This window comes from Vipera ursinii (assembly GCF_947247035.1).
Source record: "Vipera ursinii genome assembly, chromosome: 2".
Lineage (NCBI taxonomy): Eukaryota > Metazoa > Chordata > Lepidosauria > Squamata > Viperidae > Vipera > Vipera ursinii.
The window spans coordinates 116969038-117249550 of record NC_139513.1 but is presented as its reverse complement, the minus strand read 5'-3'; the positions used below and the strand labels follow the sequence as shown (position 1 = coordinate 117249550).

The 280513-nt window shown below is 39.6% G+C and overlaps 2 protein-coding genes and 1 long non-coding RNA gene across 4 annotated transcripts; 2 read left to right on the top strand and 1 right to left on the bottom strand.

Moving 5' to 3' along the window:
- Nucleotides 1–34333: 34333 nt before the first annotated feature.
- LOC310636924 (GTP-binding protein Rhes-like) lies at nucleotides 34334–34957 on the top strand (the record flags this gene model as incomplete). The annotated part of the gene is made up of 1 exon (XM_083357095.1): nucleotides 34334–34957. One exon carries the CDS (start codon nucleotides 34334–34336, stop codon nucleotides 34955–34957), a length of 624 nt encoding a protein of 207 aa, XP_083213221.1.
- Nucleotides 34958–45977: 11020 nt separating this feature from the next.
- On the bottom strand, nucleotides 45978–193312 carry TNRC6C (trinucleotide repeat containing adaptor 6C). 2 transcript variants are annotated; one of them, XM_083352362.1, is made up of 24 exons: nucleotides 161475–161537; nucleotides 157287–157383; nucleotides 146041–146062; nucleotides 122021–122353; nucleotides 105106–105243; nucleotides 100388–102970; nucleotides 94643–94852; nucleotides 94197–94366; nucleotides 92148–92228; nucleotides 87486–87543; nucleotides 87062–87207; nucleotides 77134–77283; nucleotides 72603–72749; nucleotides 71248–71367; nucleotides 68068–68151; nucleotides 66397–66628; nucleotides 64397–64564; nucleotides 63381–63572; nucleotides 62649–62792; nucleotides 57441–57539; nucleotides 53752–53946; nucleotides 51795–51865; nucleotides 49618–49757; nucleotides 45978–49181 (listed from the first exon to the last, which is right to left on the bottom strand). In XM_083352362.1, the coding sequence occupies exons 1-24, from the start codon at nucleotides 161483–161485 to the stop codon at nucleotides 48821–48823; spliced, it is 5952 nt and encodes a 1983-aa protein (XP_083208488.1). In that variant the 5' UTR covers nucleotides 161486–161537; the 3' UTR covers nucleotides 45978–48820. The 2 variants fall into 2 exon arrangements, with proteins under 2 accessions (XP_083208488.1, XP_083208487.1); XM_083352361.1 differs by lacking the exons at nucleotides 105106–105243; nucleotides 161475–161537 and adding an exon at nucleotides 191652–193312.
- LOC310634217 lies at nucleotides 110356–121657 on the top strand. Its single transcript, XR_014491174.1, has 3 exons — nucleotides 110356–110809; nucleotides 117822–118118; nucleotides 121563–121657. It is a non-coding gene; the product is annotated as an uncharacterized lncRNA (long non-coding RNA).
- Nucleotides 193313–280513: the final 87201 nt, after the last annotated feature.

The window sequence follows — 280513 nt, the reverse complement described above, 5'->3', positions numbered from 1 at the left end:
CTCCAGGTGAATATATCTACCTGGAGGAGACGGGAGAATGAGTTTCACCTTGACTGGCTGACTGACTTCATGTTCAGTTCCGTAAGGATGCATCTGGTCCATGAACTCCTCTATTTTGCATTTTAATCTTATTAAGCAGGCTTAAATCTTGTAGGAAAAAAAACACCATACAGTTCTCTATATGCCTGAAAACTATCCTTTGATAAGTTAGTTGTGGCGAGGGGGTGGCTCATGGTGCATCCCTGGCTAGAGACGGCTGAATTTTGCAGGACCCATCACTCCCTCGTGCTTGCAGACTAAACATGCAGTCATAGGGAAATTTAAAAGAGCAATTCAGGAGAAGACTTTGACTAAAACCAATTTGCACACAATCTTCATGTTACCCCTTAGCTGTCTTCCGTATCTCGATGTCGAGGTGGCATGAAGATCTCTTGAGTGAACAGCCTGCATCCATTCCACAATTTGTGAAAAAATATTTACAATCTTGGGATTTTTGTTTCCACACTTCTGAAATAGGCATTCACCATCTGATAATTTCCACATAAACTGCAAATTGGAATGCATAGACATGCAATAAACAACTTAGTTCAGAGTCCAACCTCTGGAATTTCTACAGCTGCTCCTTCAGTGTGAGTCTGAAAACAGTTTACTTCCCTTCATCCCAATATTGATGTTGGTTAGATGTGGGGCTATCTTAGTGCTTCATGGTCAAATCTGGCAGATTTGGCAGATGTGCTAATCTTAACACAAACAGTTCATGTTGAATTTTTTTTAGTCTTTTCAAAATAATCATTATGTCTTTGAAAGTCCTAGCCTCCTCTTCTTGTAGGTGGTGCAGGGAGGTAAATACATTACTCTAGCTTCTATGTATGAACAGCAAGATGGCCGAGTCGGTTATTGTTACCTTTTAGGAATGTATGATGAAATTTAAATATGAATTAAGTATAGTCCACTGGTTTCATTTGAAGAATATGGCATTAAAAATTTCAAATTATGCAAACAATTTCATTCATCATCAGGTTGTTTTCTTAAACCCAAAAAAATTAATTTTGTAGCAGACCGCACAGCACAATGTAAATATATTTTGTATAAAATGAATCTTGCATGAAATGAATACACTGTAATAGTGTATGCTGCCCAGACTCACGACCCAGAGTAGACACTACTCCAATGGATCAGTGGAATAGTGGCATTAAAATGTAATTAATAAATACATAAGGAAAAGGTTGTAGTTCAATGGGAAAGCACAGGACACTGTTTAATCTGCAACATTTCAACATGAGTTTCAGGGTTGAGGGGTAGTGTTGTCTGGAATGGTAAAGAGCTTCCCCAGGTTAGCAAGTCATTCACAATACCCAATTAGATGACCTAATGATCTGTCTCCGTATCAGACAACTTTTTATCTTAAGGAAACATTCATTGACTTGTTCAACCTTTTCTGGACCAGAAAAGGTGCCAGTGAACATCTTAGCTTTTTCAATCTCTTGTTTTAACTATTGTATCTTTTTGAACTAGAACTATAGTTGGTATTTTCAACAAGATGCACACTCACAGCCAGCATGTAGTTTATCTGATAATGTTAGAAGTGTCTAGTGAAGATATCTACCAATGAAAATTCACAAAGATTGATAAAAAGGTAGGGGAGGAGAGCTTCCCCACCCATATAGAGTGGATCAAGGCCCCAGATGTTTATAGAATCTATAGAAAACCTACAAAATATTTCTGAAATCTATAAACTTTACCAAGAAAGAGAAGGTCATGGCAGCCACATCCTTCTTCTCAACCTAAAACAAGTTATGATAATGCCCAAGAGAACCAAGTGGCTCAAGATGCATCCATTTCATGCTCATGCAAACATTTGGATGGATGTTCATGCTAGGTTGACCTGGACTGGAAATGAACAGATGCATTAACTTGGTTCAACAATTCAAGCTTACACAGCTAGGATATTAGGAGACAATTTGATAGATTCTGGATGAGTTCATGAGATGCAAAAAAAAAGTATCACTCACATTCCTTTAGCTGTCCAAATCCTCATTGCAATCTCTGCTGAAGTATGTGACCTAGTCAGTCACTGTCACAGTTATTATTGCAACAATAATGTTAATAATTGCACAAGATACAGATTACACAGAAAGATTACTATGATTTGAAATATGGACAGTGCCCTATATCTGCCTCCTACCCTGAATGGTTCCTATACCTGCCATCTCTCTGAATAATTCAAATGTTTTAAAAAAAATCTATTGAGGATTTGTGAGGCTTGATCAGAATGCAGTTCTCTTGTTTGGAAAGAAAACTATTATAAATATTTTTCACAGTTGCTCTACAAAGCAGATATAGCTCCTTTCTCAGTTTAATTTAGTGCAGGCAGGTTCTCCTCTTTATCCTCTCCCCCCCTCCTCCCCCCCCCCAAGTATTACAGCAAAACAACCTTAGGCTGCTTTATTCGTGTATTTCGATACTGCAGACACCCATTGCAAACAAAACAGTTTTTTAAAAAATAATGCAAAACAACAGGAGTTATTCAGTGCTCTTCTGCATGGTCATACTGCTCCAGTTCCCACTGTTTCTCAGCTCCCTAAATGCTGAAATCCAAACTGCTTCGACACAGGATGCTGAGGTTACTGGGACACAGCTAAACTGGAACAGACTACACTTCTATTTTGAGCTTAGTTATACTCATCTCCCTAAAGTCTTCATTCCATTGTTGGAGGTCAAAGAAGTTACTCGTAGCAATGACTGGAGAAGATCATTATTACGTGTAAAAGAACTGGTGCCAAAATCCATTTCTTCCAGAGAACCACTGATTGCCAAAACCAGGAAGGTATAAAGACTCCATCTTCCTCTGAATTGATTTGTAACGATAATTAAATTCCTTTCCTTGATCTGAATTTTATATGTTGAGAGCTATAAAATTTTGTCCCATAGGACCAGCCAGGGTAATAAAACAGCATGTTATCCCACGTAACAGAAGTTGGTAATAGACATTTTAACTGAAATTCATAATCTCACAGGCCATGATAGAATACATATTGGACTGTTCTTATCCTACTCTTTTTTTAAAAAAAAATGCATTTGCAAAAGTTACAAGGCCATCCTAGGTGACTGCTATAATAGAAATCTCAGTCATTGGAGCCCCCATGACATCCTGCATTCCACTGGACTTTGGCAGAAAGGTTGGTAGAAATCTTTTTTCAACTCTTCTCTTGAGTTTTTAATTTAAAGATTAGAAAGAAATTAGAGACCAGATTGGCAGTATTTTCAGATGTAGATCCATGCCCTCTCCAAGCACATCTGGTTCAGCTTCAGCATGTTTCCTTCTAATTCCTTCTGGCCTTAGAATATAATGAGGAGTGGGGGATAAGAATGGGCCATGATGGCTTCTATTGGTTCAGGAAGAGTTTTTTTCCATTAGATTTTCCTCTCTGTTGGAGTTACCTGTTCTGTCAAACAATGAAATACGAAAAAATCTCCTGACCCCTGAGACTGCAATCTGTCAATTCAGTTTTGGCTACCTGGATGTAAACCCAACAGAACAAGTAGGTCCACGTTACATGATTTGGTTATGGAGAGTAAGAGTTCTCATTCATTCTACCCCAATGGGTGAAATCTGTATTTTGCTTGGGTCCTAAATGTTGATAGCATTGTAAATAAATCTTCAGAGCACCATCTTTTTGACATTGGAGAGCAGTATATAAAACTACATAAAAAGAAAACAAAGGAATAGAGTTATAAGAGAAAAGTTATCATGGTTGGATTTTTTGACAATGGAAAGTTCTCTCTCTTATTTGTAGTGATAATTACAAACTTCAACTTTTGGTAGAAATGTTTCCAAAACTGATATGAAGTAGTATTCCTTAATAGAAGACCTTCTAAAGGGCCTCAATCCAAAACTAATTCTGGAGTCTGCATAGTAGCAGTATTTAGTAGTATTAATTCATTCATATCCCACTTTTATTATTTTTATAAGTAACTCAAGGTGGCAAACATATCCAACACACCTTCCTCTTCCTATTTTCCCCACAACAACAACCCTGTGAGGTGGGTAGAGCTAAGAGAGAATAACTGGCCCAAAGTCACCCATGGCTAAGGCAGAACCTGAACTCACACTCCTGTTTTCTAGCCTGGAGCCTTAACTATTAGACCAAACTGGCTCTAATAAGTCATCTTATACAGGGATGACTTCCAGACACTATTACTTCATGAGAGCAAGAGAGCACTGCAATAAATATTTTTGGAGTTCCAATTGCAATCAAACAGAAAGCAGTTCCATTAAAAACATTGATCAGATGGGCAGCCTCGGTAAGTGCCAATCCACGTCTGTTACAGTTTGAGGAAAGAGGAAGCAACAGGTGGAGTTCCCTGCCTTGGAGGCTGGACTCGCTCCTCTCCTTCCAGTCCATTATGCAGGAACCACATCTGGTCAAGCTTAGAGCCAAGCCCCATCACGTGAGGGGACATTTTAGAGCTTTTGTGGTTTCCAGGGAAAGCAAGAGAAAGGCAATATTTAAACAAGATAAATTACAAAAGGAAAGGAGTACAAAAACAAGGCTTTCCCCTAATTTCCTCTTCTATCTAGTAGGCCATGAGATAAAGGCTACTAAAATATTTGACCTGCTACGCCATGTGTAAATTGAACGTCAATTATTAGCTCTTCGAGTAGCCTCATGCTTTTATTATGTCCCCCAACTCTGTCTTTCCCGTTGTTTCACGAATTCAGATTTTTAATAACACCTTTTTATAACAAGCATTATCGAATTCCCTGTTCTGTGAAAGATCAAACAGATGCTAGCAATCCCCTAGAAAGTATAGCTTTAAAGGAGCCCGTTTAAACTTAAAATATTAAGATGATTGCTTTTGAAGAGAAACCTGTAGGAGTCAGAGTGTGTAACTCAGTTCAGTTCTCCGATTTAATATTTTGATTTAATTATTTTAGAAGATCCATCTGGGGAGAGCAGAACGACAGAGAAGCAACATGATCAAAGGAGGAGCGCAGTGATCAATGAACAAACAAAACCCCGCCTCTTCCCACTCCTTCTAATGGTCCTGGAATAAATATTATCCAATGAAATGATCGGCCAGACAGAATAGATCAGGGAGAAAATAGGGGAAAGATTTTTCAACTCTTCTCTGAAGTTGAAACATATGTGATATTGTATCTAATGGTACAATGCATTTTAACCACATCTGAAAACTTAAGAAATTAATATCAGTGCTTATATGTACTCAGAATTTATTTAAGAAAGTTTAGCACTATCCTACAAAAGATTTTCTGCTATCTTCACATTCTTTTGCCACCTCCATTAGGGCCAATGAAAATCAGAAAGAGACCATGTTTGGTACAGGGAGTTGCAGTTATCTACCCTTTCCATATGGCCTAAACCAGGGGTAGGCAACCTCTGCTCTTTTATGACTCATGGACTTCAACTCCCAGAATTCCTGAATCAGCTGACTCAGGAATTCTGGGAGTTGAAGTCCATGAGTCATAAAAGAGCAGAGGTTGCCTACCCCTGGCCTAAAACAGAAACATATGGCTCCATCATTTATAATTCTATGTTGGGATATTTGGTATAGAAGAATATTCAACCTTGAAAATAGCCCAAACAGAGATGCAACCCCTCTTTTACTGCTTATGATGTATGGAACGTTACAAAATTATGAAATGACTTAGCAGCAGTTAAATGTATGTTTATTATACTAGCAAAAGAAGGGAAAAGAAAATCCTACAGGTGGCTGTCCTCTTTATTTGTTCAGGATATCATCTCCAAAGTACAGCCTGTTCCCTGTTTCATGTCCCTAAAGAGAAGGGGCCATTCCTTTCATGAAGAGTGTCCAGGTTTGTGAGTTGTGCAGCTCTTATTCCAGTAGTTCAGTGGGGAGAAGGAGGGGGATAACAAGCAAAAACTTACATAATTATATGGGGAAGTTCTGCAGAAAGGCTGAAAAGAAGAATGAGCTAAGAACTAATTCTCATATTCTGCTGTTCTCACAGTTGTGGGTGGTTTATTCCTTCACTTTCACAAAGTAGCCACTCATTTGTGCTTCTGTGTTTGCTTAGGTGTCATCGAGTCAGTGTCACTCTTAGCAACCAGACAGATTTTCTCCATGACAGACTATCCCTGAACTGCTTCTCTTTACTTTCACTTTTCCCAGCATTAGAGCATTCTCCCAAGAGCTAGGTTTGCACATAATGTTTCTGAGCTTTCCGTGGTATTCCCAGGAGTCTTCTCCAGCACCAAAGTTCAAAAAAGTCCAGCTTTTTCAAAGTCCAGCTTTCACTTCCACAGGGTATCCCAAGAAAAATCATTGCTTGCAAGATTCCAGTCTTCGTGGCTTTAGACATATTATGGCATCTGAATATATTTTCCAAGATCTTTATTGCCACCAGTCTGTGGCACATTTCTTAATGTGTAGTTCTATATTTATTAGGAGGAAGAACATTGTGACATGGCCACTTAATGATTGAGAGTGGCGCATATTGGTGGGGTTTGGGTTTTTTTGAAAACGTTAATGGAGCCTAAAAAAAAATAAACGGGGAATTTATCCAATAACAATAATATTGGGCATTTTGTGATTGCTTTGTAAATGTTTCTGTAGAGATTTTGAACTGAGTGAGTTTTTCATCAATCTGCCTCAGAAAAAGCCCTCAGCAGACTATAATTGCCCAGACGTTTTCCCATGGAAAGCCATCTATCTCTGAAATATGTTCTTTTCATACTGTGTTTATAGCATTTAAATATGAAGCCATTTTTAAGTGCTTTAAAAAATGAGCTTGCCTGCAGGCTTCTCTGTAAAGCATTTTAATGGCTCAGTGAACATACCCTCCTTTCTCTATCCAGAGGGGGAGAAATGAAATTGTACGTTGAGGCAATTAAGACATTTAGGTTAAAATTCTAAATTAGCCCTTTGACACTAATGGAAAAGGGTCCAAACAAAAATGGGTGGGGGAAAATATTTAAGCAGCCTCACAACAAGAAGGGGCACCTGGTCAATCTTGTTTGGGGTCAATAAGGGAGAATATTTGTAGCTCAGGGTTGAAATGAGAACTACTACTCCCTGATGATGTTTCCTAGTTTGAGTGATGAAATGTCTGCAAGAAAACAACCAAACCCCTTTTTGGGCTCCAGAACTAAATAGGTTTTAGCCTGGTTAGGATTTGAATGGGAAACGGCTACATAATTCTAGAGCTATATGCTACTGAGAAATTTTTTAAAAAATATTGGGGTGAAAGCAGTGCCAGACCGCTTCCATATAGTTGTCAAAATAGTCTTGTGTATTTGTCTTTCAAATCCCAGGACAGGGTAACTTGTAAAAAGGTCCTTTTTTGTTATTGTTAGGGTAATGTGACAGCTGCAGCCTCAGATCTCCTCTTTGTAACTGCTATCCCCAAGCTGGATCCCTTCTGGATCTCTTAAAGCTACCACTCCTTCTGAATCTGGAAAATACTACATTGGTGAAGGGCAGCTAGCATTAGGGAAATAGCTATGTTTGATAAATGCAGATGGACTAGCTGCTGCTCTTATTGACAAGAGGACAGGATGATCTTAAAGCCACCAGAAATGGTCACCTCAGGAAACAGAACACCCATCGTATCTATTGCCATTGAAATGCTGAGCACAGTTTTCTGGTTGCTATAGTGACACATTAAAAGCCTGCATTTAGCCAATAACTTTAATATCCGAGATGAAGGCTCTTGGTGGAGAGCTGTCATTACTACCCTGGATGCAGGAAGCCAGCATTTGTATCATCTGATAATAAGCTATAAAAACTTGAATTAGGGAATGGCAACCCTGGATGTTAATTGCTTCATGTTAGCAACACAACTATTTATCAATAACCACTTAAGACCACAGCTTTCAGTTTAACTCAGACTATAGCTAATTGCCCCCTGTCTAAATGAGACTGCAAAACAAGAACAGCTTGGTATGGAGGGCTGAGCAGAAACCAGCATGAGAGTTTGCATCTGTAATAAGGAAGGGAGAAAAGCTTTCCCCAGTTTCAGATATTTTAGTTATAAAGGTCTAAAGAGAGAGGCAAAAATCAAATCCTAGGTCAACATCTGGAAGGATAGCTAGCTTTTCCCTGCCTGTCAGCAGACAAACCAGACCGTGAAATCAACTCCACAAGAAGGCTAAAACTAAGTTTATTGAGATTGGCTATAATAACAGAATCTTGCAAATCTGATTGTCCTGCACCCCCACCTCCTTCTTACAGTTCAGTGAATCAGGAAGGAGTCTGAGCCTCTTCTGAACATTATCTGAATGTTCTGACTTAAAAAAATGCTATAGTCCCTTTTGCCTAGGCAACTGAGCCTGCATATTTTCAAGGTCGTCTTCCTTACTTCAAAACACCAGTCTCTAAAACACTAGTAAGGATAAATAAGCTTTATCCCTGGAGGAAGGTAATTACTACTACCAAGATGATTTATCCTTCAGTCCCTCATATCAACAGAGGTGGTTCCCATAATGTACCTTGTCTCCTGGATCACACTGAACAGTCACTCGCAGATAAACATGAAGTATCCAGCCCTCTGCCATAAATGCCTTAAACATTCCTATCACCACTTCAAAGCTTACCAGTAAGGTTGGAATATCATTTGTGTCTGCAGAATTATTATGTGAACAATTGATGTATTTTGGCCTTTGTTCTAACCATCAAAAGAACACATGAAAGTGAAAATCAAAGAATTCCCTCCACCTGCAAACCTGTTCTTTTTTTTAATGAACCAATGCCAGACTGGAGTGGAAAATTGCCCATGGTATTGTTCTACTTTTAAAAATATAAAAATCTTGATAATAGCACTGGAGAAGTACTGATTACCGTATCAATAGGTCTAAAACTTTCCACCTTAGGAACTATTCCCTTAAATTGAAGCTGAGGAGTATCTGAAATGTTCTTCATTGTCTCTCTGTCTGATTCTCTCCCAGGTTCTCAAACCATTTTACATTTTAGAATTAGGGGAAAAGAAAATTCAGCTATGAAGTAGTTCAAGGCCCTCTAGCAAAAAGGCCATACCTAGAGATAGCGAGAGACAAAAAAAAAAGATTCAAGGAGAAAACAAGATTGATAGAAGGAATCTCACCATTTTGAACATCTACCTGTCTGTTCACACCAATGTTTGTGTCCTTGCCAGAGAAGGAAAGCAAAGCAACATCCCTTGCTTGCCTGTGGTGTTTCTTCAGTTCAGTTTTGAAACCATTGGGGGTGTCTTCAATTTTGTTTCTGTCACGCAAGGTTGATCTCTGTGTCTTATTTTGTCTCTTAACAAAACGCTTCCCCGCAGAATCCCAAGTTCAGTAAATCACTACATGGATCAACTTCGAAGCTCGGGGGGGGGGGCAGAGTTTTTCACAATTCCCCAATCCCTCCCGATTGGCGAAAGTGTAGCAACAAGCCTGTCATCATTTGCAACCATAGCAGCTTTTGCTCTATCCATCCCAGTGTCCAAACATGATTCAGGTTGTTTTCTGAGACACTGGAGCAGGGGAGGTAAAAATGGCAAGGGGAGGGACATTTGCAGTGAGGCCTAGTTTCTAAATGTGTCAAAAGCAGAACCAGGGGTACGAGATTTCTACAACACCAGCAAGATGAAATGGCTACATGTGATTTTAAACACATCTCCACATCTTTTCAAATATGCCTACCATATTTTCAGTAGTTTCTGCTCGCCCAGCGGCTTATGCTGACTCACTACCAGGACAACTGGCTGATATTTCATTTTGCAAATTTTGATCCGAAGAAGGTCAGGCTTATAACAGCATACTGTATGGAGGTGGGGTTGGGGAGAAAGAGACATGGTACCCTTGTTGGTTGCCAAGGAAACTGTAGACTTGAAGTAACAGCTAAACTAAAATAGATGAGGGAGTGTCTCCAAATATAAGATCTATTGGCTCACAGAGGTTTGCTAAGTTGCCTGCTATCTTATATTGCAGAATTTAAAGAATTATGTTAACAAAAGAAATCTTGAGTGGTTCTAATCAGTATGTTGAAATGCTTAAGGTGAGGCTTTGGACCAGGAAGATCCAGGTTGAAGTACCCACTGAGCAATTAGCTCAGTGAGCAACTGCTTGAACCCCCAGTGAAAAGGCAGGATATTAATTAATTCAGGAAAGTAATAATAAACAACTTTGCCTTAGATTTGCATTATTAGAATTCTAACTAACAAACTGCTGTCTTAGCATCTAAGTTCATGAATCTGAAACATAAGATTTGTATGTGGGAATTTCTTTTCTGTTTTAATCCTTTTCAATAGAGCTACTAAATGCTTTTGAACTATTTTTCCCTTTTCTATTTCAGCTTTATTTTTCATTTCTGTATCCATTACACACTGATAGAAAAAGGGTCGATTCCAATCAATACTAGAGTTATATAGATTAGACTTAAGATGTTCAATTGGCTAGCAGTGAAAAAGGAAAAGAACCACATATTTTGCAGCCAGTAGCCCATTCCTGTCATCTTCCCACTGTTATTGAATTCTCCTTCTGGGATCTACAGTTCAGCAACATCTGGAGTTCACATAGTCCCTACCTTGGCCTGCACTGATTCCTGGCTCTGTTTCCATCTGTCCTGTTTGCCATTGTTTGTTCCTTAGAGACTAAAATGGACCATCTGAAACTTGAGCTGGCCATGAACAAGGAGTGTGTATCGGAGGTGGTGACCCTTTAAGAGCTGTATGCAATGAAATTTCATTTTGATGTATGCTGATTGGTGTACATTCAAAGTGACAAAGTTATTATTGTTATTGTTATTGTTGATCATCGCACAGTCAGCCAGATGTTCAGACTGGATCTGGCATTTTTGTCTACCTATCAAGTCCTTACCAAGGACCTGGGATAGGCAGATATGGATGTTTGATGGTATTACAGATATCGTCGCAGGATGGAAGCAGTTCCTAGTAAGGCCACCTTATGCAATTGACTAATGGCGAATTTGTCAATGCCAGTGGTATTCAGGTGGTGCTCCAGTTGTTTTGGGATTGCACCCAAGGCGCCTATTACTATTGGTACTACCCTTGCTTGCTTTTGCCACACTCTTTCTATTTCTATTTGTAGGTCTTTGTATATTGTTATCTTCTCCAGTGCTTTCTCGTCTATTCTGCTGTCTCCAGGCACTGCCACGTCCACTATCCAGACTTTTTTTGTATTTCTTATCGACAATTGTTAAGTCTGGGGTGTTATGTTGCAGGTGCTTGTCTGTTTGAATTCTGAAGTCCCAGAGCAGTTTAACTTTATCATTTTCTATGACTTTCTCTATTTTATGATCCCACCAGTTCTTGCTTAGAGGCAAATGATATTTCTTGCAGATCTTCCAATGCACCGTTGTTGCTACTTTGTCATGCCGCTGCTTGTAGTCAGTCTGTATGATCTTCTTGCAGCAGCTTACCAGGTGGTCCACTGTTTCTGCAGCTTCTTTGCATAGGTGGCACTTACTGTCTGTTGCTGTCTTCTACTAGAGGAGTCCATTTCTACTTGCCACACTGGGCTGGGAAGGAAGAAGGAATTGGCTAAGGCAATCCATCAGAGGTTTACATGCTAATCCATTTCAGGTCCTGCCTCCGGTATCTCATTTGGAAAATCAAGTAGGACATTTGACATGACTCTGTAGTTGCCTCATGCTTGCTTCAGGCAGGCATTCATAGAATCACACAGTTATAGGAGGAAAGCTGCAATACATCTTTTTGTCCTTTAAGAAAAAGGAGGGAGGGAAAACCTTCCCATGTAGTGTCTGTAGAGCAGGACTTTTCAACCTTTTCACAGATTGGACCACTTTTAGGACATGACAATATTCAAGTACCACCAGCGCTTAGCAAGGTGACAAAATTTGATGACTTGAAAAAAAAGGGGGGGGGAATTTTGGGTTTTACTGATTAGATTGATTTATTGTTACAGAAATGGCTAGTTTATACTACTGTGGAAAAGTAAAAAGTTGAGGTTCAGTGTTAATGCTTCGTTCTACTGCAACAGAGAAAGTCAGAAGTCAATGCCTTTTCTTTTCTTTTTCCCTTCTCCCCCTCCCTCACTTTTTCCTCCCCACGGTGTCCTACTATTTGCTTTTGTATTTTTATATTTTATTCTATAATCTAATAAAATGTTATAAACCTTAAAAAAAAGAAAAGGAAAAAAGTGCCAGTTTTACTCCTCCTTTTATATCCTGTCCTCTCTCCCCCTCTCCTCCTTTTATATCTTCTGCGATTGATTTGATTGGAAATACCCTACAAGCGATATTTGCAGTGGGAGGAAAACTCCCACTCGTGTCAGAGTTAACAGTGGATGTAAAGCACTAAACTTTTTTCTCTTTGGTAATGGAAAAGATTGATGTCTCCTCTATCCTGGGGTTTTTACTCGACTTGACCACATGAATAGTGTCAACAGACAAAAGTAACCCTTTTCACACAAGACTCTAACAGGGGATTAGACAAATTCATGGAGGGTAAGGCAATAAAATGTCTAATTGTTCTGATTAATGTGTCTTCTTGCCAGAATCAGAAGCAGTAAGTCTTTGGATGTTAATTGCTGAGGAACGGCAGAGGAAGAGACAATGTAAGACTCAAAAGACAACGTTTTGTCAGAAAGACCACAGTGAAAAATTCCAGTCATGGGACACTTGTCCAAAGCCCAAACTAGCAACTATGCAGAATTCCAGAGTTCCCCCAGGCACAGAAAGACATTGCAAATAACAGTGTACAGTACTTCAGTTTATGCAGTAAATCTGATCTACTGTGATTAGCATTCCATTTGTTTGTTTGTTTATGGAGTGACACCAATTTTTAGAGACATAACAACAGTGTATATCCAGTACAAAACAGCAATCAACTTGTGCAGAAAGCCTGAAATGATTAAGAGTGACTTCTACAAGCCAGAGATACTGCATTGTTCTGTTATTGTCATGATTAGAAATTTGGTAACCTTGTTGGGAATGGCTGAAGTTTGATGTCCATAGGAGGAGCACAGTGTTGCTTCCTCAGAAGAGCAATTAATATTTCTAACCATTGGTGGTATACTTCTGTCCTCCACATTGTATATAATGAGTATTCGAATGGTATATGAGATAGAGACTCAATTACTGAATCAGAACATATATAGGGATGGTTTTCATAGGGATGCTGATGTATTTGGCTAATTCGGGCCAATAAATAAATAAATCTATCTGAAATGTGTAAAACTTTTTTAAAAGTATCTGGGAATGTTTAAGGTGGAGAAAGGGTAATTATTGAGCTAGAGTACAAATACAAAACTCTTGTTCTGTTTGAAAATCTAGGTCCCAAATCCTCCGCTTGAGATCAACTATGATTTTGTCAGAGTTGAGGGCAGCCAGTTATGGGAAAGAAAAACCACAATAAGCCAAACAAAGACTTATTTGTCTTAAAGAAGGTTCAGATATATTAAATAAGGTAAGATGAGGCAAGGATACTCCCACACAATTTATTTTAGTCAGTATCTGAAAGTGCCATAGTCTCAGACAGGCCTTGCAAGAGGTGCAGCCTAACTGTGATGGAATAAGAGAGTTAAATGAAGCATAAGGAATTCAGATAATAGCCTTTAAGAATTTAGATTGGATAACTTCTAAAATGGAACTGTCCCTATAGATACAGTCTATATCTGCATTCTATAATAACACTGAACCCAAATTTTCAGCCTCAAATATTTTTAATAGCTGCTGGTCCATAATTTTTTCTGTGTTGATGTTATTTAATAATTGCAAATAATTCTAATAAGGAGCTCCCTTGCTTGACCGATCAGTACGTAGAGGACTGAAAATAAATTCTCAAATGATTAAAAATCATAATCTGCCAATAGATCATTCATCTTCCATTGATAACAGAACAGAATAACAGAGTTGGAAGGGACATAGGGGGTCTTCTAGTGCAACCCCCTGCTCAGGCAGGAAACCCTATACCATTTCAGACAAATGACTGTCCAGTCTCTTCTTTAAAACTTCCAGTGCTGGAGCATTTACAACTTCTGAAGGCAAGTCGTCCACTGATTAATTGTTCTAACTGTCAGGAAATTTCTCATTAGTTCTAGGTTGCATCTCTCCTTGATAGTTTCCATCCATTGCTTCTTGTCCTGCCTTCAGGTGCTATGGAGAATAGCTTGACTCCCTTGTTTTACATTATGGCGTCCAAACTGGATGCAATATTCCAAGAGTGGTCTTATTCCAAGTGCGATCTTCCAGCTAACTGGGACATGAAGCATTTTTCTGGAATATTAGAACATTTGCTTTAGACTAATTAATCTTCAGATGTTCTTTACGACAATAAGAAATTCTTGGCGGAAGCTTTGCTAACCTCATCCTTGTGTATAGTACCTTCTAATTTTCAAGAGCTATTTCACATGATTTTTAATTTGTTTTTCGGGGCTAAATGCAACAAGAATATATTTGAAACAATAGACTTTACTGACCTATTTAAAATACCTGATGACTCAACTGTTTCACATTTAATGCCCTGCAGCTCAAAAAACCCATGCAAAATGATCTTGCAACTAATCTCCTCAGTACTAATCAGAACAGACTAAGAAAGAAAATTTTCATCTGGGAAGTAGATCCAATAAGGAATTATGATCAGATCAAACTGTGGCTGGTGGTTTGCAAAATAATTATTCCCTATCCTTCCCTACACTTTCCATTAATTTGAGAAAAGGCATGCAGTGCAATGAATATCATTGTCAAAGTGTTAGAATTTCACTTTAATATATTAATATAAGCATTCTCTACTGATGTCCAGGTGGAAAACACATGACTGATAGGCATTTGGATTGTCAAGATCAGGAGCAATTACAGAAAATAAATCTGAAAGTGTTGTTCTCATTCTATTGAAGTGAAATTTATAACCTATGCTTGCTAACCTGACTGCAGGCTTTGATATGAATTTGTAGGAAAAAAATATCTCTCCCAAATTTCCCATTTTTAACACTGCAGACCATCACATGATTTCACTGAGGCACAGATTGTTTATTTTGGTATCAAAGGCAGCACGGCTGACTTAAAAAGAGGCAGCAATACAACCCCCTGTATAGAAAGAGAACTTACATGTGATTAAATACACCGGCAGAATATTTGATTGGATATAGCAGCACACGAGGAATTTAGTGAGATACTGTAGTGAAGTGGAACTATGAGAGAAAGAGGGCAGTTGGTTTTGAAAGAGCATTTTGTGAATATACTTCCCTCCAAGTGAGTAGCTATTAAACTGTCTTTGGTTTTCCAGAACTAATTAATGTTCACCTTCTAGTATCTTCTTCTCAATATACAGTACCTTAGCCCTCTAAGCATTTTATGGCTGAGCTAACATGTTTTTACCATTGTTTCTCAAATTCCTTGGAAGGTAAATATCAAGCGGGGGGTGGGGAGAGGCATTTTCCCTTTATTTTAATCTTTTTTAAATCTTTAAAATTTAAAATTTTTAACTATTTTTACTTGTTTTATAACCTGTAAGCCACCCAGAGTCACCTTGTAGGGCAGATAGGCGGCATAAAAGTTTAAACAAACAAACAAACAAACAAATCATTTTATTTATTCTGACCAGCGTCATATTTTCTTCTACAAGATCAAATCTTAAGCAATGTTAGATGGCTCAATCTGATAGAGTTTTTGGGAAAGTACATTAGTTGACTATTGACAGATTCCTGGAGTATAGCCTCCAATATTTCTGCTTAAATTACCAACTAATTGGTAATTTTTTTTAAAAAGCTGAAACAAAAACATTGTTGTTTACTCCCTAAGCTAAACTGTATATGCTTTAATAATTATTCTAAAACAATCATCATTTGAGGCAAGGGCCAGCTGCACATGGCACGAGCAGCAATCAAAGTCCTAATCCTTTATATGCATATGCAATGTATGTGTTCTATCTTAAAAAGGGGTGGGGCTTCAACGACCTGGTCAAGCCTGCAATTTTGATGTTGACAATCCACCCACCACCCAAAAAGTCCTGCTTACAAGCATAAGTCCAGAGAGGTGAAGCATATTAGTTCTAATGCAGCTGTTCTCTTTCTCCTTCTTTAGCGAATTGCCTGTAGGAAGAAGGAGATGATGAATCCCAGTGGAAATTTCACTTAGTTTGAAACAAAACATTCTTTTTTTCTTGGAAATTCTCTTTTCCAAGTCTTAAATGCACTTGAAACTGGAGAACAAACCTAGTTTCCCAGCTTAACATTCATGTTGCCTCGTAACTAAGGGGCACCCAAGAAGCCTGCATATTGACTTGATCTTTTCTGCAGTGTCAAGTGAACCAGACAGAATGTATTGGGCAGAGCATGCTGCCTATCTTTACCAACTCTAAGACTTCATTTTATTTATTATTTCCTTACTGTGAAACTGGTGTCATGGCTGAACAAACAAAAATAGCCAAGTTCTTAACTGATTGAAATTAATCTGCTCATTAAGTTGATTCTTCTTTTCACATTTTAGTCCGCTTTTGTGAACTACAGCTTTCTTCATCACATGTGTGGAGTCCTTGTTAATAAAATATGTTCATCTGAAAAAGTTCAACCAGTCTTTTCTGTTTTTTGGTGTCATAGACTAACAAGGCTTTCCCCCTACAGCAGGGGTCTTCAAACTTGGCCCTTTTATGACTTGTGGACTTCAATTCCCAGAATTCCTCAGCCAGGCACGTTGGCTGAGGAATTCTGGGAGTTAAAGTCCACAACTCATAAAAGGGCTAAGTTTGAAGACCCTGCCCTACAGTGTCTTCTAACAGGGAAACCCAAAAATTGCTAATGGAAGACAATGACAAGAGCCCATGAAAATCCATGAATGGTTCAGGGAGAATCCCTAGTGAAAACTTTATCTGGAAACATCTCAAGCCTCTTTATATTAAAGTCCACTCTGCAAGGAAATTTGAACAAATCCTCTAGGTAGCTATGTTGGAATTAGATATGAGTATGTGCAAACCAGGAGTAGCATGAAATGTCTTTGTTGTCCTTAGACATTTCTTTGTAATATGCTCAGACGATGTATCAACAAAGATCTTGACACCTGGCTTTTTTTTAGAAGCTTCACTTTATTCTTTGACACCCTAACTGAGTGGATCCATTTCTTTCCTTGTAATTGCTCTCCCCCTGGGGGCTGCCAGTCGGCATTCCCTGGCCGATGGCACCCTGAGGAGGCCCTCTCTGTGGGAGCGCACAGGACGATGGGAAGTTAATGCCGGCAGAAGGTGCTCCCATAAATAATCCGGACCCATGCCATTTAGAGCTTTATAGGTCATCACCAACACCTTGAATCTCACCCGGAGGGCAACTGGAAGCCAATGCAGCTCGCAGAGCAGAGGTGTAATATGGGAGTATTGGGAGACCCCCATCACCACTTGCGCGGCCGCATTCTGTACCAGTTGGAGCCTCCGAGTGGTCCTCAAGGGCAGCCCCATGTAGAGCATTGCAGTAGTCAATCTGAGAGGTCATGAGTGCATGAGTGACTGTACGTAGGGCATCTCGGTCCAAATAGGGCCGCAACTGGCACACCAGGTGAACCTGGGCAAAAGCCCCCCTGGTCACAGCTCCTATATGATCTTCTAAACTGAGCTGTGAATCAAGGAGGACACCCAAGTTGCAAGCCCTATCTATGGGGGGTAACACCTCACCCCCCCATAGTTAAAGATGGAATAGACTGGGTAACCCGAGATGCCGGTATGTACAGCCACTCGGTCTTGTCAGGATTAAGACGAAGCCTGTTCCTCCCCATCCAGACCCGAACCTCCTCCAGGCACCGGGACATCATGGCGAGGGCATCACTGGGTTGATTTGGGGTGGAAATAAAAAGTTGGGTATCATAAGCATACTGATGATACCCCACCCCAAAACCACAAATGATCTCACCCAGCGGCTTCATATAGATGTTGAACAGAAGGGGTGAGAGGACCGACCCCTGAGGGACTCCACAAACAAGAGGCCTTGAGGCTGACCTCTGCCCCCCTGCCAACACCAACTGCGAACAACCCAGGAGGTAGGAGGAGAACCACTGTAAAACAGTGCCACCCACTCCCAACCCCCTGAGGCACCGCAGTAAGATACCATGGTCGATGGTATCAAAAGCCGCTGAGAGGTCTAATAGGACTAGGACAGAGGAACAACCCCTGTCCTGAGCCCGCCAGAGATCATTCACCAGCACGACCAATGCCGTCTCCGTGCTGTACCCGGGCCTAAAACCTGATTGGTAGGGGTCCAGATAATCCGCTTCCTCCAGGAACAGAGGGAGCTGATGTGCCACCACACTCTCAACAACCTTCGCTAGAAAGCGAAGGTTGGAGACCGGACAATAGTTGTTCAAAATAGCAGGGTCCAGGGCAGGCTTCTTGAGGAGGGGCCTCACCACCGCCTCCTTCAAGGCAGCAGGAAAGCTACCCTCCCCTAAAGAAGCAGTTATTACTGCCTGGAGCCAGCCTCATGTCCCCTCCCGAGCTGCATATACCAGCCAGGAGGGGCACGGGTCCAATAAACACGTGGTGGAACTCAGCCTCCCCATGATCCTGTCCACCTCTTCCAGAGTCACGTTCCCAAGACTGCTCGTCTCCCCCCCATCAGACTCTCCCCAGTCGGAGTCCAGACCGGCCCGAATCTGAGTGATTTTGTCCATCAGATATTGACTAAACTCCTCCGCACAACCCTGCAAGGGCTCCTCCCTCACCTCCTGATTAAGGATGGAGCGAGTCACCCTAAACAGGGCGGCCAGGCGATTATCTGCAGATGCAATGAGGGCAGCGAAGTAGTTGGACTTCGCTGCCTCCATTGCTGCGAGATAAGACCTCGTAAAGGTTCTTAACCGCAATCGGTCAGATTCAGACCGGCTGGATCTCCAACAGCTCTCTAGGCTCCGTCTCCGACGCTTCATCTCCTGGAGCTCCACGGAAAACCATGGAGCCAGCCAGGATCTGCGCCGGGACAGGGGCCGCATGGGCACAACGTGGTCAAGTGCCTCTGTGGCTGCCTTTTCCCAGGCTTCCACTAAGGCATTGACCAGGCTGTGAGTGAAGATGGCAGGCACAGGTCCAAGTGCCACCTGGAACCGTTCAGGATCTATTAGGTGCCTAGGGCGGAACCACCTGGTTGGTTCCGCAACCCAGTGATGTGGGGGGTGGCAAAATGGAAGGCCAGCTGCAGGAGGTGATGATCAGTCCATGACAGGGGTGTAATAACTGGAGATCCCCCTCCCAGATCATCAAGCCACCGTCCAGATAAAAATATAAGATCGAGTGTGTGACCCCCCTCATGAGTCAGGCCCTGAATTACTTGGGTCAGGTCCATGGCCGTCATGGAGGCCATGAACTCCTGAGCCAACCCTATTTAATTAAAGCATTAGGCAAATTTAACAATTGTCTGTTGCATACTATGCATACTATACAATGTATACATACTATACATTGAGGGAGATCATGAGAAGAGGCTGAGTGTCAAAGACACCATTTAAGATCCAAAGCCATAGCTGTCTGACCTCCAAATTCAGGGCAAATGTTATGGTAATAGTTGCCCCTATCTGGACAGCATTGATTGACTGCAGCCTTGTTTGGTTTTCAGGCTAAATTCTCCTGTCTTCCTTAGGCATGCCAGCTGCCAGAAGGTGTCATTCACAGAGATGGCTGATACAACCAGGAACACATTTTTGCTGAAATACCAATAACACTAACAACCTACAAAACAGTTGATTAAAAAAAGAATAGATTATGTGCTGAAATCTCATGGAAATCTAACTGGGTGACTTAGGGGAAATAACATACAGAAGGAAATTGCCTTTTGATATGGCTGCATTTGGTTACAATTCTTTAATCATGTTTGCTGTGTTTCTTCACCAGTTAAAAAATGCCAAGCATTTTATAGACTGTAAATTATTTCCACAAACAGCAGTTGGGTTTTGCTGCTTTTGTCAGCCCCTTTTGAACTTGTGTTGTGGTGGCACACAACACTAAAAAAACCAAGTGCTTGTAGCATCACAGTGCAAACCTGCTTTCTTCATTTCAGTGAAAGTCATAAGATTGGTGAACACTTGAGTGTCAGTACTTAAGAGAAGAAAAACTAACATATCTCCCATCGTTTTCAAATGGTAAATTAATGGAATAAAACATCCCTTTTAAAGGAAAATGAATTGCCAATGATCAAGACCAGCCCGATCCTAACATTTGCTTACCTGTTGCTATTCAGTGCCTTGACCTATCAGTATAACACATACGATTTCATTTGCTTTTTTTGCCCTTATTGAAAAAAAGAAGATAATATGATTTCCTCAAGATTAAACAGTGAGTTCTTTACCTAAGCTTTCTGTCTAACACATCCAGCAGGTCATGTTGAGTCTGCCCTATTCAAGGAGTATTTTAAAAAGAAAATGGCTACCGTAATTCATTTTCAGCTGTCTTGGAAGTGTAGTTCTCAGAATTCTGCAACTGGAGAAAAGTTCGTGCAAAAGTTTGGGTTAAGACATTAAAGGGAACAAGCAAAACAACCTTGTTTGGATGAAAAAGAAGGAAATTTAATGGTAGAAGGAATATCATTTTCTAAAAGGAAGAGTTATTTTCTTGTTATAATAGTGTTGACTATTGTGGCCAGCACCAATTAAATGGTGATGAGTTTTCAGGCCAAATGGGCACTGTCTGACTTTTTGATAACTTGACATTTCACTGGCAGCTGTAGCCGGCATTTTCAGAGGCTAAGTGAACTGCTCAGTAGCATAATTCTCAGCTGTTCTGACTGATGTTTGATCATTCATTCAAACTGTTTTCTAGATTATTTTATGGTAATCAGAGAAAGATGATTCCTGATTAGTTTTTCATCAATTTCTAAATGATATACAATGGATCAAACTCTTTCTCTAGGTGAACTTTTGATGTATTCCCGGAACAATGTCTCTTCAATCTTATCCCAACCTCTTTGCTGTCAGGGACATTTTAAGAAAAATGTCAGAAGACAGAGCTCTCATTCTGCTCAGCAAGGAATCCTGCAGTCTCCTATGATCCCTAAGATCCCTTCGGAAGGTCTACTGAAATTACCCTCTCCGTTGCTAGTGCTAACTCTAATAAAAGTGGCCCCTTAGACCAGGGGTCAGCCACCTGAAACAGTGAAAGAGCCACTCGGAACCGGTTCCCTCACAAAAGGAAAAACTGGGAGCCGCAAAAAATGTGTGCGCATGCGTGTACATGCACACATGCGCAGAACAGGGTTTGAAGAGTGGAGCCAAGGCGAGATATGCACCTACCCTGCATATTTGAATTGATTGGTTGAACTTTTTTAGTCCCACTTTTTTTGGGAGGGGACTACACGTAGCAGAAGACTGGGAGCCGCGGCTCCGTAGCCACGGGTTGCAGACCTGTGCCTTAGAAGAAGAAATATTTTTTCCCGAGCGTGATGTTTTGTACCCTTGAATAATTTTGTATCACGGTTACCCAACATATCCTTTAAGTGTTTGTTTTTTTTCTAATGGAGGGAGACGTGCCATTAGGCACTTTCAGGTTTCTTTGAGTGGCTCAACTATTCTGTTTAAAAGAACTTTAAAGCTTCTGTCAAGGAACTTCATTAAGTTTCCCCTTCTTAGGGGAATTGTTTTAGCAATAAGGAATTACATACACACACACATACACACACACACATGCACACACAAATACATGCATACATATATATGCTGCTCAAGTTGATTTGGATGATGGTCAGCATATAAATTTAATAAAATATTTAACTATACTGTAGTTATCTAATGCAATTATTCAAGTTTACATATGTTTCCAATACATTTATAAAACTATCATGTTTTTACCTACTGTATATGATGATTCCCATATTTCATTATATTTGTCCATACAAAGAATACATCTATAGATGGCCCACTTTTTAATAGTTCTTTTAATAGTTTTTTTGTTCTTATGTATTTTACCTTTTTAAAATGTTTTTTTTAATTTTGTGCATTTTATATTTTTTAGCTTTTACAATTATTGCTTGCATTTCAGCTTTCTTATGCTGGTCTATGATCACAATAACTAACTGATAGGTAACAAATTATTATCAGCTTTGCTTCTGTTTAATTTGTTGCAAAAGTCAGTTCCATTTTTCATCTTTATCTCATTCTTTTTGGTTACTGTACTATAACTTTCTGGAAAACCACCATTAGAACATCTTCCAGAACCAAACAAACAATTCAGATGTACTCTTGTCTGAAAAAATATTTATTATGTAGGCAGCCCACATATAGAAAGTGCTTTCGAAAACAAATCATTGGTATTGAAGTGTCAGAAGCAAGCATCTAAGCCCTATTTTCTCTACATAAGAATGCAGAAAGGAACTTGGAAGTTTTACTCACAAAGTTCTTGATTGTTGCTTTTAAGGGAACATTTCAGGGTTCGTGAAGTTTTCCATGGTAGTTTAGTAATTATTTTCACATAGAATATAAAATGCTACACTTTCCTGTCTTGTCATCAGAGAACCATTTTATGGGCTCCAGTGCTTAAAATGTCGATTTAGATGTAGATCTGGCATGTTTATGGAGATTCTTAGTCATCCAGGTCATGGTTGTCCCAAAGGTGCTTTTTTCCAAAAAGCAACTGGAGTACAGAACCAAAGGAGCTTCTTGGATGAGAAGCAAAATGTCCTCAATGAAAAACAAAGGCAATCCAGTTGCCTTTTGGAAAAAATCACCTTTGGGATAGATTTACTATGCTCAATTTTAGCCAGAAGAAAGAGAAGCACTTTTAAAAATAATCCCATAGTTCAAAAGATACTTGCTTCATTTACAGTATATGCATCCAATTTCTCCAGAAGTTATACAAGGTTTTGCCTGTATGTCAATTAAAGGGGACTATTGGGATTTGAAAGGACCAGTTTAGTATGGTGGTTAAGGCATCAGGCTAGAAAATGGGAGAGTGTGAGTTCTAGTCCTATTGAGGTAGAAACCCAGCTGAGGGATATTGGGCCAGTCACTCTCTCTCAGCCCCAGGAAAAAGGCAATGGCTATGTTAAAAAATATTAAAACTGCCCTGCACAACAAATATTGAAACCCTTAGTCCTTAGTGCATTAATTAGGTTTTCATTGATTTCTGAAACACTAAAAGATTGAGGTCAACTGGATCTTGGGAGTAGCATGTTCAGTTGAGATGGGTTGTGACAAAGAATGCCTCTCCTGGGCTCTCATCCCTTTCAACCACTTGAGGAGAGGATAGCTGAAGCATCCCTACTCATGGTGCTCAAGCATGGTGGATAGTCTTTATCTGAAGAAGATGATCCTCTTAGTAGCCTTTGTAGTTCTGAATAAGCAGTTTAAATTTTACTTAGAAACTCTTGGTAGCTAATGTCACACCAGCAATATGAATGTAACACTATTCAAGCATTCTCCTCCACCAGCATGTGGGTTGTTGTTGCATTCTGTACTAAGAGAAGCTTCTGGGTAATCTTTAATAGCTAAGGTGGCCCTATTTTACCTATCAAGATTGGTTTTTGTCTGATTATCTAAACAGAAATAAGCTCAACATTAACATTTGAACTGGATTCCTAGAAACCCTTTTGCCAAATAAAGGAGTAAAACCATAATCTAAACTTACTATTTTCATACAAATCATTACTTTGATTGGATGCTAAGGCATTCAATTTAATTTATAGAGTAAGCAGACTGGATCCCAATCTCAGGTATTAATGAAGTAAAATTAGAAACATAGGTTCCAATTCTATTTATGAATCATAAAATATCACCAAACATTATCCTTTGGCCCTCTATCAAAATTCCATTGATATTTCCAAAAATTCTTATTAGAGATTCTAAAGCCATATTTTAAAGCAAAGGAGGAATAGGGCATCTTTGACATGTACCTCAACATAAATTTAGCCAAGAAGGCATACCATTAATAATCAGCATCTGATTTAGGAGCAGAATAAGTTATTATGCTCAGAGTTGCAATATTTTCCTCAACAGTAGTTCAAGCCATGGCACGCTTGATACGCAGCCATGAAAAATGAACGTTAAAGACATTTGAGAGTAGCAGATACCTGCCTTTTCTTTTCTTTTCTGCTCTCTGTTTAATAAACAAAGGCTGAAAAAGAAGAATAGAAAATGATGTTGGAAGGAACCTGTCAGGCACAAGCAACCAGAATCACTCATGAATAGGCCCAAGCAGATATTTTATTATTGATCACCTATATTACAAGAATCTCACCAGACTGTCTGCCTTTCCTTGGGAAATGGTAGATATAGACCTAAGGGTTTGACCTCAGACTTTTCCTTCCCTAAACAGACAATGTTGGAGTCTCTCCTTATGTCCCTGGGCAAGAGCCTCTCTCCTTCAACCAGTGGTTCCGCCACGGAATCACAATATTGTGTGAATTGCTCGCCCTCTTTGTACTGTTTCAATATACTTCTTGGCAGGGAATTGCTGAGCTGGTGACCAAATGAAGTCACAGTTGCTGACACGTACATGTAGTTTTATATAAATAAATATATTTTAAGTCAATATATACCACAAACTAGATAGTCAGGCAAACAGGAGCATCATGAGGTAAATCACAGAGCACACAGGACACACAGAAGAAAAAGGAGGGGGGAAAAAGGGAAACTCCCCCTTCACACCCACAGCAACCAATCACAGCACAAATTGCCTCACGCAAGAGCAGGCAGTGTCCAACCAATCAGCACAACCCTCTTGCTCCAGCTACTAAATTTAAATAACACTTCTCTTGGCTCCCTATTAAGGATGGAAAAGTATGGTTAGATAGCTCCATGGGCTGGGTGATCTGGGATAACCAAATAATAACCTATGATGCTTAATAACAAAGCATGGAATTGTCAGTATTTCTTTCTAAAACTGGCATTCTGTGTCTTTCATGGAGAGAATAAAGATGCTAGATAGGGGCTGCATGGGGTCCCAGTTTCCTTCAGGTTCATGGGCTCAAGAGTTGGATGGAAGTGTGCCCCAAAGAGCAAAGTGAGAAACAGGAATTATATGCTCAAACCTCTGTTGATACAGCTGTCCAGACATAAACCCTGTAGGCTGATAAAGAACACTGCTGATTACTGAGGCATGATTGTGTCCTAGAAATAAAGTGTCTTGACAGCTCTGCAATCCCCTCCTCCCCCAGTTGCTCAGCACCCTGGTGGCCAAGCCAGCAGAGCAATTGTGACAGCATGTCAATTACACTTAGCACCATGGCAGATCTCGCTGTGGCTGTTCTTAACTGGGAAAATTAGCTCCCAGTTTAACTGCATTAAATAAGCAATGAAAGATAAGGAAGGAGAGAGGAGAAAGAGGAGACTGCAGCTGCAGTCCTTTGTGCTTGCTGTCTAGGACCAGGGCAATCATAGCAATGAATAAGTAGAAACAATCACGGGAGGTGTACAGATAAGGGAAGCCAGATCTCTTTCAGGTGAATGATGTTTTCCTTTATTAAATTAGAGGATAGCCTTAGGGGATAAAGGACATCCCTTTCTTCAGAGGCCTGCCAACTGCACAGGCTTTTGTAGACCAGGAGAGCTTGTAATTTATGGTTTGGCTCTGTTATCAGCTTTGTTGCAGTCTGTAGCTTGGTACTGAGCAACGCCTCTTGTAGGTTATTGTTTACGTGCCCAGTCAACAGAAAATAGAAGAACATGATGAGTTCTCACACATAACTGCTAAGCAGAGAGCTCCAAGAGCTGCATTGTCTCCAAGGGGACAGTGGTTAGACCCTTCAATTGCTAAACTCCTTCAGTTGGGCTTTAATTAGGCTTACAGCAGAGTGACTGGTTTTGATCACATCGGTGGGTGAGGAAAAACTTCCTCTTATTCAGTCCCCTGAACATCTCAGTGCTTTCCATTGACATCAGGCTTCTGGGTAATAATAATAATTAATAATAATAATAATAATAATAATAATAATAATAATAATAATAATAATAATAATAATAATAATAATAATAATAATAATAATAATAATAATAAGAAGAAGAAGAAGAAGAAGAAGAAGAAGAAGAAGAAGAAGAAGAAGAAGAAGAAGAAGAAGAAGAAGAAGAAGTTGGAAGGGACCTTGGAGGTCATCTAGTCCAACCCCCTGCTCAGGCAGGAAAACCTATACCATTACAGGCAAATGGCTGGCCAGTCTCTTCTTAAAAACCTCCAGTGTTGGAGCATTCACCACCTCTGGAGGGAGGTTGTTCCACTGGTTAGTTGTTCTAACTGTCAGGAAGTTTCTCCTTAGTTCTAGGTTGCTTCTCTCCTTGACTAGTTTCCATCCATTGCTTCTTGTCCTGCTTTCAGGTGCTTTGGAGAATAGCTTGGCTCCCTGAGATATTGGAACACTACTATCATGTCACCCCTCACCCTTCTCTTCATTAAACTACACATACATACATATTAAACTATACATACGCAGTGGCTCAGTGGGTTAGGACGCTAAGCTTGTCGATCAGAAGGTCGGCAGTTTGGCGGGTCGAATCCCGAGTGCCGCGTAGCAGAGTGAGCGCCTGTTACTCGTCCCAGCTTCTGCCAACCTAGTAGTTCGAAAGCACGTAAAAAATGCAAGTAGAAAAATAGGGACCACTACGGTGGGAAGGTAACAACGTTCCGTGCGCCTTTGGCGTCTAGTCATGCTGGCCACATGACCACGGAGATGTCCTCGGACAAGCGCTGGCTCTTCGGCTTTGAAACGGAGATGAGCACCGGCCCCTAGAGTTGGAAACGATTAGCACGCATGTGCGGGGGAACCTTTACCTTTACCTTTACCCAATTCCAGCAACCGTTCCCTATATGTTTTAGCCTCCAGTCCCCCAATCATCTTTGTTGCTCTTCTCTGTACCCTTTCTAGAGTCTCGACATCTTTTTTACATCGTGGTGACCAAAACTGGATGCAGTATTCCAGGTATGGCCTTACCACAGCATTGTAAAGTGGTATTAGTACTTTACTTGATAGTGAAGTTGCCTGACAGTGCTGATCCTTGGGCCATTATAGTCAGAGTTTGTACAAGTAGTCCTCAACTTATGACCACAGTTGAGCCCAAAATTTATGTCGCTCAATGAGATTGTTATTAAGTGAGGTTTTTGCCCCATTTTACTACCTTTCTGGGCACACTTGTTAAATGAATCACCGCAGTTGTTAAGTTAGTAACACTGTCGTTAAGGGAATCTGGCTTCCCCATTGACTTTGCTTGTCAGAAGGGGGCAAAACATGATCCCAGGACACTGCAACCGTCATACGTATGAATCAGTTGCCAAGTGTTTTGAATTTTGATCATGTGACCATGGAGATGCTGCAAGAGTTGTAAGTGTGAAAAATGGTCATAAGTCACTTTTTTTCAATGCCATTGTAACTTTGAATGGTCACTAAATGAACTGTTGTATGTTGAGGACTACCTGCAAATCTTTCTGTTACATCCAGATATTGTTAATGTAAGAATACCATTTCTAACAATATACAGTATGATGTCCTATAAGGAACCCTATAGTGTTCCATGTTGTCCTCAATGCTGTTTAATTTTTGACCTAACTATTCAGAGCATTAGAATGAGGTAGCACTGATGACATCTTATCCTATTGCTAGTACTTAAGAAGCAATTGATTGTCAGAGTTGAGCTTTACTGGCCAATAAAAACTGTACAAGTACTCCCCCCTTACTTTATCAGCAACTACATTGTTGGTGAAGGTGCTAGATTATATCCACACCAATAATTTAATGCTATGCTATAATAGGCACTGTTGAGGAAAAGCACTGTCAGTGTTCTTCTGTCAGTGTTCTTCTGATTTTTAGCTGATACATAAGTTACTATTGGACAGGGATTTAATACTATTCCAGAAGATGATTAAACCCGTGTTTAAAAATATTCAGATAGTAGTTGACATGCACAAGAAGGGTTTTTTTCTCTCTCTCTCTTCTTTTTCTGCTCCCATGCTTCATGTAGCCCATCCCCATGGCCATCACTGGTTCATTGCTGTTCAGCTTGATCTGTTTTCCAAGCCAAGGCATCCGATAGAGATTTGGACAATACAGGAGAGAACCTGATTTGAGAGAAGTAGACTCTCCACGTGCTCAAAGCAGAATGGCCCTGGAAGAAAAATGGCAGAGAGATTGAAGGGGAAGGACTAGGATAGCAGTCTTCTAATATCTCAGGGGTTGCCACAAAGAAGAGGGGTAGTGGTGGTCAAGCTATTCTACAAAGCTTCTGAAGGCAGGACAAGAAGCAACGGATAGAAACTAATCAAGGAGAAGCAACCTAGAACTAAGGAGAAATTTCCTGACAGTTAAAACAATTAACCAGTGGAACAACCTGCCTCCAGAAGTTGTGAATGCTTCGACACTGGAAGTTTTTAAGAAGAAATTGGACAACCATTTGTCTGAAATGGTATAGGTTTTCCTGCCTGAGCAGGGGAGTTGGACTAGTCCAGGGGTAGGCAACCTCGGCTCTTTTATGACTCGTGGACTTCAACTCCCAGAATTCCTGAGCCAGCATAGCTGGCTCAGGAATTCTGGGAGTTGAAGTCCACGAGTCATAAAAGAGCCGAGGTTGCCTACCCCTGGACTAGTCACTAGAAGACCTTCAAGGTCCCTTCCAACTCTGTTATTCTGTTAATGTGCTTGCTGAGACTCTTCCTGAGCTGGTTGGATAACTCACCCATTATTCACACCTGAATTACATTTACTTTGGCTCTTCAATGTGGTCTTGTGGAACCATCCTTGAAAAATATACAGAAGCTGCAGTTGGTGGCTAAACTGCTAAGGTACATGGCACCATACTGAAATATCTGCCCTTTTTATTCTTTCTTTCTACCTGTTTGCTTTTCTTCTTCTCCTTTGTTCTTTACTGCTTCTGCTCTTTATTACTTTGTGATAGTTTTTATGTGTTTTGCAAAACTTTACTAAAAATATTATCTGTAAAAAAGAAAGAAAGATTAAACTTGGTGTGCACAGGTGCAATAACAAGTTCGCAGACTTCTCTCCATGCAATGTCCCTTTATTTTATTTATTTTTAATTACATTTTTATGCTCTTTTATTGTCCCCATTTGCCATTTCCCCTCCCTTAGGCATGGAACAATCTTGACCTTAAAATATAGAGAGAGATGTATGGAAAAGGATACTTTTCCCGCTTCTTTCAATGCATTTTTTTATGCATGTATGCGCATCTAATGTACATCCCAACAGTAATTGCAATAAAGCAATGGAAAGTGTCTTCTACAAATTGTTTATATTTAAAAAAGGATACCATGAGGAAATTTATGGGCTAAATTTATATAAATGTTTGTATTTAAATAAATAAATAAACAAATAAATAAATAGAATCTGCCCCCCCCTCTACCCCACCCGTTGGCATTTCTTTCCTTTAACCTGGATTAGCTTCCTCTATTAGATATACACACTAGTTTCTGACTATCTTGGTTGTCTATTCTTGGAGGATTGTCCATTCTCCTCTGGTATGGCAGCAGTGTAATGGCACTTTACCACTCTACATTGACTGTTTTAAAGATTTCATTTGAGGTATAACCCAACTTTCCTCCAGTTCCTCAAGGAAGCCTCGTAGTGTTCCCACCTTCAAGTTTTTCCAGAGGAGGTTGGGTTGAGGGAGAGTGACTAACTTACAGCCACCAGGATTTGGTGACTATGGATTTCAGCCTTGGTTTCCCTGATTCTCAGTCCTGCAGAAAATACATAAAAGCAGCCTGAAGCCCATGCAGCTCCTTTCACTCAAACCAAATTATGATCTTTCAGGTCTCATTGGCATATTCTTTGCAACAAATGTGTGAAATGTTTATTTTAAAAAGTCTTCTGATTGGCAGGGTTGACTTTTGCGGCATGTTTCCCACAAAGATGCTCACATAATAATATAATAAAAGACCATTTAAAATCAAAGCATTGTCTAAAAACAGGTCGTGGTGTAGAAAGAGAAGTTGTTGGGAAGAATAATCAGCTCTTGTGGCATGGTTTCTATTAAGTCGTGGGCTCTGATAAGCAGGAATGAAGACACACAGTTGAGTACAGAGAAACTCATTCTTTTATTAAGCTGGAACTGTACTGAGGACTTGGGTGCACCTTGCCACAATATATAGCCAGACCCTCTGGTAGCAACCAATCAGATTGAACCCATGCTTGCCGCCCAAAACTGACCAATTGCAGGACCGGAGACATCCTGTCTGTGTTGCTGGAGAACCGTTAGTTCTCCAGCAACGCATGTAGTGAGGTACCAAAAGCCCAGTACATAACACCCCTCCCTCCTAAGATCAGGCTATAATACCCTTATTAACTTGACAACAGTCAAGGTTTATGAATCACTGCCAACAACCAAAATACTATAATAATAATGCTTGTTAAGCCAAAGCAGTTAGAATGACATTACGTGACCTTTACAGACGTGCCTTGTAGTATGGACTACAATGAGATTAAACAACGGCTAAAATAGCTTGGCAATGCAGTATAACTACAAAGAGATAAAACAATGTCTCAATGAACATGCTTGACAGCAGTTACAATTTACCCCCAATTTCTGTAGGTAGTGGTACCATGTCATAGCATTACACATCACTTTATTTTACAATATAGTCCGTAAGATATGCTGGGGGTTTGCGAGGTCTGGAGGAACTCCTTGGAGTTCCAGTCACTTTGTGGTCTACCAGCTTACCCGGTGGGCTGGGTAGACCCATGTCCCCTTGTGCTCCATCATCCAGGGGAATTGGAATGCTCTGGCTGGCCTCTCCAGGTTAGCCCACCCCAGAGTCAGACTGTTTTGCAGAGTAGGCACAGCGGTCGCTGAGATTCGGCTGGTTCACCTGGTCAGGGGTCCCATGTTGCACTTCTGAGCTGCCATGTTCCTCCTCGGAATCAAGTTCCACTGAGAAAGGAAAACCCTGGTGGTTCTGGTGTGGGCTGGCTTGGGTACCAGTTTGAGGACTTCGGGAGGGACTTGTGCCATAGTCCTCACTTACTGACTGTTCTGGAAATCTCTTCCTAAGTTGGTCAATGTGTCTTCTGACCAGTTTTTTTATTTTTATTTTTATTTTTATTCCATTTATATCCCGCCCTTCTCCGAAGACTCAGGGCGGCTTACAAGCTTAGCAGTAGCCTTCATTCTATGTATATGCCTGCTTATTAGGGCTTTCACACACACCCCAGTGGCATTATTACAAAGTCAGCTTAATTGCCCCCAACAATCTGGGTCCTCATTTTACCTACCTCGGAAGGATGGAAGGCTGAGTCAACCTTGAGCTTGGTGGGATGCGAACCTGCACTAATTGCAGGTAGCTGGTGTTACTTAAGGAGGCATTAGCCCACTGCTCTACCAAGGCTCTCCCTCCAACCCTACTTTGTAAGATAGTGGTCCAGATGCTTTGGTCACCTGACCAGGAACCCACAAATTTCCAGGCCCATAGTTTCTGGCCCAAACCCAGTCACCTATTTGCAGCCCCCTTGGGGGTTTTGGTCTAGAGGCTTCGGATGCCACTCTGTCTGGATGCAACCTGTCCAGTTTAGTAATTAAGTGCCTTCCCCAATGAAGCTCAGCAGGACTTTTACCTGTAGCTGTGCAGGGTGTAGAATGTTGACAGAGCAAGAAATCTGCCAGTCTATGATGCCAGTCACCTGTGATAATGTGCTTGAGTGCCTCCTTTGTTGTCCTCTCCATGTGTTCGGCTTGTCCATTCGAAGAGGGATGAAATGGTGCAGACGTTGCATGTCTGATGAGGTTAGCTCTGAGAAAAGCCTGAAACTCAGCAGCAGCGAATTGAGCCTCATTATCAGAAACCAAAATATCAGGCAACCCATGTGTTGCAAAGAGTTTTCTCAGCACCTGGATGGTCCTAGCAGTAGTTATATTAGGGACTGGAACTACTTCCAGCCATTTTGAGTGGCTATCCACTACTACCTTAAAAAGCTGTCCTTGAAAAGGCCCAGCATAGTCTATATAAACCCTGGACCAGGGAGTATGTGTTTCCTCCCACCTATGAACTGGGGCCTGAGGCATTTCAGGCCTAGACCTCTGGCAGATATAGTACCCATGAACTTGATCCTCTACAACCTTATCCAGGCCAGGCCACCAAAGGTAGCTTCTAGCTAAGGCTTTCATCCATACAATGCCTGGATGGCCTTCATGTAAGGATTGTAAAACTCTGTCCCTGAAAGATGTGGGGATAATGACTCGGTTGCCCCATAATATGCAGCCCTTGTGTGCAGACAACTCATGTCTCCTGACAAAATAACTTTGGAAATCAGGACCTGGACTTTTTTCCATCCAGCCTGTGTATACCCATGACAGTACTCTGCTCAGAATTTTATCTGTGGCAGTTTCAGCAGCAATATCCCCAGCGTGGAGGGGAAACTCAGGCAAGTGGGTGAAGGGAGAAAGCAGGTTGATGGAGTGGTTCATGTAAGTTTTAGTCTTCCCTTAAGCATAGAAGCCAGCTGGGTCCAATCTCTCTCTCTCTCTCTCTCAGCCCAGCCTACTTCACAGAACTTTTGTTGTGCAGGAAATAGAAGTCAGGAGCATTGTTTGTGGCCCATGGAGAAAGGTCAAACAGGCATCCCAGAAAGACCCTGGAACTGAGAAACAGGAGGCCTATCTGAAATGTTTAGGAGACCAAGCAAGATGCTCACTGATTCCCTTCTCCTTACGCCTTATCAGCCCTTCCTCAAGCACAGAGGAACAATCTGAGCCTTGACATAACCCCAGGCAAATTTGGCAAGCATAACTCCTTCCCAATTTGTTCAGTGCAATGTCTTTTTCTTGGCTTGAAATGGGCATCTTAAGAGAAGAATCACTACCTTGAAATCCTCTTCACTGAGGACCCACACACAAAGTTAAATATATAGGTGATGTTAAGAATTTGTGATGAAAGTGAACCAATATCCACTACTCTTTGGAATATCAGGTAAAATATAAATGCATTATTAGGTTTAACATGTTGCTTGTCTTTCCCTCCCCTGTTCAACTGACAGGAATCTATTATTTTACTTATGTATTATTTGTTTTGTCTTATTGTACAACATCTTGATGGCTGCCCATATTAAAAACAGCTCTGGGTGGCACACAACAATGAAACCCCATAATCATAAAATCATAAACCACATTTTTTTTAAAAAAAAAAAAAACAACCACTGGTGCCTCAGTCACTTCCATGGGATGCCCGACAACAAACTCAAGATTTGGATATCCCCATAGCAAATCAAAGAAACAAGTGGGTTGTGCTTCTTCACATTGGTTGATTGAAGTTAGGAAATTCATTCAACTCATGTCTTTCTTTTCCCTGACTATTAGTCTCTCTTGCTTCAGGTCACCTGACATGGCATTGAAAACCTGGCAGTGCTTAATGAGGGTCAGCTGGGAAGACGTCTGTGTGTACCTGTGTGTGTATATGTGAAGCTTTTCCTCCCTTCATTGTGGAGGTGGGACAGGTGGCCCTGAGATTCCTTCCCACCAAACAGTTTTATATTACTCAATGCAAATTAAGCAACCAGAACAGAAAGAGTCTACTAGAACATTTGAGACTTTTCTAAGTACCCAGCCTGAATTTTACAAGGCTGTCCATATTAGCCAAGCAACTAAAACATTCTGATATTATTCTTCCTTTAATTCCACCCCTCCCCCCATTCACTTCTAGGTTTTACTGGAACCAAAGTCCTCCTGTCTGAAGGACCAATAAAAAATGTTCTTTTGACCTAGGCTCTTTGATATGTTACCCCTAAGTGGATTTGCCCCCTAAAGGGCTTTTCCCATGTATTTTACTAGGAAAGACAAATAAGGCAGGCTTGAAAAGTAAGCACCCTCCTAAGCATACCCATGTGCTCCGAATCCGTTGGTGAGGTCCATTTTGCTCTCCGAAATGATACAGTACAAATTTCCAACTCAAAGAGGAGAACAGATATTGATTATGCTAGGCAGTGCAGAGGGCACCCTGGTTGGGCTAGCTATAGTGGCTAATCTCAGAAGGAAGAAAAATGTAAGTCATATCCATGGCAGCTGAGAGTCAGACAAGCCTTTGCAATAATATCCAGCCTTTTCTACTCTCTCTCTCTCTCTCTCTCTCTCTCTCTTTCCCACCCCCACCCCCCACCATAGGCTGAGATTTGATTTCAGAGACAGCATTCAGCGGATTGGTCCAGACTTCTCTCTCCTACATTGTGCCCGTCCCTTAACATTCTCTCCAGCACAGATTGGGGGAGCTTTGAGACTCTCTGTGTGTGTCTGTGACAGGAAGGAGTGTAAATAAAGGGGAAACAAACAGGGAGACTGTGGACACAATTGCAGTTCTCCCAGTAACTAGACAAAGTTGGTGACAAGAGTGGAAGTGACTTGCCAGGCAACAGTAGAAAACAAGGCTGTTTCCTGAAGCCAGATTGTCTAAAAACCGGCAAGCTTTCTTTGGTTGGCGTTTGGGACTTGAGAGTTTTGCCCCCATCCATCTGAAAGATCCAGGGAAGCATGTCTCTGGCTGAGAAGAAGAGCCAAGTACGCCTGGTGTTTCTGGGGGCAGCCGGGGTTGGCAAGACATCCCTCATCCGGCGATTCCTGCAGAACACATTTGAGCCAAAGCATCGTCGGACAGTAGAGGAGCTGCACAGCAAGGAGTATGAGGTTAGTGGAATTACCATCAAGGTGGAGATCCTGGACACTAGTGGTAGTTATTCATTCCCAGCGATGCGCAAGCTCTCCATTCAGAACAGTGATGCTTTTGCTTTGGTCTACGCTGTGGATGATGCGGAGTCCTTTGAGTGTGTGAAGACGTTACACGGGGAGATCCTTGAGCTGAAAGAAGATAAGTTCCCTCCGATTGTAGTGGTGGGCAATAAAGCTGAAGCTGGTGGGGTTAGGCAAGTGTTGCCTGAAGATGTTCTCTCCTTGGTGGAGCTTGATTGGAACAACCGTTTCCTGGAGGCATCTGCTAAGGAGAATGAGAATGTGATGGAAGTTTTCAGGGAGCTGCTTCAGCAAGTCAACCTGCCCAGCCTGCTGAGTCCTGTTGTGCGAAGAAGACGCGAGACTTTCTCCAGTGAAGCCCCTTTGAGGCCCCCCATGAACAAAGCAAATAGTTGCACCATCTGTTGAACTCTGTGAGAATGTCAGCATCGAGATGATGTCTTGTTTTGTTTTGCAAAACCTAGTCACTATCGGTATGGGATGTTGTCTGTAAACAGTGTCATATCTCTAAATCCAATGTGATCTCCTCACCAAATTAAGGCTGTAATTTGTAAAGTGGAAGAGACACCTCCTGTATGACACAGAGCTCTAGCTTGGCTAAGCTAAAGGAGGGAATATGGGTCAGTTGGCTAATGTCTGAAACAATAATGGAGGGTCAGCAAGGTATGGAGCATGAACTGCAAAGGCAAGCATTTGTGGAATCTCTTAAGGAACATTTCATTCTGGGGAAATTTGTTTGTATTTTCAGATGGCTGAGTAGATTTTGCTTCAAGAGGGGGAAGGTAGACAATTTCATGTATATTGAACAGGAAATGTATGTGTGTTGCTTCCTAGACTAGAGTGTTGTTTTTTTAATTTCTAATTGCATGAATATGTCCTTGCATTGATTATGTTTACACTGAGCTAAACCATTTTGGTGACATCTCTGCATCTATACTGTGGAAAGAGATGCATCTCCCAGTGGGTCTGAACGTGATTTTGATTTTTTTTCTAAGTAACTTTTCAAAGCTTGTATCCAATAAAAGAAAAGTCAAACCCTGCCAGTAACTCTGCCAGAAGCACCTTGCATTTGCATTCTTGCTGTAAGAGGTGTAACTAGAAGAGGAACACGCCACCAGTTTCTGTTGCACTGATTTCTACTTTCTGATTTTGTTCTCATGCATTTGTAGGTCACGCACCGGCTGAGCTTATATAGGTTGCTATGCTCTTAGGATTTCTGGGACAGATGCAAGATTGAGAGTTTCAGTTCCTTCTTAGTTATACCCTTGTGGGCATGAACTCTGGGAATATCTTGTTCTCTCAGCTGGATTTCTGCAGAATGAAAGTGATAATAATCCCTATTATTGATTAGGAAGCTATGAAATAAATGTTGTTTGTTATCGCAATACATTACATTTATTTGCTAGGATAAAAGTTCCAGTGGCATCAGGAAGGCACCGCTGTGACTGATGTGCTTAGGATTTCAATTCAGTTAAGCTACATAGATTAATAGGAAGTAATTTGTCTTCTGAGTTCTATCAAAAGAGGAACTACCAGGAGGTACATTTGTTCTGTGTTTTGTCACAGCAGAAAAGAAACAGTATGCATTTTATGAAGAAATGATTTTTCATACTGCAAAACAAAGCCATAAATACAGTAAACTGATAGTAAACAAAATTACAATCTGAAGGAAAGAGTGGAATGTAGATGGTGAACATAAGATGTTTTAGTAATCTTCATAAATTAAACCAGAGTAGTGGATTACCCATTGAACTATCTCTTTATTTAAGCATTTATGAGTCAAAACAATGTTCCTACTTCTGGCTGCTGCTCCCTCTGGTATTTCAATTCCCAATTCATTTTACTAGCTGTCATTCTCTCATATAGCCAGTCCAAAACATAAGCACAATTTCTCTCTTCTGGGCTCTTTAGTCAATACCCAATATAGTAGGAAGGTAGTTGGGTGCCTCACCGGTCCTCCTGTTCAGTGTTCCTGTGCATTTTTGGCCTTGAGGAATGAAACAAGGTAAGATACTTCCTTCAGGGCTGGCTGCAAGTGAAGCAATAATTGCATTAAAATGATAATGGGTGGCTGAAGATTTCCGCCATGTATGCTCATTTCACAGATTAATACCTGTATCCTGATTGGTTGTGGGGAACTGTTGAAGATCATATATGGGAATCAAGAAGTACATTCCTCAGGACAGTCTTGCTACTGGCATGGTTGCAGGGAGAATGTCATGCAGAAGTGACACAAGGTCCTCCCAGAAGAGGGAGATCTAGAGAAGTGGTGTGAAGGGCAAGAGCATGCATGAGACATCCTTCTGCTAGAATGAACTCTGGAGACAATCTTTCCTTTAGATCACAGGTCTGCAACCCGCGGCTCTGGAGCCGCATGCGGCTCTTTCAGTCGTCTCCTGCAGCTCCCGGTCCTCTGCCATGTGCAGTCCAAAAAAAAAAAAAAAAAGTGGGACTAAAAAAGTTCAACCAATCAATTCAAATATGCAGGGTAGGTGCATATCTCGCCTTGGCTCCACTCTTCAGTCAAACCCTGTTCTGCGCATGCGCACATGTACTCGCATGCACACACATTTTTTGCAGCTCCCAGTTTTTCCTTTTGTGAGGGAACCGGTTCCGAGTGGCTCTTTCATTGTTTCAGGTTGCTGACCCCTGCTTTAGAATGTCTGAGGTTGGCCATGCCTTAGGAATGGTTGTTCAGATGTGTACAGAAGAACTATGACTGGTCAAAGAGAAGGTTCCCCCCAGCAAAAGTAGTGCACATTTAATTTACACCAATTTCTCTCATGTCAAAACGAGTGGGAACTAAGCTTCCTCCCTCCCTCCCTATCTTAAAGGAGAAAACTAAAAAGATTCCAATTAAAACCATTATCATTAGCAAAGAATTAATTTTATGTACAATATTTGGATGGCACCGAAGAGGTCCTTCTACTCTTTTTTTTCGCCCTTACATAGCATAGTTTATTCTGAAAGGAAAAGGCCTACATTATGAATAATAATATTCATTAACAGGATTATTTTCTCTGCCCTTTTAACAGTTATAGGGTCTTATTTTTTTCCATCTTAGTCCGCCAGTCTGGAACTGAATCCATCTCTTTTTTTGTCAGAATACTCAGCATTTTGAAGATACTATGTAATGCTACCTTTATCATTCCATATTTTAAAATATAGTCCATGAGGGGTTTTTGTGGCCCCTAGGTGCTCAACATCACAACTACCAACTATCTGAACATAACCAATGATGAGAGATGCTTGCATCTATAGTTCAGCATATTTGGAATCATGGATTATTTGTCCCCAATATAAATGAACAGCATTAGCCCTGAAGACGGCTTCTTAATAGTTTTGATATCTACTCAGATGCCATTCTAAAAGAGCTGCTTTATTTTGCTTCACCTACAAAATTGATCTGCAATATATAATCCACCATAACATAAACATGACTTGGATGTTGCAACTGAGAGGTGTACTTCTTCTCTTGTGATTTTGAAAGAGGTACTGTTCATTTTCCTACATTATTGGAACTTAAAGCCTCCCCGTAATGTGCAAAAAAGCATATTTACCTATGGACACCAACACCTAGCACATGGAACTAGTAGCAAGGAACACATTCATAGAGTCTGCTCTCATCCCTTTAAACTCTTAGAACCATTTTACCCCACTCTGTCACTCTCCATGCTGATTCCACTCTTGTAACCATCAGTGTGCCCAACAAGCCAATCAGGGTTCTATCTACCTGACCAATGGGGGAATGATCTCCCATCCTTTGGTTGCCTTCCTCAACAAAGGTTAACTCAAAAGTTTAATTTAATTTTAAAAGCATAAGGAAATGGTGCTTTGGAACTGTGGGGCCAGGTTCTTACCACGATCAGATATACTAAGAGTTTGCACACTGTTTCAAGGTTTACAATGAAGCTTCTCAGGTTCTTGTTCAGAAAGCAGGAGAATCTATAAGGAAATCAACATACAGTCAGTGTTTCCAATATGAGTTCAGGGAATTGAAATCTACATACCCCCCCCTTCGCCAAAAAATTAAAAGGTGAATATGGATTTTGAATTTGTATGGACCTTTTGTGCAGCCTCATGTAACAGGACAAGAAGCTGTATATGAGGGTGGCCATGAGGAGGCCATGCTGTGATTCAACTTTCATTCTCCAAAGCTGTTTTGAGGCATGTAGCAGCAGAATAATTTTTAACATAGTCATGGTTTTTCCCCTGTGTTGAGCCTAAAGAACTTTGGAACTTAATTCCAAAGCACCATTTTTAGAATCAAACAGAGTGCTAGATGCATGTGCATGTTTAAGGTACTCATATTTTTCTTGTCATATGGTGGAAATCTTTGCAAATATATATATCTGGCTCCTTCCCCCTCGGCTTCACAGATTAGTGGGCCTCTATGGCTCAGTAACAGAGTGAGCGCCTGTTACTCGTCCCAGCTTCTGCCAACCTAGCAGTTCGAAAGCACGTAAAAATGCAAGTAGAAAAATAGGGACCACTCCGGTGGGAAGGTAACAGTGTTCCGTGCGCCTTTGGTGTCTAGTCATGCCAGCCACATGACCACGGAGACGTCCTCGGACAAGCACTGGCTCTTCGGCTTTGAAACGGAGATGAGCACCGGCCCCTAGAGTCGGAAACGACTAGCATGCATGTGCGGGGGAACCTTTACCTTTACCTTTATAACAATATGATTACAATTTCTAGTCTCAATCTCAGGTATCACAGCAACCTAGTGGATACATCATCCATTTTGCTTCTGGCTCAGCGATGGGGAAACAGGAAAGTGCAGCAGAAAATGCATCAGCCTATCTTAGCCTAATCTCTATTGTTTCTCCCTGGTAAATTACCACAGGAAAAGCAAATGATTGTGGAAACAGAGGCTTAAGTAGGTCAGAAAATGATAACTACATGCAAAATTGTTGTCTGCTCAATTTTGCATTTAAATCAACTACTCCCTCTAGTGGCGTTCTCTGGAAGTATTAGTTAACATACAACCAATAATGCAAATGTTCGTAAAATAGTCTTGCATGCATATCGTACCTTCAACTAGCGCAGCTCTGTGGAAAGTGTCAAAGTAATATACATCTCTCCAAATCAATACTCAGACATTTAAAAATATGTCTTTGCTAGTCTGCATTGGATAATTTGAATTTTAGATGGCATGGACATTCTAGACTTGAGCATAAATATATATACATTGTTTGCAAATCTTGACTTTTGGTGATATTTAAAATTTAGGATTTGTCTCTTTAAAAGCACCAACTGTGGAAGGCTAAGAAGTCTGCTTGCAGCTCAGAGTGTTTTATTTCCAGCTGCAAGCTATTTCTCCACTAAGGGCTTATGGCATCTTTTAGGTAAAACATGCTGGCTGGGGAATTATAGGAGTTGAAGTCCACACATTTTAAAGTTGCCAAGGTTGAAACAGGATTACCCAGTCAATGCTACAATTAAATAGGGAGAATGTCAGTAGAAAAGGAACGGGGCTTTGACACCATCACAATTTTTTGGTAATCATTCCATCACATTTTTTTTTTATTCTCTGTGGATACTTTTGTCTCCTCCACATCTCTGATACAAATGTTAAAGAGTAGAGGACCATGGATGAGTTTTGAGGCACCACACTTGACATCTTCCTTAATGAATATTTTGCAACTACATCTTAAATAAACACATTACAGTATTTAAATAAACTTATTAATATGCTGGGACTGAACTATGTCAGATTCATAAGTCAGGCGCTATATAACTGGATATTTTATTTTTTCAAAATAATTTGCAACAACAGGTGATATGCGATGAATTCCTCTGACTGCAAAAGTCTTATTTTCATAGTCACATTGTTTTTAAATGAATATTGAAGAGAACTAGCGATATACCTCTGACATTTTGATTTTCACCCAAAGTATCATAATTACATGGAGGTAACATCTTAGTCATCCAATCACAATCTTCACATTTTTGTAAAAGGTATACTGCCTTTGACAAAATATTTACCAAATTGGAGCTTCTATATCACTGTATTATAGATATTTCAACAATCCTATTGAAGTCGGAGATTCAAACCTTCTTCAAATTCATGGAGAATTTTGAAAAATGACCTAGAAAGTTTTAGTCAGTACAATTGAGTACTAAGTTATAATCAGCCGAGAGAGACTACAACCATATATTTACTTTGTATGAAGAAGTAATTGAGATGAAGCTACTAAAGGACTTTCAAAAATATACAATAGGTTTGGGTGTGATAGAGGAAGCTAGATTTACAGAGATATTTTCTTGATTATAATAGGCCATGATTGGTTTAATAGTGTTGAATCCATATTTAATGAATAGGTCCATTAAAACAGAGTTTAATTTTCCTAATATGTCTGGGAACTGCAAGTTAAAGGCAATGAACTATTAAGATTAACATTTTTCCCCAGCAACATTTTTGTACAGCAGCCACATCTAATCTATTTCATGTCATCTAGTAGTCATCCAGATTTTTGAAGCTCAGTTCTAGAATCCTGAAGTTTATTCAGTTATATGTTACGATACTGCATTTTCTTCCTTGTAATTTTTACTTGACACTTGCTGAACCTCTAGGTCAGGGATGTCAAACTCGCAACGTCATGTGATGTGTCACAACCTATCGCTACTTTTTTCCCCATTGCCAGCAATGGGGTGGGCAGTTTTGGCATGACGCATCCAGCCTGCAGCCTGGCGGTTTGACACCCCTGCTCTAGGCCCTGTCCTCAACCTTGCTGAAAGAGAAACAGGTGTGGGTTGCTCCCATAATAGCAGTTCCTGTTCTCTTGCTGACTGATAACTTCTTCCAGATCAGTACTGGGAAAAAGAGAAGTAACAGAGCTAAAAGAGAACTAGACCCAGCAGTGAACCTCCACTGATCTGAGATTTCCAGAAGGAAAATATTGACCCTGCTGCTACTTCTACCTGGCATTAAAAAAGTGCAATTCATACGGTTTAGCTATATATGTCTTTTGCTCCCTAAAGCCACAGGCTGGCCCCATTTTGTAAACTAAGTCTTAGCTAAACACGTGCTTAGATTCCTAGTTATGATACATACCTTGGTGGTGATGAGTATGCAGCTTGTTTGACAAGAACAGCTGATCTGCCTGAGTCACTTGCTGACAGTTCCTTTCTCACAGAAAGGAAGACCAGAGCATGATCAAGACTTGGCTTTTCCCACCTCTCAAGAGGAAACAGCAATATATTGGAGCATATTGGAGCAATCGAAGTAGAAGGCAGAGCTGTGGGGCCTATTTGGCTTCTGCTTTTGTATCCTCCTCCCTCCAACAACAACAACAAAACAATGGTTTTGAGATTGATAAAGGATGCACCTGAATCATCAGAATAAAGCCTGCTGACGCTTTTGTATGTGAGAAACATAAGCAGTGAGCTGTTTCATTGCCTATGTACTTAGAATGAAACAAAGCAGTTCTGCATTTAAAAGATGATAACTTGTGCCTTATCTTACAAATTCCTGCAGCCTGTTCCCAGCCTGTGGACCTGCCCTTACAGACCCCAAGGATCCAAGGGGCATAGAACATAACAACTTAGCTACAGACTGATATGAACTGGTCCACAGAATAATGCCTATATATTGATACCCACTCCCAAGAGATCCAAGGAGCCACAAAAACACCTTCTCAGCAGTAGCAGCCTCTGTGGAATTCTCTGCCCTCCTGCCTCCCGAGGTCAGGATAACTCCTCTATTTTATCATTGAGGAAGAGGAAAATAATCCTGGTATAGATCACCAGAGCAAATCTAGAACGTATAAAGGCACTTCAGATTTATGACTGAAATATGAACAAGGATATTTTAGAATGTTTGGCGGAGGAGTAAAAAAGCCAGAAAGTTCTGGGTTCAAACACATACGTTGATTTAGGGGATTTTAAAGATTGAGACCAGAGGTTTCCTTTTGGGATTCATGGACAGTCAGAAAAAAGTCCATGGAACTTTGTTTTTGTGCGTGATAACCGCAGCCAAATTGTTGTATGCACCATGTTGGAAAAACCCAACACCATTCACAATGAAGGAATGGCCGAATATGATGGAAGTTGCCGAGATGGCTAAATGGGCTTTTTATCAGAGAAAAGACTACATTTCTACATTTACTGCTGACTGAAAACCCCTTAAGGACTTCTTGTGTAGAACAGAAAAAATGAACTTATGATTTATGGTATAGATCAGGGGTCCTCAACCCCTGGGCCACGGGCTGGTACCAGTCCATGGCCTGTTAGGAACTGGGCCGCACAGCTAGAGGTGAGCAGTGGGGAAGCAAAACTGCGCACGCCCGGGATTTAGGTTGTGCGCCTCCTGCTGGTCCATGGAAAAATGGTCTTCCACAAAACCGGTCCCTGGTGCCAAAAAGGTTGGGGACTGCTGGTTTATTAGACAGGATAGATCAGGTGTAGGCAACCTTGGCTCTTTTATGACTCGTGGATGCTGGGAGTTGAAGTCCACGAGTCATAAAAGAGCCAAGGTTGCCTACCCCTTGGATAGATTATAGTAAGAGAGTTAAAATTGTAACCACAGAGTTAACAGGTAATTTTATAATTGTACTTAAAACTGTACTTATACCAATTGTACTTTACAAAAATTTTTCTCCTTCTTGCACTTTTAGCTTTCTCCTCAGTTTATTTTCTTCTTTTATATTAATCTGTGCATTAGATTTTAATCTTTTCAAAAATTCTTTAATAAAACGATGGAGAATCCTTAGTAATTGACATCAGTGGAAGATAATTTCTTTTAATATTGTAAGCTGTCTAGATTCTAAGGAGCTGGTATACAAACCGATGTAATGCATACATACATTCTAATAGGAAAAGTGCAACTTCTTTCCAATATTAACAGAAAGGAATCAGTGTTGAAAATACATAACATTACATCATAACAGTAAGGAATATAACCTTGACTGGTTAATTATGTAATATTTAGAACATATTATTATTTGGTGAGTTTAAACATGAAAATATCGGCCAGCTTTCCTGTGCTCTAGGAAAGTACAATATCTGGCAGTGTTCCCTAAAAGGCCTTTTGACACTGGTTGTCCTAGTAGGTGTTATCAATTAAAAGAAACAAACACCCATTTCTTAAGTCAAAGTAATGAGGATATTCCATAGTCCTGCAGGACACAGATGACCTTTGCCTTTTTCTCAGGGCTTCTGTACATATTTTCAAACAAAGCAGGATTTTGAAGCTACCCCTCTTTTTATTTTTTTAAACGGCCAATGGAATTCATCGTGAAGCCCAAAGGCAATCTTGTAAATAAGAAGCTGGTGTTTTGGTTTATGATCTAAAATAATATTAAAGAAACTAAGCCAGGTTGGAATTCTGATGTGTCAAGGTAGGTGACCATAAGCTCATTTAAAATGACAAGAGTTGTGAAAATCAACACTCTAGCATCCTATTTCTTTCCACCCTGAACCAACCCAGCAATGCCCTTGCCGTGATGTCCCGTTGCCTGGAGGCGGTCCAGGTCTGGATGGGGAGAAACAGGCTTCGTCTCAATCCTGCCAAGACTGAGTGGCTGTGCATATCGGCATCTCGGGTTAACCAGACCATGCCACCTTTAACAATGGGGGGTGAGGTGTTACCCCCCCCCCCCCCGTTGATAGGGCTTGCAACTTGGGCGTCCTCCTTGACTCCCGGCTCAATTTTGAAGACCATATAGGAGCCGTGACCAGGGGAGCTTTTGCCCAGGTTTGCCTGGTGCGCCAGTTGAGACCCTACCTGGACTGAGATGCCCTACGCACAGTCACTCATGCGCTCGTGACCTTCCGTTTAGACTACTGCAATGCTCTCTACATGGGGCTGCCCTTGAGGACCACTCGGAGGCTTCAGCTGGTGCAGAATGCGGCCGCGCGAGTCATGATGGGGGTTTCCCGATACTGCCATGTAACACCTCTACTCCGCGAGCTGCATTGGCTTCCGGTTGCCCTCCGGGTGAGATTCAAGGTGCTGGTGATGACCTATAAAGCCCTAAAGGGCTTGGGTCCAGGATATCTGAGGGAACACCTGCTGCCAGCATCAAGTTCCCTTTGTCCAGTGCGCTCCCACAGGGTCTTCTCAGGGTGCCGCCGGTAAAAGATTGCCGGCGGGTAACACCCAGGGGGAGGGCCTTCTCAGTGGGTGTGCCTGCCCTCTGGAACCAGCTGCCCGTGGAGCTTAGGACTGCCCCCGACCTCCGTTCATTCCGCTGGGACCTGAAGACCTGGCTCTCTGGCCCAGGCTGAGATTTTTAATTTTAATTTTAATTGGGTTTTTTACTTTTTCAGGGACTGTTGTAATTATTTTAATTGTTTTTAACTTTTGTATTTGTTTTAAATACCCTGTAAACCGCCCTGAGTCCTTCGGGAAAGGGCGGTATAAATCCAATTAAATAAATAAATAAATTAAATATATTAGCACATTTTTTCTAAAAAAAATGTATGGGCCTCTCTCAAAAGTCCAGATTGTTATGATTACTACAGGGAAATCCTAAAAATGAGATTTTACATGGTATACTGTTGACCCATCTGAGATCCCTTCTGGTCACTTTGTTGAATAAAACAAAACTATTTACAGATTTCTTTAAAAAAATGTATTCTAACATTTATACTAATCCTCCTGTTGTGGAATAGAGTACTGTACACATAACAATTTTTTAAAAATGGGTATTTCATTATTTAAGCTAGATCAAGACAACACATTTAAGTAGTCTGAATTAACTTAAAAAGTAAACATGGCTTTGGAGTGCATCACTCAGCAAACCTGACTTTCATGTTGAATTTCTTACTGTGGCCAAGAAAAAAAAGCTTAGTGTTTTACAAAGCCTTTTCTTTCTGGAAGCTGTATAAAAGACATAGAAGTTTATGTTGATGAAATATTCTATCACAGGAAAAAAAGCAAGCTCCTATGCAAACAAATATAAAAAAGAAAAGAAGTCTCGGCAGCATTGGTATACCTAAACCATGAATAATATTTTGTTTGGAAACTTCACAGTTCTAGATATAGAAACATAAAATTTGCTGTCAAAGAAGTCTAAAGCAAAAGGAATACTAGCCAGAAATAGGACAATATGTTTGTAAAGAATATACTTTGAATTATGAGCAGTGATTTTTTCCCATGTCAGAGACAAAAAAAAGGAAAAAAGGGGGAGAGAAACAGCATTTAACAAAAATAGTTACAACTTTTTCATATAAAAATCAAATCCTATCTTATATTGTGAAATTGAAAAGGCAACTAACAAACATAAATAACAACACTAAGCAATCACAAGCAGTGAGTCATCAATCTGTAAATTATAGCATACACACATTGAAGGTGACATTTTAATCACTTCGGATATTTGCTGGCTGAACAATTAACAGGTAATGAATAGGGCAAGCCTTAGAAATGCTAGGAGATTATCTGTTAACAGTCATCTCTGTACACAAGAAAAATACACATGCCTTCTTAACAGCCAAGAAAAATTGCGATTTATTAAGTTTCAAAGAATCTTCGTACTCTTGAAAGCAACTTGTGGTGCATGTTTTAACAATCACATTCTATGAGGAGAAATAACATTAAAAGCCACAAACTTTTAAAAACTTTTCATCTCAGAGTTACAGACATCTTGAATTCAAAATTAAAGGCAAAACATTAAAATAAAATAAAAAATAAAAATTCAACAGGAATTATTTTAAAAATGTCCATCTCCAATTTCAAATGATTGTGAGTTCTTTTTCTACAATTCATTATTAAACTTTAGCATGGAAAATTGTAATGACGTATTTCAATCCGCACATAGGCACATATGTATTTTATATATAAATATGTGTGTGTGTGTGTGTGTATCTGTATGTGTGTTAAAAGAGAGATATATACACAATACATATGTAGAGTGCGTGTAATGAGAATGAGATGCAATCGCTCTGAGAAAAGGGTATTCAGCTAAATACACTACGAAAACTTGAGAAAACACAAGGCTGGAACCTAATCTGTGCATAGTTCATGATCCTCTTTAAAAAAACCAGCTTTTGTTGATTTGCAATTTTGCAGGACCCTTTTTAATTCGACAAAACCATTAAAAAGCTAACCTTTAACAAAACCAAACAAAACGTAATGCACAAGTTTCCTGATCCAAGCAGTCAGGGAGCACAATGTTCATATAATTTTTAAAAACATACTCAAAGGGCATGTTATTCCATTGTCTTTCTTCCTTTCAAAACAATCAAAAACATTGATCATTTTTAAACATAAAGCAATTTTTAATATATAAAGCACTCTTCAAACATCTATTTCTTTTGAGTCCATTATTTGGTAAATATGTAACTGCTACACATTAGATTAGGTATTTTTCTTCTTCTCTTACTGTCTTTTTTATTTTGTTTTTTTTTTAAATTTTGTTTTTTTTTTTAATAATATCTTCAGTGCTAGGAGTTGGGTTTAAAAAATACATGAAATGGTGTGGAGTTGCTCCTCGGGAAACCCGGCTTTCCTGAGACATCTTCCACCATGTGCAAGATAGTGATCACAATATTTTTCGCCACTCTTGACGAAGATGAGGAGGAGAAAAAAAAAAAAAGAGTACACAGCAATGGCCAAAGAAAAGGATCAACAACAACAGTAACAACAACAGTAACAACAACAAACACTGTTCAATCCCAGAGCTCTGAAGTAGCATATCTTCATTCTGAAAATAGGTTTCTTTAGGATGGAAGTCTTTTTTTTTCTTTTTTTTTTAATTCCTTTTTTTTATTTTAAAGTTTGAAGGAGAAAAAAAAAAAAAGGTTTGTAAACAGGCGGGAGCTGAAATCGTAGGCTCCTCCAAAAGCAGTCAAAACCTATGTCCAAGTGCTTGTTTCTGTTCCAGCTTGCAGGGAACCATCCACTCTTTACAAGTATTTATGGCCACAGTTCAAAGAGAGTTTTTTTTTCCTTTTTTTTTTTTAAACTTTATATTCCGAATGGGGAAAAAAAATGGTGCAATACTCCGGTAATTATTTTCTTGCATTTAGTCCACAATAAAAAGCTGCTAAAGGTAGATATACATATTATTCTCCAGAGATACACACTGTAAGTTTTTAAAATGCAGTTAAGAGTCCTTGAGTAAACATTTACACATGAATTGTCGCCAGCCCCTCCTATCAGTTTTTTTTTTAAATTTTTATTTTTAAAAAAAACCAAGTAGGATTAGCTACAAGGAGGGCTGTGGACACTCAGTGCAAAGTTAGAAGCTAATAACAATTAAACATTTGACCGATAAGCAAATCAAAAGCATATACTGAAAAAGAAGGAAAAAAAAAAAGGTCACACAATTTGTTAAGTTGTACACCTGGCACACGCACACATCCATACATTCATACATCAGTTCAACTTGTCCCCAATGCATACATGTAAGAAAGAACCAAAAAAAACCCTAAAAATAAAATCCGAGAGCCTGTTCTTCTGTTTTCTGATACCAACCTGGAAGTGTAATAATAGAAAGTGTTCACATTTTGTTATTGGCCTGCTGGATTCAAGTATAATTGCATGTTTGATATGTTAATTTTTCTTTTTCTTTCTTTCGTTTCTTTTTTCTTTTTCTAAAAAAAAAAGACCTTTGAACTATTTGGGGGGAGAATTTTAAAAAAAAAATGACACAAAAAGTAATGAAACAAGTGTAATGTGCATAGGCAAGACCCACGGGAGTAGTGGACCTGGATATTCCACTCCACCTCTCAATCCAAGTCATCCAGCCAAGGGGGGTTTAAGATTTGTTCCCCAATAGCTGCTGACGAGCTGGTCAGATGCCACCCCCACCCCACCTCCACTGATTAACTGGATCTGCCTCTGGTAATGTGCATAATTATCACAGGCTCATTTTAAATAGGCTTTCTCACCTCCCCTTCATCCCAACCCCAACTTCCCCAAGTTGATAAAATAACCCTTTCCAGCCCAAATTCTGAAAAGTGCCCTTCATGATAGAACTAGTCTAAGCAGCTTGTATACGTCTTTAAAAACACCATACAAACATAAAAATAAAATTAAAAAGCCGTTGGAAAAAAAAAACCCCACACAAAAATCTATCATTAGCACATGACACTGACCAAAGGGAGCCCATACTGTTAACGCAAACAGTTCACAAGGGACTCCAGCAGAGTTTCATAGTCAAGATTAGACAGAGGTACTAAAAAAAAGGGCTGCCAGTCTGATCTATTAAAGCTGGATCCTTCGTGCTGCCCTGGACTGGAAAGGGTTACTGGTTTTTGTTTTGTTTCTTTTTTTTCCTTTAGTGCTGATGATTGTTACTTCCATTTTGTTTTTCTGGCATCCTAGATGGATTCTCCGCTGAGAAGATCCCCCGGGAGCAGAGTATTCAAAGGCGTTGGGCTTCCGATAACCCTGCCATCATCGGCGCTGGGAGGACCCCAAAGGCTGCTTGAATACTGAGGGACCCCACCCCAGAGCAGATCACTGCTCCCTTTCCCACCAAGGCAGGGGGTATTCCAGTGGCCTGCGTCATTGCGCACCATTCCATGAGAACTGCTCGTGGAGCCCAAACGTGTCTGAGTGGTTCCAGTGTTGGGCTGCCAACTGGAAGTGGGGGGCAGTGGCTGGCCTTGTGCTAAAAAACGGTTCACTTCCTCCTCTCCAGCAAACTCAGCCAAGATGGTAGTGTTCCCCAAAACGCACCTGAAAACACAAAGGAAAACGGATGAGGCATACTTCCCAGGACCTAGGCATTTATTCCGACTGCAGAATACACATTCCCTTAGATGTTACTCAAGAGCTAGAACATTTGATTGTGAAATAACCAAATGCTACAGTGGCAAACCTAACCAGGAAGTTTTGAATGTGCGATGTAACATTGTGGACATTTAGACAGATACCTGAGGATGACAGAGGGAAGTCTTAAGCAGAAACAATCTTGGTTTATTTTTTTTAAAAAAATAGGATTGTAAAATAAGATCGATTAGTCACATAATGCCCTACCCTTCTATACGCCATCTTTCTTTGTTCAGTATTCATGCCTCCTTTTTACTGTCTAAGGCAATCATTAAATATATCACAAGCCCCAAGTGAGCATGCCATTCTTGAAAAACAGTAAATACGGAATAAAATTACATACATGTGCAGAGACTTCTGAGCCTTGGCTGCTTCCTCCTTGGAACTGTATCGGACCACAGCATTCCCTTGAGTCAGGTTCAGATGGAATGTAATAAGAGGACCATGTTGCAAGCATAGAGTACGCAGTGTCGAGCCATCAATCTAATTGGGGAAAGTGGGGGGGAAAAAGTGTGAGCGATTTCTCTCCTCCCCCAGTGGCATTACTATTTTGACAAAGGAAGAGTATCTCATTAGTAAAAAGTCAAAAACATATCTTTAAAAAGTATCAATAAAACAAAGTAGATTTCTCCCAGATATTTAGTGTATTGATGAAACAACTATTCCATCCTCCACTCGCCCTACCTGAACAGGCACACCTATCACTGAGATATTTCTGGAGCTTACCTTCAGGCACACGTTACTTTTCTTCAAACTCTGCTTCCTACAGATTAGAATGTTACCATGCCTAGTTGCCTAGTGACCTGATGAATATATTTTGAGTGGTACCACCAGCCTTGAAATAGACAGAGGTGCTTCCTGTTCAAGAAGCCACTATTAGTCTCAGACAGTTTGTAATCCTATCAACTATTTCAAACTTCCTTTTGTTGTGAAGGATGCTGAGAAGGTGGTGGAATTCCAGTTGCAGAGGGCCCTGGAAGAAATGGATTATCTGGGCTTTTTCAGCTGGGTGTCAGGCTAGAGTACTATATTGAGAACAAACTGTTTGCTTTTGTCAATGATCTGTGGACAACCAAGATGGTGTGACCTTCCTGATCCTCCTTGATCTCTCAATTGTGTTCAGAACCACTGATCAGGGAATTGTTCCGGAGTTGAGAGTGGGAAGCAAGTGTTACGGTAGTTGTCCTTTCCCTAGAGCCAGCTCTGGTTGTTGATGATGGGAGGGAAGAATTGAAGCCAGGAGGTGCTGGGACCTGCAGGCCTCAACTCTCTTTCCTCTACTCCTTTACAGATGCATGAAGCCACGGTGAGAGATTATTTACTGACATGGGGTCAGGTAGCATCAGTTCACTGATGATACTTATTTGTCTATTGAGGAACTGGACTGAGTAGTAGGTGTGATCAAAGTGATGAACCATTTCCTTGATGCTGTTACAATTTACATGGGGAAGAACATACTCAGTCTCCATCTCCACAAGGCAGAGAGACTGTGAGTTCAGAGACCTGGTGAGTCAGAATATTTTTGGTTCTAGACAGAATTGAGCTCCTATTTTTAATTGGTTCATCATTCGAGGATCTTCCTAAATTCATCATTCTTGCTCAATGAGCAAATGGCAGCAGTGGCCAACAGGGCCTTTGCACAACTCCATCTTCTTCATCAATTTCTACTGGAAAGTATCCTGCATGAGGCTGCCCTTGAATACCACTCAAAAGCTACAACTTAAGAATGCAGCTACTTAAGTACATGTTGGTGTTCTTCCTGTTGCCTGTGTAGCACTTTGAGAACTGCAGTGACTAGTGGTGGTCTGGATTTGATTCAAGGTGCTGGTTGTCATCTTTTAGTCTCTGGTCGTCATCTTTAAAGGCCTACAAATGACTTAGGATCTGGTTATCTTTAACCGATCTAAGATGATCTGCTAATCCAGTAAGGTCAGGGACAGAGGGCTTTCTCAGATATTCTACTCTTCAGAGAATGTAATCATTAGAAAGCATGAACCTGGGTCCTCACTATTGCAGCCTCTCTCCTTTAGAGTAGCCTCCTCCCTGTTATTGCAATAATCCCAGCCCTCCATAAAACCTTCAATGAGTGAGGTGCAGGTGGCCCCGATGCAGCCAGTGCTTATGCCATTCTAGCACTTAATGAATAAAAATGTCAAGTAGGTCAATCCTACAATTTGTTGCTTTAAAAATAAAATGCTTAAAATAGAAAGCTCCAAGAGTTAAGCTATCAAAATTTCATAAGACACTTTCATAAGAGCAGAAGGGTCTAAGAATTTACATGTACAATGCTGAGTATTTTTTATTTATTTTTATTTTTTTTATTTTAATTCCATTTATATCCCGCCCTTCTCCGAAGACTCAGGGCGGCTTACAAGCTTAGCAGTAGCCTTCATTCTATGTATATGCCTGCTTATTAGGGCTTTCACACACCCACCCCCCCAAGCGGCATTATTACAAAGTCAGCTTAATTGCCCCCAACAATTATGGCTCTTCCTCTAATTTACTGTAAAATTCATTTACCTGGGGAGTGAGGTTACGGAGAACTAGCCAGCTACTTGTTCTTCCTGAGCTGTCAGTGCTCCAGGCTGAGCCTAGAAACCCAACGAAGAAAACATTAGGGAAAGCCCAACCTAACAATTGAAGAAGAAGAAGAGCAGAAGATACAGGACACAAACCTGATGAATACATTTTTCAAGAAGGACTTCTAACAGGAAATGTATTTTGATCAGAAGATTTAGCAAATGTCTGCCAGCCCTCCTTTCTGACAGATGCAAAAGGCTAAAATGCCTCTGCACCACTGAAAGGTGCAGAACAGATGCATGAGTACAGCTTTCTTGAATTCCTCTCCTTCCCTCCTTCCATGTCTAGTTCCTCATTGAGGAATTTTGCTTGTCATAAACAGAAACAATGCATAATTTAGGTTTCCCCAATATGATAGTTTACAAATATGTTGGATCAAACTCACAGACTTTCCAGTCAGAAATTCTGGGGATTGTGAACCAGTATGCCTGGAGGATAGCCATGAATAAAATATACGTTAAGTTTTACTTCCCTATAGACAGGAGGGAGAGAGAGCTTAATGGAAAGCTAGTATTTGGCTACAACAATTAACCTTTTGATTGACTCATAGGCAGTTGCCAAATATCTATTAGCATGCTTGGTATTTATTTATTTATTTAATTTATTTTATTGGATTTATATACCGCCCTTTCCCGAAGGACTCAGGGCGGTTTACAGGGTAATTAAAACACTGACACAAAAATTAAAAACAATTAAAAAGAATTAACTTTAATCCCTGAAAAAATATAAAACCCCAATTAAAAACTCTTTTTGCTTGCATACATTGACGGTAAACTTTATCTTATGAGCACTAAGGTTTGAACAGAAAAAAACCTGAACTCTGTACACTAATATCCCGTGCTTGGAAACCTCTGAGATTTGCCGAAATACACTGAGGATGGGGGAAACATCCATTCCACCAGTCCTTTGACAGTGATATAGACTGACTGATTGACATGAGAATAACCAGGAACTGAGTAAAAGCAGAACAGAAAGTGGAAGAGGGAATGAAAGCATGTCTTACCAGATGAAACCCACAATAAAATTACTGCATTTCAGTATAGACTTAGCTCATTGACATTTCTATAGTGTATTCTAAGCCATGCATTATATATCTCTTATTTATATCATCGATATCTACCTATAAAAGGTAGTCTGAGTAATACAATATGTATGTCAGTACAGGATTGTAAAACAAATTAAATAATTCAGACTCTAAACAGAAGGCAGATGTATCTGAACTCAGTGACTGACACTGACAATATTGCACTGTCAGACTTTAGAGCAGGGTCTCCAACCTTGGCAACCTTTTAAGACTTGTGAACTTGAATTCCCAGAATTCCTCAGCCAGGAATTCCTTAGAGGCAAACAAGCCTTGGGAATCAAAGTAAAGAATGCTAAACTTACTTTTGTTATAGGGTTACCGTAAAAAAAAAGATCTTGCATGACTGAAAGCATCTTCCCCCTCCCTGCTTTATCTATACAAGAATGAGGGAGGATCAAGACTGATATGCTTTCTCAAACTACACTTTTGCTTTGAATTTAAATTTATCCGATTCTTGTCTTCGTTGTGGCCCTTCCTCCTGTTCCTCAAGGTTATTTTCACAGCCTGTTACATACACTAATTTTTAGGTCCACATTTTCCACCTAGAAAGTCTAAACGCAAAGTAAATATATATTGTATGTATTTAGCTAAGAAAGTGTTGGGCCGATACACATTCTAATCCACCCTTAGCCAGGAGGTTTGTTGACTGTCTTTAGATTAGTTGCCCCTTTTGGTCCTAACATGGTTGATTTTGTGGAGAAAAACTGAATAAGAAAGCCTTATGGATGCTGCCTTAAACTCTTAGGGAGGAAAGGAAGATATAATCTATGCAGTTAAGTCAAAAGAAAAAAGAAAGGAAGAACTCAGGAATACCAGAGGAGTAAGAGCTGGTCCAACCCAATGGGCTGGCACCCCAGGTAGACGATGGCTTGGTGTTCGTTAAGCCTGGAGGTGGCCTTGTAGGAGCTGTAGTGTTCCTGGGAACCTTCCAGAGTTCATGTGACAAAGAGGCTTGTGTGTGAGAAATTGGACCAGAAGACCAGGTTGATTTGATGTCTGACAATTTACCTGTAACAGAGAAATACAATTCATTTATTTGACAGAATGTGGAGTTTTTGGACAATCTGGGATCCCCAGGTTTCTGCTGTCTATATATATAAACACAGTGAATTTCAAGCAAACAGTGGTTCATACATTGCTCATCTTTGTTCATTTTGTTGTTCTTAATGCTTTTTTCAGTTTTCTGCTATGTAAGTCTCATTAATCCATTAAAGATTCTCAAAATGGTCTCCATAAGGCTCTAAAATATGAAATTCATCTGGCATCAAAACTTCAGAATAAATCCAATTATTTACCAGTCTCAAGCATATAATGTCATTTTACTCTCCCAGCCCCCAACAGAAAAGGAAAGAAACTGCTCATTTTCGCGAAGTATATAGAAGCTACTTTGTGATCCACAAAGATCTTTGGGAAAGGGTCTGTAACTTTCAGTTAACAGTGTATACTTCACAGACACAATTGGGTTGATTCCTTTGGCTACTGAAGCGTACACTGTAGCAGCTCAGCAAAAACAAAGTAGGTTCTACAAACCTAATTCCTCAATTACAGGAATAAAACTGAAAGAGCGTTCCTCTCCCTATTAAAAGAGAACAGGAAAGTGAGGATGAAGGGTAGCATGCACAACAAGAAGGAGGCAGATGAGGAAGGTTTTTCAACTTGCTTCTTTTACTATTTTCATTTATCCACTTAGATATCACAGGGAATGAAGAAGAAAGAGGGATGTCTCTCAAAACTCTCGCTGGGAAGTCCTTACGACAGTGACTTATTCTGTAATCATATATTTCTGAGTAGTTTTGATCATCACTATCTCAAGTGTGCGAACTTTAATTTTTATACCAAATATAGTGAAACATCGGAAAGATGATGAAGGCAACCAAGAAATGTATTAAAACAGCAATCATATGAATAAACCGTACTTAGATGTCACTTAATAGAAATACAGAGTAACAGATATTTCCCAAAGTCTATAAAGCAGACGTGTCAAACTCGCGATGTCACGTGACGTCGCGCAACGTATCAGAGCCTTTTCTCCATTGCCGGCAATGGGGTGGGCGCGGCTTCCACGTGACGCATCCGGCCCGCGGGCCGGCAGTTTGACACCCCTGCTATAAAGGAAGGTGGTTGATACACCGCTTAAAACTGCAATCCTAAATACACATTCTAATAGATTATATCTACTGAATTGTGCTACAAGTATTGAGTTTCAATAAAAGGAACCCTTCCATTCTATGCCCACCATCTAACCATGGCTTCTCCTATTATTTTTCTCAGTTCTTAGCCTTTTATAAAGTACAAAGCTGTAGCTTGTATGAACTATGTTGCTGCCAAGTTGTTTATTTCTCCATTTCCAGAAAGATCAATTACTTGTACAAAACCAGTAAATTCTGAAAAATAAACTTTAGGATCTGAACCAAGTTTCACCCCAAAGAGAAAAACAGCCACACCAAAGGAAAGTGCATCCTAGTTAAAATAAATGGCAACTATTTCTTTATTTTAAAACCTTAAATTGATGAGTCAACAGAACTTTAAAATGTTTACTGCTTAACTGCCAATTTTAATTAAATCTTAATTTCTTAAAATTTACATTTTAACTGGAATTAAGGGTTACGATGAGTCTATAGAGATTCTCAATCATCCAGGCTACCCAAAGGTCTTTTTTGGCTTTGAAAAAAAAAAAAACCTTTTGGAAAAAGCACCTTTGGGAAAGTCTGTGGAAGGGGTTACAGATAGCTTGAATCAGTGAAGACAACAATTATAAAGACTCATGTGGTGGAGACAAAGAAATAGATTTATATGTTGCTGGCAATGGAGGTTTCCACATTTTTTTCCAGGTTACGATGAAATCTAAACCTTTGAGGTAGTTCAGTCTACAAACTAAAATAAAACAATGTAATGACAACAGATTGCAATTTTGAAGGATTGACGAGATGTTAATCACCTTGTTTTTAGTGAATTAATTAAAAAGGCAAACAGATAGGCCTTGACTTTCAACCACAATAGGGACCGGAAAATTCACTGTTGTAGTGTGGCTGTTGTGACCACATTTTATAGCCTTTTTCTGCAAAGGTCATTAAGCAAATAACCGCAGTTGTTAAATGAGATATCACATGGCTGTGACTTGCAACCTTCCCTGACAGCTTCCCCATTAACTCTGCTTGTTGGAAGCCAGCTGGAAAGGTGATTGTGTGACATAGGACAATGCAACCATCGTAAATGTGTGACAATTGCCAAGCACCCAGATCACGATTGCATGATCGTGGGAACACTAAAAGAGTTGTAAGTCATTTTTATCAGCACTGTTGTTAAGTTTAGGACTATCTGTAGTACAGAATTATACTACTGGTAGTATTTTGGATGGCTTCCAGAAATTTTAATTCTAGTTCTAAGTCTTTAATTATTCCTATTTAATTCTGGGTCCCATCCTGGAAATTGGACAAATTAGCTATGACTAGCAAAAGTCCCACTGCAAGATGACAAATACACAAGTGCACAAATACAACAAAATTCTTATGATGAACAAGATTATTGTCTGTTATTGTTTTACACAAAAATATACATTATTGATCCCGTTGCTTTATATTGTTGTTTCCACAATGTAGGCGAGTCATATTTTTCTTACTGTTAGATACATGATGCCTCTTTTAAAGATATTTTTAATTTTTATATGCTACCTAGAGTTTCTTGGTGACTGAGGCAGCTAAAAATAAGTAAACAAAGAAAATGTGATAAAAAGCACAAACAAGAGCACTATGTCAGAGTTTAGTGCACATAATAAAGTGTGCAGCTACTTTCAAGTATCCTTCTCCCATGTTCTCCTTATCAGTCTCTGAATTCCTACTTGCACTAATGGCCTAAGAATAAAATAGCTGCCAGCACCTTGAAAGCAGCCAGGTGAGCACAGAAGCTGCAGACATTCAGCCTTTCAGAAATTGATCATGACTCTCTTCAAGACAAAGTTGAGAAAGGAAGGGAGAGAGCGCACAGAAGAGCAATAGGCATTGTCTCTTTGGATCAAGTCATTCTCCCAAAATAAAATGCTCATTGTCAGATAGATGGTGTTCTTTGTTGCATGACTTCTGCTGGCAATTGTGTGTATGCTAGATATATGAAGAAAGGCTTTATTTCCCGAAATTTTAACAGACATTAGCACTATACTGCATGTTTCTCATACCGAAGCAATGCATAGCCTGGTATTGCTAGCCATATATATATATATATATATATATATATATATATATATATATATATATATATATATATATATATATATATATATATATATATAGCCAGCCATATGTGTGTGTGTGTGGTGTGTGTGTGTGTGTGTGTATCCCCATTACACATTCACTACTGCTAATTTTTTAGGACAATTATTTGAACAAAGGAGCCCAGTATGCAAAAGAAGCACACGTGTTGTACCGTCATCATTGCTGCAAAGAGCAGAGGCCTTGTGAAAATCTCCTATCCCAGGGCCCTCTTAGGAGAAAGGCCATTGGTCATACCTGCAATGCTGCTGAAATTGCTACTGTAGCCGGAGGCACTAAGTGGCCAGGCACTCGATGAAGGCAGCGTGGCATTCTGAGATGATGTTGGGGATGACCCTGCAGAACCAGCAAAGAAGCAACTAAGAAAGATGGGCAGAATGGCGTCTACGATAGCATATGCAATTCTCACACCATCACATGCAAACCAAAACCATGCAAGGGAAGATGCTAGCCCAGCCCTGCCTTTGACGTCTAACCGTGAAAAGTTATAGAGAGCATGATCTGATGTACAGTAGGGAGCTCACTATCAAAGGACAACACAGTGAGAAAGATGACGGTGTTTGTGCAGAAATATATGTCCCTTAACTGTTCTTAATGGTGCGTCATATTCAAGATAATGATATTCACTGCCATTGTATCCACAGTGTATGAATTGCATATGAAAAAATATGAAAATGCAGCTGTGTTAATTATGATGAGCCTGCCTTGTATTCTATGCTAGGTATTTTCAGAAGAAAATGCACCACTCTGCCCCATTTGCCTTGAAGAATCCCTGCAATGACCACCATTGACCAATCTTGTCCCTCAACATTCCTGCTGAAATGTGTGTTCTAGTAAGCCTTGCTATACAATAATGGTGACACTCAATATTATACCACAACACAGGGTAAATTTATGATTGCTGCATTATGCAAGGAGACACTGAAAACCAAATGTCAGATTCTATGCAACAGATTTGTTATAAACCGTCCACCTTTAATATGATCACACTACTATGAACTATCTGGAATTCTAGATCTGTTGTCATGCTTGTTTCTGAAAGTGACACAAATTATTTCCCAATGCATATATGTTCCTTGACAGAAAATGCAAACATGATTCTTATACCCATGTCTTCTGCCTTCTGCCTGGGCACTTCAAAAAATAAGCTTTAGTATAAAGTATTTCCAAACAGTCCAAACTAATAATGCACAATTTATTATTGTTACTTTACCAATAAAAACATCTATTCTAATAAGACAAGAATGAAAGAAATATCACTTCCACATTTTAAGTAGTTTGCAAATCACAAACTACGGTCAAAGATCAGTGCTGAAATGACTGTGCCTGATTTAGGGGATATGAAGAAATCCTTTGTTTGAGATTCATGGTCTGCTAATGAAATACTACTATAAAATCTGTGATTGTTGCATATTAGCTGCAAGTAGATTCCGTTTTGAATTCCTCAAACTTTGAACATGTATGAAGTGTTTGTTATATGTATTCTAATTAATTTTAATAGCTTTTAACTTTAACATTTGATGTCTTGAATATTCTGTTGAATGGAAAGTTAAGAGTGTAAATTAATAAATACATTTTCCACAGAAAACAGATGGCATCATATTCTGCGGAAGCAGCACCTATAAGCACAGGATGCTATTAGGATTCAGTAGAAAGTTGTTTTATTCCCACTTCTCACTGCACAGACCATGATGGAACATATTTCTGCATTTTCCCAATATTCCCATCCATGCCACCTTGTCTATACCATACTTGATTCTAAGCATAAGTAACTTGTACTAAATTGTAGAGAGAAAGTGAACTACAGATAGATTTAAAGATGCTCCACTCTCCCTCATTTATCATGCTGCCAGGGAGAAAGTTGTCTTTTGCATACCAATGCCGTAAATGGGTAATATTCAAACTACATAAAAATCAGAAAATAAAAAGTGAAAATTTAAGATTTCATTCCAATTATAATATAATTAAATTAATACAATTACATCCAGACTTCAGGTATATAATGATGTGCTTACCGCTGGAATTTAAAACAACAACAACAACACATAAATGTATATTTTTAGTCTTTATAAATAATTAAAACCTGCTTGGAAATCTTGTCCAGATTATCCCTGTCCACTCCACTGTGCAAATGTCCTGGATCAGGAAGTAATGGCCAAAGAGAGCTTTTACTCCGTTTCATTGGGAGTAAAATAATTGTGCAGCTGAATGATGAATATCCTCTTTAGATCTCTTCGGTATCAACAAAGGAAGGCAAAAAATGAAGACCCTCCCCCCCAACTGTACTCTAAAAACCTTGAGCATAGGTCCTTTAATGGGTCACATGCTTTTAGGAATCTATAAGGAAAGTTATCAACCTGCTAAAAGGATCTCTGTGGTAGTGAATCTAGGTTTCCCTATTTTTGCTTTGAGAAAATTTGGATCTATAAAAAAACTTAACCGAAATAGTAAGATAACTAGCTGTTTTCCTTTGCTAAAAGTATTGGAAATAGGATGCTTTTAAACACTATGCATGTGTACGACATATTGTACGTATTTTTGCGTATCAGAAAAGTGCACTGAAGAGGAAGCTACAGTACTTCAGCTTCCCTGTTTGCAACTAGTCCCATTATTAAGAAACCCTTCTCTTGAATGTTACAACAAAATATGTTTTCAGAGATGGTAGGACAGAAAGGCTTTTTTAAGTGTCTAGGCAAGCTCGCAAGCAGGCTTTTATATTGCCTGGTGTCAAATTCTATGAGCTTTCTAAATAACAGAACCTAAATTAATGTCCCCCAATATTGATGGTCTATCTGGCATAATTTTGTTGATACTGGTTGGCAATGGTTTTTCATGACTTAATCTGGTCTTCTGAATCCAAATGTGAGAAAAAACTAGGGGTTGGCAAAGTTTCTGTAAAGTGTCGCTCAAATATTCCCTCTATGAGTCTCTGGTTTTGCTTCAAATAAAAAAAAAACACGTCTTTTTTCTTGCAAAATTAATAAGATTAATAAGATGGTCAAATATTAAAGGATTTCAACAGTCAAGGAAGATGTTCTTGATTCCTTTTTTAAAAAAATAAAGTAATAAAGTAAAAAATAAAATAAAATAAAATAAATAAAACAATGAGTTTCATGAAAGCCTAGGATGAAATAGAAGGCAAAATACAAATCCAAAATAGGAATGAGAAAGTTTAATAGATATCTCCCATATCTTCTTCCTGATAAAAATATTTTCCTAGCTATTATAAGCTTTGTTTGTTTGTTTGTTTTGCTCCATGAGAAAAATACATAAGAGCTACTCTTCACAGTACAAGTAGCAGTGGCAAGAGGAGGCAAAAGTGAAAATGGTGAAAAGAAAAAAAAAGTGAGAAAAGATTAAAATAGAGATAATCCAAAGCCCTACAGTTAACATTCTATCATTCCATTCAGCAAACCATTACACAATTTAAAAGGCAGAAGAAACTCTGACTGTGGATGTCTTTCTAATCTATTTGCAAATATGGACCCCGGTAACTATAATTCAACAGACCTGAAACAGCCCAATGCAACTCCATCATAGTTCTCTGAATTCAGGGATAGAATGAACAAAACTAATGTGTAGATATGCTTTTATGCTCACTTTCGCAGAGGGCAGATGGATCAATTGTATAATTTTTCTCAGATCAAAGGGCAACCTGACCTTTGAAGATATGCAAAGGTCCTCTTGCAAAAAGTGACCGGGGCTAAGGACAAATTGATTGAGAATAACATTTAATACTTTTTCCTTGGAAAATATTTATTTCCCTTTTTTAACGCATTAAAAATCAGGCTTTGGGGCATTTCTGAAAGGCTTGGGAACCGTTTAAAAGGTTTGTGAAAATGTACCTACTGTTTTTACTCTACTTCTGAAATGTTGGGAAAGTGCTAAAAAAAAAACAACCACCACCAACCATGCATTTTTCAAATTCCCTCAATCAGCCAAAAGGTAGGCAGAAAAACACAATTAGACACTGTGCAGGAAGTGTCAGAAGCAAGGAAAAGTATCACAGGACATAAAGAAAGGAAAAACACCAGGTTTTTACAAATACATGCACATTAATTATTCATCAAGGATTTCAAATCTATGTCCCTTGTATCATGTCCACAAAATTCACAAGTACTTCATAAAACAAGCTTATATCTTCCTTCCTTCCTTCCTTGAGCAGACCAAAGACTTACAAATTTAATTTGAACAGAAAATTCTTTCTGGCACGTTCTATCTCACAAATACAATGTGATTTTGAACTATAAAAAAAAGGCTAGAGCTTCTATTCTCTTTCTGGTGCCTGCAAGCCACCAGTGCATATAGATTTTAAGAGTAATCCCCGCTCCTCAGTCACTCTGAAATATAGCAACGTATTTTAGACCAAGAAGGGAGAATGAATAATTCATGTCACAACACAATAGCACTCTTAGAAGTATTACAAATTTAAAATAGGCAGAAAGTTCTCTGCAAAATAAAGCAGCTAGCCTTAGTTTTGGTTTCTCCTTGATTACTTCCATTTTCTGAACAAAAAAAAGAAATGTGTTCTCTTTTCACACGCTGCAGATATCTAACATTGTTCTACAGGATTTGGACATATAGTATGACCTAATACCAACATATTTGAGAAAGATCTAATAAGAAAGTAAAAATCTCATTAGAAAAGAACCGTAACATTTTATATTGCCTTTATAGTTCTGGGATCAGAATTATATTTTCTATCAATGAGAATTATTGGTTTGATTACTGAAGTAACAGAATATTAGCTTAGATCTGAAAATATGATTCTATGTTATACCATACAGGAACCGTAGTGAGAGATAAATCTTCACTAAATCCCAAGGAAAACAGAGCAACTTCTAGAGAAAAGAAGTTTAAATGAGTTCTATTAATTTTCTTACAGGCTGAAAGCTCTAGAGAGGAATAAAAAAAAACCTTTCCATTGAACCCCTTATAATTAAGAGACAAGGCATCAGATATTTCAAGTCCTAGAAAGTACAAAAATATTGTATTTCAACTTTTAGTTGTACAAGATAGAATATCAAACTAGACATGGCAAGAAGCAACAGCATTTTCCCCCAATTTCTTCTTTTCAAATAAAAATTAAAAAGCAATTTAGCTTTATGTGCTGTGAAGTTAAGCAGACAATATGGGGCTTAAAACCTATAAATGAGTATACCTTTTCTTAAGAAAAGAGGTAGCCAAGGAAACCTACCCCTGCCAAAAAACAAAACAAAATAAAACAAACACCCCAAAACCAGTTACAGAAGAAGGGCCTCTAAATCACACTATTTCACTGACTTAGTCATCAAAGCTGTTTCGAGGTTTAACCAACTGAAGATGCACACTTGCTTGTATAACTTGGTAATTCTGAGCCTGAACATAGTTTGGCATGTACTCTAAAAACACGTGTGTTAGAAGGGACGCAATAAATGCAATAAGGACAAGTGACTCTGACAATACCTCCGCTCTTGAGTAAGTAGCGATTGACATCCTGTATAGTGGTGTTAATTGTAGGACCTGTAGGAACACTTCCAGGGGTAACATCAGGATCATTTTCAGGGTCAATATTTTGTAATCCTTTCCATGGTACTCCAGGATGAAATTCTGCTTGGCAAAAAAAAAAAGATGAAATCAACATTTTATTTCTCAAGAGCCAGAGAAAATAGAAATTTATGGAGAGCCTCATCTATAGACATTTTGGTGAGTGGATTTTGCTATAAATTTCAGAACTACTGCACTGCTGTTTGTTGTGACGCCAGCGGGATTCCTGACATTCTATATGCTTTGTCCAACAACAGCAGTGTTTAGATAACACTTCAAAAGAATATTTATTCATTTCATTCAGTGGATCCTGACAGAAAAAATAATGAGGAAGTGGAAGGTAAAAAGTAAGCCATTGTACTTTGAATGCTAGGTGAGGAAATGCATATCTTTTGTCTGAAAAAAACAGTAAAAAGTAAGCCATTGTACTTTGAATGCTAGGTGAGGAAATGCATATCTTTTGTCTGAAAAAAACAGTAAAAAGTAAGCCATTGTACTTTGAATGCTAGGTGAGGAAATGCATATCTTTTGTCTGAAAAAACAAAATACATACTACATTGGGTTCTCAACAACGGTGCATTTCAGGAGACAAAGGACAACTTTGTTAAGTTACTTCCAGACAACATTTCTACAATGCTTATTGGAGATTACCTGGTGGCCAATTGATGCTGGAGCCATTGGAGATTTTATCACTATCAGATTTGGCACGTGACCAGCTATGAGGAACAGCTACAGGAGGACTGGCTGGTGATTCACTATTTTGAATAAGATCATACCGGCCATAAGAATCATCAATGGAGGACTTTCCTGGAGGGCCAATACTCAGACCTCCAGGGATAGCACCTGGAAATGGAAGAAGTGCAGGCGATAGATCATAAGCTTATTAACAAAATTAAATGTTGGCTGGGTTTCCTATTGCATCTCAGTATCAAAAACAAAGGAAGCTACATCTGAGTCACAAAAGGCAGCATGATTCTGTGCATTTAATGGAAAGATAGATTAAATTAGGAAGGGTCAGAAGATTACTACAAAAGAGTCACCCAGTTAAAACCAGAAACCTTGCTATACTTTTGTAGGACACAAAAAGGACAATGGGACTTTGCTAACGACTCAATCTGTAAATAACACTGGTATTTCTTCTAAATAATACAGTAATAACTGAGTTTCAGAAATGTGATTTTGTAACAAAACAAGCAAGCAAATAGACATTTCAGTGCTTAGGTTGAAATATAATGATTCTGAATATTATACATTATTTTAAGTGTAGTTATACTGTAGATGCAGCTGTGGTAAGCTGCATACAATTTACATTAATAATGGAAGCACGGTTCATGGTAATCGTCTGTTCTCTAGGATGCATTTTGGAGTTGTTCATTTAAGCGACAAAAATAAACCTTCTGTGAATATTTCAAAATATTCCTCCAGATTTCTGAGGAAATTAAATTAAATTTTCTAGCTTAGGCAGGACTGCAAACTCCTACTGAGTTCAATAGGCTTATTCTCAGGAAAAAAATATATCCTAAAGTTCCTATCTATCTAAAATTTTAATTTTCTGGTTTACTCCATTCTATTTTTTTTTATTATGTCAAATATTGTGCCAAAGAATATTTATAAAAAAGAGATCTGTGACAAATGAGTTCTATATATTTATAAAGCATATGCATTACCATGCTTGCTAGGGTTCTGGTCAAGTGGAGAAGCAGCACTGGAAAGATTATCCATTGAATTGGGGTGTGTCCACTGAGGAAGGCGAGACTGGGACTGAGAAGTATCCTTCACTGACAAACCACCAGGAATGTCCATACTGTTTACATTCATGTTTGGGTTCAATCCAGCTAAAAGGAAGTGGGTAAACTGTCAACGCTTCCTTAATTCTTGGTATTTAACGGCAATTTATATTTCTGATCATAAGCTAACATTGTATGTTTTACTGATAAGGAGGAGAGGAGAGGAGAGGAGAAGAGAGGGGGGGAAAGCACTAGGAATAAGAAAGAAAATCAAATAACATCTTAGCTCCCTTCATTACTTCTAATAACTCAACATACGGATGTAAAAGGATTCTTTTTTTTTTTATGTTGCTGTTACGGAGTTTATTTTCTATCCTTCTGAAATCCTAAATTCTAATATTACAGGATAAATCTTCCTGGTGTTATAAGGAACAAGAGAGTAATCTTTCCTAAGAGACAGGCCTGTAAGAGGTAGAGGATATATGGGCTTTGCGCATCTTTTCCTTAATCAATTTTGTAGATATTGAAAAGTATACGACAAAATGAAGAACACCAAGGTTAACAGCCAAGATAATTGCCACTTTTTAGAATTATTCCAATATGTAGGATCAAATCACTTGCACAGTAGAATTAACAAATTCAGTATCAGCTAGGCCAGGGGTGTCAAACTCAATCTCATTGAGGGCCGCATCAGCATTGCGGTTGCCCTCAGGGGGCCAGGTGGGTGTGGCCTGGGTGGGCGTGGCCTACTGGATGGGCATGGCTAGAGTGCGTATGGCCTACTGGGTGGGCATGGCCAACTCTACATCGTTCTCATCAAGGGTGCCTATGGGGCCCTGGGCAGGAGTGGGACAGATCTGAGGGTCTCTGGAGGAAGGAGGGTCTCTGGGCCAGGGCCAAGGCAGTGGGGGCCGTTCCCTCACTGTTTCCAGGATGGCTTCGCGGGCCGCGTGAAACCACTTCGTGGGCCGGATCTGGCCCCCGGGCCTTGTGTTTGACATGTTTGAGCTAGGCACTCCAGAGAAATATTAAGTATAGTATCAGAATATTTCAAATGCCACTAAGACGTCCACTATATTCACCTCTTCCAAGCTACTTTAATTCTATAAACAAGTCTAAAGCTAGGAAAAAAGTGTTCAAATACAGGACAGCTAGCTGAAGTCATTCAGAAATGGATATGTATACGTACTGAAAAATTCATGGTGATTTTTTATCTGTAAATATCATCATATTTTCTTTCTTCTCTATCTAAAAATTGTTCTTTTATATATAAGAAATACTTGGATTGGAAACCAGTAGAGAATTCATAGTTCTATATTTGCTAGATTGAGAAGTTGAAAAAAATTTTTCACCCATGACACTTCTATAATGCTGGCAAGAAAATGGCATGGATCCAATCCCCAGGAGTTGAGCTCAACTATAGTACATCTTTATTTTTTTAAGACATGTTCTAGAAGGATCATGGGAGATCCAGCATCCTTAGTTGCTGCACTGCTATGCCCTGGATTAAGTAACTACATCACCATAAAAATGCAACAGAAACCTGGAGAAGAGACTAAAGGGAGACAGAATGAAAGAATTAGGAATTTTAGTTATCCATGAGCAGGCAACTGGACAACTTTTTGATATTATAGACTGTAATTCTCATAATCTATATGATCAAGGACTGGTCGGGGTCAAAATCCAGAAAACAATTAAGAGGACACCAGGTTATCCATTCATATTTTCCAAACCGAACATTTTGTACTTGCTGACACCTAGTGCTGTGAATAGAAATTGTCTACATTTTACTCTTCTACTGACAGAGAATAGAAGTTGCATCTGATAGTGAGGAATGAGGCAAAAAGGCTTGGGGAATAATGAGAGGGGAGATGGGGAGGGAGGGAGAGAAATATTAGTAAATTATGAGTAGTAAAATCCTTTACAAAAACCGCACTTACCAAGGGGGTAAGGAGCAAAGGTGTTCGGTGAAGACTGTTGCTCTTTGGTCTGCAGGTCAGATAGGCCAGGAGCTTGGGGATGGGGTGAAAAGTTATCCATGGCTGATTTGCCTGCAGAGGGGTGCAAAGATAGGTGTGGAGGGGGTGGCTGCTGCTTCATAAGCAGGGCCTGGGCCAGCTGGCGCTGGTGCTGCTGAATTTGCTGCTGCATGTTATTGATTGTACGTGCAACCTACAAAATAATAATAATAACAACGATTTTAAAAACAGCAAACAGCACAAAAGATTATGATTTTGTGCTATGAGCCAAAGAGCTACACTAGCAATAAACTCATTGATGAAACTTCAGATGTATCAGGCATAGATTACAGAAACTGAAATCTGCTATTACAGGTAGTCTTCAACTTACGACCCTTTGTTCAGCAACCATTCAGTTACAATGGTGCTGAATGGACTTACGATTGGTCCCCAAAGTTATGGCCTTTGCAGTTCCCCCCCCCAGTCACCTGAACAAAATTCATGTGCTTGGTACCTCACACACAGGGGTGCTTCGACTCTCCCCATCTGTCTATCACCCCGCCATCTATGCCCTTTTGACCACCTGCATTCCATGGCCCCTGACACCCTAGCTGACCTTCACTGTCTCCCGCTGCTGACTAAGCATGCCTGGTGTGGCCCTTCAGTTTCTTCCCCAGGTCATGCATGGCTGTTTTCTCACAACATCTGGAGCAGATAGCCTCATGTGGCCAGCAGTTTCATACAAAGGGCCAGGCCAGGCATTCCTCATCACTAGTGGGAGGAAGAAGATGGTGAAGATCATTTGAGATGGCAAAGTGCAAGGTGGCAGCAGCCTTGGAGTTCAAGGGAGGGAGGCTGAGTGTTGCTAGGCAAGAAGCCCCTTTGTGCCACCCTGCTGGGCTGGGGCTGGGTTAGGCTTTGTACTGCAAAGGGCTTCAAGATGTAGTTTAGGGATTCTTGTAGAAGATATCCCTTCATTGCCATGCTGTTGGGCTGGGCTGCATGCCGTGAAGGGATTCGAGATGTGCTGTGCCTTATGGGTTCTTGCAGGCTCACAGCCATAGCATGCCAAGAAGCCCCTATGTGCTGCATTACTGGGCCAGGGTTGGGCTTGGCTTCATGCTGTATTGAGGCTCGGAGGCTTTTTGCAGTCCCAGAGCCTCAGTGTACCAAGAAGCCATAAGCCACAATATATTCTTTCTCCGTTCTCCTTGGACTCATACACATGGATGCACACACCCTCTACCTCTTTTTCCTAGGCTCACTGCATTCCTGCTGCACTGTAGCAACTCCTAATTTGTGCATACCCTGTGTCCCCCCCAACCCCCCCCCCCACTCCTATGCACCTTAAACTGATTCTTTCTGCTTCCCACTTAATGACCTGGACATCTAGAGTTATGATGTCAATGAAGACTGCCAGGATTGTCACAGTTATGTAATATGGTCATGTGACTAGTGCTTCACAACTGCATCACTTAGCAATGGAAATTTACGTTCCAACTGTGATCATAATTTGAGGACTACCTATACAATTATTGATTTATTCTTGGATAAAAGTATGCAGCTCAGAATATTTGTTTTATAAATATTCCTTGTTATAATACCATACAAAATTCTTTAGTGATGGTACATCTGGAATTGAGTGAAACCTACTTGCTGCTCCTGTTGTCTGATGGGTCCGGAAACATTACGCTGAGCCTGTAACATCTGCTGCTGGATTTGTAAACGTTGGTATGCCTGAAAGATAGAAAGAAAGGAATCATATGGTCACAGAACAAGGATACCCAAATTACAGTGTGTTAATCAACGTGGCTCAGTGGGTTAGGACGCTGAGCTTGTCGATCAGAAGGTCGGCAGTTTGGCGGGTTGAATCCCGAGTGCCGCGTAGCAGAGTGAGCGCCTGTTACTCGTCCCAGCTTCTGCCAACCTAGCAGTTCGAAAGCACGTAAAAATGCAAGTAGAAAAATAGGGACCACTGCGGTGGGAAGGTAACAGCGTTCTGTGTGCCTTTGGCGTCTAGTCATGCCGGCCACATGACCACGGAGACATCCTCAGACAAGCACTGGCTCTTCGGCTTTGAAACGGAGATGAACACCGGCCCCTAGAGTCGGAAACGACTAGCACGCATGTGCGGGGGAACCTTTACCTTTACCTTTAATCAACATTTGAATAAGTTTACTACTTTTGCATCTGCTGCCATTCTACCGAATGGTGCTCCAAAAATCTGGAAATATCCATTGCACGTATAATAGCCATACCAAAGTGATCGCAAGTCTTTAATCTATCTATAACTCTATATAAACCAAATGAATGCACGAACCATTTAAATAATAGTTCTGATGGGAAAAATAGGCATCTTAAGGCATTTATTTTTAAAAAACTGCTCAAAAAGATCAGAGTAGCAGTGGGATTTAATGGGTATGGTGATCCCCTTTTGTCTATAGTGGCCTAATTTTGCTTAAACAGACTTAAAAATGATCATATTATTTTAAAACATTTGTTAATCATATTTAGATTTAAGGATAAAGCTTGCCATTGCCTTTGATCTGACATATACTGAATATAAATTTCTAATTCATCGTCCTTTGATAAATACTCTTGATTCTAGGCAGCATTTACCTTTTTCTTTGCCTTTTTGTGTACCTCCTGCTTTATTTGGAATTTAGAACACAGATGGACTGACTTGGAATTTGCATGGTTCCTAGGATCATTCTTCATGTTTTTTGCCTAATGCAACTTTTATTCTAGTGATTCATCTCATTTCAGGAAAATCTTTCCTTGATCCTCTTTCATGATTTATTCATAGAACTCTTTTTGCCTTAAGAAAGTTTTATTATTTAAGAAGCCACCAAAGCCTGTTTCTATAAGTGACCGTGTTTAGGGTAACAACCTCCCTTAGGACAATTTCTGATGATTTGTGGGAATTCTATCCTCTATATGACTGTAATGGGGAAGTAGATTACAGAGGATAAAAGAAACTGTTAGTTAAGATCTCAAGACAATTATAGGTAAAGAACCATTTTAAATTCTACTTTTAAACCAGATGTTTGTGGCACAAGCTTATTCTCTGCCCAGTTTCCATTATTGCCAAAGCCACTATCCCTCCCTCTCCATCGGTGCTTTTTCAAAAGGCAGCTGGACTTCCTTTGTTTTTTCTAGAAGATGTTTGGCTTCTCACTCAAAAAGCTTCTTCAGTTCTGACTGAATGGGTGCAGAATGGAAAGATTTATATTCCTTGCAGTCATCTGATTGTTAGCACTCTTTCCGAGAGTCGTTGAGGCCACTTGGAGGTTTGGAATATAAATCCTTCCATTCTTCACCATTCAGTCAGAACTTTAAAGACTTCTTGGATGAGAAGTGAAACATCTTCAAGGAAAAACAAAGGAAGTCCAGTTGCCTTTCGAAAAGCCACCTTTGGGACAAGCATGACCTGGATGACTGAGAATCTCCATAGATACTTCTCTCTACATCTTTTAGATCAGGATTATTAGAATTTCAACACCAGTCTATAATCAGGCAACAGGAATTCTTTATTTTTATTTGATTTATATTCCAGCTTTGAGGTTTAGAAAGTATGAGCTTAGCTGAGAACCGAGTTCTGTGAAACGATGAAAAAAGTGTACTAATCTGCATTGTGTATACCACACCAAGCAATGTGTGTTTGAATCTGAATGATGGATGCCTGGCAGAATACATGGCAATTAACAACAAATATATTTAGTTTTGAATCTGTTTCTTTCTTGCTGTAATTTTGGTTAGGATCTGAAACTAACAAAGAAAATGCAGTTAGTTTCCGAACTAAATCCATCCTCTGAGTTGGTCATGTAAGATGCTGGGAAGTTTTACTGGTTTGCTGCCTTAGTTATATTTGCTAATTAACTTTAAAACATAAGAGTCACAGTCTGAATTTATAACCATGTTTTAAACATTTGGATGACAGAGTCCTAAGAGCTTGCAGAAATGATGAACACAGTTTGTTTTGTATACAGAATTGCATTTTCCCCTAAATTAATTCAGTGGCATGGCTTAGACTCAGCTCTTCCAAAAGAGGACATTAAATTCCATACTAATATCTCAACATTTGGAGCAATGTGACTTAATATAATGTAGTTTCTGTGCTCTGAATCATATTGAAAAAAACCCTCAAAAGACAAGTTGATCTAGTGCAGGGGTGTCAAACTGGTGGCCCAAGGGCCAGATGCGTCACGCATAGGCCACACCCACCCAGGCTCCACAAAGGCAAAAAACGTTGTGATACATCATGTGACGCGATCGAGTTTGACACCTGTGATCTAGTGGTTCAGGTACCAGACTAAAAACCTGGAGATTGTGAATTCTAGTCTTGCCTTAAGCATGAAACCTGGCTAGGTTAACTTTCGGCTACCTTTTCACTCTCTCTCTCAGTCCATTTCACCTTATAGGGTTGTTGTTGTGGGGAAAATAAGAGGAGAGGGATATTAAGTATGTTAGCCACTTAAGAGTTTTTTATAAAAATAATAAATACAGGCTAAAACATCTAAGCAAAATAAATGCACAATTATAATTATTTTGAGAAGAAGTCATGCATAACTCATAGTAAAGATTAACATGCAGTAGATAAAATTATAGGGATAGAGTTTTGGTAAAGAGAAAGACAATAAAAATATGGTTAACATTCTGAGAAACATTAGTGGTACTAGAGGATGGTTTTGGTGATGCTTCTGCTTATATGACTCAGAAGTTAAAGTGCAGAAAAATTCGAAAATAATCAGCAAACTAAAAGTGTTCAAAACAAGACAGGAAGATAGTACCATTATTAATTGTATATGATTTTGGGGTTTTTTTTAAACTTACCAGCTGCAGCTGATAGAGCTGGTTCAACATCGTCATATGCTGAGGATTAATTGGCGAGGTTAATAGTGCAGGATTGAGACCAATGTTTTTTGCTGCAAATTGCAAAAGCTGTGCTTGAACCTGAGATAGAACAAAACAGTTTATTACTATAATTTACACAATTTCTACACTCACTCACCAGAATGTAAGCAAAATACGTTAATGGCATGTGATCTGACTTGCTTTTCTGTTTATTTTTGATAAATATATAAAAGAAATCAAGAATTTGATAGTAGCTGCTTTTATCAGACAAAACGAAATATCATTCATGAAAAGCGAACTGTTAGCTACTCAGAATCACTCAGCTGAGTGATCATATATATGTGTAAATAAATAAATGGTCATATTATGTAAAATGGGTACACACAATACAAACATTCAAGTTACAATTATGTTTTACATATCGTGCTGGGACAAAAAAAAATTCTATTTTTCAGTCCATAATGCCTTTTACAGAAATATGTGGCTGTTGCATAACAATAAATAAATAATAGTATATTGTACTTGTTGCATATCATAATTAGAGTTTCCTTACTTAAGATTTCTACTTAATATGCATTGAACATGGTACAAAAATAGTCACTGCTAGAAATATAACAAATCTTTGCAAAACTGAAGAACTGAAGAAAACAGCAACCTGACTGCTTCAGGAGTGAACAGTTGATTTAAGTGTTAGTGGTTAATGCCACCTGGATTTCTATACTCCTGGCTATCAATAAAGAAATTCTCCCAGTTCTCATTTAATTTAAAAAAGAGTTTTCAAATTTTGATGTGATGTTTCTTCCTATTTAGTTTCAAGGTAGCCAAGAGATGTGCATGTCTGTCGTATCTTCAACTGTACTATCCATTGGGGGGGGGGGGAAGGGGGAGTTGTCCTTGCTGCTCTCTGAGCTTGCTTGTTTTCTTGCAGACTAGATAACGTCATCAGTGCTAGTGATGTTAGCACTGATGATGTTATCTAATTTGGGTAATGAAATGTCTGTAAGAAAACAAGCAAGCTCAGACAGCACCAAGGATCCCTCATGTCAGCCCAGAGCTACAAATATTCTTCTTTATTTGTACCATCCTTTCTCCAGTGCAGCTCCCATTAAATCCCAAGAGAAAGCATCCTGAAAGATATCGTCTCCTGAGGCCCTTTTGATAAGGGTACTACTGTCACTGCTAACAGGGGGGTTCTGCCCATTAGAAATAACTGGAGATCTCTCTTTCCCCTAGAAATAATCCACCCAATTTCTTCTCCACAAATTAGCAGTGACTTTTGATCAGCCATTTGTGTCCAGCTCTGCTGCCTTATAATGCTGTCGATCTCCACCAACCTGAGGGGAGAGAAACTGAGGCACTTGAGCACGAAGACTAGGCTGGGATGAGTTAAGAGGTTGCACTGGCGGTTGCTGCGGCTGTTGCATGGTCCTGGCTTGTGCTGCTCCGCTATTGCCAAACATACCTAGATTGCCACTCGGTATCTGCAGAACAACAAAATTCACATCTTTCAGAAGTGCATTTTATTTGGTGGCAATTATATGAACTGTTCTACATGTTACTGAACAGGAGCCCTCCTGTACATTTGTTTTATTTTAATCTTACTTGATATGCAAGTTATCCCATTCATTTAGTGTCAACAATATTAAAAAGATATGCATTCTGTAACTGCACAGATGCTTTTTCTTTTTCCCTAGCTGGCAATCTATGTGATGTTTAGAACAGTTATTATTCCTGGTTTGAAGCAGTAATATGCTGCGTTACAATTTCAGATTTCTCCCAAACTAAATGGTAATCTCAGTATCTTTCAATTGCTTTACTGCAGTAAATTAGTACAAAGTTTTCCTGTCTAATTTACTGGTCAATAGTGTCTTCCACTTGATCTATTGTGGGTCCAAAATTGAGAAAACAAGTCTTCTGCCTCATTTGAGAGAACAGGAAAACAACTTGTTGAGCTGCTTCAAATGGCAATGTCAGATAGATATGTATGTATGTATGTATGTATGTATGTATGTATGTATGTATGTAAATGGATCAGCTTGTTACCAATCAAGTTTTTAAGCCGTTTGGGATATTGCGAGAGGAATCTGGATTACCTAAAACTGTGAATTGATGTATCAGTTATAAAGGTAAAGGTAAAGGTAAAGGTTCCCCCGCACATGCGTGCTAGTCGTTTCCAACTCTAGGGGCCGGTGCTCATCTCCGTTTCAAAGCCGAAGAGCCAGCGCTTGTCCGAGGACGTCTCTGTGGTCATGACTAGACGCCAAAGGCGCACGGAACGCTGTTACCTTCCCACCGTAGTGGTCCCTATTTTCCTACTTGCATTTTTACGTGCTTTCGAACTGCTAGGTTGGCAGAAGCTGGGACAAGTAACAGGTGCTCACTCTGCTACGCGGCACTCGGGATTCGACCCGCCAAACTGCCGACCTTCTGATCGACAAGCTCAGCGTCCTAACCCACTGAGCTATCGCGTCCCTATCAGTTATATATGATCATTTTCAATTACACATTTCTTCCTTTTACAATTTGGTTTGGGTATATTGGTAGTGTTTAGAATTATTGAATTACTGTCAGTAGTAATAATTTTGAATTATTCTAAATCTATAATACTTATATAATAATTACTGGAATAGGTATGAGATATGTGGAAAAGTCTGGTATATAAATTTGGAATATATTAATATATTAGAAGGTAAAGAGTTAAAAGAATATTGTTGTTTTTTATGATTTTAACCACAAAACAAAGATTCTGTCATATTTATTATACTCTGAAGAGGATGTTTTTAAATGACATATGTTTTCTAAAAATAAAATTTTCTTTTCAATGAAGGAAAGACATTGCCCATCCCGTGTTTACAATCTTGGATCACTAATACAAGTGTGTTTTAAATAATCTCTTGATCAACATAATGGAAAGACCAATCAAAATTACTGTCTGCTCAATGTTTAATTATGTGTTTAAAAATTGGGACTAACTGCTTTTTATATATAAAATAACATGGCCTTGTTGTTTCTTTTTTTGCATTTGTGTTGATAATTGTGGGTTTTGTTCTTTTTATTTTGCTTTTGTTCCTCTCTTTTGTAAAATGAAGCAATACAAGTAAAATAAGTAGAGAAGTCAATGTTTCCCACATTCTAGTCCTTATAGATTTAGACAGACAGACAACAGAGTGATTTCCTTCTAAGTACTTTTGTTTGTTTTTAGTTTTAGTACAACAATTTTGATGAAAGTGTGGAAATGGTACTAAGGCACCACATTTCTTTGATTACCTCCCAAAGTAGCAAAGGTTTCAAAATCATTTCTTACTATGATGACAATGATTTTATGAGTCTATTGTGAAAATGTTTCAGAATGATCCTTCTTATGATTCTTCTTATCCAAAGATTACTACCTTGCTCTTCTTTCAGAATACAGAATGTCTAACAAAGTTAAAAGGTAAATCTACAAAATACAATACAGACAAATCAAATGGAATGAGAAGTCAGTGCTACATTGCACATTGTAACACAACAGTATAAAAGGACTTCATTCTATGTATATGCCTTCATTCTATGTATAAGCAGGCATATACATAGAATGAAGGCTACTGCTAAGCTTGTAAGCCGCCCTGAGTCTTCGGAGAAGGGCGGGATAAAAATGGAATTAAAATTAAAAAAAATAAAAAGAAAGGCAGTCTTTATAGCCTCCGTATAAGCTACTGTGGACAGAATCAACTAAGTGTTCTTTAGAAGACTATTCCAAAAACCTGGTACTACAATAGAGAAGACTCTATTTGCCACACTGGCAAAGATGATTGAGATTTTCAGGTTCTTTCTTTCTTTTCAAGGTATTTTAAAGTGGATGGCTAATTCCTTCCTTGCTAACCCTACGTCTGTGCAAAAGAGTTAGTTACTTGGCCCACATAGAAAGTTAAGCGGAATATGCTCTGAGGTATCTTCCTTGCACATATTTTTTCTTAACTGTCTCATATTTAAAATTAGCAAGAGATACTTCAGTTAGAAGGAAAGAAACATGTAATATTAATGGAAATTGTGTGATTAAGTGATCTGCTGCTTTCAGATCTGTTGCTTATTTTTTAAACTGTTGGTTTTGCTTGTTTTCTTTCCATGTTACATTTCAGTCTTAGCTTGTACTATTTCAATGTTGTGTAAATGACCTTTACTTGTATACTTGTGGGCACTTGCCCATAACATCTTGGGTAGGAAGTCAGTAAACAACAATAAAAACACAGGTCCTTAACATGCTTCCTTTTCTTAGGAAGCCTTTCTCACACTTTTAGGGTTTTTAAATGAGCAGAACTGCTACTATTAATTGGGCCTGGAAATAATTCAGCCCAAGGACAGTGTATATGAAAATAAAAAACTTATAACTTTATCACTACAATCATCTTCGAGCACTAAGGCAACTTGATGCCTTACATGATAGTTTACTGAGTTGCAACAAAACTACAGGGAAGGTTCAAAGACTGTCTAACCCTGCTCTAGATATCAGCTCACTATGTAGTGTTTGGCTGACTCAATTTAACACATTAGCAAGTATTAAATGGACAAGAATCAGTATGCAAACTGGCATTATGGAGTAAGCAAGGGGATCCCAATGTAGTGCCTACAAGCATCAGAGTACCTGCAGAACCTTACTGAGCATAATGCTAGGGAGATTGCTCCCCACCACCACCCCCGCAAATAGTCTTAAAATATTTATCAAACTGAACAAAAAGCAAGTAAGTAAATAAGAAAGAGGCATGCTGCAGAGCAAAACATCAGCTACTGGGACATTCTTAAAAAAATAAAAAAAATAATTGGTAGATATGCAGGAAAAAAGTAGGCAGTAGAAGGACATGGACTTCACAGACATCATCCTGTAGGTGCGGAAGTGGTGCAATGAAAAATGAAAGGGGGAAGACTGAGAATGTGTGTGTTCACATGTGCTCATGTATGTGCGACTCTTTAAAGTCAACAGTTTGCATTCTGAGAAAGTGGTATTTGTTTTGCAAAGAAGTATATGTAATTGACAAAATATATGTTTCCCAAGAACTGAAAATATATTTAAGGCTTCTGAAAGGACTTATAATACATTCTCAAAATTCTAAATGTGCTCACTTGCCTAACGAAGCTGAAGACCCCACAAACAATAATGTGAATGGAAATATTCAATTTCACTGGGGCTGAGAACTGATTTCTGACTCAGGATTGGGCAGCACCACCCACTCTCCTGACTGGATGAACTAAAAATAGAAACTGATTTAATCCCAACTAGTAACCAAATACTGTAGTCAAGAAAACTGGCTTGGGGACAGAATAACCTTAACCCAGTAAACGATAATTGTCTGAGGAGGAGGAGGAAAGAAGTAAAGAAGGATTACAAATTGGGAGAAGTGTGATTTCTGTTGTCATGCAAGACAACCAGAAAAGAATAGCACTTATCCAGATATGCGGTGGGAAAAGAAATAGAAAAGAAAAGAAAAGAAATAGAAGCAGTGCTTGAGGAGTTGTGGAGAGAAGCAGCAGCAGCAGAAAAGCAAAGGCATAACATTCAGCTAAAAGACCTTTGTTTATCTCCTACAGTAGTAACTTCATAGGTCTAGATCATGGGTCTTCAAACTTGGCCCTTTTATGACTCATGGACTTCAACTCCCAGAATTCCTCAGTCAGGCACACTGGCTGAGGAATTCTGGGAGTTGAAGTCCATGAGTCATAAAAGGGCCGAGTTTGAAGACCCCTGGTAGATGCCCAATTACGTTTTGACTTAGACTAAATTTACTACTTACATTTTGAAAAAAAGGATATTGAAATAGGAAAAAAAACCATATTCCTTCTACTAAGACACCAACCGACTTTCACACAGTTGTCACCGAAAAGGTACCTTACCTGTCTAGAAGAATTCAAGTTTTGCATGCCCAGCCCTGAGGCAATCCCACCCAGGGTCTGATTAGGGAGTGCACTGTTTGAAAGGGGGAGCTTCAGGCTTGGTGAAGGCAAAAATGGTGAAGTAGTGGGCTCTTCCACTAGGCCGCCATCCTGATTGAAAAAAGAAAGGGTGAGCTGTGTGCAGTGTCCAGGTACAGACAGTGCACAAAACAGTTTCCCATGGAAATATAAGTGGAGCATGGATGAATAAAAAGATCAAAATATTGTTTAAAAAAAGGCATGAGGAATACATAATGAAAAGTATGGAGTGGAAGAAAGAAGAAAAAGAGAAACAGAATTAAGATACTGTTTGTCTTTGTGCTTTGAAATTTTTAAATACATAATTGTAAATATATAATCATTCTCAAATATGAAAAGCAACAAACTCTTGCTAAAGCACTTTTAAGACAGGAATTACATTGTAAACATTACGTGCCTCATTTGCAACAACTGCATACACCCCCCCCCACACAAAAAATACTATTTCTATTTTTGATTTTTACTTTCATATCAAGTTACTTTCTTTTCTATTAATTTTGTTTAAAGCTATCCCAAAGACATACAGTACTTCTGAAGAAAACTAACACTGCATTTTTGCAGCATTACTATTTTGGAATATTGTGACATTAAGGAAAACTTCAGACTACCAAAATTTCAGTGATCTCTTATTTAGCCTCTGGCAATATGCACAATCATATGTAATTTAGGTAAATTCTAACATGCAAAGAAGCTGTTAGGAAAATACATTCTATTAGCATTCTATACAATCTCCTGTTCATTGTGTGAATGAGTAAGACTTTAAAATGAACATATAAGCACAGTACTGAAAGCATTGTAAAACAGTAAAGTTCTTTTTTTTAAAAAAAAAAACCAGTAGTTTAAGAAATGGGAAAGAAGACAAGGAGATTGCTATGACAATTCATCTCAAAGTAGGATGCCTTAAACTAAATACTATATTGGATTTCCTGGATAAATTGTCAATTGAAGTCTAGAGCATAAACACAATTATATAGATCTCACTGTTCAGGTAAAAGGACTAAACATAAATATTTAGGCTTAATAATGGTGCATAATGCTCTAGGTAACTATCTACACAGCAGGCTTGTCTCAACAAAAACCAGGATATAATTATGTTTCTAACAATGACAGCTTTCTTAAGAAGCTGAAGCAAAAGATACTTTTATTTCAGTTTCAGGGATACACATAATAATTCTGATCCTTCGAGGAACAACCAATAAGCCCCGGTCACCTCCGGGGCTCCAGGGCTGGTCGTGGGGCTACCTATTCCCACGACATCAGGGAATGGCAGCAGATGGAGGAGCAGAGGGCCGTATCGATCTCAGGGAAGGCCTCTCCGCTACTTACAAGCGGTGAGGCACTCCGACCCTCTGGCTCTACCCCAAGGTCCCGGGAGTGAGGGTGTGCAGCCCCCTGAGCTCCGGCTGGTGTATTTGAACGCCAGGTCCGTCGCTAATAAGGCTCCTCTCGTTCGTGATCTGGTCGAGGGTGAGCAGGCGGACCTGGCTTGCATCACGGAGACTTGGTTGGGCCCAGAGGGCGGGATTCCTCTGGTTGATCTTTGCCCACCAGGTTTCCGGGTGCTGCACCGGCCTCGGGCTCAGGGTAGGGGTGGGGGTGTGGCTGTTGTTATAAGGGAGACCTTGTGTCCGCGGGAGGCCACTGTTCCTCAGATAGTCGGGTGTGAGTCTCTCTTTTTGAGATGCGGCCCTGGTGCGCAGTTGGGCTTGCTGCTGGTGTACCTTTCGCCTAGTCATGCAGCAGCAGCCCTGCCTGAGCTGCTCGATGTCCTCTCTGCGCTGGTGGTTGAGTTCCCGAAACTTATAGTTTTGGGGGATTTCAACCTACCATCGCTGGGAGGATCATCTGAGTTGGCCCGGGAGTTCATGGCTTCCATGACGGCCATGGACCTGACGCAGGTAATTTCGGGACCGACTCATGAGGGAGGCCACACCCTTGACCTAGTTTTCTTATCTGGACGGTGGTTAGATGATCTTGGTGGGGGCTCTCCAATTATTATGCCCCTGTCATGGACCGATCATCATCTCCTGCGGCTGGTCTTCCGTTTTGCCACCCCCCGCCGTGGGTGTTTGGAACCAATTAAATGGTACCGCCCCAGACGCTTAATGGATCCCCAGAGGTTCCAGACAGCTCTGGGGTCCCCACCTGCCTCCCTTGCTCACAGCTCGGCAGATGCCTTAGTGGAAGCCTGGGAAAGGACGGCCACTGAGGCTCTTGACCGAGTTGTACCCCTGCGGCCCCTGACCCGGTGCAGATCCCGTCGAGCTCCGTGGTTCTCTGCGGAGCTTCGGGAGATGAAGCGTCGGAGACGGGGCCTAGAGAGCGGTTGGAGGTCCAGCCGATCCGAATCCGACCGATTGCGACTAAGAGCCTACATTAGGTCTTATCTCGCTGCGATAAGGGAGGCGAGGTCTAACCACTTCGCCACCCTTATCGCGTCCGCAGATAATCGCCCGGCCGCCCTGTTTAGGGTGACTCGCTCCCTCCTAAATCAGGAGGTGAGGGAGGATCCCTTGCAGGGCCGTGCCGAGGAGTTTAACCAACATCTGTCGGACAAAATCGCTCGGATTCGGACCGGTCTGGACTCTGACTGGGCAGAGTCTGACGATCAGGACACGGGTGGTCTTGTCGATATCATCTGGGAGGAGTTTGATTCTGTGACTCCGGAGGAAGTGGACAGGATCATGGGGAGGCTGAGCACCACCACATGTTTATTGGACCCGTGCCCTTCCTGGCTGGTTTATGCAGCCCGGGAGAGGACACGCAGCTGGTTCCAGGCAGTTATATCGGCTTCTTTGAGTGAGGGTATCTTCCCCGCCGTCTTGAAGGAGGCGGTGGTGAGGCCTCTCCTCAAGAAGCCTGCCCTGGACCCGGCTGTATTGAATAACTTTCGTCCTGTCTCCAACCTTCGCTTTCTTGCGAAGGTTGTTGAGAGTGTGGTGGCGCATCAGCTCCCTCTGGTCCTGGATGAAGCGGATTATCTAGACCCGTACCAATCGGGTTTCAGGCCCGGGCACAGCACGGAGACGGCATTGGTCGCGCTGGTGAATGATCTCTGGAGGGCTCGGGACAGGGGGCATTCCTCTGTCCTAGTCCTATTAGACCTCTCGGCGGCTTTCGATACCATCGACCATGGTATCTTGCTGCGGCGTCTCAGGGGATTGGGAGTGGGAGGCACAGTTTTACGGTGGTTCTCCTCCTATCTCTTGGGACGTTCGCAGTCGGTGTTGGCAGGGGGGCAGAGGTCGACCGCGAGGTCTCTCATTTGTGGAGTTCCTCAGGGGTCGGTCCTCTCGCCTCTCCTGTTCAACATCTATATGAAGCCGCTGGGTGAGATCATTCGTGGCTTTGGAGTTGGGTATCATCAGTACGCTGATGATACCCAACTTTTCTTTTCGACCCCAAACCACCCCAGTGATGCCCTCGACGTGATGTCCCGTTGCCTGGAGGCGGTTCGGGTCTGGATGGGGAGGAACAGACTCCAGCTCAACCCCGACAAGACTGAGTGGCTTTGCATATCTTCATCCCGGGTTTATTCGGACATTCCACCTCTAACTATGGGGGGTGAATTATTACCCCCCGTAGATAGGGCTCGCAACTTGGGGGTCCTCCTAGATTCACGGCTCACCTTGGAAGATCATATAGGAGCCGTGACTAGGGGGGCCTTTGCACAGGTTCGCCTGGTGCGTCAGTTGCGGCCCTATCTTAGCCGGGATGATCTGTGCACGGTCACTCATGCGCTCGTGTCCTCTCGTCTGGACTACTGCAACGCTCTCTACATGGGGCTGCCCTTGAGGACCACTCGGAAGCTCCAACTGGTACAGAATGCAGCCGCGAGAGTGGTGTTGGGAGTCTCCCGATACTCCCACGTTACACCTCTGCTCCGTGAGCTGCATTGGTTGCCAGTTGTCTTCCGGGTGAGATTCAAGGTACTGGTAACGGTATTCAAAGCACTCCATGGCATGGGGCCGGAGTACCTCAGGGAACATCTGCTGCCGGCATCAAGCTCCCTGCGCCCTGTGCGTTCCCACAGAGAGGGCCTCCTCAGGGTGCCACCGATCAGAGAATGTCGATTGGTGGCCCCCAGGGGGAGATCCTTCTCTGTGGGCGCTCCGGAGCTGTGGAATCAGCTACCGGTTGAGCTCCGGATGGCGCCCGATCTTCGCTCCTTTCGCCGCGATCTCAAGACATTTTTGTTTGTACAAGCCGGCCTAGCCTGAGGGGGAGTGTTGGGGTTGTTTTATCTTTTGTTTTTTTAATTTTTCTGGGGGTTTTTAGCGTTGTATTTATATTGTTTTTAACTAGGGCAATTGTTTAATCTGTTTTTAATGTTTGTATTGGTTTTTTTATTCTGCCCTGTGAACCGCCCTGAGTCCTCAGGGAGAAGGGCGGTATATAAATGTTATTAAATTAAATTAAATTAAATTAAAATCTCATCAACTGCCTACTTACTTTGGAGGTTTCTTTGTCCTCCAGACAGGGTGGAGGGGAGAAAAAGTAAAAATCAGAAGTCATCTCCAACAATACAGTATAAAGACTATAACAACCATTATGTAGGACAGACAGGCAGAAGACTAGTAGGGCGTGTCCATAAAACCAATTAGCAGTCAGAAGACACTATGAAAATTCCTTACTTAATCTCACAACCCATAGACAGACTTCACCACAGTTTCAATAGGGAAACTGTAAGCATCCCAGACCAAGCTAAATTCCAGGGAATTCCTGGAAGCTTGACATTCAAACAAATCAGCCATCAATAGACAGACAGTGATAAACTACAGTTACACATCATTCAAAAAAGAAAATAAAAAGCTAAGAGGGAAACAAAAAGACGAAAAAACATTTTCTTCAGCAACCAATATCCAGATAAGCAGGGATCAATACCGGATAACAATCAAGCAGAAAACAGTGCCCTAATCAAGGGACTAGTGAAGAGAAAGCCACACCCACATCAACAACAACAGGACAAGCTACCATATATAAACAGGTAACAAACCCCACAACGACTAGCACTGATGATGATGATCATTGTGCCCACAGTAAAAAATGACAATAAAGGTTATCTTGTGTTACCTAATCAGGCAATAAGCAAACAACCAAGCTCAGAGCACACCAAGGACTCCACAGTTCAACACGGAGCTATAAATGTTCTCTTTTATAGGAACTACTTGTACGGTTTAAAGCTCAAACCAGCAAATGGTTTCCACTTTGGTTTGTAGGGATAGTACATATCATAGTTTACTGGTTTGGTTTAAGTGTAAAGCTATGATCTGCCTGAAAATTAGAGGAACCATATACAAGAAGAACGATAGAAAGGACTTTGAAATATCTGCCTCTATTCCAAAAGGAAGTATTCAGCAATAATAAACAATAGGTGAATAAGAGCAAACGTTCAATACGAGTGCTCTCTCCTTCCTCTCCTTTCCTTCTGACATGTACAGGTAGTCCTTGACTATGACCATTTGTTCAATAACTGCTTAAAGATTATGGAGGGGCTCAATAAAGGGCCGAGCCCCCAAAATCCAGGTGCTTGGCAGCCTTCCCACACTAACGACCACAAGGGTGCTTCAACTCCCACCGCCCACCTATCACCACACCACCTATGTTCCTTTGGGTCCCAGCACTTTGCGGCCCCTGCTATGCTAGCTGACTTCCATTGTTTTCCTGTTCCCGCATCTGATAGGCATGTCCAGCCTGGCCCTTCCCAAGGCAGCTACTGGCCACACAAATCTTTTCTTCAGGTTATGCTCAGAGGTTTCCTCCCGAGACCTGGGGAAGATGGCCTCGTGTGGTTAGCAGCTGCTTCTTGAAGGGCCAGGCCATGCATACCTTGTCAGCAAGTGGGAGTAGGAAGATAGCGAAGGTCAGCTGGGGCAACAGAGGGTGGGCTGGCAAGGGCGGCTGAGGCTAGGACTGGGCTGGGAAGCTGGGGCTTCTTGGTGTGATACAGCTCTGGGTTTGTAAGAGCCCCTGAACTTCAACACAGCATGCAGCCTAGCCCCAGCTCCAGTCCAGCTCCAGCCTAGCAGTGTGGCGCAAAGGGCTTAGCATGCCACATAGCAGGCTCTGCACCATTATAGAGCTCTGGGAGCGAGGGCAACTCATTATGCCTAAGCCATAATTCAATGCCTTCAAACGGACATTGGATTTGCATACTTTCTTCCCTAAACCACCTTAGGAAATTGCTTGTTAATGGCTTTTGGGTGGTAAGATCCTTAGAAGGCCAAGTTTCATTACACTAGGTGAGTTTCCTTCTATCCTTGAGGAAAGAAGTTCCATGCAAATTTAAGGACTTTAAAAAAAATTCTTTTTTTTAAAATCCCATTTATATCCCGCCCTTCTCCGAAGACTCAGGGCGGCTTACAATCTAAGCACAAATCAAATGTGCTTAGCAATAGCCTTCATTCTATGTATATGCCTGCTTATTAGGGCTTTCCCCCCCCCCCCAGCGGCATTAATACAAAGTCAGCTTATTGCCCCCAACAATCTGGGTCCTCATTTTACCTACCTCGGAAGGATGGAAGGCTGAGTCAACCTTGAGCCTGGTGGGATGCGAACCTGCAATAATTGCAGGCAGCTGGTGTTACTTAAGGAGGCATTAGCCCACTGCTCCACCAAGGCTCTTTTTAAAATGAACAGCAAAAGGGTGACTGGAATGTTGGATTTTGGAAAGTTATAAATGGATGAAGGGGCCAAATGGACTTGAAATGCAAGAATATTTCCTCAATTGTTTAAAATTTTACAAAAAATATTTATGAGGATTTTGAAACTAACTATAAGAAATCTTCCCATGGGAAAGTGTTTATTAATGGGGGGGAAAGGTAATAAAACAAGAATTTTACTGCCATTAAACATAAATGAATGCTAAATACTATCTACAATCCACCAAGCTATTGAGCTGAGTAACAGCCTATGTTTGAGTCTGGATGGTATCACGCTTGCACAGACAGAGCTGGCCTCCAGCTCAGGGTCTTCTCCTGGATTCTGTTTGAATCCCAGGTGTAGGGTATGACCACAAGGACCTATGCATATATGCATCTTCATGTGGCCATTCATGCCATCACTTCATGGTGAATTATTATAACAAACTCTACCATGCATTCTACACGTTCTAATTTTTTGATGCCTGAATATCCTATTAAGCAGGGGAATACCACCCAACTTAAAACCTGAAGCCTGATAGAAAAAGAAGTATTAAACTCGCTCTGTACTTTGCAAACAAAGGAGTTTCAAGAATACGGGCGCTTCATTGACTTCCTAAAAATAATTATTTTACAGTTAACCTGGATTGTCTTCTCACTATTCACTCAGTTTATCAGGGATTGTTCTATGTTCCTCAAGCAGGGAAAACAACGTTCAATTGTTTTATTAAATATAAAAGATCTCTGACATTCTAAATAAATCCCGATAGATTCTCCCCTCCACTCTGCTCCCCATAAGCCTCAGTGTTTTTTTTATTATCAACCAAATTGATGTTTATTTAATGCTGGAAAGCCCTAAGGGAGGACCCTGACATTTTCTAGTCATAACTTCAAGGTCTTTCAGCTCAACATGCTTAACATTCTGCAAGGATATCCATCATGCTCCACAAATTGCAGCTTGCATGACAGTAACAGGTTCAAAGATTTCTTCCCTGAGTCTCAAATAAGAACAGTATTCAGTATCCTATATTTCTGCTAATCACGGGTCTTCTACTTTGTAAAACTAATGCTTACATCCAACATATCATGAAACGTTGTTAAGAAGTTAATATATGGCTTTAAACGTAATCTCATTCATAAGTGCCAATGTAAAATAAGGGCAGCAAAATTGATAAAAGCTAATTTGAAAGGTACCCAAAGCTCCGAAAGAATTAGAATTTAGCACATCTGATCTCTTTTACTTTGTTTTATACCAACTTTTGATAAGAGCAATGTGAAATTCCGATTTGGTCACATACTGGAGAAATTTAATTCAATAATATGATTATGAACCTTTCTATTCATATACCTGTTGACTACTTGCCTATTAAAAATCTATACTATTAAAAGGACTCAAAGGCCAACAGGTATCAAAATAATTTGTATAAAGCAAGCTAGGGAACACACACACATACGACCCTGCATGGAAGAAAAGGCAAAAGTTCCCTTAACTTAGTAGTCAGAAAATATGACTATATGCATAATTTACAGTAAAAAGATTGTTAACATATTTATATGGGAATTCCATGGAAAAAAGAATGTCTCTTGCAACCACAACAGTTAAATCCTATTTTAAATTGAGAAAGAATTTATGATTTTTAATATTATTTTTATGCCTAAATTATAGCTTCCTAAGATTAAAACATTTTCTTCCTGTTTTTAAGGAATAGTTTGCTCCTAGATTTTGGTCCTTCTGAAACAATTAAAATTACTATCATCAGAGATAGATTTTTGATGTGCCTCCTTCCCTCAGGATTGACTCCGGTTGGTGATAATTGGGGAAGAAAAGTTCTCGCCTCAGGCTCTATGTGGAGTGCCATAGCATTCAGTGCCTTCTCCTCTCCTCTTGAACATCTACATGAAGCTGCTGGGTGAGTTTATCCTTTGCCCTGGGGTAAGATATCCTCAGTTTGCTGTTGATACCCAATTACAGATCTCTATCCCGGCCAAAATTAAGCAATGCTATGAACATATTACCCTGGTGTTTGGAGGCTGTGAGGATCTGGATGAGGCACAAACTTCAGCTGAACTCTTCAGTTGCTTTGGATTTGGGGGCCCACTGATTCCAGGACTATACTATCTTTGAAGCTGTAGTGCCTCAGATAGACTATATTCGCAATCTGGGGGTCTTCCTAGACTTGTGACGTTGGCTAGATGAGCAGGTGGCAGCGATGGCTACAAAGACATGCCTTTGCACAGCTTTGTCTTATGTTTCAGTAGTGCTTGTTCCCAGATTGGCAGGCCCTGCTCATGATCATTCATGCCCTTATCATTTCCAGATTGAACTACTGCATGCACTCTACCCTTGAAGAGTATCTGGAAGCTTCAGCTATACAGAATGCAGTGGTGTGAGTAGTTATCTACATCTTTAACAGCACATGTCATAGTTCTGTGCCACGTGCACTGGTTGCCGGTTTGCTTCTGGGTCCAATTCAAAGTGCTGGTTTTGACCATTAAAATCTTTCATGGCATAGGAATGGGATATTTGAGGAATCATCTCTTCCCAATAACATCAGCCTACCGATTAGATCTGGAAAAGGGGGCGTACTCTGGATACCATCAGCTAGCAACCTACATAATGGTGGGTCCCAGGTGATATGCCATCTCTATCATGGTGCCCACTTTATGGAGCATTCTTCCCCTTGAAGTTAGGTTAACTCCATCTCTTTTGACATCCTGGAAATGTCCCAAGACCTGGTTATATAATCAGGTCTGGGGTTCCCAGGGAACTGTAGCTATGCTACAGCTAAGCTATGCTTAGATAGGCTAGGTGATTATTCTTCCTTTGCTGAGGATTTGTATATTTTTTATAATTTTCATTTTTAATCTGGATTTTATATTTTTTTATATTTCTTGTTTTCATATTTCTTGTAGTTCAAGTATTGTACACATTTTGTGAGATAAGTGGCTACACAAATTTGACAAATAAATAAATGAAAGATAAATCCAAAAGACTATTTCCCTACTCTAAAAAAGATTAGGTTTTAAATTATAGACAGAAAAGAAAAAGTCATTTGATTGCTTTAGCTTGCTGAATCATGCAAGCCCTTCTTGATTAAGGCATTCTGTTGATTCCTGTATTCTTACTACAGCAAGTTAAAAGGTTTAGAGAGTGAGATTAATCAATCTCATCTTCCTTTTTTTTTTAAACTCCTGAATGCTGCCCCTACCTTGTCAAGGAAGGTGGGGCGGTCCATGGAAGACTCTTTGGAGATCGGTGGTGGGCGGCAGCCAAGGGGTTTGGTGACCATTCCATTGTAGTCAGCTACTCCCATTCCACGCTTGTCCATTTCCACCTTCTTTTCCAGCAGAGCACCTATAAATGGTAAAGCGAATATGAAAATGTCACAAGAAAATTAGGAATCTTTATCCAAGCCAAGATGAAATTACATTCATACTGCTTTCACTACACTTTTCTTAGTATTATTTTAAAACTTGAAATTCAAAATAAACATGCTCTTTTAAGAGCACTTAATTAGTATAGATTTATAGCCTACCCAATTCTTACAGAAAATGGTTTTAAAATAATGCAGCTTATTTCACTGAAACAAACTAATCCTCACTCATATCTAGATCATTTACAAAAATACTTACTCATGGCCTGATCTAGATTCATACTGTTACTCTTTAAGGCCTCTTCTGCTGGCTCTCTCTGCAAAAATAAGAAAATGTGTTTGTTGATAACTACACAAAACAGAGTTTATAACTGCATATAAGAACATTTTACAAGCACCTCAAGTATACTCTCCTTCTTATGTTAATAGGTCATAATAATTGATATTTCAACAGTTAATATTCAGAAGTTTGCAACTAAAGTGGGGGAGGGAGTGTGCCTTGTGGTCAGGCAGCAAGTTAATGTGTTGAAACAGCAAACAAAGCTTTTCATAGCAAAGAGATACATACAACTGATCACCTGCCAAGATTTGCAGATCAAGAAATGATTAGGTAGAAATGAGTAAAAAAAACTGGCACACTTAAAATATCAATTTTAGGTTCAACCACCATTTGGAATAGGAAATAACCATGATGCCGGCTTTCAAATTTACTATGGAAAATATAAGTCCCCCAGTCCTCTTACAGTTTCAGAGCCTGCCTACAAATAGGAAATAATTGCCTATAAACTGGAAATAAGCAGTATGATTGCCAATTGTTTCTTTGGCAATCATATCTCATAACTTCTGTCATGGATTTCATGTACCTCTGAAATAGCCAGAGCATCTGGCCCATTCTGAACCATCAAAAATGGTTACATTGAAAACTGTTGTGAACTAGAAAAATTCAACTTGGAATTGGGAAAAGTCCTTAATATGATAATTACACAATTACTGATTTAAAGTCATTATCTTGGATTTTACCCATACTTTCCAATAACGTTTTACCATCCATTTTTAAAATAGAATTTTTCCAAAGAGTTAAATATTCATAAGTGTATTATCAAAAAGTAATCTATGTCCCAAAATTTCTCGTAGTCTGGGAACAACTGTACATTTTCATACATGTTGTTTTAAGAACGTGTCATAACTGCAAGGGGAATAAATAATAAAATTCCAACATAACCCATAGAGGATGATATTTCACTAAATTTTAATTTGCAATGCTAATAAAAATATAATTTCAATGATAGTTTTCAAATCAGATAAATTAAAGCCACCATCCTCAAATGGTAATTTCAATTTAGCTAATGGAAACCTTGGTGGACTACTATTGCAAATAAATTAAGTAGCCTGTCAATCTGAAGAAAATGTTTATTTGGTATTCATATTACGATACCTCTAAGGACATAAATAAAGTGAAGAATATTAATTTTAATAACATTAATTTTACCCTACAAACATAAGGGGATTTTAGCTTCTCTATTTATATCCCATTCATTTTTAAAACAAAAATTTTCAAATATTTATTCCCCTATCATATATTTAGAAATATTTTGAGAAATGTAAAATCCAAGATCTTTAATATACAGAAATCACAAAACCAACCCTTTATGTAACTGTGAGGTTGTCACCTAAGGGAAGTAAGCTAGATTTATCTTAGGTAATCTTATAGCCAGAGTACTTTCTGAAATACTGTACTCTCTTTATAAAATTTGGCAAAAACATGGAATATACTTCCGAATTTGCAAAATAACATCAGCATATAAATTACTTGTGCACACCCTGCAAACATAGTACCTTTAATGTCCAAAGACTGCCTTACAATATTAGCTAAAGGTTCAACAATCAAATTAAATAGCAAGGGCAAAAGAGGGTAGTCAGAACTCAAAGGAGGCTGATATCATTTGGTTTATTATTACTTTAGTGCAGGGTTTCAAATAATGAACTTCAATCCAATAAACAAAATTCCTTGGAAAATCTTATCTAATCATTGTTTGTTTTAAAAGTGTAATTATACAAAATCAAAAGCTTTTTTTGACCCTAAAGATACCAGTACAACACAGTCCATTCTATAAAGGAGAGTATTTGTAATTCAGGGTTGAAATGAATGGTTTTCGATACTCTCTGAGCTTGGTTCTTTTCCTGCAGTCTTAGGTACATCCAATAAATCAATAAATATAATTTTTACTAAACAATTACATTTTTAATAAACTGTGATTGTACATGGCCATAAAATTTGCAAATGCATTGTACCATTCCACTGAAAAAAACCACCTGGGCCAGGACTTTTACTGTTTTGCAACAATTGTATAGAAATATGTAATAGAGACAGAGGCGCTTTCAGAAGTTAAATCTATAACGTATCCTTATCAAAATCAAGAATATTTTTAAAGCAGACACTACTGGGATATTTCAAAAATGGACCAAAGAACTAGAAAGAGCCAAAATGCCCTTTCAATGGCTTAGTATTCTTATAAATATTAAAATGGTATCAACAGATTTGAAATTAAAGCTAATTCATATAAAAGCATATTTACAATAAATGAGAACATCCCAAAGAATATACTCAAAAACATCAGATTTTCTTCTTGAAGATGTAAAAAAAAAATTAAGGGTTCATTGAACATATGATACTTTCTTGAAATAGTATTTTAATGCACATAAGTAGATTTATGGGGAAACCTTTAAATGTTAAAGAAGTTAATGTGATGTTGAATTATTCATCAAAGCTTTGAAATTATACTATCTATAAGAAATTATGACTGTACAGTGCATGTGGGACGTCTAAGAATAATAATGAGAAAGTGAGATTATTCCAGATGTTAGATCAGCTTTTAGAAATGTGCAACTTATCTGTTCTGGAAAAGGTAATTTTTTCCACCAAAGGATGAGGCAGTATGTTCTTCTTTGGCACAGATTTTATATTTTAAATAATATTTTCCATCTGATTGTACTATAGCATTACATAATATTTTATAATATTTTCAGTAAATTGGTGACTGTAAGTTTAATATATAGTAGACCTTTTTCATTCGTTTACTTTTTAACTTTAAGGATTGCTTGGTTTAAGTTTGCTGTTGTGGTGTTTCTTGGTGTTCTATCTGCATCTTGCACGCTTTAAAAAAATAATACTAATAATAAAAAGACAAAAAGATCATATGCAATAAAAATAGCAAAATCTTGCAACTATAAATACTAGACTACCAATAAAAAATCCAAGCTGTGTACCACACCCTACCTAGCATAATTTACTTCAAATAATCTGCAGAACAATGGGTTTAACCAGATTTCTCCATACATCCATTTTACTCCATACATCCCAAGTGCTTTGACTTTTTTTCTATTTATCTCTCCTTCACTTCTTTTTTCATTCAAGCTTTTGGCAAAGGAGAGTGAAACTGCTCACTTTATCATTCTTACCAACTTTGATCTTTTATTGATTTTACTGTAATTTCTTTGATTGTTGTAGCAGCATACAAGTTTAATAGACCAGAGTAGGCATTTTTATCCATCTATAGAGTCTTTCCCAAGCACCTGGGATAGGGAAATGTTTGATAGTATGAAAGGTCCTGTCACAGGATGTAAGCCGTTCCAAGCAAAGCTATCCTTTGCAACTGATTGCTGGTGATTTTGTCAATGCTGATGGTATTGAAGTGGTGCATCTGATGTTTTAGGAATGCATCCAATCCCTTCTTCCTCTTTCACAAATTTGGGATAGAATACCTTGGTACTTTGGGCAAGATTTTTAAACTTAATTTCAATTTACTCAATTTGCTAATACAGGCAGCCCCCAAGTTAAGAATGAGTTTGATTCCTAAGTCTCTCATTCACTTGTATTTGTATCTAAGTCGAAACTCGTACTTACAATGGGCTGCCCATTATTACAAATGGTGGATGGCATTCACCTTCCTCAAGCCAATGAATGGCTGAAGCTGTGCAATGTTTTAAAGAACTGTTGAAAACAGGCTGTATATTAAAAATGCATATCTTCAGTAGTTTATAAAAATATTGTGAAGATTCAGCGGTTCGTGGGCTTGAGAAAGGTCAGTGCGGCTCCAGTTTTAGTAATAGGCAGCTAATATATATTAGCATTGGACATACTGAAGGATATTTTTGAACAATGGAACCAGAAGCTAATTTTATCTGTGTCTGAGAGGACAAGGATTATCTGACTTGATTGTGACTATTTTGAAAGTGGATTTAAAAATGACAGACTGGAAGAATGACATGGGAAAAAATGTTACACTGGACATACAAAAGAAGTTGCAAAACTAATAAATCTTTTGTTTCGTAACAAGTTACTAATTTACATTAAGACCTCCTCAGGCATTCTACAACTGATAACAAAAAATATCCTCAGGGGTCTTTACTCTGATTTTTAAATATCTTTTGAAAGTAAAATACAATTCTCGGAGATTGATAGGGTTTACTTTTGTAAAAGGAAACTGATTCTTAACAAGCCACTATCTTCTACGTGTTAAACAATTTTACCTTTAACCAGCTTTCTGCCAATTTTCCCAGAATGAAAATTAAGAGCCTCTAATCCCAGACATCTACAAGATTTATTGCTTTCATAAAAATGACAAAAGCAGCACTGTGACCCAAGCTCAGTGTCCTTCAATATGTACAACAGGGCTTCATTTGGACAAAAGGGACAGAGCTTGTTTCACACTGGTTTCAACTTTTGAAGTTATCCCCTTTCTGTCCCCCACTCCATGCTATTGCCTCTAATCTCCTAGATCTGCTCTGTATCTTTCTCAAAACGTATCAGCTACATTTCTGTCATCTCACCTAGAGTCTGATCTTGATGACATGCTATGTATTGCTTAGAAGAGAATCAATTTCATGTTTAAGAGTATGTTGCAATTTGAATACAACTTACTGGGAAGCCCATGTCTGTAAGCTGTTTTATCAGACGATTCATGATCCAGGCCTCATCTTGCTTACTAGATGTCTTCATGCCCTAGGAAAATGAAAAGAAGTAAGAAAACCAAATTCTAAAAATGTGTACTTAGAAAAAGCCTATTGCATTTAATGAACTTTACTCTAGCACTGTTCTTATGCAGCTTGCAAATCTGGACAACTAATAGATGGCAGCAAAGAAAATGGTGAGCTTTTTGTAACCCTAACAGTAGCCCTGCCTCATTTCCTCCTAAGTAGATACAGGATTGCAACCTAAATATTTATATTTCCCTTAAATTTTCACTAGGGCCAAGTTTGAATATAGTTTCTATAGTATAATATTTTGAATATGAAATAGTTTCGACCTGGCAGTAAATAGAAACGGCAGTGAGTTTTGCGTCTACCACCAGGTTCCTCTCTTCTGCTGTTATGGATCAGGGGGAAAAAAAGATTAAAGTATATGCTTTTTTATTAATCTGAGCAACCTATCACATGAGGATAACAATTTTTGGAGACTTATAGGTATTAATATAAACTTTAAGGTCTTAGTAAACTGTAATTAATGAACAAATGCAGTAAATTACAGTTTGATCCCAATTTCAAATTAACCAGCATTTGAAATTCCTCAGTTAGACATATGGGGGAAATGTTTCTTTAAAGATGAAGGCAGATACTTCTTATTGGTGTTAAATGGAAAAGTGGAAAACTGAATTTGCATTAAGCAAGGCATGCTGCATTTTGTGCATCTGACAATATGTTTTGAGCTTTGTATTTTAGTGCTTTAAATTCATTTTATTCATTTAATGTATTTAGTTATTCTGAAGCAATATACAAAACTACAGAATAAAAATTAAAGTATAACAACATTACAAAATTAATACAAAAACAATAGAAATTGGAGGAAATGGAGAAGGAAAATAATGTTGCATGGATATTTCTTTTTTTTGGGGGGGAGAGTAGTATTCTATGCTTAGATTGTTATTTTGCTTTATTCACTGTAAGCCACTAAGAGTTGATTGATTAAGGTGGGGCATAAACCTTATCGTAAATGCAAATACATACATAATCTATGAACAACTAAATAAATTACAGCCTCCCGCCCCCCCCAAATCATCTCAGTAAGTCTATCAGTGTCCTATATTGCTTCACAAGATCAAGATTTCAGTGAACACCTAAAATGTGTTTGTATATATGCTAATTCAAGAATCAGAATACTGAAATTAGTAATATTTCTGGAATAATCTTCCCATAGGTTTAACTGATTCGTATTTTGTTAGGTTTATGAGCCACGCCAGTCACAAACAATTCTCCTCCATATATCAAGATTTGATATAACAGTGAGGCTTCCTTGAGAGGTAAATGATAATTTCAATATTTATTTTCATCCAAATGGGCAAACTAAACCCACAACGGATACGGCCTGCAGTAATGGCAAATGTTCCTATTAAAGATATAAAGCAGAATGTATCCAGCAAGATTCCGGCTATTATCTATAAAGCCCCTAATAGCCTGGGTCCTTGCTAGTGTTGGGGTCTTCTGCTCCAGGTAGAATCTGCCCATCAAAAAGGCAGGAGTCAAAAGAGCATGCTGTAGAGCCTTCTCTCTTGAAGTGTAAGTGAGGTATGGGACTCTGACCTTTTCAGCTGTACCACCCTCACTCTGGAACTCTTGTCTGCTGAGATGTGGCGATAGGCAACTGTTCATTAGTCTAATTCTTTTGTATTGATGTGATTGTTGTAATGTGATTTTAATAAAAGCTTATGGTTCTACAGAATATATGCTGCTTAGAATTAGTTTTGTTAAGTATATCTGCTTTGGAATGCCAGGCCCATACAACAACAGTAACAACAACAACAACAAAAACAACAACAACCCTGGAAACAATGGCTATTGCTCTTCTATAGAATAATAAAATATGGTGGTCCATAACAATAATCATTGAGTTATTCAATAAAGAAAGCAGTATCATTGCTTGAATCATTTGACTATTAAGTTGTTGACACTTGTAACCCAGCTGTTTCAGTCCTACCTTCTGAAGTCCTTTCTTAGGGGCATTCCCCCAGGAGCTACAAGAGGAATTGCTCTCTTGTGAAGCAGTATTATTCCACATATCTCCTTCTTCATCTTCCCACTGACTTGTACTGAGATTTACTTCATCTCCACCACTGCCCCAGCCTTCTTGCATAGAAGATTTAGAAGCTATGGGGGGGGAAAAAAGGAAGATTTAAGTAAGCTTTCCTAGTCTCTTTAAATCTTGCCTTCTCTAATCATAGCAACACCATATTTTACTTTACTGGTATAAAATTGGAGAGCCTGCAGATGAATCAACAAAAACAACAGCAACTCTAAATGCCGACACATCTTTCATCTTCCACAGCATAAAGGAATACCTATTTAAACTGAAAAAGAATGTAAAAGCAGGAGTATTTTTTTCTTCCACCTTAGCCAAGCCAATCAATGAGCAACAGACTTTACCTGGTTTGCACAGTGCTGGGGCAGCAGCTGGTGCGCTCACTCTTCCATATGGCCCTGCTGACTCAGCAGAGTTATCTCCCCACCCTGTACCACTGCTAGGGGGCTTCCCCCAGGCTGAAGTGCCATTATCAACTGCAGCAGAAGGGGAGGAAGGTTCTCCCCATGAAGCTTCAGGCTTTGCATGGACAGCAGGCATCTCTCCCCAACCTGCTGAAATCAGAAATTTAAAAAAAACATGTGGTAAGCAAAACAGAGAATCAAGTGTGAATATGACTTGTTTAATCATTTTATTTAAAAATTATGGACAATATGAAACAAGCTCAGAAAGTTTAGTCACCTAAGATAAGATTTGCTTTTCTTAAAGGAAGATTCAAGAATCACTGCATTACAATAAGAATCCTTTGCTAAATCTTTTCCCATTCAAATATGCTCACAATTTACTAAGTTATAAAAATTATAACTTTTATAACTTATAACTTATAAAAAAATATTAAGCTTCCATAATAAACAAAAGCATCTGTTCATTCATTTGGATGACTGAAATCACAAACATTTTCCAATCCACTCAAAGTAAAACTCTAAAATTCCACCCCGAGAAAAACAGTGCTGGTTTCATCCATAACTTTTAAAAGGGCTTTTAAAATACACTTTTTCTCTCTGATTTTTAATAAAAATGGTTTTTCTATGCTATGTGCTACTCTTAGACATTTGATGTAAATTTTAAAACTATTATGTTTAACACACATTTCTATATATTATTTATTTGTATAATAACTTTATTATTTTTATAAATAACTTAACATATCTAACGCTCTTCTCCTCCTATTTTCCCCACAGCAACAACCCATGTTTCATATATCATGAAACAATAATTTGTAACCCATAAACTGTCTATTTTGAATAAGCCAGTCTGATAAGTTTTTTTTTTAAGGAAGCATGTTTAATTTTATTACTATTTTGGTAGAGAATTCAAACATCTTGTAGTCAAATATATAAAAAGGCAAGTTATTTCTACAGAATGAAATCTTTTCAGTAGTGTACATCCCAAAATTAGGGTAGTGGAAGGAGTTATGCCCAAATCTCTGTTTATCCATCAGTTAGAAACATTTGGACAAGTCCTCATCCAAGAATAAAGGAATGAGTTTAGAAGCTTATCACAAGGATGATAGGGTCTGTCTAGCACTTTGTACATTAAAACTGGTGTGGAATGCTAAAACAATCACAAGAAACCCCAGAAACAAACAATTTTTGTTTGTTTTCAACCATATGGCTATGTTGCATAATGTGCCCTTTTTTAAAAAAATTGGTACAGAAGTAGAAAGGTTTTATATGTGTGTGTGTGTGTATCACTAACCCTAACCCTAACCCACACACACACACACATATGGATTTGAGGTTGCTCCTTACAAGACTTGATTTATTATATAATCATATCCTGCCATAATTACATTACCATTCAGGAAATTAAGTACAATTAAATATTATGAAGGAAGCCACCAGAGAGATAGTGAATACTAGGTAAATAGACAAACTTCAAGGAAATAAAATAGTACAAGTCTGATAAAATAAATTATAATTCACAGGTTACTTTGCCAAATAAGGAGCTATAATGTGGAACTTTCACTTTACAGAAGGAAAAATATGAAATGTATTAAACTACAGATTGAATGGATTCTTCTCCAAAACAGCATAGCCTTAGTTTGTAAGGGATTTTTTTTAAAAAAATATTCCCTTAAGAACAGCTGCTGGGAAGATATTAAAATGTTCTAATAGGTATTATTTTAAAAGCTTTCAGCTTCTCCACTGAATCAGGCTCAATATAATAATAACACTGGTACATCTACTCCATTTGTTAAAGAAAAAAATAGGTTTCCCAGGGTTTTCTTTGAATTCAATAATTATTAAAAACAATCAATCTGTAAGGTATAAATAATCACTAAATACATTGTGTATTGAGCCACATATTATGTAAATTCTTGCTCACAACAAGGGAGCTCATGCCATGCCAAATTAGTTATAATTATATGACAACAATAACATGCACTAAGATACTCATTGTTTGTAAAGTTCTCCAGAGATCAAAATGAATGCAAAAAACTGCAAAGTCACAATGATGGTTAGTATGAAAAATCTTAAATAATAAGTTGAGTATTGCTGATATTTAAATCTGGGGGTGGGGTGGGGGGGAAAGAATCCAAATTCTACTAACATTTTAAGAATAGCTATGAATATCTGCACTATTTATATATACTATAAAACATTACAACCAAGCAAAAAATTAGGCTTTCTTGTCTTTTCATTGGCTCAATATGGAAAATGACAGAAACCCACTGAAGAGGGAAAATTGCAAGATACTGGAAAGATTATGTATACAAATCATTCAGATAAAATAAATCAAAGCTGAATTATTTTATCTGGAAAAATTTTGAATGTAATCTAACAAACTAAACTGATTCATATAGCAAAGCATTCTTGCTGGTCCAAATAAGAACCATTCCATAACAATTATTTGAACTTCCTTACAACCTTCAGGTTGACTTAACTGTAAAAAGCTATACCTGACAGTTTGATGATACAATAGGACAGCTTTAACTGTTTTTAAAAAGGTGATTAATGGACACTAGCTCTTTAATCAACTATGTATTCTCAAATGAACTAAAACAAGCAACACTGTATTTATACAATGGTAACCTAAAAAGAAGTGTGACCTTGCAGATAGTTTCCTAACATTAATAGAATCAATTAATAGAATTCTGAATGCTTAAATATAGTTCATATTTGTTTGAATATGATTAATATAGTTCATATTTATTTGAATTCTAGGAGTATTCTAGGATTACTAGGTATAATATAAAGTAATAGTATTGTTCACACAGTATATCCTATTCTATTTTAATTTAATAATGCTATTTTATTTCAGAATTTTTAGGAAAAACCAATCAACTACTATCTCAAATAAACTTGAGGAAATACCCAATCATCATTCAAATACATAAAACATATGTCAATGAAGTTTCGAGGAGTCTCATAATTAAATCCCATCTCCATTACCATAGTTTTTAGTTCTCCATTCAAAATGATATTAAATAATCTTCAAAACCATCCACCCAGCCTGATACACAGTATCAGAAATGTGCTGTAGAAAAGCATAAGCCCTGTCGCTTCCCCATGCCAATAATAATTAATTAATATAGTTAGTAAGGCTAATATAAAATCAAGGTCACATAATGTTATTTCATCAGTATACCAACTGGAGTCTGATGATCCTCCAAAATTTCAGCACTTTTGTGGCACCAACTACACAATCTGAGGAACATTCATTTAAACAACTAGACCAGGGGTAGGCAACCTCAGCTCTTTTATGACTCATGGACTTCAACTCCCAGAATTCCTGAGTCAGCTGAGACCATGGGTAGGTAACCTTGGCTCTTTTATGACTCGTGGACTTCAACTCCCAGAATTCCTGAGCCAGCTGGCTCAGGAATTCTGGGAGTTGAAGTCCACGAGTCATAAAAGAGCCAAGGTTGCCTACCCCTGAACTAGACAGTGGATTAGGGAAAGTGACAGAGTACTGCTCCTGCTCATCAAAATTGCTTTTGTTGTGGTAGCAAGTAGTGCCCTCATAGGGTACTTTAATCGCTTTAGGTGTCTTTCCTTAGACCAAGACAGGGTAAATATAGTGCCCATTTTGACATAATGGCCGCACATATTACTCCAGGATTGCTGAACAATGAAGGGCTGCTGAGGCTATATCAAAGGCTGTCTGATTTTACAAATCTTTGGAGGAATAAGAGATTGTCTGCATGAAGCACCGAAGAGTCTTCAGCTTCAGATGTAGCTATAAAAAGAAGCCTACAGAAATGAATGGGGATAGCTATAATGAAATTTTGGGGAGGGGGTTGCCCATGAGGAAAAGGGTTGCACCCAGTGATTTTCGTAACAGGAGATAATCTAAGAATGTTTATCACTTTGACTTCTACATCTTCTGTATTTTATATACTAGCTCGATTAATATTTTATTTCTCTGTATGTTTATCAGAAACACATTTTTGCTTTTTTTTACTACACACTGGTGTTGTACATATGTTATTTGCCTCTGAGCTACCCAATAAATGTGAATCTTGATCAGTTCATGGAGATTGCAATAAGCAAAATACATATTATTAAAAAAAACCTTTGTAATCCATCAGCCAAAGCGATTGGCAGAAAAGGTTCCTTCTGCTGCCCTTACAGGCCTGGAAGTATTGTTTGTGGTGAGGGAATATTTGGATAAATGTATGCAGTTGTCCTAATCTGCTCTCAACTACTTAAACACATATGCAGCTTATTGGCTTGATCCTTATTCCTTTGATTAAACTATTTATTTGCTTACTTAATATGATTTATATTCACTTTTCTGCAGATATTCCACGGACACATTTCTATTTTATTCCAAACTATTAGGTATTTCATACAATTACAAAAATAAAAACTGAAAATTCTCCTTCTCAAGCTTGAGCCTTTTATTCCAAGCAGAGTACAATACTGCAGCTGCCTATACTCCAGTTCCACTTGAGTAAGTTAACAGATATTTAAAACTGAAAAGCAATTGGAAGAAGCAGTGGCTATCATATCTAATCAAAACATATTTAATCATTCCTAGAGATATGGCGCCTCATATGTATGAGAAATGGGTAATTCCTATTTAAAATGGACGAAATGGAAAACTGTTTTCTTTAAATATTTGTGCTAATCTCCTCTGCTTCAAACTAAACACAGAAAATGGCACAAATACATTTCAACTAAAACTAAATAACAAAGAGTTTTAAGTATGAGCTGAATTCTTCCTGTAGGGGGCTAAAAAGCTAAAACCTGGAGAGAAGAAGGATTTGGAAGTTTTCAGACATTTCATTATGATGTTATCAATGTTGTTTTTTTTGCTGCTATTGTTTATTTAATATAAGTGCTTTCCAATATTACCATTTAAAAATGTCCTTATAAAAGCTAATGAGTTTGAAAAGTTGACTCCAATAATTAAGCAGATTTTAGGCTAACTGAGGAAATATTTCCTTGGGGGGAAAAACCCACACAGATGTAGTACCTGATTGCACTACCAGATGCAGACTAAACAAGAAACAAGTCATGCGAGAAAACAGAATAACACAAGTTATGAAGAGCAGTTTAGGATCAGTTATGTGAAGTGCTGATGGACTATTATGGTCATATGAAGTGCTAACCAGTTACACTGAACTGTCAATCTATGGCCCTAAACACATTTATTTGGTTATATGCATTCTGAAGACAGGACGTTACTAGTGTCTCTACTCAATATGATTTCTTTGTACTTTTCTACTTTTTCTTAGAACAAGGAATTTGTGATGCTTTTTTTTAATGACAGTGTTCCACATATTCATTTTGTTGGACATTATTTCATTTTCTTTACAATCCTGCTGATCGTTTAAATCTATGTAACATTGCTTTCCTAATTCCGGCGACAATCCAAAACATACTTACCTGAAATTAAGCTTTACTCAATTTATTATTTTATTTCAAGCAGCTATGGGTAGAAGTATATTGTCAGCCTTTCTTACCTGCTCAATTTTTGCACTTTGGATGAAAGATAAATCAGTTTCATGCAAGCAACATATTGGCAATCACATTTATATCTTGTATTTTCATCTTAAATATTAACATATATTTAAGGCTGAGTACATAAGTTAACAAATATTACTACTTCATGCAAAAAAATCAAAATATGTATCCTACCTGGGCCAAGCAGAGGGGACCGGTTTGACTGGGCACTTGACTGGTGCGGTGGCTGAGGTTCAGCCATGTTTGCGTTGATAGTGGTGGTAGTGGTGGTAGCTGTGGTACTGCTCTGGATTACAGGATTGTTTCTGTCCCACATATTTACAGTCTTGTTGTTATTGTAATTTGGATCACCCCAAGCTGAGGTACCATCATCTATCTCCATCTTGCGCCGAATGGAGGGTGGAGAAGGCTCTTCCCACCCAGTTGCTTCACTGTTATCTTTCTGTTTGGCTGGGAGTGGTCCACCCACCCATCCTGATCCAGTCTGTTTAACAGAAGCAGCTCCTCCCCAATTACTCACATTGTTGTCCTGGGATTTAGAAGCCCAATTTTGTTGGGGACCAGATTTTAAAGATTCCCCCCAGCTTGTACCTGTATTAACTTTGCTATTTGTGCCATTTCCCCATCCACTGGTCCCAGAACGTGTAGTGTCATTCCAACCAGACCCTGATCTGTTGTCAGCATCCCATCCAGAACCATTCTTTTTCCCATCTCCCAAGTGTCCAGGGATAGATGAGGAATCAACCCAATCTCCACCACTTGAAGTCCAGCCTGGATTTGATTTCTGTCCCTCTCCCCAGTTTTGAGATTTGGGTTTCTGAGGTTCCCCCCAGGTAGGCGACTTGTCCTCCTGATTTGTGGTCCCACTCCAAGTGTGGCCACTTTTGGCAGCAGCAGCATTATTGACAGCAGTTGAATTTGTTAGCTCTCCCCATCCCCCAGGGCCGTTTGGCGCTTTGTTATTGTTATCACCCCAACCTGTATTAGTTGGAACAGATGCAGGTGGAGAGCTTACCCACCCAGATACTGAAGAGGTATTTGTACTGTTCATGATGGACCCATCATTCTTGCCCCCTGCATTTGAAGGCTGAGTAGCTGCACAACCCCAGGCCTCAGTTCCATTGTCGTTCTTTCGTTCAGACCTTGGAGACTCTTCAAATTCCCAGGCAGTGTTTTGTTTTACAGGTGTCTGTCCCCATCCAGTGTTGGAAAGAACCCTTGGGTCAAGGTCATTCCTTGGCAGTTGGACTTGTCCTTGGTCTATTATTCCCTTGTCTCTTCTTCGACACTCTCCAGGACCTTCTCTTCCAGTACTGCCTTCATTTTGACTTCCATTGCTATCATTACTTCCTTCACTACCTGTGTTGCCAGTTGCTGCAGCTTTGGCCCAAGAGTTTATTTGATCATTGCCCTGCTGCATGGCAGGATTCTGGTTGGTAACACTAGAGCTATCCCACCCTGTTGATCCTTTTCCACTGATGTCATTACTGGAATGCTGGTTTGGGGGTTTGCTCCATTCACCATTAATACCATTGCTAGCGCTGCGGTTTGAATGTCCCCAAGCACCAGAATGCATACTACCAACACTATTGTTGCCATTGCCCCTGCCCCATGCTAAGACTCCAGGACTGGCAGGATCCCACGCACTTGTTCCATTCCCTTCCTTTTGCACAGCATTGCTGGATCCATTTTGCTTAGCACTTAATGCTGAGTTCACAGTGTCTCCATTCCCCTGACTGAACCCAGAATTGCTGTTTCCTGTGGCAGGATTATTTGGGGATATCCCCCACACTGAATTGCCCATTCCTTCACCACCACCCCCACTGACTTGAGAAACTGATGTCCCATTAGCACCAGGAAGGCTTTGCAAATGGGGTGGGATGATGGCCCCCATGCCAACAGCCATGCCCCAGTTTGGCAGTCCATTTGTCTGCATTGCATTGATAGGGTTTGGTGAAGAGTTCATGGGGTTAGTGTTATTTGGTCCATCAGTGTTAAGGTTCTGAGGTTGTACGCTGAAAGACACATTCTGAGAAGTGGACGTTTGTGGTTCTGTGCTCTCTTGTGGCAACAGGTTTCCCCAAGCACCTAAGGTGCCTGCTGGGTTCCCATTCTGGTTGCCCATGTTCTGACCTATGGCACTGACTGGACTGCAAATACTGGAAGGGTTGCCTGCTCCCACAGTTCCCTCATGTCCAAGTACAGGCCAGGCAGCTGGATTGGCATTGGGGTTAAGGTTAAGATTAATGCCAGCATTTGAGTTGGAAGCACCCCAGCAATTCTGACTTCTACCATCTCCAATCATGTTGTCCATCTTTCCATCCCCACCGCTGGCAGAGCAGTGAGCTAAGCCAGAGTTAGAATTGGTGGCAACACCCCACACTCTGGTGGAGTTTCCATTACCATTTGCTCCCCCAGCTCCAAGGGCACTCTGGTTAGAAGTGCTTTGGATGAGTGCTCCATTGGTGCCATTATTGCCATTGGGTTTCTTTGTATGTCCAGTGAAGTTGCCTTGAGCACTCCCTGTAGCCATGCTACTATTCTCAGAGCCACAGTTGGAGGCAGAGTCAGTGTCTGTAGTACATTCTGAGGCAGACTCAGTCTCAGTCTCAGTTCCTGTAATGGAAGGCCACGCTTCCTTGTCAGTCCTGTCTATTATCACTTTATCCCAGCCGCAACTGGGTTCACTTCGGAAAGTGGGCTGCTGTCCCCAGTGAGTATTCTCATAGTTGTCTCCCAATCCACTGTGGCCAAGGTCTGTAAAATCAAATATTATGCAAATTAATCTGCTGACAAAATGACCAAATATACAAGTATATAACAATATAACAATATTTTCACACACATTTCCAATCCCAAAGCCTGTTTTCATATCTGAAAAACAAAACAAAAACAAAGCCTACATGATGGCATAAAAGATATGTTTTAGAAAGGTGAAGTATAGATTTTTCTATATATTAAAATATAGTCTTCCATGGTACAATAATACACTAAAAATTCCAAGCTATGATAAAATAACTTCTCTATACTAATACATCCAGGTTTTAGATACATTCAATACTTAAGATACCTCTTATAAGACTCAACTAGTAAAACCAACTTTCTTAACCTATACTGTGGGGCATTCAAGCTCATATAATTTTCTATAATTCACAAAAGTTAAAAGTAAATTATATTAGTTTTTTATCAAATGATTTTAATATTTCAACAGATTTACAAAGACAATCAATTCTTATAAGACTGTATAATATGCCTTAAATCTTAGAAAACCTATTGTTGTATGAAAGATATTTAGGATTTGAACTTAGAAGCAATAGGCCTAATAGATCCAAACATTACAATGATATTACTTTCAAGATCTTTTAAACACTAAAATTAAAAAGATAGAAGAATTAGTTGTTTAACTGAAAATTAAGACTTGGATGCCTTTAAATGACACTGCAATGTGGGCAGAAATATAAATATAATCTTGACCCATGAAGAAAAAAAAGGGCAAGCGGTCCTCTTACTTATGTCTTAATCTAGCAAAGCATAATGCTAGCTTTTGAGACTAGGAAAAGCAAAGAAACTAGAGTAGTAGTTTGAACTACTTGCAAAGAGGTTCAGGGGAGGCTGTTCTTGTACATATAGAAGACATTTTAAATATTAATAAATTAGCTACTTGTAATAACATTTTTTCTGCAATGTAAATTACTATTAAGTGTAAATTACATTTTCTGTAGTTGTCAGAGATTAGTTGGATATTTGGGGAAAAATCTCAAACCAAGAGGAAAAAAACTGATATTTAAGCTTCAATGAACAACTGGTAATTTTTCATTTTTAAAAAAAATAACTTGAATCTTCTGCGGATGAAGTGATAAAAACTATATCTAAATTATGATTCATTAAAATAAAAACTTAGCAATACAATAGTCTTTATACTGAACAATTAAGAATGTTTTTAACAGTTAAACTCAACATTTTGTTTCTTATTTATTTAAAAGACCAGTTAAGGCATTTTACAAGGCAATATTCTAAGTATATAAATTAGATAAATAAATTAAGTTTCTACAGCAGAATAAAAACAAAACTTAGGTATCATAATGTGGATATACAGGATGAAGACAAAAAAAAGGTTTTTTAAAATACACAAAGGGTCTCTTTTAGTCTGTAAAAGTTTGTTTATTATTAAGAGGCTCCCCCTGATTTCTATAGCACGTATAACCTGAGGGTCAAATACTTTTTTGAAAGTGTTAGAAATCTATAAGAATTTGGGTTGGTTTTTTAAATAATAATAGATGAAGTATTTATCTCTGTGTTCTGAGTTTTGCAACTATAAACATTTAGGTGGAAATTGCACGTTTATCCAACAAGAAGTACTGTATGAACGCTTATATTCCAAGACTGTGCCAGAAATACTAATGCAGATAGGAAAGAGTTAAGGGATAGCCCAAAATAAAACAGCTTCATTTACAGACAGAATCCAAGACTAAGCCACACAAGTGGAAAAACCTAATTTTCTTTTCTTTTTGCCACGGTATGAAACGAAGTATGCTCCCTCTGAACCTTTAATGCATTCAGGAAAAGAGCTGAGCAGCGTAAAAGAGAACATTCTTCATTATTAGATAATGAGTATTCTGTGAAATACTAACACTCCAAAACCAAACAGCAGTAGATAACAACAAATAATAACTTCATTTTTCTGCCCAGCGCAGCATATCTATAGCAAGCAGCTCTTTCTCTGAGGACGCCATTTTATCAAACCTGAAAAGCAGCCAAAAGCTTAGGACGCTGTGCTGCTGCTGCCTCTAAAACATTATGTAATAAATTGATTTAACAGGAGCAGATGCTATTTGCCCCCCTCCCTTTTCCCCCTCTTGTTGATCTAAAGGGGCCAATGAGTAATAAAATACCTGACGAAAGGTGACGCCCAACCATCCTAGAAGACGCTACATTGTGTACAGAGCTGCCTCTCCTTCTGCATCTAGGTTCGCCTGGACTCTCAGCTTCAATATGTCTGCTGTGTTGAGAGTGAGCCTCATCCTGTAGAACTGCCAAGAAAACCGCTCACTGCAAGTGTGCACCCAGACAACCTGCAAGCTTGCTCAGGCCTTAGCTCTGCTAGCCTTGGAAATGCTCTTTCTGTAACAGGCAAACTCTTCTACTTCCTCCCCCCTCCCTCCAGCATATAGCCCCCTTAACTCTGGGTAAGACATCAACAGATGAGGATTTAAAAGCTTGATTATCTAATTGCAGCTGACATTAAACCGGTCTTGCTTCCTCCTTAAATTCTTTCAACTGTCACAGAACATTTTCAGTTCGAAACCTAGCCACAATTAGCACGGTGGCTGCTTTTCTTCTGCTTTTGAAAGTCAGCCAAAAGAACAGCCGCATATTGCTGATTGGCTACATGCAAACACATTCCTGCCTCCTTCGTATTTCCACCCTCCTCTTCCCATCCTTAAAAAGAAGAAGACGGGGCCCGTACACTTGGCAAACAAGCACTAGTAATGACATTGGAGGGGAAACCTGACAGAAAACCAGGTAATCCCCCAGAGCCTTTAATTGTTTCTCTGCTTTTATCAAGAATGTAGAAAGTGTGCAAGTGCATCAAAACCCACAGCTTTAGTCTGTGAGCATGTGGAATTGTAACTACATGCCTCGGAATGACAAGACAAACGGCAGCGCTTTTTCCCTTCAATATTTCCATCTGTTCTACCACGGAGGCGGAAGGATCTGTTTTCTAGTTAAGGCTTTTTAATTTTGTTTCTCATCTTTTTACTAAACACCGGGTAATTTTTATGTGAACGATGATGCCAACATCTGATCCAAAACATAACATTTTCAGACTAATAAGATGCAGAAAAATAATCACTGTTACCTTATTGACTTGGAAGGAAGCAGCCCCCTCCGCTTAAGATCAGAAAAAAGAAAAAAAAACCTTTTTATGTCATTCGTATCTCACTAAGCGCATGTAGGTAGGTGCATGTTTAACTTTCTGCAAACCTAGCTATATTTTTTCCCCTTGTTTATGGATCAAATTATCATTACTATTACAAGTTAGCAGAATAGTTAGAGATACTTTTAAAACTATGCAAAACATTTTTGTTAAAAGACAGAAGTGCAACTGAACAAGATTTCAATAGTTAAAATTGCAAATATTAACAGTAATAATTATTCTGCATAATGTAACAAAACTAAAAATATTCCGAAATTTGCAAGCTATATACATTTGAGCAACCTTTGTACATAGGATGGATAATCTTCTAATAAGAGATATTATGTATCATACCTCTGGCTATATAGATAGTCTTAATTGAACAAGCACCTGTTCGGTAAATATTCAAACTTAAGGGTTCACTGAATGATTGGTAATGATGGCTCCTTGCAGTTATGGTCTTCGCAGTGTCCATAAAGCCACATAATTGCAATCCAGACACTTGTCAATTACTTTGCAGCATCTCACTGCCATGCAAGCACTATTTACGACCTTTGTTGCCTTGCTCCAACAATGGGGAAGCCAGCAGGATGTAACATCACACTTATTGGTGGTGAAGGATTCACTTATCGACAGCAACTGGAAAAGCCAGAATTGCTGTTGCTAAGCAGCGAAATCACGTGACATTCCTTTTTATGATTATGTTGCTTAGCGATGCAAAGTCTGATCGCAATTACCATCATTAAGCAAGTACTACAAGTATAGCTCAATCATGAATTTTGTCAGTAGTTACACAGCTTTTTCTTGGTACCAAAGATTCATGGATATCGTTTTCGTATTTCATTCAGACCTTTTTATTACTTCATTTTTTAAAATTTCTGCATTCTACATTTCATGCATTTGAACCCAGAGAGTATATATAATTCAGTATGTTTCCTTCAGTGGGGTGAAATAAGTACATTAGGGAAATCCATGTAGAAACCAGAGAAAAATTCCAATAAAAAGATAAACAAATATTAAATAGTATTAAAGTATTTATGCTGTCAATTCCAATAAATAAATAAATAAATTCCAATAAGCTGACTTTGTAATAATGCCGCTGGGGGGGTGGGTGGGGTGAAAGCCGTAATAAGCAGGCATATACATAGAATGAAGGCTATTGCTAAGCTTGTAAGCCGCCCTGAGTCTTCGGAGAAGGGCGGGATATAAATGGAATTAAAATAAAAAATAAAAAAATAAAATAAAATAAAGCAAAGGATGACAAGTCAAGTCAATTTAATTCTGTGTATTAAACAAACATTTGACTTCCCTTCCATTTACAAAAGTTTCCCATGTTAAGTTTTTGTTGGCAGCAATGCTTAGGAGGATGTAAGAATATCTTTCACACCATATTTATTCCTGGATTCTTATTTCTAGAGTGAATTGTACAGTACAATTGTTGTTGGTTGGGTATTTTTGAAAATGAAGCTAAAAAAATATTTTAAATACTAACCATGTTATTTCAATTATTTAAACCATTGGGGAGAGGAGAGATGAGCTATGATCTATATCTAGCCACTGCTGGAAGAATCCCAAGCACCTGTATACAATTTTCTGAAAATTTCTTTTGGATTTTCTAAATGCTTGCATTACATTGCCCCAGAGTATCAGATCTTTATATGGGCCTTGCTTTAACATAAAGGCATTTTGAAAGAATGTTGGCAATTATTTTACTTATTTCATAAAGACATGAAATGCACTATTTATATGTTTATTTGTAAGATCAATTAACTGTCCCAAAGTTGTCTGTCTCAGTGTGACTATGGGCTGTCTGTCTCAGTGTGACTATGGGCAGTTTAAAGAGTTCAAAACACATGTGCAAAATACAACAATAACAACCTCCAAAAAAACTGCCCCATACTGAAGCACGTTTAAAATAATCAAAAACTATTCAAACCTTTAAAAAACCCATAACCAGTGAGTGATAAAGTCATGTGATAAAGAGATCTATGGTGGAATGTGAAAGGAATTCGGTACCAACTCTTCAGACCAACAAATTTCATGAAAAGGCATAAATTTCTGTGAGCTATAACTCACATCATCAGATGCTGTATAGTGGTGGAAGGCTAATCAAAACAGTATTTTTCATAAAATTTGTTGGTTGGAAAAATGTCACTAGAATTCAGTTTTATCACATGAGGTACTTAATAATATCACATAATGATAACAATCATATCATAAAAATCAAATATTCTGAAACCAATGATTGTATACAATTAACCTTCAAAGATCCTCCGAAAGAAATTATTCTTCAGAGCATCATAAAAACAGTGGCCATCTTTTCCACAGGAGGGAAGTCCTCTCAGAGAAGAATACAGACAAACAAACAAACAAACAACCTGGAGCAGAGATATATAGCTAGGCCTCATTAATGTATCTGGGTGAAAAAGGACTCATGCCCTTAATTTCTGTAACAGATTGTATCACCTTTAAATGTAATAACTGCAACCAAACACTTCCTGTACTTGGTTATCAATTTTCCACACTCCTCTATAGTAATTACTTCCTATAACTTTGACAATTTTCTAGCATGACAAACTCCTCATTTTAAACCAGCCAAAATATTTCTTTAGAATTTAGATCTGAACATTGACTTGGCCATTCCAATTATTATTCTTTTTCATCCATTTTCTTGTCAACTTAATATATTTGAGAACTTTCTCTTGCTCGTGTACTTCAATAGATGGCTTAAAGGAAGAACAGATTCTTTTTTGTAACCTTATGTGGAGAAAAAATATTAAGTTTGTTTGTACTTGTGATGAAAATTGGAAGCCACTTAATTATTATTAAGTATATTATTTATATTTAATAGTAGTAACTGTGAGAGGGATCTTGGAGTCCTAGTGGACAGTCACTTCAATATGAGCCAGCAGTGTGCTGCAGCTGCCAAAAAAGCCAACACAGTGCTAGGCTGCATTAACAGAGGGATAGAATCAAGATCACGTGAAGTACTAATACCACTTTACAATGCTTTGGTAAGGCCACACCTGGAATACTGCATCCAGTTTTGGTCACCACGATGTAAAAAAGATGTTAAGACTCTAGAAAGAGTACAGAGAAGAGCAACAAAGATGATCGGGGGACTGGAGGCTAAAACATATAAGGAACGGCTGCTGGAATTGGGTATGTCTAGTTTAATGAAGAGAAGGGTGAGGGGTGACATGATAGCAGTGTTCCAAGATCTCAGGGGCTGTCACAAAGAAGAGGGAGTCAAGCTATTCTCCAAAGCACCTGAAAGCAGGACAAGAAACAACGGATGGAAACTAGTCAAGAAGAGAAGCAACCTAGAACTAAGGAGAAACTTCCTGACAGTTAGAACAATTAACCAGTGGAACAACCTGCCTCCAGAGGTGGTGAATGCTCCAACACTGGAAGTTTTTTAAAAGAGACTGGACAGCCATTTGTCTGAAATGGTATAGGGTTTCCTGCCTGAGCAGGGGGTTGGGCTAGATGACCTTCAAGGTCCCATCCAACCTCCTCCTCCTCCTCCTCCTCCTCCTCCTCCTCCTCCTCCTCCTCCTCCTCCTTCTTCTTCTTCTTCTTCTTCTTCTTCAATATTTCTTTTCCTATTCATTCCTCTTTGTTCTTTTCTTTCTTTTTTCTTAATTTTGCACTTTCTGTTCTTCCTTTATTTTTCTTTTTGAGTTTAGTTTCCAATGTTTTTTACTGCTATTAAAATTTTCAATAAAATTATATTTTAAGGAAGATATTTATTTTCAGTAGACTAGGACCCATGTAGTATTGGCAGGAACCAAAATTGTGACAATTTGGTAGGATAGGCTAGCGCAAATCAGCCCTGCTTATTTAATGAAATAGTTGTACATATGGTCCCAGTTATTTTCTTAATTGAATTTATTGAACTGCTGGAGAGGAGGTGGCAATCAATATTTCCCATTAGTATATCACATTTTATGAAATAAAAGAAACAAGCATCTAATGACTGGTGGTATTTGTTCAACCAAATACTGCATCATTAAGACAAGCTTTGATAACATTCAGTATTAGACATATCGAAAAATGCAGAAAATCCTAACTGGATAAATATTTTATTAACAAAATATATATGCCTCCTACTTTTCCAAGTCTGTATATATACAGTATATATCTTAAAATCTAAAATATATTTTTATTTTATCATATTTAGAGACCAACCATCTCTCTCATAGAGTGACTCTGGGTGGTGATACATAGACATAAAATATAAAAACTACATATAAATATTTATCATAATTTTTTTTAAAAAAAATCCAAATAAATATTTAAAACAAAAATTAAAAAATGCAGGGAAGGGACATCAGGGCACTAGCCAGCCTCCTGGTCTCTAAATATGATAGATAAAATAAAATGTGACTGAAATCAGAAAAAAGTATAAATAAACATGGGCCCACTAAGTTCTTCAGATGCAGTAAACCAATAACCTTGTAAATAAGACTTGTACTATTACACCCTATTGCTCAAGTTTTGGAGTATTTTTAAATCATACCTCTGCTCAAAGAGTAATTTATTTCTCTAGAAAAGTCATTTATAACACTAAACTTGATTTGCTTTACAATCATTCCTAACAGAAGACAGCTGTTATATCATACACTTCTTGAAAGAAGATTAAGACTTCAAGTGGACATAAGGAGCAGAAAGAGCAGGTCAGCTTCCAACCCCCGTTAAAACCGATTAGCTGAGCTAAAAATATATCGTTCCTTTGTGAGATAAAAAGGTTGCCAATTAGCTATCATAGTTTTCATAATCTAAGTTCAAAAATGCAAAATTTAGTCAATTATCAAAAGTGAATTTTTCCTTTTATCAATAGAATACAACTGTAATATAATGCATTTATTACATATTAAGGCTACATTTTCATTTCATTTTTTTCATATTTTAACATTAATCAGTTGAATTTCTGAAGCTGGTTTAATTCACTTTTTGTTTCATAGTTTTGCATTCTGAGAGTATAGTAACAACTGCATTTTTATTTCACAGAGATTACAACACTTCAAGAACAAAATCATTTAAGAGAACTGATAGTATTTTTCATTTGTAATGCAATTGGTGTGTTAGGCATTAGCACAGCATACTTTGAACAATCTAATATATGTACTTATATAAGATTTATTTTGTGATGAAAATGAACTTACATTGAAATTTAGACTCCTAACTATACCAGCTTATAAATGGTATATACAGTGCTTTTTTTGTAAAAGAAAAAGGTGCCGGAACTCACACGTGTCATACAACCTGCCTTGCCTACCCTACAAGGTTCTATCCAAAAAAGGTGCCGGAACTCCATTCTGAGCGTTCTATGAGAAAAAAAGCCCTGGGTATATATGTGCCAAGATTAAGAGATGCTAATGAATTTATCATAATCAACAGACTATGGTGAATCAGATTCCTGTGACATAGGACTTCCGGTGGCTGCGCGGCGCCGGAGACAGCCTTCCCGGGCTGCCCGCGGCTCAGCTGAGTGATTTTCGCCCGAAACAGCGCCGATCAGCTGTTTGGGCGAATTCGAAGCCCCCTCCTCGGGAGAAGAGGAGGGGGTGAGGCCCCAGGTAGGGGTCGAGTTCTCCGGGGCCGCCTGAGCTTGGAGCTTGGGCGGGTGAAGGATTGAACTCCCCCGAAGCCTGGGTTGCTCCCAGCTGGCCAGCGTCTCTGCTCCAGACTTCTTGGAGCAGAGCCAGGCGTCTGCGACCACCCCTGCCTTAAAAGGAGCAGGCAGAGCGGTACAAGAGGAAAAGGTGAAGAGGATTATTTTATTTTACTCTCGAGCTTGATGGACTTTTTAAACTTTAAGTGAAAGTGCGTCACAATTGAAAGTAAAAGATGGCGGCTAAACCTCCCCCTAAAACTCTTCGGAGTGGTGGATCTTCTCCGGTGCAACAATCATCATTACAGGCGTTGTACCCTCCTGATGTATTGACACCGAAGGACTTACGAGATGCTCTTGAAAAACATGCCCAGGTAATTTTGGAATCAATGGGAGATAAATTTGCACAGATGGAGGAGAAATTGGAGAAACTGGAGGAGAGAATGGAAGAGAGGATGGAACAGAAGTTCAGCGTGATGAAGGTAGACATTTTGTCTTCAGTGCATAAAGTGGCGGAATGTGTGGAAGATTTGGATGAAAAAGTGGATGATTTGACTCAAAAGAATGCCATATTAGAAGCAAAAGTACGGGAGAATGAAGATTTAAGAGACAAAATGGAAAGAGAATTAAGTCTTGCCCAATATTACCAGATGCAGTTTGCTGTTAGAATCAGAGGCTTAAAAGAGAATATTAAGGAAGATTTAAAGCAGCTGGTTTCTGAGGCTCTCGAAGTGGTATTGAACCAGCCAGCATCTGAAATAAGAGGAGCTATGGATAAAGTGTTCCGTGTGAATTCATGGATTGCTAGACAGAGAAAGTTGCCTAGAGATGTGGTGGTTTACTTTGCAAAAAGAGAAATTAGAGATGAAGTTATACAAGCTGCCTATGATGCTAAAGTTGTGATTGCTGATCAAGAAGTCTTGGTTTTAAAAGAAATTCCTCCAAAGATTTTAAGGAGAAGGAAGGACTTTACATTTCTTGTGCAAGAGCTCAAGCAACGAGATATAAGGTTTAGATGGGAGATTCCAGATGGGCTGATGGTGATGCATGAAGGTAAAAGGTACCGGCTGATTACTGTGAAGCAAGCGCGTGATTTCTACAATAACGTTTTAAAAGCAACCCCATTAACACTTCTGGAAGCTGCAAAGGGATCTGGAGAAGGAGAACATCAAGAGGATGAAGCAGAGGAAAACGGTGCTGGAGGAGATCAAGCTATAACTTCTTTGGATGATCCTAGAGAGCAAAGGGTAACGCGTGCTGCTTTAAAACGAGCAAAGAAAATAAAAGAACAAGACCAGCAAAAGTCTTTGGAACTTCCACAACGTACTTACAGCCAAGCAGTGGGAGGAGCACGGCCTAAAGAAGATAGTCCTATCAAAGCAGTGCTCCAAGAGCTTTGGGAGGATATGCATGGCAACTAAATTTTTAACTTGGAACATTAATGGACTAAATTCACCACAGAAGAGGAAGAAAGTTTTTCAATATTTAAAACAATTCAAGATAGATGTTATATGTTTGCAAGAAACGCATATTAGAGTTCTGGATCAAAAGTATTTATCGAACTCAAGGTTGGGTACGCAATTTGTTGCTTCTGCAATGAATAAGAAAAATGGAGTGGTTGTTTATGTTAAAAGTGCCTTAACAGCAGACTTAATTGAAGCAGATAAGCATGGAAGATACGTTATGATAGAGCTGCTGTTAGAAGGTAAAAAGACGCTTTTAGTTGGATTATATGCACCTAATCAACAACAAGCTGACTTTTTTAGTTTACTTCACACAAAGCTTACCCAGTTGGATTATAAATCTTTTATTTTTATGGGGGATTGGAATGGTGTTTTGGATGTACAGATGGACAAGGCTGGAGCTTTTAAGCGCATTCCAAGTCATGCTAGACTGCCTAAATCTTTTTTTGAAATGAAGGATGACTTGGAACTGCGAGATATTTGGCGTGAGAGACATTTGCAGGAAAAGGATTACACTTTTTATTCTGATAGACATCAATCTTTTTCGAGGATTGATTTTATTTTGTTGACTAATGATTTTTTTTTTTGAGGATTAAAAAGGTGAAGATTTGTGCAAGAACTATCTCTGATCACAGTCCAGTTTGGTTAGAGATTGATAAGGAGAAAAGAGACAGGCGCTCGTGGTGCGCAAATGAGAATTTGTTTAGAAATCAGAGAAATGTGGAAGAATGCAAACAGCGGATGAAGGATTTTTTGAAATTAATATGAATAAGGGTACCTCTATGGATATGGTTTGGGATGCTAGCAAGGCCTATATGAGAGGGGTGTTGATATATATGAATAATAAACATAGACGTGATGTGGAAGCTAGAAGGAAAGAACTGGAGAATGAAATAAAGGAAAAAGAAAAGGCTTTGATTTTGAACTCAGAGGATGTGAAGACTAAGGAGGCTATTAAACTGTTAAGAGGACAATTTGATAAATTAATGGCTGACCAAGTGGCAACCAATCTGCGGTTTGCCAGGCATAATACTTTTTGCAACGCTAATAAACCAGGCAGATGGTTAGCTTATAGATTGAGGAAAAAACAAAGGGCTTCTAATATAGATAAGATTGAGTATAAAGGAAGGGTTGTGTTTCAACAGGACCTTATTAAGGACGCTTTTGTGGATTTTTATTCTAAATTATATGCTAAGGAGAAAATTAATGAAAAAGACATTGATATATATTTGGAGAATGCTAGCATCCCGGTTCTTACGCAAGTACAAAAAGAGGGGATTAATCAATTGATTACAGAAGAAGAAATTTTTACAGCAATTAAGGAACTGAAGGTGGATAAAGCACCAGGTACGGATGGTTTGACTGCGGCCTATTACAAAAATTTACAATTAGAGATGATAAAACCGTTAAAGGAACTGTTCCAGACAATTCAGAGGGGGGGAAAGGTGCCACCGTCTTGGAGAACAGCTTTTATTTCCTTGATTCCGAAGGAAGACCAAGATGCTACTCAAGTTAAAAATTACAGACCGATATCGCTTTTAAATACAGATTATAAGATATTTGCTAAGGTTTTGGCTAATAGACTGATGAGGGTTCTGCAACAGGTGATTCATGGGGATCAAACGGGGTTTATTAGTGGTAGGCAAATGAAAAATAATGTGAGGCATATAGTTGATGTGTTAGAGTTTTTGGAAAGGAACAACCAGATCTCTGCGGCGCTAATTTTTTTAGATGCTGAAAAAGCTTTTGATCAATTGAATTGGCAATTTTTGTTGAAAGTTTTAGACAAAATGGATTTTGGGGAAAATTTTTTACAACCGATTAGGGCATTATATCAAAAACAAACTGCCCGAATTATAGTTAATAATAGCCTGACAGAAGCATGTAACATTGAGAAGGGCACAAGGCAAGGGTGTCCGTTATCGCCCTTGTTATTTGTGTTAACATTAGAGATATTATTGGTTAAACTTCGGAATTCGGAAAAAATTAAGGGGATACAAATTAGAGATCAGGATTATAGATTGAGAGCATTCGCAGATGATCTGGTTGTTACAGTGACCCAGCCAGAGAACTCTGTTGTGGACCTGATGGAGATAATAACACAATATGGGAAGGTTTCTGGATTTAAAGTTAATACACAGAAAACCAAAATTTTGGCCAGAAATATGACAGTTTCGCAAAAGGCTCTCTTAGAAGGACTAACTGGATTTGAGATTGTTAAAAGGGTTAAATATTTGGGGGTGCTTTTGTCGCCCTCTAATACAAAGTTATATAAAAATAATTATGAAAAACTATGGGGGAAAATTCAAAAAGAATTGGAGAGTTGGGAAAAATTGCAATTGTCTTTGTTGGGACGGATTGCAGCAGTGAAAATGAATGTCCTGCCTAAATTTTTATTTTTATTTCAAATGATACCGATTCTTAAGAAAGATTCTAATTTGGAGGAATGGCAGCGAGGTATCAATAAATTTGTGTGGGCAGGGAAAAAGCCACGAGTTAAACTTAAGATTATGCAGGATACTCGTGAGAGAGGCGGTCTTAAATTGCCCAATTTTAAACTATATTATGAAGCTGCTGCATTAGTAGGAATAAGTGATTGGATTAATTTGACACAAGGGAGGTTATTAAATCTTGAGGGCCATGATTTGTTGTTTGGCTGGCATGCATATTTGTTGTATGATAAGAAGGTAGACAATGTGTTTAGAGTGCATATTTTAAGACAGGCATTGCTGAGAGTTTGGAAGAAGTATAGACATAAGTTAGATTGCAAGATACCACTGTGGGCAATTCCAAAACACGCAATAGAAAATATACATGCTGGTTTCAAACATGATGTGACTACGTACAAGGAGATCCTAAGTTTGGAAAGAAATGTCTGGTGTTTGAAATCATATAGCCTCTTGCGAGAAGAGAAGGTTGTTCAAAACTGGTTTCAATATACTCAGTTACGGGCCAGGTGGAAAGAAGACCAGAAAAATGGTTTTACAATGACTGATGAAAATTTGATAAAGCAAATTAGAAATCAGGGACCAGCACATATTAAACGGATATATCTTGCGTTGATAGAGATTGATTCAGAAACAGAACTTGTTAAGGATTGTATGATAAAATGGGCCCAAAACATCCAGGAAGTTATTACAATGGACACATGGGAAAAGATTTGGGTGAGGAATGTAAAATTTACACAAGCTCAAAATCTAAGAGAAAATTTTTACAAAATGTTTTCTAGATGGCATTTAGATCCTAAAAAGCTTGCAAGTATGTATCCGAATTATCAGCCTAAATGTTGGAGGTGCGGTGATGAAGATGCAACATATTTTCACATATGGTGGACATGTAAAAAGGTCAAGGCTTTTTGGATAAAAGTCTGGTGGAACATGCAGAAGATTTTTAAACAGAGGATAAAGTTTTGTCTGCAACTTTTTCTGTTGGGAATAATTACAGATGCTACAGTTGTGGACACCAAGTTGATGTTGAATTTAATTACGGCAGCAAGACTTTTGATAGGTCAGTATTGGAAGAAAGAGGAACTGCCGACCATAGAAGAGTGGACATTAAAGGTTTCCGACCTGGCAGAGATGGCGAAGATTTCGGCCTACTTGAAAGATCACTCGCAAAAACGCTATATTATGGAATGGAGAAAATGGATTGAGTTTATCCAGAATAAGTATAGGGTTAAGAAGTTTTATGTAGCATTTGAATAAGTCTTCTTTCCTTTTTTTTTTTTAGTTTTTTTTATATATATTTAATATTACTAAGGCTTGTTTTATCCTATATAAGCTAGAGAGTGATGGATTTTAGAGTTTATAGTTGTTAGTATATGATTGTTTATGATTGTTTTTTTTATATATACCTTGTATTTAGCTCTGGGAAGTCGGGGGGGAGGGGGGGAGGGGGGAGAGGTAGGGGGGAGGGAGAAGGGAGGGGGAGGGGGGGTTTTAAAGAAAAATTGTATGTTAAAACTTTTCAATAAAAAAAAAAGATTCCTGTGACATAGCATGCCGTAGAATAGATGAACTATAAGTTTCAGAATTCCTAGCTAAGCATCACTAGACATAACAACCAGGAATTCTGGAAATTAAAATGCAGCATCAATAGAGGCAACTGGGATAACGATCCCTGTTATAATGATACTTTTTGCCTTCTCAGTTTAAATAGGTCTGAGACAAAAATACCACTGCAGTTAGACATTGTCATTCTGAAGAAGCTGAACTCAGCTGAACTTTATAGTCTGAGTTAATTTTCAGACTAGCCTTCCTAAGCTAATGACTTCTAGATATCATGGGGCCCCAGAATTCCTTGCAATTCCATCACATCTGGAGAGCTCCAGTTTGGTGATATCTAAATATAGTCATGATGTGATCTGAATATCTGCCTTTATTGTATTTTCATATCTATAATACATTGGCATAATATTCAAGGTAATATTCACAATAGCTTGAATAAAGCACAGCTAAGTTGCCTTGAAAGTTGACCGCACGCAATCCATATTTAAACTATTCTAGATACTTTACTTAAAGAATGGGTACATATGGTATAATGTTATGATTAGTCATAAATAATGCACACATAAATGCATATATTTCACATATTAAAAATAAATATACATAGGTTTGGGGGGGGCTCCTCCTGGACTTGTGGTTCCTGCTTAAAGAGCATGTGGCAGCTGTGGCCAGAAGGACCTTTGCACAGCTTCATGATGTATCATTTGTGTCCATTTCTAGGCCAGAGAGCCCTACTCACAGTCACTCCTAATTCAAGTACTACTCTATATGGGGCTGTCCTTGAAGAGTATCTGGAAGCTTCAGCTGATATAAAATGTGGTGGCATGGGCAGTTATGTGCTGGTCATTCACCCCCTGTGATATCTCTGCTTTGTGAGCTGTACCAGCTACCAATATGATTCCAGGTACAATTCAGTGTGCTGGTGATCACCTTAAAGCCTTTCATAGCTTGGAGCCAGATTAAAGACAGGACAACTCCCCAGTAGTGTACACTTTAAAAGAAAATTTGTAGTGGCTAGGCTACCCATCCTGTTACCTTCTAAAGAATAGGCATGTTCTGGGTCCCATACGCAAGAGAATGCCATCTAGTGGGATCCAGGAAAAAACATTGAATATCACTCCTCCCAAGGTCAGATTTGCCACAACCCTATTGGCCATTTGCAAGGCATTAAAATTCTGATTCTGCTGTAATGCCTGGGACCCTCATACTGTGGGTGAGCCCATTTCTTGGTTATGCTGATTGTGCTGTTTTTGCATTATTTATAATATATTGGTTATGTTTTATTCTTTTTTAAAATCCTGTTTTAATTGTTAGCCATCCACAATCATACATAAGATGGGGGGCCATATAAATCAAATAAATAAACACAAGCACGACATTTTATGTTCTACCTAAATTATTTTATTATTCATGTAGTTTAATTACTTACTGGAAAAATAAAAGATCACTGTCACTGCCTCTTTGCTCTGTCCTCTTTTTATTTAAGCGTACGTCCCGTTCTAGCTTTCTCTTTCCTTCTCCACTTACATATTTAAATTTCAGAAGCATCAGCACTTACAAATCTATGGGAGGCTCTTCGCCAAAAACTGATTTCATTATAAAGACATGTAACTCTTTAATACACAACCAAGGTATTAAGATCATTTGGTTTTAAAATTAAGTCTTATCTGGTTTAGAATCCAATTCAGAACCCAGATGACAGATTTATATTTGCATCTAATAAAGTTTTATTTTACTGACAATAAAGTGGCCTATTCTGAATTGTTAGAGTTAAAAAACTAAATAAAAATATACAATATACTATGATAATTAAACTACTATTCTAAAACTACTCATCAACAAAGATGAACCTTATTACATGCATACATGTAGTCCTTGACTTACAACCATTCACTTAGTGACTGTGAAGTTACAATGGCACTATAAAAAGTTACTATGGCCGGTTTACACAATCACAACCACTGCAGCATCCCCATGTTCATGTGATGAAAATTCAGGCGTTTGACAACTGGCATGTTATTTATGACAGCTGCACAGTCCGAGGTTCATTTAATCACCATTTGTATCCTTCCCAGCTTGCTCTTGACAAAAATCAATGGGGGAAGCTGGATTCACTTAACAATGTGATTCGCTTAAAAACTGCAGTGATTCATTTAACAACTGTGCCAAAAAGGCTGCTTTATTGGACACAACTCACTTAACAACCCTCTTGCTTAGCGACAGCAATTTTGGGTTCCATGGCAATGGTAACTTTTATGAGGAAACTGGTCAAAATAAAGCATATGATATAGGGCTGCAACAGCAACAGTTAAAAGCAGCTGTTTAACCTTGCTGTTGTAAATAATATATTTGCGAAATACTGTATTCTGTTCACAGTAAAACCACAATGTAGCAGTTATCAAGTTCAAAGGGAAAAAAATAAAATTAATGTTAAGAATATAATAAAAGTTTGATATTCAACATAGTCAGCTTAGCCTAGCCAGGAAACAAATGAACAATAGCAGGAAAATAAGGAAGTACAGATATAAAGTCAAAGAACTTGAAAAATGGTTTAAATGTAAATTATAATAAAGACTGGAATATTGTGTATAATCTTTTTCTCCCTCTGGGAGAGATGAAAAAAAGGAGGAAGACTTTTCCCTGCTCTTGGAAATACTTATTAGCACTTAAGAATTCATCTAAGTTCCTATGGCAAACTAGCAAGGATGTGCAGTCAGAAAGGCAATCAGTTTACACATAAACTCATTTTTAGATATTTCTTAGCTTAGAATGTTTAATAGCATGCTTAGTTGAATAAATCACAGTAGCCGTATTTGTACATAATGGAAAACCATAAAGAGTAGCTACACATTCTTAGTCACATATTATATTAAGCCCCAAACAAACAAGCTCCAAACAAATCAAGCTACAATATGGCTTGGTGAACCAGGACAACATATTGTGTAAGTGCGAAGATTCAGTCCCATATAAATGATGCCAGAGGACAAAACTGTAAGCACCACTTCCAAATCCCGTTAACCTTTTGCTGTTAGCTGTCTTGAGTGCTTTTTTGGCAGAACAACCAACTTCTTAGGCCAAGATATTATAACTCATGAATGTAAGAACAGCTCTTCAAATCACACACTTGACTATTGAATCTCTTATAATTTCACACAAAGTCCAACCAAATGCCAATTGAAAGTCCTCAAGCAAACATGAAGGAAATAACTTTTCCTTAATATTGTCTGCTAGTAACCAGTACTGAAAGATACAATATTATGAACAGAACAGCTCTATTAGGAATCAAGATTATTAACCAATATCTTATAATTGTCCTACATTCTTAGGACCTTGCCTAAATCCTTATTAGTCTTCCAAAGTCAACAGCTTCAACACATTCTGCAGTTGCAAACTCCATAATTTAAGTTTGCAATGCACAGTAATCTCCTTCTCTACAGCAAACTCTTAAAAGGGAACTTTAAGACAATATATTGTTAACGTACAGCCTAAAAACTATATTTAAAAGCATGGCAATACTACTGGTCTCCCTCTATTTGCTGAACCAAGTGGCTGATAATTCTTGATCATTCTGAGTGCTGTTTCATATGATAGAAGATGCTTTCTCCTTTCACTTACTAGCTCCAAATAAGTCTTGCATGTAACATTGCTTGATCAATTTCAGTAGACTTTTCAGCTCTCATTTTCTCAGGCTATTCTTAGGAACAAATATACTTTGAGATCCACAAGTAATTCCACTCATCTATGATACAAACTGGACTAAAGCCCATTAACTCTCACAGAAGCTGTTCATCCTGCTACAATATCTCATAATACATTTAGAGTATGCATGATTGCCAACTCATGGTCTGACATTTCTTAAAGCAACAACTGCTAAAATCATGGCTTATTTTAAATAACTAATAACTTTACACTGTTTTTGAGAAGCCAGTTTGAAAACATTAGCAATAATCTCTGTAAGTTAACTTTTCAGACATAAGGATGTAAAATCATTCAGTTTTTTTAAAAAATATATTAAGACAACACTATACAAATTATTCAGCATTAAGTCTATATTCCTAGCATTCCTGCTTTTGTATGTATCCATACAGATCGATTGCTAATTTATGAAGTCTACATGAGCTACAATAGCATTTGTCAAACCATAAGTCATGGATATAACTATATATATTTTACACACAATTGTATGATGCATGTTGCATTGTGAACAGTCATATTTTAATTTCAAGCACAAAATGAATCTCTATGAACATGGGAGCTATGCTCTGCATTCAAAACACTCAAAACAATGCTTTTATAGTCTACTCTGATAACGCTTTCAACTTTGATTTTGTTTCTGCCTCTTCTACAGAGTCTAACTCAAAGAAGTACACAGAAAAGTCCTCTAGTAGATTATGGCAACAAGAGGCCCATATCAACAAAGGATTCCAATGAATCTCCTGTTTAGTAAGCTACCAATATTTCTTCATTCAAGTCTTGTGTCTATATTGTTCACCTATACTAGGGGTCTTCAAAGGTGGCCCTTTTATGACTTGTGGACTTCAACTCCCAGAATTCCTCAGCCAGCCTGGCTGAGAAATTCTGGGAGTTGAAGTCCACAAGTCATGAAAGGGCCATGTTTGAAGACCCGTGACCTATACTTTCCAGGTGAAACTGTTTCTGTAACAGAGAACAATGTGTCTTCCTTTCTATATGACTACAGTGTTTTAAATCAGAAAACAACCACTCTGAGGTAAATATTAACTATTTAGCTGGGCACCTGAACAACTGTCCTGCCTAAAACACATTTCTTTCAACCTTATCACTCACCTGTTGGGATCTGAGTCTTACTGGGGTGGTGATGTCCACCTACTCCTGGCTGTGGAGGAGGACTTGTTCCTACTTGTCCAGTACCTTGCGCTGGGCTTGTGCTGATCAGAGTTCCAGCAGGCAGAGGCTGGCCTCTTTTTAAGAGCTGCTTCTGTTCTTGTTGGCGGAAGCGTGGAGGCACCTCACGAGGCAGGTATCGGGATGCAGCTGGCTGCTGCCCATTGGCAGATGCACGCTTGCCATTATTATTGTTGGTAATAGTGCTGGTGGAAGTACTGGTACTGGTACCGGCAGGTTGGGGCTGGCTTAAACTGGTCTTAATAGGTTCTGGCACTAAAAAAGTAAAAAGTTAAGAAAATATTATGAGGGAGAATTAAATATAACTCTTCTTAAATGCACCTGAAATTAAAATTCATCAACATGCTCTTTGGTTAAATAAACAAGTGAAGTAATCAAGCATATAACACTTAGGAAGCAGGGTTTGATGTACATAAACGTTACATGCTTTAGGTCTGCTCATGTGACATCTGACTGAAAATTTCAAAACAACATTTCTGGACATCTCAGTGATTTCTAAAACTTTATACTATATATTGAAATTGTTTTTCTTCATGCCGCCAAGTGTATGCTATAATGATCTTTTTTTGTCTTCTGATATCAAAAGGAGATCAACCTTGGGGAAAACATACAATAAGAAAACACTTCAACAATATCCCAGTGCCACCATAACCTCAAATGGTTGTTAAATGAACAGTCATAAGTTGAGAACTACCTATATGGAATTACAACTGCTGAAGTTAAGGAACAGAAAATAGTGTCAATTTTTCTAGTCTTAATTTCTTTTTGCTCTGTTTTTAAGAAGCAATTTTCCATAATAGTAATATACTGAATAATTTCTGGTGTAGCAATTAAGGTGCTGGCCTAGAAACCAGGAGACTGTGAGTTCTAGTCCCACCTTAGGCATGGTAGTTGGATTGGGTGCCCAACCCACTTCACAGGATTGCTGTTGTGGGGAAAATAGGAGGAATGAGCAGTATATATGTTTGTCACATTGATTTTATACATATCTACACATACACAAACACATACATAGATTCTACATTCTACTATGATATAATTAAATAATAAATTTATTTACAAAACATTTTAATATTCTCTGTACAGTCCAGCAATTTGTAACAGAATTTTAAAGCAATATAAATTGGTTATTAAAATGTACTAAGAGAAGCATGAAAAGTAAATTACTTCAAAAGAAAAACTCCACTAAATACCTAATATTTACTTGCCCCATGTTTTCTCTGTGCATTATTAAGGCAAGCAGCAACTGAACCGCTTTCCATAGTCAGGACAACGAATCAACAAGTAATATTTTATATATCCAACAATCACACTTCTGTAGCTAAAGAACAGCAGAAGAGGCCTTTAAAAGGAGGTGTCCCCCTTCTTTGCCATCTGGTGTTAATGATTTTAGTTGCTAATGATTTTATTGGCTGTATTTCTATTATTGATACTTTTAATATTTTCAATGCTATAAAGTTCGTAATCTGCCCAAAGTCATTGGATACGAGATAGGTGGAAAATAAATTTCATAAATGAATAAATAAATGCTGGCCAGAGGGCAAGGCCACACACGTGTGAAAGCAGACAGTCCTTAAGATACCCCAGTCTTGCATTGTTTAGAGTTTTTAAAGGTCCAACTACTACTCTGACTTAGAACTGGAAAGAAATCAGTAATTAACATAAATTGCATACTGCCAGGGTTATATGCTCCATGTACTGAGATCTACTTACAAGTCTTGCTTTGGGACTGTGAGCAGTGGTGGGATTCAGCCAGTTCGCACCACTTCAGCAGAACTGGTAACTAATTTTTTGTTGCCCAGGCCCAGAATGGACTTCCGGAAGCGGCATCCACACAGAGAACCGGTTGTTCCCATATTTGAATCCCACCACTTACTGTGAGCCAACTGATGTTATTTTGAATGTTACCAGACATAATGAACTATAATGCAGTGTATATATAAAAGTTAGTATCTTCAAAATGAGCAAATCATGGCCCTGGTATACACAAAACTAAGTCAAAACTATAACCAAGACTACAGGCAAATGCATGCGATCCTACTATTTTCCTAACAAATTACAATGAAGCTTTAATTTTGCCTTTCACAAATGCCTCAATTAATTTCTAATTGTAGAAATCAGTCACTTATACTTAGGTGGAAGCAGAGATGCCAATCTTCTTTTCCTTGCTACTCAGTACCACAGAATAAAAAATAGCTTACATTTCCTACAAAATTCACATCAACTTTTGTGTTTTACATTCTTTTCAACTTCATTTGTAAAACTCAAAGTGACTGTGGTGAATTACATTTGCAGTACATTTAATACAGACCAGGAAGGTATACACTGGGAATATAGATGAAACACTGACTTTATTTAAATCTCTGCAGCTGCTCAAATCTAGAAACATTTCCTAAATTTTTAACTGGAATAAAACCAGCCCCTTATCCCCACCAAGGTAACATTATCCAAGAACAATGAACTATCAAATAGAACAAAGATTCTATTAATACATTTGGTTTCTTTTATCATAACCTGCTAAGTCAAAATATATAAAAATAGATGAAATCACACAGAACTTAATGGGGCAATACAATATCATTCACTATATCCACAACTGTGAAATTGAACAAGTGATGCAGAACATTTTGCAGCAAGAATTAAACTTCTGGTTTTTTTTTTTAAAAAAAAATTCTTATCTTATTAAAGCTATAAAAACATAGGCATACAGGTGAGGCAGTGCCTTAGAGATCATTTTATCAAATCCCATGTTCAGTGAGGGCATCCACTACAACCGCATGCTACATAGTGGGCTATCTATCTAAACATTTTAAGCAAAATCTATATACTACCACAATTCTCGTCGTGAATCATGACCTTTAACTGGACAAAGTGGTATTATCACAGGACAACACTTTTTGAATCAAAGTGCCACAAATGAGCTAACTTATAGAAATCAGTCCAAAGTTTGGGACCCATAACTCCCGAGGGAATGAAAATTGGGTTGGTTGTGGCTCCCTCAGTGCTACTGGCTGCTGTGGTGGTCACATGATCTTCATTTTCAATGTTCGGTGACAGTTTCCCAGCCATGCTCACAATTCCTCTCTCTGTCCCCCACCCAGCAGCAGCCACTTACCTGCTTGCTGGAGACAGGAAGGGAGGGGAAGGAAGGGAAAGACTTCCATTGCTCCCTGCCAGATTACCCCAAGGAAACTCAATGGGAAAGCCAGCAGTTGTTCTTACTCCCACTGCTTCTTTGTCCACCCTTGGTCATTCTGTTTCTCACTTTAGATAAGGCGATATTTCTGAAATAATGTCATAATGGGGCATGGGTTGTCTAGTAGATTCTCTCACCTTCTATGGTGATAGAAAATACAAGCAGAATATAGGTATTTTCTAAAAATAATTGGAGATGAGGAAGGTGTACATGGAGATTATTTACTTATTACACTTCCAAACAAAATGGTTTTGTCTCATTTAAATAGAAAGGTTTAGGATATACTCATATGACTGTTATTTGATTAATACTTATTTTTATCTGAGTTGAAGTGTCTTTATAAATTGATCAGTTAGGACACAAAGGAACTGCCCTTCCATCTGCATTTACTTGCAAACCAAGACATTTTTAAAGCAATACTGTTTGCTCAACACATCTATAGTTTTGTTAGAATTTAAATTTTTACATAGAAAAAGTTTTGGGTGTTTCAGCTATCTTCACATGATGATTCCATCCAAGTATTATATAGCAATTATGCATTACATTACATTATTACCATTGCAAGCTTCTGAGGCCTTTATTTCAAACAAAATAAACGATTACCTGATACAATTGTCAGATTACAATCTTCTCTTCTTGTGAAAAGTATTTGTTAAAGACAGCACTGCTTCAAATGTAAGGTACTGCAGGTGCTCATTAGCTAAAGCAAAATATTACAGAGCTATCTAAATGGTGTTTGGGGACACACACAGGGAGACACATGCCTTTAAATACTAACAAATAAATCACAATACTAATCTTGCCAGAAATAATAGGACAAAACACACTGGGGTTTACACCAGTTTCTACCCCTGATCAACCAATGGTATAGACAAGAAAAGGTGATATGTATGCAATACCAGTTGCTTCTGCCAGTTATCAGAATGGCTTAAATGAGAGAAAATTTTCCTCAAAGAAAAAACGTGAGTATTCTTGCTACAAAATTCCAAATACTACCTAAAGAGAGACATTGTAGTTGTTGGCACTTGAGAGTCTTAAAAAAAAGGTATGGAGATATTTTTATTTATTTTAATCCCATTTATATCCCGCCCTTCTCCGAAGACTCAGGGCGGCTTACAATTTAAGCACAAACCAATGTGCTTAGCAATAGCCTTCATTCTATATATATGCCTGCTACTCTAACAATTAAATAAAAAAACATACCAATAACTGGAAAACAAAAACCTCACGGCTGGCTTGAGAAATAACTTAGATATGGCAACAGGCCATCTGCAATTATTTTTAAAAAATGTTTTGCCTATGGGCAATCTGGAAAAACTAAATATCAGATGCACAACAGGACTGAAGATTAGATGGCAAAAAATGTAGGGCCAATATCAAAAGCAGAAAAATTCCTTCAGTAGGTAAACAGAAATTTTGCCGAAATCAACTCTTGTCATCCCTTTAGAAATAATTGCCATCTGTTTTTATGATATAAGAAATATCAACAGCATCGTGCAGGTTATTTAACTTTTTTTCTTACAGTTTTAAAACCATTGCTCCTCTTCTTCCAATCCCAGCTTCCCTTAATATACTTTCAGCACATACATTGATAAAATGAAATGCTCATCCATAAAAAAATTACATAAATTAAGGAACCTGTTAATAGAACAGCAGTCCCCAATCTTTGTGGCTTAGTGGCCTGGCCGGGGGGGGGAGGGAGAGGGGAACTTGCCAGCCACATGCGCTAGTTGAGCAGCGCGCACGAACAATACAGCCAGCCACTCACACAGCCCAATTCCGAATAGGCCACGGCCCGGCCCAATAGTGAGCCACAGCCTGGGGGTTGGGAACCCCATAATAGAAGATAGAGTAGAATCACTATTAATGTCTTGGACAACATTTGGAGGCTATGGTTATCAATGACTGTTATTTAGAATGGATATATCCAGCAATTTGTTTCTGACTGACAGAAACAGAAATAGTTGCTAAGCTACAAAAGGGTGGGTGCCATTGCTCTCATGTCTGTTTGTCTGTTCCCCAAAAGAATTTATGAACCATGCAGGAACAGAAGGGAAACTTTTGGCCTGATCAAATATGGTTGATAGCAATTAAGCTAAAGTATGATTCTCTTTTAAACAATAGGAAGCAGAAGCTGACATTCAGCCAAAGTAGGTAATAACATACATACATATATCTATGTATAAAACAAATGAACTTCTCCACTATTGTATTACTTTGGTCTCCTCTATACTATTATACCAATCTGTGTCTGAAAAAGAAAATATTCTACACCCTTATTGTTAGTGATATAGCACAAATTAAACTTATATTTCTATCTCAAGAGAAAAAGAGTCTATTTTGTTATCAACCTTATAATGGCACAATGATTAGTATATTAAAATATGTAAATTTATTTAAATGTAATCAATCAGTTAAGAGCTGTAAAATAATTAGAAAACTAATCAGTTGACAGCAATGGTTAAGAATAAAGAGGTAATCAGTTACCAACTTAAAATTAATGACCTTAAAAATTGTTTTGTAGGACTAATATTTTTCAACCATCTATAAAGGAGTTTTTAATGTATTCTGATAGTATAAAAACACAGGCTTCTTTCATACTCATTAAGAGATTGGGAACTACTACATAATAAAAAGAAGTGTGCCTATCAAAAATAAAGTTCACCTGATTATAGAATTTGGAATAGGGCTTCAACTGTATTACTAAGATAAATAAAATCTTACAGATCACAAATGAATTGGATCCATGACTCCCTGTGCGGTAGATATCAAGAAATGTACCGTACTATAATTATTTGAAAAAGGTATTTTAAAGTAATAAAGCATTAAGTTGTAACATATACTAAGATAAAATCATTTGCATGAAATTTCATAATACCCACCCTTAGCTAAACAACAGTGGAAATTTCCTACAGCATTGTGGGAAATTGCCAGCAGATTTGAACGAATGTATTAACTTTGCAAATATTTTCATGATACTAAATATTTCATTTTTATTAAAAAGATCATTCCAAAACTATATACTGCTTGGTGGTTTTTTTTTAATAAATAGGTCAGGAATCAATTGTGACACAAAACCAGAGTAACATGGAAACCACATTGCTTTGGATTTTTCTAATAAATATCTCCCACATTCCCAACAAAGCTACGGTAATTGCTTGCTACTAATAATCCCATATTTAAATTTAAATTTCATAATCCAATGTGGAAGATTTTTTTTTTATTTCAGAGACATCTCAATCAACTCTGTGCAAAGCATTTAAGGACTTCCATATAATGTTATTAATGTAATGAATGGGATCAATCACTCCGATCTTATTTATTCAGCTTTTAAATACATTTCTACAAAGATTAACATGGAAATAATAAAATAAAAAGCCTCACATCGATTTCTTGGTCTTTTGGATCCCCAATTTCTTCACATCTAAGACTGTGCAATGCATAATTGTATGTATGCTGCACAATGTACACCCTTTTTGCTCTCAAGTTGTCCCCATATCGCCCACCTTGCCCCACTCTCCAAAAATATCGATGGTTCACTAAGAAGGGAAAGAACGGGAACGCTACAAGAAGCATTCTGGAGATGGAACAGTTAAACTCAGCAATGCATTCTTAGCCAGTGCGGTGACAGGATTTATTTACAGCTTCCATTAAATACAGCAAGCTCCATTACAAAGTGCTGTATGTGAGAAGAATTTTTGATTATACAATGCAAGTGCTTCACTGCATTAAACATAGCATGCCAGTGTATTCCCCCCACCCACCCTTTGTAATTGGTTTGGGTCATTGTTTGATGGGTTTATGAATTCATTACAGGAAACAGATGGATCACATAAATCAGAGCTATTCATCCAGCCAATCAAATGGCCAAATTTTCTCTTCTGTTCTCCTTCCCCCTTCTCTTCCCCCTTAAAGAAGCCGTGCACAAAATGGTGTATAGAGTATATAGAGAAATAAGTTGTTAAAACAACCTTGAAACAGGAAATGGAAGCAGGAAACACCTTTTAAATGTAACTAAGCTTACTACGATCACTATCACCTATCCAAAGCCTGATACAAAGAAAACTTACCTAAGTTCTCCTGAAACACTAGAACTCAAGCATAAAAAGCAAGATACTTAAGAATGCACCAAGTTCTGTTTTTAATGGCAATGAAAGTGTTTCATATTGGAAAGGCTTATTTTAACCCCTCAATTCCCATTTTCAAATGGAGAGTTTTTATTCAGAAAATTACTTCCTTTGTCTATTACTCTCTTAGGTTTGACAACAGTGACATCTGCTGGTAAAAGTGAAAGTATCACAAAGGTTACATAAGCATTAAAATTTTTAACATAAGCAAACCTTTTGTCATCCACTATATGGGGAAAAAAATCTAAATATCCTATTTTTATATTAGATAATGAAATAATTTCACTTGTGTGAAATTTCATTATCTGAGTTGTCTTATGTGGGGAGGGGGAAAGGAACACGCTTTGTAAAAATAATATTTCATTGGCTACTTTCAGATTTCTGCTGCATTTTTCAAGTTCCTTTTTTTTCTTTTACAAATAGGACTATTAAAGTCCAGGAAACTCTTCATAATAAAATGTAACCACACTGACCTAATTCTCAAGGGGGGGGGTCTAGTTATATATGAGTGGTTGGGAAATTAGAGAACATGACCATCAGTACATGGTCTTTGTAGATATTATTATTAAATCATAGGGCTAGAAGAGAGACCTTGGTGGTCTTTTAGTCCAACTCCCCTGCCCAAGGCACAGGATTCCTTATACAATCCTGGGCAAATGGCTGTCCAGTATTTTCTTGAAAACCTCCAGTGATGGAGCACCTTCAACTCTGGAAGGCAACCTGTTCTACTGTTTAATCATTCTCACTGTCAGAAAATTCCTCCTTATTTCCAGGTTGGATCTCCCTCTGATGAGCTTCCTCCCCTTGCTTCTTGTCCTGTCCTCAGGTGCTATGGAGAATAAATCAACACCCTCTTCTCTGTGACAGCCCTGCATGTTCCGGGAGGCTCCCCTAACCATTTTCCTTGTTGGGCCAAACATAACTAATTCCCTTAGCCGTATTTAATCTCCAGATCTCTTATCACCTTTGCTGTACTTCTCTGCACTCTTTATCGGACCTCAGCACCTTTTTTGTACTGTGGTGACCAGAACTGAACGCAGTATTCCAAATGTGGCCTCGCTATACAGTATAGAGCGATACTATCACTGCTCAAGATCTTGATATTATCCCTCTGGTGATGCAGCCTAGGACTGGGTTGGCATTTTTGGCCAATTTGGGAACAGCTATGTACTAAATTTTCTTGAGCATTTGAGTAGAATTTTGAGGTTTATAAAGTAGACGGGGGAGGGGGGAGGAATCTACCTACCAGACAATTCCTACTTTCTTTCTCAGGCTTATCCTGCCCAAGCTGCCTGAAAACAGCAATTTCAAGAATTGGGGATGGGGGTAGGGCTTGAGCATGGGAATAAGAATATGAAACTTCTGAGGGGAAAATTGCTTTAATTCTCACCCTTAAACAGCAACATGTGAGGGTGCAAATGAGGTGTCAGTGTGGGAGCGTACAGAAGGGGGGGGGGAAACTATTCTAATTAGACTTTAGTTTTTAAATTCATGTACTTTTAAGTTTTAAATATTCCAAACAAGGTTTACTAACTTTATATATATATATATATATATATATATATATATATATATATATATATATATATATATATATATATATATATATATATATATATATATATATATATATATATATATATATATATATATTTTCGTAGATTCTCGCGGGTGTCTGTATGTGTAGATCTAGAGTCTCGGGTTTCTTCCCGCGTTCCTTTCATCTTCAGAAAGTTGTGGCGACGTTTCGACGAAATCCCATCCGTCATCATCAGGCCGGAGTTTTCCTCCTGCTGCTTCCAGGAGCAATGCGTGGTCTGGCTGTTCCTTTCCTTCCAACTGCCGGTGGGGCTGTGTTCTGACTGGGTGGAGGCGTGGCTGCTTTCTGATTGGGTCGGAGGACACCCCCACCCAATCAGAAAGCAGCCACGCCTCCACCCAGTCAGAACACAGCCCCACCGGCAGTTGGAAGGAAAGGAACAGCCAGACCACGCATTGCTCCTGGAAGCAGCAGGAGGAACACTCCGGCCTGATGATGACGGATGGGATTTCGTCGAAACGTCACCACAACTTTCTGAAGATGAAAGGAACGCGGGAAGAAACCCGAGACTCTAGATCTACATATATATATATATATATATATATATATATATATATATGTATGTATGTATGTATGTATGTATGTATGTATGTATGTGTATGTGTATGTGTATGTGTATATGTATATGTATATGTATATGTATATATGTATATATGATGAAAATTCTGAATATATTTAGATATCATGCTAAACTGGGGCATGTATAGCAAAACACTTTCAGTGGATTAATTAAATTATTCAATATAACATTCACATATTCATCTCAAGAAGAACCATTGTTGACATGAACCCAAAAAGATCCAAATAAACTGACCAAGCAAAATAAAGAAGACCAATATGCTATAAACATAAAATTTTAAAATTTTTAGAAAATATTATTGAAAAATTGTCCAGAACTGTACCTTCTATACATATTTTTCAAAAAGCATTTCCTATCACTAGTACAAATTATATAAATCACTTGGATTTCTCTTATTGTCCCTTAAATGTAGACCTACACTAAGAACAGCATTTCTTTCATCTTCATTTTGAGAGCTTTAAACTTTTGCTTTTACATATACTTTTCTATGCTAACTATGCAAAGTTGTGCTTTTAAAAATCAATTATTTTTACATCTCTTCAGAATCCCTGGAGATCTACTGTCTTACTATCTATATTGAATCTTAGTAGAAAATATGGAACAAGAGTTGCCATCTTGGTTTAAAATATACTGACTCCTTTCTTTGTTAGCTATTTAGCTTTCTTGATAGCACATTTCTATTGCCTCATCAATAACTGTCCTCATCGACAAATGATGCCTGTATTTGACCCAATCCTGAAAATGCTGATATGCAAGGAAAGATCCTGTATCATACACAATACTAAGATATACAGTTCTTATACAAATGTTTGTACAGTAAAAGTATTTCTACAAGTACTTACATAACAATTGCATTACCAGAATACATCTAATAAGGTAGCTCTTGATTTACAATCATTCATTTAGTGGCTATTCGAGTTATAACGGCACTGAAAAATGACTGTTTTTCACACTTATTACCATTGCAGTATCCCCTTGGTAACATGATCAGAATTCGGACACCTGGCAAGTTGCATATATTTATGACAGTTGCAGTGTCCCAGGGTCATGTGATCATCTTTTGCAACCTTCTGACAAGCTAAGTCAATGAGGAAGCAATTCATTTAACAACCATGTTACTAACTTAACAACTGCAGTGATTCACTTAACAACCATGGCCAGAAAGGTTGTAAAATGGGGAAAACTCACTTAACAACTGTCTTGCTTAGCAATAGAAATTTTGGGATCAATTGTGGTGGTAAGTTGAGGACTACAGGGGATGTAAAGGGGATTACAGAAAATACCTGTGAATGGAAGAAAGAAGTATTTCTTTTTCAGTATGAAAGAACATACTAACAATTATGAAGTTATCTGAGGATTCCTTTCACTGCCTCTATTCCTTCTGTAAACTTTAAAACTGGCTCCAATATGTCACAGTGTGATTATATAGGGTGATTTCCATGAATACTATATGAAGAAAAAGACTGCCCCCACCAAATTTCATTCCATTTCTTCTCATTCTGCCTATAATCCAATTTTTATCTGGAACTCTATTGTTGTTGTTGTTAGTTGCGAAGTCGTGTCCGACCCATCGCGACCCTATGGACAATGTTCCTCCAGGCCTTCCTGTCCTCTACCATCTTCTGGAGTCCATTTAAGCTCACGTCTACTGCTTCAGTGACTCCATCCAGCCACCTCATTCTCTGTCGTCCCCTTCTTCTCTTGCCCTCAGCCTTTCCCAGCATTAGGCTCTTCTCCAATGAGTCCTTCCTTCTCATTAGGTGGCCAAAGTATTTGAGTTTTAGCTTCAGGATCTGGCCTTCTAAAGAGCAGTCAGGGTTGATCTCCTCTAGGACTGACCGGTTTGATCGCCTTGCAGTCCAAGGGACTCGCAGGAGTCTTCTCCAGCACCATAGTTCAAAGGCATCAATTCTTTGGCGCTCAGCCTTTCGTATGGTCCAGCTTTCACTGCCATACATTGCAACTGGGAACTCTATAGCTACCCATAAACAATTCTGAGGACTTTATGGTGGCTACCTTCATCCTATCTGAAAATGTATAACATCAAAATGCATTATAATGCTATACTTCTAAGAGGGAAGAAAAAGGCATATCTACAACCGAGTTGCTGAAATATTTCTGAAAATTGCTCTAATGCAACAATTTTGGAATAAGCAAATGCCTAACAGCAACAAAGAACAATACATTTATGTTATCTGGTTATATATTTCACACTCTTTAGAACTATTGTCCAGAAATTTAATTTTATCATTTTGAATTGAACAATATTAATCATCCTGATTAGCTAATGTCTATATTAAGTTGATTTTCATTCCTCTCACTGCAGTGAGTTTAGTAAAGGAATCCTAGTGGCAGTCATTTCCTTCCATTTCTATAGGTCTTGAAATATACAGTACATATAATATTCACTGGTTAGGCCCTAGGGAGCCAAACAGAAGCTATCTTGGAGAATCTTTGTTTCCAACATCATGAAGAAAGTAAAAAATCTATTTAGCCTACTCTCAAAGTAAAAGGACAATGTGAAACCTCCAGAAAAGTTTCTGAGAGTTATTTATGAACCTTCAACTGTATCTTAATGAAATCTGGACCTTTGGAATTAAGAACTCTGCTGAGGACTAAGCTGGCTGGCAGTCAATCTGCAGATTAGCAAGAATTGCTGTTCTACAATATATGAAATCAAGTAGTTCTTCAGCTTATATGAGAATTGAAGTTTATTTTTGTACCTTTGTGGAATCACAGATGTATAGGGATGTGGGATACTATTTTTGGCTTGCATACAAAATAGGTATCAATTGTAAGGCTTTTTGAAAGGCCTTAAAGATATGGTTTTGTCCTGGGACTCTGGGATGCATATCTGTGAAAGAACTGGTTACATTAATTTGTTATTGGTGCTCTTATTTGAACTTGGCTAGTGATTATATTTGTGCAGGGTGTTTTACATTATGTTTTTGTACATTATTGTTAGCTGTCCAGAGTCATTAATTTGAGAAAAATGGAATGGAATGGAATAGAATAGAATACCCTGATCATATCTCTTAGCCTTAGACAGAAGAGAGTATGCACTGTTAATCACCCAGCTTTAAGAATGAGGATTGAACCTGCCTCTCTCAGAATTTTTTTCAAACTGCTGAGTCAGAGATATCTTTTCTGTTAGTAAAGAAAATGAATGTTTCCTCTTAATTATTTTAAGATTAACTACAACATTTTGCTGACTTCTTTTTAAAGAATGCCACTCTGGATAATATATTGCTATAACATAGTTACATTTAATTATGATTACATTTTTGTTTACTGTATACCACATTGGATGCAGTATTCACTTAACACTCATGCAGATATGATATGACTGATAGAATGATCTGCCAAATGACTTTAAAGACTCATTATATGTTCTGGAGTCTCCCTGTTGTGTGACACATTTCATGATACTCAGTTTCAATATATTTAGGTCAAATTGTAAAAGAAAGGGGAAAAAACTGTCCTCTGAATTTGATGACTGTATATTTACAGTATATGGCATTCAGACTAGGAACATGAGAACTGATGGCTTCAACTTAGAAGATTAGAATTCATTTCAGGGACTTTACCTTTTAACTAACCCCAATACGATACCAAATGAAGTTACAGTTTACAAAGCAAGTAGAAATAATTATTACCCCCTCATTACATTCTTAACAGCAATTCTCATTATTTGTTTCATTTTTTGCTTTCTTTCTTTTTGCAGACCATTTTAGTATACATTCAACATATCAAAGGCCGCTTAGATTACTGAATTAAAGCAGTTATCTCCATTCATACCCATTCCTACATTTTGTACTCAAAACAAATATGCAGAGAAAAATGAAAAAGTCATGAACAATATTTTTATCTGAACATATTGATATTTCAACATGTTATTGTGTACATAAACTCTATAATAATTCCCACTTTCCCCTCATTCCACCTGCACAGCAAAATGTGGAAGGAATTTTGTTTTGATTAAAAATTCATTTGTCTCTAATCTTTCAAAGGCTTAACTTTCCTGTTTTTGTAAGAGAATATCTTTGCTCTAAAATAGTCTGGAATCTGCTCCAGCTGATCATCTATATTTAGTTATTTGTTGCAGTCAGATTATATAAGAATAAAGACTACATTGCCCATGAAAATCTGATGATGAAAAATAGTGTTAGACCTCTTAGACTGAAATCAAATTCAACTATTGATCCCTATTTACACTTGTCAATTTTTACAATCAGTCTGTCAGATCTTGAGACCTATTTTGGGGGCCATTTTAAGATCTAGTAGAATGAGTAAGGCCTAAAATCTTCCGGTAATTCTCAAAAAAATAATAATCAATGGGACCCTAAGTGTTGTTTTCAGATCTGAAACAAAGAAACTAGAGGAGAATGGAGTTCTCCAAATCATCATGAGCTTGAAATTTAAAAAGTACTTCAATTTTTTTGTCCCATTGTGTAGCAGTAGAATTAATGTCTTTAAACAAAGGCTGGAGAACTGCTTTTCCAAGGCCAGGTGGAAGACGATCTTCCTAATAGGAGATGCTACTATTCTACAGGCAATCAAGATCCTAGTTTCATAAGTGTGGCCCAGTACTGTCTATTTCACACAACTAACTGACTGTAACCAATAAATTCTGTCATTACAAGATTGAGTTACAAGTGACCATTATCCAATTTAAGCCCACTCTAATACACTACATTCCATGCTAAGAAAAGCTACTCAGTAGCCAAATCTTCCATTCTTTAACCTGAGCTGTATTATGTATACTAGTAGATTCAGTGCTATTACAACAATTCAAAGGATTCTTAAGTGCAGCAGTGTTCCAGCGGAGGTCAGTAATCTACTTATTTGAAAGTTCAGCAATATGATCAATACAACAGCTATATATACCCAAGTTAAGCCAGGGATCTCAGCCTTCAAAGGGTAATGTCACTATCATTAACAATTTCAGCATGAACAGCACCTATAACCACTTAGACAGAATTGAAACTTGATACAGCAGTAGTCAAATCACAAGCTTCAGATACATCCTGAAATTATGTATATAAGAAGTATTGGCACATTCAATACTACCTCATAATCAACTCAGCCAGATTAGAGGAGGCATCTGGTTTCTTTGGATGTATAATGGTGCTTGGAGTATATTTCAACATTAAAGATAAATAAGGACAGATATAACTGAGTTTGGAGATTTGAATGAATGAAAACATGTTAGAAGAAAATAGTTTTGAAGCATTGGAATTTTTGAAGACAACATTACTTATGTTTAACTAAATGGCTGGGGATCTATGTATGTACTTATACATACATATATACACACATACAAATTATTTATCTGACTGCCCAACTTGTAAACTGAGATTCTGATTAGCTAAAATGGAACTTAAAAACAAACAAACCAAAAACAAACAAATAATAACTCACAATAGCGTAATATAAAACAGCACAATTTGAAGTCCAAAATACAACACGTGGAAAATCTATTTTCCAAATGGGCTCACCTGACTTTCCGATCCAGTGCTGCTCAAAAGAGCTGGTGTCACAACAGAAAAGGCACACTTAGGTCTCATTAGATGGTATTGTTTCATGGAGGGGACCAATCAGAAGTCTACCTATGCAAAAAAATAATCAGCAGCCTGCTTCCAAAACCAGCCAATCAAGAAGTGATTCTCTAGGAATTTCTTCAAAACAGACCAATCAGAAGTCTACCTAGATTAGGAACAAATCTGGAACCAGTTTTCTTGGACTCCTGTGACATTAGCCAATCAGATACCAGCTTGCTGCATTCAAATACATAGCCCATTCAGCCTGTATTCAGTTGCCTATGAGCTGCCAAGAAGTACACTACAAAGCAGCTCATTCTGGCTTTGAAGATGCCAATCACAGGTGTTGACACAACACCAGGGCATCAAAAACTAAAGTATGGCCATAGAGCCTGAAAGCAACTCACTACTTCATACCTAGTCTATTGGATCCCACAGATAACATGACACCATTCCATGAAGAGCTTCAAAGGTAATAATAATTACCTGCATCATCCAATTCAATTCATTAAGTAGCGGTAACATAGACATACTATGGCAGGGATCCCCAACCCCCAAGCTGCAGCTGTCTACCAGGTGGTGGCCTATTCAGAAATAGGCTGCGGGAGCAGCTGGTTGGTGCATGCAACCACAGCTCGACTCCAGCCTGTCACTTGCATGGGCCAGTTCCCTTCTCCCTCCCCACCAGGTCACTAAACCGTAAAGGTTGGGGACTGTAGTACCATGGTACACTCATCACTAACATGCTATTGCATCCTGTACTGCAGCTTTGGTAGATTTTGTTGAAATAATCCAATTGGGAAGTGACTATAAGTAAAATTTCCTGATGCAGGAATGGGAGCAACTGGCACAAAATATGGTGTTGTGTAAAGTCCCTCTTGGCCACAACTGTCACCTACTCTTCAATCGGGAGCTGGATACCAATTCTTTCTGGGGAAGTGATTAAGAGACAGTAAGTCTCTAAATCCACAGGGCTTTAAAACTCACAATTACTAAGCATTGCTGGGGTTTAGTCAAATCCTATTCCTCATCCCAGCCCTCCACAGCCTCTAGGTATTGCGAAAGTACTTTGATGGCAATACTTGCTCAATCCTTTTTAGACATATAAAGCTGTGCATCATCAACATAGTAATAACAAACCAATGCCTATGGGTAATTTCACCTCGTGGTTTCTTGTAGATGTTAACAGGAACTGTAGTTAACACCCTGAGAAAGTCTACAAAGCAATGAACTAAGGCTAGATGTCTCCTGTCCTACCTACATCAACTGGAACTCACCTGACAGGGAAGAGAAGAACCACTGGAATAGATCATGCCTCATTTCCAATGCCAAAATTAATCCAGATGAATACCATGATCAATGTTATCAAAGGCCACAGAGAAACTGAGGACCATCCTATCTTGGTTCTCCCATAGGTCACCCAAGTGTGATCTGTGTCACCTCTGTGCTGTATCCCAATCTGAGCTGAACTTCAGATTATTGGTTTCTTCCAGAGACCTTTTAAACAATCTTCCCTAAAAAAGAGAAACTTGGGATGCAAAAAAAAAACATTGTCTAGAAGTATTGAATTCAGAGACAGTTTCTTTAAGAGCAGGTGGAATCTCATTAGGAAGGGAACTGTTACCTGGATTTAGCCATATGCTGTCTCCAACAACAGCATGGCTACAGACATGTACAAAAGCCCTGACCAGCTACCTTTACATAGCTTCACATGTTTAACATGAAAAGATTAAAAACGGTTTATATGCATTTTACTAAACAAGCTTCCTAAGATTAAAACCCATTCCTGAATGTTAAGAAACTTGGAAACATGCTTCGTTTGAATAAACTTGTCCAAATCTACATCTTTGCTGTTTATTCTAAATATGCTTGCACCCAGTGAGATATTATATATGTGACTTTCTTTACATGCATACCCATGCTTAATGTTTCACATATTGCAGCAAATAAGTATGTTTGCATTCTATATGTTAAAATTGCTATTCAATTCTGATCACTTCAACCTAGTACTGCTGCAGGAAAATCTTTTGGAGTTCTCTATTTTTAGCCTTTCTACCTTTAAATAACAGAAACTTTCAAAATATATTCTAAGCAGGGGCACTATTCCACTGATATAAATCTTTCTGACAGTGATGACAATCAACCAGTGGAACAACTTACCCCCAGAAATCATGGGCGCTCCATCACTGGAGATTTTTAAGAAGAGACTAGACATTCACCTGTCTGAGACGGTATAGGTTCTCCTGCTTGAGCAAGGGGCTAGACTAGAAGACCTCCAAGGTCCCTTCCAGCTCTATTCTATTCTATTCTGTTCTATTCTATTCTTATTCTACTTCTACTTCTAATTCTACTATTTAAAAGACGGGCTAAGATGACAAAATAATTTCCTTCTTCAGATGGCTAATAGATTTTTAAAGCAAACACATTCCAGTGTCTAAAAGTGAAAACCTGGAATGATACAGTAGCGGGAAGAGTCTTCATTAATTCATCTAAACCTTAACAGAATGTTATGTCTGTAGGGCTATCATATATTAATGACATATATGGGAAGCAGCATTTAAATTATTCAGGAACACTGGGAATGCAGATCCAGCAGTTTTTGTAATTCTCACTGCTGTACAAAAGAAACGAAGGAAGATAGCATCCTCTCTCTTTCATCTTCACTCTTTTTCTCCCATATATACAAGCATATATACACTCGCACAAAGCCGGGCCAAATCAGCTCTACAATCACCGAGCTGATAAAAACTAGCAAGACTCCTTTCAGTTGTTACACACATAACAACGAACCCTTCTGTGCACATATATCCACACTCTTTTACATAATCAGACACGCCTTCAAAGATATGTATGCTAAATTGTCCAGGGCAATTTTATCAATTATAAATGCATAAACAATGGCTACCTCAAAAAACAGTAAAGAGACCAAAATCAAGCACGGAGCAAACAGAATCCATACCTCGGTGTTTACAGACTAACAACGGTGCCAATGTGCAAAGCTGGCTTATTCTATTTATTGTTTTAGTTGACAGCTCTTGCTTGAGCACCCATCACCATGGCAACAGTGGGCACAACTCACAAAGCACCCAAACGAACTCAGAGCTAAATTAACTTATTGCATGTCACCAATGAGAAACGACTGTTCAGAGGTAATTTTCTGTACTAATATGTAATAGAGTTAACTCTCTAAATTGAATTAAATTAATTAAATGCCACTCCCAGTAAATCAGTTTCTATTACATCAATGTTACAATGAATTAAATGTTTTATTAAAACCACTAATAATATTATGCTATTACATCATTCATTCAAAATTCTTTGCAGTTTAGTTCAAGAGACATGCTTCGTATTAAGCAGCAACGTAACTAACAAGTCAACAGCATTTGTTACAGCTTTGCTTATATCAATTTATGATAGGAAGTGAAAAACTTGATTTCAGAGAAGTAATTCATTCTACACTATTACTGACCTAAATGTAAACAGTAAGAACAATTTCTAGAAGTATTACTTGTTGTAATTGGACCAAGCAGAATAAAACTCCTAATTTATAAAGCAGAACCCAAAATAAGGATACAAATAAAGTAGGTATTGATGGTCCCATTTCTGGATAAACTATAGATATAAGCAAAAAAAAAGTATTAGCCGCTAAAATGTTTCATTTCAAGTTACATAGAAGCATTCTAAACCACCACAGACCGAACTTAAGAATCACTAGTATTTGGTTCAAAGCACAGTCATCCAAAAAAACAAAACAAAACAAAAACGTTCTGGATATAAAGAAGTATTCAGAAGCAACTGAAGGATCATTTACAATTGAGACTTTCCCAGAATCACAGAAAGAAGCAAGATGTGGAAAATATATGGAGGAAAAGCAACAATGCCCTAATGTAGCTTTATCATCCTGTCAATGGGGAAAAAAAGAGCTGCATCTTGAAGCCTTCTTTATGAGTAATCAAAAAGAGGAACACTTTACAAACAGCAGAGGGAGCACTCCATATTCTTAGTCTGATCACTGTTTCTATGGAGTTTGGTATTGCTTAAAGGGACGCGGTGGCTCAGTGGGTTAAGACGCTGAGCTTGTCGATCAGAAGGTCGGCAGTTTGGCGGGTCGAATCCCAAGTGCCGCATAACAGAGTGAGCGCCTGTTACTCGTCCCAGCTTCTGCCAACCCAGCAGTTCGAAAGCACGTAAAAATGCAAATAGAAAAATAGGGACCACTACGATGGGAAGGTAACAGTGTTCCGTGCGCCTTTGGCGTCTAGTCATGCCGGCCACATGACCACGGAGACGTCCTCAGACAAGCCCTGGCTCTTCGGCTTTGAAACGGAGATGAGCACCGGCCCCTAGAGTTGGAAACGACTAGCACGCATGTGCAAGGGAGGGAACCTTTACCTTTTATCTTTAAAGGGAAAATGCAGCAATCCTTTTATTAAAGGCACAGAATAGTAGATTCTGATCCTCTAGGTTTTTCTCTAAAAATTCCAATTTTTCCAAGGATGTTTTGAGGTCGTTTAATCCTTTAATTTTTCCTACCTACCTGAACAGCTCTGTAAACCTGAAATTTCCCCCAAAGCATATGAGTGTCTTCCCTTTATTTTTCACTATTTTTATTTTGATAACAGTGATAACACTGAGCAGGAATATTAGCAGGAATGGTGAGAGGAAAGTTCAATTACAATATTTTTAATGCCTGAATTTCAACAGAACAAAACTTTTCCAAAACAAAAGTATTGAAACAGCTGAAGAAAATGTGGCAGCAGATTCAGGAAAAACAATTTTGTGATAATCATCATCTTATCATCATTATTATCTATTAAATTTACAGTAAATGCTGCCCAACTTTTTATGCTGCGGCACATAAAAATATTTTATATGACAATGTAAAACCAAGTCTCTTAGCCGAGTTTGACATTTCAACTACTGATCATTTAACAGATATATAACCATGTAAATTTATTTGCAACAGTATTTAACTAATTTGGCTTTGCCATCTTGTGGAATGTTTTTTCAATTTCCCAGTCTGTACCCCTGTATTCTCTGGAGAACTCTTTTTTTTCCCCTCTTCCATTTAATCATGTTCGATTTTCCAAGACTGCTTGGAGAAGTCACTGCAGTTTTCTTGGCAAGGCTTTTCAGAAGGGGGAACAAAGTGAAGAGTTATCCTATTCAGGTGCTAAATTGGATCAGTTTTCAAGCTTAGACAAGGCCAGCCAGGTGCTGCCATCTGCTGAAATTATGATGCTGGTAATAAGCAAATAAATATAAGTCTGTATAACTGTAACAAACAAAACATCATGTCTAGGGACTGAAATTGATAACATAAAAAATGCAGTCACTGGTATTAAGATTGTCCTACAAAATCATGAAGAAAATGAATACTTACTAAAGGATAGAGCCATCTGATCATTCCTGATGAAGATCATATTGCATAAAATGTGCAATGGAAGTATATAATCTATCCAGAAATAGTTCTGATATTATGACAATCAGCTGAGACTGCTGTTAAGAACAGCTTGAGAACATTAGTGGCCAAAGAGTTGATAGCCATACTTCAAATAAGATTTATCTATTTAATTTCTATGGTTGGTCATCACAACTGCGTCATTCTGTGAGGTGTATATTTCTTAAAACAATAAAACATTTAAAAGTAATACAAACAATGCAAAAATAGGTAGATACAGCAGTCAAGGCAATTATCCAATTTAGCAGCAAAGCCAAGAAATGGGGCCCTGAACACATTCTGAATCCCAACAATAAGTTCTTATAAAACAATAGGTTCTAAACATTTAGAAGTTAAAATGTAACAAAAATGAAAAACAGCATAGAGATGGAGAGAGAGGAAGGAAGGAAGGAAGGAAGGAAGGAAGGAAGGAAGGAAGGAAGGAAGGAAGGAAGGAAGGAAAGACATGGAGCTTTTGATGGAAAAACAAAGTAGGAAGGAGGCAATGGCAAACCACTTTCAAAAACCTTACAAAGAAAACTTCAGGGATTAGTCTAGGCCAGGGGTAGGCAACCTTGGCTCTTTTATGACTCATGGACTTCAACTCCCAGAATTCCTTAGCTGACTCAGGAATTCTGGGAGTTGAAGTCCATGAGTCATAAAAGAGCCGAGGCTGTCTACCCCTGGTCTAGGCCAGGGGTGTCAAACTTGCAATATCACGTGACGTGTTACAATGTATCGCAACTTTTTTTCCATTGCTGGCAATGTGGGTAGGCGTGGCTTCGCCATGAGGCATCTGGCCCGTGGGCTGGCAGTTTGACACCCCTTGTCTAGGCAACTGTCAAGAGTCAACACTGAGTCAAAAGCAAAGAAACAAATAAACATAGGTAAACAGATACGGCACATCTGTTTTTAATTGAATTAGGAGCAACACATCTGCATGACTCAAATAAAGTCTTTATTATAGTCTTTGGTCCAGAAAGCACAACAATAAAATAGATATTAATTAATGATGTTTCAAAAGAAGCCCAGTAAGCCAATGATGGGCAAATATAGTTCTGCTAAAATAATTTTTACTGGTAAGCTAATTTAGGAAGTGAAAAACAGGCTGTGGGACATGTCCCAAGTAAAGGCAGTGACAAAGGGGCTGCCACTTATTTCACCATCTTGTGATATTGGACTAGCCTGCCCTTTTAATATTTAAAGCAGATTGATTTCAAGAAGTCTACAAAAGGCAAGAATGAAGAATTAGATTTGTAGATGTATTAATTGTATTTCTTCAATGAAACAGTTCAACTACAATACCCATTATTTTAGAGGACTGTTAAACAGAACTCAGTAGACATATACAGAATTATATTTTTATTAAAGGGTTTCTACAGGTTTTGTGGACTTCCTCAAGTCTAAACACACTGGATTTCCCCCTGTACTGAATACTCCCCCTCTTGTTTTTACCTTTTGATTTATCTGCAGTCCTATTAGCATTCAATAATGGGATTTATTGTTAACGACAGTAAAGTTGATTTCTGCATTTAAAATCAATCAAGTACTACAATGCTATCTGTGATATATGATGTGCTCATCTTCAGACTTTGGTTAATAAATTCCAGTGCATGCATTTGCCACACAAGGTCTTCCTGCTCAAAATGACTCCAAGTCCCTTCATGATCTGAAAATTCTGGTTTATCTTTCGTGTAGTATTTATTTATTTATTTATTTATTTATTTATTTATTTATTTATTTATTTATTTATTTATTATTGGGACTTATATGCCGCCCTATCTCCCGAAGGACTCAGGGCGGCTAACAACAGTAACATATAATAAATACAGAAGTTAAGATAAAAATTAAAATTAAAGGCCTCTGTACAATAAATTAAAATTAAAATAAATTAAAAGTATTGCTTAGTCCTAATCATAATTTGAATTTCTGGTATGAATCAATGCTGTTTATGCCATGTAAATGTTATGTTTTGCATTTTTACAGGATTATGTAAAGTACAGATCATATAGAATCTACATATAGGACACAGAATTTGCTATTATATTTTATAAAAACAGATGTGGGGACTAGATAACTATGTAAGAATCATGGGGAATGTTTCTTTACATTTACATTAAAATAATATCTAAACGGTAGTGAAACTAAATTTTAAAAACAAGCTTCTTTTCTGCTCAGTTTCCAAGTTCACTTTTTGGACATGGCGTTAAAGTCTCTGGCAGCATCTGAGCTTTAGTGGTTTTGATGCAGGATGAAGCAAATTTATCTCAAATCTAGTTCAGAACTTCCTTTGTGACTATCTATCATTCTGATTGACAATCTATGTCACATATTAAACTTGGGAAGCTTTCCACACAGTTGACAGAAAACCCAATTTTCTTGATTTATATGCAGTAGCAATGTTTATCTCAATCCAAAGGCAATGGAACATGAAGGAAAAGGAATCTGCTTATTAGGCCTAAACTAGATCTATGTCTCTGAGCTATGACAGGGCTAGAAATATTCTTAGGCAACATATTTAGCACAAAGAACAACAAAACGGTTTAGGCAGTATCTCAAAATTTCAAAACCTAAGTTTCAATTAATTATGATTTCTGAATACCAGGAATCAGCCTGTTACTTTGCTATTTTAATTGGGCCCCAATACTAGGAAACATTTCTCAGAGCATGCGTGAATGCTCTGCCATCTGCTTTTTTAGATGGAGATTTAATACTGTCGTGATCTTTTTAATGAATGCAGTTTCCCCCTATGGGTCCTAGAACTACTGAAATGAATGAGATTATTATCCACTATTATTTTTAAGAGTTACACGATATGACTTGGTTTTACATTTTCACTGTCTCTGGACATGAAAATGATAGTTTTTTCCTGTTATCAGATAAATAAGGTAGTAAAAAGATAATAAAGCCAACCAAAACTTATTGCAATTTTGCTGTTATCTACAAGTTGGCTACATATGAGGGTGAAGGTTCGTTTTCCGAGCTTCTGGGTTGGTTGCTGAACGTTTCACTGCCAGGCTAAGTAACATCTTCAGCAGAGTTTAGGGGATGTCAGTGTCAGTGAACAAAGAATACTGACCTGATATCCTTTTACTGAAGATGTTACCTCACCTGCTAACAAAACGTTCAGAAACCAACCCACAAGCTCTAAGAACGAATCTTCACCCTCATCCTACACCTGAGCTACAGATATTCGCCACTAGTGGCTATATATTCTGTGTCCATACTTCATCAGTTTAAGTATTGTATTGCTGGACTGGAACTGCTATAAAATTACCAACTTGCTTATGAACTCAATTAAACTCAGTACCAGGATTGATTTGCAGCCCTTTTATAATCACAAAATTGAGTAATACTATGAAACATGTTATTGTCATATTATTATATACTGTACCATGTTCTTGCTATAATAGCCATGGAAACAATTTAAATCAATATATATATAATACATATAATTACCTTTGGTTTTTTGTTCAGCAGCCTGAAAGACATAAACAACAAAATACCAGTTAGTAGTCAGATTTTTATTGAAGACAATGTGAAAATAAAATAAAATATATAGCCCCAACAATTAGTCATAGCATACATAAAACATGATCACCATGTTTATATGGTCTTCCCAATTTTTGGTTTGATGTTTTGAGCAATTTTGCAGGAAGGAAGATCAGTGGCTATGTAAATATGGAAGTGTTTTCAGAACCAATTTAGTGTTATAAGGATAAGCAAAATTGAATATTGTTGACTCTGGACTTTCTAGCTTAGTGGTATACAAGCTTGAATTTTTCAAAAACCTTCAAGTGTAAACTTCACAAACTCAAGAATTAAGCAATTAGAAAACATCAGGCTGCACACCTTTCCTCCACCACATATATTTTATTCATAACTTCATTAAAAAAGCATAAGCTTAAAATATTTTGTTACAAATAATGAAAAGAACACAGTAAACATGCAGGTAATTTATACTGGCTCTAGTTTATAGCGATCAAAGTAAACTGTAGCTTTGCCACCAGAAAATATTGAATATACGGTATGTATACTAGTGACATATTATGAAATAAGATACTTCAATATATTTACACTGAACTCTTCAAATTAATTACACATGTATTTCAATAATTATACAAATTAAGTTATAAAAAGAATCTAGACTGTCAATGATTTAATTAGTCTAGGTAATGAAATAGGTACATTAGTGGGTATATAACTGTCCATATGTGTATGCCTACATACAAAATTTAGTTTGTAACCATTCTAGGGCAACACAGAAAGGATACAGCTTAAGTATCTCATGAATGTTTGAATGAATAAGTGATATTAAACATATTAATATTATAATGAGCATGATTTGGATAGTTTTGAATACATAAAGAGCTTGAATGTATTCAGAGGAGTTCTGGATTCCCTCTGCTGCTTTAAATATTTCAAAACTATTATTATGTGAACAGAATGCAGAACAATATTCTAAGAGAAGTCTAACTATTACATTTAAGGCTGTTTTAGATGTTTGATTTTATCAAGCGTTCTGAAGATAATTTAAACTGCCACATTTTCATTTTAGTCTATTGTGTTGTTTTATTATTTTACATTATACAGTTATTTTTTTTGTGTTACCATGTGTATGCCAATAAAGTAAATTATTGCCAATAATTAAATAATTTTACTATTATTACCTCTATGAGCACCATCACCATGCCACCAGTTTAATTTCAGGATTAGTTTCCATAGGAGCTTGTAGCATATCAGCTCCTAAACAAACTGGTATTGAAATTAAAGCAGCTGGTGGTGGCATGGTTATGTAATAGAGGTAATTATACTACTACATATAAGTCCTCGACTTACAATCCGAATTGAGCCCAAAATTTCTGTTGTTGAGACATTTGTTAAGTGGATTTTGTCCCATTTTACGACCTGTCCCAGTTGTTAAGTGAACCACTGCAGTTGTTAAATTAGTGACACGGTTGTTAAGTGAATCTGGCTTCCCCATTGACCTTGCTTGTCAGAAGGGGATCACATCACCCTGGGACACTGCAACCATCATAAATATTCAGCAAAGCATATTGAACACATGACTACGGGGATGCTGCAATGGTTGTTTACTGTGAAAAATGGTCATGAGTCACTTTTTCAGTGTGGCTGTAACTTTAGTAACTTTGGTCACTAAACGAACTGTTGTAGGTCAAGGACTACATGTATACAGAACTCTGATAGAACACAACAGCTGAGGCTAAGAAGGATTTGAAAGTCTATGTCTCAACACTACCACTGCCAGCATCACCTTTGTTCTGGAGGATTCCCCAGTACTTTGTAGTTGGCTGCCAACAAGGACAGAAGCTACTGATGAAGCTTACCTATTCTTCCATTCATCCAGAAAAAAAATTCCACTGAACTAACCCCATACATACCATAAAAGACTTGTCATTTCCATGTGAAAAAGAACCAACTCTAAATCCATCCCCATTAAAAGAAGAAGAAAAAAGATGATTTCGGTTATAAAATAAGATGATTTTATTTATTTATTTAATTTATTGGCCGTCCGTCTTACCTTATGGTAATTCTGGGCGGCTTACAGACATAAAAGTACTACATTAAAACAAGAGTAAATTAAAACCAAGATTAAAATCAAGGACATGTGGGAAGGGAAGGGGCAGAATGGGGGGGGAGGTGAGATCTGTTGTTAATCAACCAACCTCCTTTCTGCTGTTCCCCCGTTGGAGCCACAAGCCACCTGGCATGGCCAGGTCTTTAAGCCCTTATGAAAGAATAGGAGGTTGGGACCAATCTCATATCGGGGGACAAGATGTTCCAGAAGGCAGGAGCAATAGCAGAGAAGGCCCTCATCCTAGACCCCACCAGCTGGAATAATCGGGCTGACAGGACCTACAGCATTCCTCCTCTGCCGGCATGAGTGGAATGGGCCCATCCCAGTGGGATGAGAAGGTCCCATCCCTCAATATGATGAAAGGGTCTTGGTAAAATCTTTGCAACATGTTAAATTATGCAATAAAGCTTGTTATTATAAAGAACAATATTTTTTTTTAAAAGTAAGAAATTATTAACCCTTGTTTTTAATGAAAAGCAATCACTGTAAAAGTTTGTTATTGCCATAGTCCCTTCAGACAAATCTTCTTCCTTAGAAAGGGGGGAAAGGGAGAGGGAATGAATAGGAACTGGGAAAAATCTCAAACTTATCAAGTCATGTTAATGCCCAGCTCTGAGATTCTGATGGAACCATTCCCAAGTGCTCCTGACAATTCAGTACTTAACTATGACCCCAACACAGACTTCAAGCCTGAAAGAATGTCATTGTCAATTCAATCCTAAATTGCAAATTAAGGAAGAAGTGTGTCGGTGCTCGATAAAGTATATTGGGAGTAATGGTCTACTTCAGGGCTTTTCAACCAGTGGTACGGGTACCACCTGTGGTACATTGGCACCTGGCAGGTGGTACATGAACATCCTAGAAAAGGGGTAGCGGGGGAGGGGAATGAGCTGAACCGATGGCAGCACCGCACAAGCCTGAGCGAGAGATGGCTGGAGCTACAGGGCTGTCAGGGCTCAGCGGAAGTGCCAGGATCAGAGCCAGGCTCCAGCTGGAGCTTGGCACTGATCCTGGCATTTCTGAGCCCAGAAGAAGCGCCGATCAGCTGGAATGTTGCAGCATCTCCAGGCTCTTGTGATTTCCATTCAGGTGCTTGGCAACTGATTCATATTTATGACAGTCACAGTGTCCCAGGGTCATGTGAAGTCACCAAAATCTGCTGCAACCACCCATCAGACGGGGGGAATAAAAACCAAACACCGTAACCTCCACCCCATCCCCGCTGCCAATCCTCAACAGAAATGCTCACAACAATGAAAACCTCGGATAGAAGGAAGAGCACCGCCAGGCGGGCAGGCAGGTGTCTTGCTCGGCTGTGGCTTGGGGGGCACTTTTTTCAGTGTCATTGTAACTTCGAACAGTCACTAAGCGAACTGTTGTAAGTCGAGGACTACCTGTACTTCATCACTTTTTTCCTTTTTTTTTCTTTTTTGGTCATCAAGTTTTTGATACCATGCTAGGTGACTGGTGGTACTCGGATGTTGCCATATCCTAAAAGTGGTACAATGGGTGAAAGGGTTGAAAAGCCCTGGTCTACTTGGCAGTTAAGATCTACTCAGTAATAGGTTATCAGTTCTAAGTAGTCAATTTCTTCAGCTACTATGTTTCCCACAAAATAAGACCCAGTCTTATTTTGTTTTGCCTCCAAAAGAGGCACCAGGTCTTATTTTCAGTGGTGAGCGTTTTTTCCACTCACCTCCGGCACAGCCAGCCCCACCCAGCCAGCCTACTTCTTCTGCGCCCGAAGTAGCAGCTTCATTCTGCATCTGAGAATGGAGCTCCAGCCTGCATTTCACAATCGAAGGCATTCCAGAAAGGCCACTGTAGCCGAGAACCGAGCTATGGATTGAATCCATAGCTCAGTTCTCACCTGCAAAACCCTTGCAGAACTGAGCTATGGATTGAATCCATAGCTCGGTTCTCGGTTCCAGTGGCCTTCCAGAAAGGCCTCTGACTGCAAAATGGTGCAAAATGACTGCCTTGGTGGAGCAGTGGGCTAATGCCTCCTTAAGTAACACCAGCTGCCTGCAATTAGTGCAGGTTCGAGTCTCACCAGGCTCAAGGTTGACTCAGCCTTCCATCCTTCCGAGGTAGGTAAAATGAGGACCCAGATTGTTGGGGGCAATAAGCTGACTTTGTAAAAATGCCGCTGGGGTGGGTGGGTGAAGGCCCTAATAAGCAGGCATATACATAGAATGAAGGCTATTGCTAAGCACATTGATTTGTGCTTCTTAGATTGTAAGCCGCCCTGAGTCTTCGGAGAAGGGCGGGATATAAATGGGATAAAAAAAAAATGTAAGCCTGGACTTCCGGTGGCGGCGCGGCGCCGGAGACAGCCGTTTCGGGCTGCCCGCTGCTCAGCTGTGTTGTTTTCACCCGAAACAGCGCCAATCAGCTGTTCGGGTGGATTTGAAGCCCCCTCCTTGGGAGAAGAGGAGGGGGTGAGGCCCCAGGTAGGGGTTGAGTTCTCCGGGGCCGCCTGAGCTTAAAGCTTGGGCGGCTGAAGGATTGAACTCCCCCGTAGCCTGGGTTGCTCCCAGCTGTTCAGCGTCTCTGCTCCGGGATCTTTGGAGCAGAGCCAGGCGTTTGCGACCACCCCTGCCAGAAGGAAAGACCCTGGAATAAAAAGGAGCAGGCAGAGCGGTACAGGAGGACAAGGTGAAGAGGACTTTTATGTTTACTCTCTAGCTTAATGGACTTTATAAACTTAAAGTGAAAGTGCGCAACAAGTGAAAGTAAAAAGATGGCGGCTAAACCTCCCTCAAAAACTCTTTGGAGTGCTGGAACTTCCCCGGTGCAACAGACATCGTTGCAAGCTTTGCTTCCTCCTGCTGCATTGACATCGAAGGATTTGCAAGATGCTCTCAAAAAACAATCCCAGGTAATATTAGAAATACTGGGTGATAAGTTGGCAAAGGTGGAGGAGAAATTGGAAAAAATGGAGGAGAGGATAGAAGAGAGGATAGAAGAGAAGTTCAGTGCGATGAGGGTAGACATCTTGTCTACAGTGGAAAGCGTGGCTGAATGTGTGCAAGGTTTGGAGGAAAAAGTGGAAGACCTGAGTCAAAAGAATGCTATATTAGAAGTAAAGGTGTTGGAGAATGAAGATTTAAGAGACAAAATGGACAAAGAATTGAGTCTTGTTCAGTATCACCAGATGCAGTATGCTGTTAGAATCAGAGGTTTAAAAGAGAATATTAAAGAAGATTTAAAGCAGCTGATTTCTGAGGCTCTGGAAGTAGTACTGGGTCAGCCAGCATCTGAAATAAAGGGATGCATGGATAAAGTTTTTCGTGTAAACTCGTGGATTGCTAGACAGAGAAAGCTACCTAGAGATGTGGTGGTTTATTTTGCAAAGAGAGAAATTAGAGATGAAGTTATTCAAGCCGCCTATGATACTAAAGTTGTGGTTGCTGACCAAGAAGTTTTGGTTTTAAAGGAAATTCCTCCAAAGATTTTAAGGAGAAGGAAGGATTTTGCATTTCTTGTGCAAGAACTTAAGCAACGTGATATAAAGTTTAGATGGGAGATTCCAGTTGGACTGGTGGCGATGTATGAAGGGAAAAGATACCGTCTGGTTACTGTGACACAGGCGCATGATTTCTACAATAATGTATTGAAAGCAACCCCACTATCACTTCTGGAAGCTGCAAAGGGATTTGGAGAAGAGAAATCTCAAGAGACCGAAGATGGACAGACAGAGGAGAATGGTGCTGGAGGGGATCAAACTACAGCCTCCTCAGTTGTTGCTGGAGAGCAGAGGGTGACGCGTGCTGCTTTAAAACGTGCAAAATTAATAAAAGAACAAGACCAGCAGAAGCTTATGGAACCTTTAAAGCGTACTTATAGCGAAGCGGTGGGAGGAGCGCGACCCAAAGAAGATAGAAGGGCTATTAAAGATGTGCTCCAACAGCTTCGGGATGACACGCATGGCGACTAAATTTCTAACTTGGAATGTTAACGGACTAAATTCACCACAGAAGAGAAAGAAAGTTTTTCAATATTTAAAACAATTTAAGATTGATGTTATATGCTTGCAAGAAACGCATATTAGGGTTATGGACCAAAAGTATTTATTGAACTCAAGGTTGGGCACACAATTTGTTGCCTCTGCAATGAATAAGAAAAACGGAGTGGTTGTTTATATTAAAAGTGCTTTAACAGCGGAACTAATTGAAGCAGATAAGCATGGAAGATATGTTATGATAGATTTGTTGCTAGAAGGCAAAAGAACGCTTTTAGTTGGATTGTATGCTCCTAATCAACAACAACAACAAGCTGACTTTTTTAGTTTACTTCATACAAAGCTTACTCAGTTGGATTACAAATCGTTTATTTTTATGGGGGATTGGAATGGTGTTTTGGACGTACAGATGGATAAGGCTGGTTTTTTTAAGCGTGTTCCGTGTCATGCCAGATTGCCTAAATCTTTTTTTGAAATGAAGGATGATTTAGAACTGCGAGATATTTGGCGTGACACACACCTGCATGAAAAGGATTATACTTTTTTTTCTGACAGACATCAATCTTTTTCTAGGATTGACTTCATTTTGTTGACTAATGACTTTTTTTCTAGGATTAAGAAGGTAAAGATCTGTGCAAGAGCTATTTCTGACCATAGTCCAGTATGGTTAGAGATCAATAAGGATAATAGAGATAGGCGCTCATGGCGCGTAAATGAGAATCTGTTTAGAAATCAGAAAAATGTGGAAGAATGTAAACTGCGGATGAAGGATTTTTTTGAAATTAATATGAATAAGAATACTTCTATGGACATGGTTTGGGATGCTAGCAAGGCCTATATGAGAGGGGTGTTGATATATATGAACAATAAACACAGACGTACTTTGGAAGCCAGAAGGAAAGAATTGGAGAATGAAATTAAGGAAAAGGAGAAGGCTTTGATTTTGAACCCATCGGATGTGAAGACTAAGGAGGTTATTAAGCTATTAAGAGGACAATTTAATAAATTAATGGCTGACCAGGTGGCAACCAATTTGCGGTTTGCCAGGCATAATACCTTTTGCAATGCTAATAAGCCAGGTAGATGGCTAGCTTATAGACTAAGGAAAAAGCAAAGGGCTTCTAATATAGATAAAATTGAGCATAAGGGAAAGGTTGTGTTTCAACAGGATCTTATTAAGGAAGCCTTTGTGGATTTTTATTCTAAATTATATGCTAAGGAGAAGATTAATGAAAAAGACATTGATGTATATTTAGAGAATGCTAGCATCCCAGTTCTTACGCAGGCACAAAAAGAGGAGATTAATCAATTGATGACAGAAGAAGAAATTCTCACAGCAATTAAGGAATTGAAGTTGGATAAAGCGCCAGGTACGGATGGTTTGACTGCGGTTTATTACAAAAACTTACAAATGGAGTTGATAAAACCGCTTAAGGAATTATTCCAGACAATTCAGAGAGGGGGTAAGGTGCCTCCGTCTTGGAGATCTGCTTTTATTTCTTTGATTCCGAAGGAAGACCAAGATGCTACTCAAGTAAAAAAATTATAGACCGATATCACTTTTAAATACAGATTATAAGATATTTGCTAAGGTGTTAGCTAATAGACTGATGAGGGTTCTGCAACAGGTGATTCATGGGGATCAAACGGGGTTTATCAGTGGTAGGCAAATGAAAAACAATGTGAGGCATATAGTTGATGTGTTAGAGTTTTTGGAAAGGAACAACCAGATCCCTGCGGCGCTAATTTTTTTAGACGCTGAAAAAGCTTTTGATCAATTGAATTGGAAATTTTTGATGAAAGTTTTAGATAAAATGAATTTTGGGGATAAATTTTTGCAACCAATTAGGGCATTATATCAAAAACAAACTGCCCGGATAATAGTTAACAATAGTTTGACTGAAGTTTGTAATATTGAGAAGGGCACAAGGCAAGGGTGTCCGTTATCGCCTTTGTTATTTGTGTTAACATTGGAGATATTATTGGTAAAAATACGGAGTTCGGAAAGAATTAAGGGTATACAAATTAGAGATCAGGATTATAGATTGAGAGCGTTCGCAGATGATCTGGTTGTTACGGTGACCCAGCCAGAGAATTCTGTTGTGGACCTGATGGAGATAATAATGCAATATGGGAAGGTTTCTGGATTTAAAGTTAATGCACAAAAAACTAAAATTCTGGCCAAAAATATGACAGTATCGCAAAAGGCTCTCTTAGAAGGATTAACTGGATTTGAGATTGTTAAAAGGGTCAAATACTTGGGGGTGTTTTTGTCACCCTCTAACACAAAGTTATATAAAAATAATTATGAAAAACTATGGGGAAAAATTCAAAAAGAAATGGAGAGCTGGGAAAAATTGCAATTGTCTTTGTTGGGGCGAATCGCAGCAGTGAAAATGAATGTCCTGCCTAAATTTTTATTCTTATTTCAAATGATACCGGTTCTTAAGATTCTAATCTGGAGGAATGGCAGCGAGGTATCAACAAATTTGTCTGGGCAGGGAAAAGGCCACGAGTTAAACTTAAGATTATGCAGGATACTAGTGAAAGAGGTGGTCTTAAAATGCCTAATTTTAAATTATATTATGAAGCTGCTGCGTTAGCAGGAATAAGTGATTGGATTAATTTGACACAAGAGAGATTATTAAATCTTGAGGGTCACGACTTGTTGTTTGGCTGGCATGCATATTTGTTGTATGATAAAAAGGTAGATAATGTGTTTAAAGCGCATATTTTAAGACAGGCATTGTTGAGAGTTTGGAAGAAGTATAGACATAAGTTAGATTGCAGGATACCATTGTGGGCAATCCCAAAACACGCAATAGAAAATATAAATGTTGGTTTTAAACATGATGTGATTACGTATAAGGAGATTTTAAGTTTGGAAAGAAATGTCTGGTGTCTGAAACCGTACACTTTCTTGCGAGATGAGAAGATTGTTCAAACCTGGTTTCAATATATTCAGCTACGGGCCAGGTGGAAAGAAGATCAGAAAATTGGTTTTACAATGACTGATGAAAATCTGATAAAGCAAATTAGAAAGCAGGGTCCAGCACATATCAAACGGATATATCTTGCATTGATAGAAATTGACTCAGAAACAGAACTTGTTAAAGATTGTATGATAAAATGGGCCCAAAACATCCAAGAAGTTATTACAATGGACACGTGGGAAAAGATCTGGGTGAGGAACGTAAAATTTACACAAGCTCAAAATTTAAGAGAGAACTTTTATAAAATGTTTTATAGATGGCATCTAGATCCTAAGAAGCTTGCAAGTATGTATCCGAATTATCAGCCTAAGTGCTGGAGGTGTGGTGATGAAGATGCAACATATTTTCACATATGGTGGACTTTTAAAAAGGTTAAGGCTTTTTGGATAAAAATTTGGTGGAACATGCAGAAGATTTTCAAGCAAAGGATAAAGTTTTGTCCGCAACTTTTTTTGTTAGGCATAATTACAGATGCTACGGTTGTGGACACTAAGCTGATGTTGAATTTGATTACGGCAGCAAGACTCTTAATAGGTCAATATTGGAAGAAGGAGGAACTGCCGACTATAGAAGAATGGACTTTAAAGGTTTCTGACCTGGCAGAGATGGCAAAGATTTCGGCTTACTTGAAAGATCACTCGCAAGAACGTTATATTATGGAGTGGAGAAAATGGATTGAGTATATCCAGAACAAATATGGGACTAAAAAGTTTCATGTAGCATTTGAATAAGTCTTCCTTTTTTTTTTCCTTTTCTTTTTATATTTAATAGTAATAGTGTTTGTAGTTATTCTATATGAGCTAGAGAGTGATAGATTTTAGAGTTTATGGTTGTTAGCATATGGATGTTTATGATTGTTTTTTTCTGTTCTTATACCTTGTACTTAGCTCTGGGAAGTCGGGGGGAGGGGGGGAGGGGTAGGGAGGGATGGGTACGGGAGGGGGAGGGGGGATTGTTAAAGATAAAATGTATGTTAAAACTTTTTAATAAAAAAAAATGCAAGCCTGTGGACGCCGCAGAAGAAGTGGGCCAGTGAGGAAAGACCTGGCTGCAAGGTAAGTGGGTGTGGGGCATGTGGGACAGCTCCACACCCTGATCCCCACCTTGGCTTGATTTTTAGGTGTATGCCTTGCTCCCAAAGTAGGGCTTATTTTTGGGATAGGGCTTATATTAGGCCCATCCCCGCAAATCAGCCAGGGATTATTTTCAGGGTAGGTCTTACTTTTGGGGAAACATGGTAGCTTTGATCAGCAAAACTTGAATGTGAATGAAGTTCTGGTTCTTCCAATATTTAAGCTTCTCCTGAGACCAGTCAAATATCAAAATAATGTTTATGACAGTCTAATTTTCAGACTTGGCTTGAAGTCTTGTACAACTTTCTGAAAAGCCTAATCTCTGACTTGATCTGACAGTTTTACCATGAACACTACATCCTGTTGACTTAAATTCTGAACTAGACAGGAACCATGCTATTGTCTGTGGTAAGAATTATTTGATTCTTGATTGCATGACTCCACTTCTTATCCCTATTATGTGAACTTGGAAATGGGACTGACATTTTTAAAAATCTTAAAAGATATACCAGACATTATACAGAAAATGATTGTTTCCGGCCCTGAAATCGGAATACAGTAGTGCCTTTATCTAAATACTATAGAAACTGAAAATTATAAAAGCTGAATTTGTAAGTTAGGAAAACAAAATCATCTGTGGTCAATATATTGTTCTGAAAAAAATGTATTACCTGGAAAACAATGTTTGTTAATAAGTAAAATCTACTAGTTACATAATTTTATGAAATACTAAAAGCCACATAGCCTCTAAGTTATAACCTCTACCTCTTGTTATGTTGCTGAAATACATAATTCACCTGGCAGTTACTTCAGATGGTAATGTTTAGCTACTGTTCACAGACTACTTAAACTGTGCTTTAATAAAAACATTTGATCAGGCCAGGAGGAAATCTGCTTGTCGTAGAATATATGGCTCAAGAAGTGAAAATAAGAACAAATGTATGCATAATATTTGGTAATTTTTACAAATAATGAAACCTAATTAGACTATTTATATTTCTCAATATACTGTATTTCCAACTCACACTAATGAAATTGACTAAGTGTTAAATTATATAACTGAGATCTTAACAAACCTTTTTCTGAGCACCTTCCTTCTTTTTCTTTTCTTCCTGCTTTTTCTTTTTCTTTTCTTCCATCAAATGTTCCTCTTCTTGTGTTTGTTCTTTTTCCCTATTTGTAAAAGAGAATTGAGCCTCTTTTAGACGATTATATAAATCAGGGAAGCCTGAATTACAACAGACACTGAATTATCTGCCACCACATATTTAAATTACTTCCATCACAGAATTTAAATCAACATCAATTTAAATTACCGTATATACTTGAGTATAAGCCGAATTTTTCAGCCCACTTTTTGGGCTGAAAAATTCCACTTCGGCTTATACTCCAGTCAACAAAAAAAACTTACCGAGGACTTGTGCGCGGCCGAGGCTTTGGTGCTTCCGGGATCGCCCGCACCTCTCCCAAGCCACCGCCGTCCGAGACCTGCCGAAGTTTGGGGAGGTTTGGGGAGGTGCGCGCGCACCTCCCCAAACTCCGCGCCTTGCCTGCCTGCTTCTTTCCGCAGCGGAAAGAAGCAGGCAGGCAGGGCGCGGAGGAACGGAGACTTGCCGACGTTTGGGGAGGTTTGGGCGCCTCCCCAAACCTCGGCAGGTCTCCGTTCCTCCGCGCAGACCTGCCGACGTTTGGGGAGGTTTGGGCGCCTCCCCAAACCTCCCCAAACCTCGGCAGGTCTCCGTTCCTCCTGCCGACCTTTGGGGAGGTTTGGGCGCCTCCCCAAACCTCGGCAGGTCTCCGTTCCTCCTGCCGACCTTTGGGGAGGTTTGGGCGCCTCCCCAAACCTCCCCAAACCTCGGCAGGTCTCCGTTCCTCCTGCCGACCTTTGGGGAGGTTTGGGCGCCTCCCCAAACCTCCCCAGGTCTCCGTTCCTGTTTGGGGAGGTTTGGGCGCCTCCCCAAACCTCGGCAGGTCTCCGTTCCTGTTTGGGGAGGTTTGGGCGCCTCCCCAAACCTCCCCAAACCTCGGCAGGTCTCCGTTCCTCCGCGCAGACCTGCCGACCTTTGGGGAGGTTTGGGCGCCTCCCCAAACGTCCCCAAACCTCGGCAGGTCTCCGTTCCTGTTTGGGGAGGTTTGGGCGCCTCCCCAAACCTCCCCAAACCTCGGCAGGTCTCCGTTCCTCCGCGCAGACCTGCCGACGTTTGGGGAGGTTTGGGCGCCTCCCCAAACGTCCCCAAACCTCGGCAGGTCTCCGTTCCTGTTTGGGGAGCTTTGGGCGCCTCCCCAAACCTCGGCAGGTCTCCGTTCCTCCGCGCAGACCTGCCGACCTTTGGGGAGGTTTGGGCGCCTCCCCAAACGTCCCCAAACCTCGGCAGGTCTCCGTTCCTGTTTGGGGAGGTTTGGGCGCCTCCCCAAACCTCCCCAAACCTCGGCAGGTCTCCGTTCCTCCGCGCAGACCTGCCGACCTTTGGGGAGGTTTGGGCGCCTCCCCAAACGTCCCCAAACCTCGGCAGGTCTCCGTTCCTGTTTGGGGAGGTTTGGGCGCCTCCCCAAACCTTCCCAAACCTCGGCAGGTCTCCGTTCCTGTTTGGGGAGCTTTGGGCGCCTCCCCAAACCTCCCCAAACCTCGGCAGGTCTCCGTTCCTCCGCGCAGACCTGCCGACCTTTGGGGAGGTTTGGGCGCCTCCCCAAACGTCCCCAAACCTCGGCAGGTCTCCGTTCCTGTTTGGGGAGGTTTGGGCGCCTCCCCAAACCTCCCCAAACCTCGGCAGGTCTCCGTTCCTCCGCGCAGACCTGCCGACCTTTGGGGAGGTTTGGGCGCCTCCCCAAACGTCCCCAAACCTCGGCAGGTCTCCGTTCCTGTTTGGGGAGGTTTGGGCGCCTCCCCAAACCTCCCCAAACCTCGGCAGGTCTCCGTTCCTGTTTGGGGAGGTTTGGGCGCCTCCCCAAACGTCCCCAAACCTCGGCAGGTCTCCGTTCCTCCGCGCAGACCTGCCGACCTTTGGGGAGGTTTGGGCGCCTCCCCAAACGTCCCCAAACCTCGGCAGGTCTCCGTTCCTGTTTGGGGAGGTTTGGGCGCCTCCCCAAACCTCCCCAAACCTCGGCAGGTCTCCGTTCCTCCGCGCAGACCTGCCGACCTTTGGGGAGGTTTGGGCGCCTCCCCAAACGTCCCCAAACCTCGGCAGGTCTCCGTTCCTGTTTGGGGAGGTTTGGGCGCCTCCCCAAACCTCCCCAAACCTCGGCAGGTCTCCGTTCCTGTTTGGGGAGGTTTGGGCGCCTCCCCAAACCTCCCCAAACCTCGGCAGGTCTCCGTTCCTCCGCGCAGACCTGCCGACCTTTGGGGAGGTTTGGGCGCCTCCCCAAACGTCCCCAAACCTCGGCAGGTCTCCGTTCCTGTTTGGGGAGGTTTGGGCGCCTCCCCAAACCTCCCCAAACCTCGGCAGGTCTCCGTTCCTCCGCGCAGACCTGCCGACCTTTGGGGAGGTTTGGGCGCCTCCCCAAACCTCCCCAAACCTCGGCAGGTCTCCGTTCCTGTTTGGGGAGGTTTGGGCGCCTCCCCAAACCTCCCCAAACCTCCCCAAACCTCGGCAGGTCTCCGTTCCTCCGCGCAGACCTGCCGAGGTTTGGGGAGGTTTGGGGAGGCGCCCAAACCTCCCCAAAGGTCGGCAGGAAGAACGGAGACCTGCCGAGGTTTGGGGAGGCGCCCAAAGCTCCCCAAACAGGAACGGAGACCTGCCGAGGTTTGGGGACGTTTGGGGAGGCGCCCAAACCTCCCCAAAGGTCGGCAGGTCTGCGCGGAGGAACGGAGACCTGCCGAGGTTTGGGGACGTTTGGGGAGGCGCCCAAACCTCCCCAAACGTCGGCAGGTCTGCGCGGAGGAACGGAGACCTGCCGAGGTTTGGGGAGGTTTGGGGAGGCGCCCAAACCACCCCAAACAGGAACGGAGACCTGCCGAGGTTTGGGGACGTTTGGGGAGGCGCCCAAACCTCCCCAAAGGTCGGCAGGTCTGCGCGGAGGAACGGAGACCTGCCGAGGTTTGGGGAGGTTTGGGGAGGCGCCCAAACCTCCCCAAACAGGAACGGAGACCTGCCGAGGTTTGGGGACGTTTGGGGAGGCGCCCAAACCTCCCCAAAGGTCGGCAGGTCTGCGCGGAGGAACGGAGACCTGCCGAGGTTTGGGGAGGTTTGGGGAGGCGCCCAAACCTCCCCAAACAGGAACGGAGACCTGCCGAGGTTTGGGGAGGTTTGGGGAGGCGCCCAAACCTCCCCAAAGGTCGGCAGGTCTGCGCGGAGGAACGGAGACCTGCCGAGGTTTGGGGAGGCGCCCAAAGCTCCCCAAACAGGAACGGAGACCTGCCGAGGTTTGGGGACGTTTGGGGAGGCGCCCAAACCTCCCCAAAGGTCGGCAGGTCTGCGCGGAGGAACGGAGACCTGCCGAGGTTTGGGGACGTTTGGGGAGGCGCCCAAACCTCCCCAAACGTCGGCAGGTCTGCGCGGAGGAACGGAGACCTGCCGAGGTTTGGGGAGGTTTGGGGAGGCGCCCAAACCTCCCCAAAGGTCGGCAGGAGGAACGGAGACCTGCCGAGGAGCCGCGGCCACACAGGGTATTCCTGTGTATTCAGGCTTGCAAAATGGCGGATCGAGCCTCTGCTGGCGGCAGAGGCTTGCAGAACGGCGGATCGGCTTATACTCGAGTCAATAACTTTTTCCAGTTTTTGGGGGTGAAATTGGGGGTCTCGGCTTATACTCGAGTCGGCTTATACTCAAGTATATACGGTAACAATCATATATGAGATACTTCTTACATATTACACTGCTGCCATTTATTTTACTTGTGCTTACTAACTGAACACTAATGAAACATTATAAAACCAGGTCTAATTGCATCAGTGTATTTAAAAAACAAAGATATAAACCAGAATTGCTTCTGTGGCTCTCAAAATTAATGTAGCTCTAAATGTACCTACAATGTATCGCTAAAAAAATTAGAAGAAATCAAAAGGGCTATGAGCAATTCACTGCAGAAAGACTGATTCTATGTCTACTCTGCTTTCAAACATTAAACTTTAATTTTTATGTAAAATCTCTGGGTAGACTAATGGAACTGCTTTATAGATTAACGTCTAATACAGAAAGAGGTTAGGAGCTTTTTGATCACTCTCTTTTGGGAAGTTGAAACAAATATTCTTTGCCTGTAAACATTATTTACTTTTCCCCAAATTTTTTTAAAAATGTAATTTTTACAGGCTTCTTCCCAATGCACACCATTCACACATTCTGCAGTTTGTTTATCAATCAATCAATCATATGGCTGCAGTTTTCTTACACCTTGTTTACAAAACAGAAAAAAAGATTAACAAACTTTTTTTCTTATTTACTAAAGATTTCCTTTGCACAAAGCATCTCCTTAAATATTCACTTAAAAATAAATCAGTTTGATCATTAAATTATAGCAAAAACATTTAAAAAGGGACAATTACTCCAAAATCCCAAATGTACAAAGCTTTATCCAATAATATAATTTGGACAGAATTAGAGGATATATGTTCCGGTTTACTGTTTGGCCCGGATTCTGTTTGGCCTAACTTAAAAAATATGAAACAAAAACAATTATAAATTGGGATTGGATGGAAGTCAGAAATCTTGGTAAAAATCATAGCTTACAGGAAGTGTAAATAAAATAAAAATCAGAATGTCTACTGTAATTAGGTAAAGGTAAAGGTTCCCCCGCACATGCGTGCTAGTCGTTTCCGACTCTAGGGGCCAGTGCTCATCTCCATTTCAAAGCCGAAGAGCCAGCGCTTGTCCGAGGACATCTCCGTGGTCATGTGGCCGGCATGACTAGATGCCAAAGGCGCATGGAACGCTGTTACCTTCCCACCGTAGTGGTCCCTATTTTTCTACTTGCATTTTTCACGTGCTTTCGAACTGTTAGGTTGGCAGAAGCTGGGGCGAGTAGCAGGTGCTCACTCTGTTACGCGGCACTTGGGATTCGACCCGCCAAACTGCCGATCTTCTGATCGACAAGCTCAGCGTCCTAACCCACTGAGCCACCGCGTCCCACTTATTACTATTGTAATTAGAAAAGGCTAATTTCAAAAATACAAAAAAGTGGCTGTAGGAAGGAAGTGAATTGGAAAATAATTTTAAGAACTAGCAACAATTCATGTTTTATTGTAAACTCTATCCAACACAGTACTATCATTCCATTGATAGAACATCATCTGCAGAGGATTGGATTCTTTGTTCCCCTTCTGCCAGGTACTTCCCAAATTTTCTTTGTAAGTTATCTTTTTGTAAGCACACTTTTATTTAAATTTTTGAATAACCATTTTTATTCTGTATTATAACAAACATAAGGGTTTGAAAATAGACAAGCATTTTGTTATCAAAAGACCAAGTTATAAGCTAACACTGGCAGAAAGATATTTCCTACCAGCAATGATTCTCCAGTCTATATTATACTATCCCAGAACAGATTTTAGGGAAACCATAGGTATCTTATAGGAAATAAATGGATTTGTATTTTCAGATTGGATTAAAAAATGAAACATACTGACAAATTAATTCATAACTCATATCCGTTAATTTAAATAAAATAATTTTGATTTAATAATTGTATTTAGATTTAAGCTAAATCTTAAAAGTATGCTGAATTTTAAAAAAAATTCTGAACAGAATATTGCCAAGCTGCTTTTCAATAGCCATAGTTACAGCTCATTTCCCAACTCTTCCTTGGCTGATAGCAAAACTCTCTGTCTCATGGGCATTGTGCTAGAGTTTGTACATCGGGCAAAATTGAGAAAATAGGCAGTCTATCATTCTTCTGCCAATTTTACTCAGTGTCAAATATCCAGGGCACAAAAACCTGACCTGTTGAGATAGCAGATGAAACTTTTGACCCTGTACCACAGCTCTGAGCAACCAAGATCAATAAACTGTGAATTATGCTTTTATACTGACAGCAGCCATGAACTTAACTATAAATAGGATTTTTTTAAATGTTCAAACTCCATTATCTTTCTATTCAATTACAGCTTGATTTTTCAAAGGGGAACACGAACAGAATACAAGGAAATATTTAATATGAAACAAGTTTCTTGTTAAAGATTGCATAACTAGGAATTTTAGGTACACTTAGTTTTATTTATAGGAAGATATATAATATGCAGTTTTTAAAATATTAATACACTTGAACTCAAAGAGTTTGGAAGTAAATGGTTAACCCCCTTTAGCTTCAAGTGACAGTTTATCAATTCATATATACTATTTATGTGTTATCCAAAACTTTCTAGAACTAGGATTTTGGAAACAGTTTAGCTTCCCCCAAAAGGGCCAAATAAAAGGAAACACTGCAGTAACCAATTCTTTTTTCATCTTGATATATCTTGAAATGACTGTTCCACAGGACCATACTGTCACCAAAGGAGATAAGTGACATGATCACTTGGTGAACTGATAGGATGGTATCACTTGATTCTTCAGGATGACCAAAGCAAGAGAAATCAGTGATTGGAATGGAAAGAATTTTACCGCTGGTACGGCTTACAACAGCAACTGGGACTGGGATTGTCATTGCTAAGCAATGTGGTCATAAAGTGTGACATCACATGACCGTATTGCTTAGTGACAACAATCTTGGAAATTGTCAGCAATACTAGGTAGATCAAATAGGAAACCTAACTAGATGAACAAATTCTACTTCATTGTAAAGCTAAATTAACAAATTTTTGCAAGTCTGAAAGCACAATTCTCCTGCCGCTTTCTTTATAGTCCCTGAAACTACAGAGTCTTTTCTAAGCCTCTTGCCCTGCCCACTATCCAGTTGAGAGCTACACTGTCTCATATCTGGTTAACCAGTAGTACAGCTTGCCTTCAGAAGTTGTGTGTTTTTAAGGAGGTTTTTAAGAGGAGACTGGACAGCCACTTGTCTGAAATGGTATAGGGTCTCCTGCTTGAGCAGGGGCTTGGACTAGACCTCCAAGGTCCCTTCCAGCTGTATTATCATTGATTAATTGGTCACTCTCTAGACCAGACATGTCAAACACAAGGCCCGGGGGCCGGATCCGGCCCATGAAGTGGTTTCATGTGGCCCGCAAAGCCATCCTGGAAACAGTGAGGGAATGGCCCCCGCTGCCTTGGCCCTGGCCCAGAGACCCTCCTTCTGCCAGAGACCCTCAGATCTGTCCCACTCCCACCCAGGCCCCCATAGGCACCCTTGATGCGAACGATGTAGAGCTGGCCACGCCCACCCAGTAGGCCATATGCACTCTAGCCACGCCCACCCAGTAGGCCACGCCCACCCAGTAGGCCACGCCCACCCTGGCCATACCCACCTGGGCCCCTGAGGGCAACTGCAATGCTGATGTGGCCCTCAATGAAATTGAGTTTGACACCCCTGCTCTAGACTGTGTTTCTTGGCCCATTCTCCCACTGTCCATTATCCTCTCCTTTTTACTTTTTCTCCTTACTTTTTCCCTCCTCCTGAGTGTTCAGGAGAAACTGGGCTATGAGAATGAAAGGTAACTTACACAAGGTGACCTATGAATCAGCTGAGCTTATAAAAGTGGTAGTCACCCCTCCATTGGAAACCTGTTGGTCTCCCCACCTCATGACCTGTCTGTTTGATGTGAAAGGAGCTGGTTCATTTCCCATATCCCCTATTTGGTCTCTTATTATCCCCAAGGCAACCCTACCCACTGAATTCCTCCTGTTCCTCTTGGTCAGCACTTAACTCCTGCAAGGCCAGTAGATGGGAATTGTTAGGATACTAATCATGGAAGCTATGCATTAATTGCAGAGCATGGACATCCACTGCTGCCCCTCCCATGACTTCTCCAACCCTGGGTAGCCCTTCCAGTGTATCTGCCTTCCTCTGTTTCTGGAGTCTAGTACTTCAACCTTGAATGCTTCTTCCTTGTTTACCAGAATGCCTAATTGATTAACTGTCTCAAATTCAAAATTGTATTCCCAATGTTGTGAGGAAAACAAATGAATTTAGATAACATTACCTTTATTGGGCACAGTGGCATCCATTAAAAATGAAATTCTCAAAAGTGTACACATACATAACACACATATAAATATACAACATACATATATACTTACACCCATATATAATTACACATAAATATTAATCACTGCCCATCCTAAATAGATAGCAGAAAGAGGAAGCTTGGGAGTTCACAAGGTTAATACTGTATGGAACAAAACTGTGACTGAACCTGGATGTTCTGCTTCCTGGATACCATGAAGCCTCCTCTCCCAGAAGGTAACAAGGAGAACAGGTTGTGAAGAGGATGTGTAGTGTCCCAGACAATCTTGCGGACCCTGCTCAAGCAATGCTTATGTGCTATGTCCTAGAATGGAAGGGAGGGAACTGCCAATACTTTTTTCTGCCTTCCTCACCACTCTCTGCACTGCCTTCCTAAGGACAGGGGAAGGAAGATGTGCTTTTCTCATGAGTTGCAGAAAATGCAGGCGTTGCTGGGCCCGCTTCACCAGTTTTACCAATTTTACTACTTATCACCAATTGTAATATATACTTTGGAAGTAAATGCCTCCCTTGGTCTGAAATCACACGATTGACCAATACTCTATATCAGGAGTTCCCAATCAGGATAAGTGACATTTGACTCAATAAGGAAAGCATAGACTCCAAAGATTTGGATGTGACATGGTAAATATCAATTATAGGTTCTAATTAACTACAGTATATTGGTTGAGCGTCTAAGTGGAATAAATATGGAGAAATAGAGCACAGAATGCTAAGAATTTTTTTTACTTGAATAAAGGTAAACTTTGCTCTTTACAAGAAAAAAAAGATGCTAAAAATACACTCTACGTAGACGCAAGAGTTTGTAAATTTTTCTATTTTTTTCTGCAAATTTAACAAAATATTCCTGTGTGTGTGTGTGTGTGTGTGTGTGTGTGTGAGAGAGAGAGAGAGAGAGAGAGAGAGAGAGAGAGAGAGAGAGAGAGAGAGAGAGAGAGAGAGAGAGAGAGAGAGAGAGAGAGATGTCAATAGCACTCTGAACAATCATACCCTGACATGGAAAGAGATATGGCCCAAGTGCTCTTTGCAGCATTGCATAGCTTATTTGTCTGTTTAATATCCTACCATTATCTGTAAAGTCAAGGAAGTATTCCTTCCTCAGTTTTTCACACAACAAATATCCTTGGTTGGTTGGTTAAGGAATATGATTGTTCCAAGAGCACTGGGAGATAAAGAAAATCCAAGGCTGGCAGCCTCTGTAAGCCATAATAATGTAATCAAGTGAACTGAATGTTTTTTCTCTCTGATATGATTCTCCTGTATCGGGCGATTGGTAGGAAGAGGATTATGGAAAAGGGAACCTACGCCCAAGAAATATGCAATCTACTTTTCTCCGCTGCAGAAAATGTGTGTGTGTTTCATTCCACCTGCTTTAAATGACCTGATAGCATGCTCTCTCCTGAAGAGTGCCTCCCAAGGGTCCTAGTTGTTTTTGACAACTTTTGCTCAGTTTCAGTTTCTTGGAAAAGTGATTGAGGAAGGAATTAGCATATCAAACCCTGCAATTAGATAACCAATTGAGGGAGAAGGGAGGAAGCAAAAACTTTATGCCCTTGAAGTTTAAGAAACTTTTTCACAGAGGTTTGATGAATCCATGTAGAATGTTTTCTTACATTATTCTTACCCTTACATAGATACACATGCACTCACAAAATAGGATCGGTTTTTTGGCCAGTCAAAGGAATTGTTATGCATTAGATTAGATTATCCATTAACAACAATTTCAAAAGTACAACAAAACAAGGAATCTTTCTGATAATATCTAGCAACTCTTGGTATATATATGCTGGCCATCTCCTGTATTCCTCAAAAGTTCCATATACATTGCTTGAAAAAGAACAAGTTTTAAAAGAAAAATGCCTTTCTTAGCTAGGAAAGCAAGATTATTCTCCATATTTTCAATACAATAGCATAAGGAAACTTTAAATCAAAAATCTGAAGGATTCCGAATTATACTTGGCACTCTGCATGGTCATTTTGACTTTTGTTTCCATTGCAGGGAGTGCCAATTGTGTCTTCTATTGACATAACAAATATTATTTTCATACATCTATGTCACACTACATGTAGTTCTCACTTAACAACACACAGTTGGGACTGGCAAATCCACTGTTGTGACATGGTCTTTAACTGAGACACCACATTACAGTGACTCACAATGTAACTTTGCCTGCACTCAATCACCATAGTTGTTAAATGACACATCACGTGACTGCAAGTTTCTGGGTTAATGGCCAAACATAAAGAAACAGTGTTAGCACTAGAGACACAATTTTTTGAATCAGAATTGTTGCTATGATGGGGCATGTTAATTTGCTGTTTTGCCAGGTGGAGAAGCTTCAGCATGGAAAAGACTTGAATAGGTTCTATTTGTCATGTGAGAGATTGAGGTGAAAAATGTGATTTTTGTCCCAAAGTTTTGATATTCTTGCCACATGACCTTGATAACTGGTGTTCCAAAAGCACAAAGCACTTGAAGCCTAATGCTTCCATCCCATGGTGCCCACTTTCTGGCTCTCTTTACAATAGGCATAAATATTGCTTCCATTAAAATCCTGAATGGGAGGCCTGCACATGTGTGATTATGCAATTGGACCAATGATGACCTGGAAGCAACTCATACCAACTGGCAAGAGCTAATCGCTAAATTTTCAGGAATTTGGCAAGCCAGTTCACAGCAGATTTGAGCTACAACACCCAGAACATTGGCTGTTCTGTAGTTAGCAGTACACTACTGGAAAAAGCCTCTCCCATGAATTCTTGACAACCTTCAAACAGATAGACAGCATGGTGGCCATAATCAGCAATCAAGATCTATCCACAATTAGTGTAAATACTGGATTTAAATCAGTTTGATTGTATTTCTTTACTGCTAAATCATATGAAGTGTATTTTTTGAGCTAACTGTTGCCTATTCTCTATTCAGGAGAAAAATTACCTGGTCTTTTGGATCTGACAGCATGAACTAGATCTCATAAGTTTCATCTTTAGATTCAGTGCTTCAATCCCTCTCTTGATATTGAGAATCTAATGAAAGTCTTTGTTGCCAAGGCCAATGCTCCATTTTGAACAGATTCTGGACATGCCAATACTTAACTATACAGCAAATCCAAGCCATTTTATTTCCTGTGTCTGACACTTGTGGCCTTACTAAATAAACTTATCAGCTGCCAACTGATGTGAGCAAATGGGCCACCTGTTAGCCCCTTACTGTTTTCAACACTAGATCAGAATATAGCTCCCCTCCATCCCTTTTTAAACCTCCAGAGTATGAGCACTTTGTGTAATTCTCCAGCCCCTTTGTCTACTAATAAATCAATGTATTGTGATATAGAGATGAAAACTATATTAAAGCATTTTAATGTGGTCTAAAAGTATTTTGTTATAAATAAGTTGAATACCTAGATCATGTGACCAGCAATGAAGAATTCTAGAAATTCTAGTACTTTAATATTTGGATGTCCACAAACTTTCCCTTTCTGGTTTAAATACTGGTGTGGCATTCTACGGGCTTGACAAAGAAGGTAAACCAATATTGCCTGTGAAAAGGAAGCTAGGCAGAAAAAAGGGCATAAACCATTTAAAAGATACTCTTACCAGTTCCAGAAACACAAGTCTCATTGCCTATTATTCAAATAGCCACTTATGACCTCCATTTCTAATTCACTCTTTCTGAGAAAGATTGTCAAGACTTAGTCACTGAGCACACTAGAGTTGTTCCAGTCAATAGTTCCAAACAGTGGAGGGATCAGCTGGCCAGTTGCTGCTCTGAGCTATGGCAAAATTTGGTTTTCTCCTCCAGCTTTTTTAACTTCTACAAAAGTTGTCGGAAAGGTAATCTATCACTTCAGGCTGCAGTATCATCAGTACGCTAGGTAGAAGAAGCTATCAATATCTTATCTGTGTATAAGGAAACCGTTAGGATCTGGATGGGATGAAACGGGAAGTTGAATCCCAGCAAAAAAGGGTTTGAAATTCCTTCCTCAAGGGCCTTTGACTATTCCAGCATTGTCTCTTGATGTGGCATTGCCTTGAAACAGCTGGTCTGTGACTTGGGATACTAGGTGACTCACTCACTCCTTTGTATCATGGGGAGCAGGCCTTTACCCAGCTTCAGTTGGTGCACCAGCTGCATCTCTACCTTGAGCATTACCATACACCTGGACTACTGTAATGTGACCTACTTGGGGATATAAATTCTCTTATTTTCTTCATTGAGAGAGTCCCTAATGGCTCTGTTCTGGCTCTCTGTACATTTTTAATAAGCAAACCCTTAAAGTCATGATGCTAAGACTTTGGTGCTTTCTAAAACTTTATAAATATAGTAGAATTATGTAAAATGGAAACAGAGCCATGTTGTTGTTGTTAGTTGCGAAGTCGTGTCCGACCCATCGCGACCCCATGGACAACGTTCCTCCAGGCCTTCCTGTCCTCTACCATCTTCTGGAGTCCATTTAAGCTCACACCTACTGTTTCAGTAACTTCATCCAGCCACCTCATTCTCTGTCGTCCCCTTCTTCTATTGCCCTCAATCTTTCCCAGCATTTGGCTCTTCTCCTGAGTCCTTCCTTCTCATTAGGTGACCAAGTATTTGAGTTTCAACTTCAGGATCTGGCCATCTAAAGAGCAGTCAGGGTTGATCTCCTCTAGGACTGACCGGTTTGAATGTCTTGCAGTCCAAGGGACTCGCAGGAGTCTTCTCCAGCACCATAGTTCAAAGGCCTCAATTCTTTGGCACTCAGCCTTTCTTTTGGACCAACTTTCACAGCTATACATTGCAACTGGGAAAACCATAGCCTTGATTATACGCACTTTTGTTGTTAGGGTGGCGTTAGATCAAACCAAAATGCTATTGAATGGGCTACAGTATGCTTTTATAAATAACTTGGAAAGATGCTCCTGGATACATCTATTTACAACTGTTTAAAGCAACCACATGTTCTCCTTAAATTGCACTGTTGCCACTTAATCATAGGGAAAAATTAGACTGCTTAAAGAGTTGTAAAAAGGTGTTATATGCATTCTAAAGCACTTTTCTGAAACTAAATCTGAAGGATCACACAATCCTTCTAGTTAGTAAACCACTCTATTCCTGTTTCCAACCAGATGCACTTGGGAAGCACACAACTGGGGTGTGAATGAAATAACATTCTCCTTTTCTTTAACAGATGGTACTGAGTGGAATATTATTTCTGATAATGGAAGAAATATGCAATCATTAGGACTAAGAACCTTATTCCCTCTATCCGAATTAATTATTAAACAACACTTATATTAAGAATAAACTCAGATGGAGAGAACAAACAACAACAAAAGGGCAATATGGCTGTCTTCAAAAGGAAATTTCTCTAATCTTCTTTTGAAGACAGCCACAATGCCCATTAGTTATTTTAAAATTTAGTTCCTCGCTGAAGTGAGTATCTGTTGAGCATTTCTTCTGAAAATCCCAGAATTTCAGATTTCACTAGATTATAAAAACAGACTTGAATGCATTTTTAATTATCATAAAAGTTAAGTTCATAAAAACTTTTAAGTCCAACGGCTAAAATATGATATTCATAAAGTCTCCTTTAAAACCTTAAATACTGAATATTACATTTTTACTGTCTCTAAAATGAACAATATCAGCAAAAAATCAAAGAACCGATAGAACAGAAAATCTGAGTCTTATTTACTACTTGTAACACCAAATCCACTTAGCGTAGAATATGTACATTTTGTAAGTCTATTAAGAGGTTTACTGGTAAGAAATATGAACTCCATATGAGCTCCAAATACACTTTAGCTTCACTGATGTTGCCCAAATGTTGTCAATTTTGTCAGAATACAAATATAGCATGGCTATTTGAGGAGAAAACTTTATTCTGCCTTTTTTCCCCACGTGTACATTCTTTGCTTCTCCGTGGGCAAGAAACTGCTAATGTAATCTTTATTCACTTGGAAATCAAGATATTTAATCAACTGTGTATGAAAAAACCTTTCACTCTCCAGACCTCCACATTGTATTTACATTTTGAGGAAGATGAGATCTTTACAGCAAAGAGATAGAGCATATCAGGAGTCCTTAGCAAATGATTACAGATCTGCTCATTATGAACTAGACTGAATTTCCCAAGACAAGACATGGGTAATAATAAATTCATAACAAAATATTAATTTTTCTATGCAAAAAACAGAGGAGTAGTCACATGCATTTGGTAATGCATAGTCTTCCAAAGAAAATTCCAAATAAGAGCTACTTGAACTTACAAAGTTGGGATCTCATCTTAATTTCAGGAAACCTACCATGATGTAATACAACAATTATGTGTAAATATCAATTTTGAGATAATTTCAAAGTCAAAAGATTTTTTAATGCTAAACTGAAATAGAGCATTATAGGCAGTTTTGTAGATAATAATAATAATAATAAATAAATAATAATAATAATAATAATAATAATAATAATAATAATAATAATAATAATAATAGTTGGAAGGGACCTTGGAGGTCATCTAGTCCAACCCCCTGCTCAGGCAGGAAACCTTATACCATTTCAGGCAAATGGCTGTCCAGTCTCTTCTTAAAAACCTCCAGTGTTGGAGCATTCACCACCTCTGGAGGCAGGTTGTTCCACTGGTTAATTGTTCTAACTGTCAGGAAATTTCTCCTTAGTTCTAGGTTGCTTCTCTCCTTGACTAGTTTCCATCCATTGCTTCTTGTCCTGCTTTCAGGTGCTTTGGAGAATAGCTTGACTCCCTCTTCTTTGTGGCAGCCCCTGAGATATTGGAACACTGCTATCATGTCACCCCTCACCCTTCTCTTCATTAAACTACACATACCCAATTCCAGCAACCGTTCCCTATATGTTTTAGTCTCCAGCCCCCTAATCATCTTTGTTTCTCTTCTCTGTACCCTTTCTAGAGTCTCGACATCTTTTTTACATCGTGGTGACCAAAACTGGATGCAGTATTCCAGGTGTGGCCTTACCAAAGCATTGTAAAGTGGTATTAGTACTTCACTTGATCTTGATTCTATCCCTCTGTTAATGCAGCCTAGCACTGTGTTGGCTTTTTTGGCAGCTGCAGCACACTGCTGGCTCATATTGAAGTGATTGTCTACTAAGACTCCGAGATCCCTCTCACAGTTACTACTATTGAGCAAGGTACCACCTATACCAGGGGTCTTCAAACTTGGCAACTTTAAGACTTGTGGACTTCAACTCTCAGAATTCCTCAGCCAGCAAGCCTAGCTGAGGAATTCTGGGAGTTGAAGTCCACAAGTCATAAAAGGGCCAAGTTTGAAGACCCCTGACCTATACTATACCTATGCATTTGATTTTTCCTGCCTAAATGTAGAACCTTACTTTTTTCACCATTGAATTTCATTTTGTTAGATAGTGCCCAGTGTTCGAGTCTGTCCAGATCCTTCTGTATCTTAAGCCTATCTTCTGGAGTATTGGCTATTCCTGCCAGCTTGGTGTCGTCTGCAAATTTGATGAGTTCCCCATCTATCCCCTCATCCAAGTCGTTAATGAAGATATTGAAGAGCACTGGGCTCAGAACAGAGCCCTGGGGCACCCCACTACACACTTCCTTCCATGTAGATGCGATAATACCTTTATATTCTCTCTAGCATCATTTAACTGAACTCAGTTAACTTAATAATAGTTCTGTTTCTAAATATAGTTTCTTGGCTTTTCCCTCCTCCCCCAGTGACATAAATGGAAGGGAGAGTGCTCAGAAGGCTCATTCTTATCTAAGTTTACTTGGCTTTTAAAGCCAACTTGAATTAATACAACTACTGTACATGGTTTTCTTTAAAACATTTTAAAAAACACTGTTTTTTCTAAATCATCTTCTTACATATACTTTGGATATTAAATAAGGGAATAGGTAGATCTTTTATTGGCCATCGACCCTCAACAAGTGTATTCCTAAAATCGGATCTGCTTTTAGAGAATTAGGTAGCCCATAACAGTCAGAAACTATATACCAATAGCACACATTTAGAAGATGGTGTCTTAATAAAATATATTCTTTATGATACTCTGTGGAAGCAAAAGTTGTAACTGGAAGACGCAGAATAGGAAGAGTATTAACGCTACTGAACGTTGGGGTTGGAAAAGTCTTTAGAAAGTACTGAGGACAGTCAAGAAAACTAACAAATGGATCATTGAACAAAATCAACCCAGAGTTCCCACTTGAGGAACAAATGACCAGGCTCAAATTATCCTAGTTTGAACATGTTATATGAAGACTTAGCTCCCTAGAGAAAGTTCTATTGCTGGGAAAGATGGAAAGAAAGAAAAGAGAATGACTAGCAGCAAGGTGAATGGGCTCAGTTACAGTGGCAATGAATGGACTATTGTAAGACCAGATTAGGGCGAGATTGTTATGGAGAAAATCTATCTATATCAGGGGTCTTCAAACTTGGCCCTTTTATGACTTGTGGACTTCAACTCTCAGAATTCCTCAGCCAGCAAAGCTGGCTGAGGAATTCTGGGAGTTGAAGTCCACAAGTCATAAAAGGGCCAAGTTTGAAGACCCCTGATCTATATGGTTGCTAGGAATCAAAAAATGACTTTTGGTACATAATCAATCAATCGTGGAAATCACATTAACAGTTATAACTAAAACCCACTATTTCTTGTTTTCTTATTACTATTGCTACGATATTACGAAAGAATGCGGCTCCTTTACTCTTTTATTGAATCTTGACAGTTATAACTTTCCTTGAACGTTCTCTGAGAACGTATAGAATATATATCTTGGGGAAAAAATATTTTACTTTTAAGCTGCATTTATGCTGGCAGCAGAGACAGTTATATTTATTTGAACAAGCTGGCCTGGCCTGATGGGGAGTTACTTAGGGTTTTAATATTTATATATATTTTCTATTGTTTTTACTGTGGGCAATAATTTAATTCTTTTTTAACTTCTGTATTTTTGTAGTTTTATGATATGCCCTGTTCACCGCCCTGAGTCCTTCGGGAGAAGGGCGGTATAAAAATTTAATAAAACCATAAACCATATGGTACAAAGAACCAAGCTCAGAGAGCGCCAAGGACTCCACAGTTAAAACATTCTGCATCCAATTCCCTCCTCTATTGTCCATTGATGGAAAGGAAGAGAGGGAAAGAGAAATATGAAAACTTATCTTGCTCTTCCTTCTCACATTGCAACTAACTTCAAAAAGGGAAGGCTGATCCCTGTCCACCTCAATAAGGATTTCAATACAGACTGCATATGGAGCAGCTGGCATTTCCTTATGGGAATAATTGATAGCTAGTCAATTATATAATAAAAGCAAAGGGTCTAATAAGATCTTTCTAGGAAGTAAATTATAATGATTTAAAGAAATAAGTTTTATCCTCAGTTGCGTTCTAGAAAACAGCCTTTTTAATTTACAGAACTTAAAAACTCTATGAGAATCAAGCCAACATCTCTACAATATAATATGGATTACATTTATTGGTTAGATCAGGGATCCCCAGCCCCAGGGCCATGAACCGGCACCTGTCCGCAGCATGCCAATAACCGGGCCGTGCAAACAAGTGAAGCCCCATCTGCATGATGCAGGCAGCATGCAAAACCACACCCCCTCCGGTCCATGGAAAAACGTTTCTCTGTGGAACTGATCCCTGGTGCCCAAAAGGTAGGGGGCTACCGGCTTAGGTGACAGAATCACATAGCATGAAATGTTAAAGATTAATTTGGAATATTTACAAGAGAACCAGATTGCACAGCAACATCTATTTCCAGCTCACAGGAATAATTTGATTATAATGAATTGTCATTCTTTCCCCATTTTCTTGGCTTCTGTTATAATCTTCCAACTCTCAGGTAATTTTGGGTTACCACCAGTAGCTTAAATTTATATGATGCTAATTTTGTTTGCTTGCTTTACTTGCTGGCTCATTTGTTCAGTTCTGCAGTGTTCTTAAATCCTCTGGTTCAACATAAGAAATACACAATATTCTCTCTCTGTGTGTGTGTGTGTGTATTCTTACTTTCATATCTTACATAGTTCTAATCACATATTTTCTATGATATATTTACTGCATTTATTTCCCAATATACATGCTTGATGGCTATTTCTATGTCATTTGTAATTCTAATTCACTAAAGGTAAAGGTTCCCCCGCACATGCGTGCTAGTTGTTTCCGACTCTAGGGGCCGGTGCTCATCTCTGTTTCAAAGCTGAAGAGCCAGCGCTTGTCCGAGGACGTCTCTGTGGTCATGTGGCCGGCATGACTAGACGCCAAAGGTGCACGGAACGCTGTTACCTTCCCACCGCAGTGGTCCCTATTTTTCTACTTGCATTTTTACGTGTTTTTGAACTGCTAGGTTGGCAGAAGCTGGGACGAGTAACAGGCACTCACTCTGCTACGCGGCACTCGGGATTCGACCCGCCAAACTGCCGACCTTCTGATCGACAAGCTCAGCGTCCTAACCCACTGAGCCACCGCATCCCTTCTAATTCACTAGTGATATTTTAATATCGTTTTAAATATTTCAACCTGTTTTTATTGTTAACCTTCTTCAATAAAATATTAAAACTTTAAGTATAAATATGTGCTTTCTTTTTACATGTAGATTTTTTCCTTTCTAAATGAAATTAAAAATTTTAGATCAATTATACAGCCAGGAATATCACATGACTAATAGTAAAAAAAGAAAAGTGCAAAACGAACTCATAAAATATCATTAAAATTAAATTTATAAATTAGCAACTAGCAAAAGAATATATAAACATCATCGCAAATACACACATCTATGCATCCCCAAAGGAGACTCCGGTTGTAAAATGTACGGGCTATGAATGTTAAAAATTGACACTTTACAGAACTATTTTCTCTCCTTACCTTTTTGTGCATTTCCCCTCTTATCAATACTAAAATAACTTCACCTTCAAATTTATCTTTTACTTAAGGGCAACATTTAAATCAACTTGTAAACTTATATGGGTAGATCAGACAAAGTAAGTTATCTTTGAGTGAAACTTAATTTCAGGTAAATTCGTGGAAACATCCATATGTTATTCTTGATAACATTTTTCCCCAAGATACAACTAATCCTTGCTTAACAACCATCTGTTTAATGACCATTTATTTATTTGTTTTCTGTCCATATCGCTGCAATTATAAAGTTAATATTTCAAGTTACAGCAGAGCTGAATAAATGGTAGGTATAATCGGTCCTCGAAATTGCAGCCACTGCAGCACCCTGTGGTTACATAATCAAAATTCAAGCACTTGGTAGCCCACTCGCATTTACAACTAGGCACTTCAACTCCTCCCACACCAACCCCCAGCTGATCTTCACTATTTTCTTCCTCCTGCTGCTGGCCTGGGATCCAGGTGGTTGTGGGGAGCACAGCAAAGAACCTTGTCTGTTGATGAGAGTTTACCTAGCCTGGCTAGGAAGAAGGCAGAGGGATAGAACAGTGACATGCAGAACAGTCTCCAGGAGAGGCAGTGGTAGCTCCCTAGATGAATGTTTAGTTTAGTTTAGTTTAGTTTAGTTTATTAGACTTATATACCGCCCTTCTCCCGTAGGAGTCAGGGCGGTTCACAAGGTTTTTTAAAAGAAAACAATACAATTACAAAAATTAAAAACAATTAAAATGATTATATTAACCTTGAATATAAAAATCCTAATTAAAATCCAATTAAAACCCCAATTAATACCCTCAGTCCAGGCCAGAAAGCTCAAAAAGCCAGGTCTTCAGGTCCCGGCGGAATGAGCGGAGGTCAGGGGCAGTCCTAAGCTCTACAGGCAGCTGGTTCCACAGGGCAGGCGCACCCACTGAGAAGGCCCTCCCCCTGGGTGTTATCCGCCGACAGTCTTTTACCGGCGGCACCCTGAGAAGACCCTCCCTGTGGGAGTGCACAGGACGAAGGGAGCTTGATGCCGGCAGCAGGTGCTCCCTCAAATATCCCGGACCCAAGCCATTTAGGGCTTTATAGGTTCCTTTAGCCGACAAGTCTCTGCTGCTGTGCCACGCTTGCGCCCTGTCACATACATCCCAGGGTCCTGGGGTGGCAGGGGACAGCAGGGATAGGTGGCAGAGAAGGGTAAAATACCCTGGTTTGGGGGGGGGAGGCGGAAATAGCCTGGTGGGGGAGTTGAAGAAGAGGGAAGTGTGACAGGGCAGGAGAAAACATAAGGTCCTGGCCTAACAACAGTACAATCCTGGGCAATGACCAACCACAAATGGGATTACTGGAATTACCATCACAAAATGATACAGTCATATGATGTTTTGCCTGACAATTGCTTCAACTGGCAACTCGAATTCCAATTAGGGCTGTTAAGCGAGGATTCCCTGTGCATTTTTTTTTAAAAAAACTTCACTACAGGTACTCTATTTTCTGGTAGTTTTTATCCAATGCCAACCAGATGCAACATAACCCTGTTTAGTTTTTTGAAGTCAGTGAATTTGCTAAGTTTTCAAAAAATGCCATTGGGCTGCTCGAGAATGCTTGGCAGGCTGTATGTTGTGCAAGCCTGCTCTATCTGTTTCTTGATATTAGAAGGCAAACAAAGGTTAAGCTGAAGTCTTTGTTTTTGTCCAAACAATACACTAGGGCAGTTTAGCCATAGTTTTAATAAACCACAATAGTTGAATTCAACAACACAGTAAGCCATAAACTTGTTCCAGCTTTATTCACAGACTTGGTAGTAAATCACCAATCTTCAAACGCTTAACCTATAATTCAAATCTTGGCTAGACTTGCAGAGGATTCCAAGACACAACTTGGTTAAATTAGAATACTTATTGTAGACAACTAAATCTCAGACTCAAGAACTGATTGCCCATTTCTCTGTAAAGAAGCAAAAAGCTTATATATTCATGTTTCAGGTTTTAAATTCTAGACTTCTTTCTCTGTGCTTCTGAATTAACAGATATTTGGCAAGTTGCTTGGGTTTGAGAAACACTGGAGATGCATTTACGTAATAGCCTGTGAACCATTAATTCATATTTCATCAAGTTCAGCTGACATTATGTGTTATCCTAGCATATGACTATCCTGTTTTCTGTATCTTCTACTCAACAAATCAGCAACATCCAAATAAAAAGTTCCTGTCTTATGTCACTGATTGTATAACTTTCTGTTCAGTTTTCTTTCAACACCTCTCTGAACTATTTCTGCTCCCCTTCCTTCATTACGATTATTCTTTAGTTCCTTACACTCCATGCAGCACCATATATTAATGAAGCTGGTTGTGTCACTTGTTTGCAAAAGCAAATAAAAATAGAGTACATGTCTATCCAAATAATAGAACGTGCTTATTAAGGGGACTGACACACTGATCTATAAAAATCCAGTATCATTGAAATCAATAAGCAAGTACACTTAACCAAGTTGTCACAAGGAATTCTACTTTTCATGTTGTTTCTCCAAAAGATAGAAGCATTAAAAGAGCTCATTTTCCCCATCTTGTTCTTTTGAAATGGCTGAACCATAACCCTGAAACTTTACACTACGTGTTCAGCCTGAGGCAAAAAAGCTTTTCACAGAATGTTTCTCTGCCTGAATGGTTTAAGTTTGCCAAATTAAATTGAAAAGAGGGTTTTATAGGAAATACAAGACCTATAATGAGGAACTTGTTAACATATACAAAAGTCTTACAGCATTTAAGGTAACTCTTAATTAGGTTATCTGTTCATATTTACATCATTTTATTTCAGTTATGGACGCTGAAGCTTCTTCAAAAGCACGCCAACAGCAGGGTTGTGTGTATACTGCAATTATGAAGCAGCAAAGAAATAATATATGGATAGTCCTCGACTTACGACCACAATTAAGCCCAAAATTTATGTTACTAAGTGAAACATTTGTTAAGTAACTTTTCTTGCCACTGTTATTAAGTGAATCACTGCAGTGTGAAGTTAGTAACAGGGTTGTTAAATGAATTGAGTTTCCCCATTGACTTTACTAGTCAGAAGGTTCCAAAAGGAGATCACATGACCCCGGGACACTGCAACCGTGATAAATATGAACCAGTTGTCAAGCACCTGAATTTTGATCTTGTGATAATGGGGATGCTGCAACAGTCGTTAAGTGTGAAAAACAGTCATAAGTCACTTTTTTCAGTGCCATTAGTTGTAAGTTGATTCGTATCTGCTTCTTGAGAATCAGTGTGTCGATTCATGTGCATGTATGAATGGGTGTTTATCTAAAGAGTAGAAAATTTCTATTTGCAAGGGTAGCAACAGCAGTTGTCACAATGTCCAAATGTCAGAATCATGACCAAATAATACTATTAATACTAAGTAATTGGAGTAGGATTATCAGCACCATTGCCTCTGTAACAGAACCTTATACGATATACAATAAGAGAAGTTAAGCATAGCTTACTTAGATTAATAAAACAGGGCACAAAACTTCTTTGGGTAAATAGGTATCAGGTTGTAAAAATTCACAATACCATGGATACCGAGATGAGACTTAAGAATACTTTTAAAACATCTGCAATCCCACAATGCTACAATTTACGGTACATTCAGTGCTGCATTTGATAAATAATAATAACACTTACTGACTGAACAAACACTATTCAAACAACATACTGTATCACATTTTTAATGACATCACTGGGCCAATATTCCCTGTCTTCGTTAGAAAGCATATGTGAAGGCCTATCTTAATAGGGATAATCAGTTCCCTGAAGAGGTAGGTTGAAGCAGATGTTTCAATCAATGAGATGACTATCAAGTGTAATTTGCAGGGCCCTTGCCTATGGGGAAAAATACCCCCACATGCACAATTGATGCTACCACTGCAATCTCCTCTGTGCATCATGAACTTCATGCTTCAAGCAACAAGATGCATGCAGAACTCAGTAAAAATCATGAGTAAGCACAAGACAAGAAACCATTGCCAAACACTCTGACCTCTATCAATCCATGATCAGGCAAATAATATAAAGGACATGAAACATCAACATTACTCTTTTTAGAAGTTGTAAAAAAATCATACAAGGAGCAAAATATATAATACTCTGGGAGTTTAAAAAAAATCCAAGGTGTACTCTGGGAGTTTAAAAAAAAAATCCAAGGTGTAGGTCAGGTCACCTTTGCATTCACTATTCATGCCCCCATCATAAGTGAAACAATGAGCATGAGTGGTATGCATAGAATATTTTTTTTTAAAAAAACTATAACTTTTCAGAAAGCACATAGCTTCTTAGCTAAGTTTTGCTGAAAATCACCTGGATGATCCCGCAAGTTACTGGAACAATTTTTTTTTTTTGCTAATAATGAGAAAATTTTGGAGAAAATGAAACACTACATTCCATCATAAGTATCCTAACTATAAAGCACAGCAGGCGGAGTCTGTTTAGAGATGCTTTGCAGCTTCATAATCTAGACCAGGGGTAGGCACCCTCGGCTCTTTTATGACTTGTGGACTTCAACTCCCAGAATTCCTGAGCCAGCTGGCTCAGGAATTCTGAGCCAAATTATGCAGGGGAATGCAGGGGAACTACCTGGGTCATGGTCATGTAGCACAACAATAATATTAAGCACAAAATCTGAGCAGCATTACACATGAAAAAGAACTGTGGTTTTTTGAGGATCACGTGCCACAAAGAAGCAATAATGTGATACACTTGCATAATTAAAAAAAAAATTACAGGCTCCATCAACAGAAGCGTGATGTCAAGAACAAGATAAGACTTTACTCTTCTCTCCAGTATTATCCACTATTTAGACTACACCTAGAATACTACATTGAGTTCTGGGCATCAGATTTTACGAAGGAGATTGATAAACTGAAATGTATCCATAAAGGATCAACCAAGATAATAAGGACTCTGGAGAAAAATACTTATAGATTATTTGGAGGCACTGTGTTTGCCTAGTCTATTAGAAGAGAAAGATAGAGGGAAACATGGCAGCTGTTTTTAACTACCAAAATCCCTATCATGTAGAAGATGGGATAGAATTGTTCAGAATTGTTCCAAAACAAAGGATAAGATGCAATAGGTTCAAATTATGACAAACTACCACTAGAGGCAGTCCTTGACTTATGACCACAGTTGGGATCAGGATTGCCATCATAATTCAGGGCAGTCATAAAGTGAGACGCCACATGAGTCCACGACCTATGACAGTAATCTCGGCAATCACCATTGCAATTGTTAATTAAGAATCACTTCACATATGACTTCCGCCTTTTAGGAAAACAGTGCAGCTTTACAAAGACTCAAAAGAGCCAAATATATTGTAGGACAGAGGTCCCCCACCTTTTGGGCACCAGGGACCAGTTCCGTGGAGAAAGGTTTTTCCACAGACCAGACAGTGCGTGGTTTTGTGTGCTGCCTACATTCCACAGGTGGGGCTTTGCTTATTTGTGCAGACTGGTTGCTGGCATGCCGCAGCCCAATACCGGTTCACAGACCGGGGGTTGGGGACCCCTGTTGTAGGAAATGTTCAGTGGAGAAGCTGGATCTCAACAGGACACAGGAAAAGGTGAGAGAACTAGGAGGAATGAATGAACTAGCTATCTCGCAATTTGTGATTTCTGTATCTCTAACAAAAGTTTTTTTTCTTTTCATCGTCATGCACGTTTTAAAGCATACTGCCTATTTTTAAATGATTAAATTCAAAGTGTTCTCTAATACAGCAAGGAATTTGTCTATCTTAATCTTCTACAGGTAGCCCTCGATTTACGATCACAATTGAGCCCAAAATTTGTGTTGCTAAGTGAGAAATTTGTTAAGTGACTTTTGTCCCATTTTACAACTCTTCTTGCCACATTTGTTAAGTGAATCACTGCAGCTGTTAAATTAGTAACACTGTTGTTAAGTGAATCTGGTTTCCCCATTGACTTTGCTTGTCAGAATGTTGCAAACGCTGATCACATAACCCCGGGACACTGCAACTGTCATAAATGTGAGACAGTTGGCAAGCATCCAAATGTAAACCATGGGAATGCTGTAACAGTCGTAAGTGTGGAAAATGGTTACAAGTCACTTTTTTCAGTGCCACTGTAACTTCAAATGACCACTAAACAAACTCTTGTAAGTCGAGGACTACCTCTATTCTCTTCCCTGAACGGCCAGAGTCACACATTGTTTTATACACATCAAGGGTGGACTAACAGCCCAACTTTTCCAAGTTAGGAAGAAAGCATTTTTTTGCCAAGAATGTTTATTAAATACTTTATTATAATTGGTCCAACCTGTTCTGTACAAACTCAGAATAAAAATCTTAATTTGAGATTTCTCTTTCTTCTGGTCTCTCTGCAATACAGAGAGTGGAGGCTAGAGAGGTTGGGAAATACTGGAGGTACTCGTTCTTTGAATCCTTTTTTAAATCATCCTCTCAGGCATGCAGGTGAAGATGAAATATAGAAAGTTGATGGGAGAGGCCAAGCCTTCCCTCATTCCATCAACAGAGCCTCTGGCCTTGCCTGAGTCATTTTTAAAAATAATTATTTCCAATAGTATGGAAAAACAAGCAAACAGGAGCTAGAGATTATTTCTAATTTAACTTGGCATTTTCTTGCTTTCTTCCATTGTCTGCTTGCATGGAACCAGGTTTATTACACAACGGAAGTACTAGCGAGAGCGAAGATGCTCTCTTGCACAACACAATGTCAAAGAACAAGCCTTCAAGAGGACAAGGGCGCCTGATATACTAGATTTTCTAAATGCTACCTTTTCTTTCTTTCATGAAGGTAATGTGAAGCTATCATTTTTTTTCTCACCTGGTGGCAAGGCCCTAACTAAAATTCACTCATTTAGGCCTGAGATTTTTTCCGTTATGAAACAGTTATTGACAATATTATACCATATGTCCTCTGGTGGTACTTAATAATTTTGTCCTACTATTTTATCTGCTTGGTGCACCTGCTCATAAAAGTAACATTTCAAAAAATTTTCAAGGAAGAACATCAAAACATTTTCTAGGATTGTGGTTCAATACAGCGAAAAAATTACAACAATGTACTTTTAGAAATGTGGCTATTTTTCATTGCCCTTATTAAACCAAACCAAAATTTATCATTTGGCTGTGATAATTCCAAGGAAATCTTTTTATAGTTTTGCTCTTTATTCTTAAATTTTATTATATTAAAAACAGAAATGGCATTTTTTTGACATAGACCAGACATATTGCAAAAATCTGGATGACCACTAGATGTTAGAAAAAACATATAGAAACCTCTAACTCATTGCTATTCTCTATTTGTCATTTTTATTATTGCAGTACTGACATGGTACCCATTCTTTAAATTAGGCATCTGTTATTTTCTATAAGCCTTCAGAAATATATAACACAAATAATTAACATGATATGAAAAGATACTGAAGTTTAAATAATATATGATTTAGTTTTACAACAACACACTTTTAAAAATAGTGTTATACTGATATTGGCTTTATACTTCACTTGGACTGTATTGTCAAGTATTATGACTTTATTAAGCTTTATACTATGACTTTAGTAAGTTTGATAATGCAGCTACAATAAATTTAATGAAATAATATTCACAACAATCATTATTCAATCAACTATTGAGTATTACCACCACCACTACTACTACTCAATCAACACTCCAACTAGGAAATCCGTATGTAGTTAAATGTATGGAATTCAGTTTGGACGAGAGAACAAATTAATGAGAGGGGGCCAAAACACTCAATTCACCAATCTTTTCTCCCTACCAATATCAAAGGGCAAGTGACTGCATAGTGGAAGGCAGAGCACTTCATCTCAAATTTTGTTTTATACAAATAAAAGAAGTCTCTCTTTTAAATAAAAAGCTGCAGTTCTTGGAGACTAAGTAAATAAGCTGATTTACAAAGAAATGCTATTATTAATCCAGCTTCTTAAATATTTTACTTCATAACATGCTCTTTTTATTAGTAGCAAATAAGTGCCAAGCAAATTTACCAAGCCAAAACCATTTCCTCCCCCTCAAAATAAAAAATCAAATAAAACAGGGGTTTTCTCTTCAGTAAATGACTTGTTTGTTCAAATTAGTTACCATCACTTTTTAACCATTAAGAGATATCATTTTCTTATCTGAGTCATCAAGTTTTTTTTAAAAAAAAATGGAACACTGAAACAAGACAATTAACAAATAATGCGGCACCTGCTGTGAAATCATATTCTTTAATATTTGTTTGCAGATGCATCTGCAGTATATTCAAAAACAAAAGACGTTTTGTTTTTAGAAGAATAATTTGGAATAATAATTATTTAAAAGCAACTGGTATAATTTGTAAATTGGTACCATTTCAAGGTCAGGAAACACTTTCTTTGGCAAGGTCAGGAAACTCTTTGGAGGCATGTTTCTCACAAATATATTTCAGTATAAAATATATATAATCTCTGTGGTGGATTATTTTATCAAGTTCTGTGCACTTATACTTACGAGCTAGCTGAGAATTCTAGAAACTGTCACCCCAACATAACTGAATGGGATTGGACTGGAAAGAGTTACAAGCAAAATTTAAGTAGGCTGAATTGGGATAATGTTCACTGGATGACTGCTACTTTCCTCTGAGAAGGCTCAGAAAAAATATTCAGCTCAAATTACTAGGAGGATATTCAATTTTATGAAGCAGTCCGACCTCTCAAACCCCCAAAGTTCTGATCAAGTACAAGTGCCGCCTTTGGGAGAGAGTAAGGAATCGCTTTCACATGGCTTAATTCCAGTTAGCATGATCTCCATACATGCATTTGGAAAAGGACAATGACTTTATGTAGCAGTCAGTTGCAGGCATTAAATGGAGATTCTAATACAGTATGTAATATACTTCACCAATGTATAAGAAATTGCTGAAGTATATTACATACTACCCATCAGGTTCAAACTGGCTGTGGGCAGAGTTAGCTTGCAATACTGTATGTGCTGTTACAGTAGTATTTTACAGCAAGAGAAGTAAATCTCTGTTATTGCTTTCTTGCTTATTTAGCTCAAATCTGTCAGTTAACAAGATACAATATAAACAGATTAACAAAACTGAAATAAAACTGAGTTAATTAAGTTGTTTTCACATTTCATACTATCCTTATAGATTTAACAGGGAAACTGTGCTTTGATATTTCTTTTAAATTAATTTTCTACCTCTAAAAATCAGGCAGGAGAGCCAGTCTAGTGCAGTGGTAACAAGGTTACATAGTGGGAGACTGAGTTCTAGTCCCACCTTAAGTACAAAGTAAGCTAGGTGACGTTGGGCCAGTCATAGCCCCTTCTCAGCCCTCAGAGGGAAGAGATAGCAAACCACTTCAGAAATCTTGCCAAGAAAAACTGCAAGGACTAGTCCAGAAAGTTGCCAGTGACGTGAAAGGATGAAAAAATAAAAATAATCAGACACTAGAAACTGATAAGAATAGTGGATATCAACTACATGAGACAGCCAAAATATAGTAATGGAGAATATTTTATACTTCTGTAACTGTATTCTTGAAGATGAACCAATAGCCATTTATATTATCCACAACTTTCAAAGTAAGCAGATATTTTTGAACAAGGTGAAAAAGCTTATTAGTTCTTTCAGCTCTTCCTCAAGTGTACAACTATACACTATTTGTTCCTTCAATTTCACAGGTGGCAGACATTATTTCCATATGATTGACAATTAAGTGACACTGCGAGGGGCAGTAAAGCAAATCTGCTACTGGGCTGAGCCTTTCATTTGCCTGCAATCCCTCATACAATATATTCATAGAACAAATTTCTAGTTATTTTCCTTAGAGTTTCAAAACATATGTCCTAAGGGTCACATATATAAAGAAATGGAATCCAAGATTATATATCTGTCTTTGCTATTAATTACACTTCAAGTTTATTTTTTTAAACTAAAAGTTCTTGAAGATCCTCTCAAAAATTAAACAAAATAAAAACTGAATTCATTAGAAAAAACACTCTAACAAAACATAAAAGACCAAGGTCAAACAAACAAAAAAAGGAAATAATAAGCTTTTAATAACAAAATATTACCAATACAGCTACAGAAAAGCATGTAAATGATTCTCCTAGTCTGTAATATACCACAATAGTGAGAGAATTTGAGAAGGGGTCTACAGTACAGTATGTTTAATTATCTTAAGTTAAGTAACAGTAATAGCTTTATATTTATGGCTACTCTGAGGAAATCAATTTATTTTGAAAAAAAGCTAAAATTATTTTTAGGCTCACTCATTCTTGAAAAATATTTTTAAGTTGAATAATAAACAGAAGCAATCTATACACGTAAAAAAAACTTTGTCCAAGAATTTGTTTTATGATTATGTACAGTTTATTTAAAAATTAAATGACAAAAGAATATTTTCAAAAGAAAAAAATAATTGCGCAGAGATAAAATTGTTTATTAAGAATTCATTTCACCTGTCTAGCCCTCCAAAAACAAACCACAGAGCTATGTACAAAGCTAGACAATCTGGGCAGCCAGCCATAAAACATTACTTCTATAGCAGATTCTGCTTTCACTCTTAAGCTCTCCACAGCTGTAAAACATAACAAGAGATGTTCTGGTAACCAGCTTATATGCCTCAGACTATTTATGATTCAAAGGCTAAAGTTTATTTCCTTCACTTTGAATCATTTTAGATATAAAACTATACCCAACTGGGTATTCAAGGTTAACCTTCTAGATTGCAGAGAAAATAAAAACACAAAAATTACTTGCTACATAGTAATATCTGACGACTTTCCCAATAGTTTTTATTGAGAAGATGAAAATAGGTAACACTCATGCAAATATACTGATTACAGTATGGCTATAGAACAGAAACATACTTAAATGCCTTTCTATTTTGAAGTTCACAGCTGAAAATATTGTTTTGATTCGAAATGTTGACCAAAGTTCAAAGAACTATATAATATGCCAAATGCCCAAGAGTGTGTTTTTTAGTTTCTCACTGTCATCCAATCCCCTGAGACAAACAAAATTCAAGGACTCCTCCAAACACATACAATTAGAGGACTGAAGAAATATAAAAATCTGCTATCTCCCTGTATATCAGTAGTGTTTTGTGGCTCTCTGAATCGCAGCTCTTAGTACACCTAGTTTAAAACAGGTTCCACTGAAATCAATGAAGAATCCAATTTAGAATGTTTTTATATGGAGATTCATCTTTCTCTACAACCTGCTATATTTATCCATAAATTGTGTCATGCATCATAGAAAACTAATTTGATAAATGTTACAGAGCATATTACAATTCATCAAAATATTTGAGTCTTTCAGTACTGATCCAGCTAATAACCTTTATAAAATTACTGCAAAGCTCAAGACATTATCACCAAAAGGCATCAGCTGATACTAAATTGGCTAGACTGCAGCATCATCAGGCACTTAAAAGGTTTCTTATTATTCATCTATAGCACTAAAATAGAATGATCAATTCCTTTCTAAGGCTTCAACGTCAGGGGGGGAAAGGTTTCAAGTATGACATTAACTTGTAATATGGATTTTAGTTTTTAACAACAGTTTGATGGTGCATCAGAAGGTAACATCCTGCAAAGCAAGGAATGCAAATCCTAAGCAGCCAAAACAATACTTTTATAGTTCATGGTGTATTTCTGTCTTCACCAAAATGCATTAAATTTAATATTTCAAATTGCTTTATATGAAGTAATGATATCAACTAGTGACAGATTTGAAAGGCAAAGAAATTAGCATTTATTCCTTGGATGAATTGAAATGAGTAGAAGCTAAGCATTAAGTCTGTAGTGTTCTCACAGAGACTTTGTTAGCAATTCTTTCCATCTGAATCCGCCTTTGCTGAAGGAAAAGGCTGCCCCACCCCTGACCTTCTCCTCCTCCAGCTTGTTTTGGAAAGCAGCCAGATGACAGTACTGGGAAAAGTGCATATTTATTTCAACAAGACCAGCTGTAGAGAAAAAACTAAATGTAATTTTAGGTATTATTCATTCTTCTTTCTCAATGGCCTCGGGTTTTTTTTTTAATTCCATTAAGATGCTAATTTCCAAATTATATCTACATTGATGCTTTAGTAACTCTATTCTTACAGCTTGCTATCATTAAGGAAACAATCAACCTTGTAAATAAAAGTGAATTCTCCATTGATGGAAATTCGTTTGGATCTTTAACTAAGACAGGGAAAAATATTTATGTGAACTTTGGTACAGTGAGTATTCCTTTTTGCCTTTTTTTTTACACCTGGCTAAAATATTGAATCTCTGAAACACATCCAAAGACACCACACCCCAAAAAAACCTGTTGTTAGACATATGATACTCCAATGTTTACCATGTGATCCTTGAATTTATGATACACTGAATACTGATGCAAAATTTAAATCAGCCAAAATAGCTGAAATATTTAATGCCTTAATAGTTGTCTACCCAGCAGTGTTAATCTCTGTTGCTAAATGGTACATTAGCTCCAACTGCAGATAAAAAATTGACTGCTTTCAATGGGGAAAATAGCGATTATTGTGCAAAAGGATCTCTTTCATCCAATTTAAAAAATTGTTACAAGAACAATTTCCAAATATAGAATATTTATCTTCTTAGTACACATTAAAAAAGTGTGAGGTTCAAAGCCGAACTTCTCACCAAAAGCAAGATCCAAAGGTAAGTGCATTATTCAATGTTCATTCATCTGCTATCTATTCAAGAACTGTGATGAATTTCACAAAGGCATGACTACTGAATCACAAAAGAGATAGTATGGTTTCAAAGTACAAATACTTTTCATGAGACAATGCCTGCTTAGCTGATAGACTAGCATTGACACAGAATTTTTTATCAATATTGGGACATCCAATATTCATATCGTGAGGAAGAACAAACTTGCATTTGGGATATTTTAATTAATTGTTTTAAAGTGTTTTGCAGACTGCTTATTGACACAAGAGCCTAAGTGAATCAAACCACCGGCCTACTTAGTCCAATATTTATTTGTATAATGGCCATCTAAATGCCTATGGAAATCCCACAAGAAAACAACAGCAGCTTCCTCTGCTACTGTTTCTCAGTAACTGATTAAGCATGCTATCTCTGATCCTGAAGATAGCATATAGCCTCATTTACTAGCAATCTTCTTCTGCATGAATATATACATAATCCCTTTTAAAATTATCAAAGTTGCTGGCTATAGGTGTGTATTGTGATACCATGTTCCAGTCTAGATGATGTGTGAAGAAGCATTTTCATCACTCAGCATCATTTGACAACCTTTGATTCTTGTATTTTTTGGGGGGAAAAACTTCATTAATTTTTTTGTATTTCTATGTACGGTTTATATAGCTCTATTTTGCCCACAGTTACTTTGCATTGTTTTCTCAATCAAAAAGCACTAATTTACATATGAAAATGATGGAATTGTCTAATAATTATGGTTACCATTTTCTGCACTGTTTTTAGCTTGATAATATGCTTTTTGGTATACAGTTGTTGGCTGTACATATAGCATTTCAAATATGGTCACATTATATATTTGCATCAGAACATTACAGAATAGTATTATTTGCAGCTCCTTTGTAATGATCTCCAGCATAGAATTCACATTGCTTTTCATAGCTGCTGCGCACTGCATTGACATAGTCACTGAATTATATCTATTATACAGTAAACCCCACTATTCCTTTGCTCTGGTCAGTCACTCTCCACTTGACTATTCTTTTTCAGGAAATATGAAAAATCAATAATGGATTTTTAATGCATTTCCGTCCTCTATATTGCACTAAAAGGACTATATTTGAACCCTATCATTAAGGCCATTTAATTCTTGATCAGTGAAAACATATTTGCATTAAAATTAAGAATGCAACAAAATTATTGCAAAACTAAAAATCTTGTATTTTGTACATAATCTACTTAACACAGCAATGAAAAATGGAACACCTGTTATGTTAAAAATATGTTTAAAAAGTTAACCAAAATGTATCAATAACTATACATTGGAAAGAAAGAAAATAGTTTAATGATTTTTTAAAAGGCCATAGCCTTTTTTCAAAAGTTACCTATGATAAAATAGTTTGTTAACTGAAGGGTTACTAATACACTTGTGTAGGAAATTTAAATCTAAAATTTAAAAAATAAAAATAGCAATAAAACATGTTTGTATCTATGAATGAAATTTAAATATTTGCGGCATTTTAGATAAAAGTTGAGAATATACAACCTAAAGAGACCCTCAACTCTGATGATGATCAGAAATTCCTGTAACAAGTTATATTAAGTCCTGAGTTTTTCTTGTGTAAAACTGTTCATTTTTCTAATTTCTGATGGAAATGATACTATATGGACAAAACAGAAAAAAACTCAAATATGCAGAAATCATAATGAAACACATTATCGGCTTTTAAAAACATTTCAATAATTATTATAGATGCTTTCTTATGTAGGTATTTCTCACAACCTAGGTTTCTGTTATGAATCTGGTAATAAAACCATTTGTCTAGAGTACTACAGAGATGTTATGTTTGTTCCATATGCAGACTTTTAAGTAATCAAACCATCTTTTTGTATTGTTTAGAAAATGACAAAAACATTAAGGAATTTTAAATCAGCCTTAGTCACCTGTGTAATATTCTTTTAAAAGTATCACAGCACTCTTCTGTGCATGAACTATGTTTCTAGAGAGCCTAGTTTTTGATTTAAATAACCTGAGGTTTTTGTGTACAGTGTCAGTAAAGTTCCATATTAAAATTACATGCAAATTGTCATTCTACCTCTGTGTTTATATTTAATAATTGTTACATTTAATAAAAAATACTAGGAAAAGGGGAAAAAAATCTAGCCTTATTAAGAATACTCCAGCAAAGAAATGGAGACATCAGAAAAACTACTTTAGAAAAAAAAGGCTGCAGTCCTTTGAGCATACCAATTGATAAGTCCTACTAAACACAATGGAATTTAATTTAAATAAGTCAATACCGAATTGCACCGCTCATTATTTAAATACCCAACTGTAACTAATCACAAATGAAGTTCAAGTTTTGACCACTTGGTTACATTCAATCAGCTTCTCTATTCTAGCAACTGAAATTGCCAAGATTAATTATCACTATTTTCCAAACAGCACACCAAATGATAGTAAGAATTACTAAACAGCATGCAAACCCTAGTAATTCAAAAGAAATCATTTCTCATTATTTCCATTTTCTTCCATATTTTTTTTTCCATAAATGAGGCATTTGGATTTTTCAATAGTAACAAGAAATATGAGAAACATTAAAGTTTTTAAAGTCTCTGAAGCTGTCAGCTGGGGATATTTTAGCTTGTGAATACATCAGCTTGATAGGGAGATTTGTTAATTTTTCATTTTTAATAATTACATGATTAAAAAACAGGTTACAGATAGTCCTGATCAAGATCTCCTGCATAGGGAACTGCAGGCACTGAACTTCATAGGTCTTTTTCCATCTGTAACTTTTTCTACCTCCATATTAAGAATGTGAACGGTCCTTACCTTGCTTCGTTTCTTTCTGGGGACTCTTTGGCAGCTTTCGACTCAGTCTCCTTGAAAAAGAACAAATGAATATTTTGTCTGGCGCCTGGGAGTTTCACTACCGTGCTCCTTTCTTTTTAATGCTTTTTCTTACAAAAAATACCCGTATTTTTCACGTTGAATATGAAAAAAATCTCTCACGGCCAATAAAGTCAGGTTTGTTTTTTTAAAATATCTATGCTCGTTCCAAGTTAAAATGAAAAACAAAAACCATCAAAAAGTATTCTGCCACAAAAGAGGAAAGGGGTTGGGAAAATCACACAAGAAACCAACGGGAGAAGAGCTGTATGCTCCAGTTTTATTTCCAGCCCAGAAGGTAAGTGCAGCAGAAGCAGGTCCAATTGCAAAACAAGATTTTTCTTCTTCTTCAATGAAGCAAAACTCACAATTATGAGTTCTCAGCTAAATTCTGCACAATTTTGTTTTTAAAATTAAACATACGATGGTTGCAGCAAAAATATACTGTCAGGGATGAGCGTGAAATCTGTATCCTTTTGTAGTTGTTCAGGGTACGGCTTTTAAAAAGATGTTGGTAGATTCTCAGTTTACAGGGAGAAGCATCTGAATATTTTGTTTTCAAAAGTGCAAATTAAAATGGATAATATCGAACCCATTCAAAAGTTTAAAGGAGATTAGCTCAGAAAAACAAAAAAGAGCCAGAAGACTCTGAGACAGAGATCCAAGTATCCAGTAAAGTCTTTTTTTTAAAAAAAAAGGAAAGCGAGATGTAGAACACAAACAGAAAAAAAAACAAAGATCTAACAGTTTCTTTCAGGAAGATCCAAGGGGGAGAAGAATCCAGGCAAGGATCCACAAATGCCAGGGAAATCCACCAGCAGTGCTTTTCATATGTGGATCCAAGGAAGGGAGCTCCAGCAGTCTCTCTCATGTACTGGGATCCTAAGAGGATCCAGAAAACAGGCTTCGTGGTGAGGAGGGAGCCCACCACTCTCTTTCATACGGATCCACCCAGCCAAGCCAAACATAGGTGGATCCCGAGAAGAAGGCAAAATCCAGTCTCTTTCTCACAAAGACAGGATCCGCAAAACCCGGGGCGACCCGGAGTTTCTCATAAGGAGGTCCGTCAGTCGTTTCCTCTCCCCGTGGGATCCACCCAGTTAACTGCAGAATCCACAGCAGCAGCAGCCGCTCGCTCTCCTGTCCCTCCCCAGCGATTGACGAGAGATTCTCTGGGGGGAACCAGGGGGATTTATGGAGGCAGCAGCCGCAGGGACGGCTCCTCGGACCGAGCTTTCGCCTGGAAGGGAAAGGGGTTGGGCCGCTGGCGGGACAAGCAACGCCGCTGGGTTCAGTGTTGCCGCCGACCCGGCCCTCCACTCCTCCTTGCAGTAGCAGCCGCAGCAGCCGCCGTCGCCTCCGCCGCCTGTGCCCTCCGCTTCAGGAGCAGAGCTGCTGCCACCGCAGCCATTTTGTTACTAACTGACAAGAGCCCCGCCAGGCAGCCAGCGCGAGACCACAACGGGACGAGGAGGGCGGGAGCAAGGAGCGAAGGAGAAAGAGAGAGGCGAGAAGAATCCCTCCTCCCCCCCTCCCTTCCCTTCCCTGACCTCAAACAGGAAGTCCCGACCACCTCTCTCCGATCACGTGGCAAAGCCGAACGCATAAAAGGCGGCTCCGAGACATGCAAAGAAGATATTAAAGGCAAGCCAATGGGGGCGGCGGGAGCGGTTAGCGAGCCCCGCCTTTCTCGCAGCCATGTCTCGTCGCGAGAGAGCGGGCGCCGAGGCTTTTTCCCCCGGCTAGGTGGTGCGCGCTGCTTCGAAAGGCTTGCCTGCTCCGTCCATCTTGTGTGTTCCCTAAAGCTCCGTAAATCGCAGGTCGTTCCGGCCGCTTTGCACGGAGAAAAAGCAAAATGTAACCCAGGCTGGGAATGAGAAAGTGCAAGGCATTCGTTTCGGTAACCTTTCGAGGCACGACGTAGCAGCCGCACTGAACCGTTTGAAAAATAAATAGGTGGTTTTGATCTGCCTATTTATGTAACTGTATCCTTGGTTGACGTAAGCCGAAGCCATTATTTTAATCGCCTGCTTCTGTCTCGCAACACAAGCCTTCGGTGGGGTAGTGACTGAAAGGAGACCCCAAATGAAAAAAGATACAATGTCGTTGCAATTTTATAATTTTATTATCCGCTTAAACAGCTTTAACCCATTTCTTCTGAGTTTACCATAAACTAAGCAGTGAGCTCGCGCTGCCGTGGAAAGATCAGGGTATTTGGCAGAATTGATTTCAACCTGTTCCCATTAGAGATCTCTGGTTAGGATAATAAACCTGTTTCTCAGGATGACATACACAAGGTAAGCTACACCTGTTGGGATTCACCCAGCTACTGAATCTGAAGAGGCACTTAGCTGAGGATGTGGCTTGATGTTTAATATACTCTCTCTAGCGAGAGAATAATAGTATAGTTCTTGCTTTGGTGGTCCTTGCTTTCAATTAAGTGTGCACGGACTCACGGCCAAAGATAATTTTAACCTTTACAACTTGAAAGGAGCACCAAATTAAACTGAGTGCCTCCAGTGTAATGCCTGCAGATGCAAAGATTTGGGGTAAAGTAAATAGATTTTATCTCTTGAATTCCATGGCTTGGTTGGCTACTGTCAGCCAAAGGTTGGTCAGGCTACTTTTCAGATATTAAAAAGATAGTATTTTTACAAAGTTTTGGTTTCTCACCATCCAAAAAGTTATCCAAAAAATATTTAACACTCAAGTAGACAATAAATTTCCTCTTTCTTTTATTTGGCCCACTGACAACAACTGTTACAAATGTTAGCCAGTAAATAGGCTTTCCTACATCTCCAAACTACCTTCACTGAGTCTTCTCATAGTCTGTCAGGACCCACCTCAATCCACATCTTAGGAAATAAGAACTCTTGGATGCAAGTTTGTCCAAAAGGAAAATGTTTACTAGGATGGAATCGATTGTGGCAATTTCAAGACAGAATCTAACAAAGTTACATTTCAATCCTATATAAAGCATTCCCATTTCAGCCCCTCCCCTCATCCATTTGGTCAGGCTCCCATCATTTGCTTAGGTGTCAGGCCCTTCCGTGAGAAAGGGAACTCTCCTTGTTTTTATTGTTATTGCTTCTTCCTTTTTCAGTTGTAAATGAAGATGCGATCCAGATCCCCCTCTCCACCTCCCTCCCCCAGTTCAAACGTTTCCCTGTTGTTTGAAGTAACCATCCTCTCCCCCCCCCTTCGGAGAGATGGCAGAATCCCCAGAATAAGCACAATGTTCTACCTATACATTTATGAAATGTGATATAAATGGATTCTGACATAGTCCCTCATTGTAGTGTGATTTTTAGCTTAGCACAATATGTAAAACCAATTGCTGGGATTTGTAAATTACCTTGTAAAGATTAGCATTAACCCTGAACAGGGTGAATAGGGCTAACTTTAAAAAGATTAAAAATAAAATGTGGCTTAGTACATTGTGTCAACCTAGTCATACGGAGAGCCAGCTTTAATATATATTTATAAATAACGAGGATATATTTTGTAGATGGCAAAAGAGCCAATATTAGCTACAAGTAGTGAATTCAGTGGTATGAACTGCAGAATAAGCTTCTACAAATTCACACTGGAGTTCCCTATTTAAAGAGATAATTATGAAGACTTTTAAAAGTATCCACAGATGTATCGTTTTGAATGAACTGACAGTTTGCAACCCATCATAAATCTTTAGGTGATCCCAAACCCATGCAATCGCAACTCTGTTAGAAACTTTCAGAAATCAAAGAATTACATTTGATCTCATACTTCCTTGGAGCACAGACACAAGTCAACTTTCATTAATAGTTAATATGCACCTTAGAAACTGGCAACACCTTGCTGACCCTGGCTAAACTGAGAAGCTGAGCTGGTTTGACTCTCATTAATATTTGGGTAGAAGAATTACCTTGAGATTCCAAGGCCGTTGGCTGGACTAAGAAATTTAGAAGAAAGTAATTGCAAACCTCTGCCAAGAAAGCTCTGGGAATGCAGTCATCAAAAGTCTCAAGCACATCTTTTTCTTTTATGTAGAAACAAAGATTAAGGGCCACTGCAATAAACTTTGGACCAACTGAAATCTATATCTTAAACTCCCTTACAAGATGTCATAATTTTCCAAGATTTTGAGAGTTCCAAGCATAATAGTTGATTGATTTTTCAGTTCAACTCTTGTCTCTACATAGATAGAATATTATTAGTGTTACGACACTATGTCTCATCGTGTCTTGCACTCAGAAGTTTGGCTAAAGCAACACTATGCTAAGCAGTTATGAAAGCACTCAATGCCAATAAATATATATCCTTATAATAAAATTTAAAAGATTAGCATGAGAAGAATTAGAGTTTATGGTTATTGTGCTGATAATAAATGCAATCTAGTTTAAATATATGAGAATTAAATTAGATACCAAACCAGGTCCATTTTTTCCCTTAGGGATACTACAATGTTGCTGTCATATTTTAGCCATTTCCAATAAAAAACTTTTTTCATGAACTTGAGCACTGTGATTTTAGATTGTTTTCACAACAGTATCCCAAAAGTTCACCTTATTTTTCAAGTTCAAATTAATTTTTATTACCATTCAGTGAGGATTTATTCTGAATAAATCAATTGTTCAAAAGAGAATTTTTTTCAACAACCAACAAAAACTTTACAAGATATTTGACCAGATTTGATCTCACTTGCCTAGATTACTTACTACTATTACTTACTACTATTTACTACCAGACATAAGTGATTCCTGTCAGAACACAGGGATCAAACTGATCCATGACTTTTCTGTTTTGACATCATTTGTGTGTTCCCCTTGTAATGACTAATTTTTGTTCATGTTTATTTTGGCTCACCGTAACATTAACCCATATCTTTCTATTGAATTTCAGTCACAGTTCTTGCAAACAAGATTGGATTGGCAAGTACAGTATGAAGTGCTGGATTTGTCATCCCCCATCAGGGCACAATGGGTCTATTTTTAGCAGTTGAGGATAAGTCTGATAATGTATTTGATTTACAGACTGAAATGTAATTAGAACCATTCTTTGCCACTGGAGGAGATCACACTGACACACGGGTATCAAACTCGCCGTGTCACGTGACGTGTTGCAACGTATCGTGACTTTTTTTGTATTGCCGGAGCTGGGGTGGGTGCGGCCTCCACATGATGCAACCGGCCTGCGGGCCAGCAGTTTGACACACTTGCAGTAGGAAGACAAATCCAGAACAAAGCCAAATACACAGAGAGAGAGAGGTGCTGTATATTTAGTCTAAAAAGCTTTGTAGACTAGACAATATTGTTATGCACAAAGGCCTTTAGCAGCTAAATTTGAAATCTTTTTGCAGAAAAAAAGTACTAGCAATAGAAAGTAAGCATTTTTAGGTGCTGGCAATTTTCAGCAGATCTGATTATATTTGCACTGAAGTGGCTCTGTTTGGGAGAAGAATCATCAACCCTGAGTTTACTGATGATGGATAGGGGCATGATTTTGTTTACTGCACATTGAAATCTAAGTGGGGGACAAATAAGTTGCAAGGGAGTAATGGAACAACAAAAATAGCAAATGGAATTACACTTTGTCATGTTTATAAATGTAGATCAGCAACTGCAGTGCCTGGCAGCCCAAAAGGAGCTGTGGAAAGTTATTTTACTGATACTTTCTTAAAAGCATTTTGATTTTGACATAAATCAAGTTTCATACAAACTGAATAGGCATAGCCATCTGACATCATTGCTGCTCTATGTTACAGTTTATTTCCCAGACTTGAGTGGAATGTCACAAATTAAATATACATTGCTGTTGCCCATTGAAAGTAGTTTGTTTTGCTGTATTACAGAGAAATGTGTGAATTGAAATTTGCTTCCACGTTAAGGTTTTATAAAAAAGTCATTTTAAAGATCTCAAAATGGAATTATTTTTTAATTATTTTTATTGTCACATTTAAAATATCAAATATTATGGCTGTATCCTAATTGTGTTTGATTCACCACTTAGACCTGATAGAAAAGGAAACAAGTAAACTTATCTCAGTCTTCTCAAAACATCTCTTAAATTAGTAGTACTTACTACTATAGTAACTAATTTGGATATTGAGCCTTGGTGGAGCAGTGGGCTAATGCCTCCTTAAGTAACACCAGCTGCCTGCAATTAGTGCAGGTTCACATCCCACCAGGCTCAAGGTTGACTCAGCCTTCCATCCTTCCGAGGTAGGTAAAATGAGGACCCAAATTGTTGGGGGCAATAAGCTGACTTTGTAATAATGCCGCTTGGGGGGGGGGGGTGAAAGCCCTAATAAGCAGGCATATACATAGAATGAAGGCTACTGCTAAGCTTGTAAGCCGCCCTGAGTCTTCGGAGAAGGGCGGGATATAAATGGAATTAAAAATAAAATAAAATAATAAATAAATAAATATATGTTTCCAGTTGAAATGAAGAATATGAGCAACTACTCTTAGCTTATTCCAAATTAATGAACAATCTGTTAAAACAGATGTTAATAAAAAGAAGGACTAGCGATGACATGATAGCAGTGTTCTAATATCTAAGAGGCAGCCAGAAAGAAGAGGGGGTTGGCCTATTCTCCAAAGTACCTAAAGTCAGGACAAGAAGCAACGGATGGAAGCTAAACGAGATAAACTATGGAGAAAATTTCCTGACAGAACAATTAATCAGTGGAATGACTTGCCTCCAAAAGTTGTGGGTGCTCCAATACTGGAAGTTTTTAAGAAGAGATTGGACAACAATTTGTCTGAAATAGTGTTTCCTGCTTGAGCAGAGGGTTGGACTAGAAGACCTCCAAGGTCCCTTCCAACTCTGTTATTCTGTTAAAACTGATTTAGCAAATCTCACTGCTTTCCAAACTGGGAAAGCCATTATTCTCTCTTCCCAGTTTTTGTAGCCATAGTATTGCCATACAGCTGGGTTTTATTCTGGGGAGTGGGTTTTAAAAACTGTAAATTAATAGTCAATCCTCTGCGTGGGTCACAACAAATTAAAAATATAAATTGATACAAAAGGCATACTGTAGGTAGGGCCCCAATGGATGTTGTTAGCAGTCAACTTTGCAAGAGGGAGGGTTTTTTGAAGTGTAATGAAGGGGATAGTTGCACAGACCACTAAGAAAAAGAGTTCCAGAGTGTAGGACCCATCAGAAATTTCTCACCTCTGATGGATGGGGGAGTTTTTTTAGCAAGCCTTCATAATATGTCTCTACTAATGGGCAAATTTATTGCTGACAAGACAGCATAAAGTTGCAGGGCTAACTGGGCCCCAAAACCTACAGGTAAGCAATGCAACAATTTTAGCACTGCTATTGCAATTTTGCAGTTCTGTAAACTGACTCAGCAATACTCCTGCCATGACACCCCAAATCAATTGGCCTGTGCAAAGGCTGTTCCATATCTATTACAACAATCAAACCATATAGTGCTGAAAAGATAGCTTGCTATCTTTAAAGCCTCCTGGCCCAGGTGGGATAAAAACTAGCATATAGGATTAAGATAAGCATAACTCCCCACACCCCACCCAAGCCACAGACTGTTCTTTGAGCAATAGTCATGAGTCCAGAAGGACACCTAGCTCTTGAACCAGTTCACTTGGAATGCACACAACTCTAATCAAAGTGACCATCAATATTTCAATATATTTGAGTTATATATAGCAACTCAACCTTGGATGGATTTAATCTGAGTTTATTTTGCCCTCTTCAGACCCCGACAACCTCCAGAGGTTTATTCAAACTTCAGTGCATTTCAATTTGACTTGGTAATGTAATATACAGCTGAGTATTAGCAGCCTAATGATAGCAGCTCCCTATCAACAGAAGACCTCATCTAGCAACTTGATATAATAGATAGGGGGAGTAGCAAGCACTGTGGAGCAGCTACAGCCTCAAATACCATATCTCATCCTAACAGACTGGAATCATTCACTCAGGAGCAGAATCACTGAAGATCAGTGTCTATAAACTTGGCAGGCATTCTAACAGTATACATCACTGATATTATCAAAAGCTATTGGCAGCATCTAAAAGGACCAGGATGTGAGAAGTTTCCTCCCTCATGGTCCCAAGAAAGATAATCTGTCTAGGCCAGGGGTAGGCAACCTCGGCTCTTTTATGACTCATGGACATCATCTGATTCAGGAATTCTGGGAGTTGAAGTCCATGAGTCATAAAAGAACCAAGGTTGCCTACCCCTGGTCTAGGCAATTAATAATGATTCCATCCCATGGCCGGGTCTGAATTCAGACCATCTGTTTCTTCTAAAATTCTATGCAGCTGAGTCACTACATTTTTCCCTATGCTTTTGTGTTGCTTGATTTTTTTAAAAAAAAAATTCTTGATGTATTTTTGGAGAAGCTTGACAAGAATTTGTACTTGTTCCACATTAATAAAGCAAATTTTGTTGATTTTTTTTTAATCTTAAAACCCCATCTCTGCTCAAATCTGTACTTGCTGTAACTTAACCTTCAGTTGGACCAGATATAAGGGTTTTTTCACGTACAGTAATTATTCCTACTCTGCTTACTTTCTGGATTATATATACAATCATCTAACAAGAGGATGGGAAGGCAGCTAGTGGCATAACTGAAAATATTGCATGCTGATACCGAAACTGATACGTTTTGCATATCTCTGATGATGAACTAATGCTTGATTAAAACCAGGGATCTTCAAACTTGGCAACTTTAAGACTTGTGGACTTCAACTCCCAGAATTCTGGGAGTTGAAGTCCACAGGTCTTAAAGTTGCCAAGTTTGAAGACCCCCTGACTGAGACCATTTTCCATATATTGGCAGGGAATCTTAGCAATTTGAACAGAGGAACATGAGCCTAGTAGCAAAGACTTCTTTACTGTGGTTCATTCATAACTTGGTGGATATCAGTTCTCCAGGATTGCTTGTCAGTAACAATTTTGTTGAGTTATATTTGTGCCACTATTATCTAACCATCTTGTCATCTTTAGTGTTTTCTCTCTCTGATTTTGCTCTGATTTTTCCAAGCAGCAGGGTCTTCTCCATTGATTGTTGCCTTTGAGTCTATGTCCAAAACATCTAAGCTTCAGTTTCATTATTAGGGCTTCTACGAGTAGTATGGTTTTACCTAATCTAGCACGGAATAATTTGTTCATTACAGTGCAGAGTATTCCCAACCATGTTCTCCAGCCTCACAATTCAAAGGCACCAATTTACTTCATTCAGCTTTTCTATGATCCAGCATTCATAGCCATAGGTTACAACTTGAAAAGCTGTAGCCTACAGCCTATTTGTCAGTGTGATGCCACCGCACGTTAATGTCTTGTCTAGATCTGTCAGACTTCCTCCCAAATAGTTATATTTTTATTTCATGACTATACAGTAGTAATTTTAAATCTCTATGAATTATTTAGTCAGGAAGATAAAACTTCAGCTTCTTTTCCTATTTGTGCTCAGCTGGCACTGCATGTTGATGTAATCTGAAGTTTGTATTTTTTTTTTTAAAAAAAAAATGGAGCAGCAAACCAGGCTTTGCCCTCTTCTTTTTATCTTCAAGAAGGCTTTCTCAGCTCTTTCTCTCTTCCGCTCATCAAAATGGTATCACTAGCAAGTTATTTTTATTTATATCCTCCTCCTTGTATGTCAACTCAAGATGGCATATATTTATTTTTATTTATATTTATATTTAAATTTATATATATATTATATATATATTGCCCCCTCCTCTGTTTTTCCCAAAATAACAACCCTGTGAGGTAGATTGGGCTAAGAATAGTGAATATCCCAAAGTCAACCAGAGAACTTCCATGGCTGAAGGTAGACTAGAACAGGGGTCCCCAACCCCCGGCCGAAGACCAGTACTGGGCTGCGGCCAGCTAGGAAAGGGGTAATGCAGCTGGAGGTGCACTGAAGGCATGTCTTCCACCTCCGGGCATGAGGCGAGACGGCAGGGGTCTGGGCAGGGGCGGGAAAGTGGCTGGGCAGAAACTATCTTGCTCAGTGCAAAGATCCTCCGGCAGCTGCATTTGCAACTGACTACTCCTCCTCCTGCTACTACTTCTTCCTCAATTTCCTCCTCTCCCCCTCCCGGCACCCCAGCTGAGCTTGCGCGCCCTTCGTGCAACTCTACAAGTTTGCAAGACGAGCACGCGCCAGCCCAGCTTGCAACCGAGAGCTTCCCCAAAGCCCCATTGGAGGGAGACCCTCCCAAGGTATGTGTGTGTGAGGGTGTCTTTTTGTCAGGGTGCAAATAGGGGCAGGGAGAAGCTACCTGTCACCTTAAGCCCTGCATCTCCAAGGGATCATCTCTCTCTTATGAACCTTTTCTAAGACCGCTGGGCTTCGTTGCGCTTCAACCGGAGTTTTTTGCTTTTGTTTTGATGCTCCAGGTGCCTCGTGTTTTGGCAACATCCTGCCTGCTTTTCGTGGTTTATTTTGGTTTGTGTGTGTGTGTGTGCCTCCTTTCTTCTGCAGCTCTCCCAAGCTTGCAAGCCAAGTGCGTTCCTACCTGGCTTGCAAAGGGGGAGGGGGAGGAGGAGGGGAGAAGCTACATTTCTTAAGCACTGTGTTTCCAAGGGAATCCCTCTCTCATTTGCACCTTTTCCAAGACTGCTGGGCTAGTGCAGTGCCAAGTTGGTTTGCGTTCTCTCTCTCTCTCTCTCTCTTAGAAATAAGTGCATTATTTATATGTTTGTTTATTTAGAAAATTTTCAATAAATGTAATGCACTTGAATCATCCTGAACCCCCCCCTTACCCCCTCCATCCCATCCTACTTCCAGTCCATCGAAAAATTGTATTCCATGAAACCGGTCCCTGGTGCCAAAAGATTGGGAACCTCTGGACTAGAACATAGATTTAGCTCTCATTTCATCCCATTGTCCTATAAATGCAATTGTTTCAAAATTGTTTAGCGTTGCCCCTCCGTTTTCTGTTTTTGGTTTGGAATACAAATTAATGTTTTCCAGTCCTTTTTGGCCCCTCCTATCTTTGTTAGTTGCTTCCAATGTGCAAGTAGCACTTTAATAGCATCATCTCTAACAATTCTATTGAAACTTCATCCACTCCTGCAACTTTTGTGTTAGCAATATTTTCTAGGGCCCATTTAACATTAACTTCCAGAATAATTGCTCTAGTTCAGTGACCAGAACTTCAATGACCAAATCTTTGCTTGTATCTTTGATACTGTCATCTATTTTTTGTTAAAATCTTCTATACAGTAATTGAGTTTCTATACAATATTTCCCTTTTTTCCAGTATACCAGATATGGTAGAAGAAGATAGGTTTTGGATTATTTCTGTTTGTGGGGAGCTGTTTTTGAATTAATTAACAGCCTCGAGGCAAAATAAAACAGTTGCTTGTTTGATTTCTTTACATATTACAAAGGCAGTTTTGTTTTAGTAAAAATTAGAGGCATCAGACTAGAAACTGGGAGACTATGAATTCTAGTTCCATCTTTAAGGTTAGGGTAGAACAAAGCCCATTGGGTTACCATGGGCCAATCATTCTTTTTAAATCTTAGGAAGGAGGCAATAGCAAACCCACTTCCAAAATACCTTGCCAAGAAAACTTCAGGGACTTGTCCAAGCAGCCTCCCAGAACTGAACATAATTGAGTGTGGAAAGAATGCATTCAAAGCTATCCCCCGCCCTCACCTAGGCCCCTCTGACCATCTCTCGGTGCTGCTTATTCCAGCATATAAACCTTTATTAGAGTGAAACCTACAGTAAAGCAGGTGAGAGTTTGGGCAGAGGGAGCTATAGAAGCATTGAGTACATGGATTGGGGTATGTTTAAAGAAGCGGCTACTGATAACCAACATATAAATGTTGAGGATTATGCCACCATGGTGCCTGCATATATCCAAAAGTGCATAGAGCAGGGATTTTCAACCTGTGGTACACATACCACTGGTGGTACGCGAGCACTGGGCTGGTGGTACGCGGGGTTGCCTTCCTCCCCCCCCCCCGTGTCACACCCATGCACCAGCCTTGCTGCATTGACCTGCCGGGAGCTTTCCGTGGACTGGAGCCTGTCGGCGGAGGTCGGGGCCGGCAGTACACACCAATCAGCTGGTGACTCCATATGGCCGGCCCTGACCTCCGCCGATGGGCTCCAGTCCACAGAGAGCTCCCGGTAGGTCAATGGCTTCCCAGTGGCAGCCTCGGCTGGTGAGAGGCTGGGAGGGAGGTGGCGCCTGGCGCTGGGGCTGCCAGGACTCAAGCGCCAGGATCAGCGCCACTTTGCAGCTGATCGGCGCATCTTTGGTGCTGCCAGGGCTCAAGCACCAGGATCAGTGCCACTTTGCAGCTGGTGGGTGCTTCTTCAGGGCTGCCAGGGCTCAAGTGCTGGGATCAGTGCCACTTTGCAGCTGTGTGGTGCTTCGGGGCTGTCAGGGCTCAGCGGAAGCGCCAGGATCAGCGCCAGGCTCCAGCTGGAGCTGCTGAGCCCTGAATAAGCACCAATCACCTGGAAAGCAGGACTTATCCCAGCGCGTCTGCTGAGCCCCGAAGAAGCACTTATCTGGAAAGCAGCATTGATCCCTGCTCACACACACAAACACGTGCGAGCAGTTACAGCTGAAGGCGTTTCAGCCTTCAACTACGGCTGCCAGTCCACCATTTGCAGAGAGAGAGAGGGGGGCACTTGAGCTTCCCTTCTCTCTCTCTCTTCATGCCGGCTTGCCCCCTAACAGGGCTTGTGATTGGCCCTGCGCCCGCTCCTCTCCCATCACCCTTTGCAGGCCTGCCATAGAGCTGGATGTGAAGCGCCCAGGGAAGGAGCCGCAGAGGTGGGTGGGCGGGTAGCGAGTCCCCTCCAAAGTGAGGCTGTGGAGACACCACATCCTCCCAGACTGCGCTCCATCCATCGCCTCAGCATCGCGCCTATCTTCTGTGTGGCTGCCGCTGCCATCCTTTTCCAACGGGCATGTCCCCAAGAAGACTGTTGGGCGCCACCCTCCCAGCTCCAGGCTCTGGCCCAACCCCAAGACCCGCCATCTGAGGGAATAAAAATTCCTGCCTTCAGCATATGTCTTTCTAAGTAAGCAACCCAAAGTTAGGTTGGTGATTATAAGATCTTGTTGATGAAAGTAAATGGCTTGTCACTACTACAAGAATGGTTTTTAACTGAAACTGGACTGTTTTAAAAATAAGTATAGGCATAAGTACAAATCTAGCAATAGGGTTGGATATAAATCCCAAGTATTTGCATGGTGGTTCTGCTAAAATCATAAACCTCTGCCAATGAGATCTTGATGGTTAATGTGTTGGGACAGTTATTCATTATGCCATGCTATAAGTATTGTGTAAAACTCAAAACCTTGAATTTTCTATTTGATAATAGCACTATTATTAGGGGAGGTGTCATTGATTTGATGTTTTCTAAGACCCAAGTAATGATTCCTATGTGATCTCAGTAGCCAAATGTTGGAAATATTCTATATATTTCTGCTGACAATGTTTGTACAATTTGCAAAATTGAAATGAGATGCAAACACTTCTTTTTTTAACAAGGATAATATTCCCTTAGGATGGGGGTAGGCAACCTCAGCTCTTTTTTTTAGCTATGCTGACTCAGGAATTCTGGGAGTTGAAGCCCATGAGTCATAAAAGGGCTGAGATTGCCTACCCCTGCCTTAGGATAATTAAGGACTGCATATTAATAATATGGTGCCCTTTGGTTAAGGAATAGATCACATCTATTGATCTATCACATGGACTAAGTGTAGCTGACAGCTGTGGATGCCAGATCTGACAACTGTGAGCCACGCAGGTGCAAAATTGTCACAAACACCCATTATCATTGGGGTATCAAACTGCCGGCCCACGGGCCGGTTGCATCATGCAGAGGCTGCACCCACCTTGCTCTGGCAATACGAAAAAAGTCGTGCTACGTCGTGACACGTCACGTGATGTGGCAAGTTTGACACCCGTGCATCATCACAATTTGAATTATGAATGGGATTCTGGAGCAAGGAAACAGAAGCATAAGTCGCAATGAGAATCTTCAAACAAGGTGAAACATGTTTTGAGCCTTTTATAGTCTTAACTTCAGTAGCAGTGCAAAATCTCTGGTATCAGGTATCAGTTTTCTTTGGCTTCCCAGGTTGTTGTTATCCAAGTTTGTGGGAACTTGCTGCTTTCATCCTGAGATCACTTTGCTATCACTAGCTCAAATTGCAGGATATTCCTTTTGTCCCCTTTTTGCAGGAGCTTTTGCAATTGAAGCGGTGTTACTTTTATTTATTAAATTTAAATAGCCATCCATCTTACATATGTGATTCACATATGTACTTAGGTTGCACACCAACCTACATTATTTCTGCATGGCTCCTATTTATGAGTGCTCAACAAAACCATCTGGATGGGGGAGGCTTTGTGGCAGGGGCTCCACGAAGGTAAGCTCTCCAAGATGAATCTACTCCATCTCAGATTAGTTTTCCTATCTTGTTCTGTCACAACTGTGCACCATAAAGAAGCTCTTAATTTTCCTGGCTCGTCAGCTCTACTGAGTGATGACCACATGGGTGACAAGCTTGACAGCAGAAGCCTATTCTAGTGTCACTTGTTACTATTAGTGTCATCTGTGAGAAATACGAGCCTGCCGTGTGTGTTAAATTGCCGAGGCAATAAGAAGCATGGAGGATCTCCGTGCAACCTGCGAGTGTTACAACAACAACCCATTTGGTCCAGCACTGTTTTTTTACAGGGCATCTAGGTTAGATTCCTCCAGTGAGAGCCAAAATAGATCAACAGCTAATACATAATGTTTTGATTTTGGCACAGCAGATCAGATGATTTAATGTTTGCATTTAAGATAAGCAAGCTAACTCTTGCGTACATTAACTTTATTAGCTTGAGACATCTTCCTTGACATGCTAGTTTGATATATAGAGGTATGGTAGTTATCCATCTTGGGAGGGATTCAAAGGTTTCTGTTCTACTTTTAACTGAATAAAGCTTTACACAAGTCTGGTATTCTCCAAAGGAATCCTTGCCAGTTGTAGTTCAGAGGTGCCACCTCAACATTCTTGAAGAAAGCTGTGTAGTTTGGGATTCATAAGCATGTACAACTAAGGCTGCTAATTGCATATCTTTATATCTCAGTTTTAAGTTTAATCAAAGTCAGTTGAATTCTGAAATTGACGTAAGGAAGAAGCAAAGGTGCAGGCACCTTATCTTATGGCCATCTCTTATGTTCTGACTTAGTATGAAGTTCATTGTCAGAAAATGTATGGAAACTGCAAATGGTTCTAAGTGTATGTGGCTGCACAATATAATGTACAGGGTTTATATGATGCCCACTTAAAAATATTTGTATTGTCCTTTAAGGCCCTAATTGGTTTAGGATCTGATTACGTGCAAAATCATTGTCTTATGGTGCAAACCTGCCCAACAGGAGATGCTGTCAATGACTATCAGGCATTATATCCACCTTCTGGAATCGCCCTCTGGAGATCAAATTGGCCTGACCTTGTTGGTCTTTCGAAGACGTGGTTCTCTGTTTGAGCCTGGGGTCCTGGGTGTATGATACAGTCCACACAATAGTTTCTTGCATGTTTTAATTGATGTTTTTGTGATTTATCCTGGTGCCGTATGTTTTATTTTTTGTAGATGTGTTTGTAGATGCTTTTATCTATTGTTAGCCATTCAGAGTCATTTATTTGAGGTGGGTGGCCATATAAATCAAATAAATAAGAAGGATATTCTTCTATGTGGCTTTCAGCATGTGTTCTTCAAGAGGTATATTTAGATCCTGCTCTCCAAATATTAATAGTAAAAACACATTTATTCTATCAACGTTTTTGGCCATGTTTCTATGATTTGCAATCATTCACCACATTGTCCCTGTTAAAAGACCCTATCTTGATCATTGATATATTAAGTTTCAGATCAAAGCTTACTTCATCATGCAATCTAGACAAGTCACTTGAGTTCTCAGCTAACAAAATGGCAACCCTAACCCATATCCCACTATTTCATCATAGCATTTTTATACAGTTGTTCATAAATACATTAAAAAGCTAAGGGAATATTACACATCGTCGCCTTGCTACTTGCCCCATATTGAACCATTTGCTAAGCATTCAGTTCATTCTCATGCTTGTTACTTCTTTCATTTACTTCTCTAATCGCACTCAGCAAACGACAACAACACAATACATTCCATCATATGCTTTCTGTAAATCCAAAAGTGTACGGTTAACTGCTTTTCTCCTATTCATACATTGTTTCACTGAAATCTTTTGCAGCCCCCAAAGCTTAAGATGAAGATTTTGGAATCCTCCAAAAGTAGCTACTACTGGTACTGCATAGTCATGTTTAAACGTATGACAGGAAATTAGTGTAAATGAATTCACATTTAGTTCTTACTTTGAACCCACTCTAGTTTCAAGTGCAATCACCCAGCTAAGCCATTCAATCACTAAGTGTGAACCTAAGTCTGGAAAATATAGTTCACTTTTGGTTTATGGTGTTTATGTAGCTATTGGGGACATCTCTAAAAGTACAGAGAATCAGGGGATCTGAAATCGTGGAACCTGTAGAATTACTCCCATCTGCATCAATTCTCTTTTCATTATTTGACCATTTGCTCCAGTTATTCCTTGTAAGTAAGCATGTGTGCTGTATTAGAAAGCAATGGGAGAAGAGACTATTCTATTACGGTCATTGTAAGGACCCGTGAAAAGCCAGAAAACTATCAAGCCTAGCAAAATCCATTTGGAAACTGTAGTTCTCTTTTCAACTACTTTTAAAACAAGAGGTCCTACAGCTAGGAAATATAATTGCACTCTTTTAAGACCCCACATTTTGTATAGTCTCATAGCAAAAGTAATTTTGACAGCTATCATGGAGGATCAGCGTTTGATGAGCAGCGGGGGGAGGTTCTCCCAGTATGCTCTATTCCAGCATAAATTATTGTCATTATATATCTAATAGCTACTGATCATTCTAATTCATTTCTGAATTGTTGGAGGAGGGGGGTTATTTTCTAGAACAGGGCTTTTCAACCTTTTCACCCTTTGTACCACTTTTTTTTTTAATTCCATTTATATCCCGCCCTTCTCCGAAGACTCAGGGCGGCTTACAAGCTTAGCACTAGCCTTCATTCTATGTATATGCCTGCTTATTAGGGCTTTCATACACCCCCCAAGCGGCATTATTACAAAGTCAGCTTATTGCCCCCAATAATCTGGGTCCTCATTTTACCTACCTCGGAAGGATGGAAGGCTGAGCCAACCTTGAGCCTGGTGGGACTCGAACCTGCACTAATTGCAGGCAGCTGGTGTTACTTAAGGAGGCATTAGCCCACTACTCCACCAAGGCTCTTTTAGGATATGGCAACATCCAAGTACCACCAGTCGCCTAGCAAGGTGTCAAAAACTTGATGACCAAAAAAAAAAAAGGAAAAAAGTGATGAAGTACAGGTAGTCCTCTACTTACAACAGTTTGCTTAGTGACTGTTCGAAGTTACAATGGCACTGAAAAAAGTGCCCCCCCCCCAAGCCACAGCTGAGCAAGACACCTGCCTGCCCACCTGGCGGTGCTCTTCCTCCTATCTGAGGTTTTCATTGTTGTGAGCATTTCTGTTGAGGATTGGCTGCGGGGATGCGGTGGGGGTGGGTGTTTGGTTTTTATTCCCCCCATCTGCTGGGTGGTTGCAGCAGATTTTGGTGACTTCACATGACCCTGGGACACTGTGACCGTCATAAATATGAATTAGTTGCCAAGCACCTGAATGTAAATCACAAGACCCTGGAGATGCTGCAACATTCCAGCTGATCGGCGCTTCTTCTGGGCTCAGACATGCCAGGATCAGCACCAAGCTCCAGCTGGAGCCTGGCACTGATCCTGGCACTTCCGCTGAGCCCTGACAGCCCTGCAGCTCCCGCCATCTCTCGCTCAGGCTTGTGTGGTGCTGCCACTGGTTCAGGTCATTCCCCTCCCCCACTACCACTTTTCTACGATGGTTGTGTGCCATCTGCCAGGTGCTAATGTACCACAGGTAGTACCTGTACCACTGGTTGAAAAGCCCTGTTCTAGAAATCACTGACCCACATGCACCAAGCTTGAAATTTTACAGCAATATAGATCATTGAAGGTCTCTTTCAGAGATATTAAGGTAAATATTAAGGCACTCTGCATATTTGGTCATTGCTTGGACTTTATTTTGTCAGGGATTAAGATGACTTAGCATAGCACTATTTAGAATATAAGGACAAATAGCTCTTGCCAATTTGTTATTTCTATTTGGTGGGTCACAGCTTTTGAATATTTGATTAATGCCAAGGACCTCCTCCAGGAAGCCAATTCATTCTCATTATAATTTTTTTTAAAGAGGGCTGTTGTTACACTATATATTTATTAAATCCAGTGGTTATTATCTGGGAGTGTTCTTTCCACATTGATATAATTTTGGTTGGTTATTGCTATGCCACTTTTTTGACAGTTTAGTTCAGACTCAAATTTAATACCAGATTTGTTGAAACCATGCTGACTGAGAATTTGTAATTTTAAACAATCACCTAATTTTTTCTTCAAAAAATAAATATTTGCAGTTTCCATTGTTCATATGAAATAAATTACTGCACCACCAATCAACTGAAGATGGCAAATAAATTCCAAATTTAGCATTTCTGTTTTTTGAAACATGGCTGCTAAATTTGGATTATTAGTCCTAGCGAGGCTGCTTACAATAAAAAAGAATGTACTCATGAATTTGAAGATATATTAATGCTTGGATAATAAACACTTAGGTGCTGAGATTAAATTATACAGTTTTAACATAATGATATTTCTCTATGTGGATATATGTGTGCAAGGCAAATATACACGCAATATATACACTATTGCATATACATATACACATTGTATAGTTTGTACTTTGTATGGTGAATGGTGAAGCAAAAGTACAACCCTAACACAACTCCATTCCTGCTCTGCACTGCATGTTGCAGCCAAAGAAGCACTCTTTTCTAATCACATCACTTTTCTGGATTTATCATTTTAGTATTCTCTGGGCCGTTGAGCCCTACAGTTGTAAATTAATTTTTTGAAGTGATATAGGTTTTAAAACTTCAATTTGTTTTAATGAGCATGGGGGACTTGTCTTACTTGCATTTAAAAAAAGCAATTATTTATGCATTCTGGCATTGCAACATTCTCAAAAAACTCCACCTATGGCACACAACTGGTCCTCTATAGTCTACAAAATGACTTGGTGTAGTTGTGTGGTTATAGTACAGTGCATTACCTGCCTGCAGTGTGCTTTCTGTGCTGAGAATAGCCAGAGTCAGAGAGGAGCTCTCAAGAAAACATTAGCAAAGTCTCTTTATAATTTCCTTCATCACCTTTCTATTACTCCAGCGGTGCAAGGTAGAATTATGAGATGGCTAATAATCAGAATTAATTTGGGCCACCTGATGGAACTAGATTACTTGTCTTCCACTCCCCAACTTTCTGTGACTGGCTTGTAATATCTGTTACACTTTTTCCGATAGCAATTAGCCTAATGAACAATATTTTCATTGCACGGATGTAGATTAGTCACTTCAAATACTCTAAAGAAGAGATTATTGCATAATGAAAGATTAGGGGATCACAAATAAATATGTCCAACTACTACTTTGGCATAGTGTTTTTGTTTTGTGCTAGGCATGTTCCTTAGGTGTTTGGTAGCACCAATGTTTTAATCTCCTTTAGAAACGAAACAATATTCTGAAGGCTGAACAGAAAATTAGCCAATTCACAAGAGTGCTTCAGAATTTTAAGTTGCGTATAGTCAATCTGACAAGAATACTTGAATGATACAGTTTTGCAGAGACGTATTTGTCATTTTAAGCATGGGTATAAAATAATTCTCCACTGAATATACTGTATTGATTTGGATCTTACTGAAATCACTAATTTCTCCCACTGACTTCAATAAGATCAAAGTGCCAGTAATTTAATCTGGGTCCAACCCAAATATGGTTGTCTGTGCCAATTTTGAATGTATTAATACCTAAATGCCATATGGGAGGCTGAATATGTAATAAATATTGATTGCTGTCGCTGGCGTGAACATATTTGATTTGATCAAATTTGCATTGCAGGTGGGACAGAGATAGTGAGGAACGTCATACAAATGTGACAGAAAGCAAAAAGAAATGAGCGAGGCCATGCTAAGTATTAGAGGCAATGTAATAAGAATGATTACATAGAGTGAATAGTGGCCCACAGAATTGAACAGACTGAAAACAGCCCTTCATTTATTGTTGGAAACATTGAATTCATAGACATGCATGGCCACTGACTGCAAATAAAAAAAATGTACAAAGATTTTTTTTTAAAAAAAAAAACCACATTGAGTTCGTGGTTGTAGTCAGTGTCATGAACACTGTGGAAATCTTTTCAGGTCAGCCCCTCTCCCTTGAGGGTTTATCATGAATACAGTAAATGCAAACATAAATCATAGATCTGATCCTAGTCATGCATATGTACCTCTGAAGCATCAAATAGGCCTTGCCTGGGCAAGGAGATCAATGCTTTGATACAGATAAATGTGATGTTTAAGTAGGTATGCCCCCATTGGGTCATTATATTATGAAGTTCACTGTCACTAGATGTAGCATTAGATATTGGAATATTCATTCATTCATTCATTCATCCATCCATTCATAAAAAGTTGGTCCTGGAGGCTGTTACACAATACTTTATTACATTTAAACTTTATTATTGCTTACATTTGTATCACATGTTTCCATCAAATTGTTCAGGGAAGTGTGTCTGAAGTCATTCCATTTTCCCCCAACCAATCCTATGAAATAGCCTTGGTTTGTGTAGAAATCTGACTCAAAGACTCTTGGGATACAGTCTGACTTCCACTACCACGTTTTATCTTTTTTTTTGACATGTCTAAGATTCTGAGAGATGTTCAAGGCGAGGGAGAAGAAGATTCACACAGCTTCCTGAATCATCCCCCCTTAGGGCAAAATATGCTCCCCTGTTTTGATATTTTGATCTGTCAGCTTGTCCCATGTGGAATGGCTGCTCCGTACATTATTAAAATCTCCCTGTATGTATGATTGAAAAGCACTTCATGATGGAATGGCATAGCTGTTGTTTTGCATAGTCACTTGCAAAAATAATTTTAAAAAGAGTATTCTTTGCTTTTATTTTTTAATCATTATATTTACTTTTTGCATTTGAAATGTAGGAATCTTCTACAGTGGGGAGAAGATAAACTAAGAGTTTTTTCCTTCATATAAGAAAAGTCTGCCACATCACAAAGAAAATGGTAACAGGGAATAAAAACAACATCGCAAACCAATCTTTGATCCAATAAAAAATATTTGTTTCAGAATGAAATTACAGTGATAAAGCCTATTAAAACGTTCCTGGATAATTAATTGGACAAATTTAAATGTATGAAATTCCTGTAGTTCTCATTACGAGAGTTGCATTATTATGCACAGCAAAATCCCTAAAGCAGAATCAAATATGTTCATTTGCAACATCCATACCTCAGGAGATACCAGCAATCAGGCATTTATGGCAGGGCTGGATCCTGTAACCTGGCTGAGTTCACACCTACTTGGATGATTTGGCCAGGCAGTAAGCAAGTGAAAAACTCTCTTCACCCTTCATCCAAACTGTGTTGCCCTGCCCCTTTCAATCACATTTAAAGGATTGGCAGCTGTAATCAGAGGGCTGTATTCCTGAAATCTTCCTGCATCTCTCAGATACTGCAAACGCACATTTTACACAAACCTCCTAGTTGCACTGAATTTTCCCTAAGTGCAATCATCTTCCACAATCTTGGAAAAGTGCCTTAAAGAACTACTGTTCACGTACCTTGCTTCCGGATTTCCCAGAGGCATCTGATAGGCCTCTGTAAAAAGAACCATATTGAACCGAGTAAGTCTTTCTCAGATTGGTGCTCTGCAAATATGTTTGGCTACTATACCGTTATCCCCATATATCTACAATTGACATATTAAATATAATGGGAATTGTAGTCCAAGTTGTAGGGAAGACCAACTTTCCATGCTAGTCTTACCTAACTTGTGGACAACGTTCATAATTTTCATAATTGTTTCCAAAGTTGAACACTGTAGGCCAACACATCTGTGAGGCACGGTTAGACAAAAATGATCCTTCCTTCCTTCCTTCCTTCCTTCCTTCCTTCCTTCCTTCCTTCCTTCTGCCCTCCCTCCCTCCCTCCCTCCCTCTGTATTTATTAACATCACAGTCTAAAATACACATCTACTTATTTTATATAAAGTTTTTACAATAAATTCTTTCACGAGATGTTGCTGGAGGAAGTCCAGAAGACTTTTGGCAGTACAGTCCTTTCGGAAGGATTCATTGGAAGAAAAGAAGACTGCAGGCCTTTCAAACCTTAAGTTGTGTTAGCAAAACATATAAAACCAGGTGTTCTCAAACAGTGAGTCATTCCCCCTCCCAAAAGGGGCTACAAGTAATTTAATGTCTGTGTCACAAGGTGGCAAAACATTTTGTTTCAGGCATGGTAATGAAGACGCTTGCTCCTGGGGAGGAAAGCCATGGCAAATCTAGACAGCACACTAAAAAGCAGAGACATCACCCTGTCAACAAAAGTGCGTATAGTCAAGGCTATGGTCTTCCCAGTTGCAATGTATGGCAGTGAAAGCTGGACCGTAAGAAAGGGTGAGTGCCAAAGAATTGAAGCCTTTGAACTATGGTGCTGGAGAAGACTCCTGCGAGTCCCTTGGACTGCAAGGCGATCAAACCGGTCAGTCCTAGAGGAGATCAACCCTGACTGCTCTTTAGAAGGCCAGATCCTGAAGCTAAAACTCAAATACTTTGGCCACCTAATGAGAAGGAAGGACTCACTGGAGAAGAGCCTAATGCTGGGGAAGGTTGAGGGCAATAGAAGAAGGGGACAACAGAGAATGAGGTGGCTGGATGGAGTCACTGAAGCAGTAGGCATGAGCTTAAAGGGACTCCAGAAGATGGTAGAGGACAGGAAGGCCTGGAGGAACGTTGTCCATAGGGTCGTGATGGGTCGGACACGACTTTGCAGCTAACAACAATAACAATGAAGTTCAACCTTTTGTGTATTATTAAGCAGTTTTCTGTCTGCTTCCTTTTCTTAGCAGAAACACCAGAATTCTGTGAACTGTCAAACATTTATATTTTTCAATTATTATTTGTTATAGAATATCATGAACTTTTAATATGGAAGTAATAGAATCTATTCATTTTACAAAATGTTTAAATCTATCTACTTAAATCTACGGTTATATTAACATGTTGACAGGTTTTTTTGTAACTTTGATTAAAGCATCATGTCTTTTCTAAACTTTTTAAGGCATTTGATGTGGACATTTCTGCAGAATATAAATGAAATTTATTGAGCACGTAAAAAAAACCCCTCATTAGATACATGCATCAATCATCAATAGCTAGATTAGCTTCTCTTGGAAATATTTGTGTCTCCAACATCTCTCTTGGTGTTGTGAGGACTAGCATATCTACAGTCACTGGAACATTTATGAAACTGAATGTGTTAATAAAGTTGAGTATTTTTAAAAATCTGCTTTACTTTAAAAATCTTGTAAAGTTCTATGATTTTTCTTCACAAAATGCACCCTTGTTAGTCTCTTTACCTGAGATGGAGTTTTTCCTGTTACACCTAACGATAGCATGAAGAGATCCTATAAAGATTGTCCTTTATCTCAGGGCTTTTCAACCTTTTCACCCATTGTACCACTTTTAGGATATGGCAACATCCAAGTACCACCAGTCACCTAGCAAGGTGTCAAAAACCTGATGACCTCCCCCCCCCCCACAAAAAAGGAAAAAAGCGATAAAGTAAAGGTAGTCCTTGACTTACAACAGTTCACTTAGTGACTGTTTGAAGTTACAATGGCACTGAAAAAAGTGCCCCCCAGGCCACAGCCGAGCAAGACGCCTGCCTGCCTGCCTGGCGGTGCTCTTCCTCCTGTCCGAGGTTTTCATTGTTGTGAGCATTTCTGTTGAGGATTGGCAGTGGGGGTGGAGTGGGGGGTATTTAGTCATTATTCCACCCCCGTCTCCTGGGTGGTTGCAGCAGGTTTGGTCACTTCACATGACCCTGGGACACTGTGACCATCATAAATATGAATCAATTGCCAAGCATCTGAATGGAAATCACAAGAGCCTGGAGATGCTGCAACATTCCAGCTGATCGGCGCTTCTTCTGGGCTCAGAAATGCCAGGATTAGCACTGAGCTCCAGCTGGAGCCTGGCGCTGATCCTGGCGCTTCCACTGAACCCAGACAGCCCTGAAGAAGCGCTGATCCTGGCGCTTCCTCTGAGGCCTTACAGCCCTGCAGCTCCCGCCATCTCTCGCTCAGGCTTGTGTGGTGCTGCCACTGGTTCAGCTCATTCCCCTCCCCCGCTACCACTTTTCTAGGAAGGTCACGTACCACCTGCCAGGTGCCAATGTACCACAGGTGGTAGCCATACCACTGGTTGAAAAGCCCTGCTTTATCTCATCCCCATCTTCAGCCAGTTAGCCATCCTTAGCTCTTCTGATGTTAAAGTAGCAGTTTCTTCTTTAATTAGGCAAGGAGCTGAAGGAAGTATTCCAGAATGCCACCAAACCTATACATATGATAAAATAGTATCTTTCAATTCTGGAGACCCCATCCTCAAGTCTAGGGAAGAATTAGAATTAGAAGATCACGCTTGTCACTGGTTTACATATCAAGAAATGAAGGAAAGATTTAAACTAAACAAAAAAGGCCAAGGTTTTGAGTTCGCTAAAAAGGAATTGGAAATCCTACTGTGTGGTAGTGATGATCATATAATCGCCAAGGTCTATAAAACGTTACTAAAATTGAATTTGGAAAATGAATGTGTAAACCACTGTATGATCCAGTGGGCAACGAATTTTGGGTATAATGGGATGTTTGAACAATGGGAGAATATGTGGATAAAAGGCTTAATATTCACATTAAATCAGAATGCCACCAAACCTATGAACTGAAGGACCCCCCAACTCTCAGCAGATGTCAGGCCCCTTCAAATGAACCTGCATGAAACACTTGTACCAAACCAGCAAGTTTTGATAAAAGATCTAGTCATCTGTCAAACTAACATTTCCCAATCTCATTTCAAGAGAATGCTTAGTGGCTTTCTTTTTCCCACTAGCCAATGATATTTGGTGGAAGGAGAGAAGGGAAAAATGCAGACGAATCTACCAATTCCTTCCTTTAGCATGATCCGTGGTAATGATAAGAAGTTAAGCTAAAATTGATAAGGAAGGAGAAATAGTTGTAAATACAAACTATCAGTTGATGGGAGACCCTGTTACAAAATCTACATGGGCTCTTTGTCTGTCATGCAAACATTCTGCGAAGAAAAGCTTCAAAGAGCGCCCCCCCCCACCATTTCAATGAACTCACACCAGTGAAGGAGGACTAGAGGCTTCCTGTCTCACTTCTTCAAATTTTGTCCTGTAGCTCCTGTATGAATCTTGCTTCCTGATCATGATCTGCAGTTAAAGGATTTAACGCTAGTACTTGCCTACGACAGGGCAATGTTCACTGTGGACAGTGAATATTATATCATCATGGTATTTTGATTGTTCAAAGTGGGTAACTTTAACTTGACCACAGGGAGGAGCCCATTATGTCCCTAAGTTAATACATAACTTTCTCACATCCTTAAGCAACCATTTTTTAAAAAAATTGAAAATTGAAATTAATTGGGAGAATCATACACGGTCACCACATGCCGCTCAAACAATCATCATGCTTACATGTAACTCAAACTATCATTATCCCCAGAAATAACAACCACAGTAACAACAGAACTCCACACTCCTCCAGTCTGTCTCTGGATTCTCATGTGACCCTTGCACAGTGGATGCAAAGCATCTCCACTGGAAATGTTGCCGGCACTGGCATTGTTTCCAAGTGCCTGAATGGGCCCCTTCAGAGATCTCAAGAACCAGAGCCTCAGAACTGTGTGCTAAATTGCCTGTGGAAGAAAAAAAAAAGCGTGCTACACTGGGGCTCTCTTCTTTTATTCCTGTGCCCGCAGGTTCACCGCATTACAAAGTGCTCCTGCTTTGCCTTCTTCAATTCTCTTGACCAGAGAATTTACTCCCAACAGAAAAATTACGTTTGTTCCTCTCCTAGCAAACTCTTGGAATGAGGATGAATTGCATTCCTGCCTTGGCTCCTCCTTCATCAGGCAGGCAATCTGCAAAGAATCTCAGAGCTGCAGGCTGCTTATTCATGGCATGAGAAGGTTAAACAAAGGCCTCATTCATCCCTGCTCTCTTTCTGCCAGTTTTCCATTCAGCCCACCTTGCGTTTTTGGTCTCTCCAGCATTTGCTTTTGCAAGCTCTTGTCACTTAATTCCATTGACAGTATCATTCACATTGGGTGGGAGCAGGGGAAATCTCTCATCCCATTCAAAAAAGACTACTTGGGTGCTTTCTTTCTTTTCCCAACTCCCCCTTCCTCCATCTTTTAGTCTATCAGCATCCACAGATTTGAAAGCCAGCCAGGAGCAGATGAATGCAGGAGCTGCAGTCAATGTAGCTCCAGGACGTGGCCAAAGGAGAACATACGTCCATCTTACAAGTTCCATCTCAGCTAAGAAGGTCACAGTTAGCACTTTGGAAAGCTCAGTGCGTCTTATATATTAAACTGAATTTTAAAATGCAGTTTAGATATAAAGAAACAAAGAGGCTTGCTCAAGTTTTTATATACGCCTGCATCCCACAGACCACTCGTCTCCAATCTCACATGTTACCTGTGAAATAAGTGGTTTATGGATGGCAAGCTATTTCTGGCTGAGTGCATTTATCACAAAACCAAAAGCTCTGTGGCATCTGAAAAATCTGCTCTCTTATAATGTGCACTGGTTTGTCCTCATGCTGAGCTTTGCTCCAATCTTCAGTTGCGCAAATGCTCAAAGGGAGGAACCACATATTCATGTGGCTCGTCTTGCTGTCTGTTTGCTGCTCCTGGGTTGCTATTTCTAATCTCTTCCTGTCAGATGCAGTACTGAGACTCTTAAGTGATATTCTCTGCACTTGTCAGCTGTACCTGTGCAAATATGTGTTATGGTAGAGACCCAAACCCTCTTTTCCCTTTCAATTTTGAAAGAGAAATTATTGTAATTGGCTGAACTGGACAGATGCCTTGCATCATTACAGTATTTTAATGTAGTATAATCAGATTTCTCAATTACAAAATTTAAAATATGTTTTAGTCCTCATGGTGTCAAATTACATTTTTTAATCTCCCTCCCTTCCAAAACATACACAAACAGTTAGAAAATTTTGCACTCCTAGCCTAAGCATTCTATATTACACAGGTGTAGTACATATATTTATACTGATTTTAGTTTCCTACTTGTTTTTATGTTGCAGCCTACTTGGAGACCTCAGAACAGCTGTAGAAAGCAACATATATAAACAGATTATTGGCAGGAATTCTGCAGAAGAATTCTTATAAATCCTTTCCAAATTCTGTTTCATCACCATTTTCTGCAGCAATGTCTGCCTCTGAATTATTATTGGAAAAAAACTTCCATTGTATAGTATTTCTAACTGATTTATGTTGTGCACATTTATTATTCCATTGACAAAATGGGTATTGGAAACCTAGCCTAAATTTAATATAACTGGGTGGTAAGGGGTTTGTCCTGGATTCAGACGTATCTTGAGCTGAGCCCAGTTAGGATAATTCAGACACATGTGGAATTCATCTGAAATGCCTTGGGAATTTGCTGAAGTTTTAGGAACAATGCAGATATTTGGAGAGAGGTGGAAATAAAAGGAATATGTTTCTAAAACTTCTGATTCCTCCCATATGATTACAATTAGGTGAAACAGGAGAGAGGTATAATGTTGTGGCTACAGAATTAACTTGCTTGTTCTACATCACGGTGTTAAACTCGCCACGTCACGTCACGTGTCGAAACATATTGGAAAATAGAATGGATGCTGGTATTTTGGCTACTTTTTCTTCCACTCTTTCTGGTAAAACCTGGTGAGAAAGGCTTCTGTCTCTGAGACATGGAGGGAGACAAAGCCCTTCCTTTCCTGCACAAAAGAATTTAAAGGTATGGCTATCCATTTCTGGCTATGACAATGCAAAAATAACAAAAGGGGCAACCTAGGCAAGGTCCACCTTTTCATGCTTGCATCATGACCGTTGTGAGAGAACGGGGATTGTCCCGGGGTTACCCAGCTCTAGTGGCAGAAGAGCTGGGTTTGCAGTCTGGATACTCTCCTTCCATTTTTAAGATCCTCCCATTTTATTTATTCGATCTGGGTCTGTTTTTGCTGTATTACCCAATTTTACCATGGTTTTGAGGTACTCCAGCACGGTTTTACTCGCTCTCAGGGGTGCCCCCCCATCCTGGGAGCGACCCGCCTTACCTTTTAATTTGCCTCTTGATGACGGGTCCGACTGTTGGGACCCTGAGAGATGGCCGGGCAGAAACAGGGGCCTAAGATATAAATTTAATAAGAGGCCCCTGATTACTTTTTTAGCCAAATTTTTTGTAGGGTTAGGGAGGGGGGAGGGTTGTGGTTGGTTGGAGAGGGGGGGTAATCCGCCAACTGCTGCTCAGACCAGGCCTAGGATAGATCGCGTTGAGGGGGAGCCGGGGTCGGTCATCTCTGGAGCTCTGGAGCGGGTCGTGGGATTGCCAATTCCCACAACGATAGGGAATGGCAGCAGGTGTAAGATCAGAGGGCCGTATCAACCTCCGGGAGGGCCTCTCTGCTATCTACAAGCGGTGAGGCGCTCCGACCCTCTGTCTTCAACCCAAGGTTCTGGGAGCGGGGATGTGCAGCCACCTGAGCTCCGACTGGTGTACCTGAATGCCAGGTCCGTTGCTAATAAGGCTCCCCTCATCCGGGATCTGGTCAAGGGTGAGCAAGCGGACCTGGCCTGCATCACGGAAACCTGGTTGGGCCCAGAGGGTGGTATCCCCCTGGTTGATCTTTGCCCACCAGGCTTCCGGGTGCTACACCGGCCTCGGACTCAGGGTAGGGGTGGGGGAGTGGCTGTGGTTATGAGGGAGACCTTATGTCCGCAGGAGGCCATCGTTCCTCAGATAGTCGGGTGTGAATCTCTCTTATTGAGGTTTGGTCCCAGGGCGCAGTTGGGCTTGCTGCTCGCGTACCTTTCGCCTAGTCACGTAGCAGCAGCCCTGCCTGAGCTTCTCGATATCCTCTCAGGGCTGGTGATTGAGTTTCCCAAACTTATGGTTTTGGGAGACTTCAATCTACCATCCCTGGGAGGAGCATCTGAGTTAGCTCGGGAGTTCATGGCTTCCATGACGGCCATGGACCTGACGCAGGTAATTCATGGACCGACCCATGAGGGAGGCCACACCCTTGACTTGGTTTTCTTATCTGGTCGGTGGTTAGATGATCTTGGTGGGGGCTCCCCAATTGTTATGCCCCTGTCATGGACCGATCATCATCTCCTGCGGCTGGTCTTCCATTTTGCCACTCCCCACCGTGGGGTTGCTGAGCCAACTAGATGGTTCCGCCCCAGGCGCTTAATGGACCCTGAGAGGTTTCAGGCAGCGCTGGGGTCCCCACCTGCCTCCTCAGCTCACAGCTCGGCAGATGCCTTAGTGGAAGCCTGGGAAAGGATGGCCACGGAGGCACTTGACCGAGTTGTACCCTTGCGGCCCCTGACCCGGCGCAGATCCCAATGGGCTCCATGGTTCTCCGCGGAGCTCTGGGAGATGAAGCGTCGGAGACGGGGCCTAGAGAGCGTTTGGAGGTCCAGCCGATCTGAATCCGACCGATTGCGACTAAGAACCCATATTAGGTCTTATCTCGCAGCGATGAGGGTAGCGAGATCTAACTATTTCGCTGCCCTCATCGCGTCCGCAGATAATCGCCTGGCCGCCCTGTTTAGGGTGACCCGCTCCCTCCTTAACCAGGAGGTTAGTGGGGAACCCTTGCAGGGGTGTGCCGAGGAATTTAGTCAACATCTGTCGGACAAAATCGCTCGGATTCGGACCGGTTTGGACTCCGACTGGGCAGTATCGGACGATCAGGACACGAGCGATCTTGTCAATGTCACCTGGGAGGAGTTCGATCCTGTGACTCCAGAGGAAGTGGACAGGATCATGGGGAGGCTGAGCTCCACCACATGTTTATTGGACCCGTGCCCTTCCTGGCTGGTTTATGCAGCCCGGGAGGGGACACGAGGCTGGTTCCAGGCGGTTATATCTGCTTCTTTGAGTGAGGGTAGTTTTCCCGCCGCCTTGAAAGAGGCGGTGGTGAGACCTCTCCTCAAGAAGCCTGCCTTGGACCCGGCTGTTTTGAATAACTTTCGTCCGGTCTCCAACCTTCGCTTTCTTGCGAAGGTTGTTGAGAGTGTGGTGGCGCATTAGCTCCCTCTGGTCCTGGATGAAGCGGATTATCTAGACCCGTACCAATCGGGCTTCAGACCCGGGTACAGCACGGAGACGGCATTGGTCGCACTGGTGAATGATCTCTGGAGGGCTCGGGACAGAGGATACTCCTCTGTTCTAGTCCTATTAGACCTCTCAGCGGCTTTCGATACCATCGACCATGGTATCTTGCTGCGGCGTCTCAGGGGATTGGGAGTGGAAGGCACGGTTTTTCAGTGGTTCTCCTCCTATCTCCTGGGACGCTCGCAGTCGGTGTTGGCAGGGGGGCAGAGGTCGACCGCGAGGCCTCTCGCTTGTGGAGTCCCTCAGGGGTCGGTCCTCTCGCCCCTTCTGTTCAATATCTACATGAAACCGCTGGGTGAGATCATTCGTGGTTTTGGAGTTGGGTATCATCAGTATGCTGATGATACCCAACTTTTCATTTCGACCCCAAACCACCCCAGTGATGCCCTCGACGTGATGTCCCGGTGCCTGGAGGCGGTCCGGGTCTGGATGGGGAGGAACAGGCTTCGTCTCAACCCTGACAAGACGGAGTGGCTGTGCGTACCGGCATCTCGGGATATTCAGGATATCCCACCCCTCATTATGGGGGGTGAGTCATTACCTCCTGTAGATAGGGCTCGCAACTTGGGAGTCCTCCTAGACTCACAACTCTCCTTAGAAGATCATATTGTAGCTGTGACTAGGGGGGCGTTCGCCCAGGTTCGCCTGGTGCGCCAGTTGCGGCCCTATCTAGACCGGGATGCCTTGCGCACGGTCACCCATGCGCTCGTGACCTCTCGTCTTGATTACTGCAACGCTCTCTACATGGGGCTACCCTTGAAGACCACTCGGAGGCTCCAACTGGTACAGAATGCAGCCGCGAGAGTTGTATTGGGAGTTTCCCGATACTCCCGTGTCACACCTTTGCTCCGCGAGCTGCATTGGTTGCCAGTTGTCTTCTGGGTGAGGTTCAAGGTGTTGGTAATGACCTACAAAGCCCTCCATGGCATGGGTCCAGAATACCTTGGGGAGCACCTGCAGCCGGCGTCAACTTCCCTCCGCCCAGTACGCTCCCACAGAGAGGGCCTCCTCAGGGTGCCACCGGTCAAAGAATGCCGACTGGTGGCCCCCAGGGGGAGAGCGTTCTCTGTGGGTGCACCGGATTTATGGAACCATCTTCCGGTTGAGCTCCGGATGGCGCCCGATCTCCGCTCCTTCCGGCGCGACCTTAAAACCTATCTCTTTAAACAAGCGGGCCTGGCCTGATGGGACGGGGTGGGATTTTTATTAATGACTTCAATTTTAAATTTGTATTATTTATGGGCATTGTTTAATCATGTTTTAATAATTTTAATTTTAATTTTTGTATCTAATTTTTATGTATTGCCCTGTTCACCGCCCTGAGTCTCTTGAGAGAAGGGCGGTATATAAATTAAATTAATAAATAAAATAAATAATAAATGTCAGCACACACGTGTGTAAAGAGCAGAATTCACACATTGCGACAAATGGCCCTCTACCCTGCATGTGTAGGGATGGACCAGCTGACGAGTTTATTAGCAAGGACTTTTGCTTGCTATGGGCACTTTTTTTTAGCATTGAATACAGCGGTGGCTCAGTGGGTTAGGATGCTGAGCTTGTCGATCAGAAGGTCGGCAGTTTGGCGGGTCGAATCCCGAGTGCTGCGTGACAGAGTGAGCGCCTGTTACTTGTCCCAGCTTCTGCCAACCTAGCAGTTCGAAAGCACGTAAAAATGCAAGTAGATAAATAGGGACCACTACGGTGGGAAGGTAAGAGCGTTCCATGCGCCTTTGGCATCTAGTCATGCCGGCCACATGACCACGGAGACGTCCTCGGACAAGCGCTGGCTCTTCAGCTTTGAAATGGAGATGAGCACCGGCCCCAAGAGTCGGAAACGACTAGCACACATGTGCGGGGAAACCTTTACCTTTACCTTTTCTGCAAATTCAAATTCAAATTACTTCCTAAGGGGCACCTTTCTCATATCTGCATAAACGTGGCCACAAAAACACAAGGAAGAAGCAAAATACTCTAAATTCTTTTGCATCAATTTAAAAGGCTTAAGAAAATTTTCCCATCCACCATTTATTTCATGCAGCTACCTCTATAACCTGAGTAATATTTCATATACTTTATGTCAGCCTCGCTAGATAGACCAGATCAAGAACAATTTCGTATGAAGGCTAAAACTAGTTTTATTTTATTGTCTTGAATAATGGAATAATACAAGTTTGATTGTTCTGTACTTCCTCCTTTGTCTTATAGTTTGGTGAATTAGGGAGGAATCTGAATGTTATGTGGTGGTTCTGGACTTAAACAATATTTCAGCTTCTTTTGCTTAAGCAATGTTCCTGTATATCTCTATCAAAGTAATTTTCTTTATAGTCTACAATAATTTTTAATTTAAATTTCACTAAAATATATTGGGAGAAAGGTGAGTTAGATTCTAGATTAGTTGTGCTAATTCTTATGGTTTTTTCTTTAGTTTGAACTCCAGGTCTTCTATGAACCTAGCTACTGAATTTTATAAAGCATGGTTTATTCATTTTGCACGATATGTGAATTAGGCCAGTGGTGGGATTCAGCCAGTTTGCACCGGTTTGGCAGAACTGGTAGCTATTTTTTTGTTGCCCTGGTCCAGAGTGGACTTCTGGAATATTTGAATCCCACCACTGGTTTTGGCCAATTGTGGAGCTTAATCAACTGAACCAAGATTTGCTGCACTGTTTGCAGAAATACTGTCTGGGAAAGAAACTCTGAACTGTAGGAGTTCCTTCCCTTACTAGAAATGTATATTATATGTATGCATATATATAAATGTGTGATATTTCAGACTATCTCCTATTGTACTGCTTAAAGAGCATATTTTTCAAATATACAAAATGCCAGCAAAGCTGTAGTTGGCAAGAGAAATTATGGCCTTCTAATCTTTGTTGAACAACAATTTTCATCAGTCAAAAGCGGAATGACTGGTGACAGATAATTGGAGGTATAGATCAGCAACATATGTAGGCCCATAGGATACGCATCCCTGATCCACAATGATCTCATTCTGTAAAAGCTAATTTTCAGAGGAAACATCTTATTGTTCAGAGAACTGTGGAGACTGCATATGTTAAGCTAAAATTAAACTATACTCAAAGAACTAAACCAGGGGTAGGCAACCTTGGCTCTTTTATGTCTCATGGACTTCAATTCCCAGAATTCCTGAGCCAGCCAGGAAGTTGAAGTCCACGAGTCATAAAAGAGCCAAGATTGCCTACCCCTGAACTAAACTAAACAGTAGTGACTGCTGAGATGACAGTTATATATCACTTTTTAAATGTTTATAAAATTAGAAAATTGTGTTTGTTCTGGCATTCTTGCCAAGAGACAATGCTTGTAAAATGTTCTGGTTTTCCATTTCACAGCACATGTGATTTTTCTGCCTGAACGTGTGTCTGTGTGTGTGTGTGTGTGTGTGTGTGTGTGTGTGTGTGTGTACAACAACCATGTGGCTTCTTTAATTTCCAGTCCATTCAAGGACAAGAGATAAATTGAATTGAGTCAGCCAGGTGTTAATGCCATAAGCATTGCCATAAGCACATGCCCAATATTCAAAGGCTGGGCTTTGCGGCCCTGCTTTGTTACCCACAGGGACGCGGTGGCTCAGTGGGTTAGGACGCTGAGCTTGTCGATCAGATGGTTGGCAGTTTGGCGGGTCGAATCCCGAGTGCCGCGTAACAGAGTGAGCGCCTGTTACTCGTCCCAGCTTCTGCCAACCTAGCAGTTCGAAAGCATGTAAAAATGCAAGTAGAAAAATAGGGACCACTACGGTGGGAAGGTAACAGCGTTCCGTGCGCCTTTGGCGTCTAGTCATGCCGGCCACATGACCACGGAGATGTCCTCGGACAAGCGCTGGCTCTTTGGCTTTGAAACGGAGATGAGCACCGGCCCCTAGAGTCGGAAACGACTAGCACGCATGTGCGGGGGAACCTTTACCTTTACCTTTTTTTTGTTACCCACAACAATTTTGTTGTCCAGTTAGGGAACAGTACACAGGAAGCACAGAGTCTCCCCTCTTTTCATGTTGGGTGGAGAAGTAAACACCCGGCTTAGTGAATATGGATGGACACATCAACAACTTCATTACCTTTTTTTGGACAGATTTTTTAATGTTTTCAGAAAGCTGCATGTTTGAGATACTGAAGAGGTTGGATAGTCTCCTAAAGACATTAGAAAGTTCTAATCATAAATAATATATCTTGTGTCCACAAAATAATATAGGTTGTTCGTAATTAGGAAGGCAGATGTTGCATTTTGCATAAAATGTACCTTCCCTTAAGTTAAGGAAAAGGATCTCATTACTGCAGGAAATAGGAAACAAGTTCCCTGAAACATCTCCTTTTCTGTCTCACTAATGAATATTAGGCTAATATGCCCAATATGAATATTAATGACATTATTTATTCTTAGACTCATTTAGATAGCTTATTTGGACCAGCAGTGTACCTGCCTGTTTACAGACTATAGGAGAACCAGTGTCTGCCCTGAGAAATTTACAGTGTAAAAATTGATAGAGAGGAAAGGATTTCCAAGATCTTTTTGACATACAAATATGGTGCATAAGTATGTCAAGAGGATGGGCTGCAACTGGAGATTCTTTTAATGACTAAGTGCTTTATTAGCACACCTGCATTTCTGTCTACACTCTTCAAATCAATAGAGGTAGATCAGAGATCAGCCACACAGCACCTGCAGACAATAAGGGCATCCTCAATGTGTCTAAGGCTCTCCCAATTGACAGAAAGCCTAATAATGCTTTGAAAGTCCAACAAAAAGTTACAAGATTTTGCAAACCTACAGATTTCAGCCTTTTTGAAGTTTTGAGCATGGAGATGTGACATTTCGGCATAAACCGTTCAAGGCCCTGAGGGAGGCAGCAGCAGCAGTCACTATACCCAAAACCATGGGAAGATTTTGTTCTGAATCAAGACCATTTAGGTCAGGATTGTTGACATTGGCTGGCATCACACAGCATGTTAAGCCATGGCTTCATTGACCACAGTGTAGTTAAATGACTGTAATTGGCTGTTTGAGTGAATTTTATGGCACACTGAGCCATAAATCGCCATTTACAACCATTGTGGTAGGTTCAAATAACACCCTAGACTACAAACAAGGAGGCATAATGTGAACCCAGAAATTGATTGGCAACATCTCTAGGATTTCAGTCTGGAATTTTCCTAGCTCTGTCATGTTGCTAGGAATGACATCATGCCACTTTGCCTGCTAACATGGGGCTCTTTTCCTAGTCCTCCTATACATATTTACTCCTTTAATTCTGCTCTGTGGCATATTGTGGATAGGGAAAGGGATGACAGTTGCAGAAGAATGGACAGCAATTGCATCCGACATTTTGGAAAAGCTTAAGATATGAAAGACATAGTCCCCACACAGCAAGGACTGACCACCCTTTAACAAATCCACTTCTGAATTTTATTAGAAAGAGAGGTCTCTCCTTAGACATAATTTTTTAAAAAAAGAAGAAGAGGGTGTAATCCTCCTAAGGCTAGCTTTACCTCAGGCCTTCTTTTCTAAGGCATAGAAAATTTCCAAAGCTTGTCATGTGCCAACATATCTTGCACTTCTAGAAAAGGTCAAGTTTTGCTTCAGTTTCAGTCAGAAGGCAGACGGTTGTCAAGCAAGCATTAATAATTATTTAGCATGTCTATTCACCTAACTAAGGATCCCTGTGCTGCAAACATGTCTATGAATTAACAAGGCATCTGGCCTCTTTTACACAATATGGACAGCTTGGATCATCAAGTGTCTGCAGCAAATAAAAAGTGCCTTCCATCTGTCTCTCCAAAGCAGAGCTCAGTAGCACCAAAGCAAACAAATCTCTCTTTCCAACCTACCCTCCCTCCCACCTGCACCCTCCCACCCTCCCAGTTCCATGTGTTATTTAAACAAAAATCTACAAATATTTCTAAAAGAGCATTTCCCCGCTTCTGGAATTTCTTGGAGGGATGATATTAATGGGTGGGGGGGGGGAAGGAAAGAAAAACAACATTGGGTGCATCGGTGGCAAAAAAGAAAAAAGAAAAGAGTAGACAGTGATGTTGCAAAGAAAAAGTTAAAATTGTTAGCAACGGTACTTAACTCCCATTCTACTTCATTTCTGGTGGCAGTGGCACCATAGAGAGCCACGAAAAGTGACCTCTCTCTGTATAAAAGGTTGGCTTGGGTTTAGATGCACATTAAGTAACTACATCCCAATCTGGGCAGGAAATGAAAAATAATAAATACACATTAGGTTGTGCTTAGAAATGGAGCTATGGGGAAAAGTTGCAATGCAAAGTTCCCAATGAACAACCTAGCAACTTTGTTTTGAATGGGCTGGGTCTTAGTTACTTTCAGACTACAGGCAGTATCTGCCCAACCTCCTTACTTTGTGCAAGGCAAGAGAATTGTTTGAGAATCCTTCTCCCATGAGAAGTTCAGGGGGAAGCAAACAGAGGTCAAGTGTTCTTGGTGACAGCCCCTTTGCTCTTTGAGGAGAAGGTGGCAGCTGGCCTGTTCTTCTTTTAGAAAGCAGAAGAGACTAGGCTTTTCCAAAGGGATTTTAGTAGGAATAGTGCAACTTAATTAGGAACAGCTGATCTAGGGATGAAACCTACCATAGTTTAACGAAGAGAAGGGTGAGGGGTGACATGATAGCAGTGATCCAATATCTCAGGGGCTGCCACAAAGAAGAGGGAGCCAAGCTATTCTCCAAAGCGCCTGAAGGCAGGACAAGAAGCAACGGATGGAAACTAGTCAAGGAGAGAAGCAACCTAGAACTAAGGAGAAACTTCCTGACAGTTAGAACAATTAACCAGTGGAACAACCTGCCTCCAGAAGTGGTGAATGCTCCAACACTGGAAGTTTTTAAGAAGAGACTGGACAGCCATTTACCTGAAATGGTATAGGGTTTCCTGCCTGAGCAGGGGGTTGGACTAGATGACCTCCAAGGTCCCTTCCAACAACTTCTTCTTCTTCTTCTTCTTCTTCTTCTTCTTCTTCTTCTTCTTCTTCTTCTTCTTCTTCTTCTTCTTCTTCTTCTTCTTCTTCTTCCTCTTCCTCTTCCTCTTCCTCTTCCTCTTCTTCCTCTTCTTCTTCCTCTTCTTATCATTATCATTATCATTATATAGGAGCCACATGATACATGTACGTGTATACATGTATGTGTCTATGACTTTAATATTTGTTTAGGGATGTTTACTTGGCTCCTGCAACAAGCCCATTTTTATGCTTCCTAAGGGGAGATATAAAGTGAATCATGTGTGAGTGCTCTTTAAAGCATAAAGGCTAGAAAGAACGGAATCACACTTCTGATCTGCTGTCTACTGTGGTAGGAAGTCATATGGGGGGGAAGGGAAGGGTGTTGTATGCAAGAGCTGGAGTTGCTTTTTGAAGTGGTTATAGTATAGATGAGAATGGGATGGGATGGGATGGGATGGGATGGGATGGGATGGAAGTGTAGGCACTGTGGGGTAGCAGAAGAGAAGAATGCATCTTGTCTGAAAAACTTCAAATGCTCTAAATCAGGGCTTTTCAACCTTTTCACCCATTGTACCACTTTTAGGATATGGCAACATCCAAGTACCATCAGTTGCCTAGCAAGGTGTCAAAAACTTGATGACCAAAAAAAAAGGAAAAAAGAGATGAAGTACAGGTAGTCCTCTACTTACAACAGTTCGCTTAATGACTGTTCGAAGTTACAATGGCACTGAAAAAAGTGCCCCCAAGCCACAGCTGAGCAAGACACCTGCCTGCCCACCTGGTGGCGCTCTTCCTCCTGTCCGAGGTTTTCATTGTGAGCATTTCTGTTGAGGATTGGCAGCAGAGGTGGGGTGGGAGATGTTTGTTTTTTATTCCCCCTGTCTGCTGGGTGGTTGCAACAGGTTTTGGTCACTTCACATGACCATGGGACACTATGACCACCATAAATATGAATCAGTTGCCAAGCATCTGAATGTAAATCACAAGACCCTGGAGATGCTGCAACATTCCAGCTGATCGGCGCTTCTTCTGGACTCAGCAGAAGCGCCAGGATCAGCTCTGAGCTCCAGCTGGTGCCTGGCGCTGATCCTGGTGCTTCCACTGAGCCCTGACAGCCCTGCAGCTCCAGCCATCTCTCGCTTAGGCTTGTGCGGTGCTGCACCAGTTCAGCTCATTTCCCTCCCCCGCTACCACTTTTCTAGGATGGTCGCGTACCACCTGCCAGGTGCCAATGTACCACACATGGTACCCATACAACTGGTTGAAAAGCCCTGATATAAATTGCTTTGAGTATGTGATAATGCATGATATATAGGTAAAAGGTCTCTCTGGGCTTCCTTCTAGCCCACAGCCAACAAAGTTTTAATTTTAATTCCATTTATATCCCGCCCTTCTCCGAAGACTCAGGGCGGCTTACAAGCTTAGCAGTAGCCTTCATTCTATGTATATGCCTGCTTATTAGGGCTTTCACACAACCCCCCCCCAAGCGGCATTATTACAAAGTCAGCTTAATTGCCCCCAACAATCTGGGTCCTCATTTTACCTACCTCGGAAGGATGGAAGGCTGAGTCAACCTTGTTAAAATAAGACTGACTCTTTGATCACTTGCTACAAATAATTCCCAGGGGCTTTGGAAATATTGATCTCTTGATCTTCGATATCTTCCAAGAGATTGACAGATCAAGATTCCCAATACCATGAACCCATGAACCGCTGAGTGATTCCATCTTCATCGGTGACAGACCTGTTAATAAATGGTTTCTTGGGGGGGGGAGGTGACATGGAAATTTCCAAGGAGATCACTAAAACTGGATCAATTTTCCTCCCTCCCCCCAAAATATTCTGGATGTCTGGGTAAGAAGTGGGAAGGAGCACCTAGATTCCCCATCTTGTCACACTTGCAAAAAGCAATTGCTTATTGTTCTCCCTGCTGACTGAGAGATGTTGCTGGGTGGGATAGGATTAGGGATAAAGGGGAGGGAAGGACAGGAGGGAATCCACCAATTGCTGCAGTGCATCTTGTCAGCCTCATGACTGAGGTGCAGCAATAAAGTCCAGCCAATTTATATCTGTATACCTTTCTACCATGGACAGGAGTAAACCACATTGAAGCAGCTGTCTGGATGAGCAAAGAGCTGGGCTGGTGTCACTCTACTTCAGGAGAGAAACTGTGGTGGTTCTGTACTTTCTCAAGTGCAGGACATATCCATTTCCTTCTCAAATTCTAAGAATGGTCTCTTCATGGCTCCTACCAACTCCACAGAAAGACTGATAAGCCCTTTAAAACAGCTACTGGCATTTCACAATGATGTTCCCTCTAAAAAGAGCCTTGGTGGAGCAGTGGGCTAATGCCTCCTTAAGTAACACCAGCTGCCTGCAATTAGTGCAGGTTCAAGTCCCACCAGGCTCAAGGTTGACTCAGCCTTCCATCCTTCCGAGGTAGGTAAAATGAGGACCCAGATTGTTGGGGGCAATTAAGCTGACTTTGTAGTAATGCCGCTTGTGTGTGTGTGTGTGAAAGCCCTAATAAGCAGGCATATACATAGAATGAAGGCTACTGCTAAGTTTGTAAAGCCGCCCTGAGTCTTCGGAGAAGGGCGGGATATAAATGGAATTAAAATAAATAAATAAAATAAAATAACAGATTCTGCTAGCACAAGAACATTTCATGAGGGACTAATGCAGACAGTTTGCTCCTACAGAATGCTGTCCAAAATCTAGTAAACTCCTTACACATAAGGACTTTGGCCAGTTTGTACTCAATTGTTGCTCATTTTGTGGGTCTTGAGCCCAGCTGAGATACATACGTAGTCAGATCTTGACTGTTTGAAAATTGAGCACAATTGCCCTTTTAAAAAAAGAAAATGAAGACATTGACTTGTGTTGCATCTCCGCCATGTTCCTGCAAAATTTCTTATATATTTAAAAGAAATATGAGATCTTTAATTTTTTCACACTGTGTTGCTGTAGGTGACTTTTTCCTCACAACAACAATCCTGTGAGGAGAATTGGGTTGAGAGAGAATGACTAGCCCAAACCCCACCCAAATGACAACTTTGATTGATATCATACAGTCCTTTTTTCCTAATTTCTGAAAAACTGACCAAAGCAATAACTAAAAAAGGGGGCAAAAATTATTAAACCCATTCTATACAAATTTTAAGCAGTTAAAATGGATATGGTTCTCACAGTGAAAATAAAGCTGATTCAACTCCATCACAAACACTGAAAATGGGTCTAAAAGCTAATCCTGAGGGATTAGTCCTATTGTATAATGTGGAGAAAACTGTGTCCTTAATTTACTTTTGAAATGACATCATTTTTGTTCATCTCCAAGTGCAGCCAGCAACAGAATATGTGCCTGCTCAATGAAGAGAGATTGCTTGTCTGAAATAACCTCCGTGCCCTTCATCAATAATCAGCCACCTTCTCATTGCACCTCATCCCAGAATCTGCCTTCTAGAACTTCATGAAGCCTCCTTTAGCCCTTGGGGAGTTGGCCTTGGGGAAATCTGGTTTTTGACCCTCATCCTGCACCCACAGCTATCACTGCCAGCTTTGCAATTGCCTTGAGTAGAAGCAGAATTGGGCTGTGTTTGCGCAAGAAAAACCTTTCAAGCATGAAAGCTAATTTAAAAGGAGCGGTCCTGCCTGCATTCAGAGAGAGAGGGAGGGAGGGAGGGAGAAAGAAACGCAGTTGAATTTTTGGTGTATTTTAACTGGGTTATTGTCCACTGGGGATTGAGCTAAAACCACAAACATTGTTTCACTTTCCAGCAAGCCTTCCTTGATGAATTTGAGTTGCAAAGCAGAAAGATGGGAGTTTTCTGCTTTTAATAATAAATGACTACAGTTGCAAACACCTCAATGGTGCAGCATGTGACTCTTCAAACAAAGATTCTTTATTGCAATAAACAAACAGCTGAATTTGTTCCAGCCTTATGGAAGACAGCACTGAACGCAGTCAGAAATTTCCACTAGAGCTGTGCTAAGAATATTCTGTTTAATTGATTTTCTACAAAATCTATTATGTTGCTCCAGGCCTGGTTATTGATCGATAGTGGTGTGGAGGTAATGAAGGAGCCTTGAAATCAATAAGGCAAAAGTATATCTCAAACTGTATCTGCTTCACCAGCACATCAAGGATGCAGCCAGTCAAATTCCCTTGATAAAGCTGGTAGTACAAGCCACCTCTCTGCTGACTGCTGAGATTTATTTCTATTGGCATAAACATAACTAACGAAACCCCTATGACTCTTGGTTCTATGGACAGCAAATAAAATATGGCATTGCTAGTGACAAAATGGGCGAGGGCAGAAGCTTCAGATGTAAAGTAAATAAAATGTTTTAAATCCTTGGGCACTTGTGAGCAGACAGGTTCATTTGTATGTTAGTAGAGTCACTACTCAGCTCCTCCCCAGCCATGATCCAGCTACACTGTTTACCTTATTTAGATTCTGTGTTGGCTTTTATCACACCATTTCCAATTCCAAGAGAGGCTGGTTTTCCTTCCCCCTCCTTTCCATCACCACAATGCAGGCAACAGCAACCAACAACTGATAAATATGTTTGGAATCAAGCATTGCAGCCTATCTAGTTTGAAAAGGCTGCTGCCCTTGATAAACCACCTGGATTAGTCAAATACTGTCTCTCAAGGAATTAACATCATTAAAGTTCAGAAGACTATGGACTGTCATAAAAAAAAGCTGAACTGCTGTAAAAATAATAAGCTACAGGATTTCCATGCTTTTCTGTTCCATGTTTCTTATCTCAATGCTCAGAACAGCTGAAAATGCAAATGTTATAAAAAATGTGCCTTTAAGAAAGAATGGAAGAATATGTTTTTTTCCTACAAAATATCACTGATCCATAAGAAAAATGGAGTCGAGGACCACAAACTGCATTGGGTGGGGCTACTATACCGAGAAAGAAATCTGTAGAAGAGGTACATATAATCAGCACATCTAGAATACCAAAGGAAATATTACAGCAATGTTGAAAAGCTGTTTTATGACACATGATAACAGGAAGTGTTAGGTCTTAGATGTGTATCTGAGATAAATACAGACACCACATTCATTTTTCCTTTGCCTCTAAATTCTTTGCCTCTTTATGAAGGGTTGCATTTGGGGTTAAGGGACCATCTACTACCATTACACAAGTCCAAATGCACAGTAGAGGCTCTAGATCACAATGGATTCTTTCAAACCCACCCAAGTCTTGGGACAGAGACATGGCATGCAGTAGGAGTGAATCAGTGTTCAAGTCATGCTGAAGAAAGTTTTGCCTGCCAACAGAGTTCTATATGCTATTTGCCTTGATGTCATATTACTATTATTCCAAATTCTGGATGAATTTCACATGGGCAGTTACTGGTATAAATCAATAAGAGTTGGAGAAGATCAAACCATCTGCCTGATGGTTGAGCAAGCCAGGTGCACTGTTCTCCTAGCTCAGGGGTAGGCAACCTCGGCTCTTTTATAACTCATGGACTTCAACTCCCAGAATTCCTGAGTCAGCCTGGCCTAGCTTATCAAGGTTGATACCCATGGGGGCAGTGGGGCAGGAAACAGGTAAGCTAATCAGCAGAGCTGCTTTACAAATTACTAGAGGCATTAAAAGGGGGCTGGATTGAAGATCTAAAGCCATCTGTTTTGATCCCCCCTAATCAATATCCACAAAGTGAGGCAATTCGGTGGCACAGTAACACAGATAATTTCCAACAAGCAATTTTTCTGGAACTGGGCCAAGGATTTCCAAGCTTTGTCTCCTTCTTCAGGTCAAGAGCATATTTAAACTTTTCTCCTAGTTTGATACTGAGGCTGATTGCTCTTCAGAGAAGGCAAGGAAAAGCAACAGAAATAGCAGGAATGCTCTTATTGTTATATGGTATAATAAAAGATTTTTGAAAGTTACATATTTGTTGGGAAATCCCCAGCTAGGCAAGGAAGATGGATCAAGTGGGGAATTAGCTTTGAGTCATTGTGCAGATGCAGGAAGAGCTACAGATAAACTTATTGTCACTCTTTTTCCATCAAGGTTATATCATATAGTTCACTTCATTCCATATTCAGCCCTTTGCAATCAGCAAATCCAGAAATTATCTAATTTTTGTCAGCAATATGTCCATAAAGGGTGACCAAGCATGCCATTTTTGCTAATTCTGTGACTGTCATTGTCCAATCCTGCAGTGGGTAGTTTAGCATTTTTACATCTTTGTGCATATAGTAACTTCACTGCAGTCACCATATATAAAATTAATCTTCCATGAGTCTTTGGCTATCCATGAATCCTAATAACAAAGTTCTGGTTTCATCTGAATATTAATTTTTAAAATTCATGTATGTATTTGTATCCATGTTTTTTTGCTTTTTAGAAGTCCACCATGTATGATAAAATGTGCCTTCATTCTTCCTATATACCAATGGCACATCATTTTATACAAGTTCTTTATTAAATTAAAAGACAGTGTGAATTTCAGTCACATCCATTTTTAACCACATTTTTGCCATTGGGTTTCTTTATTGAGCCACTGGGAAGGGAATGAATGATACATTTAGAGTCCAGCTTTGTGGAGACAAATACAAAATCATAATGAAAAACTACGCCAGATCTCCCTCAGCAATCTTGGCACCCTCTTGGCTCTCTGTGTCTACGCTGTTCCCCTCTATGCGGTCTCATTTGTGAAATGAGTGATCATTCATAAGTTTACTACTAGTACAAGCTGTACTTTATGGCCTGAATCTGCAAAGAGTAAAAGAAACAATAATGTGTGTTTGCCTGTTATGGGCCTTCTGAGCCCCCCTCCCCCTCTCAGAGCTTTTGATACCTCATCACTGAAATGAGAAAGACTGCTGGTGCTGCAGGCTACTGCACTGCTGCTGGCTGAGGTAAATTCGGTCTGAACTGCTGCTTTATGATGTTTTGCGGGTTGTTCATGAATACACCTGGTGTGTTGTGATTCAGGGTCAGCCTTGGGTTCGGCAGTTGGGTCGGACGACTCAGAGGAGGAGGAGGAGGGTGTTGAAGAGCTTGCTGCAGAGTTTTTTGGGGTTCGCGAACTTTTACCGCCAGTTCATCCCGGGTTTTGCAGCGACAGCCCTGCCGCTGACGGACTTGTTGCGGACGCGGCAATCTGGGGAGAAGCCACGTCCAGGGTTGAAGCTGGCATGGACCACCACGTGTCAACGGGCGTTCGAGACCTTGAAAGCCCTGTTCGCTAAGGAGCCGGTGTTGGTACACCCCGATCCAGACCGTCCGTATGTGGTCCAGGTCGACGCCAGTGATGTCGCGGTAGGGGCTGTGCTGCTGCAACGGAACACGGAGGGCGTGCTGCAACCGTGTGCCTACTCATCCAAAAAGCTGTTGTCGGCAGAGCGCTCGTGGGCGATATGGGAGAAGGAGGCGTTCGCCGTGCGCACGGCCCTGGAGACGTGGCGTCATCTACTGGAGGGGGCTGCCCATCCCTTCGAGGTCTGGACAGACCACAAAAACTTGGAGGTCCTGCAATCCCCGAGGAAGCTGGCGCCCAAGCACGTCAGATGGGCTCTCTTTTTCCGGCGGTTTAATTTCGTCCTGAAGTACGTACCGGGGGGGCGGAACTTTCTTGCTGATGCACTCTCACGGCTGCCGCAATACAACACTAAACGAGAAGCAGTGGTGCAAGAGCTCATCCCGCCCAGCGCATCCCCGAGTGCGACCCAGGCAATTTGCAGCGTGGGGGACGATTTGTCCCGTGCCATGGGTGAAGCCTTAGCTACAGACACCTGGCTGAAGGAGCATCCTGGTCTTCTAACTATGCGCGACGGCTTGGCCTGGCACGGGGATAAGCTGTATGTGCCCCAGGCACTATGCCCCGCCATTCTGCACCGATGTCACGACGCCAAGCAGGCCGGTCACTTCGGCTTCCTGAAGACTTTACACTTGGCACGCCACCAATTTTGGTGGCCGTGCATGAAGGCGGACGTGGAACAACACGTCCGGGGCTGCCACGTGTGTGCCACAGTAAAACCCCGTGTCGGGAAGCCGTTAGGTCTGCTACAGACGGTTTCGGACCCCGTACGGCCATGGCAAGACATTGCCATGGACTTCATTGTTGGGTTGCCGGAAAGCAGGGGTTACACGGTAATCTGGACAGTCATCGACCTTTTTTCCAGACAAGCGCACTTCGTCCCCTGCAAGGGGCTGCCGTCCGCCAAACGGTTGGCACGACTGTTTCTGACTCATATCTATCGGCTGCACGGGGTCCCCCGACGGATTATTTCAGACCGTGGGGTCCAGTTTACAGCACGGTTCTGGCGGGAGTTCCTACGGCACATCGGGTCTACCCAGGGCCTCAGCTCCGGCTACCACCCGAGCACTAACGGAGCCGCTGAAAGGGCCAACGCCATGGTGGAAAGGCTCCTCAGGAGTTATGTGTCATACCAGCAAACAGACTGGGTAGACCTCCTGGTGTTTGCTGAAGTCGCCCACAACAACGCCGTGCATAGCAGCACGGGTTTGACACCATTTCAGGTGGTGGCGGGGTATGATTTCGTCCCTGTCCCTGAGTGTGGACAGGGATCGACAATACCCACCGGGCCTGGGGAGTGGATACACCAATTAGGGGGCGCTTGGAAAACCGCTAGGGAGGCGATGGTGAAAGCCCAGGCACGGGTGAAGGAGCAGGCAGACAGAAAACGGGAACCCTTCGACACCCCCAAGGTCGGGGAGTGGGTGTACCTGTCGACCAAGTATTTGCAGTTACGGGTACCGAGCAGGAAGCTAGGCCCCAAGTTCCTTGGCCCTTTCCAAGTGGTTCAAGTAATCAACCCCGTGACCGTTCGTTTACGGTTGCCAAAGTTCCTAGGGAAGATCCACCCTGTCTTCCATAGTAGCCTACTAAAGCCCGCTAGGGGAGTAACGAGGAAGGCGGGTGGGAACGCTCCGGGACCTGTTCACGGGGACCAGTATGAAATACAGGCAATCTTAGATTCTCGGGTACGGAGGGGGCAGGTGCAGTACCTCGTAATGTGGAAAGGATATCCACTGGCAGAGGCCTCATGGGTGGCGAAAGGGGATGTCCAGGCAGCTCGTCTGGTCACGGCTTTTCACCGCACACATCCGTCCAAACCGGGGTGTGGCGCTGGGGACTCAGCAGCCTGTCTTCGTGGAGGTCTATCTTGTCGTTCTTCTTTTGCAGGAGGGCAGATGGTAGGGGAAGCCGACTGTCAAGCCCCGCCGGCCTGCCGCCCGCTCGGGCCTCGACATCGCCTCCGTCAAGCCCCGGACGCTCGGATTGTGGGCGTGGCTTCGCACGGACTCCGCGGAACGCGCCGCAGCTCCGCCGTGCAGCTGGCCGGCACCCAGCTGATTGGCGCGCCCGCTCCCAGACATCGCCTCTGTCGCGCTCCGGACGCTCGGAAGGTGGGCGAGGCTTCGCCCGGATTCCGCGGAACGCGCCGCAGCCCCGCCACGCAGCTGGCCGGCGCCCAGCTGATCGGCGCACCCGCTACCAGACGGCCGGCGGACGCGCACTCGCCTCGTCAGCGAGGACGGCGCCGGGCGCCCACCAGACTGGCGCTGGCATCTGCCCAGGACCCTTCAACTCCTCGGCGGCAGGACCCTGAGCTGCGGGCGGCGCCTGGGCAGGAACGGACCGGAGGCGATGAAGGGCTGAACGGACAGTCAGACCCGCCCCAACAAACTGTAGAGGGGTGTGTGGCTGTGCCCGTTTTGCCACCCACTCTCACTGGGCGCTTGGATGGACTCGGGGGGAGCTAACAGCCGCAACGCCGGCACGGACTGGGGCGCGTGAGGGAGCGGAAGGACAGGGCTTACCTGAGAGGGGGCTTGGCGGGCCGCAGCAGTGCACACGGTGGGTGGTGGCTATGCAAGGTGGTGGGTGGGGCTTTTATGGGGAGGCGGGCGGATGCCGGTTTGCTTTGAAGGGGTGGGGTTAGGGTGTGGTAACATGATAAAAGAGCGTTGAGGCTAGGTGCCTCAACGCTGACTTTACCGCGGTTTGATTTGTACAAGAAATAAACCTGGTCACCCGTTCCTTTTGGAGTGCTTGTGTTTCCTGGCAGAGGACGTCGTGACAGTTACTAATGCATAGGAATTCCACTGTGTGTCATGTTTGCTCCATTGGGTTATCCATTATATAATTAATGTTCCCTGTGGATAGAACTACTATGAATTGTGTAATTTTAAACTAGCCTCTGGCTTAAGTGTAGAAAACCACAGAGATTACCTTGGAGGAGGTATGCGAGACTGTTAGCAAAACACGGATGGAAAGGGGAGAAGGCATTAGGAAAAAAATAAACACTTGGTGATCACATCTTGACTTCCTTTGATATAAGAAACAGAAGGAAAAACACTGTTAGATTTCCAAGGTTCTGTTACTATAGTCTATATCAGTAAAGTACGGTTCCCACATTTTTTGCAAAGTCTGTTTGCTGACCTGCCGTATGTTGAAGAGCTGAATGAAGTCTAATAGAAGCAATAATTGAATTTCAGAGTTGGAGGAAGGCTATGAATCCTCTGAATCCAACGCCCTGTTCAGTGCAGAGTTCAGACTAAAGTTTCCTGAAAAATACCCGTCTACTGAAAATATGTAGCAAAGAGGATCCCACCATCTCCTCTGTATTTAGCTTCCACTGTCAGCCTGCTCTGACAGTTAGGAAGTTTTTCTAACACAGACCCTGGCTTCCTGTCTGTAACTTTACTCTGAGTCTTGCACTCTGGAACAAAAAATAACAGCTCTTGACTTTTTGACATATGAATTTTACATAGAACATTCTTTAGGTGTTTAAGATTGTTATCGTGCCCTAAAAAAATCTCAAGAAATTTAAAACTTTCTAAACTTACCAAAAATAGTTTGTCTGTTGAAAGAAAGAGGACAATATTTCATTTATTCAAGATAGGACATCGTTTCTCCTAAAATGGGATGAGCAACACACTCTCTTATTAGGGAGGGCGAGAGAATTTCAATGGTGCAATTGCCAGAAATTTGCAACACAGACATAAGACTTGGTACCATTCAGACATTAGAGACTCACATAAAATGGTAGCATTATCCACAAAAATAGCTGTGATACCCTTTTTAAGAAACTACAATCCTCTTTCTAAAGCTGGGAAAATGTCAACTATCTACTTCTGTGTGACCCAGGGGTGCCCATTATGCACTATTGCTCTGCCTAGAGTGGACCTCCTCCCAACACGTTGTCCACCTCTACTGTACAGAATTAAAATGAATGCCTTTGGGATCCCCACTTCCAGTTTTATCTGCAGTTCCTAGGCACAGGCGTCTCACCTTCTGACTTGGAGCAATTTTACTCATAGTTTGTATTTGTATTGTTATTAGATATAGGTGTTTTTATGGTTTTATTACTTTTCATGTTGTAAGCCGCCCAGAATGGGTGGCAAAAACATTTAATTAATATTAATAAAAATTGGGAAGGACTGGATACGCAGTCAAAAATGCCAAATCCAGTCTGAACATCTGGCTGACTGTGCAATGAAGCATAATAATAACATTGGCTTTGACAAATGCACCAGCAGGCAGCACTACTCAGAAAAGCTTACATCCTGCTTAATCAAACATCAATATCTGCCTATCCTAGGTCTTTGGGAAGGACTGGATAGGCGGATAAAAATAACTATAGGGATAGCACTTACTGTAGAATTATATACTGCTTCATAGTGCTTTATAGCAGAAGTCCCCAACCTTTTGGGCACCAGGGACTGGTTCCATGGAGAGCGATTTTTCGGTGGACCAGAGGGTGCGTGGTTTTGGGTGCTGCCTGCATCCCAGGGATGGGGCTTTGCTTGTTTGTGCAGACCGGTTGCTGGCATGCTGCAGCCTGGTACTAGTCCATGGACTGGGGGTTGGGGACCCCAGCTTTATAGCACTCTCTACGTGATTTACAGAGTCAGGATATTTGTCAGGCTTGCCTCAGCTAGGTCCCTAGGAAAGAAAGACCCTCAATTCCATTTGATTGAAATGATAGGCTCTTCTACTAAGAGTTAGTAGTTGCAAACAAAGCAAGGCCAGAACTAAGGTTTCCCACACAAAGACTACAAAGTTTTCCCCTTTTGTGGCCCTCCCCCCTTGATCAGATCGTCACTATCCAATAGCATGCTGGTGTGATGTTTTGGGAACCCCTCTAATGATGGGTGCATTTCCCATGCCAAGTGTCCTTGAGGTAGCTGGATCAATCTGGTTTAACACATTGGTTCCTGTCAGTGCCATCCCCTTCCCCCCTTACACGTACCCTGTTCTTCAGCGCATCTCCCCTCACCCCCTATTAACTGCTCTGACCACCCCCTCTCTCCATTTATGGCAGGATGCCGGCAAGCTTAGTGAAGATGAGAGATCTGACAATATTGCCCCCAACAATCTGGATCCTTATTTTACAGATCTTGGAAGGATGGAAGTCTGAGTCAACCTTGAGCCAGTCAGGATTGAACTCCTGGCAATGGGTAGAATTTGCCTGCGATACTGCATTCTAACCACTGTGCCATCTCGGCTCATGCCAATGCCAAATGTCAAATCCAGTCTAAATATCTGGCTGACTGTGTAATGAACACAATAATTTTAACAAATTGGGACTACTACACAGTTCTTCAGGTAGTTCAGCATACAGATATCCCGTATACTCGAGGATGCCTTATTCCATGCTTAAAAATCTTCACTGATTGCTGCATTGTTCCATCATAATGCATGAGATTTTTAAATCTCTACATTGGGATATGCAACTCGGAAGCCCCAGAACTCTGTAATCTCACGAGGCTTGGACTGCATTCCCTTGTGTCCCTCCAAAAGTTGCCATTAAATTATAATTAAGAAATGAATAAAATGTCTTTTTTTCTGAAAATAGAAGTGTTCACTTTGTACATTCTGAATATGCAAATCTCTCTGCATATATTATTACCATGTATTTCACACCTCTCCTCTTCCTTTCCTCTTTTAACCAATCTACCCAGACAGAGGATGATAGACAATTGCTCTTAGCATGCATACCAAGTTTAGTTGCAATGAATGTAATTTCGTTTAATTGCAATATCTCCACTTTCAAGGAAAGAGAGCACATTACAACATCATTTGCATTTTCTTCTTACTGCTTCTAAAAGAATCACAGAGCCTATGCTCTTCTTAATAACAGCCCCCTCCCAAAAGTGCTCTGAACATAGGTATTGAATTTCATTCTAGTATTTCAATGTTCAAGAGGAAATAATGTCAGGGATTGGGCAGTTCTGGACCATAGAGGCTCCAAATGCCTTAGGGAAGTTCTGACCCCATTCAGGAAAAAAAGGAGAATGCCACAGAAGCAGACCACTCTTTTTTATTCTAAAACTGTAAACCTCTGCAGTTTCAACCTACAACATATATGTGTTTGTGAAGAACTTCATCGGATGTCAGGAGGCGATGAACTAAAAGAGGCTGTATACCTGTAAGTATACCCACCGCTGCCAAAATATGTGACTGTTTTTAGGATCCAATCTGAGTCAGTCACCAAAGGCTTATTCTTCCAAACTCTTCCAAACATCACAGGGAACTTCTCTCTGTCCAGAATATATGCACTGGGCTGCTCTACCCGTCATATTTATATAGTTCTGGTTGTGTGTAGCTTTTACTTGTTAATTGGGGTGTTGATGGCTAGCTATTAAGTAATTAACTGTAATTTTTTTTGTGCTGCTGCACCCTTGGCTCCAAAGTACCTGATAGACTGGTGGTAAATCAGCACTCCTATTGACTGACAAGGGGCTTCAATCATTTTTTTGGCTATTGTCCAGATAATTTTTTGCCTCTGCTTAGCCAAGAATTGTAGTGGCTGTGAAACTGAATGGATGTCCTTGTTCATTGCAATTAGTTTTTTAATTGATTGTTTTCTTCTCTTGCTCAAAGTTTGTGTCCATTTAAGCTCCTCATTCACCCATATGACTATGACGTGTCCGGTTTGTGTCACCTTATGCCAGCATGTGTGTCAAAAACCTCAATAGCAGCATCTGGAAAGCTGTTTCAACTGGGAGTCCCTTCAGGTACCACTGTCTTGCCACTCAATGAAGGCAAGTGCAAAAGAGGAGCGTCTCCAGTTTCAAGAAAGCCCAGAGACTTCTAGCAAGGAGGAAGTGAATCTGGTCCTTTTGGAAATCTCTAAAACTAATCTGCATGTTTTTTCAAAAAAATATATGATAATGCAATTAGTAACGTTGGCTGTCTAATGAAATCCACTTTAAACCCTGCAAAAATACTATTAAAAGAGAGAGCTGAAGAGCCTCTTCAAACTTTCAAAAATTGTAAAAAGTGTGTTCTTATTTAGAAGATGCCAATCTTGTCTTTTTCTTTCTAGGTTCAGTCTTAATTAGGATCTTGTTTAGTGCATGAATGAGGAAACAAATGAACTCTTGCATCACACTCTATTGGAAGCAAATTTTCAATCTTTCTCTCTCCCCCCCCTTTATTTTTTTAAAATTACATTTAGGTACATGATGGTACTGTTCATTAGACTTTCTGTCATAAGCCTCTATTAAGTCAAATAACTATAACAGCCATTTCCTGTTCTCCCAATCAGAAGATTAGGATTTTTTTTCCACAAATAAATGCAGATAAAAGATTTAAGGGAATGACAATGCTCATTAAAATGTGAGATTTTTTTTAAAAGCATGCCTATATTTACATTCCTGCTTTTCTAAAGAAAAGGAGGTTTAGGGTTTTTTTTTTTTTGCATAATTAGAAACCCACCAACATGGAATCCAGACATTGAAGGATTGTGCTACTTAAGTTCTCTGAAATCCAAACACAGGGCAAATTGCATTGCGTTATTGTGAGAAATTTTCTGCCACAAGAATTTATTTTTGCTCTACCAGCGAAACAACATTCATATTATGGAAACGTAAATATTCTAACACATGAAGTTTTAGGCAGCTTAAAATAAGCAATATGCTTGTGAATATGAGTACATCATTCCCTGTTATAATGCTTAAGATTTGGTTACTTTAAACGTCTTAGCACTTTCTCATTTAAAGCTGGAAAAAGAAAAAAGGTGATAATGAAATAGTGTAAAGACAAGGAATGATGTTAGGTGGAAATGAATATATAAAATCTGATTGATATTTCTTGTGGTTTGGAAAGGGCATTGTTGTATGGTTGGTTTTGTTTATTAAATTTATTGATTTAATATATTAAATTTATTTGCCGCCCATCTCGTTTCAAAATGACTCTGGGCATTTATCAATGCATATCTATGTGTGTGCATCCTACTTAGTTTTGACTAAGGTGGTTCACTATTCATGGACTGAAAAGTTTGAAAACATCTGCTTGTCCAAAAATCAGAGTACCACAAAGAGGAAGTCAGAAACTAATATTATGTTTTATTTAGTCATTTTTGTTCTATTTTTTATTTTGAAGTAACAAATAGCGGCGATTTTGACCCTCATTTCAGACATTCAAATCCCTTGAATGATATATCTGAACTGCAGTAAAGGCAGTCTCTTCTTGGAAAACAAAACAGAAACAAAACAATGAAATAAAAATAGCAATTCTGGGGGAAAGTCCATTTCTAACCATGGGGCATATAGCGCTGTGGTGGCGCAGTGGTTAGAATGCCACATTGCAGACAAACTCTGCCCACAGCCAAGAGTTTGATTCCGACAGGCTCAAGATTGGCCCATCCTTCCATCCTTCTGAGGTCGGTAAAATGAGGGCCCAGATTGTTGGGGGCAATAGGCTGACTCTGTAAACCTATAAGAGAGGGCTGTAAAAGCACTATGAAGTGGTGTATAAGTCTAAGCACTATTGCTATCTGTTCAGTCATTAGCCTTAAGCGTCCAATTGGCAGCCAATAATGTAAGAACCTCCACTCTGGTTTTAAATTGGCTGTTTTTAAGAATGGGCACAGTATGCCCTCTACCATGGCCCCTTCAGCAGCTTCTGTCAGGTCCATTCAGACAGAGAACTTTTCCTGCGTGACTTTAAAAGTTTATTCCCTGGAAGTTCCGCCTATTTCACTGTTTCCTCTTTAGGGCCACAGCAGCCAGCCTGCCTCTTAATTATCAGACAGTGTTTCTTTCTGTGTTCCTGGAGGATGAGTGGGCTTCAATTACTAACTGCCTGTTGTGGTTTTCTTCTTACCACGTTCATTCAAATAGCATTACTTCACGATATAAAAATGAAAAGAAAAGCATAATTATTGAAAATTAGTTTTTTGTTCCTACAAGCAGGGGGAGACTTTCATTGCTATCAATAAGAAGCAATTAACAGAATCTTTTCATCGGTAATCTGGCTGCTGTGCTAAACAAGGAGCAGTAAGTGACCTCTTTGTGCAGGCAAGAAGCTTTAATTAAAGGTACAGGAATTATGAGAAACTTTAATCATGTTTGCTGACTACACTGGACAACCTCGTACCGCAGCTATATCATTTTCACTAGAAAGAAGATCTCAAAAGCATGAGTGGCAATATCAAAAACATGAGAATGCAGCAATTTAACAATGGTTACTGTCTGGATGATCTTCAGAACTGGAGAGTTCAAAAAGTGGGAATTTCAGAGAAATAAATCCAGCATGGAAACAATTGGGGTTACTACTACTCACAAGCAATGAAAAGTTGTTTAAGAGAAGTGTTACTTGTCAATGTATTTATGCTATAAAGAACAGTTCTATTTATGCTTTCAGCTTTCATTGAGCAGACTATTCAAATTTCTGTATGGGCTTTCATAGAGATTGTTACTTAGAATTTCTTAAACAAATTTGGGGAAAAACTTTTCTCATAGGTAACAAGTAGCAGATATTTTTTAAAAAATCTTATTTTTCATATTTGTGTAGGTAGCAAGACAGGCAATGGAGCACACATAACAGTGATTAGCAGATGGACTTACCCTTTCCATTAGTATCCATGCATGATTATCAAGTCTATACCAAGCCAACCTTATAACATTTTCTCTGAGTGGAATGACAAAGGTATAATTTTCATAATTGATTCCTTCAACCCTGTTTTATGTCCACTGAGCAATTGCACATCAGATTTATTTTCCCCATGATTTCTTTGCATATGATTTTTTTTATAAAAAAGCACTAAGGTAATTCTAAGTCATGTGTCATAACTTCATTTCTACTGAGCTAAGCTACAGCTATTGCATAGCAGATTACCATTAAAAGTGGGTGACAAAGCTTTAACCTGTCTCTAATGAATATAAAGAGGCTTTTCATCAACAGGACTAGGGTTGTCCATAGTTTTGACCTATGCTGTATTGCAATATTTATAGTGTCTGAAGACATCATCTTCCACTTAATCTAATTTTTAAAGATCTCTAGGAGTACCATTTTACACGCACTTGGCCAACTCTTTTAATATTGTGAAAGGAGACAGTAAACAAATAAGAAACAAGTACGGTATATTATTTATGCAGAGTCAGTTTGGTGTAATGATTAAATGTCAGGCTAAAGTCCAGGAGATCAGGAGTTCTAATTCTGCCTTAGGCACAAAGTCACTTAGGTGACCTTATTTATTTACTACATTTCTGTATTGTCCATACCACCTAAGTGACTCTGGGTGTTTCACAATAATAAATACCCTCTTAGCCCTAGGAAGCAGGCAAACCACTTCCGAAATCTTGCCAAGAAAACAGCAGGAAGTTGTCCAGGCAGTTGCCAGGAGTCAAACTGACTTGAGGGTACTTTAAAAAAAAGACCTTGAAAAGAAAATTCTTATTAAACTATCAAATAAATCAGAATGCACTTTCTATGGACTACTCCACTAGCATTTTCAAATATTTTCATGGATGGTTTTTATCAGGGACAAACCATGTAAAGCTTAGGGCCAGAACCTGATTTATCAGTCATGATTGTTCCCTCTTGCTGTGGCTAGATAGGAGAGAACTTGGAAAAGTCATGACTGAGGCAGAATTTGCATTTAATCCAGCATTCAGCTCTGGAATCTTTCAAAGCACCTAAGTCAGAGGTAGGCAACCTCTGCTCTTTTATGACTCATGGACTTCAACTCCCAGAATTCCTGAGTCAGTCCATGAGTCATAAAAGAGCCGAGGTTGCCTACCCCTGACCTAAGTATTACCCTACAACAGGGGTAGGCAACCTCTGCTCTTTTATGACTCATGGACTTCAACTCCCAGAATTCCTGAGTCAGTCCATGAGTCATAAAAGAGCCGAGGTTGCCTACCCCTGCCCTAAGTATTACCCTACAACAGGGGTAGGCAATCTCGGCTCTTTTATGACTCATGGACTTCAACTCCCAGAATTCCTGAGCCAGCTGACTCAGGAATCCTGGGAGTTGAAGTCCATGAGTCATAAAAGAGCTGAGGTTGCCTACCCCTGCCCTACAAGAACAAGGTGATTGCATAAAAGATACCTGGCTACTTTCACAGATGCAGTGAATTAGCTACCTGCTGGTTTCCTATAAAGGTGCTGTTCTCCTTTCCTTTTAATAATGTCAGCCCTATTATTGGATAAATGAAATGGTTGACTAGGGAGCTAACTCCAAAAAAGATCATTCAGCTGCTCAGTTTCTAGATGTCTCTTACTAATGAACATTTTGGAATGTAAAAATGTGTTAGTTTTTGAGGAATTTCAGAGATTTCTGCATTGCTGCCATTTGTTCCATCTGTCTTCTTTGGTTACTCACTTTCACCCTAGTGATTAATTTTGAACAAGATTGGTGCTGGGAAGAAAGCCATCCTGTATGCTATGATTTATAGACTGGAAACACTGTCTTGATCCAATAATAGTAGGGAAGGCATTAGTTACTACAGAAGAAGAAAAGATACTGTATTTTGCCCAATGACAAAAGTGACAAGAGTGTTCTTTTCACATGTTCTGGCACTGAATGCAGTATCTAGGATCAAAACAAGAAAACTATTTGGATTAAACAGAATCTCCACACACACACACATAAACACACTTTTCTCCCCTCTCAACAGCTCTCCTAACTTAAACTAGATTCTGCATTCTGTTTGATATTGCTTCCTCTTCTGTTTTGAAGATCAAATCTTCAGCTTAAGAACTGGTCCTCCAGAACTACCATGGGCTAACCATTTTGGACCCCTTCATGGATTACTGCCTTGTCGTGGCGAAGGGGCTTGCGTAATTCAATGAAGCTATGAGCTATGCCGTGCAGGGCCACCCAAGACGGACAGGTCATAGCAGAGAGTTCTGACAAAACGTGATCCACTGGAGAAGGAAATGGCAAACCACTCCAGTATCTTTGCCATGAAAACCCTATGGACAGTACCAAAAGGCAAAACGATATGACGCTGGAAGATGAGCCCCTCAGGTCGGAAGGCGTCCAATATGCTACTGGGGAAGAGCAGAGGGCTAGTACTAGTAGCGCCAGAAAGAATGAAGCGACTGGGCCAAAGCCGAAAGGACGCTCAGCTGTGGATGTGTCTGGTGGTGAAAGGAAAGTCCGATGCTGTAAAGATTTTTTCTCCATAGGAACCTGGAATGTAAGATCCATGAATCAAGGAAAGTTGGACGTGGTCAAACAAGAGATGACAAGACTAAACATTGACATCTTAGGAATCAGCAAACTAAAATGGACAGGAATGGGTGAATTTAATTCAGATGACCATCAGGTATACTACTGCGGGCAAGAATCCCTCAGAAGAAATGGAGTAGCCTTCATAGTCAATAAAAGAGTAGGAAAAGCAATACTGGGATACAATCCTCAAAATGACAGAATGATCTCAGTTCGAATCCAAGGCAAACCATTCAATATCACAGTAGTCCAAGTCTATGCCCCAACCACCAGTGCTGAAGAGGAAGAAATTGACCGGTTCTATGAAGCCCTACAGCAGAGGTGTCAAACTCAATTTCATTGAGGGCCGCATCAGCATTGCGGTTGCCCTCAAGGGGGCCGGGTGGGTATGGCCAGGGTGGGCGTGGCCTACTGGGTGGGCGTGGCTAGAGTGCATATGGCTTACTGGGTGGGCGTGGCCAGCTCTACATTGTTCGCATCAAGAGTGCCTATGAGGTGGGCGGGCAGGAGTGGGACAGATCTGAGGGTCTCTGGCAGGAGGAGGGTCTCTGGGCCAGGGCCAAGGCAGTGGGGGCCGTTCCCTCACTGTTTCCAGGATGGCGTCACGGGCCGCATGAAACCACTTTGCGGGCCGCATCCGGCCCCCGGGCCTTGTGTTTGACATGTCTGCCCTACAGCACCTTATAGAACTAACACCCAAAAATGATGTCCTTATCATCATGGGGGATTGGAATGCTAAAGTAGGAAGCCAAAAGATAACTGGAATAACAGGCAAGTTTGGCCTTGGAGTACAAAATGAAGCAGGGCACAGGCTGATAGAATTTTGTCAAGAGAATACGATGGTCATAGGAAACACTCTTTTCCAACAACCCAAGAGACGGCTCTACACATGGACATCACCAGACGGTCAACACAGAAATCAGATTGACTATATGCTCTGCAGCCAAAGATGGAGAAGCTCTATACAGTCAGTAAAAACAAGACCAGGAGCTGACTGTGGCTCAGACCATGAGCTTCTCCTTGCAAAGTTTAGGCTTAAACTGAAGAAAGTAGGGAAAAGCACTAGGCCACTCAGGTATGAATTGAATCATATCCCTGTTGATTATACAGTAGAGGTGACAAATAGATTTAAGGAATTAGATCTGATAGACAGAGTGCCTGAAGAACTATGGACAGAGGTTCGCGACATTGTACAACAGGTAGCAACCAAAACCATCCCAAAGAAAAAGAAATGCAAGAAAGCAAAATGGCTGTCTGAGGAAGCTTTGCAAATAGCTGAGGAAAGGAGGGAAGCGAAAGGCAAGGGAGAAAAACATAGATATGCCCAATTGAATGCAGAATTCCAGAGAATAGCTAGAAGAGATAAGAATGCCTTCTTAAATGAACAGTGCAAAGAAATAGAAGAAAACAATAGAATAGGGAGGACCAGAGATCTTTTCAAGAAAATTGGAGAGATGAAGGGAACGTTTAATGCAAAAATGGGCATGATAAGGGACCAAAATGGCAGGGACCTAACAGAGGCAGAAGAGATTAAGAAGAGGTGGCAAAATTACACAGAAGAACTATACAAGAATGAGCTTAACGTCCCAGATAATCACAATGAGGTGGTCACTGACCTCGAGCCAGACATCCTAGAATGTGAAGTGAAGTGGGCCTTAGAAAAGCTGAGCAACAACAAAGCTAGTGGAGGTGACAGTATTCCAGCTGAGCTATTCAAAATCTTAAAAGACAATGCAGTAAAAGTGCTACACTCAATTTGCCAGCAAATTTGGAAAACTCAACAGTGGCCACAGGATTGGAAAAGATCAGTTTACATTCCAATTCCAAAGAAAGGCAGTGCCAAAGAATGTTCAAACTATCGCACCATTGCACTCATTTCTCATGCTAGTAAAGTTATGCTAAAAATCCTACAAGCTAGACTGAAGCAGTATGTGGATCGAGAACTACCAGAAGTACAGGCAGGATTTCGAAGAGGCAGAGGAACTAGAGATCAAATTGCCAACATACGCTGGATCATGGAGAAAGCTAGGGAATTCCAGAAAAACATCTACTTCTGCTTCATTGACTATGCTAAAGCCTTTGATTGTGTGGATCATAACAAACTGTGGCAAGTTCTTAAAGAGATGGGAGTACCAGACCATCTTATTTGTCTCTTGAGAAACCTATATGCGGGTCAAGAAGCAACAGTGAGAACTGGACATGGAACCACTGATTGGTTCAAAATTGGGAAAGGAGTCCGGCAAGGCTGTATACTGTCGCCCTCCCTATTTAACTTATATGCAGAGCACATCATGAGAAAGGCAGGGCTAGATGAATCAAAAGTTGGAATTAAGATTGCCGGAAGAAATATCAACAACCTAAGATACGCAGATGATACCACTCTAATGGCAGAAAGTGAAGAAGAACTAAAGAGCCTCTTGTTGCGGGTGAAGAAGGAGAGTGCAAAACTTGGGTTGAAACTTAACATTAAGAAAACCAAGATCATGGCATCTGGCCCTCTCAATTCCTGGCAAATAGATGGGGAAGAAATGGAGGTAGTGACAGATTTTATTTTCCTGGGCTCCAAGATCACTGCAGATGGGGACTGTAGCCAAGAAATTAAAAGACGCTTGCTCCTGGGGAGGAAAGCCATGGCAAATCTAGACAGCACACTAAAAAGCAGAGACATCACCCTGTCAACAAAAGTGCGTATAGTCAAGGCTATGGTCTTCCCAGTTGCAATGTATGGCAGTGAAAGTTGGACCATAAGAAAGGCTGAGCGCCAAAGAATTGAGGCCTTTGAACTATGGTGCTGGAGAAGACTCCTGCGAGTCCCTTGGACTGCAAAGCGATCAAACCGGTCAGTCCTAGAGGAGATCAATCCCGACTGCTCTTTAGAAGGCCAGATCCTGAAGCTAAAACTCAAATACTTTGGCCACCTAATGAGAAGGAAAGACTCACTGGAGAAAAGCCTAATGCTGGGAAAGATCGAGGGCAATAGAAGAAGGGGACGACAGAGAATGAGGTGGCTGGATGGAGTCACTGAAGCAGTAGGCGTGAGCTTAAATGGACTCCAGAAGATGGTAGAGGACAGGAAGGCCTGGAGGAACATTGTCCATAGGGTCGCGATGGGTCGGACACGACTTCGCAGCTAACAACAACAACAACAAACCATTTTGGATCTTCTCTACAAACTGTACTAAGCCACAAAGTGAAAGCTTATGTGATCCTTCTGGACAAGAGGACAATGAACTGTGAGCAGAAGTTCCCAAGGGCATGAAGGTGGCCTCAAAGACATAAATAATTCCTTCCATTTTGAGAATTCTATGATATGAATTGCATCTGACAAAAAACAAAACAACACCATAGGTTTTCCAGATGACAAGGAGCATACTGCAAAATGGTCAATGAGGATCTTTCTTTGATGTTTGGCATGGCTGGTTTATAAATATTTTGCAAATCAAGTTGTACATATTCTTTCTGAATAGACCACATTTTGAGCAGGGGTGACAACAGCCGCCTTTAATTATAATGTGATGGATGCCATTCAGCTATATAGTCCTAAAGACATGTTGGTTATGTCAATATATGAAATCAAGAATTTGCATGCTTACCTTTAGTCTTTTAGATTAATCTGAATGGCCAGAATTGTAAGTGATGAACACTTATTAGGAAGGAGCACGTTTTCTACTACTTATATGAAATGTCATCTATGGTGAGCCTAGAAGGCATTTCATGTAAGGTTTCAAGACATAAGCAAAATGGCCAGCTCATTCTACATTTGGCATTTCTCTTGTTTTCAGACAGCTTCTAAGATTATTTGCCATAATCTTACATATACAATGTGTAAGATTTCATTCCTTGTACTATCTAAAAGAAGTGGACAGTAAAGCAAGATGCTTCTTCTTAACTCCGTCCCCCCTTTTTATTTTATAGCTCATTTCTATGCACTGAAGAATGATTTCTGCAGTTGGAAATCTGCTGCAGTCCCAAAGGGTCTCTGTGCAATTTAAGCTCTTGTCCATGGAGAGCTTTAAATGACAGAGAGATCAGCTTCCATTTCAGATATCTGACCTGAAGACCTGAAGGGTTGAGCAATGGCTAAATAATTGAAGAGTTGGCCACAAGTGTTGTTCCCCATGCATTGGGGAACAATATAGCCAGAGCTATAAACTTTAGAATTTTCTGTAGTCCCCCTTTCTGATTCATCCATTATAATACTAACTCCTATATAGATTTCAGGGTTAAAAGTGTTAATTTTCGTCACTGTTTTCTCATATGTCTTGATTAAAATAAAAAATATTTTTTTTAAAAAAAAAGTGGGGGGGATTCCTCTTTCATTCCTTCCAGGAAAATATAACAGACAAATAAAATAAAATAATAAAATAAAATAAAATAAAATAAAAAAAATAATAAAATAAAATAAAATAAAATAATAAAATAAAATAAAATAATAAATAAAATAAAATAATAAATAAAATAAAATAATAAAATAAAATAAATAAAATAAAATAAAATAAAATATAAACGGACCATGATGGCAACTCCCCCTTTTATTCAGAGGGCATATCTATTTTTCTCTAAATAAAGCAGATAGAAGTAAATGAAACAGAAATAAACTAGATCCAGGTATATTTATATGGGTCTTCAGGGACTAAAGTAAGGGTAGGTACAGGCAAATAATTTTATTCTAACTTGGGTTATGGTGTTATCCATTACAATACTAGCTCATATATAGATTTCAGAGTTAAGAACAATCACGTTTCTTTACTGTTTTCTCATGTTTCTTGATTAAAATATTTTTTTTAAAAAAGTGGGGTGGGTGTCATCTTTCATTCTTTTCAGCAAAATGTAACAGACAAATACTGTAAATAAAATAATTAATAAATAAAAAAATAAATGGAGGATAATGGCAAATCCCCCTTTTATTCAGAGGACATAACTATTTCTCTCTAAAGAAAGCAGATGGAAGTAAATGGAAGAGAAATAAACTAGGTCCAGGTATATTTATATGGGTCTTCAGGGACTACAGTAAGGGTCAATGCAAGCAAGTAATTTTATTCTAACTTGGGCTATGGTGGCCTTGTCAAGCTCGTCGGGAAACGTGTGATTGCGTTTAAAATAAGCTTTCTTCTGAAGAAAATGTTGGAGAAATTTAAATTAGGAGGTTATTATTGTATTCTGATTTTCACTAACCTCTTTCTTCTATTGGTTTCCTTTCTACCTATGATGAAGATGGAGGTAGAAGAAGGAAACATAAAAATAAACATTCATGGGAACGGGTTTTGAGCCAAGAAAGTCATTTCAGGAAAAAGAAGATCACCTTTAGGAAGGCAGACAAGTACAAACAGTGAAGGCAAAGGAGTCTGCTGCCTTTGAACTGCAGACACAGAGATGTAGGACTGATTCCTACCAGGTGACATGACTCTTCCATTGACAGAATGGTCAATGAAGCAGATTTTGTCAGAGAAGAAAGAACTGCTACATAGTCAGATGCAAAACTGGAGCCTTTCTTCTGAAGGGGTCATCCAACAAATGCTATGGCTGCTGAGATTAAAGTAAAATGTTTGATGATGTTTTTAACAGCTGCAAGATTTTTTAAAATCCTTTTTTGCACTAGTTCAGGGGTAGGCAACCTTGGCTCTTTTATGTCTCGTGGACTTCAACTCCCAGAATTCCTAAGCCAGCATGGCTGGCTCAGGAATTCTGGGAGTTGAAGTCCACGAGTCATAAAAGAGCCAAGGTTGCCTACCCCTGTGATTGGCTCTACTCTGAATAAATCTATATAACTAAAAGTAAGGGGGAAAATTGTCAGAACTGCTCACAGTATTTTTTTTTAAAAAGGACGAATATACCCTTCCTCCTATCAAAGAAGAAACTACAGTGATAAAAGAGACGCTAAAGTTGTATCCTTTATTCAAGCCCAATTGATGAATCCTGGTAGGTTTTCTTCTGACTTTATTCCCTAAACATTCACCTTGGATTCTGATCTGCGAAAAGGACCGATAGTGAGAATTGGATAAGCCTGGCCTTACTGAGGTGGGGGGAAAAATCACTGGAAAATCATTGCAAGAAAAAGATTCCCATACTGGATTTTCCAAGGGAAACCAATATTGGTTTCCAAGGGAAACCATATTGATAGTAAGACAAGGCAGGTGAGCCATAATTATTTTATCTGAGCTGTGGTGGTGCAGTGGTTAGAATGTAATATTGCAGGCTAATTATGCTGAGTGCCAGGAGTTCGATCCTGACCTGTTCCTCAGCCTTCCATCCTTCCAAAGTCAGTAAAATGAGGACCCAGATTGTTGGGGGGCAATATGCTGACTCTATAAACCGCTTAGGGCTGTAAGGCCCTATGAAGCAGTCTATAAGTCTAACTGCTTTTGCTATTACTATCTGTCCCTGAATTCTCTGCAGAAGTGATTTTTTCCCCTCTCTTCTCTCTCAGCACTCCCTTTGTCTAGTGGACAGCACAGCCCTGTCAGTTTGATAAATGAGGATCAATGCAAAAGATTCCCAAGTCTCATTTTGAGAGTTTCTCCTGATGGGCTCAAGTTGAGAAGTGGCCAGTTGGGAATCTCTCTCCTTGGTGAGGTTCTTTTGCATTGCCTTTGGCCCTCACTTAAACTTTCTTTTTAAAGGTTAAGTGTATTTATATACCACCTACAAAAGGTTATTCTGCTTGACCAGATCCCCAGAAAGAATGATTAATGATTATCCCTGCCAGACCTTTGCCTTTCGGTTGTGTTGGAGCTGTAGGGAAAATCTGGCTGGTTTAAAGCTTTTTTCTATCAGCCTGTCATGTTCCCAAGTTCCCCAGGGACTCTCCAGAATGATATACATTTTATTGTATGTGGCAGTCTGTGTGTAGGAACTTTTCCATGTCATTATCATATGGTCAGGTGCTCAAAACAATGAGACCTCGGGAGGTGGGTGGGGATGACACTCTGAACTCACTGAATTAAAGACTGTTGTAAGGAAGAATGTTTATCCAAACTGCATCTGTAATTTCTTATAATTCTCTGATTTGGTTACACTCATTCAAATATATGGTTCTTTTTTCCTGATATACTGATAATGGATTAAGTTCCAACAGACTCTTCAGTATTAAATACTTGGCTTTTTTCCTTTTGAGTTGTGGTGGTTTATACTGTTTTTTTAAGCAACAACAATAATAACAAACCTGCCAAGGCTGAAGACCTTTTGAGGGTTAAACCAGAATTCCCTTCACCTTCACATAAGACATTATTTTCAGACTTAAGTAAGAACATTTTACAACTTTCTGTCACCTCATGTTATATTCTAATTGGCAAAGTCTCCCTTTCATGCTTTGTCATGAAAGAAATGGGATTACACTTATTCTTCATTTCCTTCCCTTAGAGAAAGATAATAAAGATGGAATGGTACCTTACTCCTCAAAAATGGCTTGAAATGGTCTTTAGATGGGTCATCATGTCCAGGAAAGCAAAACAAATAAATGAAGAAAGAGCAAATGGGTCAAGAGGAAGGAAAATACAGTGAAAGTCTTTGTTGGCTGGAGTTGACAGTTCCTCAAAAGAAAAAGGTGAAAATGTTTAAAGACTAAAAGACAATATATAAATCAGTGTATAGACCTGACAGAAACAAGGATGGTTTGCAAAGGACAGAAAGTTATAGGTAAATATTATGAATGGTGTTGGCATAAACTAGATTTGGGTTAATTTTCTTTTCTTATGCTTTTATTTTCTTTGACTTAATATTTCCCTTTTCTTGCACTTTGCATAACACTATTTGCTCTGAAATAGAATAGTGTGAAGGGGAAGTAGGCATATATCAAATTCAGCCAAGTCATCTTGATGAAAAAAAATTAAATGGCATTTCTCTTTTGCTTCTTATTAACATAGAAATATATAGAAAATATTTGCCCCAAGTTTATTCATATTCTTTTCTGCCACACTGAACAATATCAAAAATCTTCAAGTGGTTACCTGTTTTTCTTTGTCTTATGATTGCATGATGTGACAAAAAATTTCTTTAAATTATATTGAGAATATAGGAATATTCCATTATATCAGGGCTTCCTGCTTTTCCCCACCTAGTTTTATTTAGTAGTCCTTTTTTATGAGACTCGTATTTCAGTTAGCGTGTCAGATTTAAATCTAACCAAAGACACCTGTTTGCACAGAACGTTGAGCTGAAAAAGAATAATGATGCAGAATGATAGCATTCACATCACTAAGTTGTACTTTAAAAGGCAAATTATTTATTTGGTTAGGACGCTGAGCTTGTCGATCAGAAGGTCGGCAGTTTGGCGGGTCGAATCCCGAGTGCCGCGTAACAGAGTGAGCGCCTGTTACTCGTCCCAGCTTCTGCCAACCTAGCAGTTCGAAAGCACGTAAAAAATGCAAGTAGAAAAATAGGGACCACTACGGTGGGAAGGTAATAGCGTTCCGTGCGCCTTTGGCGCCTATTCATGCCGGCCACATGACCACGGAGACGTCCTCGGACAAGCGCTGGCTCTTCGGCTTTGAAACGGAGATGAGCACCGGCCCCTAGAGTTGGAAACGACTAGCACGCATGTGCGGGGGAACCTTTACCTTTACCTTTACCTATTTTTTTTATCTTTCAGGATCTGTACTGTTAAGGACTACACTTTGGGGACATTTTTGTTCTGCCTGTTTTTCAAGAAGTTGTGAAAAATTATTTCCAAACTCAGATTCCTTAATTGGTGTTATTGTTTGCAACCACCCATATTGGCCATATTGGTTCATAAAATAACAGGAAAATAGAAAAAAAGAGATTCCTTCTCCTGGGAGAAATAAGATCAGTTTCAAAGCTTAGAGGATTTCTCTCAATTATTTAATACAAGTATTTCTCAAAAGAATACACGTATGATACATTTTGAACTTTATAATTTTAAAAAATTGGATCAATCAGTCATCCTCTAATTTTTTTTCAGGAGTTCAAGATAGCATGCACACCACTTTCCCCTTTAATTTTTCCTCTATAAAAACAACCCTATGAGTTAAGTTGGACTGGCTGTTCCAGAAAACATTAAATGAACTCCATAGTTGATGCTGGACTTCAACTGAGTTCTAGTCTAACTTCTTAAGTACTACACCATATTGGTTTGCTGTTTCTTATGCAAGTGGAACAATTGCTGATACCACGACGTTGATACCATCAATGTTTCAGATTTTTGTACGTATAATGGAAAGCTATAGAAATACCATCTTCTGCCATAAATTTCTGATTTCATCGCACACAGACTTATACGAGACCTTGCTTCAGAATTATGTCTAAGCTAATGCGGTATACTTAAAAAGAACTTTCTGATTACCAGATCCCTTAAGCCAAATCTATTGATAGGCTTAACTGGTTATCCTCAGAGCATTGAGTGGAACCTGAAGAATATTCCTACTAACTCTTTATTGGTGACTGCATTTATTGTTAGGTCACAGAGTTGGAAGAAATCTTTTTGACTATCAGGTTCAACTCTGATCACTACTGGAATCCTAACTAAATCTTTACTGATAAATGGCTGTCCTGCTTGAATACATAATGGGAAAGTGGGCAACTCTCCTCTCCTCTGATAAGGGGTGCAACTATTGAATCACCATCTATTGGTCTATCACTGAGAAGTGAAATTAGGTATGGTGGGAAGAGATATAGACATGAAAGTCTTAGAAAGTAGTTTATCTGGAGAGGCATGTTAGAAATTTGAAGGAAAACTCTGCCTAGTGTGAAGAAAATTAAAATGTTTGATCCTCTTTATTTTCAGGTATTACAATTTGTGGGCACCCACTGAAATTAATTTAGCAAAATTGCACAAGTTGAATGTATGCCAATTCCATATTTTATACTAGCTAGAAAAAAGGTGATTTTGAACGTTTGGAAACCATCAGGTTGGGTGTAATACACATGGGCAAAAGAAATTATATTTTCATATGCTGTAGCTATGTATGTTATAGAATTCATTGCACCAGTAATGGCCAATGAAGGCTGCACTCCCTCTGTTATCTTGGAAGAATATAATGGAGGAATTGGAAAGGTAAAGTTCTTCAGTTATATATAGCTCCTAATTTTTCCCCCTTTATGCATTGTCCCTGAAAGTTATTTGCAGCTTATCGTGTAAACTAGGAGTTAATAATGCTGTATTCATGGACAGCACAGCACACAAGATTTTCTCAACGGAAGTCCAGAATCAAATACAGTCATTAAAAATTAACAAAATGTAGTTGAAAACTTCTGAGACTACAAATTCTCACAAGATTTCAATGTTGTCCTTAGAACTCTCAGGAGATTTTAGGCGAGATCATCAACATCTCAGGAGATTTTATGATCTCACTACACTTCATCTATTTAAAAGAAAACATTTCTAGGTTTGGTTTGGTACCTGTGTATAGCCCACCTGGTATATATTTGAAGATTGTTAAAGATCCATGGGTCACTTACAACAATTTGCTGGTAGAAGATTCATGGAACAATGTAATGCCAGGAAAGACATCCAGGTGACCCCATGTGAAAGTGTTGTACATCAGCACTTGAATTATTATTTTTCCCCATGGATCTTCCTTCTTTGTAGTTGCAAAATAGCAATAATAATAATGACAACAATATCTGCCTCTCTCAAATCCTTGATATGTGAACAAAAATGCCAAAACCATTATAAATATCTGGCTAACTGGGTGACCAGCCATTTTAATAAAAAGAGACAATACTTTGATGTGGTTGTGAGGCTTATGTGCTCTCAGGAAGGTGAGAGCTATTCCAGAGGTTCAACCATACTGGACAGATCTCATCAGAAGAAGCAGATGAAGAATGTCTCTTCCATAAACAATACTTACAGGAACCTATACTGGATTGGTCATTGCTTAGGTCAACAAGGACCGTAGTATGTTTTGGAGTTCCTGGATATTCCTGGTGACAAGTGAACTGTAGGACTCAGGATTGTTGGCTGAGCAACCAGGGCCAACCACTGCAGGATTATTGGAAGAAAGTTGCCCACCCATGGGAAATAAAATAGCCTACATGTTGCAACAGTACCTTTAATACCATCAACAAAAACATCTGCCTATCCCAGGTCCATGGGAATGGTGGATAAAAGGCCAAGGCCAGTCTAAACATTTGACAGACTATGTGACCAACCATAATATCTTCTATTTCAGTGGAGGAGGAGGAGGAGGAGGAGGAGGAGGAGGAGGAGGAGGAGGAGATATAATGGAGTGGAATGACCAGAATGCTAAACAGGAAGCCTTGGTGGAGCAGTGGGCTAATGCCTCCTTAAGTAACACCAGTTGCCTGCAATTAGGGCAGGTTCGCATCCCACCAGGCTCAAGGTTGACTCAGCCTTCCATCCTTCCGAGGTAGGTAAAATGAGGACCCAGATTGTTGGGGGCAATTAAGCTGACTTTGTAATAATGCCGCTTGGGGTGGGTGTGTGTGAAAGCCCTAATAAGCAGGCATATACATAGAATGAAGGCTACTGCTAAGCTTGTAAGCCGCCCTGAGTCTTCGGAGAAGGGCGGGATATAAATGGAATTAAAATAAAATAAATAAAAAATAGTCTCCAATGCAATGCTTTGTGCCAAGTCCCACTCATAGCCATAGCAGTAGAGATGAATGAGTTAATGCAGGGCTCCTCCTTGCCAGCCTTCAGGATGAGCTACCTGCTGTCCTGGCTGTTACCTCCCCCAGCAGCCAGTCAAATAAGAGTTCTCGCCTGATCCCTGTAAAATGTGGGGGTAGATTGATTTATCCGAGGCAGATACCTGGCACGCAGGGTGTAGAAGGGGCAGGTGTAATAAGGAAATTCACAGTAAGAAGCCACGTTGTTTTCCTTTATCTCTGCAGACGCTTCTTTCTCTCTTATCCTTCTCTTTTCCCTGCCCTCCATCCCATGATATACACTGCTGGGCACACTGCCAGCTCAGTTCTACTATTAATAATCCAGCAACAATGAAAGGAAACAGATTTCAGTGCCAGCCTTCCAAAGGGAGCTAATTAAAAATAAGTGTCAGCAGAATAAAAAAAAAGAGAGATTTTGAAAAATAACAGAATAGTGCCCTTTTAGGCAAAGATAATAAAAAAAATCTCCCCTGTATATATGCTTCTTTTTTGCCCTGTGCACTGTATCTTAGGAGAAAAATAGGACAATTAAAATTTAATGTGGGCCAGCATGTTAATAAATCAAGGCGGACACCAACACAGCTGGGAGAGCAAAACGGCTGTGTTACAAAGCACCCAGGCTCTGGCTTCTCTGCAGGTTGTGTTCGGCAAATGAGAGCGCAAGGCTAATGTTTCGCCACTCCCTACAGCTTTATTCAGCAGGAAACTGACAGCTCCATCTTTTGCAAGAGAGGCACATTTAAGGCCGCTGAATTCAGAGCCAATCACACAAAACAAGACTGCAGGTCCTCCTCCTCACTTCGGTCTTTCCACTTAGTGGTGGAAAACAGTCCATTGTGAAAATTGCCCTTTTATTTATTTATTTTTTCCCTTCTAAGGTGCCAATCCCCAAACCACCAAGAGATGGGTCAGAAATGCATCAGCCAAAGGCGCAGTGACATCCCCAAATATCAGTCGGACTTATAAATATACACAGGCAACTTATAAATACACACAGGCAGACACACAACACATCTATAAACATAAATATCTCATGAAATTCCAGAGTTTTCCCCTGAACTCTTAAGGAGGGATGCACCTTGAATAATGAAAGTGTGAGAGTTCTAATTTGAGGTAACTGTGATTTGACAATGCATGTAGTCTTTGGCTTACAACCATTCATTTAGTGACCGTTAAAGTTACAACAGCACTGAAAAAAAAAGTGACTTATGGTCAGTCCTTGCACTTACAACCGTTGCAATGTCCCTATTGGTCATGTGACCAAAATTCAGGCACTCAGCAACTAGCATGTATTTACGAAGGGCGCAGCGTCCCAGAGTGATGATAGTCCTTTATGACCTTCTTGGGATTACTTTTGAAAAGCAGAGGCCGTCCTCTGAAAAGCAAAGTCAAAGGGGGAAGCTTGATTCATCTAATGACTGTGTGATTCACTTAACAGCTGCAGGGATTTGCTTAACAACCATGGTAAAAATGGTCATAAAATTAGGAGAGACTCCCTTAAGCTCTGCTCTGCTTCACAGGAGAAATTCTTATCCCAATTGTGGTAGTAAATTGGGAACTACCTGTATTTGTTTGGAATCTCTTACAGGTTGAGGGACTAAATATTCCTGCAGACTTACTTTATCTTAAAAAAAAAGAATCATTTTTCAAATGGTCCAGCTGTAAGATTCTTTTTGCAAGGAAATGTGTACAAGTAGTCCTTTGTTAACAATTGTTTGGTGATTGTTTGAACTAACTGGTTCTCAAAATTCTGGCCAATGCAGCACTTCTGCGGTCACATTATTGCCATCCCGGCAATCTAATTGCAGCATCCTATGGTCACATGGCAGCAATTTGCAATCACCCCTTTTGCTTCCCACCAGCAAAGTCAATGAGGAAGATGGCAAGAAGGTAGAGTCAAGGGAGATCCTCATTTAATGACATGTGATGACTCATTTAACAATAACGGAGACTGCTGGAACTTCAGTTGCTAAATTGGATGGTCACATAACATTACACTTCATGGCTGCAGTGTCTAGCGATATAAATTATGGTCCCAATTATCACTGATAAGCAAAGGACTGCCTGTATTAGACTGTATGTTAGAAAATATGGGTAAGAGGTTGGAAGCTAATGACAAACAAATATCCTGATCTAAAGGTTCCACTGAAATCAAAACAAAATCTAAACGCTTCTTATTATGCAGAGAATTCTTAGGTTTATGCTTCACTAATCTTGGAAATTATAAAGACCGGGGAAGTTTAGGAATCAAAATTAAATCCGTGGAAATATGGGAGAAGGACAGAAATTGATCTGTAGAAAGAAGATCTATGCAAGGAATTATATCAGGAGAGGATTTGATGTGTGTGAGGAGTTGATAATAAACAAATTCATTTCCTATAGAAAGTCTTCTTGCCTTAGCTGCTTTCGTACAAGCAAAACTACAAGCTTTGCTTGTCATAATTTCTAGCCCAACTTATAAGAATTCTCCATCTCCCACTATGTTCCCACTATGCTCTTGTCTCCCACTCTATCCACAGTAAAAATAATATTTATTTGATTTTTATCCCATCTTTATTACTTTATAAATAACTTAAAGCAGTGAACACACTGAACACTCTTTCCTGCTTCTATTTTTCCCACAGGAACCATCCTGTGAGGGGCCTTGGGCTGAGAGAGACTGACGGGCCCAGCCAGTTTTCATACCTAAAGCAGGACTAGAACTCTAGGCCAGAACCTTAACCACTACACCAAACCAGCTCATAGGTATGGCCAGGGCTTTTTTTCTCATAGAACGCTCAGAACGGAGTTCCGGCACCTTTTTTGGATGGAACCTTGTAGGATAGGCAAGGTGGGTTGTATGACATGTGTGAGTTCTGGCACCTTTTTCTTTTACAAAAAAAGCACTGGGTATGGCTTATGGTTGCTTAAACAAGCACTGCATAACAGCAGAACCTCTCAGAACAGGTTTAAACTGCCTCTAGAACAGGTCTAAGACAAGGTATAGGCACCGTTGTGGTGACCAAGCAAGAAAATAAAAGACCTGGGGAGCACGTCTCTGTAGAGATGAAGTGCAAGTTTGGATGAATATAGAGGACTGAAAATACAATGAACTAATTACAGCAACTGTGGATCTTTTGATTTGAATTTGTACCTTGATGGGATAGCTGGATCAGGAATTCTGGGAGTTGAAGTCCACGAGTCATAAAAGAGTCAAGGTTGCCTACCCCTGGACTATAGGCTTATTCCTATCACTTGGATAAGTGCAGAAAAAGTGGGCAACTGCTTCTGGAGGGCAGGACTGGAGGATGCACCCTTTATTAATCTTCTAGTCACCTTTAAAATGGCCTCACGGTGCATTTGGTTGCCTACTTGAGGTACGGTCAGACCTCAGAGAGAATCATGATGGATTTCAGTTCCATGCAACCCCATCATCTCACAACACACGAATCGCCACCATGTTCGCCATCCCTTCTGTAAAAATCAGGAACAACTCTCAAATCACAAACATGCAAACATTCAAAATCGGAAGACAACATGGTCTTGATAACTGGGTTATCTGGGCTAACCCCAAAGCTAGACAGAAAATGCAGAGAAGCTTTTTCTCAAAACCTTTCCCTAATTGTGTGATTCAGTGATCTCAGGAGAATACCTTCCTACTCATGTTCTCTGCCCTAGATTAATGCACGCAACTAGTTTATCAAATATTGTGCTTGGGGAAACTGAACCAGTTCAAACGTGACATACCATGTTTATTCTTCTTTATGTACTAGGCAGGTTGTCTGTATCCAACCTAAAATATATCTGGATGCAATCATCACTGTCCCGTTATCTATCTTTTTCTGACATAAATCCTGAGAAAACCTTGTTGGCTCTGCTTTCTTGTTCAGCCTTTGAGAATACAGCAGCTCTGTCTGAGAATCGTCTTTTAGTAATATACACATTCACACAAGAGAGAGAACCCTCTGCACGCATGATTAAGACAGAGCAGGAAATAAGCAGCAGAGTTCATCAATCCTGTGCCAGGATTTCGGTTCCCAGGACAGCTCATTAGCTACACTCTGTCACAAAAGATATTGACTCCAGTGGGAGAAGAGTGAGGCCACACGCACAGCAGTGAAGATGGATGCTAGGGAAGGCACCATACAAAACATGCTACACATCAAAGCGGCCTCACTAGTGATAATGCAAGGAATCAGACACGTTTTGAAGAATGTTGGCTCCAGAAGCAATGCAGTGTTTTTAGAACTGAACTTTACACGAAAACAGAGACATTCGTGAAACCCCACTTTGCATTTTTAACTCCACAGAGTAGACTAAGGACTGGTCTTAACTTTGTTCATAAACCCAACTAACTAACTTGGCATTACTTGTTTGATTGTCTGGGAGGATGTAGAATCTGCCTCTTAAGTGTTCCTGCAATTGTCATTTCATTGCATGTATGCCTGTTTCAGCCTTCCTTTGTGAAATCCCAAATGATTACAACAAATGATTTTACATTTTCAAATTAAAAATTACAAATTAAACCATTAGTGAATTACTGAAGCAGAGAAATGTTGAAAAAGACTGTTACCTTTTTTATTATAACAGAAAAATAACAACTGCACAAATCAGGATCTGGAAAAAAAATCTGCCACATCTCCCTTGGTCTAGGTAGCACAATAGTTATCATTAAGAGACGAGGGAGGACTCATTCATTTCATATTTTAATGAAGCTTATCTAATTTTGAACAAATATGAGAATTTTCCTTTGACATTTACGCTTCCCTAAGTTTGAAAGTGAAGGCAACAGCACCTTACAATGCTAACATTAGTGAAAGAAACCCTGTTATCTCTTGGCATTGATTCTACGGGCAAACAATTCTTAGTGTGCCAAAGAACTCCTTATATTCTGGCTTCCTGTAATTTAAGCCTGCTGTTTTGAATCCTGCATCCTGAATGATAAGGAACATGACTTCACCTTCTGTGTGACACCCCTTCAAATAATTCAAGGATATTATATCCCTCAAAAGTACACCTTTTTCAAGTCTAAAACCACCCGTTTCTCTCAAAATGTGACTATTCTAAGGTAAAGGTAAAAGGTAAAGGTTCCCCCGCACATGCGTGCTAGTCGTTTCCAACTCTAGGGGCCGGTGCTCATCTCTGTTTCAAAGCTGAAGAGCCAGCGCTTGTCCAAGGACGTCTCCGTGGTCATGTGGCCGGCATGACTAGACGCCAAAGGCGCATGGAACACTGTTACCTTCCCACCGCAGTGGTCCCTATGTTTCTACTTGCATTTTTACGTGCTTTCGAACTGCAAGGTTGGCAGAAGCTGGGATGAGTAACAGGCGCTCACTCTGTTACGCGGCACTCGGGATTCGACCCGCCAAACTGCCGACCATCTGATCAACAAGCTCAGCGTCCTAACCCACTAAGCCACCGCGTCCCTTGTGACTATTCTACTACCCTAATATTTTTTCTTACTGTTCACTGCACGTGCTCCAGGTTGTCTACATTCTTCTTCTTTTTTTTATTAAAGAGTTTTACAGATACATTTTAAACATAAAAACCCATCCCCCCCACCCCCACACAATTCCCCCTCCCTCTCCCTCCCCCGACTTCCCAGAGCAAATACAGGGTATTGACCATAACAATCTTAAACTATAATATGCAAACTAACTATAGTAACACTTTGAGTCCTATCGCACTTTAACTCTCCTTAAAAATAGCTAAATAATAACAAATCTTCTAAATCTAATACTCATTCAAATGCTAAATGAAACTTTTTGGTCCCATATTTATTCTGGATATAATCAATCCAACTTCTCCATTCCAAAATATATCTTTGTTGTGAATGGTCTTTCAAATATGCTGAGATTTTCGCCATTTCTGCCAGGTTCGAAACTTTTAAAGTCCATTCTTCTATAGTAGGCAAATCCTCCTTCTTCCAATATTGTGCTACTGAAAGTCTTGCTGCCGTTATTAAATTCAACATCAATTTAGTTTCTATAGCAGTAGAGTCAATAGTAATACCCAGCAAAAATAATTGTGGAGAAAATTTTATCTTTTTCTTAAATATCTTTTGCATATTCCACCAAATTTTAATCCAAAAAGCTTTAACTTTTTTACAAGTACACCATATATGATAATACGTTGCATCATCACAACCACACCTCCAGCATTTAGGCTGATAATTTGAATACATATGTATGTATGTCTTGGCGTATTCAGGTCTTTTCCCATGTAAGATTGAAGTGTCTTGGCGACGTTTTGATGAGGTCCCACTCGTCATCTTCAGGCTGGTGTCTTCAGCTTCGAAGCCAAAGACACCAGCCTGAAGATGACGAGTGGGACCTCGTCGAAACGTCGCCAAGACACTATCAATCTTACATGGGAAAAGACCCGAATACGCCAAGACCTACATACCTGTACCCGTGAAAATCTACGAAAACACACACACACACACACACACACATAATATACACACATACATATATATTTTTATTTTCATTTTTCCAGTATTCCCCTCTTGCATAGCACCTTTTAAGTCATTATTCCATCAACTTTCAACTTTCTATTAGCATAATTTCACATTCTTCTGTGGATTTTTTCACTCTGTCCTAAACAGCTTCCATTTTGTATTTACTAATGTCCAATTCCTTTTCATTCTTTTGTGAGATGTATCTTCAAATGCTTTTTTTGTACAGAACTTGTACATTCTCCTCCTGCAGCTCTTTTCATTTACTCTATTTCCTTTCTTGTTTTCCTTTTTTTCCTATCTGCTTTTACGTAAGATCTTGATATTGTATGAAAAAATGGTCCTTCATTCACAATGCCAGAAAGAGCCGAAAAGACGAAGAAAGAGAGAGAGGGGCTAATTCTGGATACCCAAGACTAAGCCTTAAGAAGAAATCCGTAAAAAGCCAGAATTGAGATAGTTCAACCAACAAACCCTGGAAAGCAAGGGGGTTTGGCCAGAGTGCAGGACCTTTTGAGAAAGAGAAGAGAAAGTGTGTAGGAAGTGATTGAAGGGAAATAAGAGGTTCACTCATGGGCAACTAGCTAAGGATTGCTGAGCAGAGCCCTATCCTGGGAAGAGGTGCCCATAGTTGTTAAGTTGTTAAGTGAATCTAGCTTCCTCATTGGCTTTACTTGTCAGAAGGTCGCAAGAGGTGATCATATGACCCCGGGACATGGCAGTCATCATAAACACATGCCAAGCATCTGAATTTTGATCAGGTGATTATGAGGATGCTGCAATGGTCATGTGAAAAAACGGTCATAAGTCACTTTTTTCAGTGCCATTGCAACTTCAAACGGTCACTAAATGAACAGTTGTAAGTTGAGGACTAGCTGTATTATTTTTAGTATTATTCAACAACATCTGCATATCTCAGGTTCTTGAGATGGATTCAATAGGTGGACAAATGTGCCAAATTCAGTCTAAATATCTGGCTGACTGTGCAACCCACCATAATAATGATAAACATGTAGGCTGTTACTGGCCTTAGTCACATCCATGTCACATGCAGAATTTCCTTCCAAAAATATTGGCCAGTTTGGACACATCTTGAGTAATATTCCACAAGCACCACAGCTCCCTATTGTGCTATTCTCTATCAGCCAAGATCTCTAATTTAGAAACTGGCACAGCGATATAACTGTTTCCCATGTCCTGATGCTTGCCAACCCATCACAAAACAAATACAGTTAATCTAACCAGACACGTTCTTGAGATATTCATGCTGTGTTCCATTATCAATCCTTCTCTCCAGGTAACAGACTAAGTTCAAATCACCAGTTGAGTTGAAAGTTGTGTGTCTCTTATGATTTGTCCCAGCTTCTGCCAACCTAGCAGTTCAAAAGCATGTAAAAATGCAAGTAGAAAAATAGGGACCACTACGGTGGGAAGGAAACAGCGTTCCGTGCGCCTTTGGCGTCTAGTCATGCCAGCCTCATGACCATGGAGACATCCTCGGACAAGCGCTGGCTCTTCGGCTTTGAAACGGAGATGAGCACCGGCCCCTAGAGTTGGAAACGACTAGCACGCATGTGCGGGGGAACCTTTACCTTTTACTTATATCAGCCAAGATCTCTAATTTAGAAACTGTCTGGCAAAGCGATATAACTGTTGCCCATGTCCTGATGCTTGCCAACCCATCACAAAACAAATACAGTTAATCTAACCAGACTCGTTCTTGAGATATTCATGCCGCGTTCCATTATCCTTCCTTCTCTCCAGGTAACAGACTAAGTTCAAATCACCAGGTGAGCTGAAAGTTGTGTGTCTCTTATGATTTGTCTTTTTTTTCCTTTTCTGCAAGGGACAAGCAAGAGGTTTTGAAGGTTGGGTTTGGGCTTTTTTTTTCAGCTGCAGGAAATACAGCAGCTTGGGACAGAGAACACCCTTTCTTAGTGCTGTGAAGTTGATGGCGAAAGAAAAAAAAATGCACACCATTTTCCAACATCTACTGAAGTTGTCACATAGCATGAATTAACTGATATTTTTGAGTTAGCGTTTTAAGCGTATGGACAAAAACATCTTGCTATACCCATACAGACTAAGCAGATATGCCATGTGCAGAATATTCAAGAGTATTTTGAGTACTCTTAAGAGTACTATGGTCCCATTAACAATTCTAATTTAAAATATAAAAACATATATATCTGTATTTAACTACATTAGGGCTATGAGAACTGGACCACGAGGCTCCACTCAAGAAGACACAGAATTCTCACTCTTCGTTTCCATCTAATGTGGTATTTAACATCCTTGGAAATTTGAAGATGGGTGGACTTCAATTTCCAAAATTCTTCAGCCAACCATGAAGAACAATAGTTTTTTAAAAAAACATTTTGACAAAAATACAGAATGCAATGAGCAAAAACAGAGCCTGAAACAGCTGCTGGTTCCTCAACTTTTATCACTTCTTACAGGTGTCTTTCTGATTAACAATCCAGTTCATTTACAGGAAGTGGCTAACACAACAGATGTGGCCACCTCCTGGCTAATAGCAACTGATGAAATCAGTAAATTTACTGCCAGAGACCTTTTCTCACTACATCCTGGGAATAGCTCTTTCTTTGAAACACCAGCTTGTCTCATTCTGTCAATGAATAGGTGTTTGAATACTTGGACTTCTGGTGAATTATGTCCATAATACAAGATTCACATGATGTGCAGTTACAGAATAACATTAGCAAACAAAAACAGCAGATAAGGTTGCCTACAGCTTTGCACCTTTTACAAGAGTAGGCTCCGCTGAACAATTTGAGCTTGTTAATGAATTAACTTGAGTACAATGCCTGATAGGGTTTGTTCTTTTTTGCTTGTTATTTTAACTTGCAGTGCTTCTCTAAAGTTGTGATATGATTTGGAAATGGATTTGCTACAAAACATGTTTCTCCCTGACAAAAAAGCGTAATTTGCTTCAAGTAACAGATAATACACACACACACACACACACACACACTTACATTATTTAGATAACAAATATTTTCTTAATATTACATATATTGCTTCTTACTGTATCTTACTTTTGAAGCTGCCTAGATTCACCCTAATTGATACAGCATAAAACCACTTATAAATAAACAAAAATACTCTGCCGTTTCCCTTAAATGCATCATCTGAAGTAACTTGCTGTAGGCTATAATCAAATGTATCTGGAAATTTCAGATCTGTTAAAAATCTCCTTGATAATTTTTCTATTGTTGCATCTCCCATTTTTTTGTCATGCACTAAAGAGAAAAAATTAAAATCGGCACCTGAAAATGTAAATGTAAATCCTGTTACAATAAAATGTAGCTATCTATTGGCACATGTACAGTACCTTATGTTTCTCCTACAGGGATGGATGGAATGAACTGAGGAAGGAGTGTATAACAGATATAATTACACTTCATTAATGACTGGTAAGTTTAACATTTAGTAACTGTCACAGTAGAATAAAAACTGTGTCATAATAAGAATAAAAGCTATAAGGGAAACAAAATGTCTCTTTTGCCATTTTTGTTTTTAGAAATGAGTGTGTTCCACATCATTTCATCACCAGCTTTTACTTATAGATGCATAAAGCCATGACGTTGTTTTTTGCTTTTTAAAAAATTGAGTAAATATAATGCTTATTTCCAATATAAATCCACAATGGGTTTCCACTTCAGTATCAATTGTGAAAGTTTGTTTGCTTACCCAGCATCTTTGGCTGCTACAGCAGAATGATGAGAAAGGAAGCATGAAATCTTCCTTGTATCTCTTCTGTAATATTAAAATTAGGAACAAAAAAAAATTCTTTCCTAATGATAGATTGATGTAGTCGACTATAAGGAAGCTCAGCACAGGTTTTCATGGGAGATGTATTCAACTTCTTTGGGCTTTAATCCAGAAACCAGAACAGAAAGTTAAAAAAAAAATCATACTTTCCCATTTTCTGCTTATTTCAACCGCTTTCCTTTCTTGCTTTCTCCTTCCTAAGTTGTTTGGCCATTGTCCTCACTTGGATCTAAGGAAGATCTAAAGATATCCTGGCCACATTGCTGTGACTGTGCCTTCACCTTGTCTTCAGTCTATCAATGAGATGGGCTTAAATTTAATTTAATTTAATTGCCTTAATGGAGGAAAACAGTTCCCTCCCCCTTAAGACAGCATCCAATAACAGCTGTGTAAAATCTGTTATGCTTTGCTTCCTTTTATGTAGGAAGCTAAGTTAGGTGGCTAGTAGTGGATAGGATCAGAGAGGTGTTATTGGCTAGTTTGTACCTTCCCTGTTCAATCTTATCTGTTGCCATTCTGCTATTGTCTCCCTAAACGGCTGAATGCAGTAGTACTGCACTCTGAGTCTAACAAAATTATGTAAAAAAAAAAGCTAATCTGTTCACCTGTAGTGCCCACAGTGGCAGAATATTTCATGTTGGGAAGCTTTCTTTTCAAATCAAGGATGTGATAACACTTTCACTTATCAGAGGGGAAAAGCCCCAAGTTGAAGCAGGGATGTTATCAACATTAGGAAATGACCACTTACAATGATAATTTGACATATTATACAGGCTCTCGTGATCGTACTTGGCCCAGAATTTTTCCTGATCTTTACCACAGACCTTCTTTTTTGGAAACAGCTGCAGAAAGGTTGAACTGTGGCTAAAGGAACTTTCTCAAGCAAAATATATAGCTACCTTTCTCATCTAGTCACCAAGTCATTTCTGTGTTCTCATGTCCATCCCCAGGGCTTAGTCTATAACTATCTACATATAGAGTTGGAAAATAATAATTGACCAAAGTGGATTTTTTTCCCTGAGTAAACACACAGAGAAGCAGATGGTAAGCTTTCTAAAGGAAGAGACAGAAATGTTTATTATAGTTTGGCAATGACATTAGACAGGGTCATTCACAGGGGTGAATGATCAAAAAAGGCAAGACGATAATTGTGGGACTGTACAATTGAAAACCAGAGAGATGTGAAATAGAGATGGGACTTCAATCACATAGTCACGCTGGCCATCGGTTGACAGTCCTGGCTTGGGATGCATTTCAGGCTGGGAATACCACAGATATTTCTTGCAACATTTATTGCATGATGTTTATTCTAGAAAACATGTAGCAACCAGCTCCCCCAAATGGATTCAACTGGCTAGATAACTTCAAGAGCTAGTCTTTGTTGTTGCACACCATTTTCACATTTCTAGATTTTGTTATGTCGAAGTCTAAATTTCAAACTACGCTTTAAGTTTCATGCTAATAGAGTGTAGCTGGAAAGACACAATGAGACTTCTCTGAAATAGAAAGTGAAATGCATGAATAAATAAAATGCCAATATTAGAACAGAGCTTTCTTGGAAGGGTTTAAAAGATATTAATGTGGTTGAGGCCCATATTTCCTAAACCTTGAGGAGCTATTTATAATCTTTAATGACTTGTCTAATCCAGAGACAAGGCTTTAAAAAACATCCAAGCTCTTCATAATCTTAGCAAACGGGTTTTTAAGATGCCTACAGCTAGAGAAAACTTGAGATACTTTGAGTTTAAATGGATGTGCTGGGGAAATGGTTGAAATGACTGGGACTAGAAAGTGAAATTCTCTTATTAACAGAGGCAAAAATCCTAGCTAGCTCCTAGCTAGCACTGGTGTATTTTACACTGGTAGAGATAGGCTACTTACTGCTAACATGACCAAAATTGTTATTTTATCTAAGTGTGTCTGAGCAAGTGTTACAAGAAGATGTAAAGTCATAACAATGCTGTAATTTTCAGTTTTTTTTCTTCTTCTGCCAAGCAGGTGTTCTATGATTTTAGTAGTCTAGCCAGAGGTTTCCCCACCTTTAGAAGCCTAGTGTTTTAATTAGATTATCAGAATCATGGCAGCTTTCCAAAATAAAATTGGCAATCCAAAGTAGAATTTCTGGAATACGATTTAAAAACAGAAGTGGGTGAGAATAATCCCCTAGGAAGGACCCATTTTTTAGAGAGAAATTATTTCCATTGGCTATGTTTGTATGAAACACTAAACCACAAAGGTTTTGGTACGCATGTCATTAAGTTAAGTCTACAACAGGAAGAGAGTACCACACTGGGACACTATGGAGGGAAAAGCTATTGATGCCAAATGAATATCTCAATAGAGACGGTACAACTAGGAGGACCTTCCCTATGATCCTAGTGATCGGGCAGGTCTTTACAAGAGAAGGTGTTTTCTCAGGTATTTTAGTTTTAAGCTGATGTCAGCTTCAAAGGTTTCTGCCTCACATGGGTGTGAATCTGTTTGTATATAAAAGCAGCTCTTTCAACAATGATGTTACATGACAGTGGCTAAGCATACCATCAAATGACCAAGCAGCTGTATTCTGCAGATGTAATTTTCAAACCAAACATAATAGCAGACCTACCTAGTTTGAAGAAGAATGGCATTTCTAACATTCTTATGAGAGAGGCTTGAAGGGGGTAATCATAATACAGCATCTACATTTTCTGCAGAGAGTTGGCTTATGTCCTATTGCTTGGGACTTGCTAAACCCTATAATCCATCTTTAATATCTACAATTCAACTGGGAGGTAGAGACCTTTAGCGTTATGTACCTTTTGCGATGGAAAAAAGTTGAAGAAGATGTGCAGAGCTCTGGTGTAAGAGGTTATCACTCCTGTAAATATTATCTTTGGTTTTTCCCCCCAATAAACCCGATTTTGTCTCTTCTGTTCTGCTGCATTTTTGCCATTTGCAACAGAAGAAGACTCTTAGTTACAATATTCATAATTTTATAAAGGCTTATCATTTTGTTGAAGGGAATTTGAAACTGCAGAAAGGTATCACCCAGATACCTTCTTTCAGGTAAGTGAACCCATCGTAGCTGGAAGGCTGGACCTTTTTTTAGCCATTTTTGCATTTTTCTTTATAGCCTTGATACTTTTTTTTAAAATGAAGCCTGATCTATAATCAAATCATGGTCAACTGACAGCTTCACATTAAAAGAACTTTTCCTGGCATTTTAATCCCCCAGGAGGTAATGTGGATATTTGTCATTGCTGATCTTCTCTTCCTCGCAACCCATCCATAGATGACAAGATCCGTGAAATTGCTACTGCCAGGGAGTGAGATGGATATTAACCTTGTGCCCACCAGACATTACAATACCATCCTTTTGGAATTGGCCTTGACCACTTTCATTTCTAAAGCAAAGAAAATGAGAATAGGTGGGATAGTGATGGTAGTGGTGGTGATGATGATATTGTTGCTAGAAAATTCATTTTCTATATCTCCCTTCCAGTATTGCTGCATTACTTTTCATGGGTGCATTTTAGAGGATAATAAACAACCACCTTTAGATAGATCACTTTAAATCCTTCTTTTTAATTCTAATTCTCCTTTGTTTTCATACTATTACCACCTATATAAAGGAGAAATTATGAATAAAAAAATAACAATTACCTGAAAATATTCTACATCTATGGACATGTACCTGTGTATATGTGAAGCGATGTGTGTGTGTAGCAATGTGTGTTTATATGTACACACACACACATACACACACACAACTGCTGCTGCTTCTGCTACTCAGTATCAAATCTGAATAGAAACAGATGGATAGAAGGAGGTATGAAGGATGAATAATATTTCATGCCCTATAGCCAAGCATAATTTCAAAAGGAAATGAATGCAAACTAGTACAAGGATTTATCCCGTTATGATAGCAATTCAGAGTGGCTCTTTAAACAGAGTTGCTAAATACACTTACCAGTTATTTATTACTCTTCACTGGAACTCATCTTTCAGGAAAGGGGGACCTTTTTCGAAGAAGGGTGTTGCATTATTTTGATAGAGATCTTAAGAAGCAAAGGAACCATTTGGCACATTTGCCCATTTAAGTGTTCCCAGAAGTTTGGATTTCATCTTCCGTAAACATAAGAGAGCACAGCCAACCATTTTATTAATTACGTGTTAGTAAATCCAGCACAGGGGTCCACACAACCCCTGCCTGTATTAACAACTCTTAGTCCCCTTGGAATGCTCCATCTTGTAATTTTATAATGTTTTACATTTTTATTTTTTAATCTTAAATTATTCAGTTTTTTCAACATTTTATTGTATTGAATAAATCATACAATGCCCAGAGCCTCTCTGTGAGGGAGGTGGGCAGTTTAAAAGTTTGATATAAATATCTACCTAAAGGTAAAGGTAAAGGTTCCCCCACACATGCGTGCTAGTCGTTTCCAACTCTAGGGGTCGGTGCTCATCTCCGTTTCAAAGCCGAAGAGCCAGTGCTTGTCCGAGGACGTCTCCGTGTTCATGTGGCCGGCATGACTAGATGCCAAAGGTGCACGGAACGGTGTTACCTTCCCACCGTAGTGGTCCCTATTTTTTCTACTTGCATTTTTACGTGCTTTGGAACTGCTAGGTTGGCAGAAGCTGGGACGAGTAACAGGTGCTCAGTCTGTTACGTGGCACTTGGGATTCGACCCACCAAACTGCCGACCTTCTGATCGACAAGCTCAGCGTCCTAACCCACTGAGCCACCGCGTCCATCTACCTACCTACATATAATTCCCCCAAGTCCTTTAGTGCTGCCTCATTGTGTCAGGGCAGTTTCCTGGGAAGAATGAGTGAAAAATGTTAAGACTATGTGCCAAGAATATGTATTCCCACCATGCAGATCACCCCAGGCCACTTCTGTCTTTCACCAAGAAAATTCACACAGCTAGACAATATTAAGTGATCAGTGATATAATAATGCAGGGTGTTGGATTGCTGAGGATTGATGGTATTAAACATGCTACATAAGAATTGGTACAGCTGGTTGTCAAGTTCAGCTGTTTCTGCTAAGAGTCCAACTAGCACTGATAATGTTACCTAGTTTGGGTAATGAAACATCTGCAAGCTCAGAGAGCACCAAGGATCCCTGCAAAGAATCTCCTCTTTACTGGCTTTGGTGGATTTAAAGCTGGAAAAGGCACATTGGTAAAGTTTGCTGTCTTCTGACAAAAGAGTGCTTTGCTGCAGTGTTCTAGCAGTAGAGACACCAGTCCAGGTTGGTGCAATGAAAACATGGCACTAAGGTAGGTCAGAGAAAGAAACTAACATAGAGAAAGGGACATCTATAGATACCACCTTCTTTTCATAAAAGAGTACACATTTAATCTAACTATAGAAAGCGTTAGCTTGGCGCTCATTCATACCCTGTATTGTCAAAATGCTTGCACATGTCCTAATCAGGCAGAATATAAATAAGGGGTAACTCCAGATTGTGAACTGGCTTGACAGCTGAGTGCCTACTGGCTTGGCCAACCATGAGCTCATATTTAGAGTGCTGAGAATAAATCAAACTCTTAGTTTTGTTAGCTAGACAAGCAGTGAAGGGTAACAACCAATTAGACAAAGAGAAACGAAGTTCTGCCTTGTGGCTGGCTACATTCAAGAAGCTGAAAGCTGGGGAAGCAAATGACCATCAAGCAAAGTTAAAAAAAGTACTGATAGGCAAAGTTGGATGACATATTAAACATGGGAATATCAGAATTCCCTCACACAACTCAACCCATCTCCCACAACATTTTGTATATACTGTATGGATGCATATTATTTAACTATCTGGAAATTGTACAAAATCTATTGAATTTGTGCCGATTCAGTTTTCTAGATGGATTTTTGCTTTAAAAATCAATCAATAGGTGATTCAACCAAATATTCTTCAGCACGAGATATCCCTTCAAAGCTCTGCATAGATCTAAGGAGCAAGTGGTCTCCTTGAAGATTGTTATGTACTTGAGTGAGATGCTTACAGGTACCATTTCCTTATCAGGTGAACACAAGTCTGATTTGGCCACCCTCCCAAGAGACTCTCTTTGTGGAACTGGAGAAAAGGAGAGTCATCTTGATTCTGTTAGGAAAGTCTGTCATCCTCTACTCAATGGTTTAGCAAGTTGGGAAGTGAGTTTGATCAGTGAGCAGGATTGGAAGACTTGCCTGTGTCATACACACCTCTTCTTCCAATGATTCCACGACCATAAAAACTGTGTCAGAATCAATTGCCCAGAAATCCTGATCAAGATGATTGTCCCAGCACTGTGTCCCAGATCCTTGAAGGACATCAAGCACTTGTTGACAGAGCAGAACAAAATGAAAGAAAAACAGGAGTGAATCAATCAGATTGAATGTTCAAGGTCAGCACATCTATGTCCTAGCTTATGAGCCAAAGAAGGAAAGCTGGCAGGTCTGAGTTGCAAAATTGATTGTTTAATTGAAATACCAGTGAGAACCTCTTGCCTTTTGACAGTAATGGCATAGAACAAAAATGTACACAGAGGATTCTTTTTCTTACTTCTTAATGTTCCTAAATAAAGTCCAACCCTTTGTTATGCTTGTATGCATATTTACATTTTCTTTCTATCCACAAATAGAATTATACTTACTCTGGGAACTGCACGTAGTTCATTAAATATCCGTAAAGTGCTAATGATACTTCTTTTTATTTTTTAAATACCTGTTTAATGTTTTTCCAGCTCATTTCTTCCTGTCCTCACCCCAAATCTGGTAGGCAGTAATGACATATTGAAGGCAGAAAATGGGATTATGATGTACAGAGTGAATAGTCTTGAAAAATGGCAAACATTAAAAGATTCGCAGATACTTTCCCATTCTCTCCCCTTGCAGGCTTCTACCTAAAATGCATTTCATTCCCATCACATCCGAGTAACAGTTCTGCAGGCACACACAAGAAATCCAATTCATATCTAGCTCAAATACTTTAGCTAATAGCATAGAGAAGCAGAATGGAGCAAGGACAGGTGTTCTATTTTGATAGAATAGATAGGTGATCTGAAATCTCTCTCTCTCTCTCCCCCCACTCCCCAGAGGGCATCATGCAATTTAAAAAGAAAAGTGATTTCCCCCCCCCCTAAAATAAAAAAGATCATTATAGGGGACTATTGTTTTTGTGAAGCGTGCACAAGCCAAGAGTGAGAGAGAAAGGGGGGGAGGGGAAAGAGAGGGGGTGGGGGTGAGCTATCTTTACTTTTCCTTTTCCTTTGGAGGGTATAATATTGTCCAAAGGGAATCTATTGCACTATTGAGAACATTGTATAATTCAAGCTCAGTAGGATGTATTGCATCTCAGAAAAGGAATATTTGGGCAGTCTTATGAGGGTTAAATGAAGTTAGGAGAGGGCCCTTGATGTTGGTTACTCTGAAAGCTTAGTGGTGCCGGACTTCCGGTGGCGACGCGACGCCAAAGACAGCCGTTTTCGGGCTGCCCGCTCCGCAGCTGTGTTTTTCCATCGTAAACAGCGCCGACCAGCTGTTTAGATGGATTTGAAGCCCCCTCCTCGGGAGAAGAGGAGGGGGTGAGGCCCCAGGTAGGGGTTGAGCTCTCTGGGGCCGCCTGAGCTGAGAGCTTGGGCGGCTGAAGGATGAGCCCCCCCGAAGCCTGGGTTGCTCCGAGCTGCGCAGTGCCTCTGCTCTGGGATTATTGGAGCAGAGCCAGGCGTTAGCAACCACCCCTGCCAAAAGGAAATACTTTTGATTATCAAGATGCAGGCAGAGCGGTACAGGAGATCAAGGTGAAGTGGACTCTTTATTTTTACTCTCTAGCTCAATGGATTTTATAGCTTCAAAGTGAAAGTGAGTAATAAGTGAAAGTGGGGGAAGATGGCGGCTAAAACTTCTAAAGCTATCCGGAATGCGGGGTCTTCCCTGGTGCAAGAGACCTCATTGCAAGCTTTGCTTCCTCCTGCATCTCCCCCGGCATTGACGCTTAAGGATTTACAAGACGCTTTTGGAAAGCATGCACAATTGATGTCTGATATGATGGATGAAAAGTTGAAAAAGCTGGAGGAGAAAATGGAGGAGAAAATGGAGAAATTGGAGAAGAAGATAGAAGAGAAGCTGAGAGCAATGAGGGTGGACATTTTGTCTAAGGTTGAATCCGTAGCTGAATGTGTGCTACAGCTGGATATAAAAGTGGAGGATCTCAGTCAAAAGAACTCTATATTAGAAGCAAAGGTATTAGAAAATGAAAATATAAGGGATAAAATGGACGAAGAATTGAGCCTTGTTCAGTATAATCAGATGCAGTATGCTATTAGAATTAGGGGTTTAAAGGAGAATGGTAAAGAAGATTTAAAGCAGCTGATTTCTGAGGCTCTGGAAGGGGTACTGGGTCAGTCAGCATCTGAAATTGAGGGAAATATGGACAAAGTTTTTCGTGTAAATTCATGGATTGCAAGACAGAGGAAGTTACCCAGAGATGTGGTGGTCTATTTTACAAAGAGAGTAATGAGAGATGAAGTCATTCAAGCTGCTTATGATACTAATTTGGTAGTGGCTGAGCAAGAAGTTTTGGTTTTAAAAGAGATCCCTCCGAAGATCTTAAGGAGAAGGAAAGATTTTGCATTTTTGGTACAGGAACTTAAGAAACGTGATATTAAGTTTAGATGGGAGATTCCAGTTGGATTGGTGGCGACGCATGAAGGTAAAAGACATCGTTTGGTTACTGTGGCTCAGGCACGTGATTTTTATAGTAATGTGTTAAAAGCAACCCCCCTATCATTTTTGGAAGCTGCAAAAGGATATGGTGGGGGAAAGCCTCAAGACGTTACAGATAGACAGACAGAGGACAATGGTGTTGGAGGGGATCAAGTCACAGTTTCATCGGTTGCTGCAGGAGGCCAGAAGATGACGCGTGCCGCCCTAAGAAGAGCGAGACGAGAGCAAGAGCAAGACCAGCAGAAAGTTATGGAACCTTCAAAGTGTGCTTACAGTGAAGAGCGGTCTAAAGAAGTTTGGGGGGTCATGACAGAGGTGCTCCAAAAGTTTTGGGGCGTTAAGATTGCTGATTAATTTTTAGATTAGAATGTCAATGGAGTAAAATTATTATAGAGGAGAAAGAAGGTTTTTTTTTCTTTTCTTTTTTTCTTTTTGTTAATATTTTACACAATTTAAGATTGCTTACTAGAAAAGTATATTAGGGTTATGGACTTAAAGTATGTGTAACTAAGAATGGGTATGTAAGCTCCTAATTAACAACAAGTTGTCTTAGAGATTGCCTAAATCTTTTTTTATATATATTCTTTGTATTTGAACTTTTATTTGAACTTAAGGATGATTTGGAACTGCGAGACATTTGGCGTGATACATGCAAGAACTATTTTTGATCGTAGTTTAGTTTGGTTGGAGATTATTAAGATTAACAGAGATAGGCGCTTTTGGCGTGTAACTGAGAATTTGTTTGGAAATTAGAGAAAGGTGGGAGAATGCAAATAGCAGGTGAAAGTTTTTTTGTTTTTTTTCTTTTCTTTTTTCTTTTTTTTGAAATTAATATGAATAAGGACTGGGATTAAGAAAATTTATTTTGAGTAAAGCTCTTTTTCTGTTTTCCTCTTTTTTTTCTCTACTTTATTTGTAATGTTAATATTGTTTGTATTCATTTTATATGAGCTAGAGAGAGATAGAATTTATAGTTTATTGTTGATAACATAGGGGTGTTTATGTTTGTTTTTTGATTTTATGCCCTGTATTTAGCTCTGGGAAGTCGGGGGGGGGAGGGAGTGGGGGAGAGGGATAGGGAGGGTTGGATAGGCGTGGGGGAGGGGGGGATTAAAGTCAAAATGTATTGTAAAACTTTTTAAATAAAAAAAAGAAAGCTTAGTGGTGCCCCTTTGACAGAGAAAGACACTGGAGCTGGATGCCTGCTTGAGACAGTAAAAAAGGAAATTGGTTCTTGATTTGAGGACAGTGATGGCTGTTAACAGTTTCTTTACATATTTAACCAGCTTGATATAAGGGAGGAAACTGTTACAGGAAATGAAGACCAGAAGAAGAAAAACATGGCCACATAATTTGTTAAATAAAGGCATGCTGGTTTCAAGTAGCTGAAGTACTTAGCCATCCATGTTTCTTTCAGTGA

Bases quoted from the DNA above. Each gene is read 5' to 3' on its own strand.
- TNRC6C (XM_083352362.1), bottom strand. The intron at 64,565-66,396 runs GTAAGTGCGGTT...ACTTCCTTTTAG, and splicing joins CTTTGCTCCTTACCCCCTTG to CTGGATTGAACCCAAACATG. The intron at 63,573-64,396 runs GTAATGCATATG...TTCCATTTCCAG, and splicing joins CCAGAACCCTAGCAAGCATG to GTGCTATCCCTGGAGGTCTG.